Here is a 288,358-nt window from a genome sequence, read left to right on the forward strand (position 1 = left end):
GGAAACCTTTTTGTAACTTGATTTTATTTTAGAAGGAACAGAGCATGAAGAAAGCTCCTGACCTTTCAATATGTATTTATGTAGAGGGCAGACCTGGTAGAGAAACCTCAGGTGGAAAATATCCTCAGAATGCACAATTCCAAACTTCTTGAACTTGTGTTGCAGCTGCTTTTAAAAAAGTGCAGAGCTACCCAGGTGGAGAAGGTATTTATTTAGGGATAAATCCACCTGCCTTCCAGAATAAATGTTGTCCATGAAGATGCTCAATGCCCCACCTGCAGGGATGTGTTTGCTACAGTGTTTTTTGAAGTGTTCCCTTACACAAAATGTACAAGGGTTAGACACTTAAATGCAGGTTTCATTTTCATGTTTCTGCTGAGTGAAGTTGACTTCTTATCATGTTTGCAGCTTTTTAAGACTGTGCAAATATACCTAGAGAGGGAATGTGAATGTTTATTAAAGCAGCAGTCTTAATTTTGCAGCATTTACTCAATTCTGTAGGCAGTAATCTGCTTGAATTTGAAGCTTTTGGGAAGACTGTGTATGTATTGCCAAGATTAATCCCACTGTGTTTGCACAAACTTTTAATATGTTCTTTTCTAATTCTAATTTGTAAATTTGGACTGTTATATCATGATATTTCACAAAATTTTATGAGAGTAATTGAGGAAAAATATTTGGAAATAACGCTGAACTATTTCTGTATTTAGATTAATGAAAATCACATAGATCTGAAGTTAGAAAATGTGTTTCTTGTATTGGTCTTTCACACCATTAGACTCAGTGTATTGTACACAGTATATAGTATACTAAATATTTCCCCCCCCCCCAAAATACCTCTTTTTATATTTAAACAGAGGCTAATATTAGAGCTGCAATTTTTCACCATTGTGAATTTCACTTGCATTTGAAGATTCAGAATCTGGTTTTGCTGCTGTTCCAGTAAATCTCCTGAGTGATAACACTGAAATAGCCCTTACACAAGGATGGAACTGCAACCTTATCTCCAGTAACCGTGACAAACACACTGTAATATTTACAGGGGGAAAATGTTCATCCAGGGTGAAATGCAGAGATGCATTAAAACATCAAAGATTAAAAAAATAAAAAAGCAGTTGAAGCTGCTTAATTGCTTTGCTTAGAAAGACTAATGTAATGTCTGAGGAAGTAATCCCTAAATAAGTTAGGAGGTGAGATCTTTCAAAGGAGGAAAAAAATACCAGGCATAGACCTATCAGGGAATTCAATGATGAGACTGTCAAGAGCCGTAAAGCTGATGTGTTGTTAAGTATCTTTGGGAGAGATTTCTTGGTGTTCTGTGTCTGAATGCAGTGAAAAGCAAACTTCAGTGGGTGAACACTTGGCATTATCCTATTTGCACCCAATAGTTTCCTCTGGCATAGGAGTGGGGGGTCTTTGCCTTACTCTGAAGTGTTCAGTGTAGGAACGAACATGGCTGTAAAGGATGGAGCTCGGGAGAGGCCATCCCTCTGTGGTACTCAGCTGGCACATTCATCTGTGCAAAACCAAATAAGTTGTGGCAGCTGGAACAGGATGGTGGAAAGGAAAAAGCAGGAGAGCAATGGAATGAGGGAGAAAGCACAGTGTGTGTTGGAGGGAGGTCTGGGTGGGCTGTGGTGGGGGCAGGAAGGCAAGAATTGCTCTAAGGTTAGGTGGGTCCGACACCAGGGCTGTGAGAGGAATGGGAGGTGGAGAAACAGGTGCAAGGCTTTGAAATGGGGGATGTCGAAAGGAGGATGGAGCAGCAGGGATGCCCAGATGGAGCTAACTTCTACAGAGCTTTTTTGTGATATTTGGCTGCTGTCTGGAGCTTTTAGGGCTGCTTTTAGTTGTGTAAGCTGCTGCTCCACATTCATTCCCCTGAGCCCCACGGCAGGGATATGTGGTTGACATCCCCTGCATCAAGGGAAAGGAGAACACTCTGGGGTTTCCCGGGCTACCAACCTTTCGCTGGGGATATAACTGCGGGGAGAGCGCTCGAGTTTGCCACTCCTGTGCCCCAAACCCGGTGTTCTCGCCGTTCCCCCAGATCTGACACCCCCTCCCCCGATTGCCTGCGTCTGACTCATTCGCTGGTGCTTGTGCAAGCAGAGCGGGGCGGGGGGGGTGGAGTGGGGGAGAAGCCTTCAAAGTACCGGCGGCTGGTGTCGGTGTGACAGGGCGGCCGTGAGCTGCGCCCTGCAAGGGCGGCGGTGCCGGGGGCGGCGGAGCGGAGCGCGCCCGCAGCGCCGCGCAGGCGGCCCCGGGCGGAGCCCGCACCTCCCGGACTCTGCCGCCAGTGCCCGCCGCTTCGGGGAGCCGCCAGCAGCGCGGGGCTCCGCCGTCCTGGGGAACTGCTGCGGCAGCATCGCCGTTTAAAAAGGGGAAGAGAAAAAAATAATTTAAAAAAAGAAAAAAAAAAGATGAAGACGCTTAAATGCCTCCTGCCAAAAGTAAAGAGTGAATCTCAGTTGCAATGGCTCTGCTAAAACTTGATCATGCGGGATTTCAAGCGATAAAGAACTGCCGGGCTGCTATTTACTGCGGTGGGAACAAGTTACGGGATGAAATCCAGGCGTTAAGGAACCTATTTTCCACTTCATTGTTCGCAAAGGAATCTACTGAAATGACTTTGAGAATCTTTAAACTGGAACTATGTGGAGGGAGAATGCAGTAAGTATCGGCTTTGCGGGGAGCCGGGCTCGGCCGGCGCTGGGGCGGGGGCGCGGAGCCCCGGGTGCCGCGCAGGGCTCCCGGCGGTGCCGGCTCCGAGTGCCCGCCAGCCCCGGGGCCGGCTCGGGAATGCCGCCTGCTCTGCCTGGCGCGCCAGCGTCCTACATAGAGCATGAAGAACTGTCTTCATGCATATTTACTGGGAACTGTGAATGAAAAATACAGAGCAATCGAGCTTTCCGTGGCGGGCTCTGCTAGAGTCTCTCTGGGCTTGTTTATGGTAAATTGGGAATGAAGCTGTTCTGTTTCAGGAGCGAAAAAAGCTTCATCCCACACCGCTTTAGCTGTGCTCCAGGTTATGCTTGCTTTGAACCTGCCAAGAAAACTCCTGCCCTTGATTATGTTAATTAGTTTGCTTCTAGCTGCGCTTTCCAGGTTGGATGTCTCTTCCCTTGGAGCGCAAACCCGTCCATCTCACTTGGAAGCGAACGGGCAGTTGAGAGCCCAGGATTTTCCTGACCTGGATAAGATGAGGGACGTATCCCGGACAGCTGAGGGCTCACGGAGCTGCTTTTAGCAAAGAGCGGAAATCTAAGTGAAGGGGGGGAACTTTTGAGTGTAGTCACATATCTCCACTCACGCACCACACGCGATTGAAGTATATTTCTTTTTCTGCTGTCAAACCCGCAACCCGACTAACGGCTTCTCCTCGTCTCCTCTCCTCCCCTCGCTGTCCCGTCCCGTCCCTGTGTCCAGCCCCCCCTTGCCTGTCTCCCTGTCCTCCTAGCTGCCCTCCCGGGATGCGATGTCGCTCGCAGGCTGCGGCGGGGATCACGCGTGCGGCCAGCGGCGCGGAGGCCGCCCCTGAGCCCGGGCAGCGAGGGGCGCGACATGCCCGCGGTCGCGACATGTCCTGCAGCGACACCGACAGCAGCACCGGCACCTCCGGCAGCCGCCGCCGCTCCGTCTCCTGAGGCGCTGGGTACGTGCGGCCCCGCGCCCGCAGGGGGCGCCCTCGCGCCGCGGCCGGCCCGGCGGGGCGCGCTCCCGCGGCGAGCAGCGAGCCGTGCCCGCGGGGGGCTCGCAGCGGGCTCGGGGACCCTGAGCCTTCCTCGGGATCGGGGGGAAGCCGCGGCACTTTAGTTTGTTCGGTGGGAGCCTGGCTCGCAGTGAATTAGGCAGCACAGCGGCACCCAAGTGCAGTTAAATGCTCTGTCCAGTGCTCGTCTCGCTGTGTGCCCCGAAAGGAGGCGGTGATGCTGCGAGCCCGTGTCTGGCTGTGCGTTCCAGCAGCAGACGGCTCCGACGGAGGATGGAGATAGGGCTGGCAGATGAGAGGGGGAGATCTGAAAAATGCCACCCCTGATTGGACAGCCCCGCTTGTGTGTTCTGCGTGACGCTTTGCAACAAGCTTGGCTTTATGTGGCACAGGGACTCCCTTCCTGCAGCCAGCAGAGAGCCAGTGATGGGGGTGGAAATCCCTTGGGGCACAGAACAGGGGGAGATCTTGCAGAGTCAGACCTGCTCTCCTTCTCCCTCCTGCAGATAGTTCAGATCCCTTCCGTGGCTCATCTCTCTCCCCATCCTACTCCGTCTGTATTCAACCCCCTACAGAGATTCAGTGACGACATGAGGTAACCAATGCAGCGGTGCTCATTTATGGAACACCTCCCCTTCAACTCTAGGGACAACTTTGTGTGTCCGAGATCAGCAGTTGTGAGATGCTCAAGTTCTGAATGCTGCATGAGAGGACAGAAAAGAATTAAGATAGAATTTTTGAATCGGTTCCAGAAATGCAGTAGGATTTCTTAAGCAGCGGCTGCCTAGGAGAGATCTTCAGAAATAAAACAGCATGGCTTTGGGATGCTGTGAGGTGTAAGGAGGATGTGGACTGGGGTTTCCAGCAGACCTCTGGCTCACTTCTCTCATTTTGAGCTAAAATACCTCTCTCTGTTAGACCGTGACTAAAGTTTAAATAGATGTTCAGGATGAAGGAAAATATCCTGGATGGAAAAAGATTTCTTTTACTTATTTTAGCACAGCAAGGTTAAAGAGAAGAATGATAATGTCTTTTTTTTTTTTTTTTTTTTTTTTTTTTTTTTTTTTTTTTTTAAATTATGTCAGTCATTTTAATTTTGTCAGCTATCCAGGAAGAATGCTAATGAGTTTTTTCTCTGAACTTTTGCTACAGTTTTTGCCTTGCTTGTGGAAGACCAGCTGTAATACAGTCATTATCAAGCCAAGTTTTTGATGGGATATAAGAGGCTTGACTTGTAACTAAGGTGAAGGATGCATTATAAAAAGCTGCTAAAGTTTGCATTATGTCCAGAAGCTTTCTGTTTAAAACCTTCTTTGAAGATATACACTATATATATTTTTCTGTATGTTCTTCTTATACACTGTGATCGCTTTTACAGGGGATAAAGCTGGCAAAGATGAGGAAAATTGGCTGTGCTCTCCTGGTACTCCAAGCTCTTCTGGCACCTTTGGATCTTGTTCGTGGAGCAGAGAAAAACTATCCCATCCTGAACATTGCAGTGATTGTGGGAAGGACCAAGTATATAACGGAGAGGGATATCAGAGCTCTCTGGACCCGGGAAATGTCAGCAGACCTGACTGTTGATATCAATGTAGTGACCCTTCTTGTGAACCAGACTGACCCTAAGAGCATCATAACACATGTTTGTGACTTGATGTCGGGCACCAAGATCCATGGAGTGGTTTTTGGAGATGACACTGATCAGGAGGCAGTAGCTCAGATTTTGGATTTTATTTCATCTCAGACTTCTATTCCAATTCTTGGAATTCATGGCGGGGCCTCCATGATAATGGCAGATAAGGTAGGAAAATTTATCAAGAGCTCTTGCTGTTACAGTGTACTTCATTGTGTTGGTCTCTATCATGAATAATTGCTACAAGTAGTTAAACAAAGATGCTCTTAATGGTACTTAAAAAAGAAACAAAGTATGCATAATGGTGTATTTGTTGATGGGTCATTAAATATGCAGAAATATTTTGGGGCTCGTGCCTTAAACTCAACTTTCTAACACTATAAAAGGAGCCCTAATGAGATATTACTCTTCAGCACATGGAACGATGGTCAGTTAAAAAACTGTAATAGCTAATATGGTCAATAAATGTAAAACCAGCCTCGTAGTATAATATGATTTTGAGGATAAGATATAAAACTATAAGCAGATGTTCTGTGATGCTTATAAGAAATAGCAAGCATGAATGTATTTGGGTGCAACAGTTATAATAGGAAAATAATAAGCCAGACTTTAGTGATCCACTAGTGTCTGAATTAACTAGTCTTGCACACTTGAACCAACTGCATTCCATAGATGGAACTAGATTTTTTTTTTAAACTAGATGCTTCTACTTTCCTACTGTAGTTCATGCAAATCCAGTAAAGAGTTGTCTGAAATCTGGAGATAATGACAAATGGTTTTGTTGGAAAACATATTTTTATGTAATCTGTTGTGAGACTGGAAGAGCAGAAGTGACTCATGTCTCAAGTTCCTTAACATTTTAACAATTTTTAAGAACTCCTTGCTGGCACTGCAGCACTGATGATGTGAGGTGATCACTGTTCCTGAAACAGGCACTTAGTGCAGGGCTGAGCTCTGCTGGGGACTCTGTCAGAGGAGCTGCCACTGGGATGTGAGAGAGGAGAGCTCAAAGAGACAGTGCAGATGTGGGCAGTCACTGGTTTGCTAGCTCATGAGAATCTTTGATGTTAATTGTAACTTATTTCCTGATATTTCCATACTTTAGGGTTCCTTATTCATTGCCTATTATTATTTCTTATGAGTCACTTTTGAATACTAAAGGGCTTTCTGAACACATCTGAAAAGGAAGTGGTCCAGATATATTATATCCAGATATATATAATATAAGGGGGGAAAAGAAGCAGGATTAGTAATGATTGAGGAATCAGCTTTGAACTTTGGAAACTTTTTACTTCTGGAAAAGACTTTTTTCCATTGGGAAAAGTGGTCTGTTTCTCCTGGTATTTTGAATGATCTTCCTTTAGAATTTGTCATACAAGGGGAGGACAGTAAGTACTAAATTATAGCAGAGATCATATAACTATGGCTTTGACATCTTGATTTATACAGAAAGATCATTACAGTCAATGCTGCTATCTTGAATGCAATTGCAATGACCAAATTACATAGGCAGTTATTTTATGAGCTTTTAAATTACAGTGCAGATTTACTTGTCTTTTAAAGCTGGGTTTATATGTGTTTAGTGCTTCCATTTGATACATATTTCACTTAACTGTCTCTGCCAGTGCAAGAACACTTGAACACCCCAGCCAGGGCTAAGTGATGAAACACTGGAAGAAATCTTTACAGAAATATCTTCACTCTCAGTAGCAGAAGCAGGATGTTACTGATACAGATCTATTTTTACTTTTACATAAGAGCCTCTAGAAAATGAAACAGTCTAATTTATTTTTGTCTCAGTAAATTACTATTATTTTCACTATATGCTAATATTATCATTATTGTATCACTGTCTTTTATTTTATCAAAGTTTCATTAGCAAACTTTCCTGCTGAAATTTAGCTTCTAAGATTTCCATTTGGGAAATCAAAATTGTCTTTTGTGTGTTAAAACAATCTAACAGAGCAGCCTTCAGTAGCTTGAATTGACTGAAGGAATTGTTTGTTCGTGTAACTAATATTGCCTTAATTTTTAACCTGACCTTTGCAGTGTGCAATGTCTTGCAACGGGGTTTGGAACATTGCAGCAATGAGACTTGCATGTGTCACTCAATTAACCATTCATTTAGGAATGAATTCCTGGGAGATGAAGTTGAAATTCACAGTGCTGTCATAAAGGCGAGGAGATGAAATCTGAGGGAGAAGGGTTGCAAATATGAAATCTTTCAAGTTGCTGTCAGGATTTGAGCTGGCACACGAAGGTGCTGGCTGACTTGTGAAGGTTATTGTAAGTCTCCTGCTTTGTCACATGCATTGAGATACCTGGCTATGCAAAAGGTGCCTTGTCCCACTCCTGCTTGTGGATGTAGTGATCTGGCACTCCAATAAAGCCATTTCATTTATGTCCTTATTGAATGAGTTCAGTGCCAGGTGATTGTTATGTGATGCTGAACTCAACTGAACTGAGGGCAAAGGAATGAGAACTCATCTATAATGCTCTATACTGCTGAAAACTTCACTGCATGACTCAGAGGAGATAAGCTACCATATTCTCCATGGCTAATAAATATTATGTCAATGTGAATCTTGACTGAAGAGCCATATCTGTTAAAAAAATAAAGTTGTTCTGTATTTCTAAGGATGAGGAATGGCCACATTTGGAGTTTGCAGTGATTAATGTAGGACATACAGCTTTTGAAGCACTGTCTAAACATCTGGGGTGAGTAGTGTGTTGTCTAGACTGCCTCCTTCGCCAGCCCAGCTCTGCTCCAGTTTGCTCAGAGTTTGCCTGCATCATCTGAGCAGAGATTTTGCATGATTCAGACATGGAAAATGACAGGCACGTGAAGCCAACCAAACCAGAATGTTTTCTGAACCTCGCTGATCTATTTTCACCTGCCCAAACTCTACCAACACACCAAGGGGACACCTGGGGGTGTATGGCACTTACCTGATCCTGACTGCTGCACAGATACCCTTTGGGCAGTGCCACATGCTCTATTCCAGCTGGCTTTATCACCTGCTCTTGGCAGGAGCTCTCCTGCCAATGAACTGCTCCTTGGCTTTGGTCCCCAGTTCTGCCACGCAATTCAAACATATTCAGATGTGGGATAGTCTACTGAAACAAGATGAGAATTGTCTGGGGCATCTGTGCCAGCCTGCTGTGCATCAGCATCCCTTGGAGGATGCTGAAAACAGGCTGGCTGTTTATTTATCTTGCATCTCTTGACATTTGAGACATCTCAACACAAACATTACTTAGGAACTGTTTTCTGACTTGAGCATTTGGTTTTAAATATAGTTACCTTTGTTTCACCACATGCTATGATTATAATTATAGCATTTGTGATACTTTTTAAAAAACAGAATATCATGGTTAATGCTGTGTTAATGTCAATATCCTTATGTATTGTGAATATGTTCAGGAAATGTTTAGTGCCTTTGAGCCATATTGCTTTTGCATACTGCAAACCTAAATCTTTCTAGAAGTCTTTCTGAAAGACATAATTTGAGGTATTTTACTCTTGTGGAAGCACTCACAGTTATAACATAGTCATGAAATGTTAAAGGTGAGGGTAGTTTTCCAGAAGGGCTATCATAAAGTGATACCTCTTGAAACAGGTCTGGAAATGTTATGCAAAATAATTAACTGCTTTTCTAAAAGGTAAGTACCATATATTATTGCATAATGATTCTGTGACAGCCCTGGAGGTTAGACAGGATTGCTGGAGGTTGTCTAACCCAGCCCTAACTCTGTGACGAGGTAATAGTGGAATCAGATCATCCAGTCAAGTTTTGAATATCTTCCTGGAAGTAAATATCTGGGCAATCTGTTTCAATAATTAACCTCTCTCACCATGCAAATATTTTCTTTTATCTCATTAGAATTTCCCTCGATACCGCAGACTTTTGTTCTTTTGCTGTGAATCTGAGTCCAGCTCTGTGACAGTACAGTCGTAGGCTGCAATTCCAGTGCTCTTACCTGTCTCTTTCCTTACGTGCGCTCGCAGTCCCTTGGACTTGCCTGGGTGTATTGGTGTCTGGAGAGACCCCAGGCAGGGCAGGGGCTGCGGGCAGGGGCTGGTGAGCCCTCGAGGGGCGCAGTCCCTGCCCGGAGCAGCGGCTGTGCGCGGCTGCCGAGAGGGAGCACTGCTGACTCATGTCAGCCCGTCCATCGCATGGCCCCGAGCGCCGCCGGGACGGGCACCAACAGGGCATCTCATTGCTCATCACACCGACTCAAGTGTGCTTTGAAACCTTCCTTCTTTTGGTGGTGATGCTTTACTGAAATTCTTGAAGATGTTTACATTACTTGTCATTTTCTCCTCATTATGGAATTGCTCTGTTTTAGCTCATTTGAGAGGCAAAAGACTGTGCTGAACTTGTGCAATCCAGAGCTCTAAGCAGCTGTGGTCAGAGCCCTCCGAGACTCCTGGCTCTGGAGCATTTGTGCTCCATTATCTGTACCCAAATTTGCTGATGATCCAAAAGTTCTTCCACACATCCTCCAGCTTCTTTCCCGATTGTCTCCATGGGCAGTGATCTTCTAAAGGACCAAAAAGGCTCAAAAGGCCACACTTAACTTTTGCACTGTGTGTACTGTGCTTCAACCCTTAACGCTTTCAAAATTGTTTGATGGATGGCAGGGGCATGTTGGATTTGTTTTTTATTGTAGAATCCTTGCTGGAGGTCATACATGGAATGTGCTCATTAATTCATATGTGTGCCCTATGCATACGTAGATTTCTGTCCAGCCTGTTTAGTTGTAAAAGCAGTTCTGTGTTTCATGATAGAAAATGTGAATTTACAACTTTCTATCATGGCAGCTTTTTATTCCTGCCCTTAGTGGTGGCTAATATGTATAGCACTCTGTGTCTGAGCATGATATTCACTTTGGCTTTGTTACTGTAAAAGACTGGGAGATTGAACCATAGGTTAATAAATACTTTAATGCAAAAATATCAGTATTCATATAACTGCTGTTTCAGGTCTAGACATAGTAGCTTGCACTACTATATAGTCTGTTGCACACAATTTTTCCAGTTTCTGACTCATTTAAAGAAGCAATTGAATTGGATTTTCTTTCCTTCTAGCTGTATGAAGACCACAATAGGAAGAATAACCTTCAGATATTCTAATTTTTATTTTGAGCTGCAATAGAAATGTAGCAAATCTGTGTTTACTTGTCCATATCTGTGAAAGCCAATCTATATGTACATTTAAGAAAGTCTTGCACATCCATAAGACTTTTAGACTTAGAATATAATCTGTGGTAGTACTTTTTGCACACACATGCTGTAATCAGTGGTATTAAAAGGTTAAAAACGTGCTGGGATTTGTCCTGCTGAGTGAATGAAGTGAGTGGATGCAATATCTGGTTTTTCCTCCTCAGGAGGCAGTGCTGTGCAAGGCTGGGGTGGCTGGGATAGAGCCTGCTGGTTTGCTGCTTCTGTACTGGCACGGCTGGGAGTGTTTGCTGCTTTCAGCTGGGTCTTGGAACTCACTGGAGCATTCTATTAATGATGTGAGCTTTGCTTTCTTGCTCTGTCTCCCACTCCTTTCTCTAAAGAGTCTTCCTGCCAATTTCTGAGGTGATTATATTATTCCTCATTCTCTTGTCCACCTAAGTTTATCCTTATTAATTCAGTGAAGGAAAACATGGATGAATTTCTGGAATACTGCAAGAGTAGACTTGAACTGTCATTCTTATGGAGCTCAAGGGAGGGATATTTAGTATATTTTTTCAAAGTAGAAGGAAGGTGGTTTTGAAAAGATTAAGATTTTGGTAACTAATGAGCAGGTTATAGGAAATGGAACTCTTCTTGAGTTTGCTTGATTTTTCATGCAGCTTAGGTGTGGGTAAGTTCCTGATATTTGAGTATGCTGAAATTTACAGCTGCAGCTGACCTGAGAGTGCAGGCTTAGTTTCTACACACCACTCAGGAGAGAGGAATGTTTGGCTTCAGTTTAGTCCTTTGCAGTAAGCTATATATTTTCATCTCAAAGGTGCTGCATTCTTTCTCTTCAGACTCTTCTTATAGTTCTTGTAAATAAAAATCCTTAAGTATCTTTATTTTGAGCAACAACATCTTAAAACTGCTAGCAAATCCCTGTTGTAGATCACCCATGCATTCTCTCCAAACTATTGCCTGCTTATAGGTAATTACAGCACAGCAGACTCCTGGGCTATGAAAGTAGGACACAAGACCTTCAGCATGATTTTCTCCTTGCAGAAATTCCTTTGGAATTTTTTTCCCAAGGACATTCTCAACTTCAAAATTAAAAATTATTTATTTTAAGCTATAAAATAATTATAGACCATTAAAAAATTCATAGTAAGTTTCTGGCAATTCAAATATATCCAGAGAATATACCTGAAAGTATAAAATTATGCAGTGTACAAAACAGTAGAGCTTTGATATAATGTCAGACACATTTTCTTGTGTTTCATCTATTAATTATTTTTGAGGATGCTTAGATTATTTGAATAGACAGTTCATTAGTATGTTTTGTCACTTATTTGAACTAACAATTTAATTTGAATAATTTCTTTATAATTTTTTTTTGATCTTGCTTGGAAGACTGTGGGGCAGATCTGCCTACATGGTGATGGTACTAAGGGCTTTGTATAGATGCACAGAAAATCTTTGCAGGCTGGAGCTTTTTTTTTTTTTTTTACAAATCTGTGGTCATCTGGTTTGTGTGTACTCTTTCTCTTCCCCTCTTCCCTCCTCCTTCCTCCTCTACTCTTCCCTGGAGCTATGAAGTTGTGTGGATTTTACTGAGGGAGCCCAGCCTGGATTGTCTCCATACCATCTGTCACCATATTGTTTGTTTAAATCCTTGAGATATTTTTTCTGTACTTCACTGAAATAAATACATAAAGCTGCAGCAGCATCATTGGCTATTTATATTAGATTTAGACTTAATGTCCTTAGGAGAAAACCCCTGTGCTTGCAATTGAGGTGCATAAGCTGGAGGCACAGTTTGTAAAACTGCATGTGGTTTAATTCTCTGAGTGCAGAGCTCCAGTTCTGCAGTGAGCTCATGCCCCAGGCCCCTCTGGCTTCTCCAGAGAAACACCCAGCTGGGGCTTCATGGCCTTGGAGAGACTCTGCTGCTCATGGGTTATGGTCTGGTCTCCCCACTCTTGAAAGGAAGATGTTTTGTGCCCTTCAGTGAAAGTGGGATGTAGCTTCCTCTGTCCTGAAACTTGATATTCTGGGTCAGGGAAAAGGTGAAACTTGCAGGCTCTGTGAAACCAGAACTGGAAATAAAATTGGTTAGTTAGGAGGGAGAATGTTTTGGAGAGAAATTGAAGTGTGCAGAAAAAAAGTAGTATAAAAGCTGAAGAACCAACAAGAAAATGAGTTTTGCTGATATGGAAAGTTGCTGATGGAGGTTGGTTGGTGCCCAGCAGCTGTAAGTTTATGATATGCAGTTAATATTGTCTCCTTTTCCTATAGCAATTTCTTTGGTACATTCCATGCACATGAAGCTTAAATGACCAAAAAAATCCTATTTGGAGGGAGGAGGAGGTTCCAGATGTACAAGTAGTCTCTTATTTGGGGAAGAGCAAAATTCCTCTGGAGTAAGGTCTGTCCTTTCTGGGACTCAGCTGTGGGGGCTCCTGGGCTGAGGGGTAAATGGGATTCCCTGATCAACCTTTGTGAATTATTTAAACTTCTTGAAAAAGGAAATTTCTAGTCCCAATTTGTGACTAAGTTTTTACTTGCATACTGATTCTTTCAGCTTCACTTGCAGATTAAAGAAATCATTCATAAATGTACATATGTAGATGATTTAATTTCTTTTTTGTTTTCTTCTTTGACAGCTACAGAGACTGAACTAAAATTAGGAAATCCAGTATATATAATATCTGAGGTCAGTCTGGTCATAAACCTCTAGAGCATGGCAGTAATTCCATTTGGTTGTACATTGGTGAATCTTGCTTAGCAAGATTAACATGTTTTTGGACGGGTGAATTCAAAGCAGAGGTACTCTTCCTTCTGGCTGTAACACATCAAAGGGCTCTGGATTAAATTTGACTAAAACAATGTAATACATTCTGCATACAGCTCCAAAACAATCTCAATTTCTTCTGTACAACATCCTCTGTTTTGTATTTGGGCTTGATCAGCCCTGAGAAATCAAGGTCTGGTTTTTTGGTATACATGCATTCTCCCTGCTTTCTCCTGGACTCCCTTGCTGAAGGTGAAGAAGAAAGGGTCAGAGCAAAACAGGTGCTAATCTTCCATGCTTTTAATATTTTTCAAGTACCTTGATTTACTTTCTCCTTGGGAGGAGCCTGCAGGTGGGGTGCTTTGGTGTGCTGCACTGGCTGACAGCAGTGCAATTTCCCAGTAGAAGCCATTTTGGAGTAGCTTGGATAAAATAGTTTATTTTCATTGTATCTCCCAACTTGGTGCATCCCTTGATTTGGGTTTTGAGTAAGCTCTCTTGGAGAGGTGCTTCATTACCACGACTCCTCAGTCAGTGTTTTGGGCTTCCTGTCTCCATCATGGTTTGGGAAGGAATTTTCTTCTAGGCTTTTAATGAAGATAGGCTGAGCTGTTTCCTTGTCACAAGTTTATTGCTGCAGCATGACTGAGAGCACCAGTGCTGCTCTTGCTCCATGGCCTCTGCTCAGTGTTTGTGACTATTTATAACCTGCCTTTTGTGCATATTGCAGCAAGATATTTCTATAAACATGTTTCATTCAAAGGATTGCTGGGTGGAAAGCTGCTTATCTTCTCTCTCTCTCTCTCTTTTATTATTTTTCCCTTTTCTTGATGGTGGTGGTTTGTTTTTAGTGTCCTAACTTTTGTTTCAAGATCTCTGTAACTTAATTGATGGAAAGTTTGGCCTATTTGTGCTGAGCAGTTTGCCTTTCCACGTGACTAAATTAGCAATAGGACTGCTTTGTTTTCACTGCATTGATTTTGTGTCTACTGGAAACACACTGTGTATGTAGAACCACTATGAAAGAAGAAAGGGCAGGGATTTTATAGCCACCTTTCAGCTTGAAAAAATTTGCAACACAATTAGGTAGGACAGAAAATAGAATTAAGGTAATCTGTTCTAAGTAACAAGTTGCTTTTAGGAGTTACAGAAACATATAATTACCAGACAAATTGCATGTTATTTTTTATGTGTGAGGCTAATTATGAGTTCTGAGTAAATTGTGTTGGCATAGGCATCAGAGCTATATGAAGTACCTAATTGGGACAAGATAAGGCTTGTGAATTCATCATAAGAAAACAGATGCCAGAATGATGAGAAGTGTCTGTATTCTAGTCAAGTACCATTTAGGATGGTCTGGTTTATTTTCAGCAGTCACATTATTTTTGTAGGAAACAAACTAACCCTGTCCTTTATTTTGTTTTGATGTGTTTGCCATCGTCTCCTCTCTCCTTCACCTGCATTTAACTACTGTTATCTGCAAAGGCTGACATTTCCTTTTGTGGAATCTGGGTTCCAGAGAAAGGTGTGGATGGCTCAGCTGCTTAGAATGTGAAACTTAAAGCTCTGTTCCTTAACTATGTACCAACAAACTGGTATAGAGAAAAAGAAATATTGGCTTTCTTTACCCACTCTTAGACTGCATTTTCCTTACCCAGTCCATTGTTTGCTAACCTCCTTCATCCAAGTGCTGCTTCCAAACACCCTCCTCTGATGGTGCTTCAGCTGCCCCCATCCATTTGCTATTCCACTTTATACTTGACTTTCATAGTAGTTAGGATTCTTTTTTTCATTTATTACCTTAGTTCACTTCTAGCAGAAGCAAAGGTTGGTAGGAGGGAATACACATTTTCAGATTCCCAGTTTCTCATAAAAACACATCACATGATCCCTGAATAAAAATTTAAATGGATGTGCAGGAAGTTTATGTGGACCCAGCTGTCACCTGCAGTATGTGTGTCTTTACTGGTAACTGAAAGTCTTACCAATCTTTAGTGTGTTTAAATTGCTTTAAGCTATTCTTTCTGGTTCCTTCCTGGTATGGGATGACTCCTGGCTTAAGAGAAGCTGGATTTTGATTGACCTTTTTTTACATTATAAGGCAGAGATCTTAAAATAGGGGGAGATTTCAGCAATAATAAAACATAACAGTCCACCTCAGCAATCCTTATTCCAGTGTAGGTCCTATTGATTTGTTAAGCTGCAGTGGAGCCCCAGTGCCTGAAAACAGCGGAAAACTTAAGCTAAAATAGGAATGAGCTTTGCTCATTTCCCACACCCTACTGCATTTTTTGAACTGTATAAACTAGGTTATAGGCAGTTTGAAATAAGTTTTGCAGAAAAAGCTCTCTAGGTCACCAAAGGCATTTCTAAAAGCTGAGGAGCAAAGTGCCACTAGGAAAAGACAGCGTTCAGGTCATATACAAGTCCACATGGTGAGCAAAAATCCTGCTTGTGGCATCCTGACTTTGGTGTGATTGATTTCATTGGGAAGTAAAGGACAAAGAGCAAGTGCAAAGTAAGCAAATGATTTAAATAATTAGTCCTTTAATGCTTATTTAATTGCTTTTCCTGAAGATTTGAGTGCTGTCATGTAAAGAGATAATGAAGAGGGTTTTTCCTTTCTAATGAGGGGCTGAATATGTTCTTTATGTAACAGCCATAAAGATGCAGACATAGTCTTGTAATATGTGAGATGGAAAGGCCAAGCACACAATAGACTTAAAGCATTTTCTCTAGTTAAAGGAATGATTTGGTTTGTTAAGGACTGCTCTTGGGCTGTTCTCTCTCATGAGAGAGAGAGCAATCATACTGGATTGCTAGTGAAATACCCTGTTGACAAGCTGGTTGGTTTTATTTGAGTTAAACCTGATAACTTATTTAAGCTTCATTTTGGTAATTAGCTTTCTGCCTTACTGGGTCATTTTGAGGTTTCATTTGCATATTCTACCCAGTTAAAAATTCTGGTATTAAGATAGTTTTTCTAATTCAGCTCAGATGGTGGAATATTTTCCTTCTTAATAAACATTCTAGTTGGTATTAAAAATTTCCTTCCCTTAGTTTCTTTGAAAATCAAGTATGTACAGTAAGCTTTGGCTCCCTATTGAGCTGGTTTAATCATTTGTTTTTTCCATCTGCAGAGAGCCAGTTCCCAAAGTAACTTCAAAAAGCCTTCCCTGAGTAAAAGCTTCCAGCTTTGGAACAACAAAGATTACAGAAATATGCTTATGCAACTGCTTGAAACCTCTGGCTATCTTGCCATGGAGAATACAACTGAATATTTCCCTCTATTATTCAGTTACTATAGACCTTAAATATTTGTAAGTGAGAGTTTTGCTGCCACTTTGCTTTTGCCTCCCGTGGTGACTGCACAGTGTGATGTGTTACACAAGTGCACAGACATGGCATTTGCAGGCTCAAGGGGATCACTGGTGCTCTGGGTCTTGAAGTGATCTCTCAATAAGAAAACAACCATAAAATTCAGCCTTGACTTAAATTGTGTGTAGACAAGCCTGGAGACTTGCAGCAGCAGCAAATGCAGACTATTTGTAATATTTTAGATTTGTGCAGGCTTTAATCAAATGATGAAGAGGCTTCAAGTGAAATGGCTCCTGGGAGAGTGGTAACCTCCCTTCTTCATTTTTAACATTTCCTATGTTGACATATGTAATCTCTGTTTGCTGAAAATAAAGTCAATCCACTGCCCAATATAGGTAGATAGATATGGGATGCATATCTTATATGTAATGGATATGTCATGTTTTTAAGTGCAGTAACAAACTTAAAGTAGTTAAAATTGTCAGTGTTTGTGAGAATCTGCTTCATATTAAGGTCAATGTAAGTAATTGTCTTTATTTCTGTTTTCTTCCTCATTAGTGACTGTTCCTTATTCCTGACAATCCAGTCCAGTGCTTGTCATCATGACTTTGGAGAAAAGCTGATTTTTAAATTTTTTTTAATTTTTTTTTTTTGACAAAACTATCTGAAAATCAGTGTGTCTGGGATTTGTCCAAAATTAATTTCCTGTGGAGAGAAGAGTTATGAGTTTGGTTTCAGTACGACAATTCTTCTGGATTATAATATCTGTCAGTGGAAATGCACTACTTTGGTTTAACTGAAGCTATTTCAGATCTTAATTTTTGGCTTAATCAAATCCTTAGCACAAGCAAATCTAATTCTGGCATACTATTTCAATTGCACAGACTTTCATTTCTGACTAAGGATTGGAAGGATTAACCCAGATTTTAGCAGTTCTCTCCATGACTGGGTGGATAGGATTAAAAACTGTGCTGCTCACTGTGGCTTTTTGTTCTAGTTTTTGATTAGTTATGTCTCATGGCCAGGGTGGGAAATTTTCTGAGGTTAAGACTACAGCTAAAAGTAATGTGAATTTTCTGGATTCCTTTGTATTTTGCTTAAAAATATAGCCCAAACATGCTTTGCCTGTTTACAGGACCACAATTTATAGTTTAGTATATTCTAGATTAATTTTGTAGTTTGAAGTATTCATATATATAAAATCTTTGAGGCTGTAGAAATACATGTTTTAGGAAAAAATAATTGGGTAAAACAGGAATGGCATTAACAGGACCCAACTGTAACATCTTGTTAAGGATGACTGGCTGAATGCAGCAAAAGTTTTTGGGCCAGGATGTCCCTGTATTTAATTTCTATCAGTGCAGCTATTAAAAATAGAGACAACTTCACTATGCAGGAAATAGAGAAGTTTCTGGAATACTGTCTGCAATTAGTCTCTCACCTTCTAAAAAGCCCTGATCCTGTAATGAGCTTAGAAATTAGTTACTTCAGTGACCAGGGAGTGAAAGTCTTACCTCCAGGAGATGAGGCAAGTTGAATTTGTTTAATCTAGTAAAAATGAACCTGGGAGGAAGATATGGTGGCTGGATGCAGGAAGAAGAAAAACTGATTAAACAACATAAAATGAGTCAGACAACTGAAACTTAGGTGGGAAATTGAAAGTGGTGAGTGGTATTTAGATGGGAAATGAAAAAGCTCAGGAATGGTAAACTGGCTGGTATTATGATGGAAACTGCTCAATGAAGATGGATGAGTATGTTTTTTCAGTGTGTTCTTTCTAATTCTACATTTTTCTTTACATTTACAGAAAGCTTGAGATTGAGAAAACCATGCAACACTATAATAACATTGCCTCCAAATCCATTCAGGCTTATATAAATGTTAGATTTGGTAAAGGTGAGGTGGAAGGAGTGGGGTCCTGATGTATTTCTTACCAGACAGTCAAGGACTGTGCTCATCAGCCTTGGAAAGACTGGCCTTGGGATTCTTGTTGGAATATGACAAGCTGTATTCTAAAAATTTCTGAAGCCTCATCTCCTAGAAAAGAACATAACATTTCCCCAGGAATTAAAAGTATTTTTACCTTTTTGTGTGAAGCAGGAGAACTTGACTTTTCTTTGCATATTTCTGCCTTTTTGTATTTTGTTCTTTTGTGCCTCAGGCAGCAACAGAATTCTCCAGAGAGACCTGATGAAGACGTACTCTCCACTTGGAAAAATGATGCTGTTTGCTGCTTGTCATGCTGGTCTGTTAGGGCAAAAGAGAACCCATAACCAGCCCTGGAGCTACGTGGCTGCAAGGTTGCAGTATCCATAACAGAGCCTTGTGTGTTCCAGCCTGAGCTGGAAGTGATGTCTGCATGTCAAACTGCTTTATAAATCTGGGGCCAGTCTGGGTTGCAGCTGGAAACCCAAAACATGGCAGGTTTTTGATGTCTGTATGTCTGTGCTGGCATTTGTTGCTATTGCATGGAGGTATTTCTGTCTGTGAATAATCAGGTGTTCTGACACAACTGGTTTTGACACTGAAAAATACCTTGATGAATATTCCAACTCTCCTTTAAAACTTTGTTTCATGGACTAAAATATTTTTTTGCTTTTCCTTTTGCTCTGGAGAAGGGGTTTGTAGTGCCATGACATGCTGTGGGCTAATACGTGTAGTGAATATAACGAGGTGATGATAATGTGATTAATTTAAGTAATCTAGTCAAGGGAGTAGAAATTGCTATATAAGTACAATGATATTTTCTTTTCACTGCTGTCCTGAGGAAAGGAAGTTTTCAGGTGTCTGTTCACATAGCTTGCAGAGCCTTCAGCTATGAAGGGTTCTTCAGAGGCAGCACACTTTATCTGGCCTTGTTGAGCAACTGGAGTGTCACTATCACTGAGAATTAGATTTTATTATTGAATAGCTCTTCAAAAAAGCTACAGAAGGCAATGCTTTCCAGAATCTATAATTATTCTGCAGATTCAAGCTGTGGAAGAATGGACTTTCAGTACCTGAGAGAAGCTCTCAGGTCATGATATATAGCAGAGCATTTGGGAAGGAAGACTGAAAAACTTTAGTTATGCTGCATTATTTTCTAGCCATTTTCTGTGGCTGGGATTAAAGAATTGAAATTGGCTTTGAAAGAAAGGAATATTCTTCCTAAAACACTTTAATGGAGTGGCCAAAATCTTTTTTCTGATCATTTGCTGTGGCTGGAGAGGAAGGTTAAAATGATGGGTTAACAAATGCCACACATGGTCTACAACACATGGTTAGAACTGTTTGTATTTTTTTCCTCCAAAAAAGGTTGAACAGCAAATGGGATAAAATTCTGTTTCAAAGTGACCAAGCCTGTTTCTTCCTTGAAGCAATTTAGACTTTTTCCAGACTTCATTAATACTGGAATTCAAATCTCTTTAGCTCTTACAGCTGTTTCATTTTCAGGGACCTTCAGAGGCCAATTATTTTGTTAAAAAATGCTTATTAATGAAAATATGTTACCATGTAGAAAGAAAAGGCCAATGCAGATGAAAAAATAGTGCTTCAGAAAGTTTAAGGTCCTCTTAGCTGTGCTTTTGGGAGAGAAGGAAAAAAATGGAATAGCATAGTAGCATAGTTTGTTTTAGTGTTTTGAGTGTTTTTGTGTTCACTTTTTTTTTTTTTTTTCCAGTGGGACTGACACAAAAGGGATACATCTGTTTCCTTGTACTAAAAAAGAGTTTTCCTTGTCATTAAAAAAGAGGGTACGAGATGCTGGAAAAAGTTAGTGTAGCTTTGTGAGTCCCTCATTGGGCACCAGCTTGTTTTTGAAGCAGGTGCCTTAACCTCTGAGTTAGCAAAGGCACTGTGACACAGTATTTCTGTTTTCACTGCTTTACTGATTTAACCTGTGAGTTAACAAAGGCATTGTCACTCAATATTTCTGTTTTCACTGGTTTACTGCTGAGTCCATGTGCAGAGTCACACACAAAGTTGTGTTGCTAGCACAGCCAAAACTCCTGGAACTACTTCCATGCCCACCAGCAAAGCCACGTTTGGATTTGTTCTCCTCTTGTTTTTCAACTGAGTTTCCAATTTCTGATTTTGAGAGGACCACATCTACTTTCAGCTTTGTTCATCAAGTCAGTTGTGTCTTGATTCCCCTGATCCCTCCCCCATGCTGCACTGTCTCTCTGTTCTAGACCTACTTTGCTGGGAGAGCTTTGGAAAAGTATTCTGAGTTTAAGTTGTCTCTTCCATTTCTTTGTTCTTTTGCTGCATCTGATGTAGTCTGACTGGCACACAGAAGCCCTCAGGGCCTCAGATGAGTTGCCTGTGGTTGCCTCTGCTTTAAAAGGGAGAGTTGGCCTCCTGCCTCAGTTTCGTTGGAAATGCCTTGGAATGGCAGCTGTGCTTTGTCTGCTGTTTTGGACAGAAAACTTGCAAAACTTGCCCCGTGTTTATTCCAAAGTGAAGATCAACATGCTGCAAAGAGAGTAAAGCATTAAGCAACATCTAGCAAATCAGCAAAGGAGCAGTCTGGTCTTTTATGTTCACTGATGTTTTTGGAAAAACCTCCATGCATTCATAATTGCTAATTTTAGTCCAAGTTAAACACGATATCAAAATCAGACCCTGATTTTTCAAAGTTGGCTGCTCTCATATAAGCCTGTAGGTTTATAAATAATTGTCTGAATGGATATGCAGGAAAACTTGCAGTCCTTAAATAACTTAAGTACAGTACAAGGCAGATACAAGTGTGTAAATAGCTCTTGCTCCCATATGAGCAATTGACACTTCAATTGCTTTCTTTGGTGTCATCTTCAATAGAAGTTTTTATTTTCTGCTCTTTAAGATGTGATTAAGGAGCCTGTAAGTGATAAGTTTACTCAAAAAGTGATGCTGGTGATGTTGAGGCATTTCCATGACAGGGAGGAATTTGAAAGGTTTCAGGTGTGACTCCTGGAAAAGGGTTCTGTGAACTTCACTCCTCCAAGTACCAGGAGGTCTGAAGTTCAGGCTGGGACTTGGTCCAGGGGATGGGAAATCTGCTTTCCCAAACTTCATCTGTGGTTTAAGAATAACAGCAGTTTTTACTTTATCATCATTTCAGACATGGGTGGTTGAACTGTGCTGCAGTGTTACCTTATTCCATGTACTCTCTGCTCAGACACAGCTTTTGTGTATAATGGTCATATTTTAGGGTTGAAACAGCAGACATTAGCAGACACCCAGATCTGGAAGGAGAGACTAGCTAAAGAGATGAGAAAATGGAGCAGAGGATGCTATTACTCAGGCTGTCAGAAAAATAGTTTCTGTAAATTATATGATTTTAGTCTTTTCTGGGGATGAAGGGAAAAGAATAAATGACCCAACATATTCCCACTCTGGCACTTAGTTTTTCCATTTTCTCCTAGTCCAGTGACTAGTCTGTTATTTACCCTCTCAGGTATATTAAAATCTGTATTTTCGTCTGGCATGTTGCCATGTTGATTAAAATCCCACTGATCTCATTCTCTTTGGGAGCTGCCATGATGAAGTTTGAAGTGATGAACTGTGAATTGTCTTCCACTGCAAAAAGTCTATCAGGTAAATAAGTTGGAAATCCCAAATGAGAACAAATGTCCTAACAAGGTACTGGGCTTGAATATTAATTTTGTTACCAACTACTCCCAGTAGACTTGTAATCCCCTGGCTGTTCAAGTAACCTGATTTTTCAGGTCTGAATTATCAGTATGGCAACAAGTACCTATGAAATACCATGTGAGTAATGAAATAGTCTTCTCTAATTTTTATTGGCCTTTCCTTGTGGATAACAAACCTTTGATTGCTAGGAAGGACAAAACAAACCAGATAGCATTTATTAATTAGCTTAATTCATCATGTACAAACTTGCTTGTGCATTGAAAAGAAGGGTAAAAAACCTTATTTTCTCTGAAGGGATTTACTAGGGTAGATCAGTTGAGGTATATGCTGAAATATATTGAAATGGTAGCAGTATGGATGTAAAGCTGTTCAGGAAGGGCTGGCATGCTCCTCTGTGAAAGAACTCTGGATGTTGTATTAATCCACTGTAAGTTAAATTGTAACTGTGCATGTCATTCAGAAAAGCAGAAAGTACTTGGAATCTTGAATGATACTTTTCTTTTTAAATAATTTGTTCCTTTTATATTTGTAAGAGTATTCATCTCTGTGCCACTGGCCTGTGGATGACTAGAAATAAATCCCATTCCAGATCTCCAGTTATTATCCTTGCATAATATCAGTTTATTGGATTGTTCAGGGGAAGTTAGGACATCTTGTGTCACACAAAGTAACATTAATCAGACAATTTTGCATGCTGGTGCATAGTCCAGTGCAGTGCAACAACAGTCACATCACTGCATCTTGTTCTGTTCTTTAGTTTGAGAAGGGTGAGCAGAGCACAACCACTGGGCAAAACCAGTGTGAGGAAAGATGACTGTGCTTTGAAATCTGAAACAAAGCAAACAGCTTTGGAAGGAGGCTTAACAAGCTGAAGTTGGCTGATGCAGCAGTGGATGTGTGTGAAACTGAAAAGCAAACAGAGCTGTTTGTGTGCTGGCTGTGCCTTTCAAGGAGAGAAAATTTGTGTTCCCTCTGGGAATAATAGTGTGTCTGTAGAAGAAAGACAAAACTGGGAGTTTTTACTGTGTGCCAGTGTGCAAAGTAAGCGCTGCAAGTAGTGTGCTATTGAATGAGTGGGTTTTAGCCCAGCAATATCTATCTTGTTGCTTCTTTTTACTGGATGTATTTTTTTCCCCTTAAACTTGCTATTTGTTTTTAATGTTAGATAACATTAATTTGCCCTATAACATCAAAGTTAAAATGGCAGCATTGGTAAAACAATGGGAAAATACTTGGTTATTGAGGAAAAAATGGATATGTGAGGTATTGTTGTAGAGGGGGCAAAAGCACTGACATTTGTTATTTGCATAAATAGATTTTCTGATTGTCACATGGATGGTGTTATAATTGCTAAGAGAAATGTGTTTTATATAGTTCATGCTATGAAATCCATTATTTAATGCAGCTGCATGGTGTATGCAAATGCACTGCAACCTAGGCAGCACTTCCCATTTTAAGGATATTTTCTTCTGGTTTATGCTAAAATATGAAAACAATGTCTACATATGAAAACAATGTCTACATAAAAGAACAATCAACAGCTACTTACCAAAGAAGTTTTTAAACAGGGATGTCAACTGATACCATTCCTGTTTGTCTGCTTGTGGCAGGAAATTTAGGTCTTTACAAAAGATTGTTCTTGTCCAGTTGAAGCAGTAGTTAACTGTCCCTCTCTTGGAATACAGAATAATTTCTTTCTTAAAAGAAAGCAGAACAGCAGAACAGTGCTTTGTTTAAAGATAACTGATAGCTTGCCTCTTCCAAATTGTGAATAATGTCAGGATCCCCATCTTGGCATGCACTACTGAGCTATTTTCAGGAAAGTGCAAATAAAAGCTATAATTCCTCCTGGCACATCAGGGGTGTAATGGAAGTGTCTGGCAGCATTTCAGTAAAACAATTAGGGTTAGTGGAAAGGATTCCCTCTAGGCATGACTGTCAGTCAAAGTATAAATAGAGGGTGAGAACACAGCCTTGTTACCTACTGGACAGCAAGTTCCAAGCCAGCCAGCACAGGTGATATGTAATGCTTGTCCCAGAGTTTTTGGATTTATAGCTTGCAAACTGACAGGCAAAGTGCTTGAAAATTAGACGTGGTCCAGTCTGTGAGATGAGACAACTTCAGATATTTCAGTGTTTGCAGTTTGTAACAAGGTATGTGGCAAGGCAAGGCAGCTGAGATATGGCTAAATCTTGGGCAGAATTCTGGAATAGAACTTTTAATAAAAAATAAGTTTTACAAGGAAATTTGAAACTCATTTTGTCTCTGGTTGCACAGGAGCACGGTGACATGATGATTCATTTGCTTTTTAAAAGTGGACAATTGTCACTTGCTCCTCCACAGCGCACTGTAGGGAATGTAACCAATGACACAGAAACAGGTACTTGATGCTTTCTTGAAAAGACATGACCAGGGACAGTACAGCACCTGGCCATTGGAAATTTGGTTTCAAAGGTTTCATAATAAAGGGCTCTTCTGCAAGCAGAGGGAAATTTGCTTTCTCTAACTTTTATTTCTGGCAATTCAAGTTGATGAGATGTCAAAAGTGCTCGTTACAGTGACATTAATGGTGACAGTTCCTTCAGAGTGATTGCCTTCTTTTATCAGAGAACACAGGCAGGGCTGGTCTACATGGAGCTTGCCTGGAGGGCATAAGTTGCTGATTTATACTTTGGATGGGTATCTGGAGCTTTCGTTGCTTAATTATTTAAAATATGTAACGAAAAAGGTGGCTATTACTATATTCCTAATTGAACTTGTAAACCATAATATGAGAATCCATCCTTCTCTTATTTTGTATATGGGAGTTGGCTTTTTAGGTAGGACATATAGAACAGGGCATGAAAAAGTTGGATGATTATTTTCTTCTTTTTGTGTTATAGTGACTTTCCTTAAAATAGTTCTGCATTTCTTGTTGCAGCATTAGAAATGTTTTCATTTTCCCTGCAAAATGGAGAGCCTCAGGGCTCTGCACTGCACCGGATTCCTCTGCCAAGGCACATCAAAGTGGGGAAAATTCCATTATTGTTCCCTTGTGGTTAGAGTCCACCTTCACCTCACCTAAGCTAAGTTTTGCTGTAGGTTCTGGCAATGCCCCACCTCCCAGGTGCACCATAAGGCTGCACTTGAAGAGGTCATTTGGGCAAGGGGTCTCCTCCAATTGACTCCCATTTTCCCCATCATTTTGCCCTCCTGCTCCTCCTCCCAGGAGCTCCAGTGGCAGCTCTTGCTGGTGGAGATCTGCAGCAACATCTCCAAAATTCAAGCTGATCTTCATGGCTATGTCAATAATTGGTTAAAGCTGCAAGGTCCCAAATCCAGAATAGAACATGCTGTTTCATTCCAGGCAGTTACCCGTGGATTGTGGAATATTTAGCCAGTGGCTTGAAGACAGATTTTGTGAAAAAGCTCCTGCATGCTTTAGCTCTCAGCTGGAGATTACTGGGCGAGATTGCTTTAAGCATGTTGTACTCAAGCGTTTACATAATGGGGAGTAGAGGGAAGGCACGCAAGCATCAGAAAAGAAAAACTTTTGGCTGTAGCTTTTCCCGGTTCCTGTTTCTTAAGGATTTCAAATTTTCTTTTTTTAATTTTTTTTTTTTTTTTTTTTTTTTTTAATTTCAGGAACCCATTTTGAAGCAATGTGTCTGTGGTATGTGGGACAATTTCTCTGGGCTATTTTTTTTTGTGTGTTAAGATATGTAAATGAATCTTCCTTCTATCATATTCAGCTACCCTGAAGATTAGCCAGACTTAGTTAGACTGCTCTGTGGCAAGTGTATGGTTTAATTTTTAATGTGAATTAATAACTTAGGTAAAAGTAGTTTTAGTTTTTTTTTCCACTAGTACATGCCATAAATTTTTTTGTGTGCTATCCAGCCCACTTTCTCCACTGTTACCTGTTTCCAAATTTGGTTAAATGCTGGTATTAAGCAAAGAGGTTATGTGCAATCAAGACTGTTTTTTTTAATAAAATATGCAAGTTCCTTTTCAGACATTCAAGGTTTTGGCCAGTGTATCAAGATGTACTAATGTTTGCCTTCAAATGGAGAGAGTGGATTTCTGCAAAAAATAACTCATGCTTTACTTCAGACAAAGTGCTTTTGATTTAAAAAGCATCTTTCTTTGGCATGTTTAACGCACATCCTCTATACTTAAAAACTGAAATAGAAATTGAGGGTGTGGAAGAAGAATATAAAGAAAAAATAAACATTGTGGATCAATTATAAGTTTATTTTAAAAGAGGGGTTTTAAAGTTGAAAGCGGATGTTACTTTACACTTAATGTCAAAACTTAATGTCTTATCTCATATAAACTATTTTTGTAGGAATAAATCCCATTTATTTGATGTTTTTAATAATGTTGGTTTCCTTTATGCTATGATTAGTGTTCATGCATAACTGCACCACTGAAGGGATAACAAGTGAAACTGGAGGCTCCTGCAGTCATTGGGGAGATGACTTAAGCTGTGGGAGAAACATAATAATTGGTTATATTTGCTGGAATGATCCACAGTGGTTGGAAGTTACAATTTAGAAATGAGACCTGTACTTCCTAATGATCCCTCTGAGATGAGAAATTTTGATTATCTGATCTTCTGAATAATCAGAAAGATGTGTAATATCATTTTACCTCTGCTTGACTTATTTAAGGATGACTCTTGGTAGGTGTGATGCTAACCATGAAACTTCCTACAAGAATTGAAATCTGGAACTTGCCTTCAAGATTTTGCAGGAGATGGATTTTTGGTGCAAAAGAGTTGCCTTTGCAAGGGGATGCTTTGCATCCTTTTCTGTGCTGAAGGTGAACAAAACCAATCGCCTGGTTTGCTACACTGAGGACCCAGTTTAGAGCTAATTCTTTTGCAGACTGCTCGAGGTGTGTGAGTGTGTCAGAGGAGTGCTGTGCTGTGGCTGCTGCTTCTAAAGATGATGACTTAGTAGCCATCATTTCTCTGCTGCAGCATCGTTTGTGTGGAAGCCTGTGTAAGGATTCCAGCTGCAGACTTCAGGGACTGCCGGAACTGCTTGTCTCATGGAAAAACTAAAGTACTCTTCAGAACATCTGAATCAGTGTGTCTCTGTGAAGTTGTTCCTACTACAGCTGTAGCTGCTCAGCACACGTCAGAGCCATGGGATGTTGGTTCTGTGAGCTGATCCAGTATGTGGGTCTCATCCATGAGCTTAAATAAGATCAGAATGGAAGTCTTCAGGTGTGGGACCTGTACTGGTGCTGGGCACAGGCTCCAGTTTTTCAATGGTAGCAGCCCTGGGGTGTGTATTAGGATAGAACTCAGTCTCTGTCATGGTGCAGTTACAAGGGAAACTCTTGTTGATCTGTTTATACCAGCTCTTGAGAGTCACCTGATTGTTTCTAAAACTCTGTGGTTCATAACTTCATCAGATCCATACCCTCAGGAATTCTCTTGTGTGGGAGTGTGCAGAATAACCTTGGGAGGAACTGTGAAGGTTTTTCATTTTGGTCTGTTTAGAGGAATGCAATAAGAAAAAAAGGACTTGGAATTGTGATGACAATTATGACTGCTGGTTTTCTTCAGAATTTAGCACCAGTGAAGTGCATCTCTTATATAGGGCAAGCTATGAGTTCTGAAATGACAATGCAGCTTTGGTTGTTCTAGGTCAGCATTGATGTGCATTGCATTTCAGGATCTATGAATGTCAGTCTGTCACATCATTTATATTTGGGTTTATTTTTAGTTTTTCTAGTTGAGTAAACTTGGAGTTTGTGGAGGTGCTATAGACTTCAAATGCCCAGGAGACAGAATTTCAGCAGTTGCAATCTTGTGCCTCACTAAAGAAGTAAATCTTCCTTGGCAGAGTGTCGTGACTGTATCAAATGCTTCCACTCAGAATTTGTTGCTGAGGAATGTTCTTTTGTCCTAAGATCACGAAGGCTGTTCCTGCAGAATATTGCAACTTGCTGCTTGGTGTAGGCTACGTGTGGACATCCCCCTGGCAGAGTAAGAGGTGGTTCCTGAATGATGCCTGAGTGCAGGGCTTTGTTCAGAAGGGGTTAACTCCCTGGGTAAGCATCTCTAAGTGCTCAGTTACTGTGATGCTTGCCAGATGAGGTCATGGATCCAAGCGATAAAAAAACAAACCCGAGAGGTCAAATGTGTCCATGTCAGTGTAAATCACAAGTACCATGAAACCAAGCTGGATTTCCTCTCCATAGTCCTACCAAACCTGTGACATACCTGGTTCTCCTATATTATATCTATTCTGCAAATGCTTGATTGCACCATCTCTGCTTGAAAATTTCCTGGCATCCTTGCAGGGGGCATGACATTTTACTCTGTGAAGGTGGGAGACAAGACAGCTCAAAGACCTGTGGGGGTTTTGGATTGGGTTTATTCTGCAAGCTGTTTGGTGTGTGTGACAGCCTGCCTGGGGGCAGCCCTGCTGCCTCAGTTCCCCTCTGCTGAGGTGGAAGGCAGCTCTGTGTGAGGGGCAGTGAACCTCCCTGGACACTGGACTGGGAGAGGAAGGAGAAAATCCCACTGCAAAGTTTATGGGAAGGTTTCAGGAGACTGGGCAATGTAGAAATGAAGGAATGTCTGCCAATGGTTGGGACTGAGACTTTTTTGGGGTGGGGTAGAGACCAGAGATGAGTAGTGTGGCTGTCTGTGACAAGATTGTTTGAGGCAGGTCACATAGTGGAGTTACATGTACACATATGATGAAGGGAATGAGGAAGAAAAAGAGGGATGAAATTATTTGTCTTTTTTAAAAAGTAATTAATTCCTGAAGTTTTGTGCAAATGCTTTTCTTCAGTCAGATCCATTGCAGCTCATGCCTATAATAGCTTATTTTCCCCCAGCTCATCTGTAGTTCTTCTCCTCAGTGCACCTTTTCCCATGAGAGGAGGGAGAGCAGCTTGCTGCTGCAGGAGGAGAGCATCTGTGAATAACTTATAGTCATGTTCCATTCTGAAAAATCAATACAGCTGGGAGATTTCAATCTGAGGCAGTATGCTTGTTTTCATCTACAGCTCACATGAAACCTAAAATTTATGTGCATATTTCTCACAGAAGCTCCCATCTGTTACCTTACAGCATGTTTTCATATGTATAAATAAGCTTAATTTGCAGTTGAGAGAACATAAAAAATTACCTATAGGCTCTGTAGGTATCTCAGGGGTTGCCTTCTGCAGTAATGTGGTGAAATGAAGACTGTCAAAGAGTTAGTATTAAGGATACAAGAAGGATCAACTTAGGTTGAGATTTTATTTTACAGTTGAAATCAAGAGAAGTATTTTTAAGAACATCTTAGTAACTCTTGCTTATGCTGAGAATTTGGAACTAGTGCAAACTTACCTTCCTTGTCTAGGACCCTACTTCTTAAACTTTCTACCCCACAAATGCATATTCCATTACTATATTTGTGCTTTTCCTTGTAATTTATATTGCAGGTGAAGTGGTTCCATAGCTTGCAGGAGTGACCATGCAATTTCTCATGAGATCTTAAAGTTTGACAGACTCCAAGCCAGTACCATATGTCATGCAGGAGAAGTCACCTCCCTTCAGTTATCCTTCTCTCACAAAGCTTCCCTGCAGTTTCCTATAAGATTCTCACAGTGTTCTTGTGTTAAATATCAGAGAATTTTGACCAATAGCCAGAGGCTTGTAATATTCAACTAGATTGCAGGAAAGTGAATTGGGAACTAATTCTACTTGTGTTTTAGAAATGGGCATCATCTCCAGGCGGGGGGCAGAGATTAGTGGACTTGTAGAACACTCTCAATGCCAATCTTCTTTGTATAGTCTTGACTAGGAAGTTGGAGCCTTCCTGGAGAGAAAGTCTTGAGATTGAAAGCCTTGTCTAGGATCAAATAGGAACTGAATCCTGGTAGGACAGAGGAAGCATGTCTAATTCTAGGAATTTCACCCGAGCTGAAGAAACAGCAAGAGAAAGGAAAAGCTATCTGACTGCAGAAATAGCACAGTGGAACACTTGGAGGAAGGTTTCTGATTGAAACCCATCACTGAAGGGTTGTGCAGTAATAGCCCTCAAAGCCTCTTCTGTTCCATTTGCAAGGCTCAAAAACATCTTGTCTATAAAAAAATCCCTGTTTTCTTCTGTTATTTGACAACAGCAGGTAGTATTTTCTCAAGTGATGCCCCAGTAAAGAAGAGACCCTGCTTTGCTCACTGCTCTGGCTGGGGCTGTGCTAGGCAAGCCTCTAACTGACCTTGGGAGCATCCCAAATCTTTTAGTGCCAGCACCACCTGCACCTATCTGAGCTAGAAACCAGTTAATTTTGAAAACTTACTGGGATTGAGAAATAGTGGTGCATTTTGCATGAGAGAGCAAGTAATGAATGTTAATGTGCAGTGGATTTGTCAAAAAGCATTAATAGGAAAGGAGTGTGTGTTTGGGAAGCAATTAAACCTGAGCTGATGGAGGAAGCTCATTGTACTGTGAGATTACCTGCCAAATATGCTTAGACAAACAAAATGTGCATTGTAAGTAACATTTCATGTCTTAGCTGTGACCTTAATTGATATTTTAAAGGGCTATTTATTGATAAAACTCATATATTTGTGCTAGTTATTCCTGAGTGTGCTTTGGAAGCTTTAAGAACTATAGAGGACCAACACAAACCAGGCTGAAAAGGTCTTTTTCCAAAATATCACTGAAGTTATGGTGTCCTGTTATGTAACGAGTGATCTAGATTAAAGTTGCTGACATTCAGATAAAGGCACTTGTGAGAAAATCCCAGCAGTTCTCTCACTGGTTCTTCTCACACTTCTAGAATGTATTTTACACTTTCTTGAACAGATGAGATTGAGCTCTTTCATAGTGCTTTCTTTACTCTATAAAAAAGTGTGAAGCAGCCTTCTGTAGAGAAATAGGCTAGAGTCACTAGAGGTTCATTGAATCATTCTCAGTCTTCTCAATTTTTGTGACTACAACAAAAATTCCTGAGGCCTATTTTCATAAATACAGGCTATGCATTGTAATTTTAATCTAAGTAATAATTGCTAATAGATGAAATACACAAGGAACTTTATAAATATATCAGTGTTGATTAAACATCCATCAAAATTATCACCTGGTCCTGTCCAGTTTGTCACTGCAGGTAGGAAAAAAGCTCTGAAGCCTTCAAACTTCGAGCTTGCCACAATAGGTATGGAAACCAGGGAGATTCTGATGATTTGCTCCTTGAAGTCTTTGTAGGATTCTGCAGTATAAAGTGTGTATTAGATGATGGCAAAATGGCCAGGGATGAAAAGCCTATCCATTATCTCAAGAAACATTCAAAGCTAATTTTAATTCCATTTTTTTGGGGACAACTATCTGGATAGGAGATAGCTCTAGATATGTCAGATATAATTTTTATTGAGTTCCTTTAAATACTTTTCTTATCTTCTCAACTTCTGTGTAAAAATAGACAGGAAAGTAAGCCAAGTATTTTTTATCTGAACCCAATTCCTTATGTTTGAGTTTTCAGTGCAAAATTTCAGCATGATCCCTTGAAGAGAGTGTTGGGCTACTGTGCTTGTGCAATGATGGAGGAAAAAGAGTTGCTGACAAAGACTCATATTTTTATAGCAAAGGAGCTTATGAAAGTCTGTTGGAAATAAGTTTAGATCTTTCCTGTAAATAGAAAATGTATTTTTCAAATGAAATATTTTTGTGTTTCTGCCCTTTGCTCTCTACTTTTGAATAAGACATAAGTCAAGAATTAATCCACTTCTGCTTCTGAGTTATGATGATAAAAGAATGAGGGGATAATTTGAGTGATCCAAGGAAAATGATTTATCTATTAGGTCTGCTGCTAAAGGTAGTTTAGATTTGTATTAGATCACCTCAGCTGCTGCACATAAAGTTCTAATTCCTGTCTACAAATCTCACCAGTAATACTTAACTGCATCCATAGAACATGGCTTAAGAAGCTCAGTAAATACTGCAGCCAGTCTGAAATTTGCTGAATCCTATGTGTTTAGGTACAAATACATTTGGGAATGTGATGAATAAGTTTCACTTGTCCAGTGTTACTCTCTGGAACCTGGCTGTATCCAGAGAAACCGAATTCCCCAGTGTCTGGACCTTGGTACTACCAGCCATTTTTCTGATAAATCCTGTGTGAAGAAAGGATCTTTTCATGCTTCTTGGAAGCCTTTCTTTTCCTTTTGTCTTGACATGCAGGCTTATAATCTCTTCTAGTCTTTGTCCCCTAGGCTGGCTTCATACTTGCCAATTCATGTATCTGCACTATGAAGGAAAGAGATCCTGAAATCAAGTAGGCTCCAGTACTATTAATTTAAGGTCTAACTAATATTTAAAGTTCCTTTAGTTTTTTTTTTTTTTTTTGTGCTTAGATTAAGAATTCATGCTCCCTGAACAGCTATTGAAGAGCTGAAAGTCATTCAGTGGATCTAAGTCAGACATGATGCAGTGTCTGTGTAGGAAATGTAACCCCTTAAACTAGATGTTGAAAATGGTGATGTCAGTACCTTTCTTTCCTGACCCATTTCATTAGATAGTGTACATACCATTCTACTTTTTATTGTGAGTTAAACTTTTAATTCTGTAACTGCATTTGAATGCTAACCATTTCTATTCAAATTTGAGTCCTTAAATGATGTTTTTCCAATTCAAATATCATGGTAAAATATATTCCCCCAGAGGCTTGATACAGTGTGAAAATGTGCGAATAATGGATACATGTGCAGTGTACATCTTCCTACCAGATGGCACTGCTCAAATTCATAGTGTGTTGCATAATTGCTTTAGAAGAGCCTGAATGAATTTGCTTAATTTTAAAATTTCTTTTGTAAATGTTTAAGGATTTTTCCTGCAATGTATGATGCTAGTTCATTGCCAGTTTTGCCACAGCACTGAGCACAGACACTTGAGTTAAAAGAAGATACAACATCTTATCAGTTACCAGTCAGAGAGCAAACAGGTTTTGATCTCTAAAGAACAAGTTTAGCTACTGATTCTGGTATATCAGTAAAAAAAAGACTTTTAACCTTTGGATCTACAATTCACATGAGTCAGTGCATTGGTACTAGGAATGATTTTGGTTGATTATTATAAGAAAGCTTGGAAAACTTCTTTTCATTGCTGCTTCCCTCAGATTTCTGTTAGGGCATTTACTGTGTGTCCAAGCTGTGGTCTTGCAGGCCAGTAGTTGTTAGAGAGCAGCATCTAGCTATTGTAGTGTGCTTATTTCCTAGTCAGTCAGGAATTACTGTGCAAGCTGAGTGATGTTAGTGTTGACTTTGGATGCTATCTTAATGGAACATACACTCCTTCATATGTGCTTAACAAATACAGAAAAATTCTCATGTTTCTTAACATTGTATAAATGCTAAGAAAACCAGTAAAGCTGTCTGGGAGAAAATGCTTGCTAAAGTGTGCTGGGTGAGTCACTTTGTACAAGCAGATGTCTTCACTGCTTAAAATGAAGACTAGTTGTAAAACATACACTTAGGGATGAATTTATTAGGCTTCTGACATTTTTGACCTCAAGCAGAATTCTGTAGATGACCAACAATCCACTTGCAAATATAATCTGTGCATAATTTGAGCTTAAGGGCAATTTATGTTGGAGGAGGAAGGAAGCAAACCTGAAACACTTATGGTAAAATCAAAAGCTTTATTATGATTTTCTGTGGAGTAGAATGGAATAAGATCATGTTTCATCACTTACTTCTGCCCAGCATCTAATTCTCTTCTGGTTTTGATAAGAACACTTGGATCCCTGTAAGTCTGTGGATCTAATGGGATTCATCCAAGAGTGCTGAAGGAGTGGCTGAGGCCTCAATGGTTTTTGAAAGGTCTCAGGAATCTGGAGAGGTACCAGCAGCTGGCTAATATCCAAATTTTCAAAAAGACCAAGAGGGATGGTCCTGACTCCAGGCCTGATGATCTCACTTTGATGCCTGGTAAAATTACAGAGATGATAATTCTGGGAGTTATTGGAAAACATCTGAAAGCACAGTCATTTGTCACAGTGAGCACAAGTTCATGAGGAGGAAGTCCTGCTTGACAAATTTCATTTCCTTTTCTAACAAGGTAGCTCATCTAGTTTATCAAGGGAAGGAAGTTGATGTCATCTTTCTGGATTTTGGTAAAGCTTTTTGATACTGTCTCTCACAGGATCATTCTGGACAAGATGTCCCTTCTAACTCAGCATATTCTATGATTCTATTAAAATAATCTTTCCAAGCATAATGAATACTGTTTTTAGATGAAAGATCTCTGCCTTTTATTTGTGTTTCAGGTTATTGTGCAAAGTTTTAAAATTTTTAGTCTTTTGTTTAATATGTTGCCCTCTTACTGAATTTGTAATTAATTTTTGGTTTACTTTTCTGTAAATTCTACTATCACTGCCACCACTTGTCTGAAACTGAGTAAGAACTGAGATAATCTATTTAAAATACAAATAGAAAACTCTAATATTTGAGTATTATTAAATTATGCTCATCTTGTTTGAAATCTTAAGTATAAGAGCCCAGAATAGTGCTGGACTAGCTGTTTTGTAGTGTTGGTTGCTAATGAACATTCAGGGAAGCTGACAGCATGTTTGTATTTTTCTCTTCAGGTGATAAAGAAGTGTTTTGGTTGGTTTAGAAAACCTTTGCAATGTGGCCATACACTCATAGTCAATATAAGCTTGTTTCCAAGCAGGCTGACTTACAGTGAAAGAACCTCTTTGCAAAGTTAGTTCTTTACATTTGAACTTTAATACTTATCACCACATTTTCTTTCCATTCAAAAACTCCACTTGTCTTCCATCTCAAGATTTCCATAACAAAATTCCTCTCATAAACTGTGCAAATATTTCAATAAATTCTGCTTAGTGCACACAATATTTCTTTGAAATGTGTGATATGTTCTTTATCTTCATGGTTAGAACCCTTTCACTGTTTTTGAACCTATTGAGAGCTCTCTCTCACAGATATGTTCTTTATCTTCATGGTTAGAACCCTTTCACTGTTTTTGAGCCTATTTAGAGCTCTCTCTCACAGACTGTGACTCCATAGGTAGCACTCCTAAATTCTCTGGCAGTGCTCCTCTCTCATCCTCCACAGAGCAGACAGGAGTGTCTGTGTCACCTCTTGCTTTGCTCAAGGGTGGTGGGTTCTTGGTGTTTCCTGTTGCCCCTGTAACCTCTGTGCTTGTACAGTTTCACGTGTCTTTCCTGAGTGTGGGTAGCAAGAATTGTACAAACCATTGTTTCAGCTGTGTGTTCATTGGTGCTTTGTCCACCAGCACTGACATTTCTGTAGCTGAGCTGCAGATATGACACATGCATCCTGGGATGAACTCTACATCACATAATGATCAGGGATTTAATTTAATTCATGCCAGGTTATATATCTTGGGAGTGAAATAGCACACTAGGTCAGTGATAGGAATATTATTGGCCTTGTCTACCAATGCACAATATTTTCTGCAATAAACATTTACCAAGAACAGCTTTTATACCTCTTAAAAAAGCATAATTTTTCAAGGTTAGATAGTGTTGAATCTACATTTATCTTCTGAATTCAACACATGACCCAGGAAAATTCTCATTGTCAGAGTCTGCGGATTCTTTTATGTGCTGGGAGCAAAGTGGGAGCCTGTTTCTGCTTGAGATTATCTTCCTTTTTTTTCTATGTTTACAATGTTGTCCACATGCTTAATTTGATAAACCCAACAAAACACCTTTCAATGCATTTTGAGTGGCATCCAGAAGACTGAATAAAGGAAGCCTTAGGTTGAGACAGCCTGTTTACCCCAATTAAAACACTGTAAATTCATGGTACCTACATGGTTCTAGCTGACCAGCTGGAATAACATGATGCTTTAAATGCAGTAAATGTAAACCATTCAGTTTCATTTAGAACAATGAAAGTTTGTCTGTTTCTAACTTCTGAGAAGTTTCTGGGACATACCCTTTCCCATAAGGTCTGTGGGTTTGTGCAGGGGGGATTTGTCAGGGTTATAAAATTAGCAGGGTTGTGTCTGTCTTCCCATTTCTGAATGATGAGATGTAAGTTTGCATTATTAAGAAAGGCTAGTTAAGATGTATCAAAAAGAGGTGCTTTGTTCATTAGAGAAACAACAAACTATTCTTAAAGCCATTGAAAGCTAATTTAAACTTTATCAGGTTTAATTTGTCTAAAGGGAATAAAGGTGACCTTTTTGGCTCTAAAATATTGAGACAAAAATACAACTGAAAGGGGCAAAATGTGAATTACATTAGAAGAACAGTGGTGACAGCAGCCACTGCCTTGCTGCAAATAATTTTATGGATTTTTAGTATAATAATTTCTTTTGTAAGATCCCCTAGAGAAATCTTGAAATGTAAAATAACCCAAAAAACCACCTAATTATCTAGAACTGTGTAAAGATTGCAAGAAATAAATAATAAAAAAATTACATTGTTACCTTAATAAATAAATGCTCATGTTCTGGTCCAGACAAGATATGTGAAATTAAACACTCATTTAGACCAAATTAAACCTTATTTAAAGCAATATCCCTTTTGGTCAAACTCTGTCATTGGTGGCCAGAATGTTCCTAATGACTGTATACTGAGAGTCTGCTGAGGAATATCTCAGAACAGTTGTACATGTGCCAACATCAGCTTTCCTTGATCTTCCTGGCACTCTGATAAGTGTATAACAATTGAAATGATACCTGTCATTCAATTTGTCTGTATTTTGGTAATTGCACAGCTTGCTGAACTTTGTTCTGAATCTGTAATTAGCTACTCCTAGCAGAAAAATGAGTTACTATTCTAGTCTACCCAAGACTCATAATTGACTAAATTTGGATCTTCCAGGAGTCAGTATGTCTGTTGGTATTTGAGCCTCATTTATAACTTCATGGAAGACTGATCTTTGCTTTGTACTTCACGGCCCATTGTGCTCCATAAGGTTAAATGTAGCCTACTCCCTGTAACTGTTTTATAGATCTAAAATAATATATTTGTTTTACTAATGGTGAACTTTAGAAGTTTCAGACATGCTTGCTCCTGCACTCCTGGCATATGGGTTTCAGACTAAAAGGTTTGTACTTAATTATATGAACTTAAATAAATCTAGCAATCAAGCCATGCAAAGTAGAATGGATGTGTTGGCAATGTAGCCAGACTGTCTAGAAGTCAAAGTGATTTAGGGAGAAAAGCAGGACCTTGGATGGGGAAGGCTGTGCTGTAATTTTTAAGCTTTCAGATGCTAGATTTATATATTATTTTCTTTCCTTTTCAGGTGGGGGAAAAAGAATAATTTTGTTATTAGAGTAAGAGGCAATGGGTTTAGAGAAAATACTTTACACACATATAAGCTGCACAAAGAGAGCAGGTTACATACTTCAGTTCTAGTGGTAACAATACCATGCTGGATTTATATATGGCCCTAGATATTTGTGGTAATTTTTGCTGGAATTTCCTATCTGTGAAACAGATACTGAGAAGGATAACTGTTTTAATGAATTTTCTTCTGTGGTTCTGTTAATTACATTTTCTCTGCTCAAGATTTTATTTAGTGGAGAGTTATTGTGTATAACAGAACATTCACTGAGTTTTATCCTTTGGTACATTACAAAATTTCCTTGTTGCTTGTTACAGAAATACTGTAGTCCAATCTAGAAGCAATAAAAACGGAAGTCACAAGGAAAATCACGTCCTAAGAATGTGACAGTTGCCTTGAGAAATAATTTACCAGTGTAGGGAAGTTGTGCACTGTTTTGATGAGCTTTGTTCACAAATCAAAGGATGTCTTGGAGTAGTAGAAAGAGCACTTGGCATCATTTGTTCTTTCTTCCAGACGGTCCTGGTGACAATATAGGTTACATCTGTTTGTCTGGACATGTGATGCTGACTGGTGGTGACTTTTTGAAGTCTGGCATATGCGTCAAAGCAAAGTGATGAAGTGCTGAACAAGGCCAAACCATTTAGGACTTTGGTGCAACCTGGAACAAGGCCTGGACTATTTTGGTTCTTGGCCTGAGCAAGATCTGCTGTGCATGTTTGCACCTCACTCAGCATTACCAAAGTGTGAGAGAGAGCTAAGAATAAAAGAGTGAGAAATTGGTCCCTTTCCAAGGCTGTGGGCAAAGCTGCTTTGGTGGAGAAGCAGCTGGGGCAGCTGTGGTGGCAGGGGCAGTGTGGGGTGGCAGTGCAAGGGCTCAGCAAGGACAGGCAGGTGCTCCCCTGCCTCTGCTCAGGCTGAGCGTGTCTGGGGCTCTGGGATGGGTCTGAAAGCTCAGCATCCTGCAGCCCCTGGCCCCTGCTGAGCCTCTCTGTTGTATTAATGTTACTGGAGAGTGTGTGAGTGTGTAAAACTCTGTGTATGTATGTACACACCTGTGATTTAAAAAAAACCATTACTGTGACATGACATCAGCAAATGTGAGTATTATGTATTTGGAACTCCTCTCTATGAGTCTGCCAGATTTAAAGGGGGAATATCTAAGTCAACCTGAGGCAGAAAAATCAAGAGCAGTGAGTTTCCAGCTCAGTGGAGCATATTTTGCCTCCTCCCCAAGGGGGAATGCAGAACTTTCCCTTATAATTCAGGTGTGTAAGTGGGAAGCACTCCAGGTGCATTATATCAGTCTTGTGGCTGCAGCTTTCTTACAGAATTATTTTTCAGCAATGGTATTTCATCTTTAGTCACTCTCCTTATAAAATTGATTTGGTAGTTCTGATTAATTTACATCTGATTTAGGTGTCAAATAAGGAATTTAGGTTATAGCTTGGTCATTTACATGATTTTTATACATTGTAGCAGTGTGACCATCAGTGTATAAAAGATGTTTTTGGAAATGATTATACTATCTATGAGTGTACTGTCTCTTTCTTTAGACTTCTGCACTGTTCACTTAAATTAATGAAGATGCCTAATTTATTAGATAACAAAATATTGTTGATGCTTACATTTCTAAAGGTACACAAAAAGTGAGTTTTGATCCAAGCTGAAATGACAGTGCTGTCCTACCCTTTTATTCATTAGATACTTTGAGGAAATAGCCTTTGACATATACATCTCAGAACAAATGTATTTTATCCTATTATTGACAGGTTAACAGCCCTGTATAAATCAGTGTTTCCTGCAGTTCAGCTCTTAGCCTAATTTGCTCTAATAATGAGGTGCCCATGGGCTGAGGTTGCTGTACAGGGGACTGATTCCTCATTCTGGTCTCTTAATATGGCTTTCATCAGCTGCAGATTCATTTTTTCAATACCATTGCATCAGGGAACATTCACGGACATACACACAGGTATTGGGGGAATGTCTTGGATCAGTGAAACAAAATCTCAGAATGTGCTGGAAGGAACCTCTAGAGGCCACTGGCCCAAACTCCGAGCTCAGGCAGGGTCACCCAGGCCAGGCTGCCCAGGGCTGTGTCCAGAAGCTTTGGGATATCCCCAGGGATGGAGACTCCACAGCCTCCCTGGGTGACCTGTGCCACTGCTGTGTCACCTCTCAGGGCAAAAGGGTTCCCTGGTGTTCAGAGGGAGCTTCCTGTGCCTCAGTTTGTGCCCTTCTCTCCTGGCACTGGCTCCATCTCCTTTGCATCCTCCCTTGAGAAATAGCAAACAGTGACAGACAGTAAGGAATGAAGGTGGAAGGACAGAGGAAGCTGTCATACCACTGGCAGCTAATTCAGAATTGATGTGAGAAAGTATTCAACATTTCAGGTGAAAAAAAGATTGCCTGCCTAGAGGTGTTTATCTGGATTTGTCTTTGTGGTTGGTACAGATGCCAACACCTTCCTTAGATTTTAAGATAAGAACTGTGTGTATTTTTATCTTTTTGCTATTCTGTTTTTATTGAGATGATGATATGGAATGATCAAGTATTACAGTTTTCCTGGTTGTCTTGTCTGAGCATTTTCAAGGATGAAATGGGCTTTCCATAAGAGACAGCACAACAAAATGAGGATTGAAATATGGTGAGTGCTACAAATATGCATAAAAGGAAAATCATGCTACTGCCTGGAATAAGGTATTTTGCATTCACTTCCTACTTCGTCTGAGAAAAGATTTTTTTTTTCTCCCTTTGCCTTTAAAACAGAAGTTTTCTTTGAAAAAGGTTTTATATAAACCAGGATTGCAAATACAGTGGACTTCAGGTGACTTTGCGCAAGATTTTTGAGTCCTGGGAATATTACTTATTTATGTATTTAATTTTGAAGGTTTTTTTGATACACTTTTCCCTTTTGAATTGTGAAGAACCTTAAATTGTCTGGAAAGCTTTCCTTAAATTCAGAGTGCAAGACACAGTTAGATGTGACTTCTGTACAGTGATATAAATTGGGACTTACTTACTTACCTTGTGCCAAATAGTACAGAATTGCAGTACCACAGAAGAAGAGTTCATATTTTAAATACTTAGACTCTAGAATATGAAATTAAAAAGGCAGGAAAAAAAAAGTGGCAAACAATTCCCTAAATCTGATATTTTGCTATAAACTTAATCTAAATATATTTTTGATTGGTAATCTTACAAGTACTAGAAAAATTTTGGATGAAGATGATACAATCTGAAGGGGGAAAAAAACCCCAACAAATGAACAGCTTTTTAAAAGTAGCTTGGATCATCAAATTCCACTAAGTAAGCTTGCTATTCCAGTAGGCTCTGCAAGATATGCCAAGTAAAGATAGTCTGCATATTTGTTAACAGAAACAGTAAAGAAAACTTTTCTTCCTTTGTTTTACTCCAGAAGACCTTGAAACCCCTTTCTAGTATGGCACAAAAAAAAGCTCCAGTTTAGCTTCTGAACGTCCTTCCTTTCCCTCTCTCTTCATGTGCAAGCTGATGTGGAAATTTCCTAAACTGTAAAAATCTACGGGCTCTGGATATACCTAATATAATTTCAGTGATTTGGAAGGTGTGAAGAGGTACATGTATAAATAATCCCAACCCCAAGCTGAACTCCAAATGTTTTTGAAATGAGCAGAGTATAGCAGGAACTGAGCAACTGCAGTGTGTTAGTGTACTTGATTAGTGAAGCACAAAGAAAATCCAATAATCTACTAGAATCTAATTCAGTGTTGTAAAGTTTTATTAGCTGCTAGTTTGAATATGATTACAGTGAAATTAATAGTGGAAGATTTATATTATCTTCTTTTCACTGTTTATGCTTAGAAATGCTTTTGTGTCTTCTCATTGCTGAATACACTGCTTGAAATAATTTTTCTCTGGGTAGCCAGTACTGGTTTTTCCTGATGGAAGGTTGTATTTTTCAGCTTTAATAATGATCTGAAAACACTCCGAGAAGCTCCATGTGGTTCTGCAGTGTAGTACATGAAACACACTGAGATACAAAAAGCCGTTAATCAGATTTTAGTTCCCCCTTGGCCATTTTATTATCTACAGAAGTATAAATGTGCTTCTTCAATATATTCATTATAATTTAATTTCTTTAGCCATTTAGGTAATTTTGTGTTCTTTAAGTGTCCTTTTTGTCTGACACTTCTAGCAGTGTTTTGAAATGGCAGAGAATTTTACTGGTGAGATCTTAGAGGTGCCTCACAGAGATCATCTTGATTTGTGTCAGGTCTTTAAAAGTGGCACAAAATTATAATGGCTTTCTCCTTCCTTTGATACATTGTTTTACAGCTCGTTGAAAAGCAGAAAGCTGCTTAAGTAAGAACTTCTCTGTCATTAATATTCAGATAATGCATTTTTTTAATCCTTTCAGTGATAGTTTTCTGATGGGCCACTGTTTATAATGGCTTGCACTGCTTACTATGACAGTTCTGTTTCCTGTTGAATTGCTCCAAGTTTTATGTTTAAATCTCATTGCTGGATTGCCCTGGAACTGTTGTCCAGCCTCTTGTTCTGTTCCTGCCTTTCAGATTTACAGCCAGGTGTCCTGATTCATGCAAAGGGAACACTTGGGATGATACTGTTGGCTTTGGGTCTGATGTCAAACAGCTTCTAAAATAGTCCAATTTTCAAAAAGCCAGAGTTCAATCTTTAGATGGTGTTAAAAAAGCAAGAACTTCATTTCACAGCTGTTGGCACGATAATCAATGTGAACATTGGAGTTCTAGACCACAAACAAAAGGCACATCTGTTCTCTCTGTGGAATTTTGTAACATATCTCAGTGACCATAAGACTGTCTTATTGGCCAAAATTTAGAATGAAGTCTAAAATGTTTTAGTGGCATAAATTTGAACAAGGCAACTTTCTAGCTCACAAGCTACATTGAAGCTTTTGTGACTGCAATGCATCAAAAGCTCTTTGGTCAGAGCTGAAGGCAAAAAAAAAAACAACAAAAAAACACCTCCATTCTTAAATATTCACTTAAAGTCCTTAACACTTCAAGTAATAAAATAAATGAAATGTGATAAATCACATATGGAATCAATTCCAATTTGTTGGATCTTCAATTGGCAACAGGGTCCCACTGGATAGGTGTGGTCCATGGTGAGAGATGTGATCCTTTCAGTGATCCTTTCTGGGTGGATATAATGTGCTTTCCATTGCATAGCCCATCTTTAAGACACATTGGTGGCTTGTAGTGACCTTGTTTGTAAACCCTGGGTGATGGGCTCTATGCTCTATGTGCTATGTTGGTCATCCATACAAACACTCTTCATGCAGAAGGGCATTTGCACAGTGCTTGACTGCTGACTGAGAGGAGGAAACATCAGAGTGAAAGGTTCCTCTCTGCTTCTGCTATGTGACAACCTTGTGACTTGTGTGACAGGCTTGAGGTTGGGGGGCTTCAAGAGGCCTGGGGGTTACAGGGTGTCTGCCCATTCCTCTGTGAAGGACAGTCCAGGTTTCTTTCTCTTCAAGTCTATAAGCAGGCAGGTGTCACTGTAGACAAGGGTTTTATTTATTTTTTTTTAAGACTTTGGCTGCTTTCTGGTTTTTCTTTTCCTTTTTAGTGACACTGCTCTTTCTGCACTTTGTCCCTTTCGCCTTTGAGTGTCCAGTACAGTTTGGGTTCTAAGTAACCACAAATCAAAGGCTTAGAGTTTGATTAGCAGGCAAAAAAAAAAAAAAAAAAACAAAAAAACAAAAAAAAAAAAAAAAAAAAAAAAGAAAGGAGATGTTTAAGACTTTTAAGACAGAAGGGTTCTGCAGGTCTTAAGCCTGGTTCAGGAATTCAGTGATGCAATTTTTGTATTTTAAAGCTGAAGAGAGGGGCAGACATATCTCGTATTATTCTGAACCTGTTTCCAGCCTGGGCAGTAGAGGGGGGTGGTTAAGCCTCATCCCCAGTTCTAACTTGTGGTGCTCTGCCACTGTGTTAATACTCAGTGCACGCTCTCAGTGATGAAATATGAAAACATTTGATGGTGTTAGGAGCAGGACATAGCCATAAAATTTTCTTTCTACTGTGCTGTTTTACTGCTGTCTCCTGAGCAGCATATGCCAGTTCTTTGCTTATTTGCTTCATCACTGCCTGTGAGTGGGGCAAACAGGTTGTCACAGGTAAATCTGCAGATGGTTTTCTTTGCTTTGATCCAATTTGTCTAATTTGTAGGCTCTTTGTGACTTCCTGCTCTCCCTGAACTGTGAGACATAGCAATATTGGAGCCACATGAAAACACTGTGCGGCTCATTTTCAACTAAATTACCCCGAGCATGTAATTATAGCAATTAGTAAAGCCTCCTCTGTCTTTGAGCATTCTCCAGAAAACACCCTCCTCATGCAAGTTAAGTAAAATGCCCAAGGTCAATAGCTACACAGGCAAGTCATTTAAGAATTGTCTTGTTGTGAGCAGGATAGGGTTTACTGCATGTAATAAAACAATATATCAGCTTGGCAAAAGATGTGTAATGATGTTGTTTGGGATTTGGAACTGGAAAAAACAAACTCTTTCTTTTATAGTTTTTGTGGTTACCTTTTTGCAGTGTCCCCATCCATTTGTACTGGGGAGATCATAAACACCATTGGAGAGCATTTGGGATGTTACTGAAAATATCTTTGAAGATAGCATCATTCCAGGGATATGGTTACTTGTCCACTTCATGCTTTGAAATATAAACAATTTTTGCTTGGGTTTTCTTTTATTGGTAGTTTTTGTGGTGTGTTTCTTTGGTTGGCTTTTTTTTATTTATTTTTAAAATTAATTTAGATTTAATTTAATTTCATTTCTTTATCTGCAAAAGCAGAACACTTAAAATTGTTAAATACGCAAACCACTGGGGTTTAAATTCTATAAGGAAACAAAATTTATATTTATGGCTGATTCCATATTGTAGTGGGATCCTTATATATATATATATATTTATGTATTGACGTATAACTTACTTCAAAGGGATTTAAAGCAGAGTTTAGTACTGCAGCAGATTTCTTGCAAACTCTTGGCTTCCCTTGTGTGTCTTTGCATGAGATGATAGGGAGTAGGCAATTTTCTTCAGCAGGGTATTTATATAGATGCGAGCTCTCACGGCATGTACACTTGTGTATATTAGTTCCTTCTTTTTATAGACTGGTGATCTGAAATAGAAGTGACTGGCAAAGAGAAATGTCTTGAGGCATTTGAGCATCTTAACAGAATACAAATAGTCCATAATATATATTTACCTACCTAAACAAGAAACCTTTTTCACAAGTCTTCTCTGAGGTTGAAGTGGAACTGTTTCTGATTCTCACTGCTTTTCTCTCTCCAGATTTTATTTATTGTATTACCTTTGCTTACAAGTTTTCTCAAGATGATCATTGCACAACACAGTTCTTTTAGTATAGCCAGTATGTCAAGAAGTGTTTATGTAACCTGCCAAGCAGTGTGTCATCCTATGCACCTGGCCTGGTGTTTTTTAACAAATCTCACCTTTTGAACTCAAGCTTGTGTTAGAAATGCCTCTGAAGGTGCAGAGGTTCACATCCCTCAGTGGTACCAGAGGGATGGTCATTGTAGTGCACTTGCCACCTGAAATATGATATTAATGTGAGCATGTGGTTTTTCTGCAGGGGGTTCTTTGTGTAGCTTATAGATCCAGAACAGGCTATCAAGAAATAAGAAGCAACTACTCAGGTCGAAAACAAAAAATAGTTTGTTTAGCAGGTAGGAACAAAGCTTTCCATGCTTTGTCTATGCAAAAACCAGTTGTGTGCAAGGAATTTACTAAATCAAAGTTCTTAGTTTGCAGAATAGTGAAGTTAAGATTCTGTGAATATAGAACAAGCTTTTCTTCAGCACTGCATTTGCTCCATATTCCAAAGAGCAGGCAGGCCTGAACCTGTTTTTTTTGAGTTGTTTTGTGTGCTTGATTACCACTCTTCTGAGTGTCTTGTCACTGTTTTTATTCCCTATATCCTTTGCATGATTTGATGCACATGGAATCTTTATCTGTCCTTAAGTCCAGGATAGTGCATATAGAAGTCTGACAGGTAAGGGATAAATTAATGCTAATGACTTAAATTATAATGTAGTTTGGGAACTTTTTTTTTTTTTTAAGCAAATGAACCTGTTTCTTCATCTCCATGGTTTGCCATGGTTTCTCTTCTCCAAAGAGAAACAAGTCACATATTTTAACATTTTTCTCCTGACCTTTCCTGCTCAGCTCCTGAGCAATTCTGTGTTTTGATGTGTTTATTCAACCACATCTCTAAATAGCCTTATGACTTAGAATAAATATATTGTCTAATTATATCTGTGAGCCATAGGCAATTGAGAATATTTACTTGGGTGCATAACTGGCCAAAATATTTTATAAGCATCCCTTATTTCTTGTGCTTCACTACAACAAGACAGAATCTAAATGTTGTAAGCAAATCATTAAAACAATGGAATTCCTTACATTTGTGAAACAGATAACTAAGTTTGCTGCTTTTGCTGACTGCAGAGCAATCTGCTGCCCACCAGAACCCCCAGAGCCCTTCTTCTGGGAGCTTTTAGTTGTCCATGTTCTGTGAACCTTGTGGTGAATGTCTGACTGCTCTGTCAGAGCTCTCTCTGCCCTGCCTGGCACTCACCCTGGCTGTCAGTGGAGTTGGTTTGCCTGTGGATTGTTCCTTGACCTTGAAGGAGAGTTGTGTCCGTGCTGTCACCATGGATAGCTGTGAGGGGGTGCACACAACCTTTACATCAGCCAACTTGACCACAGGCAGATGCTTCTTCTATGCAAACCTTACTGACCTCAGCAGGTCTCTGTCGTTTTGAATTCTGTTCACAGAGCTTGTTTTGGTCTGTTTTAAAGTCCTCTGTACCAAAATAATAGGAGGATCAAACTATTCAGCAGCTGAATATTCTTGTGTTATCCAGATAGATGAGAAATGCACAGAGAGCTATGCAAAGTGTGCATAGAATCTACTAGAAAGTAATTATTAAGAAATCCTTGGTCCAAAGCCACCATAATTATTATTTTACTTTTCACTGTCAGGAGTTAAGCTGTGTATATTGTGCTGAGTAGGTGAATTTTATTTTTTTTTTAAAGAAAGAGCATAACAAGAGGAGTTAGTTCTTAATGTTGTCATCACCTACTTGTCAAGTCCTCTGGCTTTGTTACATGCATATCAGCCACTGAAAAAAAAGATTAAAAAAAAAAAAAGTTATGCTAGGGCAGTTGTAGTCTGGTCAGAATCTATCTGTGGCAAGATACAACTAAAATATTTGATTCAATAAAAAAATCTTTATGTAGCTGGCCACTTCTCTTGTTGCTGTCCTCTTGGAAGGGGTTTCTGTTCTGAAATGTGGTTTTCCATGTAGGGCTGCAGCAAAGTTTGCCTGTTCAGGATAATGATGTGACATACCACTAGTGGAATGATGCTGTTGGGTTTTTTTAATGCAAATTTGCTGGTGTGATTTCTGCAAGAAGATCGCAACTAATCATGCTGTGCTTGATAAACTGCAAATGTAGTGAACAGTCACAACTGTATGTTTTCCTACTTCAAAAGAAAAAGGTAGCTATTATAAATATAATTGACTCTGTTTTGAGACTCCAGATCTCTAAGATCAAGTCTCCAGGATAACACAAAGGTTTTGCTCAATTTTGTTACCTGACAGAGATAAGAGAGACCTTTCTATTAATGCATCAGTTTGTGTATATAGGACAAAATGAATATCCATAATTAGCCTTACTGTGCACAGTGTTTTCATTGCCTTTCTTTAATACATAAATCTTGCTGGAATTGAAGCCTCTGGGATGTTGCTCAGGCCACCTGGAAGTTCTTGCTATATCCACTGAATAGTGCAGATGATCTATTCCTATACACTAAAATAATCATGTTTTGATGTGTTAGATTTCCTGTCCCAGTGGGTAACCTGTATAACATATGTACAAGTTTTTCTGGGAAATTATAGAGTATCCTATGCTCTCCACATAGAAAAGCTACTGTAGAAAGGTCTCTTTTTACTGAACTGGGAGATGACAATTTCATTTCAAAGCTTTTCTTATCTGTTTGTAGTTAATTCTCACATTGTCTGAAACACATTAAAGATCTGTTCAAATAACAGCACAGACAAAAATGCAGAACAATGATTATAGAAACTACACATGCTACACAAACGTATGGCATTTAAACATTATGTAAAAAAGGTATTAAATCTTTTATTTTCAAGGAGTTCACACAATTATGAAATGTTGAAAGTTTCTTAAAAGTAAACACTTTAAAGTGAGTTTTTTTTAATCATTGTTGGGAAGCATACCCTTAGCTATAAATTATATAGCAGTTTTAGTAACCTTGAAAGTTGTGTGCAATGTTTTTCTTTGGGTTTGTTTTTTTTGGGGGAGGGGAAGGTTTTTCTTTCTCATTATGAGAGAAAGATAGAGAACGTGGTTATCACAGAAAATAAGAAGTGGTTAGACAAGCATGATCAGACATGAGGGAACACCCAAGGGACAACTTCAGAAGCCTTTGCTCAGTCAGCCCTGCAATGAAGTGCAACCTCGTGGAAGTAAAAGCACCCGAGAGGCACAGGCAAGGCATGGCCAAAGTCCACACTCTCCAAGGCTTCTGTAGGTGCAGCTTCATGCTAAAATACTTAAAAATTACTCTAGATGCAAACTGTGATTTGGCTGAACTTGCCAAAGCGTATATATTCTGCTTGAGATCAAATGCATTTCTATTATAGCACAAAGATGAAAGTATATACAATAAAGATAATTGAGTTTCATTGCTCTGGCAAGTGAAAGCAGGGAAGGACTGGTCACTGGTCTGAGCTTGCTAGCTTTAACACCTTATAAGGTAAAAAGTTACAGTTTCTTACAGAAGATGACCCATTTGATTTGGTATTTCCTTTTTTCTTGAAATTAATTTTAACTAACATATAAGGAGTTGCAGACTAGATCAAGTAATAATTTTTTTTTTAGTGTATCACATAAACGCCCTCAAACTATTTTCTCATTAGAAAGCCTATTTATACTGGCATCTATTTAAATAAAAGGCATTGATATCATCTACCAGGAAAATGATTTGTTGAAACTTGGCTGGATTCTAGCAAGTGTATTTTTATATTCTTTGGGGAAGTGGGCAATGTGAATGTGACAGTGACTTGGAGGAGTGGTGGTTCAGTGAGTGCTGGTGGGATCAGGATGAGGCAAGTGTTTGATGGATCTTGGGGGTGCAAAGGCTGTTTGCTCACCGTGTTCTCTGTGTGGGCAGAGTCCCTGCTGTGTGCCAGTGCTGTGGGACCTCTGAGGGAGCTGCAAAGAGTGGGAAGGATTTGGCCTTGCTGAAGTGGTGGGCAGTGATGCCACAGCCCAGAGCAGAGCTGAGGTACATCCAGCTCCGAGGAGAGGCTTCAGCAGTGTCAGCAGTGAGCGTCCACCATCCTGCAGCGACGCTGCTGCAGAGAGTTGGTTGTGACTGAGCAATTATAGGAGTTTTACACTGGATGTCACACTGAATCCAGCAGTCAGCCTCAAATGGCAGTAAGTAGCCAGCTTCCCACTGAAACAGGCTTGATGTTACCCAGGGAGCTCCAGAGGCTGCTCTGCACCTGGCACCCCACGCGTGCCAAGGGAAGGGAGCGCCGTGTGATGCTGGGTGCTCACCTCATTGTGCATTGGTGCATTTGCCATTTCTGTGCAGACTTTATCTCTGCAGGCAGATGGTAGTTCAGCAATGTCAGAGAATTCATTCATTAATTGGTGCTGATGCTTAGTCTCCTGAAAAAATGAGCATTTAAATTTATTTTAAAAAATAATTAGGTGCCGGTTTTTCTACCTGCTTGAGATATAATGGGCTGTTTGATGTTATTTATATTCCATGTAGGTTTAGGATTTTGGAAAGGTTTAACAATTTTTATTGCACTGTGTAATGTCTTCTATTCCTGTATCCTGCATTGACTAGTGTACCCAAAAATTAATTGGAAATACAACTAATGCTTGGGAGGTGGATCAAAAGTAGCATTTAGTCAGATGTAGATATCCCTACCTGTTTGGTTTTGTTCTGGACTTCCAGCAAAAAGATCTGCTTCTGCAGTTTCCTTCACAATTACACAGATTATATATACAGATGGAGCAAAATGATTTCACATTGTGCTGCAATGCTGTTGGTAACTATTTAAATTCCTGTGCTCTAAGCCTTTTAAAGGTTAAGAAAGATTGCACATGTACTTGTGTGGAGGAATCCATGTTTGCTCTGAGGGATGAACTGCCAAAGGGCATCCTTTGCTGTAAAATTCAACAAATGAGTATAAGAATGGCTGGCTCACTCTTACAGTGGTTTTATAGGTAGAGCTGTAGTTTTGTTGTTTCATTTTACTTGGAGAAGGTAAGAAAAGGGAAATGTTGCTTCTTATTGTGCTGATTACATAAAATAGCTCCCCAATGGCTTTCATTAGATGTTCCCATTTTTAAACACAAGGAAAAGTTGAGTGAAGGCCAACAGCAGAGGTGAGGTCAATTTTTACTGAGAGATTTCCTCTAGCAATGTCTGTTGTATGTGCAATGCTTGGTTAAAGAATTAGCAACTGTACCTTTTTCAAACACCTGCCCCTTTTGTCCATGCCACGTCTGTATGTCAGTGGAAAAGTTTTGGCAGCTTTTCTTCTTACATAACTTTTTAGACTGTCTTGCTGTCTGCAAGAACTTGCTGGTGAAAACCTTCTAATTAAAGTGTATCCTCTGTGCTCGTAATTTCAGTGCTGGCCTAGCCAATTCTGCTTTCAACAGATTTTGTATTTTCAGGCTCAAGATAGGCTGCCTAAATCTTTGGCTTGTAGATAACTGTCATCTTAAAAATAAAACTTTAGTATTTGAAATTCATATGAAGGCAGAATAGAAACAGCTTCTCCTCAAACCATGGTTGTAAAAAAACTTCATAGATAAAATTAAAGCAAATGCATGTTTGCTCCTTTGAGCTTGCTGACATGTTTCCCACATGGTGCCTGGTATGTGCTCAAGGGAGAACATTTTCTGTGCTCCACTGTAGCTTGTGCTCTCACATCCTTCTGTCTCATGGTACAGCAGAAATGCAGGGCTGTGGGCTAGAAATGGAGGTTGAAAGGGACTTTATCTTGTATTTCTTGTTTCATGTTTTCTGTAAAGAATGGGCAAATCATTAAAGTCTATTCAGTGCCTGTTGAGTGTTGTGGTAGAAAAGAGATACAGCCCTGTATGCCAGCTGGGCACTGCACCATGCTCTGCAGAAGCACCTTTCACACAGGCATGGGCATGTGGTGCTGCAGCTAAATGGTAGGAAAATTCACCTGATAGATGTTGTAAATATTAATTTTGCTAGAAACAGTGGGCAGGTATCAGTGTCCAGTGGCTCAGTGTGTGTGACAGCAGTATTTTATTTTGATGTGTGAGAGGACTTCAGGTCCCCGACCTACACCAAAGTCTTGTTGTACAAAAGTGACTGGAATATTGCTGCCCAGTGGCTGAAATCTGTGAATTACTGAGCATGAGCTTTGAAACTATATAGCTGTTAATGTCCCTCTTTTTGTTGTCAGGTTCTACTTTTGACTGTCATTTTCTGGAAATGCTGGCACCACTGAGAGGGCAAGTGTGTGCCTGTAAAACCACTGCCTGCCTGCTGGGTTCACTTATACTGTGCATTGTAGGGGCTCTGCCAACATTTCCATGAACTCTTTCAGCTTCTGAGGTACATGTGCTCCCTGCAGCACCCTGCTGACTTACTCTTGGAATGGATTGATGTGGAAAATCAGGGGCATTGCTATGCAGGCAGTTAAACCTAGAGGTACCTTAGCAAGTGATGCTCAATATTGGCTGTCAGCTCATTGTCTGCTTAAGATGCCAGTCAGCAGGGGAATGTGAACTTGCTGCTATTTAAAAATCCAGTATTGGGTGAGGAGTGGGCATGATGCCCAGAACTCAGATGAAATTTTTGGCAGATCCTGCATGATCTTGTGACCAAGCATCATGATGACCATGTTACATCTTGAATATGAGAGTCCTTCATTGTGGCAGTGCAGAGGTTGTTCTGGGAAGGTCTGTGAGGAGGGTCAAGAACTGGAAAAGGCAGGGCCCTTTTTTTGGAGGGATCCCCTGGGCAGGTGCAGCTGTTGCTGGAGGGGACAGAGCCAGGAGTGCTGCTGGGAGTGTAGGAGCTGTGGAGGCACCTGGGCACCACCAAGCTTCTGTGGCTGCTCTCTCCCAGCAGCATTCAAAAATGTTTTATTGCAAAGACTTCATTTTCTTTCCTGGTTTGCAACCTGCTCTGGCAATGTGCACAGCTTGAATAGTCAAATACACATTATCAGGAATTTCAGACAGAAGAAAATGAGCCCTTTCTGCATTCAGTTCCCATTTCTGTGACAGACTGGCAAGGTATTGGAGCAGGGCCAGCTCTCCCTGCCAGAACAAACAACATTTCTGGGGCTCTGGACCTACCCTGGCACTGTGTATTTAGTTAAAGGTTCAGCACTGGAAATGCATGAACAATTAAGGCTTCATTTCCTAAATGGAGTGCGTTTTGTGATTACAGAAGAGAACACACTGCTTGGGATTTAGTGTATTTGGGGCTGAAAAATGGTCTGACACTGTGAAACCTGATGTTTGCAGTAGAGCTGACTGAAGACAAGACAAAGCAAGGTTTTCCCCTTAACTGTAATTTCAGGTGTGAGATTTATCTATATTGCTACCTGATTTTGTAGCAAATGTAATTCAAAACATGCATTCAAATTATAAATGTTATTGCCTTCGTTGTAGAGCAAGACAAAATGTTGCTGTAGAGATAATTTTATTTTCTTTCATTTGCATTTATATATTATTTTTTGTCCTACTCTTCACTTAGGTTTTCCTATGCAGAGATTTCCTTATGCCTTCTAAAGTTGATAATTATGACATCAAGCAGTTGTAGTGTGGATTAAATAAAAATGTCACATTTTAACATGGAATGCATTTATCAGAAGGAATTATTTATTTTAATCATATCATTATTTACTTTTGTGGAGAAATGAAGAAAGGTGAAAATAATTCTAAATACACCAAAGGCTTTTTTAGTTTCATTTCAGCTTCTTATGAGCAAATCTTTCAGTGTTTTTTCTTGATTTTTATATTCCTATAAAGTGCTGAAGGGAATGGTGCATTACTACTGCAGGTGACATTAGCCATAGCAGTATGAGCAGATGTGTCTCTGAAATTGTTTGGAAATCATTGTTATCCCCTGGCTATTCCCCCAGCTCTCTCCTGTAGCCTATAACTCTGTTTGGAACTGCTGCAAAGAGGAACTGAGGTGGAGAATGTTTGGTTTCCAAGCAGTTTATTATGCAAAATCTCAAGGTCTTTATCTCACCAAGTGCCAGTCCTTTTCTCTGGAGCAGTGCTCTGTAGATGGCAGCATTGATAGCCTGACTCCTCTGCTCTCCAGCACGGAGCTCAGAGTGGGGAACTGCAGGCTGTTCCCTTCTGCACACAAATAAAAGGAGCTCTTGCTATTTTCCTTATGTAATAAATTGGTTGCTTCCAAGTCCAGTGACTTAGGGATCAGTTCCAGGCTATATGAGTGTGCATAGATATGCTTTTGATAATTTACCCTTTCCCTTGTTGTGGGACACACTTTTTTTTTCCCAACATGTGCTTGATAAGTTTTATTTGTGAGACTGGAAGCAGGTGTTAACTAGATCAGTATCAGTTCTCTTATCTGGTCAGATATAAAATCTTTTGTGGCTTAAATTCCTTAACTTTAAGCCACTTTCCCTAAATGCACTAGATACTAAATGAACACAGGCATCACTACTGCTCTGTGTGTGTCCTGCTGAATTGCTTTATAACTGGTGTCTTCTGGCATTCACACATCCTTGTTTTTTTGGTAAGCAACAGTGAAACTCATTCTAAAAGCCTGGACCTTCAAGATGCTGTTCCCCTTCTTTAATTAGGATTTTTTTTCTTTCTTTTTTTTTTTTTTTTTTTGCTAGGGATCAAATAAACTTTACGAGGAAAAGAGAATTCTTACTTAGTAATGTAGAATCTTAACTCGGAAGCCTCAAATGATGTACTTGAAACTGTAGGTCCTTGTAGTAATTTTAGTTTTCTCACTCCTTGTTTGTCTGCTCTGAACCTTGGTTTCTGTCTGTGCTGGTCCTTCATGAAGCAACCCCAGGACTTTGTTAAGGGCATTAGGAAAGCCAGGTTTTAAAGGAACTTGCAGCTTAAAATATGTTGACTAATGAAGTAGATATTTACTTAAGAAGTCCATGACACTGTAAGTTGCATGACACTGCAAGAAATTGTTTTTATGTGTCCTATTAACCTTTTCATTCCCCTTGAAATCCATACTGAGGACTCTGCTTGGCTGTAATGTCAGCAGGGCATCCAGCATTTAGTGGGGGCAGTGGTGAATAGTTCACTGCAGACTGAATACAGTCAGTCAATTTTCCTGTCCTTTGTGAGAAACAGTTACATTCTTGCATGGAATCATCTGTTTGTCTATAGGGTGGGGGATCATGTTTGATGTTTTTGAGTCGCCTGACCACCACTGTTTTCTTAGTATTATTTCTAAACTTAGTGGAGTCAAGATTATAGCTACTTCTGTTATTTTGGACACTAGTAACTCCAAAAAAGCTGCACCCTTAGGTATGTATTGGAAAAAATACACATCATGAAAAGATGAAGCTAATTTTTTTTTTCTAGTTTCAAGCTTCCAGTTTTGCATCTGCTTCTAGTTGCACAATTCTGTTTTCAAGGGAGGATCTTAATTATTGTGCATTGGCAGTTATACTTGCACTGAAGTACCAGAGTGAGAATGCTAATGAAATAACACTTAATGAAGTTGGAGGTAGAAAAGTGCTCAGAGTTTTATGATTCAAAATTGTCACTTGGCTGTGGGTGCATTTGTAATTAGATTGTTTTCCTTGGTCATTTCTGATTTTTGGTGTGTGAATTAAGATGTCCAGAATTGTGGACAGCGTGCAAATCCTCAACTGTAGCTGGAAGTTAATTTCCATCAGTTCTTGGGGTCTGCAGTCTGGATTTTGGTCAGTTTGAACGTGACTGCATCTTCCTGAATACATTGCTTTTACCCCCTAGAAAACAAAGATATTTCTGACTTTGCAGGGTATTGAGAATTAATTTGTGTGTATCAGTAAATTGCTTTGAAACTCTAGACAGAATAGTCAGAAAATCGAGAAGTATTAATTGTTATTGCCGTATAAGCTTGAATTCTTTTATCACTGATGAATATGCTGAGAGCCTGTGACTCCCTGAGTATGAAGTAAAAATGTTCTTGGCTCTCTAAGATGCTAACATGCTGAACAGTCTGCTTATAATTCCATTTACAAGTAAGACAGCCTAGAAATTTGCTGCAATTAATCAACTTATTTTGATGGCTTTTCAATCAATGAGACAAAATAAATAGATGAAGATGAAATCGATACAGTAGCAGCTGCTTTGCCCCAGCACCACAGAATGGACTGAGCAGCAGTGATGTACAGATTAAAAATGAAAAGCCTCTTCAGATATGTAAAAATTCCTACTACAAAAGGTGTTAATGAACTTGTATTAAATAATAAAACAGGACTTAGGGTTCATCCTAGTACTGCTTTGATGCCTAAATGGGTATTCTGACAGTAATTTTGAAGAAAGATTTAACTTAGAGTGACTTTTTTTTGGCAAATTAGATTTAACATGATTTGGTAAGTCATAATATCTTCCAGTTCAGAGGAGATATTGGATGGATACTTCATTTGCTGTTCCATTTCTATCAACTGCAATGAAGTCATATTATAGACTCTGCTTAGTTTCTGCTGTTAGTTTTTGCATTATGCAAACTACTAAAAAGCCATATGAATTAGGGAAGAACCTTTTATGCACAGTTGAAGTGACATAAAAGCACAATCTAAAAATAAATGAACTTCAGTTACTTATTGTCAGGTTAACTTTTAATTTTTACACACTAAAGTCTGAAATGTTAAATTAATTGTAATAAGCCCTGTTTTTTGCTGGTCTGTGGTGTTCATTTTCCTGACTTGGAGAGTAAAGATCTTTTTAGGTGATTCTAGGTGATTCATTCATATGCTGATGCAGAAATTCACACTCCTGGTCTTTAGCATTCCGCTTTAGTTCAAGTAAATTTTATAACATAAGTTGGGGGTCTGGATTTTTTCAATCTAAAAATGAAGTAGCATCACTTACTCTGCATCCTGGTATACTGGCCAGGTACAGAGGAGACATCCACAGACCATGTTTTCATCCAACTCTGTGTATTTTCCTGAAGTCTGCTTGCAAGATCCTTTGCTAAAGCTTCTGAGATAACAGTACCTCTGGGACCATTGTTTTGCACCTTGAGTCTCCTCATGAAAACTGCTCAGCACAAGGGATGGGGCACTTGGAAGCACATTGAGATCTCCCAAATTTTCCAGTGCAAAGTTCTGGTTTAACTGTCACAACAAAGATGTTTTATGTTTTGTCCAATGAGTGTGTGATTGCCTTTTTTTAAGACAGTTTTTATAGTGTGGCTGAAGTATTTTAAGTAAGGTTTTAGGTTCTCTTAAAGCAAGTTTTACTCCTTGTACACACCTTGCATGATTTTAAGGCAAAAGAAGAATCTGCTAATATTAGCACAGCTAATTACTTTAATCAATTAGCATGGGATTTCCTAATATAGCAAATTACATGTGCGTGATTAGTGCTACTTTCTTTAAGCACTGACAGCTTTCTGCCATTGTTTCCTCCGTGCTGGATCAGTGTTTTGCATAAAAATGAAGAGCTTTTCACTGTGGTGATGCTTGTGCTCTGGTGTAGGGAGGGTGCAAGGCTGTGGATCACCCATGTTCCATGGGGCAGTCTGGCTTTCAGAGTGCCACACTTGTCTCTCTGAGATGGACTTGCATTGTCTCGTTTATTTTTTTGTATTTCCTTTCTATTCTTTCTGTTCTGACCAAGATTTACATCAAGCTTGTTGCTTTAAATATTTTATCATCCCAGTGATTCAATGAACTGCAGTGGGCACCAAGACCAGGAGGAATTACTCTGTGACAGACCATTAGAATTTGGATCCAGATTTTTAGCTCAATACTCAGTCTTTTGAGTCACTTCTTGATCTTCAAATATGGCTTAAAATAGCTATTAAATGAGGAACAAGATGGTAAATGTAGATATTTAAAGCTCCTTTGACATGGAGAAGAAAGGAAATATGGGACTCTTCAAAGGTGTGTCACTCAGGGTGACACATTTTCCTTGATGGAGTGTGACACAAAAGGGCTGCTGGAGCCCCACTGGCAGACTGGGCAGTGACAGGGCAGGGGAACACCACGACAGAAGCAAAGGTTTTGTCCATCCGTTTCTTGCCATCTCTGAAAAAATCTGGAAAATCATGGATTTTTACACTTGATAGGGAAATTGGCATGAGAGAAGCTAGATTGCTGTCTGTGGTATCGCTTTGTCACAGCACAGAAGAGGATTTTTATGCCAGAAGGAGCTAGACACGGCCATTTCTCAGACTACACAGCTTTCCTTAATATAAAACGATGCATGAAAATGTTATATCCTGATAATAGACTCTACTTCAATGTGAAATGTGTCCTTGGAGCTCATTTTTATAATGTTGCACTCTTTTGTTGCAAGAAATCCTTTTTTAAAATAGCTCAGACTTCCATTAGTGCTTCTGAACCTGCTCTTCTGGAACAATTTTTGTCACACATTGAGCATGACTTCTGTGGGATGACAGAGATGAGATGTGGGATACCTCCACATTTGAGTACATGCCATAAAACACTGACTTTAGATTCTGGCTTGGCTTTAAGCTGTTTTATATCCTGAACACTACTTATTGGCATCTGTGGGGGAAAAAAACCCCTAAAATAAGCACTTTTCCATTTGAACAGCTTATTTAGGAGGGCAGGCATTGCCATGCTTATTCCACAGCACTGCAAGTTGAAGGATTTTGTATGGATTTCTATGAAAGTCTTTCAAGTGTCCTTTAGAAGAAATGCTCTAAAAATTACATCTTGTAAGGAAGGGGTAGTTTAATGTGATTTAATAAGTTGATCATGGTGAATATTTTTAGTTGTTGGTTTTCATAATCTTTTTCTGTTTAGTTGGACAGCAGTAATGCTCCTTCTGGGTGTCACAGATGTTCCTGAAGTTCATTTGGTTTAAAAGGTCTCATTTTATTTCACTTGTTTTGGCTACATCCTTGATAGCTGCACTCAGCACTAAGACTCTTTAATTAGTTTGTCAAACTGGGGAAGTTCTCATTACTCATAGCAGTGCAAGAAGTAGGTCAGGGTTTGCATGACCTGACAAATATGTTAATTATATCTTCATTAAAAGAATTAAACTTTTGGTGGATGTCACCCAGTAGGAAATGGACAGTTGAGTTGATACGTGTCTTAGCTTGCAGATTGCATGGAGTAACTTGGAAAGAACAGAGGCCCTCCAAAGATGGAAGGAGCTGAGGTTTTGGTCTTGTTCTTGTTCTGGACCCTCCCAGGAGCACAGAGGTGATTTAGCCAGCCCATGTATTTTGGTGTGCTTGCAGCAGCATGTTTGAATGCAGCAGTGGGAAGGAAATAGTGTCCCAGTGGCTGGATTATGTTTTGCTGGTGACTCCAGGCCACTCTCCAGTGAACAATTGCTATACAGGGCAGGAAAACCAAACACTTCTTGGTGTCACTGTTCGCCTTTCACTTCAGTGAGTCCTGAAAAGACTCCTGCTGCAGAGCTGACACTGCTGAATCGCTTCCAATTAGAGCTGATATGATGTTAATTAGCCTGATGCTGCTTGGTAAGCTGTTTAGCACTTTTGTCTCACCTATAGTATGTGCTAAGACTTTCCTTTGAGTGAGACAGTGAATTTTTGGAAGTGGGAGACTGCCTGGAGGGTCTTAGTGTGTTTATGTGAAGACTGATTTCAGAAGAGCAAGATTTCTCCTCCTTGGATATTTTGCTAGTGAAGCTCTGTGATCCATAGCAAAATGATCCTATAATCTAAGTGGAAATTCTCAGTGAATTTGTTCACAAAACACTAATGTATTTACCTATGTGTTTAATCAAGAAAAAAAAACGAATGTGGAACTCTGCATGCAAAGCAGCTGAATTAATGATGTTTTCATTCCACATTTCCTGTGCTTTTAGCTATGTGAGTTCAATACAGCTTTAATTGCTATGTGTGTTTTGCATATATTCCTCCTTACAGAAATGGTGGGTATCTTGATGATGTTGTTACCTACTGAAGAAATGTCAAGTGCTTGAATATTAAACCTTTATATGGTGCAGGGTTTTAAGGCAAATAAACTACCAAACACTATCAAGTGTTCTTGTTCAGCCTGGCAGTTGAACAAGAACACTCAATGGCTGTTCTGTCAATTTAAATCTGCTATTGTTTGGCCTAAGCAAAATCATAAGATTACTCCAAACAGAGTGTCCCTGCTCATTCACATAGTATCACCTAGAATGAAGCTAGGAAAATAATGTCATACCATGTGAGCCTGGTCTCTGAGTCTGGGCTGATACCTTGACACACATTGCTTCAGTGAAAAAAGAAACTTGAATTCCAGCTGAGTCTATTCAAAATGAAAGTTCCCCTATCCTCATTTATAATTTTATAAATATATATTTTTATGTTCTCTGTATGTAGCAGCCAACAGCAATTCCATATCTTTAGTATGTGAGATGTGTTTTCTATGTCTTTATGCAGGCACCATTAACAAGGCAGCTTCAGTAGTTCCCATGTGATTCCTCTTTCCTGGGGAAGTGTTTGGCAATGCTGTGTGTGCTCAACCTTCTGAAATGGTGCTGGGGTTCTGCCTGGAAGTTCAGATAGACTTGCACATAGAGCAGAAACGTTAGTATACATTTTAGAAAGTTGTCATGTCAGAGGAAATGTGGTTTAAATATTGAAAAGCTCTTTCTGGTCATCAGTCAAATCAGTACTATTATATTTTTTAATAGTTGGATGTCTGAAATCAAGGATCCCAGCTGATTTGTTAATTCATATCAGTTTGTATATTTGCATGTAATTTGTAAAAGTTTGGAAACATGTTAATGGAAATGCCTCAGTAGATAAGTGTGGTAGAAGCAGCATCCTCAGCTGGGTACAGAGTAAAATGAATGTGGTGTTTTCTATTTAATTAGCTTTAAAATGTCTGTCCCTTGAGGGAGCTGTGCAAAAACCAATAAAAATATATACTTGATAGATTAATAGAGCTGATGAATTTTGAACGAAAAGACATTCATCCTAAGGTGCCTTTTTTCTTAAAAAGTTTTATTAAATTCTCAGGAATGTTTTTTTAGCACTGACAAAGTAATTTGGTCTGCTTATGCTCAGCAGGTATTTTTGTTTGGCTTGGCATATTCCTTAGTTTAGACCTGTCACAGAACTGCCTGGTGAAAATGGGAACTGACATTTTACGTGACCATACTAATAACTGTGACTGCAATAAAACAATTATTTTGGCATTTCCTCCTTCCAACAAAAAGAGACACTAATTAAAAAACCCACTCTTAAATCTTAGAGAAATTATTCATCAGTTGAAGAGTATAGTTTACACAATCACTGTTGCTGGTGATTAAAATTTTTGAATTGCAGGAATCCTGGAGAAAAAGCAGCTGTAATGATTGCCTGTTGTGGTGACACTGTTCATTTGAACCTGTTCTCCCCATTTCTCAGAATGTCCAAATAGGATGTTTGTTTCTGTTTTGTAAGGGCTAAATTGTATAAAATTTCATGGTCTCCTTGGTTTTGAGGAACATGGAACACTCCAGGTGATGAGGGCACAGCCAAACCTTCTCCTGAGCTCCAGCCTGGGCACTGCTGGCCTGGAGCTGCCTTGGCTGCTGGTTGGTTGTGGTACTGGGAACTGATGCTTTTCTAGGTGGAGACCTGATCAGAAAAGGACCAGGAAGTCAAGAAAGCAGTCTGAAGGGCATTACTCTTGAATATTTGGGAGTCTGCAGATAAAACACAGAGGCTCTAAACCTCAGTGGTGTGGTAGCAGCTGCCTGTGCTGTGCATCTGTGTTGGAGATGGGCTCAGCTTTGGAGCTTTATTGAGGGGAAGCCTGTGCTGACTTCTCGTGGCAGCTCTGAGGGTGGCTGCTGTAAAGAGCAGCCTGGTGCACAGAATGGTGAGGAAATGTGGCTCCTCAGGGAACTGCCCTTTCTTGGCTGGACAATCCTCTAACAGGCATGGCAGGCTTCAGTAGCAGAGTAGAAAGTGAGATTTGTATAATATCAAGTCACATCAGACTCACTTTGTCAGACAAAGCTGGGGAAGGCTCCAGCATGACAGGTGTTGCAGAGATTTTATCAGGTTCTCAGTGTTAAGTAAGTCAGCATTTGCTGGTAGGGAGAGACAAGCAATAAATAAAGACAGTGAATGCCCAGAGATATTCCTATCAAATTCAAATGAAATGAGCAGCGTTTGCTAACTAAAGACACTGATGGCAAAGGAGGGAGTGTGTTTTAATCTGCCCTCTTGACTGAGGCATGGCTGTGCATGTTTCCTGCTGAGTGTCCAGCCCCTCTGTGGAGCCTGGAGCAGCAGCTGGTGGGTCTGGCTGGACCTGGCCCGGGGGGCTGGGGGTGCTCAGCTCCCCATGGCTGCTCATGGGCACAGGCTGGGAGTGGCTGGAGAAGGAAATGGGATGGAACATCACCCCCTCCTTCTGGTAATTTACATTGTAAATATTGTCTGGTTTTCATCTGTCCAGAGCACGAGTCTCTTTTTGTGAGAACTTGTTAATGGTATACAAGTTGGCTGAAAGGCTGGGTTGTTTTTTTTTTTTTTTGTGTGTTTTGTTTGTTGTTTTCCCATTTAATGCTTGAATGAGTTTGGATGTAATTTATCTTTCAGTCCCATTACTCTTCTTTTATATATTAAAGTTGGTGTCTGATTGTTGTATACTGGAGGTTTGCCAAAACTTATTCATTTCAGTGTCTCCAAGATTTTTTAATTACAGTAAGACATTCAGATACCTTTTATTACAGCATGTAGCCAAGGCCTTTTTTTTTTTTTTTTTTTTTGTGAATTAAGTCTTATCTTTCTGGAGACAATTAAATGTGTAATTAGCTGAACTTGGCTTACAGGCTCTACAAGAATGTGCACCAAAATTACTTGTTAGGCTTGGGATGTTTGGTCTATTTTCTGTATTGGTGAAAAAAGTATTGTTTTTGCTTTGAGAAAATGTGAATGGCAATAGCTGAAGGTGGAAAAAACCCCAAAAAGTTTATCCTTTCCCTCCTTAGTAAAGAACTCTGTGTTTATTACTTCTGCCTTCTGCAGCTGATTTTGATTTTCTCTTACAGTGGCTGTTGTAATTGCAGTAAAGAAGGTACAGAATATTTAAGGTCTTCTATCATTAGGAGTCAAGCACATGGTTTTCAAGAGATGTTTATTCTCTCAGTGGGTTGATGTCATTTACATCTATTTTTACATAAAACAGATAAGTTAAAAGCTGAAGTTTTCATAAAGCTGTAGTCAGTCAACACAGTGAGGAAATTATCAATAGAGAATAAAGTGTGTTTTATGTAAATAATGCATTTTATGGTTGAGGGTGCAGAATAATTAAATAAGAACATAAAGTTTGACAACTGTAAAAATTCTTTCACTGTCTGAATCTATCAAAGGTCCAATTATAACTAACTAGTACCTGAAGCAAATCAGGGCAATGGAAGCTTTCTGACTTGACAGTCCAAAAATCCTGTGCCATATTCCCATGAACACAGGAATATTTTAAAGTAGTGAAATAGTTTATGTAGGAGGTAGAACCCTAGTCATGAGGATTCTGTTCATTTATATAAACTACATCTGTAAGTAAAATTCCTTCTTAGTTTTTCTTATGACCAGTGCATCTATTGACTACAAATTGCTTTTGGATAAAGAAGATCACATGGTGGACTTTGCTTCCAAGAGGTCCACCTGCATTTCATTTCTGCTTTTGGGCATTTAAGTAATTCAAAATATGAAAATAAAAGTACAACACTCTAAATTTTGGGTTGAAAAACAAGCAGTTTGTATTAAACCTTCTGTTTGAGCTGATGGCTGTGTAGATATTTTCTTTCATTTAGCATGTCACTGTAGGCAGGCTGGGGAGGTGGCTGGGTTTCTTTGTCCTCCTCCAGAGTGGCTTTTCTCTCTTCTAGTCAGCAGTCTGTATCAGTAATAAACAGATTTAAACCATAGCTGATTAACAGTCTATTAACCATTATATGTAAATACTTTTGAGAGAGTGGACTTAGTCAGCCATGTGTCTTGATGCTAGAAAAATCCACAGCAGCCAAACCATTCCCTGGGATGCTCTTATACTCTGTGAACTGAGCATGTCAACAGCAGAGGAAGATGGATGCTTTTCAATGGCTTTTATCCATGGAAACTTGCATTTGAGATGATTAGATGCTGTGGTTAGCCTTACATTTTGAGTAATTCAACAGAAGACTGATAAAAAACCATCTCCTATGTAAATAAATCTCAGTAAAATCAAATCTGACTAAATATTTTTTGGTATGATGCCTTGGATCCCTTCCCCCCTCTTTTTTTTTTTTTTTCTTTAGTATACATTGTTTTGATGTAAGGTACAATAGGAAATATTCTTAATTGCAGGTTTGCTGGATTTGGTCAATGGACTTTACAGATAATGAGAGATACTAGAGAACTTCAAGCATCTTTTTGCCTGTAAGGTGTTGGGGATTTTTCAAATGACTTCATCTTGGGTTTATTTGTGTGTTGTTTTAGAGGCTATGGCTTCATGGTAAGTTGTTTTTGATAGCAATACAACATGAAGCATGCCTGTTTCCCCACCTTCCCCCAGACATCTGTTGTGCCAGCACGTTTGTACAGCTCTGCCGTGAACCAGAGCAAGGAACTGATCTGGTTTTCAAAGCAGCACTGCCAAGTCTCTATGATACATGGCCTCTTTCCAAAATGTGAATGAATTTCAGAAGACAACAACTGTGGGAAAACGTGCCCATATAGGTATTTCCTGTGCAGGATGTGAATTTGTTTCATGGTCAGACTGAAAGGATCTTCCCTTCTAGAGCATTTCAGATCTCTGCCTTCACGTGCTTGGGAGAACTGGTGAGTATTGGATGGGGATGCAGCTGTCAAGGAATCCTTCTACAAGAAGAGTCTAGATGATTTTGGGATGAGAACGTAAGGATGATCCATCCCATGGGTTTGAGAAAATTTCTTGGAAAATATGCTTACAAAACTAAATGCTTCTAAAACTCTGTAATACCAAAACCGACTGATGTCACAGGGTACTGCCAGTTCCAAAACTGTGTGTGCAGAAAATGTATGAATTTTAGATCTTTGAGTGTTTTGGTGGATTTTGATCTTCCCCTCAGTTCCTCAATCAATCAAAGTTTCAAAGGTAAGGTATTACAGAACCAATAACCAGTTTTTGGTTTGAGCTCCTTTGTATGGACTATGGCATGGGCATGGAGTTGGATTTTTTTCTGGTTATTTTGGTTTTGTTTGCTTTTTAATACATACCTATTATGGGAATTGATCATAGATACAGTGTAATACTCTTAAGAATGCAGTTCTTAATTTATCAGAATATGCTGCAGGCATTCCCTCAGTTCCTCATCTATTTGATTTTCACTCATTTTCCAGTGTGGATATTTTCTTTGTAAGAAACATGTTAAAGTCCTTAGGTGTTCTCCCACACAGCTAAAGCTGAATTTGGCATACTGAAAACACTTTGACAGCTGGCTTTTTGGGTCAATTAAGAATAATGCTTCATTACTAATGAGAATTTTCTCTTTGCCATGCCTAGTAAGACCCAGCAATCCTGAGGGAGTGGATGTCTGAATGCTATGATCAGTTTTTCATAGTAGGTTGATAGATACCATCACAAATCAAATTTACTGTGCATTTGATCCAGCCCACATTTTAAAAACCACCCTTTTCCTACCACATCTTTTTCTATCACTGACTCTCCTCAACGTGGTTAAAGCTTTGCTCACTTGTAGCTCTTTACCAGAGAGAGTCTCCTATAGTCAAAAACCACCTGCTTAGACTTAAAATTAGCCAGGCTGTGCTTGTTTCTGGCATTCACAGCTGCTCTGCTCCTCACTGGAAAGAGTGAAAAGCAGCAGTTGGAGACTTCTGTTTTCAAGCACAGATTTCAGGTTGATATCAGTCCAAGGAAAGCCTTTGGCCACCCAGGTTCACTGCACTGAGTGGTTTAATCTTCTGAGCTGGATGGGGTGAGGCTGAGTTTAAGGATGTATCACTGAAACCTTGTTCACTCATGTACAGGTCAGGAGGGTAAAATCCTCTTAGAGAGGATCTCCAATTAATTTGATTTTTCACTACTTTGATCCTGTGTTTCTCTGCCTCTGTGTGTGAACATGTTAAGGAAAATAATTTTGGGTGTGATTATTTGATATTGATACAACATATGCAACAGTTAAGGACTGTTTTTGCAGATCTAAGACAGGTATTTTGACCCATTTTGCATTGTCAATTAAGGTGTTGGGTTTGGTGTTTTTTGTTTTCTTTTCTTATAACACCTCTCTCAGGTATAGTGTGTTTTTCCTTCCAGTGATTTTTGGATGGATGTTAAGCCATTTATATAATCTGTTGATGAGTACTGTGGGCTCAATATCACACAATGATTAGGAAGTATTTATGCATTTCATTGCTTTCCTGGGGAGTTCACCAGTCACTTTTATTATAATTGCTAAACTTCTTAAGTAATTCTCCTGAGCAAGCCTCAAATTTAAATGTGACCAAGGTTGAAAGAATGAAGAGCTTTGGAAAATCTAAGTTGACAAACTAGCTCAACAATTAGGAGTTATGGGTGATGCACCACTTCTTGTTGATATATGCTCCCTTTATAAAGATAATTAGAAATGCTGAAGTAACAGAACAACTGTTTGGAATGCATTTTTGAAGTTCATCATGAGCTGATCTTTCTTGTGCCATCCTCTGAATATTTCTGTGTCAGCCCAACTGAACCTTCTTCAATGATGTAAATGTAAAACTGCTGCAGGTGTCAGAATAGAGTTGTAATATTTATTTATAATACAGCAGAGTAGCATGATGGCTCAAGACATTTGGGCATAAGCATCAAAATTTCACAAAGTGTTGTAAGTCACAAAGGGTTTGTTAGTCATTGGGTATAGTCTGTGAATATGTAAATGGAGCAATCAAAATAAAACTCAGCTTCCCAGTGGCCTCTGGTGTCTGACCATCTGCCCAGAGCAATGCTGACCCTGGAGACTGGGTGCCTTACATGACTTCAGTGTTTTACCAAGTTTTCTTCTATCCTCCATCTAGATAGTTCCCAAGGCTGTATTTCCCTGTAAATGTGAGTCCCAGCAGTCAATCCATAGCTCTGACTGCAGTGGTCTCAGTTTTGTGACATTTATTCTTTTTCCATAAGCAGAATGTTGAGGCTAAATTGTTCACTGCAGGTTTGGGATAATGAGCAGGGTAAACATCTCTGCTCTAAGCATCCAACTTGGATGGGAATACATATCTGTTGGAAAGGCAGACATTAGGCAGATTGATTTTTGTGAAACTTTTAATATCAAGTATTTATTCCACTGCAAGATGGTCTATGTAAGTTTATAAACACAATTGCTCCTTGCACAATTTATTTCAATAAAGATAATATAATTTGCTATCTTGAAATATATATGAATAGAGGTGAATGTCATACCTTGTGCAGTCAGCAAACATTTGTACCCTGCATGACAGTAAACCAGATGCATCACACTGTTTCCTTCTTTCCTGGCAAGCTATGAAGAAACAGCTCAAGAAGTGTTGGCAGCTAGCACAGCCTTTTAGGCCTAGGTAGCTGGGAATACTCTGCCCGGTTTCTTCAGTCCTTGCCAGGGAAAAGAATGAAGATTTGGAACTGTATCTGATCTGTGGTGATGGAAATTCTCTGTTTTATGCTGAGGGAGCAGAATCTCCTCCTTGTTGAACTTGCTGCAGCCTGGGAGCAGCTCCAGCCTCGAGGACCTGATGTCTGAGACTCCAACATTTGGTTCTCCTCTAAGTGTCAAATATTGACCTCCTGGTGGGCCTGCTTGTGAAAATACCAATTATCTATATTAACACAGCCATATAGCCTCAGAACCTGCTGAATTTCATCTCTAAGTTAAGCAGAGATGAGGTGACTGAAATTTGTTCAGGTAATTTCTGCCATGCAGCTTCTGGGCAATCCTGCATCTGACTTTTCAGACATGCTCAGCCATGTGCTGCTTTAATGGTGACAAGTGGGAGTGATGAAATATACCTTTGTTGCTGTGTTATAAAATGCTTTAGTTTTGTGTATTATGGACTCTTATTTTTATTTCCTTTTATTTGCTGTTCCTGGTTTGGGACAGCACAATGTATCAAAAAATCCAAGAAACAGTACACATGGATGATACACTCTTTGGTATCTCTTGTTTTTTTAAGGCTTCAGGGAATTGGGATGAGAGAATAAAAGCTTCAAGTTGTTTGTATTTCTTTCAGAGGAATTGCTTTGCCTGGATGGAAAGGTTATAATTTAAAGGTCTGTTTTGTCCTTTAGCTATTTAGTGTATAGTGTATATTTTCTCTGCCTCCCAAGGAGGGTATGGAAACCTCAACAAGTTGTTATAATTATTGAGTTAGCCATATTCCAGACCTTCTGTGTTGGTCAGCACAGAAGGTGGGGGAAGAAGGATGAAGCTATAAATTCAGATGTTAAGGGCTGATGAAAGGGATGGGCTGTGAGAGAGGTACCTCTGCACATGTTTATGATACAGATCTGTGGCAGTGGGAGCTGAAGAGACTAAGCAACTATTTTCCAGAATCATGAACTGTATTAAGGTTCAGAAGCCTGAGATTTCTCTTTGTTAGAAAAATGTCCAAATATTTGGATGGGTGTGGAGCTGTGCTTTGCTTACAGAACAGCATTTAGTGACAGCAAATGCTTAAAGTAAGTTTGAAAACTTAATGTTCCTGGTCTCTCTTCTCTTTCTTTTTTGTTTTTTTTCTTTTTTTAAAAATTGATTTAAAACTCTTCTACTCCCCCACAAACTCCTGTCCTTTTTGTATATGTTAGTGATTATTTTTCTGTATAATTTTTTGGTAATCTTTTGAAAGTTGCTTGGCAACTACTAATTCTCATTTAGGAGGAGCTTGTGTACAACAATCCTGGACTTTAAAGTGTTCATAGCAATTTTATTAGAGAATTGTGTCCAGAAAGAATCCTGCCTTTCATAGCAGAAGGCTTCTGTTCTGGTTAGAAAGGTTCTTCTGCAAGGATTCACATTAGCACTGCTGGCCAAGATAGTTCTTGCAAAGACAAAGATGCATTTTCAATGTTTACAATTATGACAGTTCAATCAAAGGAGTCAGTGAGACTCCATGCACAATACAGGGAGTGCTGATTTCTGCTCTCTCCCTCTTCAGCCCTGTGGTACAAGGAGGTGATTGGGGTTTGGCCCATATATCCATGGCTCCAGCTTTTGGTCAGTAAGAGCTTTGCTGACTGCTGGGGCAGTCTGAGCCCTGTGCCCTGCCTTTGGGTCAGCTCCAGCCTTCTGCTGGACCCCTTCTCTCTGTGAATGGCTCTTGTGCTGACTGTGTTCCCATAGGAGCAAGAAATGCTATTGCCTGCTTGTTTTAATAGTGAAGGATTTAATATGAATTCAGTCTTGACATCAAAGGAGCCTAATTTCAGTTTCCTTGGTGGAGGTGGGAGGTGTTGGTACCTCAGTGGTCTGTCCTATGTCCTTCCCTCCCTGCGGTTGGTCTTTCACCCAAATTGGCCATAGTGAACTGGGATGTTCCCCTCTTTGGTGATACCTGCACAACACAGCAATGTTGTTTGCCCTCTCTATAAACTGATTAGTTGTGTCATCTCATGGTTTCTGTAATTCTCAGCTTGTGCTTCCATAACTTGTAAGTCACTCTGTCATACTTCAAACTGATGTGAAAGCTCTTTGGGGCAGTACAGAAACACCTATAATTAATTATGTCAAGCATCTGTTTGTTCAGTAGCTGAATGACAACATGTGGCTTTGCTTGGCACTCCTGGGGTTGTCCTGGTCTGTGAAGCTGCACTTCCCAGAGGGTGACTGCAAAGAATAAGGGGGGATTTCCAAAGCAGTCCACAGATCATGGGTTTGCTTATACCCACCCCTCTTCTGAAGTTTCCAAGGATATCAAGGTTCTGCATTTGTCATTTACAACTTTGAGAAGTGCTGTCTCCACTCAGAAGCAGCCAGCTGTGGGATTGCCTGTGATCTGTGGCCTTTGCACCCTTAATTCCCTGGCTGCTGCAGTGTAATCCACAGCATACCCCAGCTCTGGCAGCTCCTGATGTGTTGGCTCTGTTGAAAGTGCACATGTAACTGATAACTGCACTTGTTGGGTGGCTGTGATAGTTCTCTCAGAGCAATACCAGCAGCTGTTAAACACAGAGCCCTGCTTCAAAGTATGGATGTGTTAGGGGCATACCAATGCCTGGATCCCAAAGGAATTTGGGCTCTGATAACACTTTGAACTTAACTGGACTGGGCATCTGCCTAATTGTCTTCAAGAATGTGAGTCGAAAGCCCATAGGACATTTTAGTCCTGCAGTGCAAGTGGCCTTGGGAACACCATTCAGGTTTCAGAAGATCTTTTCTCCCATAGAATGAATTAAAGCAAATAATGTTTTATTCTTGTAAGAGACTTTCTTTTTTCCCTGAAGGAAAAATAATTTAAAGCCTTTAGCAGTGCTAAGCATTAGAAGAGTTAGAAGTATCAAAGGAGATAGATAAGGATAGAAGGTTTCTTTGACAGTTTTGTCTCCCTGCTGTGCCAAGTGACAGCAAACATCTTATTTGGAGGAAAGCTTTCCATGGTGAAAATGGTGGCACAGAAATTCTTTCCTCTGGCCTCATTCAAATGCAGCTGATCCTGGTGATGCTTCATGCTGATGGCAATTTAAAGTAATGTGCAACCTAAGATAAATTTCATTGAAGAGCCATCATAACCAAGTGGGGCCAATGGGAAAAGTTAGATGCAGTTTTAGAAGAGCACAGCATAAAGAACTCTTAATGAAATTAATTCTCTGGTCTCATCTGGCTGTGTATCTGGAAAAACTGCTAAATTCAGCATTTAGTCATGGGAGAGTAAAATTATTCTAATTTTATTTATTGATTGATGCGATGTTAGGTTAAACTAATATCATATTAAATTCTTGCACTCTTCAGCATTGATGTAGCATTTTGCAAAAGCACAAATAAATATGTAGGTGTCTCTGAAAATCTGAGAGATCAATTTTTAGACTGTTTTACAAACCTTGCCAAATTAATTAGTGCAGTCTTAAAAAAATGTTTGCAGAGGCACTTTTCATGAGGTGAAATGAAGGGCCTAAAGCCATAAAAGGACACTTAATACATCACCTGTCATTAGGTTTTTTCCACAGAGTGTGATGGATACAAAGAAAGATTCTGTATATAAGTACAAATATATGTTTTGGAGTAGGCAGTTTTTATGGGTGGATAATTAGAAAAGTCCATGGTTGAGTACCCTGAGACCCTAAGAGAGAAATTGAGGGTTTTTGTAAACAGCTTTTCCCCTTGTCAAAAGCTGTCCAACTGGGCTTGAAAAAAGAAGCATCAGTACATTTTGTCATAATGAAAGTTTGGTGCAAGCTGATTGGTTTTGTGTGCTTGTGTTTCCACCTCATTTTTTGGAGATGATGTAAAGAATCTTGAATGTTAAATGGAGAGAGGGGTTTGGTCAGAGTTTTGGAGTGTCAGGTACGTTCTGAAAATTATGTTTTTGTTGTTGAATGGACTTTGCTAAATGGCAACATTTCCTTATTTACTTGGATTACCATTTATGAATACATGAAAAATTGGGAAAAAACCCCCAAACACAAAACTGACCAGCAAACCCTGAAATCTGAGGAAATGTTTATGCTTGTATCTTTTCCACTTGAACAGAAAGCTGCAGGGAACTATAGAGAGCAATGACCAAGGAGTAGGATGCCAGCATGGGAACAGAATTGCAAACTTTTCTTTGCCAGAGTTCCCTTCTATTCTGCCTGCAGACCTGGTAACTCCTTAAGCACTGAGCATGAGTCTCTTTTGGCTTGACTTGTCAGCTTAAAGTGTTATATTGAATTATTGGACAGCCAAATCAAAGGTGTGATGATATAGTAACACTGGAGTTAAAACTTAGTACACAGCAGAGGAAGTAAATTACACTGATTGGTGCTATTATTAGTAGTAATTTAATAAAAAATAAAACATTATCATTACTATTTTAGTACTATACTAACATATTAAATAATATAATATATAAAGTAAATATTAATAAATGCATTTTAATAGTGCACATTCATTTAAATAGCATACATTTTTCCTGGTACATTAGTGATAAATCTGACTGATGCTGAATTTGCTGTGGGCTTTCTCTTGAATTTCAATAAGATTTGAAGTTGAAACCTTGCTAACTCCTATTTAGTTCTTATATATCTGAAAGCCAGGTTTTCAGTCTATGACTTAGACCTGCCAACGTGTTTATTTTAAAGTTGAAAGCAACAAGCAATAATGTTAAAGCACGAAGTAAGAGTCTGTGCTGCATTGTTGAAGTGTCCTCACTGCAGTTGTTTTGAGGCTGCTGCTGCCCAGAGGTGAGGGGCAGGAGGGGCTGGCTCTGCAGCAGCCAGAGCTGCAGCCCTGGTGAGCTGGGTGCTCCCCTGGGACCTGCTTTGCAGTCAGAGCACTGCTGGTGCAGCCTGGACATGCACACCCTGCATTTAAACACCTGCTTAATGAGGAGTGCTAGGAGCCCTACAGCACTCGCTCAGCTTTAATTGTGAACCTGTTTTGTCTTTTCCTTGATCCATTAGACAGCCTGGCTCACCCAGGAATGGGCTCATCCAGGCAGGCTGGCACAATAAATTCTGAGAGGAGAGAGTTCTGCATCTCTGGCTGTGCCACTTTGTAATCACTGCCATCTAATCAGTGCTGCTCTTCTAATCTAAAAATGAAGGTTTCCTGTTTGCTAAAAAATTAGCAATTCCAGTCAGGCATTTTATCTTAACCTACAAGGAACAGATAACAGCATGCGGCAGTTTTCTGTCAAGCAGAAGCAATCACAAAATTCATGATGTGGTGTGGGGTCTCATTCAAGCTCTTCCTAAGCTGGATGTCCTCAGCTAAACCTTCTCCTATGCAATGAGCTTCCCCCAAAAACTAAAATGGCTTTAAACTCTAATGAATGCATGTTTTTAAAAATGTGCTAAGCAGCAAAAATTGGACACATTTCAGAGAGAGGACGGAAACAGGAAAGGTCTATATGGTAATTTCCCAGGAATCACTTTTCTAAGATGTGATTACTCTGCTTTGCTTTCCTTCAACAGGATAATTACAGGCAGACGTGTTTGGATAAACTCCTCTGTGTTTGGAACCATTGAAACACTGTAATGCTATGTTTATGGAAAGCCTGTAAATTACCTGTGAGCACTACAAAAATCAGTGGTGGCTCAGCACACATGGGGGTTCAACACCCACAAACAGGCTTTTCATTGCTGAAAATGACATTTTTGTTTGTCTCAAATGTACTATGAGTCACCTGGGAGCTATGTCTCTCTTCCACTTTTAATTAAAACAACTCATTTAAAACAGGAGGAATTTAATTTTCACTTAATTATTTGTAAAAAAAACCCAAAAGTGATTTCTGTCACAGCCTTTTAGTGACAGAAGAAAATGCCTTCCACAAAACATCAAGGCTGTTCATCCAAGAAAGCATTATGCCAGGAGATTTTTAAATGAGTCCTTCGGAACTGGAAATTCTTTTTTAAAGTGAAAAGAAAGAGGTTTGCACCTTTTTTGTTCCAAGGAAATGGATACTTGGTTTCTTTTAACAAAAACGAGTGTTTTCTATTCTGGGTATCAAACAGCTAAGCACACAGGTACTGCAAGGCTTTAAATTAAAATTCGGAACGTCAGAATTTTCTAGTCTGAGATTTGTCAGGTATGGAAAACAGGGCATGCCAGATATGCATAGTTGAAGAGAAAGTGTTGAGTTTTGCAGGTTTTGGCTTTTTGTTTACCACTTTACAAGGTTGGTAAAAAACTGAAAAAAAAGAAGAAAGGTTATATGTAATTTCGTTTAATAAATGAACCATAATATGCCATTTGCTATTTAAGGAACCCTGGAATATGGTTAGTTTATGTTTGGAAATTATTCTGATCACATGCCATTTCAGGTATAATCGTGTCATTAAACTCCAGTAGTCCCCAGCCCCTCCCTCATCACCTCCTGAAAACAGTACCTGGGTTTTTGTATCAATTTTTTCCTGAGCCAGGTTTGAATAGTTGAACACCTCTGAGACTGTTAATGGTGATGAATGTGATACACTGATCATAAGAAAAAGACCTCTGTGTTTGGAGAAACGTGCTCCTAACATGATAATGACTCTACTGGGTTCCTTTGTAGATACAGAAATAAAGAAGTTGTTTAGGTTAAAATGTTATGGGGAAAGCTTCTGTAATTTGTCACAGTCAGTAAGTTGGGTATTTGCTTTCCTTTTGTTATGAATGGAGATTTTTCAGCCATGGATGCTGCCCAGCTGTAGAATCATTTCAGATTTTGGATCAGGCCTTTACTGCTTTGGAATTTTGCTTCTGAAAAAGTGCTTGAAATATTATTCTGGGAATTTATGAAGTGTAAAGGGAAGAACATCCCTGCAATGTCTGTATGCTTGATGTGCACGATGTGTTATGAAATTTGCTCCTTCTTTCTGTAGTATTTCATCAGTCTCCCTGTGTGCAAGTGTAGTAAAGCTAAGTTAAATTCCTGTGGGTACACAGAGTATTACTGACGTGAAAGACAAGCATGAAAGTGCTGTGGAAGAATTGTAGCCTGAAGAAAATTTCAGCCAGTCCACCTTCATTAACTTTAAATGGCCTTGGCAAGTCTGAGGTGTAATCCAGAGAGAAACTTGGAAGGCAGGAGGACTGCAGAAAGGGAATTGGGGTGGGAAGGGCAATTGTGACCCAGGCTGGAGAGGGAATGCACACAGAGCTCAGAGCATGGCCTGGGTTCTGAACAGAACAGGCAACAAAATGCTTTATCCCTGCTTACCTTCAATACAAATCTTGAAAAATTTCATCCAGATTAGTGCCACTGTTCCAGTGCTTAACTTGGCTGATTGGTAAATTGTAGGTAAAGTTCTTCTGGTTGTAAAGAACTAGAAATCACTGTTCTTACCCTCTTCTGGAAAACTACTCAAGTAGTTCTGGCAATATAAAACTTAATTAAAATCAAGTCTGATGCTTCAGCTTTTAATGACTAAAGTAGTAAATGTCTTTGCTTCTGTAGAGGTTGCATAGTTTCTTCAAATTATTCATGAACTCTTAAATCATCACCATGAGTGAGTGTGACAGGAGGAATATGTTGTTGCTGTGTGTATATAAACATGTAGGTATTTTGGGTATCAATGAGATTCTTACTGTGTATTGTATGAATTATACATGTTATTTTATATGCAGTAGATGTATTATGTAACAAACAGAGCCCACAAATTTGTTCTAAACCAGGTTTTTATTACATGGCTTTCAAATGTTGGGTGGAACCTAGGAATGCATAATGATGTGCCTTGGAAAAGACAGAGTATCTGCAGGGAACTGAACAGCTTTATGACCTTCTAGAATGTAGAACTTGGTTGAAAAACAGATTATTCCAGAGGTTCTTGTAGTTGCAGTCATTGCTTCTAATCCTATGACTGCAGTCACTTGGTGTCACTTACCTGTAACACTCAGACTAACTGGGTTCTGGTGAGTGGGCTGTTATGCAAGAGGGAGGTATGCTAATCATGCATAATGAACTGTCATGACCCTGTGTTTGGAAAGTTTATACATTTTGTCATCTGTTTTAATGGAAACTACATGTTACTCTCTTGGCTTATTCCCTTGATGTAATTGTACTCAGCATGTTCAGTTGATTCCACTGATTAATTGGTTGCATCATTAGTATTTGGTTATAAATGTCCAGGTTTTCATATTTTTCTGCAGAGACACATAAGAACCCTCCCTAACAAAACAACCAAAACCAAAAGAAATAACAAAACAACAAGTACTTTTGGTGCTGGTCTGCACAGCCAAGTGGGAAAAACCAAGGGATGGTCAGAGAGCTGTGCTGCCTTCCAGTGCAGCAGGATTGCTTGGGACTGCCTGCTCAAAATGTGGAAAGATAACCTCATATCTTTATGCTGGCCAGGAAAACCAAAGATTAAATAATTAATTTATTCGTTTTTTTCTGATTTTGGCAGGAATTCACCCTAAATGTTGAAGCTACTACTTGGTGAGGGTGAGAAAAGGTCTGAGTAACATGGTATGAAACTGTGGAAATGTTTAAATATGTTGGGAAATTACCTCATATTCATTCACATGAAGGCATGAGCTTCATCATGTACCTGTGTGCATTTAGCAACTTTCTGAAAAAAACTGAAGAGACAAATCTCTTTTAAATTCCCAGATAGTGATGTTAGCAAGCAAGCCCAATTTGTATTTCTTCTGCGTGTGTGTTGAAAAAACAAGAACATTTTTAGCATTGTCTTCTCAAATTCCTCTTCTTGTTGTATTGCAATTGATATGAATGAATTAATGAGAATATCCCTTATGCATCCATTTAATTTCCACAGGCACCAAGGCATGTACAAATATCATTGCTCAGCTGAGAGCTCATTTGGATTTGGTAGTCTCATTTTTAAGCAATAATTTGAGCCCTTCTTTATGGAGAGGCCATACTTTTCCATATATGCTAATTTCTGCTATTGCCCCAAGCATCTGTATATTACTTCAATTATGTTATGTTTATTTATACTTAATTCTGTGCTTTGTGTTGAATTTTGCTCATGAATAGTTTATAAAATCTGTTTTTGCTCTGAGGTTTAGGTGAGGTTGTAAGAAATAACAATTTTTCAAAGAAAAAACAAATGGGATTTTGTAAATGATCACCACAAGCTGTTTGATATTTTCAAAGTGAGCAAGAAAACGTTAGTATGTCTTGTTTCTATGGAGTGACTGTATAATAATAAATTTAACTCCTTAATGAGATTGGTTGGGCAAAAAATTACAAGGAAAATGTGCTTGTTAATATTCTGGAGGGGGGATGAAACTGTGCAGAGATCTTTAGGTGTACATAATTCTACATATATGGTGTTGAATTTAGTATGTAGAATATATTTTATAGGCTTGAATTTTTTATCAGATTTCAATAGAATTTACAGTTTTTCAGTTTTAATTTTTATTCTACAATGAGATTGTGTTATCAATTGACACACTCAGATAATTTAGGTAAAATTATATCCTGTATTTTAAAATTATATCCTGTATTGTGGGCATGAATAGCAACACATTATCATCCATCTGTAGTAAAAAACCACTTTAAGTAAAAAAAAAAAAATCCCACTTTTAGATCAAACTTATCATCACTTAAAAGAGATTAGAAACTATTTCTGTATGGATGTGTTTAAGACAGTTCATGAGGTGTGGCATTGAGATGATTTGTGCTAAACTATTCCATCTATTGCTGGGGATAAGTAAATCTTCCAGGAGGAAAGATTTACAAGGATATACATTATTCTGTTTCACTCTAAGGCTCACTCCTTATTACAAAGGAAACCTGTGATAACTTGGAAACTGAGAGATTTTGAAATGTAGCTTTTGTGAAAATCTCATTTTATGATCCAGTCATTTTACAAATGCAGTCTGATGTGACAGACATTTAGTGCTGGCTAAGCTACATTATGGAGAATAATGGACAATTATTGCTGTAATTGAGTGAGTTAAACTTTTATTTGCCCTTACTAATTTTATTTTAAATCATGTTGTTCTTAGTATTTGTTTATTAATAAGGCTGATTAACTTGAAGAAATGGGCTTTTGTAAATGGCATTCCTTAACTGTTTGTGATTTGTGCCCGGTCACCTGTCACATTGCATTACTTCTGCTCTGTGCTTTTCTGTATTTTCTGAAAAAGAGTACAAATTCAAATGACAGGACTTCCTGTTTTTGTTTTCAAATGAAAGTGTTTCATTTAGAATTGGATAAAAATTTCATATTTAATATTTTTTTGAGAACCAGTGGTTGTCCAAATTTTTACTAATAATAATTCACAAGCAGTGAAAGGAAATATTTGCTGATACCCATGAGGGAGTTGATTTGTTTTGCACTGTTCATCTATTTTCAGCATGCTGAGTGTTTGGCTCTGGGCCAGCTCTGGACAGTGGAACTGGTGTAAGTTGTGTTGGAAATAGCTGAGTTGTCACCAGAAATGGCTTTCAGAGGTAGTATTCCAGATGAAATTCATGGCACACCTGGGTCAGTGGGAGCTCACCTGCCTCCTGTCTCTGGAGCTTTCTAACACCTGCCCTTCTTGTCCAGGCCCATAATGGGGAACTGCTCCCTTTCCAGTGGGAATTTTGCTCCTCACCTCCACTCTTGTCATCCAAGATCCTTTGAGCAGCTCAGGGATTCTGAGTTCCTGGCCAGTGATTTTGCAGTCTGCGCCAGGCTAGCTGAGTAGAGGAGATCCTGCTGTGGGCTGTTCAGCAGGTTTGGTGACACAAACATGGTCATTTTTTGTGCATGGTTTATAGGGGTGGCTGTGTTCTGAGCACCCTGATCTTTAGCAACACAGTTCATCCATGGTGAGGCAGGATCAGAAGGGAGCTTTCCTCTACCTGAGCATTTCTGCTGCTTTCTCTGAGGTTTCTCCTGGCCTGGCAGACTGTCTATCCACATGTCTGTCCATCAGGAGCAGGAGTGGCAGGTCCCATGGGGTCACCCAGGTGTCCATCCCTGAAGAGCTTCACGTGGGTGAGCAACTCCACTTGCTGTCAAATGGAGCATGTCAAGCAATGTGGAGAAGATTTTGCATCTCAGTTTTCCTTTCTTTCCCAATTTTCAATATGTACTGTGCAGAAAGACTGTCTTATTTAGTAGGGATTTGAAAAATCAACATTTTTCTCCCTAATATAAGCTGTATCTGCCCCTGAACACAGAACAATCCCTGCTTGCTCCAGACGACTGTCTTCCTTGGAGAAAAGATGGGGATTTGGTACAGCTTAATTATTTGGGTTTTTGAAATTATCTATTAATGTAACATAAAATATTGCTATCTGAAAACTAGAAACCACATTGCTTATATACAGAGAATTATGAGTCATTGAGAGGAAGGTCAGAACTGCCTAGTGAGAGCTGTGCAGTGAAGTCTTCACCTGATCTTCCACATTTCACCTGGACTTCAGGAGTTCTTGGGGAAGATATTGAAATATATTACAAGGAATCAGGTCATAGCTTTTATCTCTTTTTTTCTGGTAGGACATCACAGCAAGTAATTTTGAAGATCAATCCTAAATTACTTAATGACATATTTAACAATAGTGAAACAATACACCTGCTGTGAACATAAGGTATCAGATAGAAATGGCTGGGGTGCTGCTTTCAAGTTATTTAAGGACCTGCAGAAGAAAAGCAATCTTTGTACTCTGTAAACTTAATTTTACTATTTAAGAGTATGGCACTGGGGGACACAGCTCATTCCTTTGTGCCCCTTACACTGAGATCTGAACTGCAACTGCAATTTCCTTAACAGATTTTGTTATGTAAGGTCCTAGAAATGTAACAAGTACTCATCTTTTATGTGTAGAACTGAAAACTTTTAACAACTTGTAAGAACAGGTGTTTTGTTTGTTAGTCGTCCCACACAAAAGGGTTTTTTTTCAAAGGAACCAAAAGGATTGGCATCTAAATGCCTTTGTTCTGTTAATGAAAATGAACTCCCACTTTGTGTTTGTAGAGAAACTATTTCACTTAACTGAGCATGAAACTCTTTTCTGAGGACACACTGAGTAGCAAAAATAAAATGGGCATGGATGAATTCTCATATTTGTGCAGATGCTCCTTTCTGCTTAAGCAAACCCACCCCTGAAGACTTTTGAGCACACTGAGCTTCCAGTGATCTTAGATGTGATGGCATTTGCAATTTAATTGCACAATGGATACTTAAAAAAAATTGTAGCATATACTAAGATTAGCTTAAAATCTTCTTTGTTTCATACTTAGGTTAGAAAAACTCAAATTATAATTTCATATTTTCATAGGAATCCATGGAAATAATTAAATTTTTTGGTGTTCTACTTACCCAGGAAAATGCTGCATGCTTTGTGTTGTCAAGTGCAACTAAAAATTTCTGGCCTTAAAACCATCAACCCACATAATAAATTTTGCTACTTATTTGTGTTCAGAACAAGAATTATGATGTTTCTCTCCTCAAAGATATTGTTCAGGTTGAGGAAAAAGTCTTCAGTTCTCTTCACATTGTACAAATATGTTTTTTTTATAGCTGGAAATGAGATACTCAGTTTGCTGTAGCACTGCAGCATTTACAGTGTGTGGTATGACTGCTAAATCTATAATAATTTCTAGAAAGAATTACTATGCCTTGTAAGGAGATAAATAGTATTTTGAACATTTCCTTTCTTGATGTTGTGTTTTCCCTCTGATATTTACTGTAAATCAGAGCCATGCTTAAAGATATTTTGCCTCTGCATAACTAAGGAGAAATAACAAGCTAAGCTATTTCACAGAAGAAATAGTTTTACTGCCCATGTGAAGTCTCAGTAATTTGAATATATGTTGTAAAGCTTTTCTGCCTGGAGTATTATTTGCTTATGGGAATAATGCTTGGCAAATCTCTTGATGTGTGATATTCTTGCAACCAAATAAGTTGGTGCATCCTTAAAAAGAATGCCAAGAAGAAAATGCAGATTCTAGTGAAATGTGTGGAGCAGTGTGGGTAGAATCACAAATGTTGGTGCAGTAGGGTTTTTGTCTGCACATTTCTGTTATGTTACCCTCCATCACAGAATGTAATTAATTCTTATATCCTTACCTGGATTGCACAGGGGTGGGGGGAACTTGGATCTACCTGCAGCTGAATTCCACAGCCTTCTGTGCTCCTTCTGCTGTGGATGCAGTAGCTCTGAGCACTGGAGCCCTTGCAAGTGCTTTAACACAAATGTGGTTTGTTTTGTGATTGTTCAAAGGCTCTGCAGTGAGTGCCAGTGAAATACTGTTCATTGTTGGTGCATTTTGTGCTACCTTCTTATCAGTAGGATTAATTCCAGGATAAGCACTTAGTCAACCTCTCTTCTTGAGCCAGGGTGATAAATCAGCACGGATTTAGATCACATATCAGAAATTTGGTAACTGAACTTGCTTCTGACCTGCTTCTCTTAAATGTACAGTGGAAAAGGAAATCCATTTCTAGATTGATAGGCTGATCCCTCACTCTGTGGAAGTGTGTAATATCTATTAGCATAACACAAGAGCCACTGCAGTTTTGCCCAGAGGCTGAAGATGGTGCCTGAAGAGGAGAATATAAAGGATGAGCATAAAAGGAATTTCCCCTGAGTACAGTCCCTTCTTCAGCTCTGCTGATCATACCTCAGAGCAGAGAAGCATTCTCTGTGAAGCATTGTGAAACACTTCCTTCAACAAGAATTTAAAAGCAGTATGTGTGCTTTGGGTGAGATACAAGGGTTTTGTCACTTTGCTTTCCCAAGGCAAGTGAGTCAGGTTTGCACCTCTTCCTGCTTAGCACCCAGACTACCTGGGGAACCAAAATGCCTGTCTTTGTGAAGAGATCAAGAGTCTTCAATCTCCTATTCTCCTCTGATACTTAAATTTATCCTACAAATCTCTGTTGCCATGGAAAGCTGCTTGGAATGGCTCCCTTGAACTCTGCTCAGCCTTCCTCTTAAAAATTTCCCTTCCCATCTGTGTGTCTGCCCTCCCCAGCTTGTCTCTGGCTGGTGGGTTTCTCTTCAAGCCAGTGCTGCCAAGGCAGGTTCAAAGAGGTGCTGGTCCAAGACTTCTGGCTCGTCAAGGAAAAGCACATAGTTACAAGCACAGGGTAGAAAATTAAATCTGCTTTACATTTCTTTTACTTGCCTAATGTTTTATACTCACCATTTGGTGAAAGGGGGTGGTGGAGGAGGTTGTTTGTTACCTTCGTTTTTACTTGTTATGTGGAGATGTATGGAAATGACTTAGTTAATGGTTTTCTGGCTTCTCATCCTCAACACAAGTGAGAAGTGTTTTAGCATTCAGTTGAGGCCAAATGTTTTCAGAGAAGAAGATGATGTCTTAAGGCATTTTTATTGATATTCAGTTATGCTTATTTTTCTATGTGGTGTATGACATTTATGCACATGTGCAATACATACTTGTTGGAAGGATTAAATTGTTACTGATTTTGGATTTAATGCTGAATTCTTGCCTGTAGTATATTTAAGTGTTATTATGGGTATGTAAAGTTTTGATTCTGTTTGCAGTATTAATAAGATCGGATGATGTTATTTTAAAAGCTCCTAATGGCAAAAGCTGTAAATTTTTGTAAATTTTGCTGATGTGTGAGCTGTAAGTGATTTGATACTGCAGGATTTTCTTGTGCTATACTTGTACTAGAGAAGAGATTTGAACAGAAAATTGTACTTGTCCTCAACTACTCTAAATCCTTGTTCGAAGCAACTTTTCCTATAGGTTGGGGTATACAGTATGTATGAAAATGACATTTTAAAGTCATATAATTATGCAAAATGCTTAGTATTGCATACTAAATACCTGGAATTAAAATTTGTTCCAGAGAGAAATTATTGCATAGCATTGGTTCTTGAAAGTTTCCATAAGCTGTTCAGGCAACTTATACTTTTTGATTGCATAGCAATAGTAATATAAACACATCCAATTTTACTTAGCTAAAATATTACCACTACATATTTTAATGTAGCAGATACCCAAGAAGATGTCAAGTAAATTGGATTCTCTATTCTGTAGATGGCTCACAGTAACCTTTGTGCCTGTTTAAACTTATGGCTGTGAGTGAAGTCAATATGGGTGACTGATTTTTGAAAAGAAAATAAATTAGGCTGGTTCTGTAAGAAGCTGTTAATCAGACAAAATGTGACCACTGTGCTTTTTAAAGGCTTATGATATAATTCTTTGGGGCAGTAAAGTATATAAGTCTTAACTTTTAAAATAAAATTTTATTTACTGAAAATCTAAAAAATATGAATCGGCAAGCTGCATTTTTTATTTAAAGAGAAAGACAAAGCACTATTTTTTAATGTCTTTCTTTTTGGAGTTGCTTGGAAGTTTTAGAATCTTCCTTTGTCTCCGATTGTAGCAAAACTTGGTTATCTGGGATTCATTTTGAAACTGGTTAAACTCCATGTACAAGGCTTATTTCAGGAAGCCTAGCCATTATCAGCAGGATTGTTATTGACATTAATAATTAGACCTAGCTGCCTGCTCCAAGAAATAATACAGCTCACTGAAACCTAAATTTGCTTTTATATCCATTTAAGTTCCCCAAAATGCCCATGAAACACGAGAAGCTCACCTGTGATGGCTTTATTGGAACAGATGTGGTTCAAAGTGAATGAACTAATTGATTTGATAGGTAATTCTCCACAGCCACAGAGTGCAACTGGAGGAAGGTGAGGTATTCCCCATAGCCCAGTATGTTGTTTTGGTAGTAAAAAGCAGTGTCTCAATACTGATATGAAACAAAGAGCACATTGGTAAATAAAGCCCCAATGGGATATGAGATATAGTGGGGATGGACAGTCTATGTACAAAGATTTGTACTTATTTTTTAGAGATCTGGCTGGCTTATTTGGTCGGTATCTTTCATACATCCTATATCTTTATGGTATTTTATTTCAAGAGATGAATAGGAGAGGCAAGTTCTCTAGACTTTTCCATTCTTAAAATGCCTGTGTGTATCCTGCTGGATTTCCTGAGTCTTGGCCTTTGACTGGGCTAATTCACAAGCTCACTGATGCTCTCTTAATGTTTTTTATTTCTGATACCTGGTGAATAGCCTTTTATGAGGCTGAAAAATGCTTTTTGTGTCCGAAAATGCACCTAGGCTTTCTGCCTTCCAACAAGTGCATTTTGATAGTTTTGTAGTAAAATCATGGTTTGGGGTTGGGTTGTGTAATTTCATTGTTTCTTTTTCTCAGCCAAGTAGGTAACAAGTCACTGTCACTGTGCTGTAAACTTTGTCATGTTGCCATGGGGAGAGCTGGAACAGGACCCCATTTTTTTTCCTAATGCTGTCATCAAAATTTTGTTTTGGTGTCTCAGATGTGAATTGTTGGCAGATGTTCTCACACAGCAGAAAGCCAGTTACTGTCACCAGTATTACTGGAGTAACTTCACAGCAATTGCTTTTCCTGTCTTTGGAAAGTCCTTAATTTTCCTGATTGCTCTCCCATCATTCATGACAACTGCTTGAAATGCTTTCACTGAAGGGACAGACTCAACTGCTCTCCATGTGAACTCAGGTGTTCCTTGGGGTGAAAGATGTGCTCTGTGGCTCCTTTAAAGTCATTTTCCTATGGAAAATGAGGTCTCCTTGGGCTCTTCAAGAGACTATTTACTCACATCAGTTTAGTGATGACTAATTACATGAACAAAGCAGAAGGATGCTACTTATACAAACCATGAAAAAAATCTAAATTAAAAAAACAGCAAAGGATTTATCTGCAATCATGGCAAGGGGCATAATGGAAATGATACTCAGTTGTAATCTGTCCTCCTTGCTACCCAGTATATTAGGCCAAACACATTGTTCAATATTTATTTTCTGGGTGAAATACTGACGGGAAATGAAACTTGCATACAAACCCCATAAAGGTAAGGTATTTTAGGATAATGCTGATGTGTGGAGCCACATGACCAGTGTGGGTTAAAGAGTCAATGATTTATATTCAAGAAATATTTGAACGTACAAGACAAAATAGATTTTTTTTAAAATACTTTTTATTCTCCCTTTTATTCTTTGAGGCATCAGTACTCTATTTCTTACATTGGGATTCCTTTTCACCCCAAAAACTGCACAATAGCTTATCCAAATAACAAAGCAGCTCCATATTGCTGTCTTGTAGACCCACAAATTTGCCCTTCCTCAATGAAATACTCACAGTGTAAAACATTTCTGTAACTTTGGAAACTAATGTTTATCTAGAAAGGAGGCATCTTGTTAATAAACTTTCCATCAAATGACCACCCCAAAATCCCTACTGATTCATGTGAGACTTTTCAAGGATTTATTGCCTGGTCACAGGCTTGCTGGCTCATTTCAGCCTTTCAAAGCATTTTTCACCTGTCTGTCCTGGCTGACCAGGAGCTCACACTGAGCCACCACAATTTCCAGTGTTTGAACAATCTGTGAAAGAAAACCCAGTGTGTTAAGAACCCAGATGTTGAGTGAGCTCCATCCCAGAAATGGCTCATGAGCTCTGTGCAAAATACTCCATAATTAGGTTATATCACTGTAATCACATATTGAGTTGTTTTCATTAGATGTGACACTCTATTATTTGAAAATGTAAAGGATCAAACCCAGGTGACTTGCAATGATCTCTAGAAACCCTGTTCTCATTCCTTTCTCTTTGTTTATTTGCTGTTCTGGTACCAAAAAAAAAAAAAATAATGACAAACTTCAGCTCTGGTAACAGGCCTGGATAAGTCAAATAGGTAGTATAACATTAAATGGATATATTGAAAGGGAAATAAAAACCACACAAAACCTGTTACTTAGTAAAATTCTAAGGATGAAGCCCTGACCTAAAATACAGAAGTCTTTGCAAAATGAATTTCTGCAGACTCCTTTTGGAAATGGGAGAGAACATGCTTGATTAAGCCAGTGCTAACCTTTTGAAATCATGTTTCTCTGATATTTATTCCGTGAAATAATAAAAGGGGACATGTGAGATGTTGGAAAGCCATAATGTATTCCCGTGCTTCCTACTGCCCTTTTCTAACTTCAATGATCCTCTCCTAGAGCAAACTTTTAAAATAAAAAGTGAGGCCTTGGTTTGTCCTTTTAGTTGACCTTTATACGTTTTGTGGCTGTGCATTTGCACCAGTTAAATGACAGAGTAAGAACATTTCCACCCTTTTTCCAGCTCTGGTTTCACCATGTGTGAGGCCAGAGTGGTGTCAGGTCCTTGGGAAACAAGTATTTTCTGCTTTTTGTAAGAATGAGTAAATTATTTCCACCCTCACATGTTGCTATGCTTTGAATGAAAGTACAAATTTTTGTATAATCTCCCTCAAATTGCTCCCATGGTGATAATGGAGGAGTTTTCTCCCTGGGCACCTCAGTGAGCTGTTTGTGTTGGGAATTACACGCTCTATCTCTTAATGAATAGAGGCGGAATTTAATAACTTAAGAATTCAAAAATATGCAGGGTGTCTTGGAGGAAAGGTTTTCCTTCCAGCTCTTCCACTTCAGTGCTTGCATGTACTGTGAGTTTGGCATGGGTCTGTGCCCTTCCACAAGGGAAAACCCTGTGGCTGGAGCCTGGATGTTCATGGCACAGAAATGCAATTCCCTTCATGTTCACCAGGGAATCAACACACCACTCCAAGTAATCCAAGAAAAATGGTGCCAGGTTAACACCCTGCAAGATGCATTTTTTACCTACATTTGAGATCAGCAGAAATAATTTTATTCAGTATATTTTTGATGTGATGCTAAATTATTCAGTTGAATTCATGACTAACCTCTGGCTTTTATTTTTTCCAGTCTTTATAGAAATGACAAATAACTAGTATATTTCATTAAACACGAACAGCTTGCACTGTGTATGGAGACCTGGCACCACATGCTATAAATCTTTAGGAGAATGGAATGTCTGATTTACAGTGGTGCAAAATCAGAGAAAAATTATTTTTTGCTGATCTCTGTGAAAGAGAGTAGGAATGAAGCAATTAAGATAACTTTGAAGTCCTACTTGTAGTCCTGTCATGATAATCTTGTTGCTATTTGAATAAAATCATCCTCTGGATTGCTTTTTAAGCTCTCTTTCATATTGGTTTTTCCTTCTTGTCATAATATTGTCTTACCAGTGAAGTGACTGTCCATCACTGTGTCTGCAGAGTGGAAAATTGATTTGATTCAGTGTTAACCCCAGTTTTATTCTGGTTTAGAGTTTAATTTTCATTTAACAAAAGCTACACTAGTTTAGATACCTAATATTTCTTTCCTGAACTGGCCCCTCCTGCAGCCATTTCCCTGGCAGGCACACAGTACCAGCAGGGTTTGCCTCAGCTGCTCCAGCTCCTGGGAAAGCCAGAGCTGGGAAACTAAGATGTCATGGAAATAGCTGAGGATGAGATTTCCAGAGAAATATTCCTCTAATTTGCTGGAATTGGAAAGCAAAATGTACAATTCTGACAACAGTAACAGATTTATAGACTTGGTGCACTAATTAAAAGCAACTTGCAGCAGGGAGAGCTGGGCTGCTTTGGGCACCAGTGTGGGAATGTTAAAATGCCCTTCTCCTGCAAGGACAGAACTTTGCCACACACAGAATTCAGGAGTAATGTTAAGCAAGAAGCAGATTGAAGGATTACTTCCTTCTGATGTGAAGCACATGAGATGTTTTGCTGTAAACTAGACTCTTGTTCAAGACAGAAAGAAACTAAAAGTTTTCCTTTGCTCTTTACCTTCTCTTTTCATTGCTGTTTTTTGTTCACATGGATGTGGTGGAATCTAGCTAAGAAGTTGGAAGAGAAAAACTATTTCTTCCAACTAAATTTTTACTCATACCAAATGTAACAGCTTGGGGTTGTCATGCTTTGAGATTTGTCTGAGAAATTCCTCTGTAAAAATTTTCTTGCCCTGGATAAATTGTACTCCTTGCAACCTCCACCAGTAATCTCAATAGTTGGAAATGTTGAAGAATGAAAAAAAAGAATTCTGGTGTGCATTCAAAGCACCTCTGATATTACATCTGTATTCCTACTTCAGCAATGATTTAGATGGATGTCTCAATACATGACAAGATGACAGTTAAATGAAAATAACTGAATAGTTTTGGTTTTTACAAACATCACTCTAGTTTGCATTTGAATATAGAAAATTGGAACTTAGTATTTTATTACACATATGGAATTTAAGTCTGTATAAAGTAGAGGAATAATAATGTTTTTTCAAAAGAATTTGAAGCTTAAAACCTCCCAAAATGAAAAGCTGTATAGATGTTTAAGAATACAATAGTTGAATCTGTTAAAATTTTATTTATTTGCTATTTCTGCACTAAATTTCACCCTTCCCTCCCCTAGTTTAATAGATATGTCCTTGAATATTCTCCTTATAGTCATTTAAGTATCTGCTGAAGTTCCTAAGGCTGTAATTTCCATGTAATCTCCCATCTGTTTCAAATGCATTGTAAATACACAATCAGCTCTTCTGCTCTGTAAAAGCATCCAGTGAAGTCAGTGCAGTTACCTGGAATTTCTTCAGATGAGAATCTCACTTGTGGTGCTCATGTCTCCATTCATCCTGGACCCAAACTTCTTTTCACTGTATAATTACAGGATTTTTTTCAGCATTTTAATCACAAATTGATCATGATTGCCTGATTTTGACTAGACTTTGCATTCACAATTATAGGAAATGGGTTCTTGTAATATTGGTGTGACCTTTACAAAAATGTCTGAAACTCCTTTCATAAACTGTTTTTCTAGCACAATATTTACAAAAGGAAAGGATTTACTTTATTACTTCTCTTTTGTTGTCAGCCTGCTGCAATGGTGACACAGAGCATTGTGCTCAAGACTATTCTTAATTGCCAGGGAAGATGCCAAGGACTGCTCTAGGTTAAAAATCTGTATTTACTAGTTAGAAAGGTCACACTTGAAAATGTCCATGTGATTGTTTTTGCCCTCAAATACTTTAGTTGGCTCATTGGAGAAGCTCCTGGTGATGCACAAAGGACCAGAATTATTCCATTGCTATAAAACACATATAGAAATGGGGTAAAGTGAAAGGATGTGATGGATATAATCTACTTAATCTACTGTAAATTATTTTACTTTTTACTGTAATGTAGCATGATAATAAATAGAAAACAAGATAAGAGTTGAGAGTTGAAGTGATTGGCTTTGCATTACAGTATTTTTTATGCTCAGTTAGGAGCTGCAGCAAAGTTGGATTGTTAGCATTGTGTCTAGATATCTACTTTACTTTGGAGTAGTAAATCAGTAGTTAAATAATTAAATGCTAACTCTGAGCAGCTGTTCTGTATGCTGGGTTCCTTTAGCTGAGAGAGTCCTCATATGAAATTCTTGTTTGCTGGTTTTTAAGTATCTAGTGTAGGTCACCAGGAAATAGCCCCTAGAAGAATTCAGCAATCAAATATTCCTTATTCAATTCTCCTCCAAAACATATTTTATAACATTTGTAATTAACCCAAAACATTTCAAATCTGTCTCTGGCATTCAGAATGTCGTCACTGAGGGGCCAAAAAGCCATGGCAGATGATTTCATTACCACCAGCAGTGTGTATTTTATACCTTCAATATCAGTCTTCAGGGTCTGACACAAGTTGTAAGACTTTTATTGCTGTCAAGCTATATAAAATCCTGGTGTCAGCTTCTTAACACTTGGAAAGTAATAACACTCCTCATCTTCTATTAAAAAAAGTACAGACTGTTTTCCTGGAATAGATTTGCAGAGCTTGCAGAGCTGAGCTATCATTCTCTCTAATATTTGTATGTTTAACATCACCCTGCCATGAAACCCAAATCAATTAATCTGTTTCTGTTCCTGCAAGTGTAAAATAGGATAGCAGTTTGTGACCATGATCATAAAACTCTTTAAATTTAAATTAAAAGCACTGTATGTGTCTTCCTTCAGAAGCCTGCATAAGAAATCTTGAATGATTCATATCTTATTTTTAAATTATAAGCTTTTGTTTCACCAGGAGTTCATGCTTTCTGTGTCTGAAAATGATGCAAATAAGTTGCCTCTACTGGTCAAGAATAACTGCTGAAGTAAAATAAAAGAATTATATGGCTTCTCATGTATAGTTTTAGCATTCTAATTATTGTATGTAAATGCAGAATGTAAAGTTAAAAAATAGATTTAGACCTCACAGCAACTTAGTAAAAATAGATCACTGAAAGTGTTTGGAAATTTATTGTCAACAAAATTAATTGTGCTGCCTATTTCTGATTGTTAAAATAAGCAGCACCTGCCATTATGCTGTAGAAAATTTATGAATTCTGTAAATCATAAGACAAATATTAGAAACAAATCTGTGTTGGGCAACATTACAGGCATTTCCAGACTCTGAGGCTATTGTTTGAAGCTATTTCCATTGAGGTCCTTTAATGAGGACACTGACAGATTGCTGGCTGTCCTTGGAGTCCCATCCTGTTAATTCTCTATCAGGCATCAATGGGCTGTGTGCTCTGAATGGAGCAGGACCAGCAGTGAACTCAGTAGTCTCTGGGGACAGAAAATCTACTTCTGCAGAGTCTAAACCTTCCACCAAGTCTAGTGAACCTTGGAAATGAAGTCTCCCTCAGACATTATAATGTCTGGAAGCACAGAGCTCCTCCAGCATCTGTACAGCATGTGCATTGCAGTTTATTTCCATTGTAACTACACATGGGTGTGAGTTTCTTGGGTTGCATTCATACATTTACAGGAATGTAAAACTTCCTGCTGGAGAGTTGTTTAACTGTGGGTGACTGTCCCCAGGGAGCTTCCTCAGGAGCAACTGATTTGAGCTGTTGTCTTCAAGACATCCTGCACTTGGAAATTTCCTATGTAAATATTGGTTTGTTACTTTTTGGCAAATATACCAATTAGCTGTAAGTACCTATAATCAGTTGTTTACTGGTGATCTGAAAATGATAAACCACAGAAAGTTACTGGAATAAAATGGAAGTTTGGCAGCTCTGGTAGAACAGAAAGCAGAAGAATTAGAGATTCTGTTCCCTTTGGAGTTGTACCAAGTTACTAATCTTTTGCTGTGTTTGGTATTCTAGGATGTCATGTCCACGTTCTTCCAGTTTGGGGCTTCCATCCAGCAAGAAGCCATTATCATGCTGAAGATCATGCAGGATTATGACTGGCACGTGTTCTCTCTGGTGACCACCACTTTCCCTGGATATCGAGATTTCATCAATGTCATTAAGACCACCGTGGAAAACAGTTTTGTGGGCTGGGACATGCAGAACGTCATCATACTCGACACTGCCTTTGGAGATGCCAAGACCCAAATTCAGCTGAAGAAAATCCATTCATCTGTCATCCTGCTGTATTGTTCCAAGGATGAAGCTGTCTACATCCTGGATGAGGCTCGCTCCCTGGGCCTCACTGGCTATGATTTCTTTTGGATAGTTCCCAGCCTGGTTAGCGGTAACACAGAAATCACTCCCAAGGAGTTTCCTTCAGGACTCATTTCAGCAGCCTATGATGAGTGGGACTACACTTTGGAAGCTCGGGTTCGGGATGCCCTGGGGGTTATTGCCACTGCTGCATCAGCCATGCTGGAGAAGTACTCCTTCATTCCTGAAGCAAGAACCAGCTGCTATGGGCAGCTGGAGAAAAATGACCGGCCCTCTCAAACCCTGCACAAGTAAGGATGATTGCTTTGGGTTATTTTAACCTGTGTAGCCTTGACAGTTTTCTCTTCTACTGACATTGTATGTTTCTTGAAGGAGAATATTGTTTTTTGCTAATCCCATTGAGTCCTTTCTAAGCAGAGGTTTTCAGATTTCCAGGAGAATGTGCAAGAGGACTCGCTGTGCTCCTGGAGATGGTGTGTGCTGTGGAGAATAAACACTGCTCTGAATCTAGTGTAGAAGATGGCAGAAATTGGTCTTAGAGGGGATGAAGCTGAGTTAACAAAACTGAACTGTTGTATACTTTAACTATGAGGTAAAATTGCCAAAATCCTCTGGAGGCTGTGCCTGTATCACTTGCATCAGCAGGAACCTGGTAATATTTTAGACGACAAGTAATGTGCAGCATTAAAGCACTGTCCCTGGAAATTACAGAAGTATTAGATTAGTAAGGCAGCTTTTATCACATAAGAGCTGAAATCTGTCCCCTTTACTTGTAAGGGTATATTTTTGTCACCTCTAATAGAATAACTGTAAAATGTAATTAGCATTAATCCAAGCTGATATAGATGTTTTCTCTAAACAGTTTGTCAGATGGCAACTGCCAAGATTTAAAACAGGTTTCTTTTCTTCTTATTATTATTTTCCTTTTCATTATCTCTTTTAGACATGAAACTCCTGATTAGGTCAATCCAAAATGTTGCATGGTAATATATTTCTTTATCTGGTCTGTGAGAGGAAGTAGGGTATCTTTCATATTTTTAATAGCTCTTGACAATATGGAAGCTCCTAAGCAGTATTTATGACATTTGTTCTGAACAAATAGTGCAAATGAAGTGCTTTCTACAGGAAATCAGGATAGAAATAGAACAGGAAGGAAAGTTGGTGGCGATTTCAGAAAGGAGATTTTGGAATAGTTTTAAACTTGAGATATATCTGCATATTTAGATTAGGAGTTGTTTACCATGTGATGTCCTGGGACAGTTGTTTTCCATGAAAACAGTGTCTTTGCACACAGCATTCTTTAGAAGCTTTCTTAAAATTCAGATGCAAACAAGTAAATGGATTATAACATTTCCTTAGTGAGAAATTGCCTTTAGTATGACACATACAGAGCTTTTTTGTGCTCCCTGTTTTTGAGCCTCTGCCTCTGTAACTACAAATTCCCTGGAGACATTGCAGAAAGGCCAGTTTCTCTCTGCTGCCCCATTTGCACCTGGGAGTGGCTCTGTGTCCCAGCAGGGCTCTGGGAAAGCTGTGGTGTGTCCCTGGTGCCAGGGCAGAGCAGTGGGAGGCACTGCTGGAGGGACTGTCCCAGCTGCACCCAGCGTGGCATCCCTGTGCTGGTAGGGGAAGCACCCTGCTAACCAAATTCTGACCTTAACAGTAGCACCTGACCTACAAACAAAGCAGCCCACTATTAATTGAACTCCACTTTCTGTGAAAGTTGTGTTCTTAACAAATGTCATAAGTGTTGGGGTTTAAAATACTCTTGGAAGGGGCATAAAAACTTGAATCTGTTTTGAAAAAGGGTCCTACCCTATTGTTGGGATAATACACTAGTGTAGACCTGAACTAATTATTCAGTACTCAGCATAAGCTGTATTTCTTTAAACAATCCTTATTTTCTCATTAAACCTGCATGAGTACAAGAACAGGGCTTGTGAGTGCTGGGACAGTGAGATTGGACTTCACCAGGAGATTCTGCAATGTGCAGTGCATGATGCACACAGGAATTATTAATAGGAGAAGCTGTAGTGCACTGTGGTTAAAAAAGTCACTTCCTGATGTGAAACACTGAGCTATGAAGTAAAAATACCTTTTCTATACTGGAGATCCTTTGAGCTTCTCCAACACCACAAGAACGAGAAGCAGGCTGTTTTTAATTTAGAAATGTCTGAATTATACTGAAATGAATAAACTTTAATTTTCTTATGCAGCAACTCCCCAAGACTATTCCTGTCACATACAATCTGCTAGCAAGGCAAGTATATGTACAAGCATTTACCAGTACTAACTAATCTCAGGGAACTGACCATGCCAAGGTGAATCACATAAATTCATTGTACTTTCTCATCCTCATCACTAAATTGCACTTTTTACTTTACATGGCAAATCAATGCCTAAATTGGGGTTTTATTGGGAAGTGGAATCATCACAGTTTCAGATCCCAGACAATGCAGTTTCATATTGTAAACTATGAGATAAATATGTATGTGCTGTATCAAAAAACTAACCTGAGGAAAGGATTTTGGAGCATGTTCCCAGTGGAAAGGGCTAAAGTAACTGTAAATAGCTCGTGGGCCTGGGATCTGCTGTGCTCTGCTCCCCTGTCCATCTGGGAATCAGTGCTGCAGAAGGAGGGTTGAACAAGGGGACTCTGCTGCAAGCTCAGAAGCAGAGAACACAGTGGAAGTCAGGGAAGAAGGTGTAAGGGGATGCCTGAGCAAAACAAAGCTCAAAATAGAGAAAAAACCCAGGATTTTTAGGCTCCATCTATTGTAATGACAGTCTAATTCAGCTTTAAACCCAGTCTAGTATTCTGAGGCTATGCCATAGTAGTTAATTTGCTGGCAAATGGAAGTTAGTAATGCTTTATGTATTACTTCCCACATCTAAATAGCAGTTTTATCTGTTTGTGAAGAAATTCTATGTGAAGAAAGCCATGAAGTAGAAGCTCCTCCTACCTCTTTCTCAAATCCTTTGAGTATTAAATTGGTTTGAAGATATATTTGTTTTGAAGCACACAATTTATCTTCCCCCCATCGCTGCAATTCTAAGATGCTTTTATTGGCTTCCTAGACACAGAAGAAAATCAGATTTGTTTTAGTTTTTGGAATGATCTGATCAATGTTCATTTCTGGTACACATGGGAAAGCCAGTTCTTCCCTTATGAATAAAGGATTTATAATAAAATATGAGGCTCATTTTCAATGCATTAAAAACACAGATATATATGTATATTTGTATCTGTATTGATTCAGATAATCTTTTTCTATCTGTATAAGACTCAGACCTCCCAAGGCAGAAAACCACTATTGTGTGAAATACTAGCAGAGCAGGATAAATAGAATTAACACCTCATTAATGCCAAGTCAGTTGAACAAACTCTTGTTCTTTCTGAAATAAGGAAAACACAGAAGCAAATAAACAGCAAAACACAATAGCCCTGCCATTCATGGAAAATGCTGCTGCTTTGTGCATTGAAATGGAGCTGCTTTGTTCACAAGAGTACTCCTGGTGTGTGTGAAAGTCATGACCCTGGGAAAACATTTCACTGCAACACTTCCAACCCCACTGATCCTTACAGGGATGGGTGAGGATGGTAAAGCTGTTGCCATTATCCTGAAAATCAAAAAGATGGGTCTGTCCATAGGTAGTCGGGTGTTTGCCATGTGATGCTGACATTTAGTGAGATCATGTTCTGAAAAACTCTGGCCAGAATTTAGAGACCCATCCTTCTGCAGTGAAGGTGTAGGTCCAGAAAGTCTCCTACCCTTCCCAAGCAGAATTTCCTTTATTTGTCATCAGTGAACCAGGAGCAGGAGCCAGGACAGCCTGGGCCAGGGACAAGAGCTCAGTTGTCCTTGCTGTTGTGTTCAGCACAGCACATTCTTCAGAGGGGCAGCGTTTGCTGTCCCCCTTGTCCTGATATTCAATATTTTGATTCCAGCTTTTAGCATGACAGATACATTTGCCTCCTTTGAGTGAAATCTGGGATTAAAGGGACACAATGGTGTGATGAATAATCCAGCAAATCTGTCTAATCTTTTCCTGCATTCAGATCAACAGCCAATTTTTAGAGGATTTGTTCATTTAAGTCAGAAGACTTGGGAACAATAGGTATCATCTTCTTTATTGGATGATTGAAGGTATATGAATATTTAACTAATTAGATATGAGTCCTAAGTAAAACTAAACTTCACAGGCAACAAAGCAGGGGTTGTGTAGGGGAACAGTCTGCCCTAGAGACCCCAGCATGGTGCTGCTTTGCTGACAAAGTGATTTGAGAAATTATTGAAGACCTGTATTAGAATTTTCTCCCAGGGTAGGTCAGTTTAGGAGGCAGAAAGTACCAACCAGTTACTGGATTAGAACATTACCCTGTTGTTGTGATAATTAAAATACTTTAAAACAAGGGAACAAGCATGGCCTCTGGCAGTAGAGTGGAGCCTGCCTTAGGGGCTGAGAGCAGGGCTCAACAATCACCATACCAGTGAATGTTCCTGGGGATGGAGCTGCTGCAGGTACCATCCCCCTTGACTGCATCACTGCAAAGGATTTGAATTAAAAAAAAAAAAAAAGTCCTACCTAGCCCAAGATATAGAACTGACTTAAAAAAAAAGCATCAGTACCTTCTTGAATAGTGTTCTATTGCAGACCTATTTCTATGTGTATTTCAGAGCACACATTATATAGTCCACATGAAGCGTTTTTTATTTGATTTTACAGAGGACATCTGTTTCTTAATGATAAATAATGTGTCTTGGGCTGTCTGCTGATAAGCATCATTCAAATGTCATGGTTGAATCATAGTAAGGAAGTTCATCAGTTCAGTGCCTCAACAAGATAGAGAAGAAAAGACAAAATTTGGATTCACTCCTGCCTTTTTAGGTATGAGGCTGAGTCAATGCCAAGCAGAGATATGCTGGCTGTCTAGGTTATTAAAATGGGTAGGTTTGCAATGTTTGCAAGAGAAGTATCTTGGTTTTGAGGCATTTAATCTGCTTTAAATCTCACATTGGAAATTCCTTCTTTGAGAGAGAAGAGTTTCTCTTATGCAACATGTATTTCCCCAAGTCTCTGCTGCTTCTCTCCATTGCCTGCTGAGATTTGAAATGCTGCCTCATGGTGAAGAAGACACTAAATAAAAAATGATAGTCCTTGATGATGGCACCTGGGGAGTTTATCAGCTTTGATTATCTCATCTGAGGGCAGGAAATGTAGCTCTGAGCTCATGGCAGAGAGGACTCCCCTGGTCTTTCTGCTCCCTGCAGCTGTCAGGCCTTTGTTTTACAGTCTGGGGACTTTGCTCTCAAATCCTTGGATCTGTTAGAACACTTGTGTATCTTGCATGGACATATATATGGTAAACCTCAAAAGAAATGCCTGCAAACACATTTGCTTTTTACACCATAGAAGTAGAAAACCTCAAAGGTTCTGCTCCAGGATTTCAGCTGTTTTCATCCAGTGCAGGAAATCCTTACAAACACCTCATGGACAAGGAAATCCATGTCTCCTGTGAGGAGTCTGGCCAGAAAGGTGCCTGTGTGTCAGCAATAAATCCAAGCAAATGGGGCTCTGAAAACTGAGCTCTGATCCCTTTGGCAAAGTCCTCAGCCATTTGTTAATGGGATCAGAGTCAATGAAGTTGTGGTGCTGTAGCTCCATGGTAAGAAAACTCAGCTTTTTCAGTATGTTCTGGCTTCTGGATAAAGTTAGAATTTTGACAGGGACAAGTTCTGGCATTAATCCGAAGCTCTGTCTGAACTACTTGATCTTTCTGATTTATAAAAATAAAGTTGGAAACCTTGAGGGAAGTTTGTAACCTGGGTGCTTCAAAGGCTTGCTGTGAATACCACAGCAGAAGTGTTCTGCTGTGATGTTCCAACACGTCTCAGTTCTGTTGGGGATGGTGACAAGCAAAAAAGAATTGTGTAAATGTTTAAAAATGTTTTTAAATACATAGATAAGATTTGGTTCTTTGAATGGTAAAGAGCCTATTTTGGATTCAATGTGAGACTAGCTTAACTTCTGTCAGAAAACAAGTGCCATTTTGATGTATTTATCACCTGGGGAACCTTACAAATTTCAGTTTGCAAAAGTTAATTAAGATTACAGCGTCATAATACCATCACAAGGCCTTGTGCTATCGTGTCTTTGCAAAGGCTGTGGCATTAATGAGGAATGAAAACAGATTAACTACAAATCCAAGGTGTGTTGTTAATTGCCCCCTAAAAGTAACAAGTTCAAATAACTAAACACCTCATTTAGACGAGCAGGAATTTGCATTTCCAAAGCTACTTCAGGAATATATTTTATCCAATTCAGAAGCCAAAGACCTCTTGCACAGAATTAACCTTGGATAAACTTAAAACTCTATGAGAATAACATAATATAAATCCTTCACAGCATTATTCCTAAGCAGGAACAGACAAGCAGTTGGTTATTTTTTGTAGGACAAGCAGTTTGGGATCATGGCCAGTAAAAACAGAGCAGGACTTCTGTTCTTTGCAGAGGAAAAAATGATAATTCAAAAGCGAGTGTAGGTTGTAGGCATTGATTTCTGGAGAACAAGGGCAGCTGATGAATTTTGTACAGAAGAATGTGCTTGGGGAAACAAGAATCTCTTTGAAGTTCTTTTTTATTGCTGCAGTGTGAGAATCTGGGGTAGCTCAGAGTGCGTCACTCATGGATAACTGTATCAGGATCAGAGAATACAATTTTAAGAGACTTTCCAGATTATGGAATTTTTATTAAAAAAAAATGAAAAACTTGCAAAATGTGTTTACTTAATGGCTGGTAAATTCACATGATTTAAAAATATACACTGAGTTCAATTTTTCACTTTAGAGTTCTGGTTCATATCAGTCTTTTTGGAACACTTGAGCTTCAGCACTGCACTTTGTGATGCCCTTGACTAGATTCCAGGCTAGGACATTTGCACATTAATCCCAAAATGTGATGAGTAGTGTTTGAAATCAGGGGTGGTGATCCTACTGAACTCCATGAAGGAAGATTTCCACTCCAGTCCAGTCACCGTTTTCTGTGTGGTTAAAAGCACAAAATCCTGGTGGAGTACAAGGTGTGTGTTTGGGTCCAGCCCTTAGGAGGGGACACAAAGAAGATTTCCTGAAATGAGGTGGTTTCTGCCTGGCCTTGCCAGGTGATATATTCATTTTTAAGGGGTGTTCCTCATGGGTGTGAATTGGGAGAGGGTGCAGAAGTGCAAGTGTTGCCTGTTTCCACAGCGCATCCTTGATTTCCTCTTGTGCTCACCTCCTGGGTGTTTCACTCACTGGGTCACAGTGGTTTTCTGGTTTTCAGCACTGAGTGAATGTTATGCTGGTTCCTGACATGTGTGCACAAATAAATCCTATTTGGTGGTTTGCTGCCTCTCAAGGTGGCAGAGAAGCTGCTTGTTCCAAACCAAGATCTTTCACTGCTGAAAGATGGAATATATGGGAAATTAGTTGAGCTGAACAGCAAAGTTCTGTCAAGGGGAAGATTTTCACCCTGGAAGTCTGTCATGAAATGGGAGTTATTACCATGGGTGAATTTACAAATTGCTGTCAAACTGGTGCTGAATGATGTTGATGTGGCTGTTCAGGGTAGTGCACATTTATTTATTAACAGTTATGATATCATGCCATTATTTCTTCTGGGTCTATATACGTTTATTTAATGTGCTTCTGCTACTGGGATTTTCAGGCAGCTATGTCAATACAAACCCTTCTTTCAATCTGGAGCTGAGGAATTTTGTCCATGTCCCATTCTTCAGGAGATCATACTGCTGGTACTGCTAAAAAAGCCAGCCATAACAATTAACCAACTAACCAAAAACCCCTCCAAACCCATACAAACATGTAAAATAGCATCAGTTTCTTGTGGGTAAAACACTACAGGTAATGTATGAAGAACAGAAAATTTCTGCCCTTCAGAACACATCTCTCTATGGGATGAACATTTGCATTTCTGTCTGCATCAGGCTTGGGCTGAATTTCTTTCAATTAAATACACTGAGAATTCAGAGCAATGAAATGTGAATAACTTCAGACACAGAGATGGGCTGGTGAGTGTAGTGTCTTGTTCCCAGGATTTTAAATTGCAGTCCTGCCTCTTACTGTGGGATAGCCCTGTCAGCTTTACACTAACTGTGTGGAGTTTGGATTTTTTTCAACAAATTTTTAAAATTTTTCATTCTTTTATATCTTAGTTTTTGTCCCTCTATTTTTTTTTTCCTATTCAAAATACTAATTAATTCATATGTGTTTTGAAAACCATTGAAAATTAAGATAATACAAAAGAATAAAAACATAAATACTTTTTCTTTTGAAATTACTGAACTGAGTATTTATCAACACCTTCAAAGCTTTCATGTCTGGTTTTGGCATTAGTGAAATTTATTCCTGAGTCACAATAAAACTGTGTGTAGCTAGTTTTGGGAAGAGCTGACAGGACTCCTGGAGGTCTGAACAGGGGAAGACAGATCAGATGCACTTTGCTCTGAGTATTACTCAGTGACACAATAGCACAACGTTACACACAGAGATGATGTGGGTTTGTTTAAAATGCTCCTGAAAAGCTGGTGAGGTTGTGCAAAGTGCCAGAAAGATTATTCAGGGAGGGGAGAGATTAATCATATATAATGTGAAAGCTGTTATAAATGATGTCTGCATTCTAATTCATACATCAACAATATTTTGCTTTGTCTTGAGCTGTGAAATGCCCCAACTCTGTGTGCTGCAAGCACAGGCTCCCCACAGCACTGGCAGGGATTTAATCCGTGGTTCTGGTGGCTGCACTTGCTGCTCATTAACTGCTGGACAGCCCATCAATTTTTCAATGAACTTTTCCTCCTTGCCTTGCAGGTTCATGATGAATGTGACGTGGGAAGGCAGAGATTTGTCCTTCACAGCAGATGGTTACCAGGCACACCCCAGGCTGGTGGTGATCGTGCTGAACAACGAGCGGCAGTGGGAGAAGGTGAGCGCTGCCCGGGGAGCAGGGCTGGGGTGGTACCAGTGCCAGTGTCAGGGCTGCAGATGGGTCACTGCCCCTCAGGAGGGACAGCTCTGCTCCATCCTGCCTATGCCTGGTGGGATTTAATAGATCAGGGAAGAAAAGACACCTGCATTTCAGATTTCTGTGAACCGCGCCTTGCGTTTCCAGTTCTTCTCAAAATTGAGTAAAATGGAGAACTGAAAGATTTCCAAAAGCTTGGTCCTCAGTTACTTGAATCTGGATGGATTTTTAGGTCTTGATAATTATAATCCTTTTATTTGCTTGATTTTGTGGTTTTGGACAGATTTTATAGTGAAAGCACGCTTAAAAAACAAACAGTGAAGTTCCATCTGAATTGGAGAATAATTGTGTCAATGCTTGCCTAAAAATTTCAGAATCCTGACTAGTCCAGGTAGACAAGTGATCTCCATACACTTCTGTATAGACTAGAAGTAAAAATACCTTAATATCAATGTTAATCATAAGTGCAAGTAATAAATGAAAAAGTTTATCACAAGCATCTTTTCTTTAAAACTCCAGTCTCAGCCTTGTTTTGGCTCTGAGCTTTGCAGGCTGTGGCTCTGTTTTACAAACTTGCTTTAAGAAACTGTTTTTAATATAAGACTGTAGGAAAACACATATCTATATCATCCCCCAGTTTTATTTTAAATTCATGAAACGTGATTCTACATTATCTAAATTGCTGCTGAAATTTCTGAATTATTTTTGTTATAGTTTTAAAAACCCATCAAATCAACTTAAAACTCCAGTTTATAAGAATAAAAGACTCTTCATGATGATGAATAATAATGACAAAATCAGAATTACTGAAGAACATCTCGATAAATATGCTAGTCATGAAGAAACACAGAGAGTAGTTCTAGATTATGCTGTGTATTTCTTTATGTTCATTTGATGCAAATTTATTTCTCTGGATAAATTTAATCCTCTCCAAATGTGTCAATCTGCATCTTTGGAGGAATCATTTGCTCACTGTTATGAAAATTTTGTACCCTATTTTAAAATTCTTCAACAGTCTTCATATCATATATAATGTTCTGGAAAAAAATATCATACTGCTTGGGGAATATTATTAGTATGAGGTGCCAAAGGAAGAAAATGCTCAAAAAGACAGCCAACAATGCTTATGTTAAAATAATTTCATACATTTTGTACCTTGAAACTTCTCTAAAGAGACCATTCAAAGGACAAGGAGAGATGTGTTTGATGTTTTTGAAAAATCAGCTAACAGCAGCAAAGAAATAATGGATATTGGAACCAACATTATTTCCAAGAAATAACTCCAGCCTGTTTTAACCTTCCAGTGACTGCCCTGTCAGAGTTTGAAGTTTGGGGCAGGTTGTGCTGTGTGTGATGTTTATAGGGCAGGAGGCTGATCCTTAGTTTGGTTTTCCAGCTGCTCCTTGTCAGGTTTCAGGGGTTTTGGGCAGGGGAATGTCTGGCTGTGCTGGAGTGTGTTCCCTGCTGGAACAGCTCTGGTGGCTGCTGCCCCAGCTCTGGGCAGGGGCCAGGGTGAGGGATGGCAGAGGGCAGGAGAGAAAGGGCAGGGATGCTCTGTCCCCTGCTGCCACAGGCTGGTCCCTGTGTGGCCGGGGCACACAGCCTGGCTGGTGGGTTCCCTGGCCAGCTGGCCATGGCTCTGGGCTCTCTGGGCACACACACATCCTTGCAGCAGTGTCACCGTCAGCCCCACTGACACGGGCACTGACAGGGCCCTTTCCTTCCACATGGTTTATCTGAACAGCTCTCCAGTGTTCCCTCAAGCTTCTCTCCAAGTTTTACCTCACATCTCTTAGGCAATTTCTTTCCTCTTGTTCGTTTCTCATTGAGCTGTTTTGCTCCATTTCAAAACTGTCAGAGTTACTCATCTGAGATCTAACATTTGTTGCTCTGAGTTTCCAGACAGGCACATGCTTCTTCTTTCTCTTACAGGGAGTATCACAGAATGGTTTTACTGAAGTTTTATGGAATATTCTCAATCCTATATGGAAAAAATCAAGTCTAAATATCTAATTAAATAATTTACTCATGTGAAAAAATGACAATGCAACAGCCTGTTAATCCTTAGGGTGTAATTAATGTACATACTGCAAGGAGCTACTTTATTATTTATGTAGAAAGAGTAACTGTGGTTTATGTGAAGATTTTTTTACCTGGCATTCTCCTGAAAATTCAAGATTTATTATTAAAACAAAATTTTCTTTGCTTTTAATCTGATTTTATTCAAATACATTTTTTCCTTGGTTTCAGAATTGATATACTTCACTGAAGGCTTGCAGTTATAGAGAAGCCATTTAACCATAGCTGAAGAGCATATATCTCACCTCTTGGAAAATGTTATTTTTTCTTTACAAATGACTCAGTATTGAAACTTTGAGGTGATAACTTCACATGTAAATGGGGTTCACTGAGGGGTTTGTCCTGTATCAGATGCTGAAGAAAGTTATTTGGATGATAATAGTTTGAAGACTGCAAATGACTTTTTGGGCATGTTTCACAGGCATCCTGCAAGATATTTTGACAGATCCTAAAGCAGCTACTCAAACTTCTGACACCAACACTCACATTCCTGCTGCTGATCTTGACAGGCAAAGGGGATGCTGTTCTCAGGCAAGAGATTTTTAAGAAGACAAGCTTAATGTTCTTGCTGAAGTGAAACTTGATAAATTTACCAGAGTTAACAGTGTTGCCCAAATATCACCAAAGCAGGATCAGTGTGCTAGTGCTCAGCAGCCCTCAGAGGTTCAGCAGCCCCAGCTGCAGCTGCCTGTTCATGGTACCTCAGAGAGGGGAGACCTGCTTGTCTCACCTGGCCCATCAACTTCACTGTCTGCTAGTCTGGTTTTTATTTTTTTTTCTTTTTAATATAGTTTTTAATTTGGAAATAAGCCAAATCAATCCAATACTAAAATCATATACTGGAATATGATTGGCAGTGGCAAAAGTAGGCAGTTTAATTAGCAGTGCATGTCACACATTTTAAGTGAGGTGGGGAAGACTGTATTCAAAGATGAGTGTGTTCCATATGTAAAGATAATTCCAGGGTAAAAACAATTTTTACTGATGCTCCAGGTAGATGCAGATAAAATTATCACAGTGGTCTAGAATTCTGGGTGAATATACCACTGCAAGAGCTATTACTTACCTCCAGGTTCATTTTAAACAGAGCCTGCCATCTTTAACTATCTACTAGTGCAGGATTTAATGCAGAGCTTGATTTTTCTCTGCTGAAGTAGCATATGCCTGGTGTACAAGCTCTGTGTGGGGTTGTACACATTTGTATCTGAGTAGGAAGGAGTGGGCAGAGGGTGCGTGATTCCTGCCTGGAATAAATGAGCCAAGGTCTTCATGGAGAGCTCCATCTGCCTCCCAACATCCCCCATCACACAGCCAGGAGAGACAGCTCCTGTACCTGACTGTGGGGCTGCCTTCACTGGGCAGGAGCTGAGACACCCAGCACTCAGGCAGATTTCTGACAGTGCTCTGTGTCAGAGTACTGTGGGGATAAAAAATCAGTGAGGTGCTCTATGCTAATTTCCTGTCAAATCTCCATTGATTTGAGCAAGGGCCATGACAGCTGAGGGATCCTCGTGTCTCATGATAAACATTCCCTAACACTTGTGAGGAGATGCAGATATTTTAACTAGAACAGATGAAATTGCCTGAGCTAATAATCTATTTGCTGGGTATCTTTTGTCAGTAGCTGTGTGTTGTAATGTGATATATTCTTTTTGCCCACAGCAGAAGCAGCAGCGTGCTCTTTAACATCTGTTGGGCTGTCATACCCTGTATTCCATCCTTGTTGTTTTGTGTATTTAGTCTTCCTATAAATATGCCTATCCTGACACTTACAGTCAGCTGAAAATTGCATATTGTTTCTGTATCAGTGAGCTTTTGCCTAGCCTAAAGGCCTTTCCTTTGACCTTTACTCTGCTGAGTTGTTTGAATTGCACCAACTGTTCTGCAGCATTTCTCAAATCCTGTATCCCCAAGGAGGATCCCACCTCTTTGCTGCTGTAAAGGAATCACAACTCCCATGGGAAGCAGAGGTGATGTGATTTGTCCCTGTTCTTTACACCTGTATATTAGAGAGCACAAAGGCTTTCAGGGCAGCTCTCCCTCTCTGGAGGTAAAGGCATGTCTGTCTGGGCATTCTGGGGAGCTTCACTCTTGAGAGGTGACCAAAAAATCTTCCCCCATGGGAGGTGGACAAAGAGGCTGTCAATGTGTTCAGCTCTCTTCCTTTGTAATGACATAATCAACTCTTAAAATGGCTTCTCTGGCATGAGTCTGACCTCTGGCACTGCACAGAGCTATCTGGGACATGGCCCAGAACCAAAACTGTAGCAGCCACTGAAGATTTGCTGACTGCTAATTAATAATTCTCATTGGAAAATGAGGCTGCAGGAGGTGGTAGCTTTTCTTTCTCCCTGTTTGTTTATAATCTCTCTGGGTGCTGCGTTTTCCTTGGAGCCCTGCTGTCACAGGACTGGTGCCTTCCTGATGGCACCAGCAGCAGCCATGAGGGAAGAGCAGGACATTTGCATTCCCCATTTGAGATTTTGCAGCAAATTTTGGAAACTTCAAAGTCTTTAAATGCATGTCTTCAAACCATTCAGGACTGTACATCACTTCTTCTTAATAAGATATGGAACTGCTCACATTGTATTTTGTCATTTACATTTAGAGTCACATTGGGAAATGCAGACCTTCAAAAACATAAAAGTGACACAAAGGTTTGCAGCAGATGATGCACAGCAGATGCTGTCTGGAGGAAGGGTTTTGCTCTTGTGCTTTGTTCTGCAGCTGTTATTGCTGACCTGACAAACTCTATTTTAGCTTTTTAGTTATTGATTTAAAGCTTGCCATAGTAGCTCTTCCTTCTAAGTGGAAAAGTGTAATAAAAAAAAGTAGTAAATAGTTTTTCAATAAAGCAAGATGGGCTAGATTTTGTATTTGCTCAGCACTGTTTTCTTAACTGGGACAGCTCAAAGAGTATGTTTTGCAAGTATGTGTGTTAAATGCAAAAGGAATGTCCCTGAAAATCTTTCTCTTTTGAAAGGTTTGGCCAGGTAGTTCTGGGAGTGCATTTAGTATCCATGTTGTCATGTAACATTTTTTCTTACAAAGGGGTGATGAGTGTGTGCTGTGTACAGCTCCCATCTGCTGGGAGGAGGGTGACAGGACCCAGGTATTTGTTTTTGGTGAGATGTGCTGGTGTGACAGACTCTCTCAGTGCCAGCACTGGCACACAGAAGCTCTGCTCAGGATCTGGCCTTGCTCTTTTTCTCTGGTTCCATGGCCTCTGTGAGGGTGTGTGAGCAGGATTGTCAGTCATTGTTTGGGGGCTTCTTCAGGATGCAGCAGGAGGGAGCAATGTGTAACTGTGCAGGTCTCTGTCTGCCTTTGGCTGACACACACAAACACCAAATTCTTCATTACCACTCTCCTTGGCTGCAATCTTCCAAAGATAAGGGGGCTTGGGTGAGGTGGTCAAAGCCCATGTGCCAGAGTCAGATATGGGGTGCTTTAGGCAGCAGATGAGATGAGCACCCTGTGACTGTTCACTCTGACTTCCAACAAGCTCTTCCATGCCCTCAGCTGCATCCTGCATCCTGTAGAGATTAAACCACAGGGAATATTCCAGACTGCATGTGAAGTAGGAGAACACAGGAAAGAATGTGCAAGTTCAAAAGAAATACAATGGTTATATGTACCATTGCATGTCTTTACTTGAAGATGAGTTTTGCACCTACAATAGTGAACCAACAGTTTGATGCACAACTGAAACCATATTTTTAATATAATTTCCATTCTTTTGGCTATAAATGAGGATTTCTATGGTTTGGGACACAGTCTGTCCCAAAAATGTTTCTATGCCCTTTTTACAAGTGAAGGCCACATTCTGTATTTCTCTGGGATCAAACCCATATTTTTTATCAGTATAAGTAGGAATGAAATAATTTTTTCGTAAGTCTCTGGGTATTTTGTGGCATTTGTACAGCAAACGTATATGCATGCACTTTTCGACAGTTCTGTAGTGGAACATGTCTGCATTTTTAGCATGTTACCCTCAGCTTGAATTTTCTTTTTCAAAAATATTTGGTTTACAAATGCATACTAGTGTGTTTATTACCTCAGCACAAAAGTTTCATAGATGCAACTCTCTAAAGAAATTAGCATTTACCCAGATTGAGGTATTTAGATGTGTCTGGTTATATCATCCTCAAAACAGCAAAATGGAGTTGCTCCCACTGAAGTAGAAAGAACATCAGAAATGATGATATCAGAATATCATCAACTTTGGTGTTGGCCTTGTGTTAATAACACCAAAGCAATTGCTGTGTTCTTGATAGACTAGGTGACCTCACTGGGGTGGTTCCTGTGGTGCAGGAGCTGGGGGTGGCTGACAGGGGGAATGTGCCTTGGGATTAGGGATGGCTGGAAAAGGGATGTGCACTGGGGTCAGGGGTGGCTGGAAAAGGGATGTGCCTTGGGATCAGGTGTGGCTGGAAAAGGGATGTGCCTTGGGGTCAGGGGTGGCTGGAAAAGGGATGTGCCTTGGGGCTTGGGGTCAGGGGTGGTGGCAGAGGGATGTGCCTTGGGATCAGGATCTGCCTCCTGCCAGCACACTGCACCAAGTGTTTTGGGAAGACAGAGCTGCCCCTGCTGCTCTCCTGACCACACAAATGCCATCACATTTCCTTCTTGATGCTTGGCACATTTTCCACTTCTGAAATCCCTCACATTCCTTGGCACATTTGCAGTTTGTCTGAGGTCCTGGGCTGGCTGGAATCCTCCCCATTCCAGATGGCCCCTTCCATGTTGTACCCAGGGCTGTGACGACACTGTCTAAGCACACGCTGCTGTCACTGCCACCACGCACCACACCTTGACAATTAAACTGCTTTATTTATAGGAACAAGAGATTGTTTCCCTGTATCTGAACCAGCTGTTCTCCTAAAGGCTTCCTCCACTGTGTTTTGGATAAATTTCATACTAGAAATGTGCATACACAGTAATCATATATACCACTCACATTCATTTAAGTGAGAATTCCTACTTCTCTTGAGATACTTTGAACTTCCTAATTTAAGTGAGTAGAGATTTGACATTTCTGCCTCCTACATTAAAGTTCAGTAAAACATCTTGACTTTTAAATAGAATGGAAAGGAAACTGCAAAGGTCATGTGCTTATAGGCTTCCCTAAACAGGAATGGATATAAATTGTGTTCTTTGGGAATTTTTGTGATTAACTTTCAAGTTTTTAGGAAACAGAACATAGATAACAATTCAAAAATACTTTTTTAAGGACCTGAGTCTCATATTTTACTGCTAATTCCCACTGTTTTCCTTGCAAAAGAAATATTTTAACAGTCTTATGATTATGTTGTCATTTGTTTAGCTTAAGCAACTCAAGAATGATTAAAATGCATTAGGTTATAAATTATGTGGATTGCTAGCTCATTTATATTATCTGTCATCAGATAAAACATGTAATTAGGTTTCTGGATAAAAAGTAGTTAAACAATCTGAGGAGGAAATATTTAAATCATAAGCCTCCTTCTGGTGATCTGGAAAGGGAAAGAAATGTGGGTTAATTTAGAAGGGATATTTTATAATGGTAAATAAGCTGGCGATTTTCATGTGCATGGGGTTTGCTTTCTTAAATGCACCCAACAGTTGGCAGGATAAAATAGCTATTTCAAATGAGAACTATTTCTAATGGAAATTCTTACTAAAAATGTGGTTTGGTCTGGCTCCAGTGGAAACCTGGATAAAGGCTTTTACAATGGCTTTTCAGTGTATAAGAACAGAAGAGTCTTCTCTTTGGGAAGATACAGAAGTGACATTATGATATTTTGTTTATCAGTAAGATGTGTAGGTGTGAGTGTGCATTAGGGTTTTGCTTGGGGTTTGTGCGGTTTGGTTGGTTGATTTTTTTAAAAATAATTTTTTATTACTTCAAGTGGGCCCTAATTACAAATAGAGTATCTGGTTGCTGTTCTCTGGCTGAAATAGAAATGCTGAATGTCAAATTTCGTGCATGTAAACACACAAAGGTGGATAAATCATGGTTAACTGATGACAATCACAGTCTGTATAAAACTATTAAAAATAATGTTACTTATTGTCTTTCCCACTGTGCATTTTCTCAGTTCATCAAAACAATTTTCAGGTGGGGAAGTGGGAGAACAACTCCCTGAAGGCCTGAAGTACTCTGTGGGGCCGAGGTACAGCTCCTTCGCCGACAGCGACCCCCGACACAACCACCTGATGCAATTGTCACCTTGGAGGAGGCTCCCTTTGTCATGTTGAATGAATGATGGATCTCTCATGGAAAGCTGCCAAAAAAAACACTCGTGCCAGGCCGGAAATTCGTCAAACTTAAGTGAGGAAATACACAGGAGTCCCTCCTTCCCTTCCCTTCCCTTCCCTTCCCTTCCCTTCCCTTCCTCCCTTCCCTTTCCTTCCCTGCCCTTCCCTTCCCTTCCCTCCCTTCCCTTCCCTTCCCTTCCCTCCCTTCCCTCCCTTCCCTTCCCTTCCCTTCCCTTCCCTTCCCTTCCCTTACCCTTCCCTTCCCTTCCCTTCCCTTCCCTTCCCTTTCCTTCCCTTCCCTTCCCTTCCCTCCCTTCCCCTTCCCTTCCCTTCCCTTCCCTTCCCTTCCCTTCCCTTCCCTTCCCTTCCCTTCCCTTCCCTTCCCTTCCCTTCCCCCCCATATCTTTGCTATTCCTTCAGCATTTTGCTCCCTCTTTTTCTCTTTGCCACATGGTATGCTCTTTGCACATCCTCCTATTTAAAAAGTTGAGAGATCCTGGTTATACAAGTCTAAGCCACATTGAATTAGTCACAAGATAGTAAGTTCATAGTAAATTCAAAGTCAATGAGAATCAGCCCTATTCAGTCACATGGAAGAAGATTGTGTTCCTAAATGGGGCTGTTCTAATGAGTCCTCTTTGAATTGTTTCCAGTTACGTTGAGATAAGCCTACTTTCATTCATCTGTAAAAATCTGAAAATGTCTCCTAATGAAAATGCAAGTTTATGCTAAAATTTGGTATAGAATAAACTACTCCAGCATAAAATACCACCGTGACTTACCATCAAGAGAAAAGTCCCCTTCTTTCAGTGCTCCATAACTTTGGAGCAGTCATTAGAAATAAATCAGCAGAAGAATTTCCACTGTACATTTGTCAGTCATGTTTCACAAGCTCTATGCCTTGCTCTGTGTATTTATAAACTGGATATAATAGAATTTTTACTGAGCAGGTGTGAGGGAATATGATGCATGTTTCTGAAGATTTCCACAGGCTGCTAAATGCTTCCCGAAGTCCAGAGAAATTTATTTTTATTCACACAACTGTACTTAGTTAAATTCTAAACTAGTTTTATTTTAATTTTGAATTCTTTCAAAGGCTGTAAGATATTGCCTTGCCTTCTGAAGATGCTTATACTAAAAGGTTCTAGAGGTCACAAAATTAACATTTCAGAAAAAAAAGATGAAGATGCATCTTTGCACTTAAAGGCGGTCTGAAGTTCACCTTCTCCAAGTGCACTTTGAGAAGATGCATCCATTTCCAGCATGGTGAACTGCTGTGCCTTTTTATAGCTTACATGTTCTTTAATTGCTAAATGACATGTAGTCTGATGTCTTGAGAGTAAAAGTAATAAAAATTTAATTTAATCCTAAGAGAGAGATTAGTAAGAGCAGGCTGTATGTCTTGATGGAGCAGTGCAGTGCATGAGGCTGGATCCTGGAGCAGAAGGATGCCATGTGAGGTAACGTTCTCTGTGTCTCACCAAGCAACTCTGTTGTGATTAGCAGGAGCTGCAAACACCATATAGCTATAAAAGCATCCCGTGGGTTATTTTTCCCTTGATTCAGAAAAGCATGGTCACTCACAAGACTGGAAAAATGTTTTTTCACAGTGTGTTGTATCTTGCTGTTGTGCTGCCTGTTTTTCCCAGCAGGAATATTTATGTGTGTCTTCTCTGTTGACAGCAACAAAACTAACGAGGGAACTAATGTAAAGAAGTGCTGCAAAGGATTCTGCATCGATATCTTGAAGAAGTTGTCTAAAGCTGTCAAGTTCACATATGACCTGTACTTGGTGACGAATGGGAAGCATGGCAAAAAAGTCAATAACGTGTGGAACGGAATGATTGGTGAAGTAAGTTGTGCTTTAGGTGAAAGAGTTCCTGAGCAGGAGCTCAGCGATGTGTGAGTGTTCTGGAGGAAGGAGGCGCCGTGTGCTGACAGCTGTGCTGTGTTTTCCCTGGCATCAGGTGGTGTATCAGCGGGCAGTCATGGCTGTGGGCTCCCTCACCATCAACGAGGAGCGCTCCGAAGTCGTCGACTTCTCGGTGCCCTTCGTGGAGACTGGCATCAGTGTCATGGTGTCCCGGAGCAACGGCACCGTTTCACCTTCTGCTTTTCTAGGTATGAGCTCCAGCCCGTCCAGACAACCTCCCTGCACTCCTGGGGAGTTGGGAAGATTCAATTGTGTGTTAAGATTTGTAGTACATTAACACATTTCTGTTAAGTTTTGAACATTAACTTTGAACATTGACAAGTTTGTGCTGTGTTGGTGTGTTGGTTAACATGGTCATTAACACATGGACACAGTTCTGTTAGTCTTGGGTGCTGAAAGTGAAAACCAACGACAGTGATTTCAGTATGGAAAAGAGTCCTCTAAAATCTTCAGTTAGGAAAATTACATCCTCAACCCTGCTTCCTTACCAAGTGACTTATGCTTGTTTAGCCTGTTATAATTTGTTTGATATCTTTTCAATATTCACAAAATAATTGAAAAACCCATTGTAGAGTTGAAGAGCAACTTCCTCATCTTTACATATAATTTAAAGCTAGTTTAATAACAGCTACCTCTGGCTTCTGAACATAACACTACTGCACTGGGCAGCTGAGTGTTTTCCCCATTGATGCATCTACACAGTGGAGATACAGCAAACAAATGAAAGGCTGGGCAGGGAGGAGGATGAATATAAAGAAAGAAAGACTCTGGGTTTCTTTTCTTGCATGCTTGTTGTTTCAATTGTGCTTTTTTCCCACCTTGCATGTTTCATTATTTTCTTCTCCTTTTTTAGTATTTATAGTTTCTTTTAGTGTTTGGCCTGAATTTACCTGGAGCTGAAAAGAGAATGAGCCATGAGATGGTTTAAAAGTGCCCAGTATGCTGTTAGGTTTTTCATAATGTATTTGGGCCCACTGTTTTTAAAGATACCTTGTACTGGAATCGTGACAATAAAACCATTAAGTGGAAAAAGAAAAAATCAGTATATTCCAGATATCTTATGTTCAAGTCCATTGGGTCAGCAGTGAGGTCAGTTCTGAATTGCAAAGTGGAAGTTCTTAACTCCCCCTGAAGCTGCTCACACACATTGAGCAGCAGATTAGTGGTGTAGTATCAGATCCAAGCAGGTAAATAACTGAATTTTCTTGCACAAGAATTATCATTTAATCACAGTTTATTTTTCATATCTGTTCCATAAAAGTACATTACAGAGATGATGTGAGTAAATATGATACAGTGAGTAATCAAATAATTTCCCAAATGTGGTGATAGCTAAGTAGATTCTGTTGATGTTTGATATGAATGAAAGACTTTAAAGAGAAATTGAAAGAAATTGTAGTTGTAATGAAAATACTCAGAGAGTATCTTTTAGTTTCTTTGAGTTACTGAGTTGTAAAGTTCATTTTTTAAACTGGAGTTGCAGCATGTTGGAATGACCATTGGAAATAAAAACTGGGGTGTTTTCTAAAGTGCAAGTGCAGTTGATTTTTTACTTATCTCTTAAAAACCTGTTTACAGCCACCATCAAAAGAGAAGCTGCTTTTGCATTTTTCACAAGCAACAGAGTTATTAGATTTCTAAAATGCATTTAATGTTATTGGTTTAGTTGGATGTGTATATAATTCAAAAGAAACAAAAAAATAACCCCTTCTCATAAAGCTCTCTAAAATAGCTCTACTTTTGAGAAATCTGATTTACTGCACCAATAAATCAAGTCTATGCTCTCAGAAGTGTGCTCTGTTTTTTCAGGCGTAGATGAAGCTGCCAGTTTGCTGGAATTGACTGTGTATTTTGATGAGGTGTGCGTAGTAGTAAAATGTTTTGCCTTGCAAAATACTATCAGGCAGATAACTGAATTTATTCACAGACTGATTTTTGTTTCAATTAAGTAAATGTCTGATAACACAGTCATCTTATGGAAGTCTTTGAAAGATTTTTTTTTAAAAAATCTTCCAAATATTATTTTTAAAGAATATCACTTGATTACAGTTCCTGAAATATCTGAGTTTGTGAATTGTTTCTATGAATGTGGACAAGTACAGGATTTTGTGTGAACAGATTTTTCCAGTCACTTGTGTCCAATAGATGTGAGTAACTGATGGGCTGTGGCAGCCTCTTCCTCGTTATCTGCCACGTTCTGATTCTTGTGTGTCTCCTTCAAATGAAATTTTTATCCACATTAAAACATTTTCACATTGTAATAGAAATCATATTTACTAGATCTAAAAACACTTTTAAAAAATTATCCTGTTGAGTTTTGGTTCAACTTCATTTAAACAACCGAATAAAAAAAAGGGAAACCTTAAATCTCCATTTCTATAGTTTTCAGAGGGAGAGTTCATAGGTGAGGTCAGTTTTCTTTTCTGGAGTCATTGATGGAATAGAAAATCTATGCCTCTCTTTATTTAATGTATTCCTTAAGTATTGATTTTGGTGGTGGGAGGTAGGACTCAAAGACATCTTTTTCCTTGCTTGATATTCTCCATTGTCAGTCATTTGAAATATACACAAGCAAGTCATATATTAGTTTTTTTTTCTGCCATATTACAGCTTTACTGAAAATTCCTTTAAAACCTGCTGCTTGCCTGAGGGAAGTTCCCTTTCTGTCCTTTGAGAATCAAAGCACAGTGCTGAATGTGTAATTGGATCTCTGATATGTCAGGAAGATCGACTTTGTTATTCAGTTGATTTTGTATTCGTTCAATCTTACTGCTTGCTATTCCTAATAGCTTTTTGTTTTCCTATTGCTTCTATTAGTTCTCCACCTCATTACCAGACTCCTTAAATTATTAAAGAGAATTCTGCTTAAACTCTTGTTTGTAGCTCACTTTTGTACATTGATTTGATTTGCCCTTCGCCTTCTTTAGATTTTGAGAAATTACCATTGCTGTTTCTACACTGTTGCTTTTGATAAGGGTATTATCAACCTTGCTTTCTTCTGTGAGAATGCTGTCAAAACTTTATACTGATTCTACATGAATTCCAATTTCATCCAGTTACTAACTGAATTCAGAAAATATTTTATTTAGAGTGTGTTTGGCTACATAATGTCCCTTCCCTGGCTGCATCTACATAGATCCTTCTCTGCCTTATACAAATTCTGTTCTTTTCCTAACTTACCATTCTCTCCCAAAAAAATAATTATAGTACTTGAAAGAACTTCATACCTTCTCTTAAAAATAAAATAATTAATTGAAAAAATGCTGCTCCTTTGCAAGAGGAAAACAGATGGGTTTAAAATGTCCCACTTTGCCTTTTTAGTTACCATCCAGAATCATCAGTGGAGCTATTTGTTATTTGGTCTTGTCTAGGTTCCAGATTTCTGAAGAAATTGTAGCAAAGACAAAAGATCTCATGAGTTTTCTATTATTACACAAATAGTTACATTTCATTCTATTCTGGGTGAATCATCTGAATTTGGGCAAGGCTCAGATTGGGCTGTTGGGTTTAGCACACCTCAGCTCTCAGCCATGGTCCTTTCTTGCAACAAGGAGAGAAGTTTCAGTGATTCTAATGCTAAATTCACTGAATGAAAAAGCTACAAGAGAGGAACTTCTTGGGCTTTCAAAAACAAGCAAAGCATTTGAACACACTAATTTTCTGTAATTTCAACTGTGTCTTGATTCTGTTCTAATGAGAAATAGTACACTAAGATTTGTTTTCTCACATTTCAGAGCATGCTCACACTTGCTTTATTTGCACAATTATGATGTAAAGTGCCCCAAATAAGTTGGCCTGATAAAGAGATATTACTTTTCCATGCTAATCTTTCTTAGAGATATCCTTGTACCAAGGCAGCTACCACAGGGATTCTTGAAATGAAAGAGAATCTCTGGTTGGGAAAGATGATATTTGATATTGATATTGAGTCCTTTCAAGAAGTTGGTGCATAGTCTTATACTTGAAACTGCTTTTAGTTTTATGCTTCAACCTACTTCTTTTACTTAATTATAGTTCTTCTGTCTTTCAAACTGACATCCAATTTTCCATAAACCCTTTTGATTTCAGTAATTTGCTCCCAGATGAGAATGAGACATTCAAAAGGATGTGTTTGCAATTGATAAAAACATCTTCATTGTGAGTAGATGAAAGTAAACACAGAGAGAAAAGAATGCTGAAACAAAAGTGTTTAGTTTGAATGCAAGTATTTATCTTTTCTCCTTCAACACTTTTTGTTGGATAGAAAACTGGAGAGAAGTCTACTTCCCTGAATTACCAAATGTATTAAACATATGCTTAATTGCTTTTGCCTTGCAGAAACACAGTCATAGTGGTTGGACCATTCTGATGATAAATTTATACAACACAGGGGATGAATAGGCACAGCAAACTGATTGTGGACTGAATAAGCAGCGAGTCAAACCAATTATGTGCCACTCAGAGTCAAAGAAAGTGCAGCCTTTTGCTTTTAATTGCAACTTACATTTAAGCTTTTGACTTTATGGATTTGGTCTATTTATACTAACAGCAGTTCATTATTTATTGCTTAGTTATTTGCTAGCACTTTTGTTGGAAAAAGCTAATGTAGAAGAAGCTACTGGGCTTGCCTAGGCGAGGACATTAGAATTCTTGTGCTGTGACTGGTTTAATGAACTGTGTTTCTGTTTCTCCTGTTTTCCTGCAGAGCCTTTTAGTGCTTCTGTCTGGGTGATGATGTTTGTGATGCTTCTCATCGTGTCTGCCATGGCTGTCTTCATATTTGAGTACTTTAGTCCTGTAGGATACAACAGGAACTTAGCACAAGGGAGAGGTAAGATTTGCATTTGCATCAACTCCATGCCTATAAAATCAACAATTTCCCATCCCTGGCTCTCCATCTTTTCAAATAAACATAACATAGGAATAAAACAGTGAAATTAGCTATGAAACTGTTTATGCTCTTCATTTAAAGTATGATTTTTTTGAAGGCATATATGCTCAATAATTCCAATTCAATGGAATAAAGTCAGGGAGCAGGTAAGTGGTATCAGAGTTTTATTCAGTGTTTGGTTAGCACACAGCATCAGTTGTAAAGTGTCAGCTTCAAAAAGCTGTGAAATATGTTCTACTCTTATTACAAATTCATGGCTAGTTCAGAAAAATTTACTTAAACTGGTCTGCTGGACAGTTTGAAAAAGAGCAGTTACATTGTCATAGTTTTGTATAGTCCCTGTAAAAAGTCAGATGAACTCTTAGCCTTGAAATGAGGCCCCTGGCAGAAGGGCATTGCTCCTTTCTGTGTAGCACCCTCAGTTATAGAAGCTTCATTTTCAGAACAGACAAGCTCTGTATTAACTCTTTCACTGAAAGCTGCACTTTGATCCAGAGTGAGGATTCCATGTCTCACAATGCCCTCATCCTCCCATTTCTTCACTGACATGTGAGAGTGCAGCCTTTTAAAAAATTTCTAAATCATTCTTGCCTTGTTTCATAACAAGAGATCTTCCAGCTTGGTGAACACAGTTCTGGGCACTATTAAAAGCAAATGATTTCTTCTAGACAATGGCTGGCTTGTTCCCTGAAAAAGTGGATTATTGTAATGTTCAGATGATGTTATCATTTTAATAAGATGGTAAATGTGTAACCTCTGTCTGAAATAAAAAGGAGAGGAAATCAAAGGTGAATAAACACTGGGGATCCAGGGACTTGGCTGTTTTTTTCTGGGCAACCTCATGTGCCTGAATTGATTATTTAGTCTACTTACAGCTACAAAGACATGTTATGGCACTAGACTATCCCAACTTAGACCTGCACAAATCCAGCTGCCATCAATTTCAAACATGGAACTTGGTTTTTTTTTTTTTTTTAATTACTTACCTTCTCTCATTCCCCTAGGCATTTTTTTTTCAAGATGAAGCTCAGTGGTAATGCAATATCCAGTGGCATAAACAGAACTTTAGATTTCTCCCTCAGCATATGATTTCTGTAACACTATTGCTAAGAAAAACACACATAATCCCTGTATCAGCTCAGCCCTTAATGTGTCTAGAAGGTAGTTTCATAAACCAAAAGTCAGCTCCATTGTGTTTATTTTACTGCACTCTATTTTCCTAATGCTGCTGCAGAATAGGAGCATAATCTAAGATGTAGAGCTTGACTGCATTGTGAAGTACTTGCACTGCACTAGAGAGTATTTCTACTGAAATGAGAACATGCACTGAGTATACCCAGTTAGAATTTTATTATTTTAAGAATCATTGAATTATTATTAAAATAAATTATAGTTAAATGAATAGCTAAATCTAAATTTGTAATGTGCATCCCCTTGGATAAAGGAACAGGGCAGGGAAGGAGGTAAAATTACAGATTTCTGCATCAGAGCTTATTGACTAAATTGCAATTGAACTGAAAAAAGGATAATTATAAGTAGGCCAAATGAGTCACAGTCAGGGGAGGCCTGTTTCTCTCTCCACTGAGGGTACAGGGAGTCTGGATGATGAGCAATGTGTGATTGCATTGTGCTTACCTAGAGCTGGGTGAGAAAAACTCCCTTTGATTCTCACAGGGCTCTACAGATGAGCCCTTTGGGGTAGATAATGGCATTGCTAATCCACTTCTGCCCCTGTGTGAGTCTGCTGGGCAGCTCCAGTTTTGGGATGAATTAAAAGATCACCAAAAATAGAAATAACAAAAATTACAGAATGGGACACAATTTTATCTATAATGTCAACACATTTGGAGCCACAGAACTGACTCTGAACATATGAGGCAGCCAGAGCCTGGCTTGCTCTAAATTCTGTGTCTGTGCAGGTAGCTCTTTTGTTCTGTCTTTCTGATTCATGCTCTGAGTACAAAGGTGCTTAAAAGTAGGTGACACATTCACACACTTTGATCTTAAAAATGCTTACATAATGTTCAAAAAGCATAATGTTGGATGACTGGAGATGATAAAAATAATTTGGGTAAGAAAAGTACTAGAATTGAGTCATTAAGGCTTAAACCTCCAGTTTTCAATTTCATGTCTGCTGGCACAGAAGACTGACAGGGCAGCACTGTGGCACATTTCTTCTTGCAGGAGACATACCACCCTGCTTCTCCTCCAAACCTATGCTTTCCATTTTCACCTTAAAAATTTTGAACCATATGCCACGTAGAAAAAATGTTGAATTATGTTTTTAAAATGTGGAAATAGTTGTCATTGCAATGGAGGGTACCTGTGGAAAATTCTGTGATTCCATTGGGAGTACAGTGACTATATACTGAAATATTTTCTTACCATGTCTCTGTGACTAATGGGTTGTCCCTGCATGGTGTATTGGCAAGGTTTAATTTAACTGCAGCTGAACTAATTGCTGTTTGCAATTGCAGATCCCCATGGCCCATCCTTTACCATTGGGAAGGCAGTGTGGTTACTGTGGGGTTTGGTCTTCAACAACTCTGTGCCTGTGCAAAACCCCAAGGGGACGACGAGTAAAATCATGGTGTCAGTCTGGGCTTTCTTTGCTGTCATTTTCCTGGCCAGTTACACTGCCAACTTAGCTGCCTTTATGATTCAAGAGGAATTTGTTGACCAAGTGACTGGGCTGAGTGATAAAAAGGTAGGTATTCAGCTCAAAAGAGGTCAGTGTCCACTCTCCATAATCCTTCTACAAATTTGTACTTTGTGATAAAAACCCTGAGCAATATAATGGACTAAAACTGGATGATTTCCTTCTGAGTGCAAACCTAAGACCCAAAGCATGAAAATATCAGTGTGCTTTTAAAATCTGAGTTGCCTATTCAAAAGTAGCTGCATTAATTGAAAAGTACCTTTATTTTGTGATAGAAATCAATTCATGTTTGGTTAAAAAGAATGCCTCAGCAACATAAAAAACTCAAAAATTTTGTGTGATATTAGTAATATACTAATAGAAAAAAGTCCATTTACAGAATTAATGTGATAGATATGCACAAGATACTTGAAGGGTATGCTTTTGTCAAATCTGTGACCAGCTGTTTGAAAATGAAACTAAATATTGACATTAAGAAGAAATAATTAAATATAGTATAGCCCAGGGGACAACTTCACAAAAGGTTTCTCTCAAAGGACAGAAAATAAAGGAAATTGTTACTAAAAACAGACCAAAAAGGCACCATCTCAGCCTTGTCTGTTTTTTTGTTTTAACTGCTTTTTAGGACCAGCCTTTGATTGATTGCCTGGTATATCAAAGCAAGCATGGATAGAGGAAAGATGAAAAAGAAACAGAAAATGATAATAGTTTTGTTTTCATTAAATTGTGTTGTCTCACAACCTTTGAAAGAGCATGAAGATTGTTAAATATCCCCTATTTTAAGATAATATTCTTAGAAGAGACAGATAAATGGCATTCTCTCTTGGGGATAAAAAAAAGAAGATTTGAGAGATGTGTCTCTCCTGTTGGTGGGAAAGAACAGAGTGTTTTCCAGGGCCCTGGGTTTTGGCAGGACTTGCCTTGCACTGGCACAGCAGTGGGGCTCAGGTCTGACCCTCACCTTCCCCTCCTCGCTGGCTCTTTGCCACAGGGCTGGAAATGTCAGCTCTTGTTTTGCAGCTTTTGGCTAATAACTTCCTCAGTTCTGTCATTTTTCTATTCTGACTGCTAAGTAGGATTTCATTTCCACAAAAAGCAAAATAAAAATAGAAGAATACTTGAATCGCAAAATACCATCTGCTCTTGTGTGGTCTGCTGATCATTTATTTGATTTGCCACCTTTGTTTCTATTTTTTGGTTCTTCAAACTTTGCCTTAAGCACATAGAGATAAGTCAGGGAAACCATGCCTTTTCTGATTAAATTAAACAGGTTAGAAGTCCAGAAAAGCATTGAACTATTTCAGAACATTCTTCTTGTCATACATCGGTTTTGCCTCCTCCACAATCCTGAGGTTCCTTGGATTTAAAAAAATCAAATAATTTGGGATAATTTATGGGAATGTAATCTGATTGATGTTAAATTATTTTTCTCCCCTCTTTGCCATGGTTTTTACAATTCAGTAGAGAGCTCTGACCCTTGCAGGAAGCAAAACAGTCATGGGCAAGGACTAGGAATGTGGGTATAATAAATTTTGAATAATTATTATTTCAATAATTAATACCTAAAAATTCAATTTTTTTTTTTTTTTTTTTTTTTTTTTTTTTTTTTTTTTTTTTTTTTTTTTTTTTTTTTTTTTTTTAAATTTAAAAACCCAAACCCCACTTCTGGGCTGGTAAATCAGTTTGTTGTTATTCTCTGCCACTTTTCTTACTGCCACACCTGAAGAGTCAATCTCTTCTTTCAATGCTGTACCACCAGTGCAATAAAGTGTTTCCACTTAGAGATACTGGGGTGTCCCCATGTGATGGAAAAGTCAGAAAAAAATCCCTCTCCCTGAGCAGCCATCCCTGACCCTCAGTATTCAATGTTGTTCCATTCAGGAAGCATGCTGCACTCTACCAGCAGGTTCAATAGATTTGCTGATGTGATTATGTGTTATTTACCCCTCAGTGCTTTAAGACCTCCTTATAGTTTCCTCATCCCTTGAAATGCTGCTAATGAATTTGTGAATTCCATGTCATCAGAGTGTCACCCAGAAATACATGGCACAGCATGTACTGGAGTTAGGAGGGGTGGGTGTTCATAAACTCAAATGATTCAGCAAATGAGAGGAAAATTATATTTTGACATCGATGTGTATTGTAATAGATGTTCAAAAGCTTTGTCTTCATAAAAAGTTACAGAAACTAAGTCCAAAGTATCCAGGAAAGACTGAAGTTCATGGCTTTTCTACTTTTGAGACCATTTGTGCCTATCTCATACAATGAAAGAGGAAAAATATGCTAACTTGGAGGGTAGGCAGCCATGCACAGAACTGCTTTGCAAAGTGTTGATGTGCTGGGGTTCTCCATGCAAACACACGGTCCAGGAGCTTCTCTTCAGCATCAGCAGGAGCCCTTAATGATGCCACTGGCAGTCTCCTTGTTTATGCAAGATTCACAGTGTTCTTGTAGCCTTGGCTATCTGTTCCTGTGCCCAGGGTGGCACAAGGTATGCAGACCCTGAGATGTGTCAGTGTGGCAGCAGAGCAGAGGGCCAAGGGCAGGATGGGCAGGGAGGGAGAGCTGTGAGCCCACCCTGGGACACTGCCCAGCATCACCCCTGCTGTGCTCCCTGCTGTCCCTGCACTGCAGGGCTGATGGTCACAGGGACACTCCTGGAGTGACTGGTAGCTGGATCACAGTAGGATCACAGGTCAGAATGCCAGGGTCCCATCTGGTCAAAGAGGAAAGGAAAGAGTTCAAATATTGGTGTTCTTCTGTCACTCCAAACGAGTTGCAATTGCTGCTGTCAGTTTTACTGTTTTCTGCTATTTTAGTAATGTTTCCCACAGTTCCTTTAAAATCTCCAGAACAATAACCAACAGCTGGTCTCAACACCAGCCTTCTCAGGCAAGCAAGTAAATCTTTAAGTCAGTATGTAATGTTTCTGAAAGATCACTTAGCTGTCTTAATGAAATTGCCAATTTTATTAAGGCATGTAGAAAAAATAAAAGTGAAAGACTGGAGTTCTGTTGCCATGTGTTACAGTTCAGGGAGAGACAAGAATGAATTGGCCACTCTTCAGAATAACAGTAGATCTCTCCACTATGATTCAAACAAGGGGCTTGTGCATTCAGTTCAAGAATTATGCCCATTATTTAAAAGATCAGCATTTCATGAATTGTCTAGGAAAAAAATTGTTTCCTAGCAAACATGATATATTTTGTTTCTCATCATGGGACTTCAGGAAAAATGAGTGCATGCAGAGCCTTGATATTTTTTTTTCTTTTCTTGTCTCTTGTCTGCCACATAGATCTTTGCTGCAGTCACAGTGACAGTCCCACGTGCTTCTCCAGGATGTGGCAGTTCATGGATATAAGTTTAATATTATTGATGAAAACTTTATTCACCTCATATATGTGTGCAGTATTAATAAAAAGATTTAAACCTCTTTCTTCCTTACAAGTAGTCTGTGAGCAGGCAGTAGTAGCAGATGATGGTTTCAAAATTAATCTCTTTTTGAGTGATAAAATTTGTTGGTTGGTGCCAAGGAATTATAGTCTGTAGATGGGGTTTGGAACTATTAATCTGCTTTTTAACTCTGTGACTTTTGAATGAACATGGGTTTTTTATTCATCCTTCTCTTCTGCAGAAATATTTTTGTCTTCCATGAATGTTCAATTTGAACAGATGTGTTAATTCTTTCAACTATTCCTATGAGAGGAAATGCCTGCCAACATCCTAGATTCATATGAATGTTCTTGAAAAGTGAGACTACTTAAAACCAAACTCCATTTTGAAATTAGCAGAATACTCCACCATAACATCCCTATTCCCCCAGTTCCCCTGCCATTCCCCCCTTTTTCCTGCCATACTGGGAACTGAGCTTGCAGAATGCTCACCGCAGGTGAATTTCCCAAAAATTCTAGCACCAAAAGGGGCAGCCAGTCTTACAGGTCCTGAAATTGTCAGTGTTTATTTAGTTATTTTTTCCAGTTCTATTGACTGGCAAATTTAGGAGAGACATGAAGCCATCTCAATACATCAGAAATACATTATCTCCAGATATAAATAAAGTGATAGCAACCTGTATTTGTATCAGTGGAATCTATGGACATATATTTAAAAGCAGGGTTTGTTTCAGTGCTGCATAATAAACTCAGAAAGGGAGATGGCAAATATAGACTAAGAATCATGAGTAGTGTACAGTGTAATTTTGGTGCATGGGTCAATTACTATGTGTAAAAGTAGTAGCAAAGTTATAATTTAAACAGTAAAGCTCTGAAAAGGGAAAATGAGGAAAGTAAGACATCTGTTAGCTAAACTAATAGAGGAAAATAAGAGTTCATTCCTTTATGCTTTGTCAAAATATGCTTAATTAAAATGAAGCATTTAATTGTAGTTCTGTAACAAGAAAATGGTGTTGCAGCAATATTTTCACAGTCAAGGTTTGATGGAATTGAAAATACTCCCAGTTTTTTTATAAACCCATTTGTATTCTCTTTGCAAATTGGCACTGGATCTTGGGAATTCTTGAGGCCCTGAGACCAAGTGTTAAAAAGAGAAATATTGAATATGGAGCCCCAAAGGAATCAGGAGCTGTATAAATATGAGGGATCTCTTGCAGCCCAGGATATATAGATTGCTCTTCTAACTTCAACAACAAAAACAGAATGTATTTTCCTGTGGAATTTATGGGTGACTGGTTTTATCAATGCTCAATTCAATTTCCCCATTAGCCAATAGTTCCTCTAATCTGAGTGACCTTTTTCATTTCTTAGGGACATTTAATCCTAAATTGTCACTTGGTTTTTAAAGGAAGATGTTGAAAAGGTGCATTTACAATTTTCAGGTCTGTTCACAAAAAGTTTATGTGAGATTATTTGAAGGATTGCCAGGTGTGAAACCTGAATGTGCCCTGAGCTATTGCCATTCCTTTGCAGATACCCCTGGCTGCTTCATCTGTGCTGATGCAATAGTGATAGAGTGAAATTGTAGAATAAACCTATATGCCCTCCAGCAACTGGTCCATAGTTTTTAATGATAGGGATGAGCAGGGGCAGGGATTATAGGTGTGAGAGCTCCAGAAGCCCTTCTCATACCAAGCTATGTAGTTGCTGGGTCCCTGTGGAAGTTGCAAGAGGTTTTATTCCCCTCCAGTCATGGGTGGAAGGAAAATCCCTCACCTGCCTCTCCCTGGCACCCTCCAGAACTGGGGCTTTGAGCTCCCTATTGATTACTGTGGATGATCCTTTTCCCATCTTCCTGGGGGGAATCACAATGTCCCAAACGAGATGGAAGTGTGAAATTATTACCAACAAAATCCTCTTTTCCTTTGGTTGCAGTTTACCAGTGTGTTTGGGTTCCCTAGAGAGATGTTGGCAGATGAGGATCTGCTCCAGTTTCTGCTGTCCTGCCACAGTCCAAAGCATGGGAGAGGGTCACATTTGGACCTGGTTTTACTTTGGGTGTAGATTACAGTTAGTGGGAAATTCAGTTAGTGTGAAGACAGTTTCTGGTGTACTAGACCTGAATTACCCCACAGCATTTGTCTAGGAGAAATTTGAGGCAACTTTCAAACTTCTGTCTTTTTCAGCCAGAAATTGCCCTTCTTCACCTTTTGGATGCCTGAAACACTTTGTTTATCCCCTTTATCTCTAGTTTCAAAGGCCACATGATTATTCACCTCCTTTTCGGTTTGGAACGGTCCCAAATGGAAGCACTGAGAGGAATATCCGAAACAACTACCCTGACATGCACCTTTATATGACCAAGTTTAACCAGAAAGGAGTTGAAGATGCCTTGGTCAGCTTGAAAACGGGGTGAGTTTCTTCCCATGGTTTTTAAAGAGTGCTGTAAGAAACACAGAACTATTGATCTGCACTTACTGTGGTACTGAACAGACTGATGTCAGGCTGTTGTGCAGTATATGCCACCTTTTTTTCCCAAGTGCACTGTACAGTTATCAAAAAAGGAAAATGATTGACTGTGATTTCTATGGTTGTTTTAAAATTACATGGTAGCTTCAATGTCCTATGAGAAGTAGTTTCAAAGGGCAGAATTAATGTTTTTTAAATTTGAAGACAGTACTATCTCTTGTTATCTTGGCTGCCTAATCTTGCTTCTGACAATCTTGGTAAATATCCTGGTAAATATAATTGTCCTTCTTTCCTAAGATCTGAGATTTAGACTTGAGTGCCCTCCATCCTTTTCTCTCTGAAGTAGCCCAATCTGCCTGGTTGGACAAAGAGATAAATTTCCATTCTTAGTCCTCTGAAGGTATGAGAGTGACTCATTGCTCATATCATTATTCATCTGGGTGACAGGAATCTGCTAGCTCCAAACATTTAGTCTTGATAGCAACATAATATTTGTTAATAGTACAGTAATAATAATAATTTCTCAATGTAGGCTTTTTAGGTTTTGTTTTGAAGTGAGAAGTCACTTTAGTGTGTTTAAGTATAGGTATTCTAGGGGCTGTTTCAAGGAACATTTCTCCTGCTGTTATTTAAAGTGAACCCAGGACACGTTTCTTCCTGTACTGAAATACCCTGTTACTTTTGATCCTTTTTGAGGACCTGCTTATCCTTTTAATTTTTACTCCCCTTCTGCCAAACTTGTATGGACGTTCAATGTATTACTTAAACAAAACACCTTGAAAACCCAAAATCTTTCAATAGAGTGAAGATTCCCTTCTTTTAAAAGTTATCCTTCCAGCTGTTCCCTTCTCTTCTGTCTCCTTGCTGCTGTCTGAACTCTCTGCCCTCATTTCTCCAGGCATTCTCAGCTGGCACTTCCCAGGCCTGGCTTGTCCCATCCCAGGACAGATGTGTAACATTGCATGACATCAGCCTTGCCCAGGGGCTTCCAAACTGCAGCTCCTGCTCTGACCCAGCCTGTGCAACTCACATTTCCTGGGTGACAGCTGAATCCTGCCATTCCTGCTGGCAGTTTTGCAGAAGGAGGTGTCCTGATTTCAGCCATTTGTAGGGCTTGTTCTGTTGGATGGACAGTTTATTTAGGGGATGTATACTGCTTGTACTTTTCACCACCCATTTGTGCTACTGAAAGCCCTGAAAAGCTGCTGTTAGCTTGAAAATCAGGCCACTTGTCAGGCACTTGAGAAGGGAAGGGAAAGGGAGGAGGCACCCTGGCTGCAGGGTGGCTCAGGATGCTCACTGCAGCCCAGGCTGGCTGCTCCTGGGCCAGCTGATGGTCCTCCTCAAAGGCTTTGCTCCTTTTGACAGCACCAACTATTTCTTTTGGACAGATTCCTTTTCCTTGCTGAAGTTTCTTTCCTCTTCTGAGTGATTTCTCTGTGTGCACACCCCCAGGTGTCTGCCTTGTTCCCCTTGACTGGTATTTCTGTAGCAGATGGCACAAATAAACTTCTGGGTCAATACAAGTAGCTGCTACCTCCAGCTGTGCTCCTTGGGATTTTGTCTGGTGGCACCTGCAGGAGGATTGAACAGCAGGGTCTCAGCTGCTTTCAGACTCATATTCTTCAAAAGAATTTTTTCTTTTTCTGCCAAATTTTCTGTTCTTCAGCACACAGAACTGTATCTTCTTTCTCTCTCCTTCATGATTTCATTGACCAAATTCTTTCTCTCTTCCATGTAAAATTTGCCCTTTCATCTTTAACTAGACTTGAGGAAGTCTGGTTGAGACATCTTTAACTTCCTTGCCTGCCTGCTTCACTGGATTCCATGATATTTAGTACATCTGGTCCCATGGAGTCTGTTTCTGTAGTTCTTTTGTGGATGACTCATCTCTTCTTCCTCAAACTGCTTCTGCTTCCAAACACATATATCATTACCATTTGCCTCTTCAGTGTGTGTGTTCTGTTCACCTTATTACAGCTAATTTCTCTCTTTTCATCTTTATCTCTTTCCAAAACTATTCCTGTACTTTTATCTTTTTATTTTTATTTTTTTCATTCTTATCCTTGGGGATACAACAAGCAACTTTCCTTATGCGTGGTAAGATTTGCTACTTCTGCACAACTTTTGAAAATGAGCTATCTGATAATTTTAGTCATAGTCTATAGACTGAGAAGGACTTGCAAAGAATCTGGTTGGTAATTGCTCCTGAGAGTTAAAATAAATATGAGCTGTGTTATCCCTGAAGAGTGTTTGCATAACCTGTATTTCCAATCTCACTTTAAAACTACTTTTGCTTAATTGAAGACAGGAGGTTTAGTTCCTTTTAATTACTTTTGCATAGTGTTTGATTCTAATTTCAAGATGGAGCAAAAATACCAGCAATGAAGCAATGCTTAATGACTAAATAATGCCATACATGTGGCCCTTGTGATCAAAATAGAATGAAATTATAAAGAAGGATCTTGTCACAGTTCAGTCTGGTTTTGCTGTATCTCAAACAAAGTATTTTGATCAACTTTAATTAGAATTAACATCCTGAGATGTATTGGAAATATCTTGATCTTTGAAACCATTGTATTTAATACGTAGTATTATTGAGTTGAACTGGAAGAAAAAAGTGGGAAGGAGACAAACATAAATTTTCAGATGTGCAAGATGCACGGATTTCTAAAGACAAATTAAAAACCAAATTGCTATGGGTTTTTTGGTTTGCTGATTTGTTTTGGGTTTTTTTTTTTTTTTTTTTTGTGTGGTTTTTTAAAAAATCTTGCTTTCTTTCAAGAAGTGGAAAATCAGCTGCTTCAGTGGCCAGAAAAAGCCTAGGGAGGGAGAAATAGGATAGAAATACGTATCAAACAAATGGTATTCCTGCCTTTATTTCCTGGTCAGGTGTGAGGGTTAGGTAAGACTTGTGTTGGAGTGTTGCTGCACATGCAGAGGTGAGTGTGCTGGTGTGTGTGTCTGGGAAGCCCTGAAAGCATACCCAGCCCCTTTCTGGTTTCATCTTTAAGAGCTGAAGCTGGTACTGTTTCAGAAATTAATGAACAAGGAAAGCATCTGCCTCTGTTTTTTTTAATTAGAACAAGCAACTTCTCTGCATGGGCAATAGACTTGGACCTATCTTGTTCAATTAGCATCAAAAATGTTTGAGATCATCACCTGGGAAATGCTGCAAATCGAAGTGGAAGTGAGGTTTTTGTGTTAGTCTGACATTGACATTATACTTACTCTCAGGTGAATCCCCACAGGGGGCTCACTGCAGCTTATTCCTGAAGGCTTGTTGCCATAGGGGTGAAGGCAAAGTTATCAGCTTTAGTGGTTTCCCCTCTCTGATATGAAGTCAACCTTTACTTCTGAAAAGATCTTAAAATCTGTAAGACTCAGTAATATCCATCCTTTGTCACTAGGGTCTTGTTTCTGAGATTCACAGATGTATTTCTCATGAAGCTGCTGAAACTCCGTTTGTATTAATTAAATGTGTCAGTTTGCAACCAGGCCTGTTAAAAAGGAAGATCTTGTTATTGAAGTACTACTTAACAATTTTCAAAATGGCAAAATATTGTCCCTCATCCAGTGCAGTTAGCTACTGAAAGTAATCTTGATCTTATAAGCTTGTCAAGAAGTGTTCTTGTGTTTTTCACTAAATGTCATGCATTTAAGGGATCAGGTGGTCCACATGTGCTGTGCTACGTGCAGAGTTTCAGACTGTTCCTTAGGCAGGACCAAGCTCAGGGCTTTGTGGGGTTTTGTTCCTTAATGAGAGCAGAAATGGCAGCTGCTGCCCTGGGCATTTCTCAGAAGAGCAGAGTCTCCAAGGCATTAGCTAATGTGTTCTTGGTGGGAGCGTCCGGCTCTGCCAGAGCTCTTGAGATGTTTATTGATCAAACACAGCCTTAAAAACCCATTGCAAGCATTTCTGTCCATGCTGCATTTAATTGATCTACATTTCTGGAACCCTCTGTACCAGGCAGACAGATCCTATTGATTGTGCTTCTTGAGGAGAGAATGAGCTCCCAAATAGGAAGTTGTTAATTATTGTGTTATGTTGCAGTGGCTTTTTGGGTGTGCTTCCTTCTGTTTGCCTGGCTATATTTTTCCTGAAGAGATTATAGTTAAGTAATACCATCTTTTTGCAGGCAAAGCAACCTTCCAGTTGCAGTTCTGTGGTGTGGGTTGTATGAGGTCATAGCCCCTGAGTTTGCACGCAGTGTTTCTATTTGTGGCTGTAAAACTGTCAAGAGGAGAAGTTGCAATGGTAATCAACTGGAAATGCATTTCATGTTCTCACCTTTGCCCCAGCACATCTACAGTGGCATATAGTCTAGGATTTAACTGCTAATGGCTGAAATGAGAAAATTTAATTGGGAGAGGCTCTTTTTACTGTAGGGATAAAATGGGAGGTGTTTGCTTGCCTGTTGCCCATCACTTCCTTTCAAGGCTGCTGCAGGAATGAGTCCCTGGTGTTCCCCAGGCAAGCAGCCCCTGTGCAGCTGCAGATCCCCTGGCTGTCATGAGTGCTTTACAGCTTTTATTGCCAGCCACAGCTGTGACTGTATGTTCAGGGACTTGATGTTAAGGTTTACTGGGGACTTCATCTGCCTTCCTGCTACAGACAGCAATGCTTGTGTTACACATCAGCTGAGCACCTTATTCCCCATCCTCTCTGGCATGCTGATGGAATGACAGAGCTGCTGTGGTGTCAGTGTGTCTGCACTGCCACAGCCACAGCAGGAATGGCCTCAGCTGTGCTGGGCTATCAGATGGGAAGGGTTCCATGCCCATGATTTGTGAGCTGCTCCTGGCCTGCAGGCTGTCCTGAGCTGCCACTTTGAAGGGACACGTGATGGCTGTGTCCTAGCATCCTGTAATGACAAGATGCAATGCCAGCAGAAACACCTGGAAGCAAATGGCATGTGCAGTTATTTTCTCCCTGCAAGCTCACTCTCCCATGTGAAAAGAACATAATTATTAACATGTTTTATAGAATTTTAAAGTACTAAGCTGAGAGAGTGCAGGACAAGACCCCAAAAGGCCCTAATGGCCTTTTAACCCCATCTGTGAGTTTATTGGCCTGAATTGGATTTTTGTTGTTCTCACAGTGATTATAAATTATCCAATTCACAGCTTTGCACACTCTGTTATTTGTTGAACAAATACAACCAGGTCAGAGGCTGAGCTGGCAGCTTCTACAGCGTGGCACAGGCATGACCAGGGGGCAAACATCCCTGCTTCCCTCAGCTGCAGCACAGTTGGGATTGTGCCCAGCAGGTGCTACTGCTAATTAGGACTGCCAATTAAGCTAGTGATGTGCCTAAAGTTAAAATCAAGCACAACTTGTCTTTTAGGAAGCCAGCTGACATCTCTCCACTTCAATGCAAAACCAATTTCAATATTTTAATTTTATTTTTACAGAATTTTTACAGAAAATTGTCATCAAAATTTTCACCAAAGGAAAAGCTTCCTAGTTTTTGTTCTTTTTTGTGGTTCATACCTTCTCACCTCAAAAGAGGAGGGCAAGCTGTGAGACAAGTTGTCTGTTTGAAAGAAAAATTATATATTTTCATTTTTCATTAAAAGCACTTCATTATTCTCATGGGGATACAATAGCAGCTCACAACCAGAACTCACAGAAATGTCCAAATCTTTAACCAAATTTTTAAGAATTTACCAGGGATGGTTAACTCTGAAGAGTGTTTGAGGGAAAGAGGAAGAGGCCTGTAGGCAGCATGAGATATCTGTAGTCATAATAATTTATTGCTTTCAAGCCTCCAGGACACCTGTTAGGGTACATGGAGAGAGAGCACTGTGTATGGGGGTCTCATCATACAAACACAGGGGAAGCATCAAAGTCACAGAGCAAAGATCCTGAACTACCTGGGAGAGACAGATGTTTGCTGTGCTCCAGGGTGTCTACTCATCACTATCAGTTTTGACAGTAAGCACTAAATTATTATACAAATACAAATACACTTCCCTTAAAACTGTCTGAAGGAGAAAAATTGTGAATAATGGCTTCCTTTCTGACTTTCTGTTAAAAAAAAGCTCTGCTAAACAGTTTAGCCCATTCAGGATTTTCTGTCCTGGCTGACCAAGTTCAGACAACTTCTGCAATCAATAACTTCATTTAATTTGGCATCAGATGGCTGGGGTAACTTAATTTCAATTTACATTATGATGCTTTCTGTGGTGCTTTAATCTAATATATGTTTCAGTGTTCACTCTAATGTTCATTTTGGCATTTTGCTCAGCAGGGAATGATTTCCAATGGATGTTCCAGCTGTAGCCACACAAGCTGAGAATTGGAAAGCTGGTTTGCAATTGGGCAGCTGCTGCCTGTGCCAGAGAGCTGCAGAGATGTGAAAACATTTAGATTTGCTGTTTTATGTAGGAACATTTTTCAGAGGGATCTCTTCACTCCAGTATCAATTCTGAAATCTAGTATCTTAAAAGGATGAGCACAGCTTTCCTGCTTTTACTGCTGAAGTGAGCAGAGTTCAGCACTACAAGCTGCCAGCACAGACATAAAGACTCCTATGGCATTTCCACTCATGGCAGGATTTTCTGGCATCAGTTTTTCTGATGGCTGATTCCTGTTTCCCCAGAACTTGCTGTCCTTTCAGGAAATGCAGTTATTCTCATGTTCTTGTAATTCTTACATTTTGGGGAATTTCTTCATGGTCAGAAGATTGCTTCTTTTGCCATTTCTTTTTAAAGAAAGAAAAATAAACAACTCTCTTTCTCCTGTTTACCTGATGCATAGAAATTTGACTCTAGGAAAAAAAATTACAATAATTTATTTCCAGTTACTTTACTCAGTACATGAATGCTCTCCTGGAGGTTTTTTTTATTTTTCTTATTGCCTTTTTTTTTTTTCTTTTCCCCAAAGGTTACTTCCTTTGTCTCCATTATAACTTTTTAAGGCTATGCTAGTCTAATATCTCTAAATATTACTAATAGCCTGGAAATAAAATAAGCAGGTGGAAGTAGCTGTGTGCCATCTATCCCTTATTCTTTTCAGAAGCTATTCTGAGTTTTAGTCTTCATTTCTTTTGGGGTTGAGATCAGGTACTTGGTGAGCCATGCTGAATTTATCCTTCATTATGCTATTGTAACTGGGACAAAACCTTTAATCTAAAAATATATTCCCCCCACTCAGCTCTTCAAATTTTGTGTTTTGATAAACTGATGTGTTGCAAAAACTTCTTGGCTTGGCTTCTGAGATATGAAGTGGGACAATCTTCCATTGTATAAATTAATCATAAAGGCTCACTAAATTTTCCATTAGTTTGTTGCTAAGGGAAATGTTTCAGGGGCTGGGAAGGTGGGAGTGCAGAGGGGGTGGATGGAGCTCCCCTGAGTGAGGAGGGTGAGTGTGCCCATCCAGGTGACCAAGCCAAGGGAGGTTCTCAGCTGGGATTGCCCTGACAGGTGAGGTGAAGCCTCCACAGCCTCTCCTGGTGCTGTTAATGTCTGTCAGACCCTGCTCTTTCCAATTTTGTCTGTGTTTCCTGTGTGAAGATTGAAGTGAGGATAATTTGAGTTGGGAGAAAAGCTGAAAGCTCCTTGTGTGCTCATCAGCTCATTTAACTGGGTTGTACTTTGCTGACCTGTGTTGTTGCAGGGGCTGGTTGTTCAATTTCCCCCTAATGAATGGGCAATATCAAGATGTCAAGAAATCCACTTAGTGTGTGTGAAGTTCAGTTCTGTGAGGAGCCATTTGAATATGTACTGAAAGATAAAGTCACTGCTGGTGATGAAGTGCATCAGATAACCTGAAATGAATTTTAGTCAAAACTGTAAGAGAAATCAACATGCTAAAGGTTAAATATCTGCCTTTGCTCCAGCTGTATCAAAGTGTCACTTCAGAGATTTCATGGAAGCCTCATCTTCAGAGCAGCATCCTTTCCCTTTGATTGCTGTGTCATTCCATAGTGACCTTTCAGCACTGGATCCCCAGGACACAGAGTGACACAAATGATGCTGTCCCTCACTGCTCACTCTTGGCATACTTTCTTTTATCTCTTCTGTGGAGAATAAAGGGATGAAATGAAAGTTTCTGATGAAAATCCATCAGCTCTTACAGACAGTATTTTGCACTTGCTGCCTTCCCAACAATGCTATTGGTGATCTGTAAAAATACATGCTTAAATTTAATCCAGCCTTAAGTGGACACCTTTTTTTTTTTCTTTTTTTTTTTTTTTTGCCTAATGTCCTTGTGGCTCCAGAACTACTGAGCAGATTGTCATTTTAAATTTTTACTTCTCATTCAATCAAGAGAACATAATCATTGAAGGATCATGTAGTTGGTTAAGGAAGCAAAGGAACATTTTTCAACTGTGTTATACTTCTATTGTAAAGTGACTAATAAAGGAGATTTGCCTCATCTTCCTTTTCAGTTTTCATCATAGGAATTTTATAAAAAAGTTGTGCCAATAATGAGGATGAGGAAAATTATAGGGAAGCATTTTCATCTTTTCTGAAATTGCTTTTCTGTACCTTTTCCTCTAACTTAAAATTTCTCTATGCAGGCAATTTTGCATGTGTGCAGCACTGCTTGAGAATGAGTTTTTGCAGTAGCTATTCTGATTTTTCAACTCTTATCCTTCTTGATGAATCATAAATGTTTAGTTATGGGACTGTCCACACTTATTTTTCATGTTTCTCCCACTTCAAATTCTTACATTCAGTAATGCCCTTTTGGGTTTTCCTAGAACTATTCCAGTTCATGATTTCATAGCACCTGATGTTCTCTGATGTTGTGGGATAAAATTTTCCCCACCCCCTTTCCCCTTGGTATGAAGAACATTTGCCTTTGTAGTCACTGTTATATAAATATTCCAAACTGTTTATTCTTCCTTCTAGCCAGGATTATTGCAGTGGTTCTGAGGAAGTTTGCAGAGCTGCTGTTGCTCAGATGAGTCACAGCTCTGTGGTGCTGCCCCCCTGCACTGGCTGCAGGTGCCTGGCCTGTTTCACCAGCTCAGGGCACTTGTGATTCTTTCCCATTCTTGATTTGATAGTTCTCTCTTAACTCTCTAATATTTTTTACCAGTTTATTTAAACCTCCACAATGTGACAGTGCTTTTCGCTCCTGGTGTGGCTGCACTGAGCTGACAAGTTAATAGTTCATTAGTAAGTGAATAGTTCATTAGTGCATGAGGCTTGCAGGAGGCTGGAGCCTCTCTGGGTGCGTGGTCCATGCTCAGTGTGGATGCTGCTCTGCACTGAGGCTGTGTCCTCAGCAGCAGCATGCTCAGCTGTGCAGCACACTGCAGGTCTGCTGCCACAGGAATCAACACCTGGGGCTCACCAGAGTCTGTAGAAAGAGCAGGGAGGGCTGGAGGTCCAGGCTTCCAGTCCTGGAGAATGAAAAGGATGGGCTTCTGTGTGCAGCAGTCCCTGCCGTGCACCCAGCCTGGCATTTCCAGCAAAGCCCAGCAAAACAGCAGCTGTGCCTTTCCCCACACAGTCCTGGCAGGAAGGAAAGCCCTCTGTGTTCCCAGCAGCCTTCTGGCCTGCACACATCCCTGCCTTGTCTTCCTCCAGGGCTGATCTCACTGCCAGCTTTGCAAGCAGCTCAGAAAGGGTCACATTTTTGGAATTGCCCAGATTCCGCTGTCTCCATTTTTGGAAACACTAATTGAGAAATGTTTATAGTTATCTGAAGGTTCTTAAAATTTTGGAATGTCAGAAATTCACCTCCTAGTAATGGAAAGTTGGGTCCCCTAAAATCTGAGAGCTGCAGTTGGGGCTTGTTCCTCCCTGCCCACGCTGCAGGGGTGCAGAGTGTTCTGGAGCTTTGCAGAACACTACTTCTGCAATCAGCATACGAGGAAGAGATGATTAAGCCTTGAGAGGTTATAAGAGTTATGTTGGAAATGCAGAAAATATATTCTGAATATAAGTTTGTATTTGTGGACACCAAGAGTTTTTCAAGGCAATCCAGTTTTGATTTACAGTTAAGACATTGGGCAGCTGCTGACAGCAGAACCTTCAGCTCTCAGCATCTGTCAGAAAAGTACCTCATGTTTTTAAATTGATTTGTGTAATGGGATTTGTTGTGACCTTATAGGAGTAGTATAGAGCAAGTCCTCAAAAGTAAATCCTTCTGCATCCTCAGAACCTGTTCCATGTGTGAGCACTGCACTGATCCCAGACTCCTGGGGAACTGGGGAGGTGCTTCCACAGCAGTGAAACTCTGACTGTGCTTTGTCTTTCTGTCCCAAGGTTTTGCTACAGTGCTCAGTAACCAAGGAGAAAAACTGCATGTGAAGAGTGCAATTTCTGAGGTAGCACAAGACTTTTGCCCTGGAGTCTTTAGCAAAGAGATCTTTTTCCTTTTCATTTTTGACTGAGACTGTTTTGACAGAAGAATAGCTGACTCTTTATATTTTCTCTGTGTTTAACAGCATGTGTTTCATGTGCTTGCATTGCAAAACTGTAAATCCCAGAATAAACAGATGACAAATTCCAGAGTGTGTTTTAAGTTGTCTGGTTGCAGCAGTGTCTGTACCCATGGAGAGAGCAACACCTCCCAGTCCCTGAGCTGTGACATCCTCTGAGAGGGGCAGAGTCCTTCCTTCCCCACAGATAACTGCAGATGTCAGTGTGTGAGCCTGGCTGTATTGATTTTGGTAACTGTCTGCTGTAGATCAGAAAAGCTGCAATATCCTGAGGGTACAGCAAGCAGGTTTGTGGGGGGGCTTTTTCCATTGTGAACCTACCCAAAGGATACAGATTTTTGTTTTTGTTTTCTATACAAGCAAAGATAGTCTCTGAAGTGCTGCACCAAAGCCCATCTTTTAGAAAATTCTGATCTTATGTTGAGGTCTGCAGACTTGGGTAATGCCCCAGCACCATCTTGGCTCTTTCCAGTTTAATTACCCCCAGTACCATGTAGCCATCCATGTTTTATTTGGATATATGTATGGATTGAATTTGTGACATCGCCTACCAGATGTTTAGTGATTTTCTGCATATTAAATTATCCATTTAAAGGAAGGAGGAAACCAGATTTTGAGCATTAGTGGAGTTAATCTGACTTTTAAAACTGAAGGTTACACCAAGTGAATTTCAGAGAAGAGGAGAAAAGCAAAAGTACTGATGGCTCAACTTTTTTTAATGGTCGCATGAACCATCTCTACTCTAAATTAACCACTTCACTAAATTTCAATTAGAAGACTTGAATGGTGACTGTTGGGATAAATATCCTTGAAGGAAAGCAATAAAAACAGTGATTAGTGACAGGAGCTTCACTTTTTCATGACAACAGACAAAATCCAACAACTTTATTCTCTCCTGGTATTCCTCTTGGTTTAACATGAGATAAACACAGGTTTTAAGTGCTGCATTTTTGGTATCTTACAGTTCTGAAAAATTTAGGGTTCTGTTGATTGATTATTTATGAATAAACTTTGAATCATGATACACATGAAAGCTTGTTGGGGATTTTTTTTTTCTGTCACTGGTAAAAATGTGGTATGTCTAGGTCTTGTTCCATTCTGTGGATATAAATTAAAAGCTTTATCAGCATAAACTGATTTAAGCTTAGTAGAAAGTGTGACTCCAAGACTTCATAACAACAGAATTCACAACTGGTGCATGCTGATATAATGTAATTGAAGCTGATGCTGTTGTACCTGTTTGTGCTGCAATACATTTATTTTTATAGCTGTCTTCCCATGGAGACAGGCCCCCACTGTTGGTGGGCAGTGTTGTGCCAGCTGCAGCCCATCAGATCTTCCAGCAGTGCTGCACAGTGATGCTCTATCCCCCACACCATCCAATTGTGTGGCTGTGTCCTTCCTGCTTCCTATGGGATGCACAGATGCTGGGAAGGGAGGGTGTGTCACTGGCAATGGCGTGGTTTGGTTTTGTGTCATTCAGTGAGGCTGGAGCTGAGGCCCCACAGCTTTCACCTCTTGCAGTAGTGTAGGCTGTTGCTTTTGTGCAAGTAGTACAAATCTTAAAAGGTTTTGGCTGCAGATGAGGGCAGTAATGCAAAATAAAGTTTTATCTATTTCTTTTTGAAGTTTGCATATGAATTTCTGGCAGTATAAGAATGCCTTTTCTTTGACTGTGATCTGCTGCTGTCAAGTGATTGTTCTTCCAAATGGCCTCCTCTTCTTACATGTGCATTTTCACTGCCTTCATTGGGGAAACATCCATGCACCTGCCTTATAACTTGCTTTACAGTGCTTCTGAGAAGGTATCCCTGGAGGACATTGCTTCTTTTCCTTTCTTTACTGAGTTTGTTTTCCACTCCTGTTGTGTTCCCTGTCTTCTTTGGAAAATGGGATTATCCTATTCTTCCATTTTTAGGTAGATGGGGTTAAAGGCCTAAACTTTTTCATTAGTTCCTTTCTTCCTCCTGTGCTCCAGATACACAAATAATATGTTTGGAACTATGAATAGTCACATTTAAGTCATATTCTATCATATTTAAGTGGGATTTAGGTAGCTCTATGTGATATGCTTCAGTATCTTCCCTTGTCTTATCAAGGACTTAACCTCCACCTCCACTGTTTTTTTTTTTTTTTTTTTTTTTTTTGGAAAGGGAAGTAAAACAAGGGTGTGTATGCAAAACTGTTGAACATTTTCAGTCTCCTTCAGTATTTTAAATAAACAAATTTTCCATTGTTTATTGTTCAGTTCTCGGTTCTCTGTTGTCATTTTCGTTGGTTTTGGAGAACATCTTGCATCTCAAGATATTTATTATCCATACTGAGAGCAAAGATACAAAGATACCAGGGCAAGACATTTTGTAGACTGGTTTCTCCTGCTCAGTATTTTTTAACAGCATCCCTTAAAATAGAAATGCAAAACTATGTGTCCTACTTTCCCCTCGCTAAAATAGATGCCTTTTGTTAATTTTAGATACAGCAGAGCAGGATATGTAATTAATGATATCAAAGAGTCCATATGATATTCAACAGGGTCCCAACATCAAGGACAAAAGAAGTATGACAACAGCTGTCCCTAATGATTGGTTTGTAAAATGTTTTCTTTCATTTCAGGAAGTTGGATGCTTTCATCTATGATGCAGCAGTGCTGAATTACAAGGCTGGAAGAGATGAAGGCTGCAAACTTGTCACAATAGGCAGTGGGTACATCTTTGCCACTACTGGCTATGGGATTGCTCTCCAGAAAGGATCACCTTGGAAGAGACAGATTGATCTGGCCCTCCTTCAGTTTGTGGGAGATGGTAAGGACCAAGCTTTTTTCCTTTCTCTTCTTCCTCTATGTGTGTGCAGTTTGTTCAGTTTTAGCAGCTCTGAGCCTGCTAGTACTGTTCTCTTGAAGTCTTTAAAATTAAAAAAAAAGGTAAAACAAAGTAAAATTACTTCTTGGTGCTGAGACAGGAATTCTTCTCCACTCAGTTCTAACTCAGCTCACTGCCAAGGGCATTGGCCTCTATTTTCAGAAAGTGCTTTCATATACATCACAAAGTAAAACTTTGAGAGCATTTATACATTTATTTATTTCCCTTATTTTTGTCTCTGAGCAATTCCTTGGTAGATGAGTTATGTTTCAGCATGACTGTTCTGCTATTAAAAAGTGTTTAGCTGAGTTCTGAGCCGATGTGAGTGATTCCTAATCTAGGATGGATTCATTCAAACTTCTGGTAAAAGAATGCCTATGAAATTGAATTAGGGTGACTTGTTTCATTGTACTTCAAACAAATATTTTTTATTCTAACACAAAATAGAAGAACTCTACATCCTCTTGGCACTTCTGCCCTGCAGTAGAAAACTTGCTGCACATCTTTGATATATTTGAAAACAGCAATGATGACTCAGTCTTCACATAGGGTATGAACTCCTTTTTGATTATAGAAAGCTTCGTGTTTCATCTGTGCAAGTAAATAGAGATATGGTAATTAAAATTTTTCTGTGGTATGACTGATTAAATCCTCTATCAGATTGGAATATATGTGCATTATATAATCTGTAATTTGGTTTTTTACATGCATGTGTGTGTTGACTTGGCATTTCTGTATCAGTGAAAGAGAGGTCTTTATCAGATGATGAATATGGGTTTGATTTCACCAGTAACGAGCAAGTGAGGGTAAGAATGGTGAATTTCAGTGCCATAGGAATGGCAGAGAGCAGAACTGAGCATAGTGGCCTCCTGTTCCATAAACCCCAGGATGCTAATTTTCGTGGGGCAGACAATGAGTGTGTTAGTCTTCCAGCACATGGGTTTTACTTCTATTATTACACTAACAACTGGAAGAGGTGTCATCATCACAACTGATGCATTTTGTTTGGTGTATATATGGGAAGAATAGTGTCATCATATCCATCTGTTGGATTTAGAGAGGCTCATGGAACAAACCTCACTTATTTGGGTGAAGAAAGGGCTAGATGACTTGCAGTGGCTGCCTTTCAAATAATCACATATTCTTGAATTTTATTTTCTGTTTGTGTAATCCTGTTAGGAATTATTAGGTGCTATAATTCTGAGCCATTTTAAATCAGAGAAGTTGAATTATTGGTCCCATACTAAAGAAGAAGAAGCTTCTGTAGCCTGAAGGAGGATCTAAGTTGTCTTTCTCAGTGTGGGCTAACCCCTGTAGATGTAGCCAGAGCAACAGTTGGGTTTTCATTCCTTTCACTTTGCATTTCCTTCATGCTTATTCCTTCAGCATTTTTGATACTTCTCATTCAAGGCAAAAAATTTAATCACAGCAATGAAAATAAATTAAATAGAAGGGAAAGCACTTGAAGATATTCAAGAAAAAGCTCTTCAAAATACTGGAGGTGCTGCATTTCTATGCTTCACCTCAAATCTGACTATCAGGTACAAGACAAAGTGTGAGAGCAAACTGTGAAAAGTCTTACCCTGTGTTTGCACTTTGACCATTGGACTTACATACAGAATAGCAATAGATACAGGGAACACCCAGGTGCATGAAACCTCATTATGAAATGTCTGCACCCTTGCTTACATTACTTTTCTCTTGTGAAGGATCCCTAAATTTGCTCAGAAAATGGTGTGGGCTCTAGAAAAGAGAATAGTAGTTGGACATATATGATGTCTGGAAATTATGGTAGGTATGTTTCTTTTAACCCCAGTACTGTTTTGTACCTTTCTCACTTTATTGTCTCACAGGTCTAGATGACCATTTTCAGGAAAAAAAACCCCAACTACCATTGCATTTCCACCAAATGTGGGATAAAAAAAAAGGAAAAAAATCATCAAAAAAGCCTTAACAATGACATTTCTTCTACTGAGTTACAAAGTACATTGCAGGTGAACTGGAACTAAACACCAAGAAATTAAATGTAAAGAGTAATTGCCCGGAACTAGCTCGACCTGATTTTGTAATCCATGTCTAACTTCAGTAGTTCGATGGATAATCTTTTTAGCTGTGCACTTACTCTGTTTTGGTGAACTAGAAGGGGTGAACCCAGAGTTCACACCAACATTACTTTGCTGTATCACTAAAAATCTCTTTGAAGTTCTCTAGATTGAGAGCAAGTATGGTTGGGGGGAAAGTTTCATCCTAAGAGAGTACTACTGGGAAAGCCCCAGTGGAGCCTGAATGAGATTGTTTAAATAAATAGGCAAACACAAATGAAGGCAGAAATCCTTCACGTGTATTGCTTCTGTAGAATGTATTATTCTCAAAGACTAAGCCTGTAAAACAGCAGAGCCCCAAGTAGTGTTAAATCATTCTTCAGTATGTGTAATCAGCATTCATCAGGGTATGGAATAATTTCAGTGAGTGATTGTAAACCTAATGAGTTCCGTAACTACAAGAAAAGAAATTCTAATGCATTCAACAAACACAATTTCTTTATATGAATAATATGCTAATAAGAGAAAAAACCTTTTTAGATTATATTATATACTTGGATAAGAGCAAGTAATTTGTGTAAGAGTATATCTGATTGCTCATACAAAAAGCCATGATCTCATATCTTTTTTACATTTACCTAGCACTGAAATGGCCTTTTGAAATGTATTTTAGAGCTTCCAATGTCCTCTGCAGGTCTTTCTCCTGTGATTTTTCTCATTTGATTTTTCCCTTGCTTCATCTATACCATTCTTCTATCTAAGCCAGTTCACTTACACATTGAAATAAATATTTGGTGCAGTAGATAGGAACCTCTTCCCCCTTCCTTGCTGATGTAAAACATACAACTGAAGAATTAATTGCTTGTTCCTGCAGGGGCATCTTTTCATACTCCTCAAAGCATGATGCTGTTTCTGCATTAAAGCCAATGACTTTGAACCCTCTTTTTAATCTTGTTGGCACTGGGAAAAAAAGTTAAGTAAATACAGAGGGATGTAGGTTTGCATTAGGGATAACTTCAGTCTGACTGGGTAGTTTACCTGTATGTTTCTACATGAATAGTGTTCCCAGCCTGAGGATAGTTCTACTGGGTAGTCCAATTATCAATCTCACTGTGAGAACAGCTCTGAAGTCTCAGTGTAAGAATGAAGGCTACAAGATGCCAAATTTGTTACTCTAACAAAGAGGAAAAGAGACAGAGGAAAGAATGATGGGAATGAATTGCTGAGGAGTTTAAAGAATAACTTCGTAATTGTCTGAAAAGTATAATTATGCTCAAAAGGTTTCATCCCTTAGTCTGTTTAAGTTCACATATGTAACCCTGCTCATGGGAAGCTGAGATGAATAGGCAGCTGTTGGTATAAGATTAATTGCTTTGGCATTCTGCATCTTTTTAACAGAAAGAGTTAGGAGTTGCTTTTTATTGTATAAGGGATATGAGTGAAGTGCATTGCTGTTGAATTTCTGGCTTTGTTCTTTTTGCTGTCTGTACAGCACATCTCATTATCTGCAGAAACTTTGAGTTGATGATTAGCATCTGCAGCTTTGTTGAAGATAGTTGATCATTGGGATGATTCTCTAAAGCCCAGTGGTGATTGTGCTGCCTTTTTTGTCCTGCTGTGGTTACAAGATGAAAATTCCATTGTTTTTTAACAGAGAAATAAAAATATTTTTACTGAGACACAGAATATCAATTTTCTGTTGAGAAAAAGAAGCACCCAGGAGTTCAGAAGCAACTAAAATGATACGGCTGCTAAGAAACAGCTCCATCATTTTGTTTGGATCTTCCGCCCACAGCCACAGGAATGTGTCAGAACAGAAATGCCTGTGCTGAGGAATCTCATGATCCGTGCTTGGTTTCTTTGCTGAGCCTCTGTGGAGCAGCTGGGCAGGCTGATGTCCCCAGCACAGGGTGCTGGCAGCTGTCCCTGCTGTGCACAGGGGCTGGGGCACGGCCAGCAGCATCCAGCAGCAGCGCTGGGGAAAGTGCCCGTGCTCCAGCTCCCACAGATGGAGCTCTGGGCAACTCTCTGCAGGCCCACGGGTTGCTGATATTCCTCTGGCTTGGGCCATTTAAAGAGTGGCACTTTTTCTAAAAATATCCTGCAAAATCATTTGCGAGGCATTGGTTCTGAAACCCATAGCGCTGTCTCTAGGATTTGGTGTAGAACCACTGGAGCATAGAAAGTGAGGAGAATTTAGCTTTCTCTTTCTCTCTTTTTCTTTCAGTCTTTCTCCCATTTCTTTTTTTTTTTTTTTTTTTTTTTTTTTTTTTTTTTTTTTTTTAATTGTGAGAAGATGAGATTATTGAACTACAAATGACAAAGCTGCTTCAGAATTGAGACAAGGAGGGGTTCTGAGTGTGAGTGAGATGGAGAGAAAGACAGCAAGGAGCCTTTAGCTGTGAGGGATTCAGCAGAAGAGAGGGATTAAACACTTGTGGCAGCAGAAATGGTTGGATATAAGGATCAGAAAGCAATTGAGTAAAGAGAACAGTTTTGGGGAGGATTGGAGAATACCAGCCAGCTGGCCAGGTTATGCATCTGCTCATCTGAGGTATTTGTAATGTATTGCACTACCTGCAGATTAAGAGCTCAGTTCAAAAGACAGTGTGGGAAGAGATCTCCAGGAAGAGGGAAGATGGTGCAGCTGCATTAAGCCCTTAACCCTTGAAGTTGGAAACTTTAAAGCAATTAGAGAATCAGAGACATGAAGAAAACTGGTTCTGGTCTGAGTTTCCAGAGTCTGTTATCCCTTCCTAATAACTTTCAGTTCTGGTTAATCTTCATGTGCTTTTAGGGCAGCTTAGTACACTAAGAATTGTTTTCCTGGGTGGATAATTGCTTCCCAGTCCTTAGGGATAATAGGTAACTGTGGAAATGAGATTTGCCCCCTTACATCTGGAAGGGGAAAGCTCTTTGCTATTTTTTTTTCATATTTTAGCATAAGCCTTCCAAATCACTGTCTAGATTCTAAGGAAGTGTAGCAGTGTGACTCACACAGGCTGTTAAAGCCCAAGAAGGAAATACGTATGTGATTATAAGGACATATTTTCAGTGTGTGCTGCTCAGGCAGAATACACCCACAATCCCAGTGATTTTCTGTTTATATATTTAGTGTCCTCCTTAAGCAGTGGGTGGAACAAATGTGACTGAAGAGTGTGAGTGTATAAGTGGAGGGCGTTTGTGTAGCTGAACAAGAGTTAGAGGGATTGTAATATTGAAAGTCGTGCTTAGCAGTTCTGTTAATTCATCCTTAACTAATGGGGACATGCAGAGTGGAGTCATTAGCTCAGTAAGTTTATTGCTGTCAGTCATCTGTGTTCCTCTTGCTATTTTTACAGGCGGAAATAACTCAGAAAATAAGAGTAAGAGAGATTGTTTTGGGGGATCCAGGCTGAATTTGAAAAGTTGCTGTGCTTTTATATAATCTCATCTCTGAAACATTCTGTATGGATCATATAACTGGGTCAAATTGGAATTGATGAGTTTATTGAACCAAATGCACATCAACCCATTTGGCTGCCGACCCTGCTATTCAGGGAGGGAAACACCCTTTTATTTTAGAGTCCCCAAGTGGTGGGGTGCTATCCTTCTTTGTCACTTAGGGGGAGTTCTACTAGAGTAAATACAGAACAGTCTGTCCCTAAATTTGAAAACTACCTTTTGTCCAGCCTGAATAATCAGATGATTCTGTCAATGCTGCCAGGGTCTTTTGAAGATGATGCCCTACATCAGACCAGTGTGAGTCTATATATTCAACCCTCCTGTTCACCATCTCTACTCAGTACAGGCCAGTTTGCTGTGCTGACTGCTCAGGCTGAGCCTCAGGGCAGTGCTTTGCACAGAGCCCCTGTCACTGCCACCAGCAGCCAGCTCCTTTGGCACCTTCTGCTGTGACACATGTGCTGAGATCTGCCAGTGACCTGCTCCTGGACGTGCCTTATGCAATCCCAGGGAGGTGCTGACACCAGAGGTCTGCTGTACTTAACACCAAAGCAACAAGGGTGCTGGGCTGCAGCTCTGCTTTCCCCTTTGGACATCCTCTCCTCCTTTGGCCCAGGATGTGCAGACTGCACCAAGCAGGGATGGTTGCAATGCATGACACAACACAATATATGGGAGAATTAATTTTCCCAGACAGCTCTCAGTGGTGCTAGGCAATGTGTTTTGGAGCCAGGGGTGGGTGACTGCCTGTGCAGCTGCAGCTGCTGATACAGCTGCTGAAGGGTCTGGCAGTGTGCTGCAGGTGTGCCCAGCACTGGGGTTCCAGTGCTCAGGTACTTGCAGGTGCCTGTGCGCCATGGAAACAAAAATAATCTGGGGAGAGCAGTAACCCCCCTAAAAGAGTCCCAGAGAACTGACACATCTCAGGAGCCAGTGACAGACTGCAAAAGGGCAGTGTCAGCTGAGCAGCCAGGGAGAGGTGGCACAGCCTGCAAAGCACCCTGATAAGGAAAAGCATGTAACTCTGCCCTTTAGACCGTATTGTTTCTGTGTCTGGATAATGAAATTTTTATTGTGACAAAATTGTTTGGGGGACACAGTGGGCAGTTGATCAGTGCTTCCCAGGATGATAACATGTGAAATAGGCCAGAGGAGTTTATGTAGAAATAAAGGCCCTTGTGGGATATTCAGGCCAAATGGCAAACTGGCACGTTTCCATGCAAATAGCAGCCAGAGCAGAGAGCTCCACAGCACAGAACAAACCCAGGAGGAGCAGAGAGGGATCAGAGCAGTTTGCACTGTAACCTAAACCCATTGTAAATAGTGCTGAATTACCAGTGAGAGAGCTGAAATGTTGCAACTTATTGGAGTGTGTTTTGAATGAATACTGCAGATACTCAACATTGCTTTAACTATGGATTTTTAAAGCACTTGTTTGTGCTCATTGTTGCACTATAAATGAAGCAGATCTTTTATGATATGGTGATATTGAATTTTGAATATCTCTTAGTGCAGGAATCATGTAGGCATTTGTGAGTTTTCCAGGTTAAATAGATTGTGGATGTGTTAAACAGAAAACCACTATTTTTTTTTTTTTGTTAAATACACTGTGACTCTTCATTCTCTGGTCCTGTGCTATTGTCATGATGTACTTTGCTGCTGAGATCTGCAACTATTTATTTACACATTAATCTAGTCCACACATGAATGAAGGTAGGAAATGATTGTGGCATTACTTTCCTTTAGTAAGTGCCTGAGGTGAAAACAAAACTCCTTAAAATAAGTCTGATTAATCTTTATGAGTAACTTGAGACCCCCCATTGGATGCAGGCTTGAACTCCATTAATGCTGAGTTCAGTGAGGCCTGGCATTTACGGATATTGAGGTTGCTGACTTAGATTTCCAAAGTCTGTTTTATGAAATATTTGGAGCTTCCACTTGCTAATGAGTATTATGCACACACAGGGATGACTGAACTTTCCAGTGCCTGGTAATCACAAATTGCTGGCCTTTAAATTTGCCAAGTGTAATATATTGCTATAGGTGTCATCACCTTACACATTCAGCTCAAAAGTCAGACCACCCAAAAGGATTTGAAGGACAGAATTCCTCCAAACAGACTTTATTCTTTTAAATTAATTCATTTTCTGAACCAAATTATAACTAGCCTCACAGTTCAATGTTTTGAATTCAAACTCCAGGCCAAGTTTGGAAGTGACAGATTTTAATAAGGAATGATTTGACACCATAGATAAAAAAGTTTCTCATGCCTGAGGATTTAGTAATAAGAATGTTATGGCTTCTGTGAATATCTGGTTTAAAGTGTAATGGGCAGGAAAAGCAATTAGAAGATTTGACATTTTTGCCAGTTTTGTAGGGTCAGCTATGCTGAAGTTATTACAGTTAAATTCTTACCAGTTTTGTCTGTGTTTCTGTGTGCACACAGAAAAATATATATGCACATGTATAAAAATATACTAGAAATGGCAACTGTTTTATATGGAGAGACCAGAATTATCAGCCTAATATGTCCATTCCCAGATAGCATCATTCCATGGATATGACAATCCCATGATCCACAGTGCTTTGCTATCTATAAAAATGTGGATTCCTTTTGGGCATTAGTTATCAGTGATTGCTGTAATTTTCAGATATTATGGGGGGATATTGCAATAGCAGGATCTTCAAAGCTCTGGGATGCTTTGTTCTTCTTTACTTGCCAGGGCATTGTCATTTATCTTGACTCAAAACAAGCTTATTTCATCTCTGTTGGGATGTTTTTGGAAAGGTTGCTGGATTATCAATAGTTACTCTAGATGTACATGCCAAAGGGAAAGAAACACAGAGGAAACAGTAATAAAAAAGAGGTTTAAATTCCTTCGTGAATTTTGTTATGAATAGTGAAAGGGCAGAGCAGTCAAATCAAATTGATGCCTGACAATCATGGGAGATGAGAATTTTCCTGTGGGAAGTAATGAGATCTGATTGGCAGAGCTTCAGCTACTAATGCACAGACCAGGAATATTGCTCTCTTTGGACTTGGGCTCTTTTCTTCTTAAAGCCTCTGTGAGTTTTATTCACAGACCAAGGGGAGGACTTGAAAGAGAGATGAGGGAAACAGTCCACTGAGGTTTAGCAGAATGAAAGAAATCCAAATGTTCTAAGATATGGAAATGCAGTAATGAACCCCAATTATCTATGTGTGCAATATCTATACTGTTACAATTAATAATTTATTGTCCCAATGTCCTGGATTAGAAGATTTTTAAAGATTCATTAGGATTGACTTTCTTCTTTGGGATGCTCTTAGGTATTTTGAAGATTGAGCACTGTAATTTGGGAGAAGACACATTGCCTTTTGCAGATGCAGAGGTTCAATTCGTGCTTCAAGCACAAAATTAAACTCTGAATTAGCTAGGGACCGAATAATCCCTCTTACAAATTTGTGAAATGCCTTTGCAAAAGTGCATCAGAACTTGTCCTTTCTACTTCAGTTTTTCATTCACATTCTCTGAGAAGCAATTTCTCCATCACCGTCTTGTGTTCCATTTCCAATTGGAACTCACATCCAAATTATCTGTGGGCTGCAGCTTTCCTGGTGCCCTGGCACTCTATCCTGCAAAATGCTTTTGCACAGCAGGTCATTGATCTTCTAGTCTAGCTTGAAGGTAGCTGAAATGTCAATACAGCTTCTAGCCATTTTTTCTGTTCTTTTTTCCAGTGATGTATGAATTATAATATTGAAAATGTATTCCCTAATCACTGGCTAAGGATTAGGGATTTGTACCATGGAAATTCTTCCTCCATATTGAAGGCATATCTTAAATTGAAAAACACACCAAGACAACCAATTCTGTTCTTTTTGGCCCTCTACATTGCCTGCTGTATTTTCTAGAGACAATGAAGTTTATGACATTAAAAAATCATAATAAAATTACTCAGCTGAATGTATCCCAAGAGATTGAAAAGACCTGTATGCCCATGCAGTGCTTCACTAAGAACAGCACTAAATGTTTGAAAAATAGTAAATCATGAAAAAAAAAAAAAAAAAACCAAGAAAAAAATTGTTGGCAGGAACAATTGCAGTTTCTTGCCCACCTCTGTCCATGCTGGCAGGAACAACCACTGCTAGGTGACAGTGTCCTTCATCTGAGGCCAAATCTCATCTGTGAAACATGTTTTCAAAGTTAAGAATACACAAGAGAGGGAGGGAGTGGATTTGCTTCATTAACTTTAAGTAAATGAAGAGTTTTAATGGCAATAAGGATGTGGCACAGCCAGAATCAGAAATGCTCAGTTTTAGGTTGTTTGTGTTTCTGTTGCTGCCCAAGAAGCTGGAATGGCAGCAGCAAAAGGGAATAGATGCCAGGGATGAATGCAGAGACCAGATGTGTCAGGAGAGCTTCAGCAACAGCACTGCAGCTCATTTGAGAAGAAGAAATAAGGTTATCATGGATCACATGGAAAAGAACAAACTTCTCATGGCACATTCTAAAAGAATTTGTGAAATTTGTCTTGTGGTATTAAAGGAAAGGGCCAAAGGGAGGGGTCAGAGTGGATATGGGGGGTACAAGTGTAGGGGAAGAGGGGGCATGAAAGGGTCTGGGTGCTTCTCTGATGAGCTGTCTCTCTGATCACTGCAGCCTGTCCCAGCTCTGTACTAACTCCTTCCACTCTCCATAACAAGTGCTAATAGTTACAGCAGGCAGAAGAAAGTTCTATCTAAACCACAGATCCTGCTTTCTAGAGCATCCAGCTTCCCACGTAATTTATGAAATCTGAGGACATCTGAAAGTAGGGTGCTGTGAGTTGAAATCTGCTATATTTGCAACTGCTGGTCTGCAGTGCTCCACGAATGGAGCATTAAATAGTGCTGTATTTTTAAACTTGCAAAGACTTTCGAATACTGTGAGCAGTGATTTTTACATTTTAACTGGTTTGACTCCTTGCTCTCCCTAGGGGAAATGGAAGAGTTAGAAACCCTGTGGCTGACTGGTATTTGTCACAACGAGAAGAATGAAGTCATGAGCAGCCAGCTGGACATCGACAACATGGCAGGAGTGTTTTATATGCTTGCAGCAGCCATGGCACTCAGCTTAATAACCTTTGTCTGGGAGCACCTATTTTACTGGAAACTGAGATTCTGCTTCACTGGAGTCTGCTCAGATAGGCCAGGATTGCTGTTCTCAATCAGCAGGGTCAGTACTGCTTTCCTTTTTCCTCTTTAGGCAGCAGAAAGAATAAACACTGCCTCCCTAAAACATTATCTTTCCTTTTATTCCCACCTGGACATTTAAAATACATGTTGGAACAGCAGTGTGGTGCTCTGGAGTAGTCAGTGGGCTTAGGATGTACTTGTACTCCTTGGAAAGTCTTAATCCACTGTTTAGGGTATGAATGATCATATGCCAGGATAATCATTAATCAAATGCTGAAAAATGTACAGTGAAGAAATGGTAGATGCAGGAAATGTATTCATTTCCACATTAAAAATCCAAACAAAATAAATACTAATTTGATAAGAGACATTGCAGCTTTGTGCATTTCTTAAGCAAGAGAATTTTAAGTTATAAAAATACAGTGGAATATTTTTGTAAGCTTATCTTGATAGCAAACTTGAATAAACTGTATGAGAAAAGGTAAAACACAGGTATCATTTATGTCTGGTTAGATACTAAGGCAAATTTTAATGATAACTTTACCAGACTCAAAAGGGATTTACATGTGCTAGAAACTGGTAATTGTAAGAAAAACAGAAATGAGGGCTCATTCTTATATTTTTTTGACAAATTGGTTGGGTTTTTCCTTTATGTATTTTTAAAACAGAACTTTCATTAGGTAATTGATTTTTCTGGATTTTTTATATAGCAGAGGAGAACTGAAAATGATACTAAAATGGCTAATTGCTTTAAAGTGTGCTGCAATTACCCTGTTGAGCAGATTGGATGATTTTGGAGCTGCATTAAAAATAGTCTGCACTACCCTGTTGGGGATTGTCTAGAAACTATATGCACCTTAACCTCCTTTTTGTATTTGAACTTTGTATTTTTGGCTATTTTATATGAAATTTTGCTAAGAAATACAGGGGGAAGGAAGTACTTCTGTCAAAGGTAAATGTCTGAGAACTGCTCGTTCACAGGGTTGGAAATGTCAATTGGACTCACAGGAGAGACCGAAGAGGTTGAAGTGAGAAAATGGATTTCGGCCTTTTGCTCAAAATTAACTCAGATTCAGCTTTACAAAGAGCTGGGGCTCAAAATTAACTCAGATTCAGCTTTACAAAGAGCTGGGCTTTTTTATGTGTACTGGGGTAGGGATCAGATATGATGACTAGAAGCCTTTTTATTTCAATACAAGTGAAGAGTACCTTCATCTTCAGTAAAATAGTCCCACTACAGGCTTGTTTAGAGGGGAAACTTCATTACTGATTTAAAATAAGAGAGTATCTTTTACTGAAGGTTAGTTTCATTTTGTGACAAGATTAGGGAACCCTTTGGGGTACCTTCTAATTTTGTATTCTGGAATAAGCTGGGGAAGCCACGACAGATCACTGCTTTGTGAAATACTGGCAGTTTTTCTCCTTTGTAGTTCTAACAGATATAGCAGAAAATATTCCTCCATTTCAATGCAAAGGAAATGTTAAAAAGTTAGAGATGTACTTTTAATCTTTCCAGTAATTAGATAAGAAATGTTTAATTTTTCTTTACTGCTAATTGCAACTAAAATGGAAGTTTTAAAAATTTATACCTAGTGATTTAATTTCTTTTATATTACTCATATTACAGGGTATTTACAGTTGCATTCATGGAGTACACATTGAAGAGAAAAAGAAGTCTCCTGACTTTTCTTTGACCAATTCACAAACCAACATGTTAAAACTGCTGCGAACAGCGAAAAACATGACCAACATCAATCCTCCAAGGATTGACTCCCCCAAAAGAACAGCTGACTTTATTCAGAGGGGTTCTTTAATTATGGACATGGTCATGGATAAGGGAAACTTGGTATTTTCTGATAACAGATCCTTTCAGACAAAGGACAACTTTTTTGGTGACAACATAAGTGAACTGCAGACACTTCCTGGCAATCGACACAAGGACAATCTGAACAACTATGTTTTCCAAGGGCAGCATCCTCTGACACTGAATGAATCCAATCCAAATACAGTAGAGGTTGCAGTAACAACAGAAGCAAAAGTGAACTCCAGGCCCAGGCAGCTTTGGATGAAATCTGTTGAATCTTTACGCCAAGATTCTGTACGTCAGGGCCAAGGTTCCCAGAGAGAAAACGGGTCAGAGGAAAACAGGCAGCTTTCACTGAAGAGCCAAAGATACCTTCCTGAAGAGATTGTCCATTCAGATGTGTCAGAGACATCAAGTAGAGCTACTTGCCACATGGAAGCTGAAAACAACAACAAGCACCACAAAACTAAGGACAATTTCAAAAAAAGGACAGTAGCATCAAAATACCCAAAAGACTGTAGTGACGTGGAGCTGACATATCTGAAAACCAAACCGGGCTCTCCACGGGATAAAATCTACACGATTGATGCTGACAAGGAGCCAGGATTCCGCTTGGACACACCTCAGTACATCGAAAACATTGTCCTTCCAGAACCTGTAGAGCTTCCTGACGTTTACCAAGATCACAACGATAACTACAGGAAAGCCGAACATGCTAACAGGACTCCATCACAGAATGAAGACAGTCTTCCAAATAATGACCAGTATAAACTTTATGCAAAGCACTACACTCTCAAAGAGAAAAATGCTTCCCTAGGTGACATGAACGATAGGTACAGACAGAATTCCACCCACTGCAGGAGCTGCCTCTCCAACATGCCCACGTACGCGGGGCACTACTCGACCAGATCTCCCTATAAATGCGACGCCTGCTTGCGCATGGGGAACCTCTATGATATTGAGGAAGATCAGATGCTGCAGGATACAACGAACTTATCACTTCCTGAAGAAATATATGAGCGTACTTGGTCACAAAGTAGTGCTCTGCAATATCATAAAAAGAATAAACTGAAGATTAGCAGGCAACACTCTTATGATAATATCGCTGATAAGTCCAGGGAAATTGACATTGGAAGACCTTCTCGTAGTATAAGCTTGAAAGAAAGAGAGAAGCTTCTTCAAAGTAGTCCATATGCAAGCATGTTTAGTGTTCCCTCAAGCAAACTGTTGAGCAACAAGGCCTCACTTTTAACTCATGCTCTGGAGGACAGCAAGCGGAGCAAGTCCCTGTATGCTGTTCACTCGGATGATAACCCTTTCCTGCACACCTATCGTGATGACCAGCATTTATCCCTTAGGCGAAGTCCAGCTGATCTGTATAAACATTCATTGCCAACAAGAGGAAGAAATGATAATTATTTAAGGTCATCCATACAGTCTACAGCATCATACTCTTCCAGGGATGGTCGGATCCATAATGACATGTACATTTCAGAGCATGTTTTGCCTTACGTTGCAAATAGGAATAGCTTGTACTCAACTTCAAGGGTTTTAAATTCCTGTAGCAATACACGTGTGTATAAGAAAAGGCCTAGCATTGAATCAGATGTTTAAATTTTCCATGAACACTTTATCTATAGGGAAAGAATAGTTGCCACCATCTTAGAGGGAGAATTTTTCCTTTAACGGTATCCTGCTCTGGTAAATGATACGTAAACCTCTCCCTTTCCCAATGTACTTTTGTACATGAATAGGTAAACTGGTATGCTCTGAACTATCCTTTTAAAATATGTCTTGTTGGAAAGGAAAAAAAAAAAATAGCCATTTATGTATGCTTTATATATAAATGGCCAGTTGTACTGAAATAGCCCCAATATATGTTGGCAACTATGCTGTTTTGTACCTAATTATTTTACTATTTCGGTTATTCTAATTTATGTTGCTAAGTATCATTCAATGTACTTTTGTCCTTAGAAATGTTTAATGATTTTCTAGTACTGGATAAGCAATATGGTATGCATGTAGTATGACACAGACAACAAGAAATAGGGATGTATTTGCACAGATTCAAAAGTAAGACTCTAAAAGAAAGCAGAAAGCTGAGACTTCAAAAAAATATATTTTAGCTTATCATAATCATTTTCAAAGCCAAATAACAATTTTAAAAAACCCCAAACCCCAGGACCTTAATAAATAAAATACATTGTGTTAGCACAAAATTAGTTTATTCCTTCTAGACTGACAGACAGTAGATGGGAAGGCAGTAACCCCAAACATGTGAACTGCTGTGTACCAAAACAAAGCCCCATGGATATTGGTTAATGTTCATGTACAAATGCTTTTCTTATATTGCACATGCACTTACCATTACCAAGTAAGTTCATTGAGAAGTTTGCAGTAATCTTGTCAGAAATTTCGCAGCTGCCTAATCCAGAGTATATATTTTTAGATATCACTATATGGCACTTACTATGGAGCTGTGGACTTTATTAGTAACCTTGAGGCCTAATGTGTACCTAAGTTTGCATTTGCCCCTTACTGGTAATTACTCAGGGCTGTATAGTATTTCTTTTATTCTTTCACTTCCCAAACCAAATCCCAACCCACTGTAGTTCTTTGTTCATAGTGTATTAGTGACAACTAATTAATTGTATATTAATAGTATTAAAGCTGTTAATACAGTATCAAACACCGACAGCCATAAGTTCAGTGTGATCAATGAGGAGCATGGTACCATTAATTTGCATACAGAGAAGGATTAACACCTTTGGAAGGACTTCTTCCTTCCACAGTATTGTGCATATTTGTTGAACATCAGACCATTTTTCTAACCTCTCCAATCAAGTCTGTTATATAAAATGAATATATGCACATGTTATTAAGAAACAGTATCTTTGTTATCACTTATTGATACCCAAAGGTATTCACATAACAGGGATGCATTGTTATATGACTTTTCCTTCTATAGATGTCAATCAGATTATTTCACAAATAAAATGTCTGCTACACACCCCTCTTTACCCCTCACTGGAAATAAAAAAACCCACTAGATCTTAACCATAAGGGAGCACAAAAGGGAAGAGAGGAAGCCTTTCAGGAGAAAAGTGAATAGCTGTAAATTTAATGTCAACTAAAGAAGTAAATATAATTGCTAATATATCTAACTACTGAAAGTGTTCCAGAGGTGGTGCTCTCCCATGTTCCTGCTACTCTGAGAATTGCTTTAGGATTTTTATGTAGAGCAAATTTAGATTATTTAAGTATTATTCCCTCCATTTCACTGAAGGACAGGGAAACCATTACCACTGTGAATTGGAAAATGTGAATATTACCCTAATTTTTCTCTAAACTGAAACTCTTTTCAGCAGAATCGTGCCTGTCAGCTGTAATTGGGACATCTGCATGCCAGAGGTGCAGTATGCAAGGTGTTTAATTTAGAACAGCATACTGCAGAGCAGAGTTGCAAATGGGAGATAATATAAATGATGTGTAGGGACAGTCAAAATAAAGCTTCTAGAATTTTGTTTACAGATTTTTTTTTTAATTAAACAGATTTAAACTGATTTGACTATCAAAGTCCAGAATGAGTTATTGGTATTTGCAAACGTATTTGTACCTTCACCATGATGGTGAAGGATGATATTTTTTAAGGAATGAAAAGTAATGAGATTTGGGCTTCCGAGTCTCTTTCCAGCTTCCAAAAATCTGAATATACTTTATTATAAGTATGACCAGAAAGCATATCTATGGGTATCTCTATGCTGTTCAGGTAAAAATATGTTTTGGGTATTCTTTATTCAATATTTGGTCATAATTATTGGCCCTGATTCACATGGGATGCTTTCTGGTCCCTCACTGGAGGGAGTTTTTATAAACAGAAGTTCCTTAGAGAGACTCAGATTTCTCAGGAAGAGTTGTGTGAGCTAAGCAGGGTTAGGATGTCTGTGGGATGAACACTGCTTGTCATGAACCCAGATCTTTTCCCAAAAACACATGTATGCTTTGCTCTTGAGTCTTCAGGAAGACAAATGCACTGAAGGCATAATGTTGTAATGAATATAATAAAAATATTCCAGGCAAATTTTAATATCCAATCCAAATCACAGTATATTAACTAAAATCTGAAGTGTTTTGAACTATCTGGTGTGTTTCAGCAGATATGATATTTGCTGATGTCATGTCAAACTCTACCATGGAGGTTGAGCATTTTACCAAGTAAATCATAAAACTCAGTGGTGGCTCTTGTCTTTCACATCATCATAAAGCTCTCAAGTATTTGTTGATCGCTCCAAGTCCTTTGTATCATCATCTCTATCGAACCAGACACACATTAATCAATATTTATACAAGTACTATATGTGAAATTGTGGGAAGAAAAATTCCCATTTACATTTTCTCTCTTGAGATTCAGTTGTAAGCATCCTCAACCCAGGTAGATTTATCTTTGTGTGAAATGTACAAGCAAATTAGCTACAACAAATCATATTGCAGTGTTTGCTTTTTCTGTTTTGAGCGGATTTCTGGTGACTGTAGAGATTTATTACTAATATTATCTGCAATATGCAATACAACTACCTGCCCTAAACCAAAATAACGAGACTGAGGGAAGACTTGATAATGTTGCACAGCAGTTGTTCACATGGAAATATAAGATGCTTCTTTAGAGAGGGAAAAAACCCCAGCAGATATTGAAAGTAGAGGGAGTAAGAGTCTGCATGCAGTTGTTGTTTTGATTTTGGCATAAATCCGAGTGGAGCAAGGGGGAAGGAGAGCTGAGGCAGGGCTGTGGGCAGTAGCCAGTGTGGTTGCAGATGTGCTCGTGTAAAGAAGCAGCAGCTGAGAAGTTGAAGAAAAATCTTCAACAGAGCCACAAGCCACAGCTTGTGAGGCTCAGCCGTAGAGCGCGTGGAATTCTGAATTTTGCCTGAGCTTTGTTGATATATTTGACTTGCAATTAAACTGAGATCAAGACTTTCTGTATTTCCCTCTCTCTCACTCTAGCTGCTGCTATACTTGAAGAGGAGAAAAGAATCTTCCTGCATAAGTGGCCATCCTTTCTGTACCTTTCTGGATGGTGCTGGTGACTTGTTACATTTTCCTGATTACAGCTCTAGCAGTTTGTTGGTCATTCCTATCACCAAGATTTCCTGTGACTCCAGCTGGAACTGAATCAGGCTGTAAATGATATGGGCCATTCTTGGTAGCATGTCCTGTAGTGTTACACTGCTCCTGGACGACACCTTTTGTGGAGGCAGGATATTGAATTGCTGAGGAATGCAGTAGGTACATGGAGGTAAAAACAGCTACACAGACATACCTGCCTCTTGCTTTTTTTTCTCTTTTAAAGATATTGTAGAATTTCTTCATGCTTTTGTCCTTCCCTTTATACCACAGTGAATTTTCCTTTTTTCTCTCAAATAGATTTTGTGTTCTGCTTGTGTTTCTTAGAACAGTGTAGCCACCCACTAATTTAAAAGCATGGAAATAAGATATTTTAATATATAAGATAAAATTAAGGAAAATTAAGACATTTTGCATTTCTGGAAAATTTAATTTAATGTTTTTGCAGCTTTTATTCAGAAGTCATTACTCTGCTGTCTAAGAAGCTTGGTTAGGAAAAAGAGTGCTGTGGACAAACAAAAATGAAATCACCACCAGCTCATCGTGTTTTGGCAGCATCTCATAAATACATGTCTCTTTATGGTCTTTCAGGAACACTTAAGAGGTGAAACAAGGCTCACAAGGGAAATCAGGTGTGGTTTATTTTTCTTGATGAAAGCATTTACTTTATCCAATTTTAAAGGTAGCAAAGGCTAGAGTTGTGTGAGTAGCTTTGGGTTTGTGTGCTGGAAGGCGAAGCTCTTTCTGTTACCAGTGGGGAGAGAGAGAGAGAGAAAGCAAGAGAAAGCAAGAGAAAGCAAGAGAAAGCAAGCTCCCTCTGGATGGAAGTTCAGAGGACTGAAGGCTCTGGAACAGTTATGTGAGGGAAGTGTCCAGAAATACATTACCTCTCTCTGTTGACTTTAGAAAGTATAGGCTCCTAACTCAGATATCTCAGATAGATGGGCTTAGAAAAGCAATGGTCTATTTATCCCCAGCCTCAAAAATTTGCCAGGTAAATCTGCAAGTGAGTACCAGGTTCAGCCTTGGAGGTGTTACAGGTTCCTGTGCTCGTGCAAGTAGAGTTTTTTGTGGGGTTTGCAGTACCCTCTGCAAAGTTGGGATAATAATTTGCTTTATACCATGTGACTATCCAGCATGGGAGAAAAGTGTCAGGATCTATTCCTTATGAAATAACTTGTTATTTTCATATTTCTGCAATGTAGTATATGCACCTTAGTGATGGGGAAGATTTTGGTACTCTTCCCTCCCTTGCTGGGCTTGTCAATGTAGAACAGAAACTGTGTCACAAATCTAAAGGTCTGAGAATCTGCCTGGATTTAGGAAGAATTCAAGAGGTGAAAATTTTTTGTTGCTTTACATTGCATTTAAGATATTTGATATATAATACCTAGTGAAAACAGAACTTTAATGAAAAAATCCTCTCCTACTTAATATAAAAAAATAACTATCCTGTGGCTTGGCTAGATTGTGTCAAGTGTTAATCATCACATTGTGTGCTTCTTTCAAGATGAGTGTCATACCTTCCCTTGCTAAAATTTCCCAGCTCTGGTCCTGTCTTAGCTCAAAGTCCTTTTAAAGCAGATACCTTTCCTGTGTAGGATAGTCTGGTTTGCAACATAAAAACAGTCTTCCAGGGATAGACTTAAATTATTTTCTCAGTAATGTTTTTTTTTTGCTGTTGTTGTTTTTTTTTTTAAACTTCCTTTCTATTGAGAGCCGAGCCTTTCAAACTTAGCAGTACTGAAGGGACTTCTGAAAGAACATAAAGTGTGACTTACAATACGAGCCATTTCCCTGCCCAAACTCACCTGTACTGTCCTATTTAAACGTGTTGGCAACATGTCAGCATTTGAGGGAGCTCAGTTTAATCACAGCTGTGCATTTCTCTGATGGATCCAAGTTCAGACAGGAGCTGGTGTGACAGAGGAAGGGCTCGGTGTGCTCTGGCTGCAGTCTGCTCTGAAGCTGTGGTTAACTGGGACTGGCCTCTCTGTCCTGTCTGTTCCATGTTTCTGACCATGCAGAGTCTCTGTGGTGTCCCATACTGTACATGTGTAAATTCTGTCCCTGTGGAGCTGTCCCCATGCCTGTCTGTCACAGGGGAGGTGGCTGCTCCTGCTCCCTGTGTCTCAAAGGCAGCTGCAATCCTGCCCTGCTCCTCCCTGCTCTGCTGGGCTGGGTTCCTGCACTCTCTGTAAATAAGCTCTTCATTTATTTCCCTCACTCAGGCTTTAACTTTTTTTCCCCCCTGCTTCTCTCAACCTGTGTACAGAGTGTGTGCTCTAATAAGATGTGCTCTTCCAAAGTCCTGTGGCTTTGGAAGCCAGGAATGCAGGTGTGCATCACCCTGCAATGCAGTGAAAATGCACTTGGTTCTCCTCGTGGGATCATGAGCTTTTTGTTCCATACAGAATGTATCTGCCATGGTTGAAACTGTTATTTCCTTTTTTTTTTTTTTTTTAATTTTTTTATTTCAGCCATTCTAACAGCTGTAAGAATCCACTGCTGATTTTGTCATATCTATAATTTAAGAACCAGAAATAATATAAGTAAAAATAAGTTACCTCACTATTTACCAGGTTTTTGTTGTTTTGCACTTAAATGACAATTTTTACTCCTTTTGCTTAATTCTTTACCTGTATTGGAAAAAAGGCTAAATTAGTAGAAAATATAGCCATGCTGTAACATTGTCATGCAATACCTTTATTAATAGATAACCACACTAAATATAGTATTACATATTTAAAAGAGATATGGTTTTGACTCTCCAACTCTTAAAAAGTAGTGGTGATAAGCAATTATACTACTAGATGTTCTGTCCTTTCCCTTTTGTATTAGTATTTGTTTTCACTAATATATTTCAAAAAAATTATATTTCTGTGCACGTTAGAAAACTGTGAAAATAAATACCAGTAAATATTGTGATACCTATTCAGTGCACTGTAAAGTTCCAAGTGAGATGATACTTTGCTTGGGAATTGATGAAAGTTTCCTCACTTCTCAGAAATGGTACTAAGCTTTAATGTGGGAAAATGGTAATATTTACAATGACATGAAATTTTAATGGAGAATGCCTTGTTTTGCACTTCTGATACTATTAGAAGAAATGATATGTTTTTCTCAGCAAATGCATTATGAGATCACATTTTAAAATTTGTTTTGTGCATTGCAGTACATAAGAATAACCGCTTTGAAGAGATTTGTGTTTCTTCATTACGACAGCATTCTTTTGTCTGATAATTTTTTCCCCGATCCCATTAATAATGGTGTTTAATGGCAAGAACCTTTTTGGGAATGTGTTTTGGCTTCTGTCTCGCCTTGCAAAGCCCGAGCTGGGACTGGTGGTGATGCAGCTGAAGGCCTGAGGAGGCTGCTCTGCCTTTCTGCTCTCTGGGGACCAGGACCCTCCGAGCTCCCAGCTGGGACCCGATTAGAGGAGTCCAGAACACTTGTGGAGGATGTGCTGTGCAAGTAGAGTGTAAATCACCTTCAGAAGTGAAAGTAAAAACAATTTGGAGGTTCACAGTTAGCCACACGAGTGGGGGAGGGGGGGTTTGTGACAGGGGTCTGCAGTTTCTGGAGGAGATTATAATTTTTAACTAATTTGAATTCTACTTAAGTTTCTGCCAGTAACTGAAAAAGCGGGAGTTTTATTTTTCTTTTAAAGCCAAAGTCTTTACTTTGTTCATACGAGGTTTCACAGGAAAATGGGCCAAAGAAAACAATTAAATATGCAAATGGTTAATCCTATGGAAAAGGTTATCCTATAATCTTGATATGCACAAGCATATTAATGGTAATAGGAGCGATGTGTTTAATTTTCCTGTATATTGCTATGTAGGTTGCACTATTTTGAATGACACAAGCCTGATATTTTAATTACCAAATACCATAAGATGTTTATTAATAGTTGTTAACCTAAATATATATACAGTATACACAGGTGTGCGTGCATAACCTTCCAACCCAGTCATGCATGAGTGATCTCCCAGAGCCGTGGGACACATTTCAGCAGAACTTTATCTTGAGGGGTTTCTCCTTTCCAAACCTCCCATCTCTGGAAATCCTCCAGCAGCAGGAGTGTAGTGTTTGATAGCAGGTACAGAAGGAGCTAAAGGGCTCGTTTGGGTCAGGATTGCTCTGTGCTAGGGCACATGAAAGCATTCAGAGAGTTCCTGTCCCAAAGAGCTGGAATTGGTGCTTGCTGTGATATCCAAGCCATAGAAAGGGATGGCTTTTCATGCTGGTTTAACAATCTTGGCCAGAGAGGCTCTATTGGCCTGATGACTGGCCTTGAACTCAGCTCATGTGATCCACATCTGGTCCTTAAACACTTTCCTGAAGGCAGCTGAGGAAGGATCCTCCAGAACAAAACTCCCAGGGAGGAGCTGCTGGTGTGTGTGCCAGGGGCTGCCCGTGTGCTCTCCCTTGCAGGCTGGGCAGGCTCCAAAATGGGTTTTGCATGCCAGGCAGGATTTAGCAGTGGTGGGTGAGGCCACAATCACTGCTCTCCATGCACAGGCTTTTGTGCTTGCTGGTACTGGTGGTGTGGAGATTGCCACTGAGGAATTAGTGTGGTACTTGGCTTCTTTTCTAAATTGATGCTGCTGTAACTAAAACTTTCAAAAATAGCTTGGAATTATTTGTTGGAACTAATTCCTGAGCTGTTTTTGGAAGAGAAAGTTATATAATTACCAATTCTTCTACCTTAACCAGGAAACAATAAATTCTGTAGGGTCAGACTTTGTCTACTGCTGCAAGTCCTTTGGAACAGAACTTGGTTTCAAGAAAATTTTTGTTTAGCTTATTATTACCAGGTCTAGGTTTGGATTCCAAAGGTGGGCAAAACACCTTTTGACTTAAACAGAGGGAGTGATGGGAGAGCAGACCCTCAGTTCATGCTCAGATTTTAAAAATCCCCATGTTTTAAAACCTCATGTTGTAAAGGTTGGAAATTGCATCATGTAAAGTTGTGTGCAGCTAGGATGGAAACCAGTGCAATTCCAGTAGGAGCTGTTAGCCCCTAGTTTATACTTGATGTCAGGTATAATATTTTGGATTAGTCTTGCTGATCTCCAGACATCCATTTAGCACCAGTGAAGAGCAGCCTGATCTCTGTGTCCTCACACCCACGTGCACAGTGGATCTGGTGCCTTCCCTGCTGAAACCAGGAGGCACAAACAGAATTCCTTAAGGTTTTAGGCAAACTCCTACCTGATCCTTAACTCATCACCCCATTTTTATGCAAAATTTGCATCCATACATGTCAGGGTCTCGCAAGCACTTTACCTGTGAATTAATAATGTTGATTTTAATTCATCAGATTCAATTTCTCACTAAATCTGAAGGGCATTTTGTGCTTCCTTTCATCCTATTTTAGGATATTTGTGGGCTTAGATGAAACACTAATATTTCTGTGCTGCTAAACAAAACCCACCAGAAATATTTTAAAATCTCAAATTACACTTTGAAAAACACTTTTTTACCTGTTTACTTGAATAATGTCAATTTAGTGTGTTGTCCTGATCAGTTTTTGTACATATACATGTGTATATATATAAGCTATATATAAATATGTATATGTATAAGGTTTTTGGGGAGAACTAGGGGCAAGACAGAAATCCAGTGTTCTGACAAAAGTTCTACAATCATTTATTAACAGTTTCAAGTAATGTATGGTTGTTTTGAGTTTGATTAGGCATTATTTGCAGTTGAACTATGAAAAACTAAATGCAACCAAGGAAAAGAGAATTTGCAATATTAACTTAGGATTTTTTTTCACAAAGAAAATTACTTACTAGTACAGTTGGGAAAATATTCTTTTTTGATGGGGGAGAAGAACTCCAGGTGTAATAGTTTGTATCAATTAGATGGAGCACTAACCTACATTGCACTAGGAGAAATTTGCATGCAAAAAAAAAAAAAAAAATTACCAGAAGTGTTGGAGCCATTCAATTCCATACACAGTAAACTAAAAACTTCTGTTATTTACTAGTGCAATTTGCTGTAACACTCTCAAAAGTGTCATACTTCAAACCAAAGGGTAAGTCACAGATTTCCAATTACTAGCAAGGAATAGTAGAGATTTGAAGAGCTCTTAACACCTGGGGAAATAAATCAGGATGTTAGAGTAGAAATAAAAGAATATGGGGGAAGTGGAATCAACCATAAAATATTTATTTTTTTAGAGAATCCAGAATTTCATTATAAAATTCACAGTGTAATGGATTCTTCAAAAGAAAGGGTTTGGGGAAAAAAAGAGAAGATTTAAAATCTAGTTTTGACATTCCAATTACTGCCTGTTTTATTAGCTAGGTTTAGCAAAGCGAAAGGAATTAGAGCACAGTCAGTTTCAGCTGCTGTGTGGCTCAGACATGTGAACACCCAGCTCCCCTGCACCCTCTGTCCCTGCTGAGACTGGGGCTGCCCCCAGCCCCAGAGCAGCTGGGGGAGCTGGGGGTCACACTCCTCTCTCCTGTGTTCACATCCTGTCTCACCCTGACCATATTCTAACCCAGTGCATGACTGAGTGCTAATACTGTATAAATATTTTGAAACATATCTTAAAAAAAAAAAATGTTTGCTTCAAACTTTTTATGATAGAGAAATATATAATTATTATGGTTGTCTTACAAATTGTATTGTGTTCACTTTTTTTTTGTTAAATATGTAGAAAAACATTAAGGGAATGGGGGACTCGAATGTCTGTGTGTACTGAAATGTATATAACTATTTGGAAGAACACATGTGCCAAGTATAACATGATGTAAAAATTGTAAATATATGAAAAATTCATTTTTCTAATAAAGATAATTTCTGCCAATTAATATGAAAAGGAACAATGGTATCATTCTTGTCTGTCTTCCTTGTGAAATGGGACAAGATGAAGCATCACTTATGAAGGTGCTTTACATTTGTTTTTTCCTTAGCCATTGATGTGATTTGAAGGGTGTTAACAGCCACATGTTTTGAGACATCCTTTATTGTTGGAAATTATCTAAAGGTGAAGATGCCTGAAGCTAAAGCTGACAGTATGTGCTTGGTGATCCCAATTTAATTTAATTCACAAAGAAGATCAAGACAATTAACTTACACAAAATTCCTTTGTTGAGAGGATGATGCTTTGAGAGGTGCTCCCTGAGCAGAGGCAGCAGGAGGAGCTCAGGGAAAGACTGAGCCCCTGCACCTGGGGCCCCATCCCATCCCATCCCATCCCATCCCATCCCATCCCATCCCATCCCATCCCATCCCATCCCATCCCATCCCATCCCATCCCATCCCATCCCATCCCATCCCATCCCATCCCATCCCATCCCATCCCATCCCATCCCATCCCATCCCCTGCACGAGGCACGGTGGGGCTGCATGAGGAGCTGATCTTGGCTGCAGAAGGGCAGGAGCTCTTTGGGCCCTTGTGGAGGAGGATCCAGCCTGAGGAGGAGGTGTCCTGCCAGGAATAAAGCCAGCCCTGGGAAGAGCTGGGAGCTGGAGCTGAGGAGCTCAGCCAGGTGAGGATGGAGGAGAGCAAAGCAGGGGGTGAGAAAACACCAGTGATGTCTCACATCTGCTATGACATTTTTGGTACCCATGAACTTGTCTAACTTTCTGGTTAATCAAAATGTAAATCAAAATAAAGGTTTTAGTGGAGCATTTAGAATTAGTTCTAAGGTTTAGCCATTTGCCTGGCCATGGGAGCTAAATAAGTGAAGTTCACACTGTGCTCTGAAATGGTTCTGTAGGACCCATTTTCCATGATGTCTCATCAGCTAATTAAAATCTTCGAATCCACAAAATGGGCAGAAACAAACCTTTGGCAATTAGAATAATGTTCTTTGAGGTAATGGGAGGAAAGTAGTTATAAAAATCCAAGTATCCTTTTGATAAAGGCTCTTTGTGTTGAATGTAAATGTAATGATGGAGGTCAAAGGTGGCTCATGGATATCTCACAGCAGAACAGTCCCATCTATTTGTTCCCAAGATGAACATGACTGCATAGATAATAGAAGAGATATAAAATTGGACTTCTGTCTTTAATGAGGTTTTTAATGAGGAAAAACCCTGCTGGGCTTATGGTCTTTTGCTAGAAGGTTGTTTCAAAGGGCCCCTGCTCTATTTGTATCTAAACATCTCAATTTCATGAAACAACATGAAGTGTGCCCAAGTTACTGGATCACTATCTGAGCTTGAGTCTTTGTTTTGATGTGATAATGGTGTTTGTATGCAGGCTGGTGTTGGACCAGGGCTGCTCCTCCCAGCTCTACCTGCCAGCAGAGCTGATTCTCTCTGAGCATCTCTGAGCCCCAGCTTTGATTCCCTTTGGGATCTGGTTCAAAGACTCACATCCACCCAGATCCTTCTTTTGAGTGCTGATGTGGCTATGGCAACTACCAGTCTTCTGAGACTTTGTTTGCTACAAAAAAATGAAGTTTAAGTGGTGACTGGGAAATGGAAGCTTTTTAAGTGTGACATATTGTGCATGGCACTGCCAGCAGCATTCCCAGTGAGCTGAGCAGTGAACCTTGTAACAGCACAAGGTTCTCCCTGTAATTTGGGCTCAAAAACACCTGTTCTAAGGCCAACTGCTGAACTCTGCTCATGTCTGCATACAGAAACACAATTCACCCTTCTTGTGGTGAGTTTTCCCACTGATCATTCTAGCTGCTTGTTCCTGTGCTTCTTCCAGCAGTTTACAAACAGCATTAGCTTCCCCTTGCAGATTTGTTTCAGTACAGAAACCAAACCACAGCTTCCACAAATTGCATTATTGATCTATCCATGGTCACACTGTGCTTCTCCCACTTCAGCAGGCAGCTCCCCATGTGCAGCACTCTGGTCCTGTTTGCCACTGAAGAAGAGAAGTTTCACAAGCTGAACAAGGGTCTCTGCATTGGTTTCCATGTTTTCTCTCGAGATGTTCCCAAAAAAGCTTTCAGGTGGGAGGGAGGGCTGGGGTGTGTGTGTGTGTGTGTGTGTAGTTTACTGACTATTTATTTGTTTGCCACTAGATAGCTTACACAGGATGATCATTACAGATATTGACTGCATTCTGTTCAAATCAACATGCTCAAATATTTTTAAAAATAATTTGTGTTTATAATGTAAACAATGATTGTTCCTAAACTATGGCAGTAATGATCTTAATGCACTGAGGTTTCTCAGCTTTGCAGTAGGCAGTAGGGGATGGTAATACAGAATATAACAGTGATTAGCATTGTTTAAACAAGGTTATTGCAAGGTCAAAGACATTTTCCAGAGGTCTCCATGTGGCTCCAGGTGTAATTTAATAAAAATAATCCTTAAAAAACTATTGGCACTGCAAAAGTAGATGGTGTTTTTAGAGTAGACCTCAGCCTGCTAGTTAGATGTGACCCACCTCATGAAATCATTGAACCCTTTCATAGTCCAAGACTGCATCACATTTACACTGTCTGTAAAGAGCTATGAAAGATACAAAAAGCAGCAAATCTGAACACAAAACTCCAGAGACACAAAATACAATATTAAGCAGGTTTGAAAGTCTCAGGCCCTCTTGTTGTAGAATTGTGTAGTTCCACTAGTTACTTTGGGGACTGAAGCTGTTTGGCATTTCAGAGGCTTGGATGTGAACAGCTGTCTCCTTCCATCCAGCATGGGGAAAAGCAAATTGAGCAGGAACTGTGACAGGCATTTCTCTATGCTCAAGGAAAAGCAGAGGCCTTGGCCAGGTTTTACTCACACTTCTGGAGATGGATTAGTTTTATCAGTTAAGAGGTTTGCCAATTTAAGAAAAAGCTTCTTCAGCATTATCACAATAGCACAATGCTGATTTTTCCTTCCTCTTTCTCAGCAAGAGAAATGTGGCAAATTGCATAATTCTCCTGGTAGCTGAAATGCCTCTAAGTCCCTTTTCTGCAGTTATAAAAGAAGAACCATTTGTATACCTTGGAGAAGATAAAAGTAGTAGGAGTGAGGATGACAAGAATAGCTGATTTTCCTCTAAGAACAAAACTGCTGCAGCATTGATTTGGCCACAGTGAGTGTTTCCCAATATGGCTTTGAAAGCTGCAGAGAATGTTAATGCCTGTTACCCTTTTGATTTTATACGTAAATGTGTGTGAAGAGCTTCTGTTTAAAAATAGGGGTGAGGATGATGCTGAGGGTTTTTGCTATGGGGGAAACTTTCAAATAGGACTAGGCAACTCTAAGTTAAAAAAAAAAGTGCAAATCTCTTTGAATGTGCCTCTCACTGGTAAGATCTAACAGTAGCCCTTAACCAACCAAGAAAATAATGTATTTTTAATGAAACATCAAATCTCAAATTGTTAATCTATTTAGTTTTTTTACTTTAAATTGAAATTCTGAAATTATATTAAGGTCCTCTTTTCCTCACCTTTAAACCCACTGCTGTTCTTTTCCATGGATGCATTATTATCTCAGTAAATGGGAGCAGCCAATGTGACCTTATTATATTTGTGCTTCTCTGAACTAAACAGCTGTGCTCTTATCACCTTCCTTCTTATTTCCCATTCCTTCCATCTACTGCTAGCAGTTTTCTTTATTTCTGTCCCTGTTAGATCATGGAGGTGTGAGCTGCACCTTGAGCCAGTCCTGCATGGTCAGCACATTTCTGTGTGTTACAAGCATTGTAATCTCTGTGTTCTTTTCTATTCCTGTCTTTATAAAAACTAACATTTTGTTTATTTCTCAACTGCCACTCTACAATGAGATGATTTCAGTATTCAGAGCATATTGGCATCCATAACCTTCTTTTTCAGATATTTGTTTTGCACTCAAAACATTCGGATAGGTTGAACTATCTCTTCTTGCCTGTATTTATTTTTATGACATTTCTAAACACCAACATACTTTTTTTTTTTTTTTCTACATATTTGAGTCTGACAGGCCATTTCAGATGTCCTTCAAATTTTTTGAGCTTGGAAGAGCAAAGAAATGACAGGACATTTACAGACCAGGGCTAGGGCTATGAATGTGGGTTGTAAAGGATGCTGGACAGATTTACTCTGTGGCCTGAATGTTGTGGTATTGCATCCTGTGGGCTGAGGACTTTCTGAAATAATGTTTAGCATTTAAAAAAGGTCGATTATGTAATGTGATGTACTGGGTTAGACTATGAGGTGCTTTGAAGTCAGAGAATGAGAAACCCACAGTTTAGGTGATCAAGAAAATTATTAAATATTGATACCTTGAGAAAATGCTTCAATTCTTTAATGCTGCAATCGAAATAAATCACAAATTTATTTCTTTGGGGAGCTGGGTGCAGGTAGCAGAACCAGTTTTATGCAGAGAAATTGAGGTAATGTTGAAAATAGCCCTATTTAATCATGGTATTTTGCATATTTGTCAGAGCAGTGGGTGGGTACATTCGCGTGTATAAGAACCAGAGTTGCCAGCTCGTTGCTCACATCAGTGTATTCCCCAGCTGGTTCTGCATATTTCTCTGGAAATCTTTCTTCTTCCTCAGGCTGGGAGGGAAAGTAGGATATGAAGTTATCTGCAGCATGATGCTTTTACCCTCTTGCTGTCTGTAGGCTACAGCTTCCCATTGGTTTCACAGCTGGACTCGATGCTCGGAGGCTTTTCCCAGCCATAATAATTTTATAATTCTGTAACTGTAAATCCTCAATGCTGGAACAACAAAAGTGATTTTAGATGGAAAGCTGAGAGGTATTTACACACAGACAAGAGGAGTTCAGTGCAAGTGAACTGTGCTCACTCACCCCGTGTGCCAGCAGTGGCTCTGCAGCCACAGATGTGCTCAGACCAATTACCATCCTGCTAATTGCTCAGTGCCTGCCTCCATGGTGCTGCTGTAACCTGGGGAGAGTGGGTTCTGTGTTCTGGGTGCTCAGCAGGCACTGCAGGCCCTGGGCAGGCTGGAGTGGGGCTTCTCCAGGGCAGGGCTGCTGTTTCAGTGCTGGAATCTCAGGGTGGGTTCTAGTGCCTGGCATTACCATGGCATGGCATCCTGTGAGCTTTGCTTTCCCTCCACTCTCCAGTTTGTAAGGCCTTGGCTGGAGTGAGTCTCTTGCCATTGCTCATATGGAGCAGGCACTAAAGTCCTGGCAGGGACACACTGGCTTTGCAGCAATAAAATAATTAGTAATGATAAATTACTAATTTTTCTCCTAACCTGCAGTCTATTAGCATAACTTCACCATATCTGTCCTTTTGTCAGCAGAAGCCTAAAGTAGAGGGAGGTGTAAACAAGCAAAGAATGTCACTGAGCCACCAATATCTAGGATGAAGTATAACAATGAAGGTAAGCCTCCAAAATGATCTTTTTCTACAATTACCTGAAAGGAAAAATATGAATCCTTGACAGGACTGACACCACATCACTCTTCATACTCACATTTGCAGTGTGAGCACACAAAGTACTGCTCTTAAAGCTGTGGACATGAAATTAATAACAACTCAAAGGAAATGCTGGGGTTTTTGACCTTTGTGTGATACTTTGTCCTGAGTTTACACAAAATCTTTTTCTTTTTCTTTTAATATTATATAAGTTATGTTGTTAGATCATGTTTATAAAGACTTTTCCACATGATATTTTCAGTGGACACACTTGTGACATTTGCTGTTTGTATGACCCCTGTGAACTCACTGAAGTGCCCTCAGGGAGTCATGAATATGAAAGTGTTTCCTTTTTTGGCTTCATTTTCCCCTGTTTTTGCTGGCTGGTTGGTTATGTACAGTGCAGAGCAGCTGTCCTGAATGTTACTCTTCTGTCCTCCTTACAAGGGGCACAAAGGAAAAACCTTCTGGAGAAAACAGCTTTGCTTCCCCTCAAGAACCTCAATGTGAGAAAAATGGCAGAAAAAGGAGACTTAATGAAAGAATTTGAACTATTGCAAGAGGGGCCAAATTATTTTTTTTTAATGAGATAGGTTATAAAAAAGAGAAGTCATGTAATAATGGTTTTGGAGATTTAATCAGAAAAGTTGATTCATAATCCAAAAATGATCTTTTGATGGAGTTGCATCTTCATTCGTTTTAATGGTCCACCAATCAAACTAAAGATCTCTTTGTGGATATAAGATGGTGACTGTCCTATTTTACCATTGTGATGTTTTTTAATTGCCTTCCCTGCACAGTCTGTGCCCAAACCCCACCACATCTGTCCATAGAGCTCTTTGTTAAACAGGCAGTGAGAGGGAGGAACAGTGTCCCTGGGTAACTCAGTGCATTGGCACAAGTGTCCATCCACTGGCAGAAAATAAAGGGAGAAAAAAAAAGAATCCCCAGCAGAAACTCTGCTTCAGGAGAGCTGAAACTGTGAGTAAGAAGCTGTGTTTGCACTTGAGCCTTGTTTGCCAGTGCAGAAAGAGGCAGAGTGAGAGAGTGACAGTGCTGGGATGGGATGGAGCAGCCACATGGCAGCTGCACCAAATGTAGCAATGCCCCACTCACATTTCCCCATTAAACAAGGAAAACAGTATTCAGCACATATAACCAGCAGAAGAAATCCCTCCATATGTTGATAAATGCTTCCAACTGCTGAACAATAATTTTATATTTTGAATAAATGATGCAGCAGAATATTCAGGACAGCAGTTTTGACTTAGGGTCTGAGCACTGGGAGGTGCAGTGCTTCCCTGCTGTGTGCCATTGAATTCCACAGTGTTGCCATCTGATTCAAATGAATCTCCTGAGTGTGAGAGAGTCAATTTTCATTCCCTGATGTGCTGGTTTAAGTGTTACACTTCCCAAAAGTGATATAATGCCCCCAAATATTTGGTTGATTATTTTACTTCTTGAATTTATTTACATTTAATTGCTACAGATGGAATATATTCTCTTCTTTGAAGTTTTTTAACATTAATGAAGCTGGAATAGTGTAGCCTAACTAATTTTGGAAACTCTCTTCAGCCTTTCCAGTTCTGTGAAAGAGAATTTCAAGTAAAACACGAGGCCAGAGCAAGTTGTGCAACACATGACATCTTGATATCCTCAGAGGTACAGAGGGGAAGAAAAATATATGTATCAAATTTCATAGTCAGCAATAACATTAGCCCTTGATAAAATTGAGTTTAGTGTTTTGGGATTTTATTAAGCAACAAGATTTATAATTAAGTATACTTATTTTTCTTTCTTTTTTTTTTATTTTAATTTTTATTTAATTTAATTTTTCCCAGTACCTTTTCTCCTGTGCTACATTCCCACTTCCTAGAAATAAGCACAGTGGTGTATCCTGACAGAGACAGCAGCACATGTTTTTAGGAGCTGTGTGTATGTACTGGACTCTACAGAGTTGTCTTCAGGTATGTCAAAGCCCTGTTTTTTGTGTTTTTTTTAAAAAATATGTTTGCACTGTTAAACCTCCGACAAGAACTAATGAAATGAAGACCTGGTGAAAAGTGATGGGTGGGAGTGCAGGACACCCTTGGGGTTTGTGCACAGATTTGTGCTCAGACACTGAATTCCAGCCCTGTGCAGGGACACAGCCCTCACCTGTGACTGTCCTGGGTTGTCCTAGTTGCAGCTGAGTGTCACAAGAATCAGTTTCTGTTCAGCCACCCTTGATGTTATGTCCTCTCATACCTATGAGAGGAACTGTCTATGCAGGTGCTGGGGCAGAAATACATCACTTGAGCTGTGAACAATGAACTACATTCTTTCTTCTAACACTAAATTCAGATCTTGTTAAAAAAGAAAAACCAGGACAGGTTGCACAGGGAACAAGAAGTTTCAGTTCAGACCGTGCCAGGGTAAGTAGTAAGTGGTGGGTTTGAAAGCCTTGTCAGATTTCTGTTCTTGTGTGTGCAGTGGTGCAGGGAGCAGAAGTGCCTGTACTGCACAGGCAGGTGCTGAGGATGCTGCCAACTCCTCTCCTGTGTCAGCCTGAGAAACCTTGAAAATCAGTTTTCCCCAGTGTGAATGTCTTATCTGTTGAGTGTACCATGTAGTAGATGTTTTAAAATCCTTGTATTTTCCCACATGAATTCTTTTGGAATAAAGTGCAGTTGTAAATGGATTTCCACTCTCTAATTTCCTTCCCTTGCACTGTGGCAACTTGAAGCTTGGCAAATGCAGTTTTTATAAACTATGACAAATGTGCTCATAACTTTTTACTTTAACATCAGCTGCTCACTATTCTTGCCTTAATCTGAAAATCCTGATAATAAGCATTCAGGCAGGAAAAACTATTGAGACTATTGAGTGGCTGTTATAATAACTCTGATTCAGTACTTTGAAGGACTAAAATGAAATTGAACCTGATAACATCAGTTTTGTGCAACCTGTCTTTTCTACCAGCTTTTAATAATTTTTCATAACAATTCTGCATAACACCCTATTCTGGAAACATTCCTCTGTTCTTCTCTGGTATTACACACTCCCTGTTTTGCTTTTATAAATAATATTTTTGCTCTCATTCATCTGTGCTCCCTATATATCACCAGGTAGATTTGATGGATTTCTCATCCTGAAAGCCATCTGCTCAGTTATGTTAGATAACACAAACCCATCCACCAAAATGCAGGTTGGTAGAAGTTCCTGCTAAACCAAAGCCCTAATTTATGTTTCTTCTTTCCCACACTTGCCCCCAGGCCAGGGCTTCCCAGCTAAAACCTTTCAGACAGTGCTGGGACTCAAGATATATTTTGGATTGTCCAGTTTGCCATGGTAAGAACTCCTGGGGCCTGCCTGGGGAGGCTGAGTGTGTGGGATAAATAAAAGGGAAGGGGTCATACACTGCTGTAGGAGGTTATTGTGCCCAAAACAGAAGGGAGGGCAGAATTCAGAGGCAGTGGAGAAGGCAGGACAGACAGAGTGTCCTCGGAGCCTGGGGTTGGGTGACCCTAATGAGCAGCAGCAGCAGAGGCTCCTTTCTGATCCAGGGAGATTCAGCTCCTGCTCTTCTGGCACCAACCCTTTTGCAGGCTATCAGAGAACTGGGTATGATGGTAAAGGGCTTCACAAAGGAAACAAAACTAAATCAAACTATTTCTTTCTTTTAAACAGGCCTTTCCTTGCCTTCTTTGCCCTGCACTGGGAGGTGGAGGGCTGCCTGTGCCTAGGGCTGTGTCTGAGGCTGTGGTCTGTCCTCTGGGCTGTTGGATGGAAAATGCAGCTGCCATCAGGACCTCAAGCTGTGGTAAAAGCCTGAAGGACTCTGAGACATTCAGTCAAGTTTGTAAGAGCAATATAGTGGGTCTGTCATGTTCCTGACTGAACAGTTGTATTTCTGCTGTGTTTTGACTGAAGAGATTTTCTGTTTGACCTGCCCATGTAGAGCAGCACTCTGGCATGAACCAGACAGTACTCAGGATAAAAAGGAAGTATCTTTTCACTCTTACTCAGATATTTCTTACCCCACAGGGCATGTGCCAGCAGCCCAAGCAGTGGGTCAGGCAGGGGAGGATTTTGGTCAGGGTGATGGGTGTGTGGGGAAGGCACAGCCATGGGCACCAGGTGCCCCATTTTTCTCACCCTGACAAGACACTGAGCTATTGCACAGAGCCCAACTGCTGCTGGCTGCATCCAGCTGCATGGAGAAGTGTCTGCAGAGCTTGTGGCTTCTAAAACATGCAAGTGGTGGTATGTGTAATTTTCACCACTTCCCACCACGGGAGAGGTGGGATTTCTCACTTGGAGGGATGCATGTTGTACTGACTCTGCAGACTGAATATGTGGAATTTCACAGCCTGGCTCTCCTCCTCAGAGCTCACACAACTTTTGGGTTCCTTTGGCAGGAGGTATGCCATGGAAAAAGTTACTCCTGGGGGGATTGAGTATTTCTTGGGCTAATTAACTTGCATTGTTTGCAATCCTTGAAGCATCTAAGTTGATATGCTGAGTGCAAGAAGGGGAAAGTCTAATGTATCTTAATGAAAACTAATGCAAGTTTAAATAAAAAGAAGCAAACAAGTCCCTAGTGAGACACCTGAGCCACGGTTCCACAAAATTTAATTAATCTTTCCTTTGTATTAAACATTATGATGCATGAAAGAATCTGTGCCGAGGAGAGTAATGTCTAATTTCACAGCAAGGAGTAAACCTTTGTGTCTGATTTCATCTCACCACATGCCTGGAAGTGCAAAGGATTAACAGCTGAGGACATCAGGAACAGAGACAGCTGCTGGATGGGCCAGGTCACGAGCTGACATCATCAGGTAAATATAGGCAGGAGGTGTTTGGTTTTCTTTCAATCAAGAAGTACAGGAAAATATTTTTAGTGCATGTTTGAAACATCTCTGCGTGCTGCAGATGGTGTGTCATTGGTCTGGGCTCTGACCTCAGCCACTGGTAAAGTTTGGTTCTACATAGCAGAGGTTTAACAGAACTATTTGCAGGGCAAGAACATTTAGTATGTCCTCACAGGAGGCAGCAGTTCCTCCTGAGTAGCCCCTGCCCACAGCTGTTTGCTCCCATGTTGCAGTTGTATATAAACAATTCCTAGAGAGGTAAATATTTGTTTGCTCAGGAGATCCATACCAATATCTATGAACTGGGTTCTGCATTTCCCTCAGCCAGGATCCTGTTTACTGCCCCACTTTCAGACCTCCTGCCACAGCTAGAGAGAGTAAATGTGCCTGGGATTCACTGAATTCTGCTTTTTGTGTACCTGTGCCTCTGGAATCAGCTTCCTGTGCTGTCTGCAGCACCTTGACAGGGGAGGCAGCTCCTCAGTCCTGAGAAGGGTTTTGGTCCAGGAGCAGCCAGGGGATGCTGGCAGCTGCACCAGCTGCTGCTGCAGGCTTGCCCTGCATGTTTCCCTTCTGACAGCAGGCAATACTCTTTTTTATCTTAAAAAAAACCCTTCCTTCCCACTGCTGCATAAATGGATTCCCTGTCCTGGGAAAAGAAAATAGACCAAGACAGTAAGAGTCCCACCCTCAGTGCAGGCATTTTAGAGGGGCTTGGGAGGCTGGGAGGTGATGCCTGAGCCCAGCCCCACCTTGGCCAGGACACTGCCTGCTCTGGGGCAGCCCCAGCAAGCAGGGAGGGCAGGGAATGGGGGCTCCTGCCTCCCAGAGGGGCAAGTTCAGAGGGCACATCTCACACTCTTTGACAGTTCTGGGAGATGAGCAGTTCACACTCTTTCCTCTGACTTTGACACCTCATCTGCTGTTTCTAACCTTCAGCATTCTTGGTTATAGCAGTACCCCTGAATGTGTTCCACAAATCACTAGAACCATTAAATATCCATCTGGTGATGGAGACTCCCAGAGCTGGTGGTGAGCCAAAAGAGCTGGATTTGCTCTGGGGAGTCAATATTTGTAGAGCTAAAGACCCAAAATAGGAATGAGGAAATGATGTGGCAGATTTCAGGAGAGAAATGTCTGAACTCCTCTGATGAGTTTATTTTGCCACTCTCTGATGAGGTACTAACCTGACAAAAAGCAGGTGGCTGCTAAAGTGTCACAGTCATCTCTGTGGCACCGGTGATCCCAGGGAGGACACTCTGGCAGGTAAAAGCTGCTGTGTTTCATTCTCATGTGCCCTGCATGTAATTTGTTGCATGGGCTGATGGCAGTGTGAGAGATGAGCAGCTCATCATTCCTTGGGTCTCTCCTTGCCTTTCCCATCAGACATTTAATGTACACTGTGTATTCCTGACTGCTGCAGGGCCATGAAAGCTTTTGCCATAGAAGTTTGATTGAGTTTGGGTTTTTTGCATGTTTTGTTGAAAATACAGTTTCACAAGAAAGGCAGAATTGCTGCACGCCTTTCGTTACCTGTTGGTGCATGACAGGAAGTTAGAATATTTACAGCAAAACCTGAAAATATTAACACAGGAAAATTAGCACATATATTTATAAATTAATCCAGAGAAAAATATTCCTGGTGGTACGTGGGGTTTTTCTAGTGGGGATGGAAAAGCAGAAGAGCTGTCAGTATTATTTTATGCCAAATAAGTAACGATAACAGGGTCAGTCCTTTTTAGCACCCTCTTTCCTCTATTTAACTTATACTTGACTTATTGAAGCCAAAGACCTGCATTATTTCATAAATACATTGGGCACAAATGCATTGTAAATGCCCTGATGGGGGAGAAGTTAATTAGGATGAAGAGGGAAGCTGTGTTCCAGGTGCAGGAGCCATTAGTATTCTTCTGCTCCAGTTCCCTGAACTACTGCATTTATTAACCTTTAGCCAGATCAGAGCCAATTTCTCCTGTTTCTTACATAATGTTGGAATTATAATTGACAGTACTGATGAAAGGGAAAAGTCTCTCTGCAACTCAAATTTTTCTTGCTTTCATGTAGAGGGTTTTAGAACAAGAGTCTTATCAGCTGTGAATAATTGCATCTCATTAGCTGTGTACTGGAGTTTTATGTATATGCATATTGGAGTCGTGTATATATTTGGCTGGGAAATGTTATGGCTTGCTTCAAGTGGCACTGGGGATGTGAAATTCAGTGTACATGGCATGTTTATGTAACTCAGTGACATTGCTGAAGAGGTAGAATATGATGGTTGCACATTTGGGTATTTGCAGTGGTTTTCTCTGGTACCTCAATAGGTTTTGCTCTTCTAGGAAAATTTAGTTCTGTGCCGATCTTGTAAATCCAAATTCACAGAAAGTGTTGGAGTCTCTGCCAAAAAGGTAATTTGTGTGAGAATGCTAAGTTGTCTTAGCCCTCAAATCCTTTAGAATATTAGGAAAATCAAATAATCCTTTACAATCTTTTGATTGCACCCTTTATTTTGATTGATTTTTTTTTCCATAAGGCTAGGAAGAGGGCTCTAAATAAATGAGGTGGTTTATTCCCAGGAGGGCTGGTCCTTTCTCCTTGTAGGGGCTAAGCACTTTGTCACCCAGAGCTGATTTCCCACTGTGCAGAAGCTGCAGCTGTCACATGGCTGTAGGATAGGGGCTCCCACCCCTGGGAGTAACCTGGCTGCAGAGCAGTCATTAATTGCTTTCTGGCACAAGGACTCTCCTGTTGCTGTAGTTCAGAGACAATTCAACTCACACACGCATATATTGGCATGAAGAAAATGCCAACTGCTCTTATTTCCAGCAAAACAGTGACATAATTGTCAAGCCGATGGAAAACAAAAGCTTCCTCCTAATTTATTTGTTATTAAACAAAGAAAAAAAATTCTGCTGTTTAACTAAGGAACATTTTCTACACTTTGCAGGAAACACAGCTAAAATTTAACACTGGGACAATTTGTGATGAATTTGTTGAAATATGAATGTCATATAAATCATCAGAGATTCTTTCTTTCCAAAATGCAAACTGCTGATTTCTTCTTGGTCCTATTGGATTACAGATATTTAACCTAAGCAGAGTTTTCATGTAGGGCTCATCTTATATTGTTGTTTTCTCAAAATTACATTTACTGGTCCTTTTATATATAGCATAACATCAAATTATAGGAATATTTCTTACTTTAGGCTACTTTATGCTTTTTCTTAAAGAAGAAAATAAAATATTTCTTTTTCTTAGGATAACTTTTGTTTGACAGCTGTGTCTTTGATTCAACTGGAGGATTTTAGTACCTGACCAGAAAGTTCTGGGAATCAAATTCACAGTGCTGCCCAGTGTAGTACAGAGCAAGAAGATAAGAGACCAGAAATCCCATTTCCACTTGCTGTGTTGAGATGAACATTTGAAGGACAGGATTGCTGCTGACAGTGACTAGTGGAGCCTGTAGGATTTTTTCCAGAATCAAATTGAAATAAGTTCAGTAATATATTAATTAGCAGCTGGAGAAGAACTGGGAGGGTTGTGGTAGTGATTGTTTAGCTTATTCAATTATTTTCCTAGCATATGATTTTTTTCCCACAGAAATAAATTACTTTGAGTATTATAGCTTGTTCTTAAGTGAGGAAAGAAGGTTTTTTTTCTGAGATAGCAAAAGGATTTTCTCCTCTATTGCTAAGGAAAGTAATAGTGAAGATCCATCAACACTTGAGAACTGCCTGGAAGATAATAGATAATTATAGACTTCATTATGCTTTCAAATAGGCAAGCAAAATTTTAAATCAGACCTTAAAAACCACAGGAGTGTAGGGAAAAATTTTTGAGGAGCAACAATTTTCTGATCAATCAACACTTGCAATGAAAAACCAGGATTATGTTCTTAGAGGCTTAGTGAATATTTTCCCACCAAACTTAGGATTTTAATAAAGCAGAGATGGAATTCCATGCATGAAACCTTCCAACCCATCAGTCACAACCAAACTCCAGGCTGGACATAAAATGTGAAATTACATAACACTGAGGCACGAAGAGAAGCAGAGAAGGGAAGGCAGGCTGCATGAAGCTGCAATTAACCCAGAGATTGGCTTCCAGACAATATCAGCCCCCTTCCAAACACTGTGAGTTTACACTGGTTCTAGCATGGGGCAGCCTCTCCAAAGGAGTCAGTTCCTCAGGTTACAGCATTCACATGTGCAGGGGGATGTTCTGTCCCTCAGAGATTCATTCTAATGTTTGGTACGTGCTCCATTACATATTAAAGTTCATCTTGCTGTGCAAACCCATGCAATTAATGCTTTCTCAGCAATCAGGACATAAGGACTCTCCTGGTGAAGCAGGTCATATTATGAGCATTTAGCTGTTCATGGGGGACATTTCAGTGTAGCCTGTCCTTTCCAGCTTTCTGATGTAGCAGGAGGATTAGACTAGCTGGAACAACTTGCCACCTTCAGCTGTTATCACCTTCAAACTCCCAAATGCATTCCGACCACGGGGGACATCCTGCACTTTGCAAAGCCCACATTGCTGATTATTTTTATCTTCCTGAGCTTGGTAATGTGGCCATGGTGACTGGGGGAGCTGCCTCTCCTTGGCCCAGGTGCAGGGATGTGTCCTGCTCCTGCAGTTGGCTCTTCCAGCTCTGTTTGCCCTTCAATCTGTATTGAGGAACAGTGACCCTCTTCCAAGATGTGCTAAGAAATAATGATAACTGGGCTGAAGAGCTCTATAAAAAGCAATAATGTTTGGGCTTGCTGAGCTGGGCAGAAGAACTCAGCACTACTGCAGCTTCATTTTGGAGTCCAAGGCACCCAGAGGGATTGAGAGGGATGAGTCAGTGCCCGTGCTGGGTGTTGGAGCCTCAGAGAGTGCTGAGTAAGGAGCTCCTGCAGCAAACACAACCGCGCTGGTTCAACACGTGCCAGCTACAGCAACAACAGCTCTGTGGCAGGGGACACTTTTAAACATGCTCTGCCTGGTTTATAATCCTGCTGAGGCCTGGCACTGGCAACATTAATCCATGCTTGCACTCTTCTGTTGCAGTACTGAAAGGTGGAATATTACCTTTAGGCTTCAATGAGGATAGAAAATCAGGCTAACTCATCTGATGGGAGCCCTCCACCTGCTCACCTCTCCGTGGTGAGGCCCTAGAGGAGACTGTTCTTCCTTCAATTATATCATTTGGTGCAAGATAGGACAAGCAAAAAAACCATCTAAAATATGTTCATACAGGTGGTGATATTGATATAATTCAACCAGTTATTTTCATGCCATGTAGACAAACTTAGAAGAACAGGTCTTAATCAAAGATGAACTTAGATGACAGTTTAAGTGATCAGATTCATGCCTTTTAAAATATGAGTCTAAAACAAGTGTGTTATTTCTGTTTTGGTCCTCTTTAGTGCTGTCTATAATCATGGCCCTATTAAAATGATACTTTTAGGGACTATTTATTTGATAGACTCTCAAGTATTCATTATCTTAATTACCTACTATAAATTACCCATGATATTCTATCCTTGTTTGGTGCAAAAATAATGACTTGTCATTCAGGTGCTAATCACCAAATCTTAATCCTTTGCTACTTTATTATTGATTTTCTGAGGGAAAATTAAAGGAGAATCTTAAGTGTCTATTCCCTAACTTGTCTTTTGACAGCAGTGCATCCATTCTGCCTCTGGAGAAGTTCAGTGTCAGGCTGCACAGCCAGGGCATTCTGAATCTGGAAGGTTTGTGTTTTTTTTTTTTTCTTCAGGACATTTGCCCCGTGCTCATATGAATATGAATATGTGTGTATGCCACAGAATATGTGTGGGCAGAGCAGAATAACTACATTTAAGAATTGGAAGATCACCTTATTCTTGCTTAGATTTTTCTGTGGAGACCCTGCAAGCATAGTCACAGCTCAGGACAGGAGCTCCCTGTTCCCAGCCAGAAGGTCACACTTTGTCCTGGCAGTGCAAAATCTGCCCATTGCTGATGCCTCCTGTCCCTCACAGTGGCAATCTCTGAGCCCCTCTTAGCCAGCCCATCTCAAACCAAACTCATTTATAACAGAGGTACTATGAGTCCCTGGTGCTGTTTCTTAAGGTCACCTATCAAATGCATCAAAGAGCAGAAATCAGACCATAATTTAAGGTTTGGTCCTATTCTGCAGTCACTAGGCTTCAGTCCTTCACCTGTATAAAAACTACACAGTTAATCATATTCCAAAGATATGTGAAGACTAACAGCATAGAAATAGGGAGAAGTTTCTCCACAGCTTGTTAGAATAGTGGGGGTTGTGGTGTCTATAGATGGTTCATTGCAATCTAACAGCTTGCCACGTGCCAAAAGAAGCCCACAGCATTTTATTTCAGTACTGTAATCACTGGAATTATTTATTAATGTTCCAGTCTTACTCCAGTGGAAGAATGTCTTTTTATTAAATCAGATTTAGGATATTTTTATCAGTGCTATTTCCAACTAACATGATTTTTCATGGCAGTTGAGTAAGCAAAGAATTGCACAGTATGATGCTGAGGGTCTAAAAAATTTCATATATGCCATGTTATCTATAATGCTCAAAACAATCCTGATCAAAAGATGATGTGAATTGTGTGGAATTAATATTATCATACAAATGTATTTAAGTGTTAATTCTCTTTGATGTTACCATGTAGAAAAACCTTAGGAATCAGTGAAGATTAGGGGAACACTATTTCTGGTTACTTGCTCATTATAATAAAGACAGATTGTCTGTGCTAAATTGCTAAACCACTTTATCAGGCTTTTCAATATATCTTTTTTTTCTTGTTCTTTTTTTTTCAAACTTGATTTTATTCATATTTGCCTATCAAAATGTTAGGAGTAGGGAGAAAGAGAAAGTCCTCAAGGGAAATATATTTTATTATTACTAGATGTAAACAGCACCTGATATTGCACTCAGATTTGAATTTCCTTCTTTCAAAAACGGAAAATTTAGAAAATTTTAGAAAAAAATTTGGAAAAAAAATTTTAGATAAAATCTTAGAAAATTTTTATAGTCAATGGGTGAAGGGAAGGAAAGCTGTGCATTAGAGTTCATTGGTCGTTTTATCTGTAGAAGTTTCAAACTCTTGACTTCTACATGCCTGACACCTCCAAGGAACCCCTGCATGTGTAGGTCTTATAAAAACCTTCTGGCTGAAAGAGACAATCGCCCATTTTATAGCTGTCAGTAAGGCTTGGAACTGAGCCTGTTGTAAACTGACTAATATGTGTTTGGTTTTATGCCATTCTATATGCTTTAGAAGAAATTAGTTTGAAGCATTTCCAGTTTGTCACTGAAAAAAAGGAACAAATTTTGAGATAAAACTGAAATATATGATGGAAAAATGCTGATCGTTGTAAATGCCAGTTAAACACCTGATTTACATAATAACCTGATTTTTATGGCACCTGGCCAAATGTGAATGTAAATGGTGGTAGAGACAAGCTTTTGTCTGAATTTCATTGTTTGGCTAATGTGACAGGACAAAGATGAAATACTATTGAAAAAGAAAAATAACTTGTTGCATATACTTGCAAATGCCTTTTGATGATCTATGCAAATATTCTCTGATTAACTCTTTTGGTTCCATGAGTTGTATCTGTTTCCTTCCCTTATGAGCCTCACATGCAATAGGGGTCTGCACTTGAAAATCTGCCTATCCTTCTTAGTTGAATCCTTAGTTTTTTATACTATGAGAATATTTTCAAACCAGTGCACCCATTCTTAATGGTACACTACTCACTTCCTTACAGCAGTCAGTCATTTTACTGATATTTGTTGCTATGTGCCTTCAAAATTAGTAGTGCTACTGCTTAAATATGAATGCTACTAAAATTACATATTAACTAGCAAGCTGTTGGAATCTCTCTTACCAATAACTGCCAGGAAAAATAATTTCACACTATAAACTTAATTTGGAATTCACTATGGGCCAAGAATTACTTATATCTGTCAGGGTTTTCCCAACAGAAGACTCAGGAATAAAATAAGTATTGTCTAATAGCTAAACTTTCTTTGAATAAGTTTCTACACTGATATCTTGTATGTTTGCTGTCTGGCAGCAAATAAAATTTCAATGCATAGAAACACTGTAAATGATTACTCCATGGTGCATTGAACTGTGATGGATGATCTGGAAAGCAAATCCTACTGGGTTTGGGCTCTGTCCATATAATAAACTCCCTTTATTTTAAGAAGAGAAATTTCTCATAGACAATCCTTGTTGCTTGCCAATGAAATTAAGTGGAGGGGGTTTGTGTGGCAGCAGCCCTGGCAGGAGGAGCAGAGCTGCCCTGCTCCTCACCTGGGCTCTCGTGCACTCGCCAGGAGCTGAGAGACTGAGCATGAGTGACACTGATGGATCTGCTGCCAGCTGCTGCACATTTGTGTTTTATAAAGCATCCCCTTCTCTGTGGTCAGGCCCAGAAAATTGAATTCCTATAAACTGTCTAAAATGTCAAGGCTTTATTAAAATAAATACCAGACACTGTGAAGGAAACACTTGAAGCTGCCAGTGCATAGAGCTGTGTTGTGGCCACTGCTAGGGCAGGAGACTGACTTAAATGGACTCTCTGAAAAAGTGCAATATCCTCATATATTTTACCAGGGAAAAAGAGATTTTGCTTTCTCATTTTCTAAGCATATTTGTTGTTTCTTTTTTTCTTTATAAAAATAAAAGGGAAAGCAGTGGAACTCTCTGTGTTATATTCTTGGAAGAAGGAAAAGAAAAATTATATTAAACATGCACAGGTTAATTTATTTATCAGTGTTCCCATATTATCTGAGCAACAAGTTAGCACCTTGTTCTTTTTATTTTTCCCCCAAATGTTATGCTATTTAGGAAGGACTTAGAAACTAAAGCTCCTGAAAAGAATCTGACAGCCCCAGGTGCAAGGTCACTGAGATAAGGGTACATTTGAGGCCACTCAGCTAAGATTGCAACTTGCTAAAGAAAGTGTTAGGAAAATAGAAGGACAATCTTGAGGCTGATTAGTTCCAGTTTCTGGCCCTGGTTCCCTGGTTTACCTAAGTATTTTTGTGAATCCATCACTGGATAATGTGTATTGTCACTACACTTGCAGCTGTCAACATCCCTCTAGTTTCAAACATGAAGAAATTCCCTTAGATGACCTATTAGTGTCTTCTAAGTTTCATTCCTTCAGGGCATATTTCCATGGGGTTATTAAAGATTTTTATTATCCTTTCATGAGTGCATAGTATTTGAGTCCTAAAATGTGATCTGGAATGAAATTCTGCTGGAAAGAATAGATTTCCCTTTGTCCTTTAATTCTGTTGTTGTAGCAAGGCAGAAAATGCTGCAGACAGTGCCATAAAATTTAAATAATTAATGTAAAAACCTTTTCCTGGCTGTCACAGGGCAGTATCAGAATGTTCTGAATTGCTTATCTGTTTCCTAATGAGAAATAAGGAGTATTCTAGATAACAAGAGATTCCCTAGGGCTAATATGTTTGAGGACTGTGTACTGAAAGTACCTAATGTTTTATAAATACAAACTAGAAATGTAGAATGATTTCAAAGAGTGCTTAAAATATTTTTATTCGTGAGTTTTGGTGGGGTTTTGCCCCAGATTTCTTTTCAATAATGAACTCAAATGCATGATACCTTTGAAATTCATGTCTGCTCCCAAGTGAAGTTCATGTTCACATTGATAGGCCAGTTCCTATTTGGGAAAGGCTCTTGCACACAGGCAGTGAAGTTGATTGTTCCCCTCATGCTTGCACAAAACAACCAGGGAAACATCTGTGCTAAGCTGGAGCTGCTTTTAATGGTTGAGTTCAAATGTTGGCAGAAGGCACAGGCTCCAAGAGCCATGGGAGGATGGTTAATTGGCTGAGAGCTTTGGGGCCTGGCCATTAGCTGGGACACACCACAGAGCTTTTTATTTATTTTTTATTTACATAGCTGCAACACTTCTTTCCAAGGCACACAGAAAGCTGTGTGTGAGTGGCTGGGAGGAATGGCAAGGGAAAGCCACAGGGTAAGCGGCACTGGTGTCCTTGCCACAAGGGGTAAACACAATAATGCTGTTAGCTACAGCCCTTATTTCTTCTCCAGCCAAAATGAAACAAAAAACAAAATTCAAAGACAACAAAAAAAAAGCAAAGCCATATAATGATTTTTGTGAGGGAGTTTTCATGTGAAGCTTTTAGCACAAGTTGTTGCATTTCAGCATCAGGGGTTGTGCAGGGTTAACTGAAATTGTACTGTTAGTGGTAAATTATCAATTGGTTATTGAGTGTGTCTGCCTTAAAGGGGATTCAACTATACTTTAAAGGAAGTTAATAAATAATATTGGCAGCAGCTGGCTTTGCTGCTTCTTTAGAGTCCTGTCACACCCCTTCCTGGGAGAGGAGTTAATGCTCCCTTTATTTTTCTCTTGTCCTTGACACAGAACTGACTGAGCGTGGAATTAAATGCTTGATGGGATGAGTTATGAGTACAAGTTTGTCTTCTCAGTGTGCCAGGACTTGATTGTTTGGCAGTTCCTCCTTTCCTTAGATGGACTATTCTTAAGATTCTGTAAAATGCTTGTTGTAGTGAAAAAAAAAAAGAAGTTAGGAAAGGGAGGGATTTCCTCCTCTGCATTTCAGGAGAATAAGTGTGCTCAGGCTGCTGTAGATTTTCAAGTGATGTCTGAAAATGGAGCAGGGTATTTTGTAGCTGGCAGTAACAGGTGATTTCAGTGTTTTGCAGGAGCTTTCCTTTGTTTGGCAAAGAGCAGGGCTCCTGCCTGGGTGGCTGGTGTGGAAATTGCTCATTGGAAGTGTGTGCTGTGCCCTGAGTGGAGGTGAGCCCTGTAATAGCTGCTGCTGTGGGCTCCTCCAGCCCCCAGTGCCTTGCCTGGCACTGTCCTGCTTGTGCCCCTTCCCAGAGCTGTGCTGGAGCTCAGCTCCTCCAGGGAATGAGCTGCCAGGCTGTTCTCTCACTGCAAGATCAAACCTAGGCAGGAGGAGGGGGAAAACTCTATGGTTGCCTCTGAAGGCATTCAGCTGCTAGTTCAATGTCTGTTAACTTTAATAAAATCCACTTAGATGCTCATCTTCAAGAGCCAGTCTGATATTTTACATAAATCTTAATTTGTTTACCACAGATGCTTTAGAAACAAATACCCCAGCACATCAGAACAGACACAACTCCTGCTAATTAGACCTTAAAGTACATTGAGATAACTTTGGACAGATGTGCCAATATTTTATTATGCCAATTTTTGGCCAACACATTTTTTAATGTGTGCAGGTCTGATAAACTGCAGTTTTTAGGCTTTTGGTTTACTAGGCAGTGGCAATAGGAGTTGGAAAGGCTGGCACTCAGTGTGCTTTTTTCACAAGCAAGAAGCAATCAACTCCTGGGACCTGAAAGAACCAGTTCTTCCTTCAGTTTGACAGGATGATATCTGTACTAAACTGATACATTAATTGAGTCTGGCAGCCTCCATTTAATTGTGACTCATTGCAAATGATCGAGTTAGTCAGCTCCTCAGTTGCAGCTCTGTTTTTGTCATGAGAATGAAAGGAAAGAGGTAGCATGCATAGTTTTACTTTCTTTTTAGTTCCTAAAAAGCTCTGCAATTTTAAATATTTAAAGATTTGTGAGGGTTGTTTTTTTTTTAAATTTATTTTTATTTTTATTGTTTTGTCAGTCTATTTAATACATTTTTGACCATGATAATTTTAGGCTCTACCTGTGAAATTCCATCTCACAATTTATTACCTGTTATGACAACCATTCCAGATTTAAGGTACATGGGAAAAAAATTAAACAGAACCAAACTTATTTCACACAGTTTTGCTACAACAATAATGCCAGTAAATTTCAGTACTGGTTAGTAAAAACAACAATGATTGTGACAAGGAGTAGCCCCAACATTTGGAATCAGATTCACCCCACTGTGGCTCACATGTGGCTGTGGTTGGGTTAGAAAAAAACAAATGCTACAAATTCCTTCAACAAAGACATCACTGTAGATCAACCTCATGAGAAAATCCACCCTCTAAACCTTTTAATCTAAGGAAAGGTGGTAGAAAATAAGAAAATAATGAAGGAGATAACTTGGCTTACCTGCTGTAGAAAGTAATTGCTCGTTTTTGTATTCTGATTGGTATTCTGCTGACTGTTAAGAAAACTTAAACTAGCCTGAAGTCTTATTTTGTTAAGAGGCAACACTTTGTTTAATTGTACATGTATCAAAAAGGCTTTTAGTCCAAAGTAACCAAGCTGAGAAAAGAGAAGGGTGAAAGGGAAAAAAGGGACAAATGAATAATGATGCCTGCAAGGTCTTTGCAGAAATAGAATATTTCTAAATCCATTTGGTTACTACCAATTACTTGCAGACTTAAAGAACTGCTCTCTCTCACACCAAATTGCCACTGCAGTGTGGTTTATAAATGCTAAGCTATACAATGGCTTGGTTAAATACTCCAAAGTATTTAACATTCAGAAGATTCTTCCTAAACTGGAGTTCTAATGCACCTGTGAAATTCTGACCAAGGAGTAGAAACTCTTCTAATAACTACATAATAATATGCAGTGCTTTTAAAACGCTTTCCCAAAAGAGGGTAGAATAATTTTTTTTTTTAAAATTTCAAAAAGGGATGGGGGAGAAATTGGTGCCAGATATGAGTTCACAGAAATCTCCATTGGTGTGCTAAACCCTTGAAAGGAAGGGCCTGTTACAGCTTCTGCAGTAATGGTCAGGGACTGAGTCCCAGAGCTTCTGATGGTGAACAGAATGTTTGGAATTGCTGTTTTATGTGTGTGTTCATATATTAACATACTATAAAAATGCATAAATAAATAATAATTCAGGATTCAGATAAAAATAACTCGATACCAGAACAGCTTAAAAATTACACTATAAATTGGTATTGATGTGCAATGCTGGTTCATTAAAAGTCTGCTACTCCCACATAGATATGGGGGGGGGGGAAGTGAATTATCTTCATCTACATAACTCATCTCAGAAATATAGGCTAGTAGGACCTGATTCTTTATCTGAGATTAAAAATTTAATTCTTACATTTTAACATCATATGGAGAGGCTAAAGCTTCCCTTTCCTCTGGGGTAAGACATTGCAATCACTAGGCCTTTGTATGCAAAGGAGCTGTGTACAACTTATGTGCTTCCAATGATTAATGTGGTAGTTATTTCTACTGTGCTAATTCGTAATAGTTCTTGCATTTGCTTTTGTGAGACAAACCCCCATCAGTGGTGTGTTATCTTGCCAGTTTCTCCACTATTTTTATTCAGCTAATTCAACCATTGCATTGCTTAAAATGATCTAATTAATCATTATGTTAGTAATCTTGGCTTTTATTGAGACCACAGTTAATTAAGTTTACAAATTGACATGGAAAACTTTGATCCAGACAGATTAGGTTGGAAGAGGATTTGTATCAATAAAAATCTCTGGACTGATATATTGTTGGCTTTTCCAGCAGGTGACAAAGATCTGTTCTGGGCCAGGGAGGGCTCCTGGGGGCAGCCAGGCAGTGCTGCTGATGTGCTGGAGATACCTCTGCAAATGAGAGCTTGGAGATGTCACAGGCTCTTCCCACTGAGGAGGGGATTCTTGGGGCCCAGGGTCTGGGGACAGGCTGCATGTCTCCCCACTGTTTGTCCCCATGAATGCCAGTGGCAATGGTGGAGCCTGGCCAGGAGCCCTGGAGGGGTCTGCTCCTGATGGGATCCACCTGGGAAAATGGGGGCAAGGCCTCCTTCTCCAGCTGGGTGCTGGGTGCTGAGGAGAGATTGGAGTTTGGGATGCTATGAGGGAGGCCACAGGGAATCACAGAATCAAATAAGTTGGAAAAGACCTCTGAGATCAAGTCCCACGTGTGACAAAATATCACCTTGTGAACCAGACCATGGCACTGACCATGTCACAGTCCTTCTCTAAACACCTCCAGGGATGGAGACTCCATCCCCACCCTGGGCAGCCCATTGCAATGTCTAATCACCCTCTCTGCCAAGAAGTTCTGCCTAAACCTCACCTGGCACAGCCCATGACTGTGATCTCTTGCCCTGTCCCTGGGAGAAGAGGCTGAGCCCCAAAGTGGGGCAGGGGTGGACAGGACTGAAAGGGTGTGGTGACAGGGACAGGGGAAACCTCAGGAATAACAAAACAGAGAGATGCCCATGGTGTGTGCACAAACATGAGAAGCATCCTTGGAGTGACAGAGAGCAGGCTGGCCAGCAGCACTGCTGTGGAAATGCAGGCAGGGAGGAGGAGCAGGAGCTGTGAATGAGCAGACTGAATGTACCTGGAGTTGTCTTTGAGAGACTGTGGGGCAGGGCTGGGGGTTTATTCCTCTGGTCCCCAAACAGTTCAGTCCTGGTGTTTCCAGACTCGTAGGTCAAAGGAATAATTTGGTGATTTGTGTATGAAGTGATTGGGAATACATTAATAATGAAGCTAGAAACACATTAAGAATGCTGGACATCAGTTATGGGAAAATAAACCCAAGTGTAAAAGTCATAATTTACTGGATCTCTCATTTTTTCCCCCAATACAATCAATGATGAATATATTTAGAAGTGTTTTCCCCAGGATTGATTCACAATCCCTGCACTATCTGCAGGCTGTGCCAATTAGATACAACAACTCATTTAAAGTCTGTTGTCCTTTGCAGAGGCTGGATGAAGCACTGCAGGGGTTTTGTGTATTTACTGTGATGCTGCTTATTTCATTCCCATTGTTATCTTGAGGCATCTATTCACATTCTTTCTCCACCTTGCTGCCTGCTGCTGGGGAGCTCAGCAGATGGCTCTGACCACTCCTGGAGGAGTCCTGAGGCAGCTTTAAACCCACTGCTGCTCCTGGGGCTGCAGAATAAATGGATATGGGATGCAGAGATGTCTCTGCTCCTGTTCAGTGTGCTGCTAAATGGTTCTGAATGCCTCCAGACACAGCTGTAAAGAGCAGGATGTTTGATGTGTTCTGAGGCAGAAATGTATTTTTGGGCACGTTTGAACATTTTAGTAGAGAATGGCTGAAGGAAGGCCTGAGTAGTTTGCTGGATGACAGCACAATGGTTCTGTGGCAATTGATGAGGGGGTTCCTTCAAAAGGCAGACAAGTGGGGGAATGAAGAAATTCAGGCAATGCCCACTGGAATAATGTGCTGGTTTGCTGGTCTTCAGCAGTATTTAAGAAAGGGTGGGGGAATAAGAAAACTCCAGTGTTTTATGCTTTAAAGAATCTTAAAAGATTATTATATTGATTTTCCTTTTAATGAGAGAAGTCTCCTAAGTATTTTGATTCTTAGTTTTTATGAATTTTGGTCTCCATCCTTAATTAAATGTTGAAAACTTAATGGGAAGTAGCTTACTGCTTTATTCTGTGTCAAGTGCTGTTTGAATCAGGGTGATCTAAAATAAATTGGTTTTGTGCTTTATTGTTTTCCAGCTGTCCAGCAAACTAGAATGTTGCTGATTCACCCGGCTTTTCTTTTCAACTTTGTGCTGGGAATATTTATATATGTAAGTACTTTAAAAAAATAAATCCTTAAACATTAGATGTTTTTGCACTTACTATGAAAATGGTTTTGAGAAAAAAAAAACCCCTCTGAATTTAGATATGTTGTTATCTTTTGCTAATTTTGAAAACAATAACAGGTAAAAAATAAGCTTGTTTTTTTAAAATGAGTTCTTGTGATATTTCTGTACAGAAGAGACCTGTGGTTATATTTTTCAGAGTAATGTGCTATTACTGTTACTAAATTATTCATATGGAAAGGATGATTGATCAAACACAAACTACTATAATGTGAGGGTGAGAACAAGGTCAAACTTATTTTACAGGTGTACAGAAACTCATAAAATCGCTAAATTGGACATGCAGACAAATATTTGAATCCATTAATATAATTGTTTTCATTGTTATATTTTGTAGCCTGTTTTTCTCCTCTGATTTCTCATAGACTGCAATGTACATTTATTCATCCTGGCCTACAAGCACTTTACAATATCCTTTTTAATGGCAGTTTTATACCCCTGTCCTTAGTTACATACACACTCCTATATCACAGAAGAATTGATGTGGACTCCTTGCATTCTCTTGACATGTCAAGTAAAGATTACACTGGTTCAGTGATTTCTCTCCCAAGTACAAGCACTCTGTCCTCAGAGGTGGGTAGTTCACAAAAAAAATGTAGAGCCAACAGAATAATAATCATAAGCAATTTATCTAGTGAATTTCCCAATCAGTTGTGATATAAATAATTGGCATATGAATTGCAACATTGCATTACCATTCCTAAGCAGTGATTACATGTCACTGAAGGCTCTTTGGGCTCCAGCTGTTTACTAAAGCAAGTACAATTTAGGACAGGTGGGACAGAATCTTTGTTAGCTGTGATCCCCATGAGAGAGCAGGGGACAGCATCTCCCTCCTGGTGCCCTGTTGAGAATGTTAGTTGTTTTACTTTTTTTGTTGTGAATATTTTTATCTATTTCACATTGTTTTAGTCATATAATAGGTCACTAAATTAATGTTTTCTTTGTACATTTTAAGCTCTTCACTTCTCATCATTATATTTTACTCATTTTTGGATCTTTTCATCAATGTACAGGGGCCTGATATAGTTTCTTGTGCTCACTGTAACATGATATGATTTAAAATTAAGGGAATTTGAAAAAAAAAAAAAGCATCCATATCATGATTACTGAACTAAATGAAGGGTAACAAATTATGAATATTTACAAAACTGAGTTATGTTTTCTATTAAGCATTTCCAAAAAAAAAAATAGGAATGATTGTGACTTAAAATTTCAACCTATTCAGTGTTTACTACTCTAGGGAAGCCTCATGGGTTTGAGTAGCTTATGGCAGTCTCCAGTACTGGATGTTGGAGAAAGAATTCACATGTGAAAAATTAAGGCACAATAAGCAGTGTAGTGCCAATTGTGCTATTTTAAGATCTAAAGTATCTGTGCAGAATGAATATACCGTGCTAAAATGGCTCTGCTTGGGCAGATCCTGCTCAGTGTGTTTCACAGTATCAAGTTTAAAACATTGTTTTACCCCTGTTTACTTGGAATAACCATTGGATATTCTGAATACCTCTGTGAGAGAAGCAATGACATGAAAATTCTTTAGTTTGCCACTTTTCTGACTGATACCTGCTCACAAACCTTTGTTTCCTTGGAGTGAGTGAATAAGGCTCCTGTAGCCATGTTCAATATTTCATGATTTGAGACACAGCTAAAATATACTTCATCCCATAATTTCACTGCTCACATTTTTTATGTATTGAAATAGAACTGAACAGGATGTTTTAGAAGAACATGCTTCATCTAGAAATGCCAATTTGTCAAAACCGGAATTGCGTGGGAAAGGGCTGATTCGATCCTTTTTTCCCCCTTTTTTTATTTTTTTAAATGTAGAAAAAGCTTTCAGAAACAGATTTCAGCTGCTGAGAGCATCTTGTTTCAACATTTTCAACATGCAAGTGGCAGTTTTCTTGGCTTGGAGAAATATTTATAATTAAATGCTATAAGAATAAAAAAACGCAGATAATTTTAAGAGAATGAAATAATTCTAGCAAAGTAAATCAGACTTTATGCACTTAAGAGTTTAATTAAACTTCTTGCTCTGCCTCCACATTGTGCTCAGTACCCCTATGATGCAGCCAGGTCATATTTCTTAATTTTGGATGATGTAGCCTTGTCCTGATGCTGCTTTCATTCACAGTGAAAGGAGAACTGCTCTGGCATGAGGTGGGTTGGACTCTTGAGAAGCCAATGTGGGATCCTCTGGCAATTTGCCCCATCCAGAAGTTTGGTACTGACTCAAGAGCTGCTTGTCCTATATCAACCCCAAAAATAAAACTACTACTTACATGGCAATCTCACTGGGAAGATTGGAATGCATTGCAATATAATTTGGTGTGACCTTTAGTTAATGTTTGAGAATGCTTGAGTTACCATATGAAAATGCAAAATTTTGTGCACCATTAGTTATGGGAAGAGTTGGTGTTAAGAAACCCCACTTACCATCCCTTGGAATCACATCACAAGGGTTAAACACAACAAGTTTCAGTAGAAATAACCCTGAAATCAGTAAGTTATTAGGATTACTTTGATTTTCAATTGGCAGGGAGAATATTGTGCACATTAAAAAACCCCCCAAACCCCAAAAACCAACTTAGCTATGTATTTGGTGCTGTTATATTATTACACATCCTCTTCTATTTGGTGTTTTATTAAAGAAAAATTAGATCAAACTATTGAAAAGTCACTGCTTTTGTTAAACTATACAGTGTTTAAAGGCTTGCAAATATTAATTAAACATTATTGGTATAATTTGGTTAAAAGAGAGCTCAGGGAATATAGATTTTGTTTTTCATGCTATGATTGACTGGAATGATTTTCTTTTTGGCCAACTAAGTATTGTTAGAATGATGTTGTCAGGTAAAACACTGCTTTGCTAGATTTTAAAGGTTCCTCTGTGGATCTGTAAAGAAAATAGCTGTGGAAGGTTATTTTTTCTTGTATGTTATGATCAACCCTTTCCTTATTCCAGAGCAATTGTAAGAAGGGAGGAGCTGTTTAGGACAACCAGTGGCCTCACTGTCATTAACTGAATTACAAGAGTTGTTATTACAATGTAAACCTCACAATACTGAGTCACTGGTTTTAGAACCTTAGGCTAAATGTAGATGTAATGCATGGTTGAAAAATAATAATAATAATAATGCTTCAGTGCCTGCATAATGATGAGCTGTACACACAAAGAGATTTTGGCATATTGGTAATTCTGTGAAGATATTAATCCTGAGCTGCTTGGTAGTCAAAATGTAAATACAGTCTTAGAAATTATTATGTGAACTTGAATAAAAGTTTCATTCTGTTTCTTTTTGAATCATTCATGCAGATGTAGATTCACATGTTGAATACAATGCATTTTTCTGATTCTCATTGCCTCACAAAAAAGAAGTAGAAAAAAGGGTGATGTATCTGGGATAAAAGATGGAGTGGCCTTCATGTGTGGGTAAAATAAAGGGATTCTGAATAAATCTTTGAAAGGATTGTGTATCAGTGTAAATTATATTTGCCTCTAAAACCAGGTATGGTGAATTGAGCTGAGAACAACAGTACAAGGTTTAAAGCAAAAAAGGTATTTCTCCATTTAATGCAAAATAAAAATCATGGAACCATTCATTGCAAAGGACTGTAAAGACAAATACACATGGATTCACAGTGGATCAGAGAAAAACATGTTTAAGTGTATCAGGAGCTGTTGAATAAGAGGTCTGGAAGAAAGTTCTAGGTTGCAATACCTAAGTCAATCCAAACCCAGAAAGCCTCTGGGCTTGTGAGAGGGCAGAAACCATTGAATTATGGAGAAAGCTCTTACTGTCACGTTAGGTGCAGCATTCATACCTCAGTGAGCACACGAATAGACAGTGTTGGCAGCTGCTGGTATTTGTGAGTGTGTGCACAGAGAGCTCTGTCTTCAGCTGGGCATGCACACAGACTGAGTTTCTGTGCTCATATTTGCATATTTCTGGGTGTCATTTTCCAGGTGTTACAGGTTATGCTGTACTTGTTGGTTGCTGTCACTGTAACACTGTGAGGTCTCTTTCTGCTCTGTATGAAGTGGAAGATTTTCTTTCCTCTCATTTGTGCTGTCATCTGTTAGAGCTTGGCTTTGAAGCCTGTTTGCTGTGGAGGACAGGACCAAACAGCTTAATCACTCATTGGATGGGAAGTGCAGTTTAGAAATAACATCTGGGCAGCTGCTGGGCATTGTCTGCACTGCCAGGCATTCCCTGTGATTGCAGCTGTGTGAGGATTGCATGTCCTCTGCTGCTTTCCTGCTCTCAGATTGGAGAGTGGAGACCCTGGATCCTCCCTGGAATGAAGATCCTTTCTGATTTGATTTGAGTGTGGCCTGAGCCTTTCAGGTGTTCATGTTGAACATGACCAAGGGGAAGGAGGGCTGTGTGTTGGGAATCTCTGTGTGCAGAGAGCTGCACTTTCCCTCTGGAGAGTGGTGGGGTCACAGAGATGCCAGGCCTTGAATGGGGGGCTGATTACAAAATCTTAACCAGCACAGGGAGCAGGAGTGGTTACACTGCCCCAGAGCAAGCTGAAAAACATTTATCTCTAAATACAGGCTGTGGTACCAGAATTTGTGGTTCCTGGTGCTTTCCAGGGTGTCATGTGCTTGGTTTTATATGACTGAAATTAATGTCATGCAAGCTTAGAAAGGCTTTCATATATGTGTAATATAACAAAATACGGGAAGATACACTTGAAACTTTATAGATTTGTGACTTCATTGAAAAAGAAAAAAAGAAATTTCAGGCAAGTGATGTTTTTTAAAGATGTTTATGTTGTTCTCTCTGACTAGTTTATGGGGAGGGAAAATGCACTGGGACAGAAACCTAAATGGAGACAAAAAAATGGATTTTTTTGGAAATAGAACTCACCTTTGTAAATTAGAGATGGGAACAAAATTCACCCTTGTAAATTAGAGGTGGGGAGCCTTGAAATTAGATAAATTAAAACCATTTTTTCTTGAAGGGCTTTTAGCAAGGAAAGGATCTTTCTATGGCCAGGCCTATTGGGCCAGGCTGTGTGTGTGAGCCCTGTGCCCAAAGACATGCAAGGCTCCTGTGCCACAGCTGGGACTGCCACAGAGGCTCTGCCCTCCACCCTGAGAAGGTGAACAGGGGCTGAAGAGTGTGGAAGGGAGCCCAGAGTGACCCCAAGCCCCAGCACACACTGCTCAGCCTCACTGATGGGTCCCTGCAGTCACAGCAGCACCACTGGCACAGCCAGGGCTCTGCAAACTCATACATGGGCTTGAATGGAAAGAGTCAGTCTGCAGTCTGATCACAAATAAAAACATGTTGGAAAAACAAACTCTTAATCTGGTCTTGAATAGCAATTATGATGCATTTAGCATAAAATAATAGTTATGGGGAAAATAGGTTTTGTTTTCCATTTGCAGCAATGTGGTTCCCTGTGAGATTTAATTAATGGCTCTCATTTATTCTTATTTCTCCCTATTCTGACTTGCTGAGTATAAAAGAGCACATTTAATTTGGCTTCTAGGCAGCAAACAAGTTCATTTAATGTTGATATAGAAGCATCTCTGGATTTTAGAGGGAAATGAGAGGAAGGGCTATGGAGGGGAAATGTGATTAGTACCATTGATATCATAGACAGCTTGAATGGCTTTAGCAATCAGGGGGAATTTTTTCTGAAAACCAAGTTTATATTACTGCACAACAATTCAGAGAATGGGGAGTTATCTCCCATAGCACATTAGATAAATTGAGCTTGGAAGTTATAACCCACTTAATCTGGATGCAACATTTTGTCTTTTGGGGGAAGTAGGATATGTTAGAGACAACACCTATGCTCTCTTTTATCTTTTTCAATTAAGAAAATAAAATTTCTTTTGGATAATGTTATCTTGGGGGATATACTTCAGGTTAAGCAAATCTTCCTATTAGGTAAGACAGGCACATTTAAATGTGATATGGAAAGGGTCAGAGGGGCCAATCTGCAAAGTTCCTCCCACAGATGTGGAAACCAGGGAGTGGGGTGGGTTTTGATTGATGGTTTGAGCAAGTCAGCTGGAGGAGGACTGTGTTCCATAAACTGAGGGAGGCTGTACTACCAACTTGCATTTATTTCAAGATCAAGGCTTCAGGCTTTCATTTCTACCAAACAGAGCCACTGGCATCCAGCACAGAGAGCCAGTGCCATAAATTCACACCTGATTCTCTTACAAGGAAAAGGCTGCTCCTGAAAGATTAACTTCTTTTGAGGGGTTTGCAGGAGAGCAGCCTACTGTCTCACCTGGCACTTTCATGCTTGTGTTTGGTTCACAGGGTCTAGAAACATGATCAATGTGAAAAAGTTTTGTTCCCTATCTTGTGATAGCAAAAGAGAGAATGAAAAGAGTAACAAACTATGGAAGCACACATTAGGGGTAAAAATTGCCAGGGTCCTTTGCAAAGGGCATCAGTAGGCAAGAGAGAATGCTGAGGAGGACATGGCACCTAAAGGCAGTAACATTTCCATTTCCTGACTGTCCAGAATGAGAAGTTTGAATCCTGCTCAGGTGTGTCTAACATCATCTGCTCTTGACATAGATCAGCCAGGATGGAAGCACAGGTATCTCTGCTTCTGATCACATGGCTAATTTGTTAAAAAAGATTTGGAATGGGAAATAAGGATTTATATTTTGTCTGCTCTAGTTGTGTCATTCATCAACTGCTTTTTTGTCTTTGGCAATGGACATATTGTCCTCTGGCACAGTAATAATTTTAGTTCATTTGTACCCTCTTAGTTTAATGGAGCTTTTTTTCATATTTGTTACAACTTAAAGACATGGGACTTAGGCAATTTATGCATGCCATAGGCTTGGGCTGTTTATCCCCTGCCCTCCCTGTTCCCTTTTAAAAAATCTTCTTTATGATGTTTTCTGATGGAGTTATGAAGCTGAGCAATATTGGCAGGAGTGCTGGCAGAGCTGAGTAGCCAAGGGCCTTTTGGCCTTTGTGCAGATCTCTCTGCCCTGTGATGCTGTGCAATTTTCACCACTCATTCATTCTTCTCACAAAATGTCCTCCCTAGTCTGTGTCCCAGCCCTGGGAAATAAATGCACAATAGCAGCACATTTGCTCACCAGATGTTCTCCTGTCTGGTCTTAGGAATAGGTTATAATATTTCACTCCTATACCACCAATAATTTTTCAATTCCCACCACCTTGGGTCGTGAGTGCTCTTTGTACTGCTGAGAGTAACCTGGAGCATGAAAGAAATTGGAGGGTTTTTGGGCAATTTTTGAATGAGTTTGAGATATGAAATAGGACATGATTTGAACCTGCACCCTGTGAGGTGAAAGGCAATGAGTGCTATTGGCTCTTGAGTGGATATGCAGCTTTGTAAATAAAATGCTTAAAGAAAGCAAGATTCTGGGCCTCAACATTGTGTGCTCAATTCTGTTATATGAAGAAAGTAAGAAAAAAAAAAAAAAAAACCCAGGGTGAGAATAAACAGCTCCCTGCATGCATTTTGTGCTGGATTCATGAGGCCTTGGAAGCACTTTGGATAGAGCACTGTAGATGTGCTTTACTCATTGTGTTTTATGAACTGCATTTGGAGAGTATTATTCAGAATCAGAGAAGTTCTTTTTATTTTATTCCCTGACACAGTTCTCAGTTTTATTCCCAATTGGTTGAGTTATCTGACCTAGTATAATTTTTATTTTTTTTTCCCCAAGAGAAAAACCATGGAGTTGCTATGATTTGCATTGGCTTTCAGATCCATTTGGCTAGGTAGAAAGTGCCTAATACAAAATCAAAGCAACAGATGCTCCTTGCTGGCTTCCTCTGGAGCTCACACACCTGCAAGTGCTTGCCATAAACTTGCTATAGGGGCTGCTCTTGGCCATCCTCCTGTTTTTTTAATGTCCCTGTCCTTTGGCAGTGTGTAAATCTTAGGGAAACAAGATGTTGTTTCTTCTCTCCAAGCTGTTTGCATGTTTTTTTCTGCAGTCTGCTGTGTGTCTTAGGCAGGCTGTGAGCTAATGATAAGATTGCTAAGGTGAATTCCCAGATCACCATGTTTTCTGCAGAGATGAAAGGCCATGTAAATATGCTCTTCTGGCTCCTTTCTCAGATATAATTTCCCTGTTCTCTCTTTTTCCTCTGCACTTTACTGGCAGTATGGAATTGTAATACCTCTGTTTGCCTGCATGACCTCCTGTGCAGTGTTATCAGGGTGCAATTATTAATTAAGCATTATATATTTTCACCAAAATTCCAATTTATAGTTACAACTTTGCTCCAATTTGTATTTATTTTTTAATTTGTGTGAAATACTTCAAAATGCTATAATAAATTAGCTTCCAAAAGTGCTAGATAATGCCTCTTCCAGAAGAAAAATATCTGTTTTGAAGGGTCTAAATCAGATATTTTAGAATTTGCTATATCCTCAACCCAGCAAGGGCAGCCAAACTAACCTTACAAATAGGGAAAAGTACTGAGAGCTCTATTTTGAGCTGGGGATTCCAAGACTGCCAAGGCTCCTATTCTTCAGCTGGAAACCAAGAAGCAATTTGATGCTGAATGTCTGCAGTCCCATGCTAGAGCTGCTCTGGGGGATCAGTGCCATCAGGGAATTTCTGCTCATCTGTCCCATCAAGCCCAGATGTGTCAGGAATCTCAGCCCCTTGCAGAACACAAGAACCTAGCAAGAAAAATAAACCTCAGCCCACTAATAGAATCTTGAATTTAAACAATTTTCTCGTTGAATGTAGGCAGAAGGAAGAGGATCCTTGTTCATACATTAGTTTTAGGGAACAATACAATTCCTTGGCATTCAACTGTAAATGCAAGTTTATGCAAGATCTGAAGGCAAAACTGAGATCCATTTGCAAATTGGAATCTTGTTAATTTTTTCTGTGGACTCTTTTGTTGGGGTCAAGTTGTAGAAAGAACAATTTAACCCTTCTTGGTCCATGTATAGTCAGTCATGCTAATGATGTTAATATTATTTTGGCAAACATTCAGAATATGTCTGACATACATAGAACTGTGGCATTCCCTCACAGTAGCTCCTCAGGCACTGAAAGACCTGATGACATTTTGTAAAATGCAGTTATGTAAAACATTGCTGGAGGCAAGACACTGAAGCTAAAGCTTTACTGTTTCCAATGCAGAAAAAGTTCTAATATGTTTATCTGGTCTCAATTGTTATCAAAACTAGCCTAGGCTTATTAGCCACAGTTAACAGGACTCAGTTCAGCAACAACTGAAGGTATTTCTTAATTAGTGGAGCAGGAATGCAAGATTATTCTTTGTATTTAAAGTTGGTTATACTCATTCATAGCTTATTGAACTAATTAGAATCCCCAGACAACCTCTTATTTTTATCTAAAAGAATAACGTTCCACATCTCATCACTGATTTAGTATTTCTTTTAAATGGAACTGCTGTGGAATCTAAATTTAGAGAGGAGCTCTGAACAGGGACAGTTTTGGCATAGCTTACCACGAATTGCTCATGCATCATCCCACAACACATTTGGATGAGTAATGTGTTTTTGTAATGAGCAGTACATACATCTTTGTCAATATCTTCAGGTTTAATTGGAAATGCCCTCGACTCTCTCTAGTGCCACATGCAATACAGTTTTGGGGTCCTGTGTGATTAAAGTGGGAATTGTAGATGGCAGTGACATTACACCAGTATTAACACTGTGAGCTGGAAAATTGCAGATGTAAGCAAGGAAGGAAAGAATGATACCCACCTAAAGCTGTACTAAATTTCTGTAACTTGAATCATTGCTGCTTAGATTTGGCAAAGTTAGTGGAACTTGATCAATGAAGGGCAGAAGTAGTTATTTTTATTTGTCTTATTGATAACTTTTAAAAGGTTTTCTGCTGCTAATGCTTCTCTTGGTAACCCTGTTAGCTGTGGTCAAGCAATTCCTGTGAGTGTAGTAAGGCTGCAAGTGCATTCACCTGCTCCAGAATTAGGACTAATGGTTGGCCTGCTAACTTTTGTTTATTTATATTTTTAGGGGAAGATTCTAAATGGCAGACTCCAGGAAGCCTGGGGTTAGGTTTTGTTTGCTTTCACTGACACAGGGTGAAGTTGATTTGTGATGACTGTTTAGTTTGCAGTGTCTGTGTACCCAAGGTGTGCAATATTCTTTGAAGGCTACAGCAGATTCATGCTTGAAAATTGTTATAGCACTTAATGAGTGACTAAGGAAGAGCAGAGAAGAAAATGAGCCAAACCAATGGATTGTGGCAAGCAGTCTTTGTGTAAATTACTGTATGTAACTGCACAGTATTTCCTCCAAATTGTGCTCTGCAAGTTGAAGATGTAATTAATGAAGTACTATAACAGATTAGAATTTGAGTAATTTTTCTTATTAGTCATCCCTAATGCCAGCTAGGAGAATTTTATTACCTTGCCTGGGTTTGGAGATTTATTTATGGAAGCTGTGGTCACAGACTAGTAGAGGTTTTGTGAGTGGTTTGTTTTGTTTTTTTTTTTTTTTTTTTTTTTTTTACCATTCAGTCCAAAGTTGTTATTGGTTAGACTTGCTGTGAAATGCCAACTTCTTTTTTTTTTTTTTTTTTTTTTTTCTAGGTCATTTTAGTACTTTGATATTTTACTTCCAGTAGAAACCCCTTGGAAAACCAAACTTAGAAATGGCTACTGGCATATAAAAGCAACCATATTTCACATTGGGTACAGGAATTTTGTATTGATCTGGATGAAATCAGCCACACAGATCAATGACACAGAGCTTGGGAAGCTTTGTTCACACGTCTGCTTGCAGCCATGAGCTGGTTCATGCAGCAGAATGTGATATTCCAAGCCAAGTGGCTGTATTTAGACACATGAAAGTATGTGAATACATCCTTTGGCTTCTACTGTGCCTTAAATTCTGTTCTAACACCCATGAAATGGAGCAGTCTGCTGCAGCTCCAGTTTTGTGCTGGATCTCTTAAACATGCTACAGACCACTGGGGTACAATAGCCATGCTGCAGCTGAGCATGGGTTGATTTTAACAGGACTTGGTGATTTATTGCACCAGGTGGAACAGCAGGGTACAAGGTAGCACGCTATGATTAGATTTAAGCAACATAACTCAATGTGATGGCTGAAATGTCAAGAGGGGAAGGCATTCATTTTTCTGGTCAGCTAGTATTAATTCCCCTACCTGATGTCCAGCATAATTTTTTCAAAGGATCAGAAGAGTGGGGGAAAGTTTACAAGGAGAGATATATGTAGTTTTTCTGAACAAGGAACATCATGAGCAGAGTGATTTATAATAGAAGGATAACAATCTAAGTTTATATCTGGCTCTTTTAGCTGTAACTAGCAGTTAAATGGAATCCTTCAAGACCAAATCATCCTTAATCCTAGTTCAGAGCTTCTGTTCTTTCAGCCCATCTGTTCACATGACAAATTTGTCAAATTTCAGAAGACTGTTGCTCTGTAATTTTACCATACCCCAAAGTGCTGCTGCATAAATAAATCAAAGTGAAAACTGAAGAACTTTGGCTTGGGATAAAATATTTTTTCCCATTATATCTTCAGAAGTTGTTTTATTTTAAATTCTCAATTATTTCATGATAACTCTGATATATTTATTTTAGTCTCCCATAAGGAAGAGTTGTTAATTTACTAAATTTTTTTTCTCACCAAATCTTTTAATTCCAAACCATTTACATGAGATTTTGCTAGCTTATGGTGAGACTAGCTAAAAGGTGAGACACCTGAATCAACCCAGAAAAAAAACCAAGGAATTCTTCAGATAAGAGATTATGCACCCACAGCATCCACAGCACCCACAGCTCCCACAGCACCCACAGCATCCATGGGATTTGCAGCTCCAGCTGAAGTGGGAGCAGCAGGATTATTCTGCCCCTACACCTCATGTAGCTCTTCTCTGGGTGCTGCTGGAGGACAGGAGGTGGGACTGCAGATGTTTCTGCACCTCAACAGCAGCTCTGCATTTCTGCATTGTGTCCTCAAAGCCACCACTGGCTGCACGTTCAAGGGAATTCATGCTGAAACCTCCTTGTTTTCAACCCACAGAAACCCTGGGAGAAGGATTGTGATAGCTCTGCCTTCCAATGGCAGTGCTAGGATTCCCCTTCCTGCACAGTTGTGTACATATCTCATGTCCTTAAATTCAATCCAGGGTGAAAAAATGATCCAGGTTCAGCAATCCCTCAACCATAGCAATGAAGTTTATCCCAGCTCCCTGTTTGTAGCTTTCTCCCACATGGGAGTTCTGGGGAAGAGCTCTCAGACCTTCCCACCTTCTTGAGGCACAAGAGAGTTCCCACCATGAGGAAATGGGTAAAGGCTAATGCAAAACTTCTCCTAATGAGAATCTGAGGGAAGAACTTGCACAGCATGGCCAACATAAAGCTTATTAACTGATGAAACAAAATATCTCTTTAATGATTATTTTCTTAATATTCTCTCTTGGGCAATTTCTGAGTTATATCTGGTTTTCACTTTTCCTTTTTTCTCTGGCCAAATAAGAGCTAAGAAGAGTAAGAGCCCTTCAAGAAATACTGGTTACAAATGAAGTAATTTGTTTTGTGACTGAATAAAATACTGCAATAGCCTGAAACTTGTGATGTTATCAGTATCTTAAAAGGTATTAGGAATTATCAATTTAAGCACTTTCAGGGTTTTTTCCAGGAGAGGATGTGTGTGACAAAGAGAACAAGGGGGTGAGGGGAGTTGGTGTGATGTAGTTCCAAACCTCTGAAGGGTTATTTTGATGGGTCCTGTGAGATCCATCTCAATTTTGTTCTTTGCTATAGTGCTTGTTCTGCCATTCTGTGAGAGTGTGCAAAGAAGATTTTAAAGAGAAAGGAAGCCTAATCACTGGGATAAGTCACATTTTGGTCTCCTGTTTATGGTCACCAGAATTTAATATTCAAGTATGATATAATTAGTAATGGGTGGTCATTTAGAATGGGATTTTCTCAGCTAGTCACTGCAGCTTATTAGTTTTACTGTGGAAAAGTGGGAAGAGAACCAGGTTGCCACTGAGGAGAGGTAATGAGGTGTCATGGAATTGTATTCCTGAGGAGTCCATCATGCCCACTGACATTTGTGGGGTGCTGTCTTGATCAGCTAAGCTTGTGAAAATTCCCTGCACCACTTCAAAAGGCAATGCCTGTATGTAGGTCATTTGTCCATGGCACTGAAATTGTATTCTCAGTAATGGAGCAGTGTGCCAGGGTGCCTCATACAGAAATGATTCTTAGAGGGAGCAGCCCTCACTTAGAGTGTACCCAGTACCAGGCTGTGTGAGAAATCGCAGAACTTCAGATCAGGTTCTTCTGGGATCAGAGAGGATTCTGTGTCTGAGTACAGAGTTCAGGGAGGAAATGTCATCAGAGTGTTTCTACTGCTTTGCATGTAAGGGATGAGAATGTGCTGTCTGTTTTTTGGATCTCTTTCCCAGACACCCCCTGCCAGCCAGCTCTATATCTGTGCTCCCCATTTAGCACAGTTCTACTCAAGCAATTTTTGGCTTATTTTGCACAGTGGTGTGTAATCTGAAGTGACTCCTTGCTCTGTGTGCTAAAGACACCCATGGGCTGATGGTGTGCAGGTGTTCCAGGTGCTGTTTCCAGTGTCTCTGCTGGCTGGTGGGAGGATGCTGGAGCAGCTGGTGGCTCCTGCTGTGACCCACACCCTCTGCTCCACCTGCCCAGAGGGTTCAGCTGTCTCTAGCATTGCCAGCACCCAGCTGGGCTTTCTTCTACCAGAATCTGCTCTTTACATGTTGATGCAGCAGCAGGACCTTAATTCCTGCACCATGGTTGAATTTGTAGAAAATCTGGAGTCTTCCTCTTTTGCCCCTCTCTCCCCCTCCTGCTGATATCTGTTTCTATTTCTATTTTCCTCCTCCCTCAAAAGAAGTTCTAATGCATAATGTTCACAGGAAGGAAACATCCAAGAGCTATTTCTCTGACAATCAGTGAAAAGTAACAGCAGTGTGTATTAATTGTCTATTGTTGGAAAAAATCCTCCAATTAACTTCTAAAAGCTTGGCTCCAAAAGAGATTTGACCTTTGTGTCTTGGAATGATTATATCAGCTAAACCTTGTCACAAAATCTTAAAGTGGCATAATTTCTACTATTACCATGATGAGATACAATTTCTGTGCAGCAGAATGGGATCCAGTGTTTGCCACAGGCATTTTTGTGACACTCATCTTTCAACTGAACTGTTTGTTGATAAACTTTGGCATATTAATTAATCACAGTGATTTGATGGCAAACAATTTTCACTTTATGGACTGTATGGGTATTGTTCACTAAGCCATTCTTATTTGAGTATTTTCTTGTTCAGGTCTTGACTGCTACCTGAATGATAAATGAAAATATTTAATGCTAGTTAACTTGCTGTTTAAATAAAGCACAGGCTTGAATAAAGCCACACCCAGTGCAGCTTTTAGCTGCAAAGTGATATTGTTCAGAGATGTCATGTTATGCCATTCTGTCAAGAGAAGTCCTTAAAAAGGACACAATTGCTGTGGCAGAAACGTGTTCTTTTAACTAAATTCTTCTGTTTGTGTGCAGTTCACTAGAGCACCAGCATGAAACTGAGCTCTGATAATACAAATATCTGTTAGTATTTCACTGTTACAGCAGACAGTTAGAGAAAATAGTTATTTAGGTTTTTTTTTTCTTTACTTTTTTCCCCTCTAGAAACATGGCTTAATCATTTTGAATGGATTTATGACTCATTTTTCTTCTGTGGGCATTCTTATGGCAGCAATATAGTCTCAGAACAGTGTTAAAATGCCCATATTGAAAGAAGGAGAAATAAAAACACCACTTGCAAAAGCAGATTCATGTGAAACAAGTGAAGAATAATCCTGACTTCCAGGGGGTTTGAAGCTCAAAACTTCACAACTTTTTTTTCCTAAATAAATGCAGACCTCCCACTGTTTTTCCTTTTCATTTCCTTATTCTTGAGCTTCCTTTTCAGGGGCTAATCTAGGCCAAGGTAGAGAGAGGTATTAAGAGAATAGGCTTCTGAATTATCCATCTTTTTAATAATTTCTTTACTTACCATGACTTTATATATTTTAGCTGAAAACTGCACCAAGTAATTTGGCTTTTTCATCACACTGGCTGGTATTGACTGCTCATGCAGTAGTTTAGAGTTTATGGCAAAGGACAGTCATTAACTTGTCAATGAGAAATGGCCTCACGTATAAATGTGGATGTGTAAACTCAACACACCTTCAGCTCTGCTTTCAATGCTCCACTGGAATAATGTCTGACAAACCAACAAAACTGTTGGGCTATGAATAAATTCTGATATATGGATCTTCTATCAGCATGCTTGTGCCTTTCTGAAATGAAGCAATTATGTAAAAAAAAATGATACTAGGTGCAAAGGTTCTTTTATTTAGAAATTTCTTATTGATTTTGCTAAGACTTTCTGTCATCTGGAAGAAACTGAGGCTCTTCATTTGGCAAATATGAACACATTATTAAAGAAAAAGAAACCACTTCACTAATGTGGGTGCACTTCCAGTCATCTGCCAACACTGACAAATTGAGCCAATATTATCAAAAATAGCACTTCTCTCTCTTTTTTTTTTTTTTTTTTTCCCCAGATGCTCCAAAGCAATTACTGTGAAAGCTCTTCTTGGTAATGAGCATTATCCCTGTTTCAGAAATGGAGAAACCAAAGTAACAGTAAAATCTAACCAAGGGCAGAAATTAAATGTCAAAAATTGAGGAAAACCCCTGGTGGTTATTGAAGATCTTTGGTTCCCTCACCAGAACAGTGCATGTTCTTTGATCACATGGTCTGGATGCCCTTGTATATAATTAAATAAGTCTTTAATGAATACTGTAGTAGTGTCAGCCTGTGCTCTTACTTCAGTTGTTTAAACATTACACTGGTTTCCCACTCCAGAGAGTCTGGAGATGTGAGATCTGTGTCCTCTTTGCCAGTGTTAAATGATGGCTGGATTGGAAGATGCACACAGCATTTCTTAGTGCACATTTTCAAGTTCCACAGAGATTATTGAAGTGGGTTTAAGTGTTAAACTGTTGGTGCCTTGATTCCCACCTTCACATTCTGCCCTAAGCACTTTGGCAGGGTAAGTCAAGGATTTCCATGTGAGCATCTGGGGAGGATTTCTTCAGGGATTTGGATTCACGTTTGGATTGTTCCTCACCATCAGGGTGGTGTCAGTTTTCAGGCAGAAACTTATCCAGGTATGACTTCTGCAAAGCAGGAACAAACCAATCATTAACAGACTGTAATTCAGTATGGGGACTGTAATGACTTAATTCAATGCAAGAATGGGATTTCTTCATTTCTTGAAGCTGTTGAAAGTGCTGCAATTCTTAGGTACTACAGTTTTAGGATTTCTCCTGGAATATGTAAGCATATTCCAGACTCCACAATCAGAGAAACCTGGCAGTCACTTGGGCCTCTGAATTGGAAATGAGTCCAGTGTGGGCCAGTTTCTCATTGTTTTTACTTCACAGAGTTTCTTAGTTTAGTACACCTGTGCTGTACCTCACAGAAGAGGTGAGATACCCTGTCAGGCTGTGTCCCAAACACAGAATAGAGAGACAGGCTATGCTCCCAGAAGATTGGGTTCTGGGTGGAAATCAAGGGAAAGTAGGTAGGGAAGGAAGCACAGAGGAGCAGAGGAGTTAACGTTGTTCAGATGAGAGGGAGTGGTATTGGCAGTGACTGAACAGTTGTCTTGATTTGTGTATTAAGCTTAAAATGAAAAAAACATTCTGGAAAAGAAAGAGAGATTATTAATGCTGTCTGGCCTTTGTTTTTCCTTATCTCTGTGAAAATATTTTCAAAAATATTTTTAGTAAACAGAAAAACCCTTTGGAGCAGATTGCTGCAGATGGTTTTGCTTAACAAGCTGCATCTGTCTGAAGATTACTAGTACTATTAAGTTGCCCTTTATTCAGCTGATCTTTTGAGATGGAAGCCCATGTGTGATAATATTGACATATGTTGATATTAATAAGTTATCATCGGTATAAATATTCAGAATTGTATCCATGCCTGAGAGAAGCAGCAGCACCCTTCAGCAGCTGACAGGAGCAGGGACATTAGCCAGGGTGCAGTGGAGTCAGTCACTGGGTCAGTGACTAAGACACCAAAAATCTGACAGAATAAAAGAAAAAGTGTTGTTTTGTTCCTCAGTAAACTTATCTAAGAAGGTCTCTGGAACTCAAACTTCAATTGCTGAGGTTTTTTTATAGGCCAGCATCATGATTTTGAATGTTGCTTGCCCACTCAAGGCTGTGTTTCATATGTAATAAAACACAGGGTAAAAGTTCAGTGATGGACATAAAAGGCTGAACATAATAGAAAATATTTTATCAGGGAGGGAAATTCACCATTAAACCAATTCACTGAAGGGTATGGTGGATTTATCCCATGTTGCTTGTAAAGTACTATTTAAGAAAAAAAGAAAAGCTGTAGGATTGATGCAGAAATTACTGGTTGAAGTTTTACAATGTTTCTTGTAAGTGGTCAGAATAGCTTTGGATACTAATCACTCCAGACTTTAAAATTAATGATTTGATGTTTGAATCAGAGTGGTAAACTTTTGTAAATTTAGTTTCAAAGATGGATTGTTGAGACTTGTTGGGGACTATTGAAGATCTGTTTGCCTTCTGGCATTACCCTTGGGCAGATCTATTTCATAAAGTCTCTTCAGCTTGTTGACTTATTTTAAAAGCAGAGACATAGAAAGAGTAAAAATAAATAGAAGAAATAGTCGCTTAACTAAGTTAGTTGGGTTTATATAATAAAAATGAGTCTTTCCAGGGAAGGTGAGCTGGTAGACAGATCCCTGAGGGGTGTAAAACCCTGGCAGCTGCTGATGTGCTGGCAGTGCCTGGTGTGGGGGCAGTTCCTGTCACTGCAACACAAACCAACAGCCCCACTCCTGCTAAGGTGGCCTCGAGCCCCATGTCTGAGGCTGCAGCAGCTTTTCACAGGGATGACTCACAGGATCCAAGGAATCCACATTTTTATCCCACTTACAGACTGAGGGGCAGTATCAGATGTACAAACCAGTTGTCTTGCAGTGAATTGAGATCCTGCTTTAGAAGCAATGACTGCTCCATGCTAGCCCTGGGTAAGGACACATGCTTGGAGTAACAGAATCAATCACAGAGTTTGGGGGATCCTGCTGGGTGCAGGCTAAGAAAGGCAAAAGTCTGCTTGATGTTTCCTTTCTCCAGCACAAACTTCTAGGAGACCATCATACTAAACAAAGAAAAGCCAAATGTTTATTTCTAATTTTCCTTCTCACTTTGAGCTCGTGTAAGAGGGAGTATATTGCTTGTTTCATGATGGACATATCTGGAATTGTGGATTATTGGGTGATATTAGAAAGGATTAATTTTTCAACACTAGTTTCAGCTTTGCAAAATGGTTCTTTAAGTGGATATTTTTAAACCAGTGGAAAAAATATATATTTAATATGTTTGATATATTTATATTATTTAAATATATGCCTCCACAAAGGTGTGGCTTTGTTGGCTGCAGTGCAGCACTCAGAGCTTATCAACTAATTACTGTATGGTAGCAAAAGCCTTTCTCTCACAAAAGAGTGGAGCAACACCTTTAGAGTTTGTGAAGAGAGGGTATGACAGGGAGAAGTTACAGAAATATGTGGTGTTCAGCATTGATAGTATAATGGAGATATTTCTAGGCTAAAGATCTTTAATTTATGGAAGCTTAAGGGGAAATACTTATTGCAATCCATATTGCAGTCAGTGTTTTTCAGATTAGGATGATTTTTAAATTTTGAAGCAAGAAAATGAACAGAACTCCACCAAACACTTCAATAATTCCCATTTGAAACTGCTACTGCTGTCTTCAGATCCTGGGTGATTCTTAATGCAAGGAATGTGTAGCATTTTGAAAAGGGTGAGTTCCTTTGCAGATGATATCACTGTAGATGGTTTTTGAGCTGCTGGATATCCTCTATAGTCCTAGGGTGGAATTCAGTAGACATAGATCCTTTTTATAGTTTATGAATGTTGGTATTCTTTATATTCAGGAAACAAATAACTGAGGGAGAATCTTTGTCCACTCTACGACTGGTTCTTATCATCTGTTCTCATCCTGAACCTTGAAACATCAATCAAATGAAAAATAAAAATCACTTTTTCCCTGAGCTGTTACAAGTGCCATGAAGATGGATGCACAGATGCAGATCTGAGCACGACTGGCATGGAAATCTTCAGGGGGAAGCATCACAGGCCACAGGGTTGGCAATGCCAGGAGCAGCCTCAGTTCATACATGAGGAAGAACTATATTCTGCTTTTAAAAAGGGGGAAAAAAAATCCATAATGAGAGCAAATAATGATTGAATTGTGGAAGTCTTTTCTGTGGTGCAGTGTAAATCTGTGTGTGGCTGTATGAGAGCTGCTTAGAAAGGGGCCTGAGACAGTGACTGCAAGAGGGGCTTGAGCTGCTGTGTTGTGCTGAGCTGGCTCATTGATTAGCAATTAGGCATTTCTATTGATGAGGAAAAAGGAGCCCTCAGGTTTGGCTGCATGGCTGGGACCTGGATCTTGCTGCTTGGTGTGCCAAAGGATTGGTGAGACAGTCAGTGCAGCAGAAACACAGCAGTGATTGCATCTCAGGTTTCCCAAAACATACTTTTGTGTTTTGTTGCTGCCCAGAAACATCCAAGATCAGGTGACTAAGTGGAGCAAAAAATGCTGAAGTTGGCATGGAGCCAGGCTGTTCACAAGCAAGAGGGAATTAAGGCATTTTCATGGTCAGCACGAGACACCTGGTAGTGCTACCAGATTTTTATTTTTTCTTCATTTGCAAACTCCTTGTTCCTCTTTGTAATGGTCACTGCAAAACCTCAAAGCAGTGATGAGAATAGTTGACTTTTTTACTCTTTCTGCCTAGTGAGTATTTATTAGTTTGTATAGGAGAAATGTGTTTGACATAAAAAAGATATGGAAGAAGACCTTACACTGGATTTCTAACTGGTACTGTATGGAAAATGTGCAACTAAAGAAGCCTCTATGATGTCTGATACTGTTTGGATACTGAAATGCATTCTAAAATATTTTTTTCCCTGATTCTACTAAGCAGATATTTGTGGTGTATCCAGCTCTGGATGTGGATACACCATGTGAAAATAGTAATTTTTAGGAGAACATTTTCTGATTTCTTCTGCCTCTTACATTATTTTTTAAGACTAAGGGTGCAGACAAACACAAATGTGTTTGTGCCTGAACTAAGCAAGAGTAAATCAGGTTCAGCTCTAGATTGACTATTCAGTGTTCAGGATACTCAGTGGAAAGCTTTTCCTCAGCCTTGATAAAGTGCATTGCTTTAATTGGTGTCAGCTTTTTCATGGCAACTTGATGCCAGTCATTATCATGTATTGCCAAAAATGGGCTTTAATTTTAATATCTCTGTGATGAAGGTGGGAAAAATATTAATGTATCATAGTAATTAATGCTTGGCATCATTTATCTGTAGACAAGAGCTGAAATGTTTATCTTTGGGAATAGTTTTCATCTGCACTTTTCTAGTGTCATCACTTTTCACTTGTCCTTTGCTGACAGATTCCTGTGGCTTCATCAGTGGTGGGAGTTTTGGCCCAAGAGTCTGAGTGTGAAGCAGATGACACAATTTGCACAGGTGAATTTTAAAACTCATGTTTGTTGGAGGAATTATCCTAAATAGGGATCATTTGGCTTATCCTCATGAGGTTTTCCTTATTATGAAATCTATAAAAGAAAACCTCCTGTAGTTGTATAGTTTCCAGCATGCAATGTTGTATTTGTCATTTCAGAGCTAAAAGTTTCTGAAAGGATTCTCTGAAAAGCTTGGCTTCAGATTTCGCATAATTTGATGTTTCATATCTAAAAATTTAGGCTTTTTTGCTTTAGCAATTACAGGCACTCTGCTGTCATCTTGGATATAGTTGTCTGTACCTGATATAGAAACAAGATTTCAGTACCTGTAAGATTATTTCAGGAGTTACTTCTTATTCACTTCAGAGTAACTGAGAAGGGATTTGGTTTGTGAAACTTAAAATTAGGGGAAGAAAAAGGACCAAGTGTCCAATCAGAAACTGCAGATACTATTCAGAACCATATTCACAACTTATCTATATGCAGTAATTATCATTACAACAATTTAAATAATCACAACCTTAAGAAATTTGTTTGTTGAATGACCCTATCATTAAGGAAGGTTTTTTTTCATGTAAACCTAAAGTTAAATTGTATATTAGGGCAGACAGGTCATTGTTCTTTGGAGACACCAAAATCTCTAATTTGTACTGAATTCAAAAGGCTTTTGATCAAGATCATGCACTGAGTCTGTAGAGGGGTAGATAAATTCCAGTTCCAACTCCAGCAGTGTCCATATTGATGTGCCTCTAGAGGATGGGATATTTCTGAATACTTTAAATGCATATGCAAATTGAAATGAAATTGAATCAACTTTTAGAATCTGAAATTCTTAAATTGGTTAGAAAAACACATATTCATCTGGATCTTATAAATAGCTTGTAAAATCCAGGTTATTGGATAATCTTATATAATCTTTGACCTTTGGTGATAGAGTTTGTGGCAATTCTTAATAATTTCAAGGATCTATCTGAATTTGCATTTATTCTGAGACTTTTTATCTCATGGCCTCTTTGTGTGGAGCCATCTCACCCCAAAAGACCAGGGCAAACTTAGCAGCAGAGTATTTTGATCAGCTGATCTTTATTATTTCCTTTTATTTCCACCCCCTTTCTTTTATTCACACTACTTCTGGGGTTTTTGTGGCCAGTATTTATCTTGTCATTTTCAGTGCAACCACTTTTGGTTTTCTGGACATTTTTGTTTGACTTTGTACTATTCTCCTGTGCCTGTAAATTGATACATCATAAATAAATCAAGTTGTGATGTGAGTATGAATAAGATTTAAGTTGAATATAGAGTCAATGTCATTGCAAATGATAAAGGAAACAACCTGTAATCATATTCTGAATATGGATTTTAACGCATTGGTAAATGCTAATAAATAAACCAAAGATAGTTTCTATTATATACCTTTGTTATTTATATATACACCCATATTACTAAAATATTTATAGAATGAAATGGGGAAATGTATTTGCTGCTCATCTTTCATCAAGAAGAAACTATCAGTAAAAGAAAACATCAGTAAAGGAAAACACAAAGAAATTAAGAAAGTGCATAGAAATAAAATAGCTTGGAGAAATTTTGTCCCTGCTAGATAATTTATCAGGCAGGCTGAGCAGAGTTTTGTCCCAAGTTTGAATCATTCAAAATTTGCCTGTTTAGTGGGAGAGAATTTCTCAGTGTGTGCCTGATCTGGTCGTGGTCACACAGAAGAGAGTCAGAGCAGAGTGGAGAGGGTTGAAAAGTGTGTGTGTGCCCAGGGGCTGTGCCAGGTCTGTGCCAGCACTGCTCACCCCTAAATCTCTTCCTAAATCAGCTTTGCTTGCTGCCCCATGAGCAATTTTGGTGATGGTTTCTATTCTGTTGTAGACAGCTGCTGCTGGTCCTGGTGGCTGAGCTGTGTGGCTGAGGCACTGCCCTGGGGACACTCCTGGATTTAGGGGCTGGGGGTTCAGAGCTCAGCTCCTGCTGCTCACAGAGCTGCCTCTCTGCACTGCAGCCCTCCTCTGGAGGCAGGAGGAGGGAAATCAGCTGGGAGCAGGAAGGTGGCTTAGCACTGTGTAGGGCAGATGGATGGGGGGAATGTTGTAGGGAGTGGATGGGATAAGGATGATGGTTCTGTGTGAAATGCTGGGACTGCCCCGTGGCTGATACTGGGAAACTGTCTCAGTAGTTAGAAGACCATGCATTGCTTCTTAATTCTTTGGAATTGGTTATGTGCTGCAGCCCACAGGCAGCTTGGTGTCTTTTACATGGCAGGGCCCATGAGAAGGGAATCTGTGTCTTACCAAACCTAAATCAAAGTTGTAGAAAGAATAAGCCTGGCAGGTAGCACATAGTGTGGGACTTGGCTGTTTCTAATTGGCAGAAACAGATATTCTATCATTCCATGATCCCTTTTAGGAGACTGATGATAAAAGGGAAGAGCAAAAATAAAAGTAATTCTGGAATATGTGTACCTTGGGTTAAATGGAATTGTTTTCTCTTGAAATAAAAGAGAGCCAACTGACAAAACAAGTTGATGTCTAGAACAGAAATGTAGTTTCCAATTTCACTCATTGATTCTGTCAGTTAAGGGAAAAGATGAAGGTGAACACAATATGTGCTACATATTCATATCCTGGAATCCAGTGTGTCCTGGCCATGTGGGTGAGTCAGTGTGCTAAAAGCCACCCCTAAACAATTTAGACAGAAGTTCAGTGCTGAAATAAGGCATCTGTGAGTCTGGGGAGATTGAGCACCACCAGCTGAACCAAGTATGTATTATCTCAGCAGGTTGTCTGGGATAAGACACCACAGAGTTGACCCAGCAAGCTCTGGTTTTGTGTCTTTCACTGAGCTAAAAAAATGAGCTAAACTTTTTCTGCTGGTCCTAGTAGGTTACTGTTTTTCAATAGACCATGGTGGAGCTATTTGATTTCTAGTAATTTGTTCCTTCATGGGATGTAAATAGAAACTGAAATTCTAATACCATGGACTATGTTATCACCACGGTAATGAAATGTCTTGTCTCAACTTGTGAGTTTTTGTTTATCATTAAGAATTTCATTGCTTTACAGGGAACAGCAGGTGAATTTGCTTGTACAGCTAAAGAGAAAACGAGAGCTGCTTTTTATATAATCCACTACAGATGTTATCTGGAGTTGGCTTCAGAATACATTAATATTGCTTTTGTAAGCAGTCTTATAATTGGCAATATGCTTCAAGTGCCTTGGATGTTTAACTTGGGCAGGAAAAGAAAAGCAATAGCAACATTTGCAGAAGTTGCTTTGTAAATTCAGTCGTGGTCAAATTTTGCATGCCTATAACTTTCAGGAAAAATAAATTAGGAAACGCAGGCCACCACTTTTCTGTGAAGGGTTACATGAGGCAGTTCAGGAAAATCACTGCACTGAATGCAGAAAGGCTGGAGATCAAGAGAAGGATAGAGGGAGCAAGAGATGGCTCTGGTGCTCCAGGGAAATCTTGTTTTCTGCCAGGCCCTTTTGAAAAAAGGGATGTATGCAGGAGCTGATGGGTGGCTTTGGGTGTGATGAGCCAAGTTGTCTTCAAGATTTGCCTACAAATGGGAGAGGCTGATAAAGCCATGATGAGTCCCTGATTCCTCTGGGATGAGACAAGGCCCCCTGTGATTCCCCCAGACACCCTGTACTGCACACTGTGGAACCCCACCTGGTAATTCATGCTAAAATCAGTGTCTCATTTAGAAACATGCTCAGAATTGAGTGAAAAACTTCAATAATTGTGGGAATGCTTTAAAAAGTAGAGCAGAAGAAGGAGCAGAAGCAGGTAGAAGAAGGTAGAACTTGACCTAAATTGAACTACTGAGTTTAAGAATCAAAACAATTCTGAACAGAAAAACTGAAGGAAAAAGAAAAGCCAAACAACAAAAAGAAAGCCAAAATCTGTAGCCATTAATATAATTATTTTTAACCCCTATGTTTACTATCAGTACCCTGTGTATCTGATTTGATGTATAAAGTCCTAAGAGATTAAATTCTGAGACAGTAATTGTTCTTAGTGGGGTATGGCCAACATAATTAAGCTTTGCTCCCGGGAGAATCTGCAATTTATAGAAGGAACTAACAAAAATGGTGTTTGAAGAAAGCACTGATCATCTTTGTGAGAAATAATCTTTCAAAAAATATCCATGAAATTATAAAATTAATCATTAACTCTCCAGTGACAGTTGATAATAGCATTACCTTCATTGGACAGATTATGAAGAGCTGCAAAAAGGAGATTTAATATATATTATACAATTTCTAGCAGGTTAAAGGCTGCATGAAAACCTTTTAATTATTAGAAATAATCTAAGCAAGCAACACCTCCTCCTCCCCATTTGTAGCACTGCTCAAGTGCCTACACAGTCCTATTCTTTTCTAGCCATTATGGACGTATTAGGTAAAGGTACACTTCAGAAATAGGAAGCTATATTTAAGGAATCGTGTCTCATTTCCCAGCTCTCTGTAGGTTTTCAAAGACAGCATTGCTTATATTTAGTACCAGTTTTACTGAGAGAAAAGAAATGCTTCTTTCAAAAAAGGTTGCCTTTTCAAAATGTTTTTCAAAGTAGTTTTCAGTCTTCAGGAAGATATGCCAAGAATCCATAGCAGTGCCCTTGCAAAGGAGTAAATGATGGCTGGAAGGGGCCAGTGGCTAAGGCAGGTCAGGGAATGAATTTGTCATGAAGTTTCTTCTGTATTTCAAGTGGAGTTGACCTGATTGAAGTGATTGCACCAATTCCTTTGCTGGTAGGAATTTGTACTGTTGTACTGAGCATTGAGAGGCTCCTGGTGTCTGTGTACAGGCTGGCACTGTTTCTCTAGGGACACCCCCTAGGGAGGCAGCCCAAATATTATATAAGCTGCCTGTGTCTCTCTCACAGCAAGAACTGCAGAAAGCAGGAGGTGATGGTTTAATTCCTGGCTCGTGTTGAATGGTGTGACTCCAGCATGGGCTACCAGGAGGGTCCATCTGGCTCCCAAAGCCTGGCTGATGGCAGCACACAGCTTGGAGTGCCACCCCTGGGGCAGGAGTGGTGGAGATGCTCAGGGATGGGGGGATTGGATCTGCAATGAGCTGAGGGCCCAGATTTGATGTGGAAAGAAAAGCCAGTGAAAATGCTCAGGGCTCTGTGCAGCTGGTGGAGACACAGGCACAAGCCCATTGCTGTTTGTTTTTGGTTGCATTCAAACAGCACTGAGATTTGGAACTGTGGGCAGGTCTGCTTTTAAGAGAAACATAGAAATCCATTTTCTGGTTGTTGTTTGCTGCTGAATTTATTTATTTCCTAACTTGAGCAATCCACCAAAGGCCATATTACAAATACTATTTTAAGAAGTTCTTTCCAAGAATTGCCCATTACATAGTTTTGCCTTTCACTTACAGAAAATGAGAAAAGAAAGGACTTGGAGCACTTGGAGTTCCTTATATAATCATTAGCGAGCCTTTGGATATACAGGAAATATATTTATATAGTGAGCTTGCAATAGGCACACACAGCACCATGGACAAAATATTCTACCTGTGAAACACTCATGTTTGAAGTCTGCACATAAGATGTGTTTGAGATTTCATTAGCACAAGGCCAGCAGTATTAATATAAAATAATATTAAGTTCCAGGGATGAAAGTAATGAAATTAACTCACAACATTATAACTTGGGATTTCAGTTCCTTCCTGAGACTGCCAAGGAATTGATTTTTCTTATTGCTGCAAGATAGAAAAGTTATCAGCTTTACATAGGATAGTTAACACCTGGTGTGGAGGAATGCACAAGTCCTGAATTCTGATCATGTAAGAAAGTGATGATATTGGTATTCAGGAATATTCTCTGGAGTGGGTTTTTGTTACAGGCTGATTTTCATGTTGCAGTATTTAATAATTTATAGTATATGATTTCTTACACCATTGTTCCTTTCTTTTTAAGCTATGAAAGATAATTGTATCTCAAAGAAGGGACTTATCTCTCTTTATCTAGTCCTCTTTACTCTTCAAGTAAAATTATTATGTGAATTTCTCATGGCTGGTATAAGGCAACAGATTATTTTAAATCCTAAATAGAGAAAGAGATTTTAATTTCATTGCAAGAGCAGTCAGGATAAATTAGTTGGGAAGGAAAAACCTTGATAAATGATATTTTTTTTCCCAAGGGTAATTTTATTTGAGACTATCCAGGATAAGCAAAGACTTATTGACTGAGCAGAATGATATTGCTCTGGGTTTGGATTTCTTTAAACTTTTTTTTTGTACAAAAATGTTTCTAAATTGAGTATCTGTGAAAATCTTTAAGAAAGACTCCTATTCCTGTTTACAGAGTAATAATTTAAACTGTCTTTCACTCTGCCCTAAAATTGCCCCTGGAGCAGCTCCATCTTCCATGGGATAGAATCCCAAGCAGCCCCCTCTGTGCTGCCTGGCTGGGGGAAGCTGTGCAAGCTGACAGCAGGCACCCACCCCTGCAGCCTGCAATCCTCAGCCCTGCACAAACCCCACGGAGCAGAAGAGAGGCAGAGAATCCCAAAATGACAGCATGGGCAGTTGTCTGGGTGCCATAGAAACTGCCACTGCAGGGAAGAGCCTTCCCTTGCTCGACTTTGCCATTCAAATACTGGGCATGCTGAGACTTTACAGAGAAAAATCAAGGTGCCTGTGTGCTGTTTCCATGTCAGGGGATTGTCCATTTGTGCTGCTTGAGAGGGATCAGCTTTGTGCAGCTAACTGCAGTGTCCAAAACTCGCCCTCTCTTTCATGTGATGGGATTTCCTCAGAGCCTCTCACAGGGTGTCCCTCCCCAGTGCTGCCCTGCAGGCAGGAGGTGCCTTCACCTTCTGGTTTTCAGCTCCTGAGAGGCAATGGGAGCTGCCTTGCTGTGAGCCCATGGGCTCTGTGCCCTCCTCTCTGCTGGCCCTTGTGCCTTTTGCATCAGCAGGGCTGGGGAGATGTCAGAGGATGTGCCACAGGTTGTTGGAAACCAGGGGAAAAGCAGCCTTGAAGCCTTGAGTTTCTCAGGCTGCTCAAGGACAAGAAATTATAACAGTGACTAAACACCTGCTGGAGATGTGAGAGATGTGATGTTTTGCAGAAAGCATGTTCTCAAAGAGGTGTTGCCTTCTTGGACCAACGAGCCTTTTCTATTCTGTATTGCACAAACTATTCTATATAAGTGTAGTGGTTCTTTAAATAAAGAGCCACTCTCTTTTTTGCTTCTCCATTACATGAAAAACTATGCTGCATATCCTTTATCCTTTGGCCTCTCCTATGGCCAAAATACAACAGACACCAGCCCTGGGTCCTGCCCAGAGTGCCTTCAGCAGAAAGGTCTGGATGCAGTGGGCAGCCAGCAAAGCCCCTCTGCAGCCTGGAGCTGCATCCCTCAGCAGAAACCTCAGCTGGGTGCAGGGAGGGCAGGGATGGCTCCAGGCTGCTGAAACAGTTCTTGTGTGCAGTCAGTGTTTTTATTAGGGGAAGGATCCCACTGCTGTCCACAGTGTCCTCCCACACCTATGCTGAGAAGGACATGGGAGATCCAGGACACACTTCAACGTGACAAATAGCTTCCCAAAAAGAAACCACAGGGGTTTGCTTCAGGTCAGATAGCTCATGATTGGATGGGAAATCCTTAATTTGCTCTAGAGCTGCCATATAAATTACTGGTTGGACTTTGCCTTGCCTTTGCCTGATTTCCCCAGACTATTTGAATTAACCTACTCAGTGTTGGATGAGGGGTCATCAAGGAATGGTTTTTGCTGCAGTTGGTGGTTTTTCAGCTAAAGGCCTTCAGCAGTGGAGTTAATATGCACTTGCTATATCAGGATGGTGGGGGGAGATAGACTGATCAACTCATGGAACATCTCACATCTTGTTCTTTCAACGACTCGTAATTTCCACAATGTGCAGAATTTTTTAAACTGAATATCCTAAGCTAATTTGAAAGGAAAGTTCTGCCTTTCTAGATTTCCTCCCACATTTCATTTAAATAAGTTATTCTTCACCTTTTGTTCCAGGCTGCTGTGCTCTGTTAAATGCTACTTCAGAAATGACTGCCTTTTACTGATGGGTGAAATAATCTCTGTGCAAAGTCTGGAAATGATTTTCAGTCGGGGAGGTATTTTAAGCTGCTTTGAAGTGAGAAGTGCAGGATAAGGGGTATAGTCAGTATGTGGGACTATGAAGTATGTATTACGAGTTTATTGGCTTCTGATATTTTGTGCTTCATGGGGTACTGAGAGTGTCACTTACTTCTTATTATTGCCTGTTGCTTCCTAAAAGAGATGTCGCATTATTTTGCCACAAAACCTGAGAGAGGTTGAACGGAAGAAATATGGTCACAGAATCACAAACCTGTTTTTTATTAGTTCAGTGGGACAGGCATGGGCTGTTCCCTGGGTGATTTCCTTTGAACACACATCAATTTTTCCTTAATGCTCCTGTAACCTGTATGCCTTTAATTGTCTGTACTGTTTGCTGCCAGTTCAGTTATGAGGTGTAATAAGTGACCCTAATGCTTTATGTTTGTAACCGGCCTACTTTCAAAATTCCTTACACATGCAAGTTGTATACAATTTAAATGAGAAATGCTGCCTGGAGTCATCACCACTCTTACCTAGAGGAAGGGAATGCCATTCCCTTTATTTAACCTCCCAGCCTGCACCACCTGAGTGCGATTCTTGGAGTTAAAACCAATAGTGATCCAGTTTGTAGATTGCTGGTGCTCATTAGTTCTGCAAGTATGTCATAATGCTGGGTTTTTAGTCTTGCTCTAAGCAGTCCTACTGCTAGTGTTACTTTTAGCCAGAATGCATTAAAAAAATAATAAAATTGGAGATTTGAGTGGTGTGTCAGTGTCATTTTTACAGTACAGTGGACCTGGAGAATAACAGCTAGGCCTTTCATTTTTTTCTTTTTCTCCTATTATTTTTTCCTTTGAGTATTGCTACATATTTGTACTAAAACAGAAGCAATTTTTGTTTGATTCTGCTGCATATATCTTGCATCTTTTCTTACTCTCCTATCATTTCTGTGTCTGTTTTGTTGTGGGGCCTCAGTTCTGTGTTTTAAGGTTTGACAACTTCACTCAGCATGTTGTAATAGCCTGTAGAAAGAGCCTTTTGATTCATGTGTATCAAAGTGCATGGCTAAACCCTCACTGTATATTTTGCTGGTGTCTGGTATTAAAGTTCTGTATGCTTTAGTCACACATTAGGAAGTGATGCATTTATTTTCATAACTGAATTCAGTGTTCTGGCTCAGCACTTTGTAGAAGGGAAGATAATGGAAGAAAGCAAACATTTCTATTGACTGGCTGTGATGTGTGATCTCCCAGACAGAAGAATGTAGAGTTTTTGTTTAGAAGAGAAATGTTCAGAGGGAGGGAAAGAGAGCTGCTGAAAGCAAAAAATGCAGCTATTTGCTACTCATTTCAAATCTTTGTCCTGCCTGGTATGAAGCTTAGAGAGAAGATGTTTTACTCTGCATGCATTAAGTTGATTTAATGTGTGGATGCATTATATTCTTGTCCTAGTTGTAAGCATCTTAATGTAATTTTAGGGGGGTTATTTAGGTAGAACTCTTAGATGAGTGTCTGTTTCCCTGGGTTTTATTATTTCTTGCCTTTTATATTTTTTATTTGCTACAGTATCACCAAACTTTCAGTATAGTTTTGGGCAGTGAAAATATAATAATAATGAAAATTATTTCCTTCATCCAGGGCTCTTGGAAACATCCTTTAAAAGTGCAGACTATTTTTTTCAGTTTGGAAATCAGTGAATCATCATTAGTAGCTGACATGTTGATTAATATCTGCTTGTAAACCTTCTAAATGCAGTTTTTGCTTCAGTGTGTAATTTGCTTGAAAGGAGTTCCAGGAGGTTCTGAACCGAGATGCAAAGCTGAAGGGATGGGACAGTGCCCTTTACTCAGGTTTTCTGGACATTTTCTAGGACTATCTCCCTGCTTTGAAAGCTTTGTAGCTAAACCTCCTCACACCCTTCTAGAGGAGAACTAGAAGAGCAAATGCAGCTCAGGAGCAGCCCAGCTTTGGGGTCAGATGGAACATTCTGTAGCAGTGGGTTCTGCTGCTGGGCACACAAAAAAGTGGCAGCAGGGAAAGCAGAAACGTGAATTGCCATGGAGATGAACACAAACTGGGTGCAGGCACTTTCAGCAGAACTGTCTCCTTGGCAAATTCATCAAAATGAAAACTTTTTGTGGAAACATAGCAGTTGACAGGAGGAAGATTTTGGAACAGATGCCAGCTTAGAGCCCAGTATATTCAAACTGAGCCATGAGGGAGCCAGATTCATATCTTTACCCTAAATAACATCTCCAAACCCTGCTCTTTTTGTCTTTGGCTTCCTTTTCCTCTAAGTTAAAATTGATGAAAGCTTTTGAAATCTTAACATTTTGGATGGGGTTCATGTTTCCTGATCCAGGTCATCACCTTGGGAATAGTGACAGAAAAACCTAATTTTGTCAGACTTTAGTTAAAGAAAGCAAGCCCTGTTTGCCATGAAACAGCAGGTAAACAATTTAATGTTGTTTCTTAGATTTGCATTATTGCTACCAATAAATATTTTGGTCAGGCTTTTGTGGAGGTGGCTGAAAAATCAAATTCTATCTGCTTGGAAGTTTTACCAATATTACTTCCTCTGAGGCAGGGCACAGGAAATTGTATTAAACACAAAGAGCAGAGTACCAATATTCATTCTGGAAGTGAATATGAAACTTAGGACTGGAGGAAGCTGTAGATTTGTCTTTGTTGCATAGCTCACATGAAAGAAAATAGATGAGATGGAAAGGGAATTGTTTTGGAGAAAAAAGTCTTGAAGACTGGGAAGAAAAGCTAAACCCCATGGTCTGGGATAATCCTCAAAAAGTTTCCAGTCTTTTGGGTGAGTAGTTGAAATGAACTGATATTTCAGAGGTTTTCCAGATTCAACTCAAGCTGTTGAAATGTCAGAGGAAGAGAAGAAAATTTGCTTTCACCCAGGAGGATAACTTTGAAAAGTAGCAGAAAGCTCTTGTGTTCATCCATCCTCAGAGAGCAATGTGCTGAGCAATCCTGACAGCAGTGAACGTGCTAAGGAGCTGCTGTAGAAATCCAGAGGCAAAAATATTTACAGTTTTGTGGAGCTGCAGAAGCTGCAGCCTTAGAGAGCTCTGAGTGTCCCATTATCAAGCCCTTTCCCAGCTCCTGGGAGTGCAGGGCTGCAGGAGTTCTGTCCTCTTGCTGTGCTCCAGGAAGGCACAGGCTGGGAAAAAAAAAACCCAAAAACCCCTGTGGCAGCTGATAACTTGCATTTAATCTGGGAAACAGCAGTGAAACAGTGCTGGACAGCAGATGCAGACTGCTTTGGGATGGCAAATCTCTTTTCTCTGTCCCTCCTGAGAGATGATGCCCTCGTGGAAGAAGGGCAGATGTCCTGCCAGGGGCAGGGAGGTGCAGCTCAAGGCAAAGGCAGGAGGAGCTGAACAGCCCCATTGTGCTCCTGTCTGCTTCTTGTGTACAGAGAGGAGATATTCCCTGAAAACTGACTCTCCTAAGGAAATCTCTTCCATTTTTTCAACTACATTACTGCACTGTTGGCTTGTTCCATGGAATGCTAAAGAGGAGATGGTTTCCTTCCAAATTTTTCTTTTTGTTTAGGAAGAGAAAATGTAGCAATGTCAGGGCTTGGGACAGGGTCAGGTAAATGAAAGTGAACCTCTCCTCTTCTGAACACATGCCAGTTAAATACTTCATTTCAAGAAATCAGAAATATAGCCCTGGGAAGAAATATCTTTCCCTACCTTTTAAACCTGGGTTTGGTCTCTCACTTTGGAAATGGCATTTTTCAGTAAAATAGGAATAAATAATGAAAAAATTGGAAAGTTTTGGTCCCATTCTTCTTCAGAACACAAAGACACAACCAGAAATACCTCAGTTTAGAGCCAAACAAACATTTTCAGTTTAAAGCCAAATAATGCTTTTCTTTTCTTTTCCTCAAAAAACTATTATAGAAAATATTGCTGTATTTCCAATCTTTTCCATGTTTTGTTTTCTTTATTTTCTTTTAATTTTCATTTCCTTTTTTTCTTTTCTTTTAAGATGAGCTGCCATATAAAATAGATTATGGCTCAATCAACTCCTGTTCCAAATTTTAAGGTTAGCTGGGAGACATTTTATTATCAAGAAAGTCTATGCTCACTAAGTTCTTTGGATATAGGCACTGATGTTCTCAGTGTTACTTCTGACATGCAGCAGTGTTTGAAATAAATAATCCCAGATAACCGAAAGGCAGAATTCATTCCATACAAGGAAATAAAAAGAAGCTATGAGATAAAACATCCTGATTTGATGTGAGGTTTCTTCTCTTTGTGGAAGAAGAGCTGAGCTCTGCTGGGTGCAGTTTTGTTGCCAAAACCAGCCCCTGGCATCTTATGAGTTAGCACTGGAGCTGGAGTTTGTGTGAGGATCCCTCATGTCCTGGCAGGGCTGCTGCTCAGGGCTCAGCATGGGATAAAATGGGTTCTCTCTCCACCCAGACTGGAGCTTTGGCAATATCTGCAGAAATTCAGTGCCTTGAGGGTTCTGCCAGCTGGTGACATGAACAACTGGTTTATATCAAGGGAAGCACACAACTTGTTTAAGAAAGCAGGCAGCTACTTCCAAATTGAGGAATATTGATTTTGGAAAGTGGTAAACGTAAGTGCCTGCTGAATAACGTGGGAGGTGAAAGCTGTGCTGTTAAAAGGAAAAGTGCTCTGGGGCTGACCACCTCCAGGTAGGAATATAAGTCACTGTATTACTTTTAATCATTTTTTCAACAACCCTCTTTCTTGCTCTCTGCAAGATTCCCAGGAAGACTAGTTTCCAGCTTTGACACTTATTGCTAGATGCATTAAATTAAGCAGTGTAAATCCACCCCTGAGAATTTACCATTTGTCTAGCTTTGTGCAGCAGGTGGAATTTCACTGGGCTGAATTGGTGCCAGCTTTTCTTCCAGGACCATTTTGAAATTTGTGCCTTTTCAGTCACCAGTGCTCCTATTTTCCCCTTGGCGAGGCATATGTCTCACTAAAGAGCCTCTTTGGAGCTTGTTGGTTTAGACAGTTCTTTGCTTTCAGGTTTGGTTTTTTACATACTTATCTGTCCTTTTTCAAAGACCTGCTGAAATTCTGGGCTAAAGTCAATGCTTTGCTTCTCTGGCATCCCCACCTGGGAGGAGATGAGCCTTTCAGGGAGGTGAGCATTGCAGATGTGATCTGAGCACTGGCAGGACTGCAGTGTATTTCTCTGGCTGCTCTTTGCCTAGTGAAGCCTACAGCAGTATCTCTATATTTATGTCCATGTGTGCATATGTTAGAGGGAGTGGTAGGAGGAAAAAGTTCCCTAAGACTGCTCAATCCTTTCCCCTGGAGAGGGGGGATGGCAGATGTTCCTTATTTGTCCTGCTGGAGGGGCTGAGCTAACTGTGGGCACAGAATCTTCTCATTGCCATGGTAATGAATGTCTTCTAGAAAATGTGATTTCTATCATATAGCTGGAGAGTGACTTTTATTTAGATTTCCTGGAAAGGTTGTACTAAGCAGATTATTCTGACACTTGTCTTTGCTGCTGTCTGTGTTGCCATATCAGGGAAACACTCATCTCACTATCCCCAAGAAACAGCAGCACCTTCCATGGCCATGCACAGCTCACAGTAATTGTTTGCAATGGCTAGGATTCTCACTTAATTTCTGCTCTACTTTTTTTAGGATAACATATTACTGAAGAAGTTCTGAATAATTTACAAGATTTACATCTAATTAATGTGAGAAAACACCAGGAATGTAAACCCGTGGTACTTGCTATTCTTCTGTGTTTCATTTATTCTGACAAGAGCTTACAGAGCTTCCTCTGCAAGCCTCTCTGTTCTTCAGTTTTGAAAACATTCCTCAACTTCATGCATATTTTTCCATGAAAAAAACACTTCAGTTTATATTATGAAATGTATAGGCTATCATTAACTGAAAATGGCTTAGATTTTTTTTTTTTTGTTATGTTTGTGGTGTTTCTCACAGCTCAGATTATGAATTATATTACATTTTGTGTTACTATCAGATTGGAAATATCTCTGTCACTTAATGGTTACTTAATACAGAACAATGCCAGGGCCAGTGTTACCTCTTACAGCATATGGAATAAAATAATTGCTTTTTTTCACCCATTCTCAATCCTTCCTGTTTTCATAAATTTTTTCTGGTTCCAAGGTCTAAAAATGATCTTTTGGCATCAGCTGAGATTGAAAGTCACTTCTTGCTTTTTCTAGCTTCCTTTATGTGACTTGGATGAATCATTTAATCTTGGTGGATTAACTCTCAGTTTGTAGATAACCTTGTATAATTTATTTTTTATGGTTTTTAGCTAAAAAAATTGTAGTGACTGTCTCATAAATATTTTTGAAAAGTTGAACCCCATGGAAATGCAGTCTGTCTCTTGTCTATATCATCAACTTCAAAGCTCCTCTTCTTCCACCTGTGTATACACACTTCACTGGGATATTACATTACTGGGATGTACAATGTGCTGAAATGTACAATGTGCTGTAAAATGTATGTGAAATATGGGTGCATTGGGTGAGGCTTTGATGAAAGGTGTCTCAGAAAAGTGTAAATGCTCCTCCCCTGCTCACTCCTCATGGCACAGCCAGACTTGATGGGTTTTTTTTCTGATTGCTGTCTCATAGTTTAACAATGGAGTAAGATAACAAAGGAGTAAACAAATTTTAAAAACCCACATGGCACTATTGCTGTTGTTCAGGGAGTTCTAGAGGGAATTCAGAAGTACTGTTGCTGCCATATAAATGATTGATGTTGTAACTTGAGGCCAGCCATCCTCTCATGAAGCAGCAGTTCAGGGAGCAGTGTCACTTCGTGTCTTTGGGAGCACAGGCTTGTACAAGATGTGTCAAGAGACACAGAATCACTGTGAATTTGGATGTGGAGTTGTGAAGTACCACGGAGGCCACTGCTGGCACAAAGATACTTCAGTGCAGGTGACAGAGATGCTCCAGTATTGTTCAGCTAGAGAATGACTGTGAGGTGCTGCCTGAAAGGAATAAGAGCAAAAGTCTCTGCAACATTGCTGTTATCTCCATGCACATCATCTGTGTGAAATTCCCCTGAAGATCACAATGATCAATGGGACAGCACAAGATGTATTGCATTTCCAGAGCTGCAGTCCCAACGAGGCTTCTTCCAAGTTTTAAATTCTGCCTTTAAAGGGCTGGAAACACATTCTGCTTTAATGATGCATCATTGAGAGCAGAAAAAAATGTAGTAGTGGTAGTAGCTATGGCTCTAACTGTACTCTGCTAAATTTGAGAATGATCAATTATCCTTGACTGCAGAGAGCTCTTGAAATTCTTAGTTTTAAACTGTGCTGCATCCATGACACAAAGCAATCAAAATCAGAAAATGCTAATAGAATGCTCTGTGAAAAGTGAGTGCTGGATTTTCTGATATAAACAAGTAACAGAAAACTGAGTTGTAGGAATACAAACAAATTGCAGCTTTAGCATTGAAATTACCTAACTTTTGCCAGTTTCAAGTGCAGCTGTGCTATTTGGGTTTGGTTGGTTTAAAAGTAAATAATTTCCTTGAACAGGGAGTTCTACAGACATTACAGTGGTGTAATAAATAAATAAATAAACAAGCCCAGCCAGGGAGCACAGATGCCACTTAATGTGGCAGTGTATTAAAGTTTACAGCTCCTTCTTTTAGACCCCTCCCTGGGGTGCCATGCGTCAGCCTCCTGGAGAAGGAGCTGCAAAGTCTGATTCATGACGTGCTGGATGACATCTGTGCTCGCTGGCTTGGATTAGGGATCCCCAATCCAAAGGAGGCTGATCTGCCTTACCAGCACTAAGCTGACACGAGGTTACACAGCTTTAGCTTGTTGGCTTTTTGATCTGGTTGTTTGGATGCTATGAGTCAGCACTGGGTGGCTTTTTTTGCTGGGGGATTGCTGCTTTCCTGGGCAGGGTGAGGGGTGAGAAATGGGTTTGGCTCTGCCAGTGACCTGCAGGGAACACTCTGCATTTCAGTGCTCAGCTGAAGGAGAAATGCAGGGATAACTCAGGTGGGACAAGGTGGCAGCTGGTCAGGCACTTGGCAGCTGCTTCATGTGAGGTTAGCTGGGGTATGATGGTGAAAAGGTTTCCTCTGAAGAGGTCCTGCTGCCCTGAGCCCCTCAGGGTGATTTTCTTTTCCAGCAGTGCTGTATGAATCAGGAGGCACTGTGCCTGTCCAGCCCTGCTGCCAGTCTGTCAGCACTGGGGCAGCCCTGGCACAGGAGCTGTGATGGAACAGGCAAAGTTATCTGTGCTCCGCTGCAGGAAAAGGCATTTTCTTAGTAATTAATGTGCAAAAATACTGGGGGCATGAGCTAGCTTTGGCTTAGTACCATACTATTGCTTCATGTCCCATTCTCCTTTGTAACTAAAGTCCTCTTTATCTCTATATTTCTTTCAATAATTCTATGAAACATGCACTGAGCTTCCTAAATATGTGGATTCATATTCCTGGGTGCCTAATGGCTTTGACTTCTTGAACTTTCAGACAGGAGTGGGAGTACTGAGGGAAAAATTAAACTTATATCAGCACTTCTATTTAAATGGATTTTAGTGTAAATAATTTCTCAGGCTAGGAAAATAAGTGGAAAAAGTGTTATTTTTTGTATTTTTAAAAATTAGCTTCCACCTGACATTGCTTTCTTCTCCTAAATCATTTAAAAGCTCAGCCAGATAAAGAAAATAAAATTTCTAGCTATCATAAATATAGCATCACCTCAAGGCTTCAGTGTAACATTTTAGGTTTTGCTCTAGATCTTCTAACCAGCAACTTCTCAGCCTTTGTGATAGTTACTGCTCTGTGAGAAGCTTTAAGAGTCTTTTATAATAAAAAGTTGTGTTTCCTTTGGCCTAATTTTGCTTTTGAGAAATTTGATGGTAATTGTAGCCTATTTGCACGTGTCTCTGAAATCCATTTATTGGATTAATGTCTTAAATTCAAACGGATTAAGAAAATATCTTAAAATAGCCTGCAGCCAACTCAACACAAAGAAATAGGCAGCCTGAAAGATTCTGATCAGATAGAATACTCCCAGTCCTGTTCAGTCATTCTGGTTTAATGGCTCTCTCTGGGCCTGCTTTAGAGTCCAGCTAATGCACATGTGCTGGTTCAGTCATTACAAAAACCTGGTATTTCTGCTTTTGAAATAACACCACTGAAGTTTGAGATTTGGGCATAAATGAAAACTGATGTTTTTGTCAACCAGACAGAGGAGAAGCAAGCTGCCAGACATCCATATTTTTGGCTGAGAGTATTCCACTGACGTGGTAGCTATCAAAATACAATCTGGTGCCCATCCTGACAGATCCATAGCATTTGTGTGACAGGGAAACCTCAGCTTGGGGTTCACAGCCAAAACACACTGAGCTCACAGGAGCAGAAAGCTGAGTGCTCTAACCCTTTGTTCTTCAGCTGGAAATGCACTGGGCTGAGGGGACAGTGCAGGGAAAGACAAACACACACAGATATTGCTGAAATTAGTGTGGCAATGAGTGCACCCTGCCCTGCAGGACCCCTCACATGAAGGGAACACAGAACCTGCTCCTGGTGGTGGTGGAAACTGGATAAAACATCACAGGCTTAATGTTCAGCTCTGATGGAAATGGATCCTGGGAAAGGAGAATTTTGTTGTGGGCAGTAGGGGACTGACAGAACACAAGCCAGAAAAAACCTTACATTTATATTTGCATTTGAAAATAAACCAATGGACTCAAGGGACTTCCAGGTCATTTGTGGGACTCCTCACTATTGCCTTCTTCCAGTCTTGTGGGTTTTGCTTCCTCTTTTAGAAGATAGGAAGCATAAGGAAGCACAGAAGTCTCCAAATTAGAAATTTTGGGCTACTACCATATGTCCTTGGAACACAGACTTGCCCTTGAGGACTTCAGTGGATGCTGAGTTTGTGAAAAAGAAGGGTTTGAATCATTGAAATTCTGTGTGGGTAAACACAGGCACAACTATTGCTTTTTTTTTTTTTTAAGTCTAATTACTGTATCCTATTAAATTTACTATTATTTTAGAAGAATGATAGCCCTTCATATTTTTGACCAAAAAAATCAGATGAAAACAAGAGCAAATGGGTATTTAACTCCATGACAGCATCAACAAATCAAATGTGATACATCTCAGTGCAGTTTCCTCCTGCACAAAACCTTGTCTGTGTTTCTGCCTACAAAAGATGAGAAGCAGAAAAGTGAAAACTCTGTGAGCCTTCCCTCAAAGAAATGTTCCAGAAAAGGAAGGGAAAAGCAGTGATGCAAACCCCAGTTTGTGTGGGGCTCCCATCTCCATCATTACCTGTGTGGAGGAACCTGGCATGTCTTGGCTGATTTCAGAGCTCTGGACAACCTGACAGTGAAATCCTCACAAACAGCAAGAGCAGCAGCTCCCCTGGCCAGGAGCCACCACTGAAGTACATTAGCCAGGTATCAGGATCTTCCTGAAGCATTTTTAAGGTTCCTAAATTCAAAAAAATTGAAAATTTGAATCTAAAACTAATACAAATACTCATTTAAACTGTTGAAATAGGATATTCTAGTGCTTTATATTTTTTCAAACTTATTTTTTATACTTGGCATCATGGACAGAAACATTTGTTCCTCTTAGCAACAGAGCCTGAGACTAAAAGCTCTGCATTTCCCCTCACAGGCAGGGCCTGCCTCATTTCCTCTGCTTCTCAGGAAGCTCTTGTTCAAAACATCTAGAGCAGCTGGTGTCTCAGCACACAGCACTGCCTTCTTGACTGTGGACGACAGAGGCATTAGCAGCTTTTTGTTTTCTTAATTTTTTTCCTGCAGAATACAAAAGCATAATTCAAAGAACTTTCCATTTCACTGGTAAATGTAGACTCTCATATGTGCCATATGTTTTAAAACACCAATGCAGCTATTTTTTTTAGTGTTTTGTTGTTCTGTGATACTCCCTTGTGGTGTCAGGAGCTAAGAGGCCTGTTTGATACTTCTGTTCCTGCAATTGATTCAGTCCTATAACTAACAATGCCAGCATTTGAGAGAGGGCTCAGGCTGACCTGGAGATGCAGAACTTTGTCACAGAGAACCTTACAAGTCCTGCATGACCAAGACACAACAAAACATTTTGCAGAGCTGTGTGTTGGTCCCTTAGATGCAATTTACATCTACACAAAATTGCAAAAGTACTGTATCTTGCATCTGCTAAAGCATGTCTATCCTACTTGCTGGTTTTGGAATTGGAAAGCTTTTGTTTAGGGCCTGAATGTTAAGCTTGAAATAGGAGTCCATCATATTGAATTTATTGAGGTTTTTAATAGAGACTACTCAGGGTGAGCAGTCACTGCAGAGTGCAACCCAGTCAGGAGATCTGTCTTGACCCAAATTCTCACTCACATCACTCCAAATTAATTCAGTTAAGTAACAAGAATTATATCTGTGAAAATCACCGTGAGGAAAGAATGAGATCTGCTTTATTTACTTTTGGAACAATTCAATGTTTGAAATGGGCATTCATGGCTATATGTGCTTGAATAGGATTTGGAATTGTCAGAATTAATTAAAGTCACTGCTTTTACTATACATAGGATGTTTTTAATGGTGCACTTATTTTCTTAGTGCCGTATGTTCCTCTTTATAGAAAAACAAACAAAAAAACTAGTGTGATCCAACTAGTTAATATAAAATATGGCAGCCTTGTATTTGTTTGTATATAAACATACATTGTGCAAGCCACAGAACAATAACAAGCCTTGGTAATCAGCCTAAAATGAAAGTGGTTGTTAATATACCATGAAAATTAGTGTCTCTATCTCTCTCTCAGAATAGAAAGACAGATATTGCATAATTTCTGGAGAGAAAAAACTTATCACTGAAACTATCATACCGAACTTTACCAGATCCCCAGTTATTGTTGTTAAAGGGTTTTTTTCTTCCCCACCCAGTCACATTCTGCTTCACCTGCAGGAGGTGAAGAGAGAAATACTTTTGTCAGAACAAACTTATCCTGTCTCTACAGATGTCACTGACATGGGGATGCACTTTGGGCACCTGGTGGAAGGATGCAGTGCCCAGAGGATTTCAGTCAGCATTCCCTGTATTTTCCCAGATGGAGAAATTGAGTTACTCAGATCAAAGAGCAGTAGGGGTTTGTGATGAAGGTGCTAGAACTGGGCTGAATTACACCCCAGCTCTATCATAAACATTAGCCTACCTCTACTACCAGGATGAATAAATTGCTGCTCAGATTGGGGCCAAGATGTTGCTGTGAATTCTTCCTGTGCTTGTTTTAAATTTTCTGTATTTTGTGCCTGCAAACTGGAGTACCCTGAAGGGGCTGGGAGGTGTCAGCAGTGGTTTTTTAGGAATCTGAGGGATTCCTGGGGCCCCCAGGTGTGTTGGCACAGCCCCTCATTGGGCACACACATGGCAGGCACCTGGGGTCTGCTCTCCACGGAGAGTTCATGAAGGCAGGGAGGCAAAAGTCAGGCTGTGTTCACTGAGAGTCTCTACTCTGCCAGGCAAATCCCAGGGAAGTCAGCAAAAGTTCTGAGGTGCCCTTTGAGGGTGTTTTAAAATATTTTTTTGCATTCCACAGCAATGGAACAGATTTTACTTGGGTCCAGTCAGCTTTCTATCAAGGTGTGCTCAGATTAAAGCAGGGTAGAAACTCTGGCTGCACTAGAGCAAGTGATGCTTTGGATACTGGTACACCTGTAAGAAATATAAATACAAATCCCCTGGGAATGATGAATATATTTCCAACCTGTGGGAAATTTTTAACAGCATTCTTGTAAGGTCTTTTTCTGAGCTGTGTCCATGTTTTTAGTGACCCTGCTGTCTTGTGATCTGTCATGTTTCCAGAGGTGGATGTGCTGCCACAGCCTTGAGTAACTGAGGAAGATGCTGTGGAAGCACTTGTTTTTGTCACATTTTTTCTGAACAATGTGCCTCTCAGTCTTCCTGTGTCATGCCCTAAATCTTTAAGGGGTGTAGTAGATGCCTAATAGAGATATAATCTGGGTTGATATAGGATGCAGTATTTTCCCCTCTTCTTCCATTAATAATGGTAATAACCTGTCAGCACAAGGCATTCCACAGTTTTTGTCTTATTTCTTTTAGATTTTCCAAATCTGTGATTTCTTCTTTGAAACAACTTTTTTTTTTTTTTTTTTTTTTTTTTTTTTTTTTTTTTTTTTTTTTTTTTTTAAACTATGAGCTACCCAAATTGACATGATTAGCACCACCTATGCTAGAAAGTAAAAAGAAATACTGAATCTATAGGGATGAATTTCCACTTGATCAGTGTTTCTAGCACTGATCCTTTAAATTTATGGTGTGATACCTGGATGAGAATATAGTGTATCTAGGATACTTACTAATAATTACATGTAAAAAGCTGGATGGCCAGATGGTGTTCACTGCAAATCTGTGAGCAAGGATGGTTTTCACTCATCTCTAGTTGTAAAAAAAACCCCAAAACAAAACAAAGAATGAAGGTGAAGGGCAGACTGGCTCTCTGCCCATCACTTGCATCCATTGGTGTTTCTCACAGCTCACCAAATATTGTCTCTTGTCTCAGTAATAATGATTTAGCTGGTTTGGATTCTGCTTGTTCATGCCAGCAGTTATTTCACTGCAGTGCTTTGAGCAGGGGTAAGCCCAGATACATAAATATATAGATATACACACACAGCTTTGAAATCTGTCTTTCAGCTCTTTGGCATCTTGAGTTACTCTTCTCCATACACAAGTTGTGATCTATTTTGTTTTGGTAGGTCAACACAGTTTTCCTTCTTTTTGCTGTGTGGTGGATTCCTCTAACAACCACTTCATGCCAGCTCAGAAAAATAAAGCATTTCCTGGAAGGCAGGGTGTTCAGAGACCTGTGTGATGCTGCTGAAGCAGCCCCTGCAAATTCTGCAGTGCAGGCTAGTTTCAAAAGAGGTGTGGGAGAGATGGAAAAAAAAGTGATATCAACACTAATTTGTATTTTTCATTATTAAGCACTTTCCTGGCCTTGTCAGTGCTGCAAACAGAAAGCAAAAAGAACAATAAAAGAGTGATCCCTATGTTATGTCTAGTGAGCCTGAGGGTGCTAGTTTAATTGAGAAAGAATATATTGTTTTATTTGCAATGGTTTAAAATCCAGAGCTGAACAGGTGACTTTATGCCTTTCTTTATTTCACTTGGCTGTTTTCATTCAATATTGCTTTTAAAATTAATATTGACCTTTAGTGGCTATGGAAACATCAGTGTACAGAAGATTAAGTGAAGAAATAGAAAGGGTGCACAGTAAATAAGTACATGAAGATGTAACTGATAGATTAACTATGATGTCTCAGTGAATAAAACTCAGAGCAGCATTTCCTGCTGGGGATTGGTTCCTCAGCACTCTGACCTTGCTGCTGGATACAGCAGGTGTAGCTTGGTCTGTATGTTATCAATCATTCCCATGTGCACTCAGGAAAACTTGTCTCAAAAAAAAAATGCTTTAATTTTTTTTTTTTTTTTTTTTTTTTTTTTTTTTTTTTTTTTGGTGCTGAGGCTTAAGTTATTCCATGTATGAGGGTGTAGCAAATAAAACTGAGTGGCCAGACAAGGAAATGGCAGATGAAATTCAGTGTGAGCAAATATAAACATGGGAAAGAGCCACTACCTTTGCTGAAAGAAGTTGTTTCTCTTGACTTCAGGATGTATCTGCTGGGGCTCTTCTGTCTGATCCAAACTTGTCCAACCCTGGTAGGAGCATTTGCCATCAGTAGAAAGGGATTTGCACTTTCACAGAGCACTGGAGGTACAGGCTTTCAGGCTGATTCTGATGAGTCATTTCAATGGTTGGAGATCAAAATGTCTTGTTGGATATCTGAGGAGACAGGAGCAGTATTTTTAGATCTGCTGTGTCTTCTGTCTATGGATATTGCACAGTAGGTGAACTGCAACTCAAGATTCCTCAAGCTAAACTTCAAAAAGGAAATTGCCCAGTTATTAGTAGTTTAATACAATAATTTTCAAATGTATGTGTTTATGGATAAAAATCCTGGATTCTGGAGGAAATGCCATTGACATTACATGGATAAAATTATCCTTCACTATGTATTAATGGACTGTGCTACAATACTGTTTTACCTTATGGCAGCTTTCAGTTTCACCATTGGGTGAAATATCTGAAATAGTATCAATTTTGGCTCTTAAATGAAATATAGAGGCTTCTATGTAGATCTCTGGCATCTGAAGTGTGAATTGAAGGAGGACTGAAGGAAGAAATTATAAAGAACCTCTTTCCAGGAGGATGTCTTTTCAGACTTTCAAAGAGCAGCAATTTGAGTCTTAGAAATTCCCAAATGCCTGTGCTCACTGCTGGATTTTAACTTACTTTTTGTACTCATTACATCAAAATTGCAGGTGTAAAATGTGAGTTCTGAATTGCTGTGTGGAAATAATGAGTGTTTCACACCTGCCCAGGAGCATTTTCATGGAGAGGGCTCAGTGGGCACTCAGGGAGCCAGCCCAGCTTGGGCAGCTCCAGGAGGAGCCTATGGAGATGGAGAGATGTGTCAGTGCTGCACTTGGAGAAGCTCATGGAAGCTGCCCAAAAATGCAGCAGCTTTGGGTTCAGCCTGACAGGTGCTCAGATAACAGGAGTGCAGCTAGGACAAATACAGAGCAGTGAAGAAAAAGTGCACAGGCTCATTGTAGAGTTAATTCATGTTCAAATCCAAGCGGATTTTACTTCATTTGTTGAAAAATCTTTTGTTTGGGAGCTAAAGATTAGATGCAGTTATTTTTTGAGAAGAGTCTTCATGCTATCAGAAGAATGATTCCTAATCATTCAAAGCAGATTAGGAATAAGCATCAAGTAGGATAATTCTCAGATGAGGAGCTCTGGATCCATGGAATGTATTGTTTGGTGGCACTGCCTGTGATTTGAACCATCCCTGATACCTCCCCTGGCTTTTTGCTGCATACCAGGCCCTACTCTATTACAAAGCAGCACATTCCCCTTTGCTGACAGTTACTAGAATATTCCAGAGCTGCTCCAAGCCAGGGATGCTTCTCTGAAGGAGTTTCTTTCAGTGGGAAGCTTCAGCAGGAGCTGTAGGCAGAATGTCCTTGTGTGGCTGCCCAGGATGAAGGCAGGGATGCTGCTCTGCCAAACACACACAGTAATTCATGCACAAAAACCTGGAATATTTTTGAAAATGTATGAAAAATATATGTACAATATGTCGCTCTTCCAGGCGTGGTGCCAGCATCCTAAGCTCTTCTGGGCTTTTGTCTTCTGCAGAGCACCACGAATTAGAACAGCAAAGGCAAAACAACAGGGCAAAAAAGAGAAAAAATTAAAAAGGAAAGAGGGAGAAAGGGAAAACAAGGAAAGAAGGATCTATTTTCTGGCATCTTAATCTTATGCATATCTTCAAATTAAGGGTCTGGCTTCTCTTTTCTCAAGGCTGCACTGTGCTCTTCCTTGGTGTGCAGTATGTGATCAAGCACTCTGCTAAGGACTCAACTATGCAGCTGAATTGAATTCCCCTTCATGTTGATTTTAATCTAATTACAGCCATGGTACATGTTAATTGCAACCTGCCTGCTGTGCCAGGTCTTGGCATGCTCTGCATGTGGGGGCATCCAGCTGGAGATGGTTTTCATGGAGCTGATTTTCAGTCTGGACCTTTTTGTTGCTCTGCAAGAGCATGGAACTGCTGGTGTAGAATGTGAAAACTTGCTCAGAAATTTTTGGAGTGAAGTTAATACATGCAGAAAATATCCTGCTGACAGAGGTTGCGCAGCCCTTTTCTAGTACAGAAGACTTACTACAATTTTTATAAACTATTTCAAATGTCCTTGACTTTCATAGAAGGTGTTTGATATTTAAGTGGAAGCCCCTGGGTTTACAGAAAAGCCACAGTTCTTTCTCCCATGTATTTCAGTTAACTGGGTTATGAGCTCTTACAAGTTGCTCTTTCTCCTCCACATTCTTGTATTCCCCAAGAAAATTATGGTATCTACCCTAATTAATATGTGAATACGAAACTCTCTGAAGAGCTAAAACTCAATTTAGCCTAAGCAGCAGCAGTCACACTGCAATGCTACATAAAACCCACAGTGCAGAGCAGCAATCCCAGGGAGAAGGGAGCTCCATCCCACCCATTCCCTTCCTGTGCCCCAGCAGCTGTGACATCCCCCAGTGGCACTGGGGACAGCTGAACTGAAGGAAGTAGCTGGGGAAATAAAATTTTAATAGTGTTATCTGATGGTTTAATAATTTCTCACAGTATTCCAAACTGAGAGCCAATGGATTTGCCATCCTGATGTCCAAAATTAGAAACTGTGGGATTTAAGGTTGGCCACTGAACCTTAAATCTTGCCCCAGCATTTCTGGTCCAGTTTCTAGCTCCTCAGTGGTAGCCTGAGTTTGTGAAGCACAGAAGCTTCCCACAGAAATGACAGAGGGAATATTTCTCAGGCCTCTCTAACTCTGGCATGTGCTAACTTTCAATTGGGTGACTTTGCTGTGTCCTTTAACACAGCTATTTCTGTGTGTGTATGTGTGTGTGTGTATAAATTAAAAATAGCTCTATAGAAATAACTTTAAAACCCTGGAGTATTTAATAGCAAGCAATTCCTTTTTATAAAAAATTTATACCAACTTATAAAATGTAATCAACAGAGAATTGTGCCCCCGCTTTTGAATTCTTTAGATGGTTTTAAAAATAATACTTTAAGGATGTTGGAAATGGCAGCATGAAGTGTTTCTTTCCTGTTGAATAGCTACTAAAATAAATTATTCCAACTGTATTAAAAATATGAAAAGCCTACCACTGTTACATCTACTTGAGCTGTGTGAAAGCACCTCTGTTTGATGGGATAATTGCTCTGGCATATATAAACATAATTTATTTTACTGAGATTTAAATATTAAACACCAGAGTTCTTAAAAATGAGGTCCTAATGATGTAGTGCTTCATTATGCCTGCAGTCAGAGGTGTTCATCTCAAGTCAGTTTATGAGAAATGTTAAATATTAAGGTTTTATTTTACCTTAATTTGATGTTCTTTCTTATTTTCAATAAGCAGTAAACACTGTAGTAAAGTGCAAATGCAATCTTCAATGCAAAGAAACTACAAAAACAAAAATCTAGAAAAAAACATTTAAAATCTATAAATTTGAAAAGCATGACAAATTGTGGAATGCTCTTTAAAATGCTCTTTAAAATGCTTTAAAAATAGAGAGTAGACAAAATACTAAGTCTGTTGTGTCCAGATAAAACTTGGTTTAAAGAACTGTACTTATTCATTGGAGATGGTAAAAATGTCAATTGGTTTTAATAGTCTTAGGGAAATTAGCTTATTTTTCCCCAATCAATATTTTCTAGGAAAATTGTGGATGGGGCCTTTTTGGGATGTCAAAAGGTTAAAGATACCATTTAGTTTTAATTTCTTCATAAGGATGCATAAAAGCAGTGGCCAGAATGAAAATAATTGTTAAAATATTTGAGCCTCCATGCAATGTTGAAATCCAAGACAAAATATAAAATATAAATAAAAAATCTTTTTGCTAAAATCTCTCTGTTGAGCTCATGTCACACAAGTCTTGTCAAACAGAGCAGCTGGGTAGAACAAATCCTGGCATTACACTCCTGAGTCTTTGTGGAGAGCCACAGGGTAAATCTGCAGGAATGGAACAGCTTCCCACAGCTGGGATGTCTGATTATGTGCTGTGCTGCAAAAATTACAACCACACTGTGCTTAAATGTGGTAACAGGATAAAGCTGGAGTAGAAAGCCAGACTAGATAACCAATGCAAACACTCTGCCATAATAAAATATTTGGTTTCCCTTCACACGTAAAAATGTCTTGATTTTAGAACATGCATATTTGTAAATAATGGATTTTAATGATGACTGCTAATGACTGTAAATCAAAACAAGACTCTGGAGGTTCAGAGCTATATTCTAAGTAGAGCATATTGGCTTCAATATAAAGCATATTTGATATAATATTCCTTGTGCATCTAAACTAAACTACTGCCCTTCTTCCCCTGCCATCTATTATCTCCTAAATTCTCTGTGCACTAAGGATGATTTACATGCTGGATATACCTGACATGGGTTAGAAAAATGTGTTCTGTAGTCTTGACCAGTGCAGGGTTCTGAGGAAATGCCTTCTTAGGGGCCATGCATGAATAGCTGAAAACTGAAATTTTACAAACTGTTACTTTCTCCTCTTACGCTTCTTTCTGGGAAGGGAAATGGTTTCAGGACAGTCTTTCCAAAAGCCTGCTCTTCAAACTTGTTTTCTATGCATAAAAAAAGCCCAAGCCCAGTACAAAATTCCAAAGCCCCCCCCAGAGGTTAAAGAATAACCATGTTTTGTGTAGCATTGCTGTCACTTCACACAATTTCCCAATATAAACAGTTTCAGATTCCTTTTGCAGGCTGTTCCAGCAGGGGTATGCTGTGAAGGGGTCCCTGCTGACCTTTGTTGGCTGCAGCACTTCACAGGGAGTCAGCACAGTGCAGACCAGTCCTGCCCTCAGGGGTGGAAATCAGAGTCTGCCACAGCTCTTGGAAGCAAACTCTCACAAATTCTGTGTTTTCCTTACATTTCTCTGTGGTAATACACATATCTATTTACACTGATCCTGCCAACCCCCTGCCCCCAAATATGATAGGATGGATTTTTCTGGTTTTTTCAGTTTCTGCAGGTTGCTCCTGGGTATCTCCTTCCCTCTCCCATTCCAGCAGGCTGGTATCAGAGAGATCAGGAATTGTGCTACAGCTGTCCTTGGCCTTTGTTGTCATGCCAAAAATAACATCAGCACCATGTGGTGGTGCCAAGATTGTAGCATGCTGTAATGACATATGTTTTGTTGAGAAATTGATGCTGTGACTCTGAATAACAACAACAATAATAATAGTAATAATAATAACAGAGGTTTGGCGGGTGCTGGTGGTGATTGCACAGGAGAGCAGGGCTGCTCTGCATCCTTCAGAGCTCCCTGGGTGTAGAACCAGCTTGTCACTGTTGGGATCTTGGTTTGCATTTAGAAATCTCCGTGTGAAATGCACAACTGCTCTCAAAGTTTGTAAGTGCAATCTAGGCCAGTTCCCAATGGCATCATCACAGAGCCAAACCACGTTGGGAGAGCTGGTGCAGATCAGAGCCCTTGGCCAGAGTGGGGCTTCCATGTACAGTGGAGCCACTGTAAAAACACCTGGGTTATTTAACAATAACATATACAAATTTTAAAAAAACCCAAACATTTAAAACACTCCATTTTCCCGAAAAGACACAGAGAGAATGCATCCCACAGCTGCAGTGATTGAAGTCAGTGGACACTGGTGTTGGATTGTAGTGTGTCAGAGGATGTTACACACCTGGGCTGCTCCTCCAGCACAGCCCAGGGTTCATTCTGTGCAAATCCCTGGTGTGGGTGAGCAGGGTTTCTGTTCTGACCTGAGGTACAGCTTGAGCACTGCTGGCTGCTCAGTAATGCTTGGAAAACCAGGAAAATGCTCACTGGAGTGAGTTACTCACTGCACACGTTCTCTGCTTGCCTCTTCACTGCACACAGCAGATTTTTGGGGTTGCTCATCAAGCCCCTGCTACTTATGCCAGCAAACACCTCTCCAGCAGTGCAGGATGTTTGAAGTTTGCAATCCTGCCTGTTAAAAGTTAAGAGAAAAAAAGGAAAATACTGTGAGATCAGAGGGTATTTGTAATAATGAGTAATATGGTACAGAGCTGGTATAGCTTGGCTACCATCCCTCTGCTGCATTATTTTAGTGTCTATGTCTAGCAGTCTACTAGCTGTGACACATATTTATGGTTTATCATAAAAATAAAAGTGTGTCTATTACCTCTAGCTGGAATCTGGATGATGCATAAAAACTGAAGGGAGGGAGTTCATGTAAGGAGCAATGCAAAGCCATTTTTAGTGTGCCATGACAATAATTGCTCCTGCAGCAGGGCCTCCTGCAGGCTGTGCCTTCCCATGACACAGCCCCAAAACCAAAAACCTCTGAGCCTCCAGGGAAGGGCAGCCTCTGGGCTGGATAAGGCAGCAATCTCTGCAGATTGAGTGTAGCAAAAGGTGTTAGTCACTTTTGATGGACATTCATTCACCTGATATCTAAATAAGCTGTGAATTTCTATTCTTTCTTCACTTTGCTGTATTCTTTAGTTCTTCCTACTTTCAGAAGCTTTTATCTTATAAAAGAAGAGAGAGAGAAGAAGAAGGAAAAATTTTCTTTCTGGCCAACTACTAAAAATACCAGCACAATAATTTGTCTTTGGCAATGAAAAACTTTCCCAGGAATTTTTAATGCTAAATTAAAAAAAAAAGTCTTCAAGTCGTGATTAGCTAAAATGGGCTCTTCATACACTGAAGGAGTCCTAAAATGATATTAAAAGGAGGGGAAAGATGATGGATAAAGCAGGTCAACTCAAACAGAAAGAATCTTTTGTTACCTCTGTGTAACTCTTGTGGGGAGTGCATTAATGAAAACCAGGAACTTTTTGGCCTAGCAGAGATGTGAGATAGAGAAATAAATATCAAGGAGACCCTCTGGGACTCTATCCTCAGCTGTGGTAAATTGGAATAGCTCTCTCAAAGTTGTTCTAGATTATAACAGCTGAGGCTCTGCTCCTTGTCTCTTGCTTACTTGGTGCAGCAAAGTTTCATCTTTGTTAAGTAATAAATCAAAAACTTATTAGTGGAATGAAGAAATGTTTTAATGCTTATTTCTCCCCTCTGTAGTCAATGGACTAAAAAAAGTTGTGTCTAAAGTCACAAAATAGAACATAATAGAACACAAAACAGAAATTTTGAAATAGGAATTTTGAAATTGGAAATTTTGAAATAGGAAATTTTGAAACTAAGAGGGAAGAAAATTGTCTCATTAGCAGTTGTTCTCCTTTCCCTTTACTGTAGAAAAGGAAATATTACAGATGTGATGCTGATGGGAGCCATAAAACTCCCAAATCAGGATGCTGGCCTGGGATGCATCAGCCTTAGTGCTGCAAAAATCCTGAAAGAATGCTTGTTGTGGGAAATGGTCCATCTAGGCATAATGTTTTAATTTAAAGCAAATTACTGATTCAGGGAGAAGTGAACTTGAGGATATTGCACCAGGATCACCATGTCCACAGTTCTAAAGCTGATGGATTTTTATTAGGAGCATGCCTGAAACACAAGGTACAGAGTTGCTCTGCACAAATTTTTGGCTTGTTTCCAAGGCAGATTACTTCTCCCAACAATTGTATCTTTCTTCTTATATAATGCAACAACAAAGCATTAATCATGCAAATATCAATATTTAATGATTATGTGGTTAATGCCTGCAAAGCACTTTAGAGATAAAAAAGTGCTCTATAAATCCAAGTGTGGGATATTTACTCCTTGCCTTATCTCAGTTGGATACAGAAGGGCTGAGAAGCAGTTCATGTTATCTGGAAAGGCAGGTGCCTGATGATTCCTGATACCAAGGGTAAAATATTCAATCTAAACCTACTGAGCTCTATGACAGTCTTTTCTTTCTCTTCAATCTGCTTTTGAAGTTTGCTCTATTAGAAACATTTGTATGGTAATGAGGATACTGCTCAATCCTCAAAATATACTAATTAGGTAGAAAACCAGGAATGGGAACATTTGGCCAGCTAATTAAAATATCATCATTGGTGCTGCAGAAACCATTGTTATTCACACAATTATATAAATTAAGATCTACTGTCTAATGAGGGACTGAGAGAGGAGGATTATTGTAGAAAAGAAGTCGATTGCAAGCTTTCCCTGCACATCAGAATTGCTAAAAAACACGTCAATATGGACCTTTTTAGGTGATGGCTGAGTCACAGTCACCTTTCCTAAAACACCTCCTTTTTCTTGAAGAGTTTCTTTTGGACAGGATAGCAGAATTTGAATGGACACTAAAGAAACCTCTGCTGGATGTTACAGGAGGTTGTGTACGTGAGGGTTCTGCTGAGTTTGGCCACAAGCCCTCACTGGGTGAGGTGAATTCCTCAAAACAAAGGCTTTTGTTTGTCCCAAATCTCCCTTGCTCCTTTTTCCTTCTGTGTCTGTGTTATGGGCAGTGCTCAGGTTTAAGTGGGACATGAAACACACCAAAAGTTCTTTCCTTAAGTGCCATTTTTGCCAGCATGATTCTCAGTTGTCTGCTGGCACATAGCAACTTTCTCAGCCATTAAAACCTTTCAGAAGAAAATATCCAGTTCATATATTCTTGGAAAATGTTTAGGATACTAGATTAGGTTTAGCAGGACACTAGATTTTGCAATGTAGTAGATAGAGATCATGTTCTCTCTCAATGTCTCTGCTTAAAAACCTTTCCCTACCTGCAAACAATGTTGAAATTTACTATACAAAATACTTAATTGTGTTGACTTTTGAGTTTATGCAAAAATCTTCCCAAGTCATCTGAAATTTTTGTTGAAGAGATATGGGTGTAACCAGGCCTGTCACAGTGATGAAGTCTCTATTAAATTGTATGTGCAGCAAATCTCCTCCACATGAGGAGGCTTAATGAGAACACTGTGGCCATTTGTCTAAGGGTCTCAGACTCAAAGTTGCCTGGATGGGGGATTGTCTGGAGCTCTGACAAAGCACAGTCCAAAATTATAGAAGGGAAGATTATGGACAGCAATAGGATCTGGCAGCTCAAAGTCAAAACTAGCAGGGGATATCCAGACACTGCAGAATACAGGGGTGGAAAAAAGTTGTGAGGCAGTGCAGTGGGGGAAGAGCAGGAATGCCTTGGAAGGATGGAGAGCAGCTTGTGTTCTCAGGTGCTGCCAACAGTGAGCTCAAAATGGGGCTTTGCAGAGGAGAGATCTGTCTTTGGTGGAGACTGACACAAACCACTGCCACCACCAGAGAAAGACTGCAGCTTTTCTAACAGAAGGGTGACAGCACAAAAGGAGACTGTTCAGTTCAGGCTTCCATAGGTGGAAGCACAGATTTATTTTAAGTGTGATTGGGAAAAAAAAAAAATTATCATTTGAGGAAACCATGTTGAGATTCATTTCAACATGACAAATAAAGGAACATAGCAGAGAAGACAGGTAAGATTTAGGTTATTTAAACTGGATTAAAAATAGGGTCTGAAATTTGTTGAGTGACATAATTTCCTCATGGTTTGCAGACACCAGCTGGAGACTATCTGGGGTAGTGGAGAAAACCTGTCAGGCACCTCAGTAGAGGCAGCTAAGAGTCCTGCTGAAAGCAATGGGGAAGAATAACACCCAAATCAGACTTCTCTCTCCATCTTTAACACTCAGTGTTTTAAAGGCAGGATACTGATTATTATATGGTATGACCCAGGGCTGTTGTCAGTTGTTATAATTAGCTGCAGGCTCTTCTCCATGCTCAGAACTCAGTGCTCTGGGTGTGGGAAGCTATTTAAATCTATTTACATAATTTTGGTACGTTTTTCTTAAAATATTTCCCTGTGATTGAAGAGCTCTTTCCCAGGCTGTCCCTTGCTAGAGCTATATTGTGAGTTGTAGTGGAAAGCTGGAGTTCCAGGGGAAAGGAAAGGTCCCCTGTGTGGCACTGGAGGCTCCTGGGGCAGGTGGGGTGGCACAGCCTTGCCCAGGTGCAGCTGAGTGGGAGCAGATCCAGCCCCATCACTCTGCATCACTGTCCCTCCATCCACCCTGGGCATTCCTTGTGCCACTAAATCATTTCCCCCTTGACCAGGGAAACTGTGAAAATGCCTGATCTTTTAAAAGTTCTCTGTGGAAAAGGCAGTCTATCATTTAGTTATGTGGAAAAAGAGAGGAAGTGATTCCAGCATTGCTAACAAGGTGTGAGGCACAAAGAAACAATGAGCAATTAAAAACCTCCCCAATAACTTTTTCTTAGATTTTCTCTCCAAATTCTGAGTCAGGAACATTAGCATACTGAAAGGAGTGTAACCCCCATCTTCTTGATGTCTCTTGGAATAAACTGCAAAGTACTGTGTTTAGAGACTTTAGGCTGGGTGACTTTGGTTCATTCAGAGATATTACTTTAAAAGTGATCTTTGCTATGATTTTTGGTATGCTGTACTTCTGAACCAGCACTCAGAAAAATGTGTGTTTTATAAGGGATATAGTTTTGTTATAAGCTGACATTGGCTTAAAAAGTAAAATTAGGAGAGTTTGAGTGAGAGAGAAGAGTAAAAAGATATATTTTGTTCATGGGGGGATGTGCAGTTATGGGACAAAGGAGGACACATTTGGGATTCCATTCAGGCTCAGGGTTCCAAACGCTCCCTTCTAGTCAGAAGCACACAGGTGAGAGACATGCTTTGTGTCTTTTGTGCCTCCCATCAGAACAGATTCAGGGGCATGCATAATGCATGAGGCAAGTACCAGCACTGATGCAGAATAATCCATAAAATATGAAGCTGATGTTATGAATAATTAAAGCACAAACACACTCAGAAACACCTGCATGCAGCTAATAGGATGGGTTGGACTTGGCCTGTGAGAAATGCAGAATTGAAGCTGTCCCTGCTCCCCCTGGGCTCTGTCAGGAGCCACCAACAGCTGGGACCCCTCTGGGGAGGGTCTGAGCTTTGACTCTCCTTGGCCACAGCTGCAGAGAGGCTGGAACCTGCTTTCCTTGGAGAGAAATTGCCAAAGTGTCTCCTTGTTGTAATATTGAAAAGGCTGAACTTTCAGCCTCCTGGTAAGTAAATGCCAGTTTTGTTTAGAGATGCTGCAGAAAGATGAAATATTTAGCTTTTATCAATAATGTACCCTCTAGGTAACAGTGCCTACATCGACCCATAATCTGTGACAAACCTGCACAGATCCCCTGATGCATTTGAGGAGAGCTCCAGGGGGCTCTTTGACTTGTAGGAGATGAAAAACTTCTGATGTGGCCTGCAGGGAAGGGAAAGAGCAGGGCAAGAACTGAGCTAAGAGTATCAGCAGCAGAGAAGCTCATATCAATTATTACTGCTGGTATGGCTTGTGCAGATACCCACCCAGGTGGTCCTGGTGTTCTTGCTTAATACTGTTATGATCTCAGTGGAGATTCTGGGTCTGTTGGAGAAGACATTGAGCACAGAGCAGAGCAAAACATCCAGGTTCTAAAGCATTTGTTTGAAGTAGAGGCAAAAAATTGTGAGATCTTCTCTGAAGTTAAATGACCATATTTTTTTTGAATGAGTAAAGTTGAGGAATATATAAAGATACCTAGCAGAGATTGATCACACTTCTAGCTGAAACAGGAGACAAAGCTTCTCTCATCTTAGGCAGCTTCCAAAACATGGTTTAATTTATATCTCTATAGGAGTGATTTGAATGTAATGGAAAATAATCTCTGGATTGTGGTTTATATTTTATGCTTGTCCACAACTCACACTACAGCATATTTTAGTTTTTGTATTTATATTTGTAGGTTTTTATACTGCTGCTCTGACGAAGGAGTTCTAGCTGTGTGCACAGCAATCTCACATTGTTGTTATTTAAAATATCTTTGGTCTGATGTGTTGGATCTCAGGAAAATCCTTCTGTACTTTTATTTCTTGAAGAGAGACTGTGTATTACTGAAAACATAGAGCTTTCAGAGTAACAAAATCACAGTGCTCTGGCTGGATCACACAGAGTGTGGGCTGAGGGAATATGGTGCTCAAGGGACAGTGCAGAGAGTACAGATGAAACCAGAAAAGCTGGAACCACAGTCTCTGAGTCTGAATTTGCTAAAGACACAAAGCTCCAAGAGTCCCACCAGCCCAGTCCTTACAGAGACAGTTTGGATGGTGTTTCTGCCTTTCCTCTGCTTTCAAAACAATGAATTATTTTCAGGTTTTGCCATATGACTTACTGTCTAATGCTGTTGCATGATTTGCATTCCCTGCTCTCAACTGATAGACCTGGAGTGTGTTCCTATTTAAATTAGGCTACAGGCATTAGACAAAAAGAAATAATTTTTAAGTTAATTCTAGAACTAGGACAACAGCCCCTTTGGAAAATGATTCCTTTATGAAAATAGTACTCAAATGAGCCTGACAAAGCACAAAATGATTATATGTGATTCTCTAGATTGTTTTACCTGCTTAGTTTGCAGAACCAAAAGTTCTGAAATACTTTGTGGCTGGTGTCTTGTGTCAGACATCAAGAAATCACCATTTGTGTTTATCTCTTGAGGAAAGGCAAAGTGCTGAAATATTTTAGTGTGATTTGCTGCCAATTTATATTCCATGACTCTTCCCTTGCATCAAGAAGACATTAGATTCTGGGATGCCTTGGGTTCTCCACCGACCTCTGATTTAATTATTTAATTCAAATTATTTTTTTAGACAGTGAATTTTCTGTTAATTCTGTCCTTCTGACTCAGAGGAACAAATTTTAAAGTGTGGGTTCATAGCATGTAGAAGATCTTTTGACTTTGGGCTTCTAGGAAAGTGCTCCTTTGTCACAAACCACCACAGAGCTGCACAGGCTTCCTGTGAGCTGAGCTGACAGGTAGGATCTCCTCACATAAAACCTTTATTTTCCTTAATAATTGCCAAGTACTTAGGAAATAAATGACTATAAACAAAATAACAAAATATATCTACTGTCACCCAGTCACAGCAAATAACTCCGTGCAAGCACACATCTTAGCAGGAATAAGGGCTTTACCTAAAACTACTTTAGCCTTTTATTTTGCTTTTAATTATGGATTTACATCAAATTCAATAACTTTTATGCTTCAAACCTGCTTTTAAAAAAGACCAATGTGGAGCTGCTGAATTCTGCCATGAGCACTTTAATATGGTAAAGTAATGCTGTACATGTACAGCAGCTGCTGGAGGTGCAGGTAAAATAGGACTGCTTGTGAATTTTCTTTTCCTATTTAGTAAGGAATTGAAAAATGACACATTTCTGTCCTGTGACCTCTGAGAAAGTATCTGCAAATTTTAACCTTCCCAGCAAGATCCACACAGTCTGATCATGCAGTTGATGGATACTCTGATGATCTTGGTGACATTGTGCCAATTATATGGGGTGGCCTCAAAGCCACTGATGGTACCTACAATTAACATTTGAGATGTAGTGGATGGGTCTCTTGATGAGTTGTTTTGTTGGAAGGACTCACAAACCTGCTGCAGTAGGAATCTTGTACAATGCATGCAGGCTGTTCTGCTAATACTGTCCACATGGTTCCAAAATAGACCTTGCCAAATCATTAAATGGATCTTGCAGAGCACTGAATTTTAATTGCTCTGGGGATACTGAGAGAGAACAGTATTGATTGACTAACTTTATGTAAGTTTATTAAGAGTTGTTAATCTAATAGCTAATTAAGCTATTTTGTTTTTCTTTTTTTGCATGATATCTCTGTGATTTTATTAATGATATTTTAAATGTCTCTTCTCTAATAATTTACATGCACCAAAAGGGAATTAAAAAGAATTACCTTGAACTGAAATATTTTCCCTTCAGGGCCAACTTTTCAAACATATTAGTTTTAGACAGCTAAATTCAATTAGCCAAGAAGAGTGGTGAGATGCAGAAGACCTGCAAGGTGGGACTGTCAAAAATTACACTGTGAGAAGAGGCAGGATGAGGTGGCATTGGGCAGGATGGGGGTTTTTGTCTGTTGTAGCTTTTCCACATGAAATCCTCTTTCAGATGAAGGTAACCTAATGCAGTGACAAACAAGCATGGAGCTGAGGTGGTGGGATGCTCTGCTGAGAGTGAGGTGGCAGTGAGAAAACTGCAAGAAGTACTTTGAGAAGAGCAATTGTGTCTTGCCAAAATGACTTTCCGTCCTGCAGAACCTTCATTACAGATTGTGATCCTGTGAAAAAGTGAATTTTAACATTAGTGTCAGTGGATCAGAATTGGTAATCTCCCTCTGTGTGTATCCCTGTGGCACCTGATTGGGACAGAGCAGACTAGAGAAAATGGTGAAGATTTAATTTTTTTTATTGTGTGTCCCAAATCAGAGCAGGATTTGTTAGATTTGAATTTAATTTGCAAGTATGCTCTCAGACTGAGGGAATTTGACTATGAAGAGAAAGAGCTGATCAGGCAGTTTAACAGAATATGTCCTCTAGCCTGGGAATTTTTCTACTGCAAAATGTGACATTACTAGATATTATTGGAATACAAATTACTTCTGTGATGCATATGTCACAGGTGGATACCATGTTACACTGAGTCTACCAGGAGTTTTTAACAAAAAGGTATAAAATAAAATAAATTTCACACCATGTTCCAAGGAGAATATTTTCCCTGTGAAAACTGTTGTAAAGGACATGGAAATGTCAGGGAGAATGAATTTAAAGAGGGGGTGCAAAGCTACAGAACCACTTCTGGCTCTGTTTACTGAGAAAGGACATATTTTGCATAGCCTATGGCCCAATAAAATGTGAGGCTACATCCCATGGGCAAAGTGCTGGAGAGCCATTAATAAATTACCATTTCCATATAACACATGGCACAGCTGGCAAAAGGCAAATAACAAGTGATGAGAAGGTTGGCATATCCAACTTATTTGTTAATTGTTGTAAGAGAGTGAGCTAAGAGATGTTTTGTACAAGATATATATAGCACTAACCTTTGGTTTAAAGGATTTAGTCTGTAAATAGCCAAACAAAAAATTCAACAGCTTTAAGTACTGCATTTCAAGTAGAAAATGGTGATCAGCAAAGGCAAACTCAGAACTTGTCTCAGTCATCTCAGTTGAGACTTTTGTAAATGTAAAGAAAACACCCTGATGTGGTACCTTGGTAATCAGGGCATTGATATGGGAAAGAAATGATTGAAAAACAACTTAGTATTTGTATACCAATTATTTAAAAACCATTTGAACTTAGTAAAATGTGTCAGTGAAAATGCACCTCCTCTTAAACTTGCTTGAAACAATAAATCTGAGGATCAGGATCAAGGCTATCATCCTATGCAAGTCTAATCAATTAAATATCTATAAGGGAAAATCCCCAGCTCTGAGTGCTGTTAGTGCCTAGGAAGGCTTGTCTCTTAGGGAGGTTTATTGAAATTCATATGGACACTGCCTCCCATCCTCAGGCTGCCTCCAACGTGTGGCATTCAATTCCAAAACCTTTCTAGTTTGTCTCCACTAAGAAATGTCCCTGATGACCAGACATGCCAAGATTTAATAATCAGCCTTGGACAGAAATAAAGCAAATGCACAAATCCCAGAAAGAGCAGAGTGAATCTTGTGGTTGCTACCACGAGAGGCTTCCTAAGGCAATTTTAAATTGTGTTTGTATGCAGAAGTGTTAGTTATTAGCTTTCCCTCTGATCTTTTAAGTCATCATGGTTTTTTTGATCACAGAATTCCTAACATGTTACTAGGCAGAAAATTTGGTCCCTTGCTTAATTAATGAAAGTAGATTAAAGCTTGTGCTGCAAGGATAGTGATAATGTCACAAGAAAAAAAATCTAAAAATATGTTATTTACATCATGTTTGCATCCTGGGTAAACAAGCAAAATGTAAAAAACACAAGGATAGTTCCCATAATCTGCAATTTTGAGGAAAAAAAGCTGATAGTTAGCAGAGTGCAGTCAGAGCTGGTACATCTGTGTGCATTTCTATTAAATGTTCCAAAGGCTATTTCAATAAATGCTTCAAATGACTATCTATTTTCATGGTACACAAGTCTCAACAAACACCCAGAAGAGTAAATGAGTTTTTCAAAAGAAAAGGTGCCATGCTCACTTAGCATGGATTTAATTTTTGTAGAAGGAGATGAGCTTAGTAGCAGCAATTTCACCTGCTGAATTGATAGCACTTAGGAAGTTTTAATTGTAGACTGTAAAATTCCTCTTAGCTCCTGGCTGTTACTCTTGGATACAGCATTGCAGGGTACAGGGGCTGCTCCAACCACTCCTGCAAACTGTAATGAGGCAAAATGCATTAAAATTATTCTGCTAGTTTAGCATATATCATGTTTTTTCCTGAAGAAAAAAAAAGAAAGGAAAAAATCCCCAACACCCTGGGCACTAAAACAGTCGTGGCATGAAATCAATTTTGTAAATGTCAAGACATTGGACTGGAATTTTCCAGGGAGTCTAAGCGCATTAGCAGCTCAAATCCCATTGAAAACCTACCATATACACTCTGGATGAATTACAGAAACAGCAGATCTGTAAAAACAGCTGCCCTGGCAATGTGAAATATTCCTTGGAGGGCAGTGGTGGAGCCAGGGTCAGCTGCAGAGTGGGGTTGCAGGGAGGGCACTCCTCTCCAAAGTGACTGAGATTTTTGTGTGTCCTTCCCAACAGCGCAGGATGCTGGAGGGATGTTGCCCTCCCTGCAGGGCTGGGTGGAGCTGCAGCCCCAATTTACCCTTCCAGCACTACATGTAGAGAGGGAGATGCTGTGCACCCATTTGAAAATTCCTGGACAGACAGGCAGGATAAATATAAAAATATTTCTATAAAATAACAACACTGATCCTTCAGCTGACACTCACCCTTGTTCCTCCAAAGCAGTTAAGGGAGGAGAGGATGGGCAGTTCACACTGTCTGCCTTTCAGTATTCTATCAGCAGAAACTTTTTTCCTTGTAATACTTCCTATCTTCCCTTCAGCAGTATTTAAAATGTGGTCTGAGTAAAATCTCAGGATCCTCTTTTCCTCAAAAATGTATATTTGTATAAATGTATATATGTATATATACAAAGAACTTCTTTTGCCTTTGTGAAATTGTAGTAAAATTATGGTGCTGATCCTTTGGATTTGTGTTTTACCACGAGTTATAGCTCAATGTTTCTAACTCCAGTTCTTCCTTTAAACAAGGTTCTCACCTCTGCTGCATCTGCTGTGTTTCATGGCTGGTACCTGACATCAGAGAGAGCAGGGACACACTTGAATAGTGTGCTTGCATTTATTCAGATATTGAAAGTGATGCTTCTCTTCCACCTCCCAGGCACCTGGGGATTTCAGAAATGAGCTCATGCACTTTGTAGGCAGCAATAGAGCCTTGTTCAAATCCTTCCAGCCTTCAAGTTGCACTGAAACAAAAGCTGATCAGCACTTTACTTTCACTTGAATCATACCAGCATCTCGAGCAGTGTTTGGTAGTCTTTGACTATGCTTAACTGATTACTGCTGAGAAAGAGTAATTGCAAATGGCAAGGAAATAATGTTTCAGGCTTGCACTGCAGCTGATTTTAAACATCAGCCTGAGAAGTGCAAGGTTAGCTCTTTGCATAGAGAATACTGCTTGAAGAAATGTTATTTTCTCTAGTTTTGTTACTGCTTAAATTTTTTCTTATTTCTCAGAAAAAGAAGGCATAATTGAGATTTCAGTGAAATGCATCTGCTGAGGTTGGTTGTCTCAGAGCTATTGTTCACTCAGGCTCCTGTTTATTATTGGATGTGTCCCAAGGAAACATTTTGTGCAATTAGTTTAGTAACTTTATGAAGAAATTCTATTTATGCAGGTTCTTAGTTCATCTCTCTTTAGCATCTGAAGGCTGGACCTTTATTCCTGTTTTGATTTGTACCACAAAAAAAAAAAAATCTATTTTAGAAGATTATATATTCTGCCTCCCATTCCTACAGTGATGTTTTATTGGAGTTGAAAGTGTTACTTAAAAGGATGGTAGGACTAATATATGCACTTTTGCTATTGTAATGAGCTAGTGGAAGAGTAGAGTGAGCCTGTGACGTTAGGCAAAGGGGATGTACAAAAAGGCACACACAATTTAAATACAAGAACTTTGTCACCTGATTTTTCATCTAAACCCATAACCAGTTTATCTGCCATTAGCTGCTTTTATATATTTAGTAAAAAAATGCCCCAAAACAGTTAACATGAAGAATAAGTTTGTTCTTGAAGTTGCTTTGCCATGGCTTCCTCTTCATCCCTCTGTTCTGAAGCAGTTTTTTTGGTTCTGCTATAAAATAAAATCCTATGTGTGCTGGGTAATGAAGAGGTAAAGTTGCTGGTTTTGTGTACTGAATGATTTATAAAAGCTGTTAAATGTAACGAGCAAAGGCAGAATACAGTGGTAGCTGTAGTGTAAAAATATTATCCAATGCTATAACTGTCAAATTAATTAAATTCAGTGTGATATAAATTAGGCATAGTTGTATGCAAATAGGTGTTCAGGCACTTAGCTGCTTGGTTGTAACTAGTATGTCCAACTGAGGCCAAGTAACTATTTCAGGATAAAGAGCAGCATTTCCATTTGTTATAAACTCCATGAGGTTAACAGAGCTGAAATTCTATTTGTAGAAATCTAGCCTAAGTTATCAACAAAAATTAAAAATACTATCTGCTCTTTATAACAATCCTTTCTCTTCTGGACTGTGGGCTTGTATAGATTAGTGTAAATCCACAGAAGCCAAATATATATCCTAAGGAGAGAGGATTGGGTGTGAGGAGTGTGGACATGGAGTGGTTTTATTACCAGCTTTTACAGACATTCTTGACACATCTAACTGGTAACAAATCTCTCAAGCTCCATCCTAAGCTGTTTTTTTCCCACTGTCACTGTTTCTAAAGATGTGCCATCCTGCTGGCTGGAAACCCATTTCAGGTGTCCACTCTAAATTACTGCAGCCCTTTGCTCCTCTGACAGTATTTTCCTCTGGCTGCTGTCACCTTCTTAGCCTTCACTTTGTCACATTTTCTCTTCATCTAAGGGAGGATCTCCTTTCTTCTGGCTGCCACTGGTCTCTCCTCTGTAACAATTGGATGTCCTCTCTCTCAGTGCCAAAACCATTGATGTTGGTATGATGCTGGATTATCTACTCAGTTTGAATATTGTGATTTGTAGCATTACCCCACAGCTCTTTGAAGGACTGGGTTTGTTGACACTAAACATTCCTGTGAAAGTCATCATCCTGCCTTGTGAAGAGCATCAGCCCAATGAAAGAGATAATGGCACAGGCAATCATGGCATTTCTTTTTGATAACAAACCCACAGTATTTTACTATTGCAAGAATTATATTAACAGAGCTAGCTACAACCTGTTTCAGAAGCTGACATTTATTTGATTAAAATTAAACAAAGTCTTTTGTTATTTTCCTGTTCTTCACTGCTAGAAAATTGTTCATATTCTAGGGGAGACCAAGAGGACTACTGTGTGAAAATATGAGAGGTATGAATGGAGAAAATTAGCAGCAATGGCAAGTAGATTCATTATTGATAATGTTGTATTGGGAGTTCAGAGAATTAATCTCTGGCTGGAGAAGGCTGTCAGACTGCACCTGCAAAGCTTTTCTCTTTGAGGACAGGTATTTCATTACTTTGGAGAGCATGTCAGCTGTGTTTTCTAACACACAGCATAAAATGGAAGTGGCTCAGTACATAGCTCCATAGTGACCCTAGATGCTTATAAAATATTTTATTTGAACAGGGGAACATTAACTACTTGAAAAGCACAGGAAAGCCACTAAGAACTTGAGTAAAAGACAACATAAGGTGTTCCCAGAACAATGGGTCTTCAAACCTGTTTAATTTTCTATACTAACAAGCCAGGAGATGTCTAAAGTTTTTTGATAGCCTCTCCTGTGAGTTCTTCTAAGCAAGATAGAGGAATACAGTTTGATAACAATATAGTGAAATGAGGTCAAGACTTACTGTGAAATGAGCCTCAGAGAACAATTATAAATGATTGTCAGGATGGGAAGGCTGTAACTTGCAAGTGCCCAGGCACACTCAGTGTTCTCTTTAGCAGCCTGCAGCAAAGGCAGAGTCTGTTCATAATATCTGCAGGTGATACTAATGTGAGAGCCTGTATGAAGAAGATTTAGCATTGAGGAAGAGCTTGAAGAGTGGAAGAACTGGTTTGCAATTCTTTAAAGGGTGACTAAAAAGAGCTAGCCCTGGGTACAGGTGATTGTCAGTGCAGCAGGGTGGGCAGGTGCTCTGGGGAAGGGATGAGAAGAGTCCTGAGTGAATAACAGGCCAGAGGGGATAGTGCTTAACCACAAAGGTTGTGACATTTCCCAAATGTATTTATTTGTATTTGGACTGAGCTCTTTGGGCTAGGACTGCTAGTGTGTTAGGGACAGTAATGCTGATCACTATAATTTCTCATTTTTTGGCTTATATAGGTAAGGCTAATTAGGTTATAGGACAAAATAAGGTTCCCAAGGAACTTCTGTGAGTGTAGGACTTGGATCTAATTTAATGCTATGATTTTATTCACACTCTGTGAGATATTTGTTGCCTGCCATTGATGATTTTGGAAAGTGACAAAGTAGTTTAAGTGCTCTTCCAATATTTGCAGAAGCTGAGCTCTTTGCAGGAGGGAGCTGAGGGCCCTGCTGGAGGCCATGGCAGGAAGATTATGGATTGCAGAGTTTAATCTGTCTCTTTTCAAACATCATGCACCAACTACAGACTCTGCCTACTGACTTTTTATTTTTTTTGTTTCTATGACAGAATTTAAAAAAAAATCCAAGAATGCTCTGTAGCATAAGGAGCAAGGTCATAGAAAAGATGGTCTTTTTTATATCTCTGCTAGTCTTGCTGTGCTGCCCTGGGTAAGTGAGATTTTTCTCTCTGTGCTTGCTGTTCCCTTCCCTTGGCTTTTTAAATGGGCAGGATCCTGAGAGCAGGGACTGTGTCTCTGTCCTTCTATGACATGGACCCTTTAATACCACATTTGAATTTTGCACTGGATTAGCACACATGAGGGTCATGCACTACCCAACACTCGATTACAAACTGAAAGGGAAGTCAGTAAAGAAACAGCAGTCATTAAACTAAGAGAAAAAGACAGAACTAAACATTTCTATTTCTCAGAAATTAACCAGGTAAAATATATTGCTCCATTTGGAGCCCATGGATTACAATGCAGTTGACAGTTAAAAACATGTAGACTTTTAAATATAGTTAAATATTTAAATAAAACACTCTAAATTAAGGCTGTAAAAATGTAAGTGGGACTTGCTTATCTCTTATTTCATGGTCTGGTGGCTTTAGAGCCAGATTTTTTTTTTTTAAATAGTGGAACTGTGGCAGGAAAAAGCATAGTGCTGCTGTGAATAAAATCTGCTGTTGTTTCCCAATGAGGCTTTGTTGTCAAAAAGCTCTGGGGGAGCTTAGGAAAGGACAGAGGAAGGAAATGATTACAGATTTAAAAAAGCCCAAACCCAGTGAGGGTGGTTACCATAAATTGTTTCATCCATTAGAAGTAGAAACAACACCTTCACCACTACTGAGAGAATTTTCCTGTTTAATAGTTTTATTGTTGTTTTATTGTTGTTTTCCCTGATGGTGATGGATGCAAGGTTTGTGGGTGTGAGGAACCCACTGGGGAGTGTCACAGAAGCAGCTCACCTGTGCTCCTGAGGCAGACTCTGTCCTCTAGAGCTGTTTAACCCCAAATCAAACCCTGTTGGCTGACACTTTGTGCAATTTCTCTTTTTAGCTAGTCTGCAAAACACCATTTACTCTGGGCCAGCACATGCACAGCCAGATGTGAATCTGCAAGAGTCACTAGAGAGGAAAATTATCCTTCTGCCTTTTGAATTCATGGCAAAAACAGTTGTTTATTAATTATTATTATTATTATTATTATTATTATTATTATTATTATTATTATTATTATTATATTTACTAGTAGTTAGATGATCAGGATTCTGGCTTTGATCAGCAAATATTCCCTTGCCTTGTGCCTCTCTCAGCCTCCTGACATTTAAATTCCAAGCAGAAGCCCAGGGGCTCCCCAAGGGCATGACCCAGCCTGGAGCCTTCTGTCTGAGCCCTGGGGAGCTCAGCCTGGGGCTCACTGGGATCTGTGCTCAGCTGTGACAACACTGGAGGCTGAGTCTGTAATTCAGGTCTCCTCTCTGCATATCTGGATTTCATTAAAGAAATGGCTAGACAGAAACTGATTGGAACATCTTGATGTGAGCAAGCAGATTTTGTCACTATAATGCCCAGCAGAAACTGTAAATTGTTTGTTGTGTGCATTGGGAGATGAATGCTGGCAAACGCCAGCTGTGAATTCATAAGGGAAATAGAAATATCTGTTTTTCTGGCCAGATGTCAAATCCCTTTCTTGGATCATGTAAAAGCTTTAAAGAGAAGAGGCACTGGCTTTGAATGCAGACCTAATATCAAGTGAAAAGGGAAGAGACATGGAAGGATGTTTTTAAAGCATTTGAGAATTGCCAGGTGAGTTCTGCTATGAGTTGTACTCCACTGCAATCAGAACTCTGGACTACTGATTTTATATATCTGGAATGCCTGAGGGAGGAAATCTAGAACGGTTTGGAATAAATTATCTCTTGCCTACAAGTAACAAATGCAGGAAAAGGACTTCAAAGAAAAATATTTCTATGCTGATGTTGCTTTATGAAGTGTAAAGGTAAAAGAGATTTCAAAAACAGGAAACTGGAAAAATCAGCTACAGTCTTTCAAAATGCTGGTACCTGTGGGAGTAGCAGAGGAAGCAGAAAGGCACTGAAACCCCAGGAAAATGTTGAAAAAATTCAGTGTGATAGACTGGAAACCCCAACATGGCACCAAGCAGTGCATGTGAATGGGCAGGGACAGCCTGCAGCCACTCACCCTGGCAGCAATGCCCATGCTGGGTGCATAATGGCTCCACAAGACAATCAGTTCAGGAACAACACATTTTCCAGCTGACAGAAGGAAATTTGCTCATCTTCTACACACTCATGTGTCCCATCTAAAGGTGCATGCCTCGAATGAATGTGGTTCCTCAGAGCTTGTTCTCCAGGAGCTGCAGTGACCAGGCAGGTGTCCCACACTGCAGGGGGAAATGCAGAGAACCCCATCCCCCAGTGGGATGGGCTGGGACATCAGCTGCAAATCCCCCAGCCATCAGTGTGGGTGCATGGCATGCAGCTTCCAGGAGCAGGGAGCTGCAGCAAGGGACAGATCATGGCAGAAATACACAGTGACAGAGGGTGTGGGCAGCACCTTGCTGGAAACTGCAATAAGGCCAGAGATGGTTATGCTGATTTCATTTTCATGCATGTTAAATTATTTTATTTTCTGCGTTAAGGAGCAGGTTTTAGAGCAAAGGAATTGATTGTCACAGTGAATGTAAGGCTAAACCACCATGTCTGAAAAGGGCTCTTTTCCCACACCTCTGCTTGATGTAGCATGTGGGAGACAAGTTGGAATTTTATGGGATTTTTTTTTTTTTTAATCTCTTCTTTTTTCCATTTTTATCATTGGCATTGAGAGTGATTCACAGATTTGGCAGGAAGAAGTCAATTGAGGCCATTGCTATTTTAGGCCTTAAAAATTATCTCACAAAATGAAGAATATAAATTAAATACACATTTTCTCATTTGGAAAGTGTCAAAGGTTAAAAGACATACAAACATACATCACTTCTCCATGTAGGTTTTGTAAGGCTTGAGCATATTTTGCTAGCAAAAGGAAAATTTAGAAAAGGAGCTGTATGTTTAACTGATGGATCTGTCTGGGAACTCCATGGGAAGTTGTTTGCATTTAACAGTTTCTATTCATAGGAATTCTAAAAAAAAACCCCTTGTAAACCTTTAGGTTTGAGTGAGTGATGGTGTGGTACTTAGATGCCAGTTGGGGTTAAACCATGACGTGTTACATTTTTTATCTGGTGATTTTGATCCTTTTTTTTTTTTTTTTTTTTTTTTTTTCAGGCATAAAAATCTCACAGTTATGAGAAAATTAGGTTTTTAAATAAAATATATTCAGGTAATATTGTTTCTGCATAATTTTTTGTGTGGAAATATTAAAAATTCAAGCTCTTATCTCATTTTAAAATAGTTGTTGACTGAAAAAAGATTTATTCTGTTATTCAGTTTCAAACTGAATGGCTGTTACTCTATAAAAATTGTCTAGCTGTTTTAATTTCTTTATTGGGTATAACAGTACTTTTACAGGAAAATAGTACACATGGAAATGTGAAATTTAGTCAATGTGATTTTCCACTGGTACAACAGCTACATTTCCTTTTTGGAAAAACTGCTGCCAGCAATGATTTATACCTGAATATTGAGATGAAGAATGTAAACAGGCCAAACTTATGTAAAAACAGAGACTATTAAATAATGAAAAGTCATACACTCCCTGATGTCTTGTCATCAGAACATTTGTGATTTTTCTTATTTTCACTACTTGTTCTAGAATAAATATGCATGTTATGAAGGTGCAGCTAAGGCAGAGATCTAGCTCATCCTGTTATCTTGCTATATTTTGGAAATAGTACAGTAGTGAGCCAGGCCCTTTAGTTTTTATTTGTACAATCTCCAGCTTGAGCTGGCATTTTGTTACAAAAATAAAATCTAGCTGAGCCAGTCAAAAAACCCCAAAAACCCTTGGCTTGCTGGTAACTGTAAATGGATAGCACTTAATGTGGAACACTGCAACTGAATGTGTGCAGGCATTCACACTTAATTCATGTTCAATTAATGACATCATAAAAACAACTAAAGGCTCAAAGTTTCTGTTTTAAATATATTCTGAGATCTAGGAGTGTACAGGTGTGGAATACCAGCTATTTGTGGAGTGCTCACAAATAATCTGCTAAGGGTTATTGTTGTTTATTTCTGTTTCCACTGCTCAGGGGCAGTGGCAGCTGCAGCAGGAGCTCAGGATCCCATCAGTGGGGTGAGGATCCCTCTATGGGGTGAGGATCCCTTTGTGAGGTGAGGATCCCTCTATGGGGTGAGGATCCCTCTATAGGGTGGGGATCCCTCTATGGGGGAGGATCCCTCTATGGGGTGAGGATCCCATCAGTGGGGTGAGGATCCCTCTATAGGGTGGGGATCCCTCTATGGGGTGAGGATCCCATCTATGGGGTGAGGATCCCTCTATAGGGTGGGGATCCCTCTATGGGGGAAGATCCCTCTATGGGCTGAGGATCCCTTTGTGGGGTGAGGATCCCTCTATGGGGTGAGGATCCCCTCAATGGGATGAGGATCCCTCTATGGGATGAGGATCCCCTCAATGGGATGAGGATCCCTCTATGGGATGAGGATCCCTCTATGGGATGAGGATCCCCATGTGCCTCCTGTCAGCCTGGGCTGCTTCGAATTTGCAATTTTTTTCTTCCCAAGGCCTGCAGACATTGAGACTGGCACCACCTCAGAAACTGAAGGGTGAAAGGCTTGGAAACTTCAGCAACTTTGTGCTTCTTCATTTGAATTATGCTGCAGAATCCTGCACACTGCATACAAGCACCTTGGTCCCTACAAGAGACTGAGTGTTTTTAGCATGCATAGCAGGTCTACAAGTAGTTTGAGGGAGTAGCAAAAAAAAAAAAACCTAACCCCATGAGAATTTTCATTTTCTGATGGCTGAGGTTGCCCTAGCTGAATTAGCATTTCAGAATTTACACTGGGATAATCCATGCAGCAGTTAATTTCAATGTTTTACTGCTATAGCAGTGTAAATCCTAGTAAATTAATTTCTATAATGCTTGAGAAGACTTTTTTAGACATTCTCTTTCTCATTCATATTTAATAAGCTCTGAAAATCTGCATTAGGACATCTATGTAAATTTCTTGGTTTTTTACTTCCGAGCAAAGGCAACTATTGATATTTCAACAGAAGGTTACAAAGAAATTAATGATACTTAGTCAACCACTTAATAGCTGACAGACCTCTTTTCCTTAGGTGGATTCTCTCCAATTCTGTTTTTAAAATATCTACTTTCTCACTTGAGACTGGTGTTCATGGCCAAATAATCAAAATCTTGAGGGGCATGTGCTTTAAATAATATTTTGATGTTGTGCCTCTGTTTTTTTTTCCTTTTGATTTAACAAATCAGGAATTTTGCAGAAACACAAGTTAGAAGAAACTTTTTTGCTGAGCTCTGCTTATAACTTCTTGCTAAATGTGCTGTCTTGGAGATGCTGTAGTCTCCACTGGGATGCAGCTGTGATTGCAAGAGGAAAAGAAGGAATCCAAAGATTCAACTGATCATCAATCACAGGGATGCCTGTGCACAGCACCATAACAGAACCATCCTACTCACACCCTATTTTTCTTACAAATTTGTCCATGATGTGCCTGAAAAAGGGAATAATAATTTAAAATAACTACCTGGTGTAGTTATATCCAATATCTTTCCACACTGATTTTTTATCCTTGCATTTCGGTCTCCTAGGTCAGGCAAAGGGCAGAATTATAATTGTGCATTACACACACCTTGTTCCTGCTCAGACAAAAGCAACATAATGTCAGTGAAATATTTGGGTGGCAGAATATAAAACTCGTAGATGTAAATTAATTAAAAAGAAAACTAAGCAAAGTGAAGGGCCTTAGGATGAGTATTTAAAAGTTTTAAAATGTCTTTCTCCTGCAAAGTCATGAACTCTGTATTTCACTTTCATAACTCCATTTATCCAGTTATTCTAGCTTGAAACTGCTAAAATCTGCAGAGAACCCATAAAATTTCATTTCAGATTAATTCCTGTGCAGTGTTATTAAACACTGAATGTGAGACTGCAGAACATTTTTCTGCAGAGAATGACCAAACCTCTTGGGGTAAAAATATTTGCTACTGATAAACAAAGCTGCACTCACCATCTTCCCAAGATTTTAGGTTTTATTTTTAGGGTTTCTAAGGGTGAAAAGTACTGTTAATCACCATTCTATGTGTGTCCTGCCTTATTTAACCCCCTGGGAAAGATGCCATGGGAGCTGGTGCCTCTCCAGGGGTGCAAGGGTGAGAGAGAGGGAACAGGAAGGGAATGCAGGGAATGTGAGGGGCAGGGAGGGGAGGTCTGTGATTGGGAAAGAGAGCATAGAGAGAGGCAAAATCGTGAAAAAGAAGTTTGCAGCTGGCAGGGACAGGCATGGAGATGAGGAGCGTGGAGTTCATGAGCAGGACTGGGCTGAGTTAATCTACAAAGAAGGAAAAATTGATAGATTTCAAGGGGTCAAATAGGAAAACCAGGAAAATTCTTCTCCAGATATCAGTGGATAAGGCTGCAAGCAGAAAAAATGGATAGCAAGAAGTAAGGCTTGAGAAATTGAGGCATTTTTCCCCTTGTAGTGGATTCACAGGATGGGGGATTTATTATAAATAGTTAATTGTAAAAACTGTTGTAAAAAATTAGATATTATTTACTGAATTTCCAGAAAGGATGTTAGATTGGAGAGTTGATCTAATTTAATAGCTATTGCCCAGAGAATAACACACTAACATCAACAGGGTAAGGAATTCTCTGCTCAGCAATCCAGCAAGAGAGACTGGCATCTCTGACTCTCCTCAACTAGTTGCCCCAAAAAAAGTCCATGCAAGAAAAAGAAAAAGTATGGACAGACATTTGTGTAGGATGAATGTTCATGAAGATGGTCTATACACTTTAAAATTTCCATACTCTCAGTCACAGGGCTCACCAGAGGGGATAATATTCTCTTCAAAAAGTGCTGTGATAAAGGACTTTCTGTACATCTTTGTAATGTACCTTTTGAAATGTGTTGTCAGAAAGAATAATTGTTTGGCAAACCCTCTGAAAACATAATGCTCCCAAAATTTCACTCCATATGGAGAGTTTAATGAGAGTCTTTATTGACCCAATTTAATCAAACTTTGTACTACCCCCTTTTATCGATTTAATTTTCAATAGAAAACATTACAGCTGGTGATCAAGGGTTGTAATTTGGAAATGAATTCTTCCCAGGCTGCACAGTTCAGAGGTGTCCCTGCCATCCATGCTGTCACTGCAGTAGATGTGATACTTGGGTATAATGTTGTCAAAAAACATTTCATATAAACTTTGATTGCTTTGTAAATGGGGAGGAGACTGTCAGGGCCCTGGGGGCACTAATGTGCTTTCTTTGCCTTGATCCCTGGATCCCCCACTGCCTGCTCCAGGATGCAAAAAGAGAAAAAGGAGATGAAAAGAAAAACTGAGCATGAGGGAGCAGAGGAATGCAGTGAGAGAATAAAACAAATTTTGAGAATAAAAAAAGAAACAAGCAGACACATAGTGCAGGGAGAAGGTAGCAACATAAACACCTTCACTTGTGTGACTCATTAAAGCAGATTGTGCTTTAATTATGTCTCTGTGAATCAAATAGTGCTGAACTGTGTATATTTGAAATACATAGATGTAGGTAATTACTGAAGAGGTTCCAGTGTCCTACAGCCACCCCTTTGCATCTGCTCCCCACTGTGGTATTTAGTATAACTAGAAACACCACTGGGCTTAGTTTTGGGTGTTGGTGATCAAGTGTTGAATTTTCCCTGCCAAATCTCAGTCCTGCACTGGCAGCTCTGCCAAGGCAAATCAGTCTGCAGCTGATTCCCAGAGTGTGTGTTTGATGCCACTGGATGCAAGGAGAAAACTCTCCTATTTGCTGAAACATCACATTGAATGATTTATGGCAGACAAGTAAAGATGCACATGTGAGACTCTCTAAGTAGGACTGGTGTCTAAGGAAAATATTGAGGGGAAAGAAAAGATTGCAAATTTCTAATGAATTTTATTTATGCACACAAACCTTGAAATATTAATGGAGAATGCATAAGTAATTGATGGGTTACATGTAATTTTTCATTATCTTTATGCTGAGATAGGCAGGAAAGTAGTTTGACAAAAGGCACAGGCACATTACAACCAAAAAGCTGCTGTAGGTTGTGACTGGGCACCCCTTACCCAGAGCAACTCCCAGCACTTTCCTTTGGCTTTATGGCTCTTTTCCTGGTCTGATCAACCTTGATCAAATGGTGGGTCAGTTTTTCATCTCCCATTTAAAGCAAGGAATTGAAGGTATGATTTTTAAGCAGTTTAACAGCTGAAACAAAAACTAATTCATATCTCAAGGGCAAATAGAAATCTATTAATATAGGGTATTAAAACTCGGATAGATTTTAATGCCTGACTCATGATTTTTGTGAGTGCTGGGATTGCCAGCAGACACTTGTCTGAGTTGTGGAACAGACTCTCTGGAGGGTGCAGGAGGTGGAATGCATTAGCAGAGTGGGAAGCAGCATTCAACAGGGCTTCTTTTTTCCTAAGTTAAGAATTTTTCCTTTTAGAATAGGAAAAACAGGCAGAAGGGGAAGAGTTGAAAAGATTGAAATGCTAGAAATGCCATTTTAATTCTATTTAATCTGGGTGAGTTCTGTGCTGGCTGTCCCCAGCTTGCTTTCCTCAGGCTGAGCTCACTGCACTGAAGGTATCAAGAGCCCCTGAACCATAAACCTCTCATGTGTGCAAAGAAGTACCTGTGTTTCCTTATTTCTGTGTTGGGAGAGAAGACTGCTGAAGCCCAGGAGTTTGCTGGTGTGGATCTCAGTGGGCTGAGACAAACCCCCTGATGCTCTCCTGTCTCCTCTTTAGCTGTTCTCCACTGCTGGCAGAGCCACTCTGGCCCAGATCAATCCATGTGCCTGTTCTCTTGAGCCCACATGCCCTTCCTGATGAATAGGGTACCACTGTCTGTATTTCCAGCTCGAGGAGAGCAAGAAATACCTTTTATTTTCCTGCAGGCTACTGTCCCTGTTGACCTTTTCAGCTTCTGAATCTTTAGCTCTCCCCTATTTTCTGATGTTGGGCATGAATAATTAAAGTCTGGGGAGAAAAGAACACAGGAAATTTTCTGGGTTTTATTTTAAATGCCACTGCTGCATTGATGATAATTTTAAGATTTGCATATCTCTGGATTTGGTTTGGTTTGGTTTTTTTTTGGTTTTGCTTTTTTTGTTTTGGGTTTGGTTTTTTTTTTTTTTTTTTTTGTTAAAAAGGGCAACTAAGACAATGCACTGGTGGTCAGGAGGCTCATTTCTCTACCAGCACCATATCAGCCTTCCCACAGTCAACACCTCATTTTCCCTGTTGATAAAACTGGCTGATAGTTCTGCACCAAATCTTGCCAGCAAAAGCCTTGGGGAGTTATAATATCAGATATTATATAATAATGTTTCCTCCTGGTGCTTTTGATATTGGCTGATCTGAGGCCACAGATCTGCTGATGCTTTTCCTGGTGGCAGTGCTGATGGAAGCTGCTGGTTCCCTTTCCTAATCAGTTGTGCTAATATGATTTGGAGGGCAATTTATTTATTTTATTACTTTGGAGAATATTGTCATTATTAATGTTATATCGTTGTTGTTATTATTTGCAGTATTTACATTATTATAGAGTATATCTATATTATTATAAACTACAGTAGTATAGTGTGTCAGTGCAGTCAGACAAGCATTTTCTGCAGGCAGTTCATCCCAATTAATCTCTGATAGTGACTAATTTGTCTCATTTGTTTAGGTAAATGCAATATTTTATGCTGATGTTTAATCATTTAGGGTTGGTTGAAATTTGTGTCTGTGTAGAGCATTGGCTTCAGATTTAAACATTATGTTACAATATTGACTCTATCCTTATTTCTTCTATTCCAACCTGAATGTCCATTTCTCAGGGACTTCTGAGTGGGCACTACAGAAAGGCAAGCAGCCAAAAGTCAGACTAATATTTTGCAAGTTGTCTCTGTTTTAGAAGGCTTATTCAGCCACTTCTGAACAGGGTGTCTGCTCTGTGTGTCCTACCTAGATTTTGTACAAATATCCCTATCCACCCTTTTGGGGTACACCTTCTTTTATCTCAGGTACCTGCAGAAAAAATCTGAAGTGTACACTAGCCTGTAATATAACACTGAGAATTTGGCTTTGCTTAGTAGTTAAGCTGCCTATTCAAAAGGTCATGAAAATTTTTATATGTCTCTCTTGCCTATAAACTGTATCAAGAACCCTTCCAAATTCAAAGCTGCCATATGGGTTTTTATAGTCTAGAGATGTTGCCAAATTAGCCCTAAATCTGAATTATTTATTTTGACTGCTTAAGAGACAGCCTTTGGTATCTTTCTTCACTTTTTCCTTGCTTAGAGCTTGGGCTGTCTCCATTGCAGGTTGCACTATAGAGTGAGCCCTTCTCATCCTTGCTGCTTCCATCCAACAGGATTGTTTTCTTACAGAATGTTTAAAAAGAGACAGAAATCCTGACCCAAAATGGTTAACAGGTTAGCCATCCCCTCCATTGGGCCCAGGATTGTTCTCTTTTATTTCAAAAAATGTTAGATTAAGTGCAAAGCTTTTTTTTTTTTTTTTTTTTTTTTTTTGACAGCCTGGACCAGTTGGCAGTTTATAAGTGTGTCTCTCTCAGGCTGGGCTGGCTTAGCAGGCACCTTTGCAATGCTGGGTAAATACAATGAACCATTCAAGTGAAAAATCATTTTAATAAATAGCATTTTAGCAAAACCTTTGATTTGCCCTCTGAGTCCTTATTAATAAAAATAAATCTCCATTACCCTCCCACTTGGCCTTACCTTCCTGTTTGGTAGAATTTTAATTTTTTTATTTCAGTAGCAGCATTAAAGATTCATCCATTATTTGGAGTAATTCTTGTCCAATGCAAATCTAATAGACTTGATGCATAGCATTTTCTTTAGGGTAAAAGCTAACTGCCTTTATTCAGCTTACACAATCCCTTCAGAAAGAGCCCTTTATACAGCTCATGTCCTGTCAGCAGTAATCATGGCCTGAGTGCTGCTGCATGCAAATCAGCAGCTGCTCTTGAGCTGGGCTGGAGGAGTCACAGAATGAGTTTGCCAGGAGCTGCAAGGGCAGGTCACAGTTAATGATCCCTCTGTTATCTATCACAGGGAGATCTCTCTGTTATCTTTGCTCTCCTCCCCTGCCCAGCCAGCACCCAGGCTGGGCCCATCACCTGCCAAACCCAGACATCAGTACCCACTGCTGGGAAAGCAAAAGAAGAGTTTCCTGTTGTCCTGGTGTTTGTTTTCCCCAAAGTTACAGCATGGCATGGAGGAAAACCCCCTCTCACTGCAGCTGTGTCTCTGGAGGGTGTGTCATAACCTCAGAGTTCTGGATTATATCATCAAGACAGCTGGGACCTGATACTGACCTAAGCAGTTCTGGTGCTTTGTTTTCTTTTTTCTTCCCCCAACCCAAGCATGTAGGTATGGTGGGAAGCCAGTGAAACCAGCCAGAAATGCAAAGTAAGGCAGTCAAGCTAACCAAGGAGTCTGAACTGTTCACTAAGGTAGATATTTCAGAAGGATGGGGAGATGAATTAAAGTCTTTAGTATGACAAAATTCTGTTGTGATTGTGGATGTAAATCTGGTTTCATGAGTGGATAAAATCACCATTCCTGATCCTTACCATGCAGGCTGATGTCAGTGAGAACTCCATGGATTTCCTCTTGCTGAAAGAGGCAAAGGATGCTAAAAACTGTTTTATACCTGTATTTTTCTAGCAATAATTTCTAAGCTGCTTGTGTGTGCTTCATATTTACTGGGAGTTTCTGTCATGTCCTCAGGGCACAGATTTTCAAAAGAGGGAGAAGTTGCAGGATTCTCACAGAGTAAAAAAGGGAAAAGATAAGGTCTGCATGGGAATGTTCTACACTGAGAACTGGAAACTACACCACTGCTTTCCTTCCCTTCTACCAGCCTCTTCTCAGACAAAATCTTTGCCTACCACTTTTGGATTCCAGCTCTATTGTTTCTCTTGTTATGCACTTTTATGTGGTTGTAATGAAATAACCCCCTGGACTGTCACTGCTTGATGTCACAGTGCAATAGCAGTGAGTTTCTGATGGATAAATAAGGCTTTTAGGATCCCGTTGGTTCTGGTTTGTCCCAGAAGAAAGGGCTGGTGAGGAGAGCACAGATGCCTTTTGCAGTTCAACTGAAGCATCACTCTGACCTGTTTAGCTGAATTTCAGTTTGTGTGAGGTGATGTCATTTCTTTGGCCATGCCAGATTGCACAAGAGGCAAAGCAGTAATGTGGGTTGGTTCATCACATCTGAGTTTTGAGATGTCTGGAACTACTAAAACCCTTCAGTGAGATGAAGGTTTCCTGCTGGAAATGGGCAGGAAGCAGGAACTGTTTCAGAGGAGATAAGTGGTTTGGGTTTGGTTTTGCTTTTAGCATGCATATTTAGAAAAAAATCATCTGGAAGTATATGTGAATCTCCTTGCTCTGCTTCTCCTTGGGATCCTGTTCTCTTTCTTTTTTTTTGTGGAAGATTTCCTTGGTGACTGCTAGAGTGAAAATTCTTTTCAAACATCAAAGAACAGTAATGTATCAAAAAGAGGAGATTTTGCTATTGGAAAATAAACTAAGAGCATTGCAAATGCCACCTGGGTTTTTCAGGTGGTGCCTGCTGCTTTATGCTGCTGTCAGTGCTCATCTAGTCATTGCCTCTTCATGTCTATTCCAAGATTTTGTGAAGAAATGAAGCAGAGTTCATTCCCACAAACAGCTTTGGGTTTACAGATTTCTCTCTCCTTACCCCTCACTTCACCCTTTCTGCCCCCTCCCTCCTCCCCCGCAGCCTTCGTGCAGCCTGACAATCCTCTGCTTAATCCCAGAGAACATATTTTTGGTACTGGCACAATAAAGAAAAAAGAGACAAATTGATTTGCATTTCTTATCTGGGAGATTCACTTTCAAAATCTAGTACAGTTTCAGTGACGCAGAGGCAGGAGAGATGATCCTGTAAATCTGACATATCTTTATTGAGGCTGAGGGGAGAGGGAGGATGGTCTGAGCTCACTACAGGAAACCATGGCTTTGTTTGTTGTCTCAACACACGTTTCACTGAGGACTTCCTGGCTGCTTAGGAGATGCCCCCGTGAGCACCCAGTCCCAGGTTATCCAGGTGCAGGCAGCTCCTGTTTCCCTCTAGCCTGGCTAGAACTGGACAGGGAACAGCCCCTTGCCAGTCCAACCACACCATCTTTATTTTTACCCAGATGCAAGTGCTGAGCCCAGTGAACCAGTCAGCTCCAGTAAGAATGGAAGTTTGCCCTTCCCCTGCTGCTTCCCTGTGTGTGAGGGCTTGGAAGGCAGAAGTAGCCAGAGTAGAAAAATCACTTTATGGAAATGTCTAGGGTCTCTTCCTTCCTAGAGCTGCCAGAGCAGCCCCACTGCTGCCTGTGTCTGACAGTTCAGGTTTCCTCTACATCAGGCTCAAGCTGTGAGCAGTGACATCTTACCTGTCCTGTGTCAGCCTGTGCTGTCCTGCCACTGTCAGTGCACCTCAGACACCTGAGGAGCAGAGCCTGTCCTGATCCCAAGCTGTCAGAATCTCTGAAACAGGGGCTTGGTCAGAGCCCAGCAGCAGCACTGTCCCTTGTTGGACTACCAGGCTGTGCTTCCAAGTGGGACACAGAGCACTTCTTTAAGCAAAATTTTGGGCAAAAAGAACTGAAAAACTGAGAGGTGGAAAAAGACAAGCATAATTGGCTGGATGAGACAGTAACCTCCTTGGGTGCCTCTGCACTCAGCACTTAATGCAGCCTCTCAGAGCTGAACTACTCATGCAGTAGGCAGGAGGGTGCCCACGCCTTGGATCACTGTGTTCTCTGTTCAGGTGACTCCACCGCCTCTCCAGGCATGTCTAGGGACACAGAATCTAAGGAAATGTGGGGTTTGGGGTGCCTGAAACAAGCAGAAATTGCAGAACAGTCATAGAGATATTAAAGTGCAGCTGTGGGAGCTGCTCAATCTTTCAGAGCTTGCATCTGCTCTGCTTGCTGCAGCAGCACAGCTGCCCTGAGCTCACTGGGGTCACCCTGTTTTACAGCACTGTGAAGGAAGAAATGGACTCTTACATATTCAGTTTTCTTTGCCTGATTCTCCTTTTGCCCCTCTCCTTCCATTCTGCCCTTCATGGCATCTTCAGAGCTGCTTGCTAGAACCATGAGATCACAGGATGACAAAAAACCTTGAGGCTACTCATGGCAAGGTCCAGTCAGGTGTTAAGTATCTCCAAGGATGGAAATTCCATAGTGTCCCTGGACAGCAACTTCAGAGTAAAAAAGGTTTTTTCTTGTGTTTGACCAGAACCTCCTGTGTTTCAGTTTGTGCCCATTTCTTCTTGTCCTCTCACTGGACATCACCAGGCAGGGTCAGCTTCAGTTGTCTCTGCACTCTGCCATCAGCTGTTGCACATTAATGAGACACTCACGAGCCCTTCTCTCCCAGGCTGAGGGCCCAGCTCTCAGACTTTCCTCACAGGAGCAATGCTGACTCCCTCCTCTGCCTTGGTGTCCCTTGGCTGGCTCACTTGAGTCCTCCTTGTCTGGAGGAGCCACAGCTGGGTTCAGCAGTCCAGATGTGCCCCACAGGGCTGAGCAGGGAGGAAGGATCAGTGCCAGAGCTCTCACTCACAATCACTGCCAGATTGCCACAGGTTGTGGCAGTTCTGTAGCCAGGCCATGGAGCAGATTAACTCCAATGAGTTTTCTAATTTTACCTTATGCTGCATCAGCAGGGCAGTTTTTGGCCCTGAGTAATCTCTTCTGAATGGCAAAGCAATCCAATCAAGTCCAGCCCCATTGCTGAGTCTGTGATGAAGTGATTTGTGGTGCTGGCCTGGTTCTTGGGTAATTTTCTTGTTCTGACATTTCATCTTTGCTTTGTTCAGCCAACATAGAAATCATGACGCCAAATGTAGACAATTGACATTTCCAAAGTTGTGTTTTAAGAATTTCTAACTTGGTTTTTGTGATTTACCTCTCTTTGGATTCTCATGAAGGCCAGTGAATTGAAAACAAGAGTTTCCAATTTATTTTAAAATGTTCACATCATTCATGAAATACATGATGACAAATATTCTATAGTCTTTTCATGAGTGGGCTGGTAGCCTGTGTTATTTAGAGACATTTTTGAATTGATACACTCAATCAATTCTTTAACAGTTCTGCAATGTTCAGGTTTTTTCATTGGATTAATCACTCTGTGAGATCTGTCAAGTAGCCATCACCCTGATGATGCTATTTTTGTCACTTCTATCCTTATGCACAGCTAGATATTTATTATGATAGCAGACTGTAATATTTCAATAGGATTTCTGTGAGGTGTTAGTCATTGTGGAAAGGCGTTTTTGCTAAATATATCTTGGGCTGCATGTAAAGAAATGTGACCAGCAGCTTGAGAGAGGTGATTCTCCCCCTCTGCTCCTCTCCTGAGACCCCCCCTGCAGATCTCCCCCCAGCTCTGGGCCCCCAGCACAAGGAGGATGAGGAGCTGTGAGGGTGGCAGAGGTTCCCAGAGCAGCTGAGGCTGCCCCATCCCTGGAGTGCCCAGGGCCAGGTTGGATGGGGCTTGGAGCAGCCTGGGATGGTGGAAAGTGTCCCTGCCCATGGCAGGGGGGTAGAACTGGATGGTCCTTAAGGTCCCCTCCAGCCCAAAACATGCTGTGATTCTGTATCTCCATTAGTTTTCTATAAGAAGAAGATTCTTTTTCTGCTTACAGATCGAAGGGCAGAAAGATCATGTTCCTGCCCACTTCCTATTCTAAAGCTCAGACCAGTTTAGGAAGGGTTCTCTTGGTTTTAATTTCATCATCCAGTATTTTGTCTCTTTGTACCATATGTTATAAATATACACCTTATTTTAGATACTTCTGGAAAGGAGATGAATGCAGTGTGCAAAATCCAACTGTGGCTCAGAAGACAGGCCTGTGGGGTGTAAGAATCCAGCAATGTGGAGACAACCAAAGGATCTGACCTCATTTGTTCTGAGCATAATTCATGTCTCAGTTCTGACCAATTGCTGGTACATAATTTATTCCAGACTTTTGGAAAAGGGGTGCTGACCCAGGAGTACTTCCTAAAGTGTAAATCCCCTTTTCATTCTGGTCTTGTCCCAGGCACAGAGGTGTCAAAGGCACCTTTTGCATTTGTGTTTAGCATGCAGACTGGTGTCTGGAGCCCTGTGTCTGTGTGCCTGACCAGTTATGAAGTTCCCCTTGGCTTATATGGGTTGGGTGCTCCATCAGCTACTCCTCCCATAGGGGATGCAAGGTGTCCTGTCCCAGACAGCCCTTTCTTTGAGTGTGCAGGGACTCTAAAATTACCAACTAAGCTTTTATAAAGAGCATCAGTAGCTACTCCATGAGTTTTCCAAACTCCCTGGGAAGTATAATCTGTAAGCACAGTATCTTGACATACTCACAAAAAGAATTACCTTGGAGCAGCCAAGTGAAAGGTTAGAACTGTTGAGTGTTTTAATCAATAATTTATGAGTTGGATGAGCAGTATACTGTACTTTGCAGTGTGCAATCAATAATACATTTTTTATGCTCACCTTTTTAATCCTCAGAAAAACTACATCAAAAATTTCACCCTAGACTGCCCACGAGAATCAATAATGGAGAAAGGTTGCCTCTTCCCCTTAGTACAGTTTAATGAAAAGCATAATGAATTTATTTCCTAAATGATGCTACAAATCTATTATACATCTTCTGGAAATACCAAGTGGAAAACAGTGTTTAGTACAGTAATAGAGTTCTGAATTTTCAAAAACTCAAAATCCAACACTTAAAGTTGTCAGTGTAACTCTTCAAAGTACAAAATCAGGGAAAATGGAGTCTATGTAAATCAAGCTGAGTTTATTATTATTATTTACTGTTTTTATTCTTACAGTGTGTAAAATCCTAAAGAAAGAGACCATTCAAATATACAGGGCAAATAATTCTCTCTGGTTTCCATTGACTTTAATGGCTTCACAAATATGTCAAGACTTTTTCTGTGAATGGAAGCCTGGCAGTGGCTTGGAATCTATTTGCAATCTAATATGTATAACTTTTAGTAAAATTGACCAAAGTTCTAAACTTCACTGTTCCTACTGAATCACACAGAAAATTCTATACTTTTGAAATTTATGTGCATTTATAGAGAATTTGCCATTACACTAAAAGAGGGATCAAACTTTTCTAAGTGCCAGCTGACCACATTTCTATTTCAGGCTTGAAGGCATTAAAATTCCTGCTTGCTGAATCACAAAATGTATTGCTTTGTTAGCAGTACTTCAGATCCCCGTGGACTTCTGCTGCTGTTTTAGTACATCACCAATTATTTGTGATGTATTATTAATTATATGTGATCTATACTTGCACCACTTCCATGGCTGTACTGGTAGCTCATTTAAACAGGAAGGAGATTATGTAAAAAATGGCTTTTTTTTTGTGTATGGCAAGTTACCAGCTTGGTAGCATAAAGACATTTTTATCCCAGCTCTTATGAAAACTCTGTTGTGTGCATGTCCATGCCTGGCAGGAGAAGGGTATAGGACACACTCACAATGACTGGACAATGACTGGGGAGAAGGTTGGAAATGTAAAAGAGAGACTTCAATCTCAGTGTAATCTGATTTTCCTTCTAGAAAAGAAAATGTAGTTTTGGTAGTGAAAAAAGATTGTTGGGAAAAGAACAGATTTAATTTTCCTACAGGGACTGTTCTTTTGAGCTACAGTCTGGGCAAGCCTAACAACTGGTCCTGGTAGAGCTGAGGTGGGGGTACAGTAGGCAGTGTGTTCTTTCTTTGGCAGTGTCATTGTTTTCAGTGCTGTTTTGGAAGATACAGCATTCAGAGGGGACCTTTGGACTCCATCAAAATCCATGTCATATCCCCAGCACCACTTGCAGTCACTAAAACTTCCCTTTGTGTGAGGTGTCTGTGTGTGCTGGGAATGGCCCTGCTGTCAGAACATAAAAAGATGTTTTCTGTGTCCAACAGGATACAGGATACAACAGCAACAGGAAAAAAGGGAGAATTGGACAAGTGAATCCTGCCACTCTGGTGTTATCAGAACCCACAGAAACCACGACACAAGGATCCCTCAGCTGTGTGTCTGACTGCAAATGTGAGGAGATGGGTTTGAGGTTTAGGCTATCTTGGCCAGCTCTGGTGGAAACCTCCCTGTGGAGGACTGAAAAGCAGAATTCAACTTCTTCACAAACACATCACAACAGTCCTTCCAGTTTCTACTGTGTTGGGATTGGTACATTAAGATAAAGCTGTATTTCCTTATCACTGCTCACAGCTACCTCTTTCCTCATGTACATTAAGTTTTATAAAACCCTACACAACAGGCAAGTAAAATTTTAAGAAAAGAAAAGGTAGGAACTAAAATCAATTAAGGTTTTCTCACAAAATAATTTCCCTCATCTGCAGTCTGCTTAATTGTCTCTGAAGCTCTTGCACAGGGATGTAATAAAAGTGTCACTTTTTATGCTGTTTATCTCTTTGAGAAAGCATGCCCTGGTGAGAACAGATCCATCCAGAGCAAGTTTGTGCTGGTATCTCAGACAGCACCAGCAGCTGAATCCAGGGGCAGAGTTCAGCCCAAACCCACGCCTGCCCTGCCTGGCTGCAGGGATTGCTCAGGGAGTCACTGCCCTCCTGCCAGTCAGCAGTGAAACCCTCGGGTTCCTTTGTCACTGGAGAGACAAACACCCCCAGAGTGTGACTCACACTCCAATCTGCTAATTTTCTGGAGGTGTCTGCCTATCTGCATTTACTATTGAGGGAGTACAAAATGACTAGTCTCCTAAATTAGGTGTTCTGCTCAGATGTTTCAAGGTGGAAGGATGAGACTGTATCTAAGTCCTGAGCACCCTTATAAAGGCTGAACTTCTTGCCATCCTCATCAGCTTGGATGAAGTCAGCCTCAGAGTGCCTGCAGGTCAGTGTGAGTGCAGCATGGAAAATGCAAGCACTGACAGTGCATTTCCACCTGGCTCTGGCTGGACACAGCACTGGTGACAGGAGAAAAGGAGCAAAGTTCAGAACAGGTGTGTCTGCTGCTGCAGCTGGGGCAGGCAGGTGAATATCTGACATCCTGGCATAGGTAAACCTGGTGATTCCCAAGAATGAGATTCTCTCACATGATACTTTAGACAGTCTGTTACCTATATGTTATTTCTATTTTATGATTAAGTTCTCTACTTGTGTGGTGTTGAGCATAACGCAAGGCAGTGGAAGTTACAGTCAACTGATGCTTTCAAGAAAAAAACCTTGATGAGATGCAAGGAATTAGCAGTGATTATTTCAAAAAAGGATAAATTTTATTATGCTCATGGTTCATGCAAGACTTTCTCCTCTTATTAAAAAATATCATCCTTAACAAGAAAATCACAAAAAACCTTGATGTATGCCATTCTCTAGCTAGAGGGAAGTAAAATATGTATTTAAATATTGCAGTACAAACACTCCTAATCCTGAAGTTTAATCAAATAGGTAGGAAGTTCTTTTCAGTCTTGGTTTTGTACCAGTTCTAAAGTTTGTCAGTTTGTCAGGCTGGATGGAAACTTGAGAGATGCCTTGCTGCTTTGCAGAGCTCATGGATGGCATGGCTGGTATCCAAAGCATTGCTTGAAGTAATGGCAAGTCTCTCCCTTTAGTCCCTCTATTTCCTCTTTTCCCCATCACAGTGGTTTTCCTGACCACACTCATTATTGGCAATAATTTTTTTATCCTAAAAATGCTGACCAGAGACTGACATAGCTCTCTAGTGACTCTCCACAGTGATTATTGTGGAATTAATTGTTTTACTCCCCCAGGAGGAAGACCCCTGAGCTGACTTTCAGCAGAATCCTGTTATTATTATTATTATTATTATTATTATTATTATTATTATTATTATTATTATTACTATTATTATTATTATTGCATACCAACAAATTTACATGGGGCTGCATGATAGCAGCAGACATCATCTGAAAGTAGTTTGCAGTGGTGTTGCTTTTGTTTGATTGCTGTAGTGCTGGTTAAAATTCCTCTCAGCAGCACTATTGCTTGATTGCTGGATGCTGCAAATTCTGGAGAATTAGAGCTGTTTGAGTGTCGTGGATAGACTGGTGATTCAGCAGATATTCTGCCTTTGTTCTTTTTGCAGCACCCCCACATGAAAACCTACTTTTCCTACTTTGCCCATGGAGAGACAACCTATTTTATTTCTTTTAAACACCTTCAAATGATGTCTCCTGAGACTTCTTTAGGAGAAGAAAAAAGACCTATTGTTAGTTATAACCTGCTCTCTCTCTGAGATATTTTATGAAATCAAGGGCTGGTAGATGACTTCACTTACTTCTGACTTACTTTTCGATCCTAGTTTTACATTCTCTAAACAGGTAGAATAATGCTGCTGAAGTACTTGGGGAAGTAGAGAGATGGCAGTGCTAGATGCAGAAACCTCCTGCTGCATTTTGGATGTGCATGTGGAACCTCAACCTCCGAGGAGAGTGAGAGGGTTGAGGGCTGTTCCCATCAGCACTGTGCTCCCTTGGGAGGAACAGGGAGGAATCAGACTTGGAGCAGGGTTTTCCAGTCAGCTGCAGCCAGTCTAAACACTCTGTGCTGGAGGGGATGGTCTGCTCTGCACTTCTGTCCTGTCATCTGCATGGCTTTCATGGCCACATTATTCTGACCTGAGTCAGGGCAGCACAGTGGTCTGGCTGAAACTAAACTAAACCTTTGGGCTTGTTTTCAGTGGTTGCTCACCCCCATGCTGGGGATGAGGATGCACTGCAAGTTCCTCCTGTGTGGTGAAGGAGGGCAGACCTGCCTCTTCATCAGCTGAGACTGCAAGAGAAATTGCAAATTTAGGTGGCTGAAGTGGGAATGCTGACTCTAAATAGCCAGTAGGCACAAGGATTCCTTTCAAAGCTTTTCCAGCATAACTGTCTTCAGCAGCAATCTATTAATAGTCCTCTAATTTAGAGAAGTACCAGTGGCAATTAACATTGTGAAGTGACACCCATTCAAGGATGGAAATGCTTATTCCTGCAGTGATGATGTTACTGCACAGTGCAGCTTCTGCTCATAGTGGTGTGTTCATGCAGTACTGGACTTAATTGGGAGCTGTGAAATCTGTATTAAGTGAGGATCTTTGTTAAAGCATTGTGGTTCCTTTTATTCTTAGTGGTGAACTGGTCCTGTGTCCCACAGTACAGCTGTACAGTGAAGGAGGCTGGGCTGCCACATGTCACAGGAAAGCTGTGCCCCAGTCCTGCCTGGAATCAGGGGTGCTGGGCAGCAGGGCTCCCTGGAAAGCCCTTTGGGAGAATCCCCTGTGGCCCCAGGGTCCCAAAGATGCTCAGAGATGGTGCCATGGTGCACTGTGTGCTGCTCCCACAGGTTCTCACTCCTTCCCTCATCCTCCCCCTGCTCCCACTTGCTTGGGTGACTCTCAGGGAAGTTGCACACACAGGGAGACCTCAGAGTTGACTGGCAGAGCAGATCCGGATTACAATGCTCTGTGGATTTTGCAGGCCAGATTAAAGTACTTGGGAGGATCAGTCTGGCTCATGGGCTATATATTTGACATCCTTGTTGTAGGAAAGTATTAGGAGTTGTAAGAAGGACTAATGTGAGCTTATATTTTACAATTTGGTGTGGTAACTGCTTTGTTAGGGAAAGCAGAATTGGAAGAAGTTGTACTATTTTTGCCTGTTGGGTTTTTTGTTGCAGCAAATGCCTGTAACATTGACACTGAAAAGCAAACCTCATTTTCCTCATTATAACCATTCAATTAGTCTCATCTCTGCTCCCATTTTCCAAGCAACTTAACAAGATGAGAAAAATCCTTCAAATTGCACTTATAATATAAACACTGCCAGTGAGCCTTTAGCAGGCAGGAAAGCTGATGGGACAATCTCCATTTACAGAGAGCTGGTAAAGAGCAAATGCATTTCAGCTGATAAATGGCAGGTGAAGGTGTGTGTCTGCATAATAACCTGCAAAATGTTTTTCATATAGAGATGTTAATGTACCTTGTGAGGATATGTGAGTATCTTTCCACTTCTGAGGAACAGGGAAACTGAAGGACAAGTCTGGAGCAACATCCCAAGGACATGCTGGAGTAGGAGAGTTCTGTGACTGTGCTGGGTGTCTTCCACCTTAACTACCCTTGGTGAATCAGTCTTGAACAGCATTTATGAAATGCTGTGTCCCCTTTGCAGTAAAAAGCTGTTACTGGGTACAATGAGAGGCTTCAGCTCAGGGCAGGTTTCAGGAAGGCTCTCTGTGGAAAGCTGATTCTCCAGCAGCAGGCAATACTGGATTTCTTTCTCAGGCTGAAAATGGGACCTGCTTAGGGCACTGCCTGGCCTGGGGGACAGGACAGAGAGTTTTCATTTTAATCCATCTTTCTTTCCCCCCTCTTTATTTTCTGTCTGAAAATTACAGCTTCTTGATAGAAAAGGCTTGTTTGGTTTTCTTAAATATCCAGATAGCTTGGATCCCTCTCCAGCTGGTTAACAGGCAAACAAGTAGATGCAGCTGGTCAGTGTGTCCCTGGAGCTTGGCATGGTCTGTAGGGAATGCAGGATTGGTGGCTGGTACTGGGGATGTGCTGAGCAGATGGCAGCATGGTGTCCAGGCCAAGAACATGAGACAGCTACAAACACTGGAGGACATTATAATCTGAAGGGAGGGGGAAAATGTGCTACAAAAATGACAAAATAAATTGATGGAGGTCAAACCTTATTTGCTCTGCTGTTCTCTCATACAGCAGCAGAAAAAGTTTACAGCTGACCTAAATTTTCTGGATAGAAGAAATGTAAAATCCCACCAAAAAAACACCCAAACCAAAAAAGTTCAGGCTGCAGCCTGGGAATTATCTGTATCACCTGTTCTTGTATTAGCTCCTCCTTAACTTTTATATGTAAATGTATATAGATATTTTGGACAGAATTTTAGGCTGGGTTAAGTAGGGTGAATATCATAGACAATGAGGATAGCTTGATAGAGCTGGGGGTGGAACTGCTCCAATTGCCCAAAACTTACAGAAGAATTGTTTTCTTCTATATCCTTCAGAATATATCAGGATATAGAATATCCTTCAGGAGGGATATTCTATTCTGACCTTTTCCTCTCCAGCAACACCCTCCTTTGAAGTGTTTGCCATTGCAGAGTTAAATCTTTGCATTTGCTATCCTCTCATGAATTCGTGGCCATGGATGCTTTTTATTCTCTCTTGTGAATGAACACTAAAAACTTGTCAAGCTCTTAATCTCTTGGCACCAAAAAATAGCTTTGATCATTGCAGGATACAATTCCTACTAAATGTGCGTGATTTTTTTTTTTAATATGTCAATCTTAGCTAGAATTTCCTTAAGCAAAGTGACACCAAAGGGGGAGAAAGTTAGGAAAGACAAAATTTTTATAGATAGATGATATGCTTAAAATACCTCTTTAAGAAGCTTCTAAAATTTGTAACTGTTGATTTGCATTTTCAGTGTAGTACAGGCATTACAGCAAGCCTTGTTGGAGGGCAGTGTTAGAGCCTTTATTTACAGAGTACAATTGGGTCACTTCCCTCCTGCAAATATTACAGAGTAAATGTTTGTTGTCTTGATTTAAAAGGAATTATCAGGAATTACACACAACTCAGTGTAGCTGCACACAGCTCAGTCTGTACTAGAGATCTATCTGCTGCAAAATCAAGGCCAACATATTTTCAAGGCTGGTTTTAAAGGAAATTAAAGAAAATCTACAAAATAGGATTTTCCTAAACTAAGATTCAGGTTAGGGTATTGACATTTAGGTTACTGCCTCAGGACACACCTGAAGTGTTTGCAGCCACTTAGCAGCTTAAGCCTTATTGAGGGTTATTCCTTCCAACAATGAAAGTGAGTTTGTGTTTTTACAGTGATAAACAATACCCCCCTCGGTGAGCAAAGAGATGAACAATACATGACATTAAACACAAGATGTGCAAAAAGGAACAGCACACTTGCTAACTCCTCTGAGCTTTATATTATCTCAAAACATAAATTTTGTTGCCAATGGAACTCTATATGAGAATTAATTAGGGAACTTCACAAGCAGTCAAAACTCTGGTATGCCATTATAAATTTATCATTGCTGAAAGGATCTATTTCTGCTGTCAGACATCATGCTTATGTGGCAGAATATGGAATAAATAATCTTCTTCCTGTATAAAGAGGCCTGGAAAAATGTTTAGAAAACTTGTTTTAAAAAGCCAAACGTGTTTATTTTCTGTAAGGCATTGCTGATGAAACAGCCAGTGAGTATGCTGCCACTCAAATATTCAAATGATTGCAGCAGATCCCTTGGTCTCCACAGTCAAAGATAAACTCCACAGGGGTGTGTGGAATGCTGCAGTGCTTGAGCCTGTCCAGAGGTGTTTCCCCAAAAGAGGCAGAAGGTGTGCTGGGAGTAAACCCAGCCATCTAAGTGCAGGACCAACTTACCTTTCCATTCATTTTTATTTCAATTGCATTAGCCATAAACAATTGCTCTCTTCAGTAGTTTTCTAAGCTCATCTCACTCAGTCCAGCATTGGTATTAGATGTGTAATTACAGTTATATATCTAATAGAATCAAGATACTTGGGAAAGCCAGCACTTTGTATTTCCAGGTCTTACATATTGTTAAGCATTCTGTGCTACTCCATATTTCAGTAACTCAACAACTCCACCCTTATCAGGTGTCAGATACAGGGAGGGGAATTACACATGCTTCTTCTGTAGAGGCTGACATTCAAGGCCCAGCCAATATGAAAATCTGAATGCCTCAGAAGTGTTTTTCCTGCAGTATGTTCACTTGCAACTGAGGAAAATTCTTTTTCCCATTCTCCCAGGGGAGCAGGCTCAGGGCAGAGCCCTGGGCAGTCTCAGCAGGCACTGTCCCTACCAGGAAAAGGCTGTGCCTGGCTATTCCCAGTCACAGAAACACCTCAGAGGAAGCAATGTTCTAATTTTCCCTCTGGCTCTTGGAGTGGACACTGTGTTATCCTGTTGTTTTAAGCTTTGGGGAGCTTCAGATAGGTAAGGACTTAATGCTGTCAAAACCTCCAGTCTGAGTCTTTCCTAACTCTTGGGTCATTTTGCATCAGATCCTCTCACATCTCTGTTGCATCATTTTGCTGGCAAGCTGGATTTGCCAGAAATTCACACTTTTGCTGCACATCTTTCACACACACACACACTCTCTGTACTGTGGGTGTCATCCTCATCCTGCTTTGTCTGCTGTTTTTACCCATGCTGTATGTCACCTTAAATGCACAATATTAGACTAAACTTCTCAGGAGCAATTTTTTTTTAGGTGGTAAATCTGTGTGGTTTAATGTTATGGTTTCTAACTGAATGTGATAGGTTGAGCTGTGTGAAGCTATTGCCCCATAAATACCTGGGTGTGCTGAGATGTGTTTATTTGTGGTTCAGCTTGCTGCCTGATGAGCAGGGGCTTTCTCACACATTCTTCTTGTCATTCTTTCCTGTTTCATTTTCTCACAATCCCATGGCTGGTTGTTTTTTAATGCCATGAAGTTCCTTTGGTGATTAAAAGCCTTAGAGCCATTATCAAAGTGTGGCTTTGCTGAAGTTAATCCATCATATCACTCTTACCTATCTGCAATGTTCCCCTTTTATTGTAGTGAGCCCTTAATGGGGGTGTGATGTGTATGAAACAAATCCCTTAGAGGGAATCCTGCAGCTCTCCTAGGTGCTCCTGTTCCCATGGGCTCTCTACAACCACAGTGCAAGAAATCAAATGCCAGCACTTGTGGGGACATCTGCACTGCTCAAGTATAGCCCTGATCAGAAAGATTTAGAATACATATTTCTAATAGATTAGAAATTCAGGTTGGATAATAAGACTGACTGTATTTCAGTGATGATATTGAAACAGTGAAGTGTTTTCAGGAAGAGATTTCAGTTTTTTTTTAAAGAAGAAAGGCAAGACAAATTTCTGTTTGGAACGGCTAGAGTTGATTTGGATTTGGGAAGGACCTAGGTATTTTTGGAGGTCCCTTCCATCTCATAATTCTGCATTCTGCGCTTCCTCATTTCACAGACACTGTACTAAAATGCAAAAATCCTAATGGAGGCTGTTAAAATAGAAATCTGACAGGTTCCTGTGAATTACAAGCCAAGCAGAAGATCTCCAGAGAGGAGAAACAGCTCTGAAAACCTTGCACTCAAGGATGGGTCTGCACCTGAGAACATTAACACAATGTGAAAGCCTGCAAACATCTGCCTTAAGTAAGACCCAGATCTGTGTGGAACCAGATATGTGTGAAACTCACTGCAACCTGTTCTGAGCACACAGGAGCAGCTGAAAATATGGAGATGTTGAAGAAACTTGAAGTTAAGGGGCAATGAGCAGTGGAAAAAAGATTTCTGTACTTTGATTTATATATTATTTTCTAATGTCTGAGAGTTGAAATCTTGGTCAGCTCTTCATACTCAACGATATTTATGAAATAGGTTAATTGAATTATTCAAGTTTCTGAATTTTAAACATATTTGATTTTAAATTTTGATCATGTTATGGGTAAAAGCTCTCCTGGCGTGAAGTGACATTTAGGGGAAGAACAGTGCTAAGGAAATTACCTTTGGTGTTACATTTTAAACATGGTAGCATTTAATGTTTTGACAATCCCTGGCTTTTATTAGTTTAAGTGTTCAATTCTAATGAAAAGCTTAATAATAGAGCATGACCACCTCTGCAGAGAAAACACAGGGGCTGTAAATGTTACAGAAATAGTGTTAATGGGTGAACTTGGAAAATAAATGCTTTGGAGGAACACCCTGCTGCCTGCTCATTGAGTAGAAATAACAGTGCAGCCCCTCTAAAACAGATAAAGATGGATTGTGCAGGATCTCACAGGCTTTGGGCAGCATAGATCTCTTTGGATGGTAGATGGAAACAGGGTGGGCAAATCCAAGGCAATGCACACTGGAAGAAAGGGTTTTAAGATGCTTGCACATGAGGATGTGTTCCAAACTGTTGGTAGAGTCATAAGGTGTCATATTGTTGAGAACCACTTAGGCATGTTTGCTGAATTAGGAGCTGAAAAAGAGTGAAAAAAGCTGTGAAATAAGGGAGGTTATATTAAGGAGATAATGTAGAAAGTTGCTAAAATGAGGAAGTAAATGAACAATATGCTTCTTTCTCTAACTCATCTACAATGGTACAGAAATACTTACATTGAATTAAAATGAATATATCTTTTTATCCAATGAATGTTTCTCCAATTTTCCTGACATAAAGCTCACTTATTGCATAGATCAGAGGTGATTTCTTCATAGTGTTCTATGCTGGCTGTGCCTGAGGCTTGCTACTGGGCTTGAAGGAGTCTTGATTCCTTCAGGAGTGGTAAATTCTGTACTTCCATTGATGTATTTAGATGTGAAAGTGAAGTGGGCTTGATGAGGACTTTATACTATACTATATACATGGCAATTTAGGACTGAGATATGCACAATTCCTATTTTACCATCCAGCATCTCCTTTGTACCATTAATTTGATCTCCAGAATTTCAAGTTTATTGAAATGAAAGATGTTTTGATATTTACAGGTGTTAAACTTTTACTTGATATCTTTGTCACAGATTTACTTTCTCTTAAATATATGTCTACTCCTTACTCTCTTTTATTTTTTTTCTCTTAGGTGGAAAATTTGCTTTAAAAATTCATCTGATGCTGAGAGCACAACCAGAATCTGTGTCCAATGTATTGGCTCAGAGTGAGGTTTGACATTGAACTGGGTGGTTCCTCCTCTTGGCTGGAAGTGAGGAGGATAAAAAGATAAGGCTTCTGTAGGGTGATTGTCCCTGCTGATTTTTAATACATATATTTTGTTGATAGACTGAGTTTTCAGGGAAACCACTCCAAATAAAGCTTTTGGGCTACAGACTTTCCCAGCCTGCTCACTTGTCCCAAACAATCAATTTATCTGTGCAGCCACACTGATGCTCCAGCTAAACTTGCTGCATTAATTATATCTGCCCTGAGCTTACAAGCTTTTACAGCTATTTGGAACATAAATTTTGCAAGCTTGCAAGTCAGCAAGGAGTTTTTCTTCTTCCAAGGTACTCAACTTGTAATTAATTGAAACTGCCAGGTACTGGTCATTACCAAAACTCTCCTTCAATCTGCATATTTAGGATAAAGGACCGATATTTCTAAGTTATTGAATAATTACTGGGGAATGGTTATACTTTAAGACACTTTGTGTTGGAGACTTTCTGTCATTCTCAAAATGGGACTTATTCAGGTATGTTCTTGCCAAGAAATGTGACAGACATTTTCTTCAGTGTACTCCTTTACAAGTTAGAAGCATGGACTGAGATACATTACACATATTTAAACCCACTGCTGGGTCTAATGTGCACTGTTTTGGTGTTGTCAGGAGCTAATGATGGAGTATTTGGGCTCTGACAGAGCTGTATCATTTTAAAACATGCCTGCTAATCATATACCACAAATTCTCTTTTAGAATCTAACAGTGTAGTGGTGCCTCAGTGTACTTAAGGAGGTCTCTGTTTGCTCCCTCAGGATGAGGTGAAATGTGTAATTTGGGAAATCGAAACAGAGAATTTGTGAAGAGATGGCACAGAGACAGGAGTATCCCTGAGCCCATGCTAGAAACTGAGTATAATTCTGTGAGATTATGGATGCTTCCTCATGTGTTTCCTTAAACTCAAGGTGGTTTTGGATAGCTTTCATCACCACACCTGAATTTTTATATTAGTAACCACACTTATTCAGACAGTAGTCTTTAATTGGAAAGTTAATGGTGATGTAGGTGTTTTGATGAAGTGGGAAGGAGAACTTTTATCCACCAAACATTGTTTTGGGTCAATAATTAGTTTGTAGTCCTCCAATATACAAAACCCATAGAGTATCTATTTGATATATATTTTTGATGAAAGATTTCATTGCTGGTTTAAATGATCTGGATTCTGTTTAAACTCTTCCAGTGGTTCAGGTGCTATAGGAGAAGAATGTAAGACGTGTTATATTGCTCATTACTTACACACATAAATATTTGAACATTTTGGTATTTTAGTCTTATCTGTTGTAGGGACTTTGTTTTGAAAAGTATGTTCTTATATCAAGCCACAGCAGATTTCCTGATTGTTCCAAACATGACTTCTTAGCAAAATAAGTGGCAACAGAGCTATAAACTGAACTGAAAAGAGCTGCTTTTAATAGAAACCTTCCATCTCAAGTCTTCTGCAGAGAGCTCTCTGGAAAATGAGCCAGGCTGGGACAGCCCCAGAAAAAACAGCCCAGGCACCCATAGCTTGGGCACCTTCTGTGCTCCTGTGAAAGCTGGCAGAGGGGGAGCCCAGCCAAGCCCTCGTGTGCCCAGGGGGAGAGGGGAGTTTCTTTCCTGTGGGGTGAGCATCCATCCCTCTTTATGCAGGGATGTTGTCAGCAGGCTGCCAAAGAATGCTGCCCTCTGCAAAGTGGGTCATGGAGGAGTTACTGCAAAGGCAAACCCAGCCATGGCTCCTTTCATCTCTGCTGATTCTCTCCTTCTCTCACCTCTCGCTCCCAATGTAGATCAGATTCCTTCAAGCAGCTGCTTGACTTCCAAAAATGCTCAACCCTCCCGTCTCCCACTGCGAGGGGGAAATGGTTACTATGGCTTCAGCACATGAGAACAGATGCATTTCAATATGTTGGGTACTAACCACGCTGTCAGTGCTTCAGGTCTTTAGAGTCCAGGATAGGATTGGCCCAGGGATAGCCCAGATAAAGCCACGCTGGCTCCAAACTCCTCACACTTCATTTCTGGTACCACAGAGGGTGAAAATAACAGCAGAGGTCTGAGTCCTGCTTGTGTTCTTCCTTTCCTAGGATTTCACCAGGTTCCAAGCTGATTAAGGGCCCTAAGAAAGGGTAATGCATTCAGGCTGATCCTACCCTCAGTACATAAGGAACAGTCAATGGATATGTGGATTAAGAAAGTGGGGGTGGCAAGCTATGACAATTTCCAAGCAAGAGGGAAGGGGATTTTGGTGATTATGCTATTTTACCTGTTAATGTATTGCAGGCTATTCAAGGGAAGAGAGTGAATGTTGTACACTGGAGTTGAGATAAATTAATTTTCAGACTTTGGGGGAATTTGAGTGGGGATCTGAGTGGTGTGGTTTGAACCCTCCTCTCTGTGCAACATGAGTGAATCATTAGAAGCATTTTGACATTCTGCCCATGCAATCCTATTCACTTCAGCTCATTTCTAAAACCTGATTCTGTGTTCTGATGTATTCATTCTAAAGGGAGTCGGGGTGGACTGGGAATAGTTTCTGGATTTTTTCCTCCACCACTAACTTCTATAGGGACTCTAAATAGAAATGTAGCATACTTTGCTGAAGCACATGAAATGTCAGTTCCACAGTGCTGTCATTCATAAGAACTCAGTGATGTTATAGTAGTCAGTTCTCCAAAATCACACTAATTTTGGCATTTCTCTATTTTTTCATCTTTGCAGAAAATGGTGGCTCTGAGGATCAACCTGTCCAATTTGAGTGAGACCTTCCATTAAGCTCTCTCTTCCTGATTGTCTCAGATCTTGAATGGTTTTTAAAAGTCCTTTTTTGCTAAGATCACAAGGCTTTACACTTTAGAAAGCCTAGAATTCAAAGCTTCATTGACATTTTTAATCTACAAAAGTAAATCTTCTGCACATCTTAGACTTCTGGTATGTGGGTCTCTTATTTTGTCCTCCATTATTTCTTTTGATTGGAGTTTTACTGCTGTGTTTTCTAAGGTACCACAATTAATTTCTTTCATATATGAAAATTTGTTTAAAGACTTGTCCATCTGCAAGGTCATTTGTTTGGCAGGCACCTTTATAAATCAACCCAAGTGCTCTAAACACCATAGCAGGTTAATTTATAAGTGCTCTCAGTGGAGCTGCAAATAGATTTGAATAAATCATTGAATTGTTTAAGACTGGAGATCAGGCAGAAAGAAGCATGTTATTGGAGTGATATCTCCAGGGGAAGGGTTAACAGAGCTGTTTCCAAAAACACAGAAATCCCAGTCAGCACGTGGGACAGGTGAGCCCCAAGCAGAGCCTCAGGCAGCAGGTGTCCAAGAAGGTTCCTCCTTCTACTTCAGCTATATCATCTCTGAAAGGTTGTGACAGAGCAAGAATTGGCACCCAAATTTCTTTCTTATCTGGATATCATTTAATTGACTAGTCACTTTTGACTTTTTATACAGCTTCACTTCCATGTGTGACTTTCTTTTCATCCTTGTTCTGACGTGAACAGGATGTGATATGCTCAAAACAACATCTGAGGCTATCAAAACACAATGAATAATGTCTGAAAATATATAAAAGAGAAAGAGAAAATGTTAAAAAGATTTAGCTGCAGTGAAAGAGCATCTCATCTTCCTAATGATTCTTGGCCTCTGAGGCTTACCTAGAGGTGAGCCTAGGAACCATCAAAAGTTGCCCTTTCTTTGACTTATTTCTGTATCTGCTAAAGCCCTTTCCACATTAATGCCCTGGCCCTTTGTTGGCTTCCCTTTTTCTGTGGCTGGGACAGGACAGCTGTAACAACTTCACTGAAATATCCAAGAGCAGAATAAAATCAGTCTTGAAAAGAGATGTGGTTCATTTATCCTTGTGGAAATTGTGTGTATATACAATAAAAGGGAGTTCAATGTTCCTTACTGGTTTCTGAGAAAATTACTCCTCCAGAAGCTTCAGTTTACTGGGGCACTTAAGTATGGATTTAATTTTAAGCACAGAATTAAGTGAGAGCCAGTTGTCAGCTTTGTGCTTTTCATCTCCCCAGCTTGAATTATCTTCCTTGCTGCTCTGATCATATCTTCCACTTACATATTCTCAGTCCTCTGTGCTTCCTATCTTGTCACCTGTTTCACATACCTTAATCTCCCCTCAAAAATGCCCCCCAGTTCATCCTGCCTGCAGGGATTTGCCTCACACAGAGCCAGTCCCTTAATCCCACTTGACACTGACAAATTCCCTTGACCTGCAGCACATTTCCTTATCTGAGCACAGGGCTGCTCTCTTTTTCTCTTGTCCCTGTCCCCCACCCCACCAAGGACCTTGCTGGTGGTCCCTTGCCACATTTGCCAGCACTTTCCCAAATAATTCTCTGCCCTTATTCCTCTCACTCATCTCATTGTTCTTTACTATAATTTAATTTTAATGTACGGTACAGCTTTAAAACTCCAGAACAACAGGTTTCACAAAGAATTAGGTTATTAAATGACAGGATCAATATTGTTGTAAGAGCTGTGTGTGCAAATTCAGGTGCAAAGGTGGATCTGAGCTCAGTGTGGTTCATTGCTGGCATTGCATGGAAAGTGTTGATGTTTGAGGAAAGGAGGCCCCACAGAGAGACCCCAATGTACACAGTGACTCTCCTTTGCATTTCACTTGCATGTTAATGTCTGTGGATGCTTTGTTTTACAGCTGACTGGAAAAGCTGAATACATCAGTCTATTGTTGAAGGAAGGTATTTGCAGAGGACAACAATAATAAAAGCTGTTAAAGCCTTAGTATATCCCACCTTTCAAAATTGAAAGCATTTTCACCCTTTCAGATTTTTTGGTCTTCATTTTTTTAGTCCTTCCAATTTCAACATAGTAAAAGTAGTAAAACCTCTGGTGGATGGCAATTTAAACTTTTATTGCAACTTTGATGCTAGAGAACAGAATTTGGTCCTCATTAAGTTGTGCTACTATTCACTATCCATAATGTAGTAAGTCAGTTCACTCCTTTATGATAAACTGCACTTTAATTCTTACAAAGCACTGCAATTTCACTCTATTGAAACACTTTTTCTCTCCAACAAAGTTAATTTCAAGTCATAGTTATTTACCTGAATAACCTTATCTTTGCTTGTTGCATCACTTGTTTTTCAATAAGTGCTGCTGGGATTTACTTTGACTTGTTGACTATTACTTCCACCAATTGCCTGTTTAAATTGTATTATTCAGATTGTAACATGACTGAAATGACAGGAATTAAAAATAGGTCCTTTTCTCTAGGGCTCAAGACCTGGAACCATAAAATAAAATGCCTTGAACACTTGTTAAAAGCCTGGATTAATTCTAAAATTCATAAATAAAGTGATTGCAGCAATTAACTTTGTCTCTCTTAAGAGACTCTAACTATACAAGTTAATCTCTGAAGGTTCTTTGAAAGTATTGCCCACAGTCATTTCCAGGCACGAGGTCTCAGCAGAGCCCTGTCCTGCTTGAGAGGTTCAGGCAGGATGAGCTCCAGCTTGTGGAGTCTGCATTTGGTTTTGCTGGGAATTTGCTGTGGGTACCAGAGCCAAAAGCAGTTGTGGCATAGAATCATTAGCAAAGACTTTTATAACCTTTTTAATAAGTCAGCTCTGACTGCATTTCCAAATGTGTCACTGCCACGAGCAAGTTACTTTGTTTGTGAGACTTAATTCAAAGCTGGTAACAAACTACCAGGACAGTTTTATCTGAGGTTCAGCTCATAAATTTGACAATGTCCCATTTACCAAATGACCAGTTTTACTTAAACATTTTCAAACACTGCCTTAGAGAATTAGCCCGGGAGAGGGAGAAGAGTTGCCATCTCTGTTTAAAACACGAGCAAGAGGTTTTTAATGATGTTTAGTTCTGCAGCTCCCACGGGGTAGCTCAGCATCACAGCAATGTGCTATTAATTAGCTAGGTTGGCTAATTGAAGCCACGGTTGCATGCAGTTCAGTGTGAGTGACAGAAGCTGCCCAAAAGGAAAATAAAATGTGTGTGATATGAAGTTGCTGAGCTCCCTCAGCCTGCAATAGGAGCTGGAGCTGGCTGTTTAAAAATTGTCTCACAGCTGTGCACAGACCATTGTGGGGGTACTGCAGCCCCTAGGTGATCCCTGAAAGCTGCTGGTGATATCCTTCACTCCAGAAAAAGAGGGAACAAACAAATCCCCAAAAGAGCTGCAAAGCTCCATACTTTATCTGAAGGGATGGCTTAATTGCTTTGTAGCAAAGTAAAAAATGCCTTGTTTTGCTGGCAGGGGCAGGAGGCAAATGCACACCCTCACATTTGGACCAAGCTGTCCAGTCCCAAGGCAGCTCTCATCCAGGAGCCAGGGATCTGCAATGCAGGGATGAGTATCACCACCTTCAATTTTACGGATCAGAAAACTGAAACACAAAAAGGTAAAATGAATTAGCCCAGATCTGTTTTTCCCATGGTACTGTCATTTATAACTGGAGCTGGTCCATGCTAATTCTTCATCCAGTTGGCTCTGAAGCTTTTCTGTCCTGTTCTGTGCAGCACATCTTTAATCACGGGCAATATATTCTGTGACAGAGCCTTGTAGGTCTTGCACAGTGGGTGGATAGAACAATAAAGGGAGTGTGTGAGGACTGAGGTGCAGCTCCTCATCACAATTACTTGGCACTCGTGCCTTGATTTCAGAACACCCTGAACCATGGTCTGATTCTTACTAGATTTATCACTGGTAAAGATGTGATTGCTGAGCTCACTGAAGGTTCCTTCTGGTTTTTAAGTAATTGTTTTGCTTAAAGGCATGAAGTGTCCCAGAACTTTCTATCAGTTATAAATGCTGTTTTTCCCCCTAGGACCCAGTGGAATTTGTCATGGATGTTTTTGCTGCTGTTGGGTTCTGGGAGGCCATTCTGCCTCACTGTATCTATAGCACTCTCAAATGCTTGGGCTTGGTTACATTTCAATAACAGTTTCTCTATTTCTTGTAAATTGCTAATGTCCTTGAAGAATATTTAATTCTCTGCAACTTTCCATCTTAGATTTTATCAAAATGTATAGCAAACAGAAAGTTAAATTCCTTGTACAGATAAAAATGAAGGACATATGGTTGAAAAGGACATATGGATACAAAATGTGCATATTTATACAAACATGTCCTGATCAGCTGAGATTATTTTTTTCTTTCTCTTGTGATCACAATGGGATAAGACACAGAGGATAGTGTAGCTCCTACACAGCCAGATGTGAACCTTGCAAAAGGCATTAGGAAGATTTCCAGTGATTTCCCTAAGCCTTGGGTCAGGTCTTTGTTGCTGGGTGAACACCAGTGAGCAGTTAGGGTTAATTTAACCATATGTAAACCCCTTGTGAGCAGTTAAAGATGCAAAATATTTTCAGTGTAATTTCATTTCCATTTTGAGTGTGTACTAAATGACTAAAGAAATAAATATGAAAAATAAGCTTAACCAAAGAAAACAACATCCTGCAGAATGGATTCATAAGGAATTGGTGACATGGACAGAAAGGTTAGCCTGTGGTTTTGATTCAATTCCAGGGAAATCAGTAGGAGATAACTCTGTTTGCATGTGAACAGTGTTAGTCACCTTCTCTACCAGCTTCTGAGATCCTCAGCTGATGTGCAGGTGGACAGATCAGCTAGTAAATCAGTGTGTATTCTGTAGAGCTACACCAGCTACAGAAGATGGAGATCTGTTCCTGAAGCATCTGCCTCTAACATCAAATATTCAGACAGCCCAACAGTTTAGCTGTTTGAATTTCAAAATCTCATAAAGATAAATCTCATTAAGTGCTCTGCTGTCAGGCTATAAACATGGTTTGTGCTTTTCTTGTGCTGCTTGTGTTTTCTGAGAGGATTGTTTTCATAGTCTAATAAAGAACATTCATGTCCATGACACACCTTCCAGCAATCCTATTTCAATATCCTGAAATACCTCATCAGTGGCAGCTTTGGATTGAAAATGGGCTTTTGTAGATCATGGGGAGCATTAAAAAGAAGATGTTTTCTTGTCTGTATGTTCAACAGCTTTCTAATTTCTCTTGTTTCTTACAAGTAGCATTGCAATTGCCTGTGTTGGTAGAGCTTTTTACAAATCACTAAGATTTAAATTTTCTTCCTAGTCTCTTATGAGATTAAATGCGGCCAAACAATTTTGGAAGATTTGCACTCTCTTATGGGAAATAATGAATCTTTCCTACAGCAATTCCCGTTCTGTTAATACCAGGTAAGAGTGTCCATGTCTATATTGCATGACTCTCATTTTATTTCCTTTCTATCTTTAAATGTTGCTATTTTTCATAAGTAATATGATGTAAAAAGCTACTTCTGAGAGGAGAAAAATAAAGGGTATTAAAATATCGAGCATTTTCTGGTGAAGCAGATTGTGTTGCCAGCTCCCATTCCCATTCCATGGAAGTTGAGGGCTTTTTTTTGTTCTCAGCAAAGCCTGTGGGGCTGAACCCTCCTGGAAATGTGCTGTGGCTGCTGACAGTTTTTATGTGGGGTGCTGGGAAATCTCATGGAAAATAGATTTAAAAGGAATCTAAAATCCCAACTGCAATGCTTTGCATCAAGGTGGTCTAAGGGTTCACGAGCTCAAAGCTCAGCTCTGTACTTCAGTAAAACAGCCAGAGCTGTTGTTTGGAAGAAGAGTGTGAATGAAAAGTAAAAAGCATGTGCTAGATGCCATCTATCCTCTCTTCCTCTCAAGCTGAAATGTGTATTTCCCTGTCAGGTCCTGTCAGGAGACAGGCTGCCATGGGAAGGTTGCCTGGGGGCTGGAGGCTGCTGAGAGTGCCACAGGTCAAATCTCACTTCTGCACAGAAGATAAACCTTCCTTATCTGCTCAGGAAATAGCAACAGCCTTCCTGTGCAGGGCAGGAGTTGGGCTTTCAGAATCCTTGTGGAGCCCTTCCAGCTCAAGACATTCCATGGTTCTGTGATTCCAAGGGTCAGCAGTGGGTTTGTGGTAGAGTAAAAGGGAGGAAGGTGTGGAACTCCTTGGCAGGAGGATGCTTCCAGTACAAGCTTCTCCCTGCAGAGCCAGCACAGGGTAAGCAGCTGGTAGGAAAGATAAAATCAGAGAATTCCAGGCTTGAGAGGCCACCCAATCCTCCTCCTCCAAATGGGATAACTGCACCAGTCCTGACAGCTCTCTGTCTAATCTGTCTACAGGCATCCCCAGTGTTGGAGACCACTCTGCCTTCAGGTATTTTTTTCATATCCCTTTCCCTGAAATGATTTTTTTGATGCATATCTTGAATCTTCTGTTTACTGCTCCTCAACCTATTTGACATACAAAGGAAAAAGTTTGTTCTTCCCTTGCTCACAGTTAAGCACACCTGATCTTTGCCTGTTTGATGTTTATTTTACAGTGCATTGTGTACTGCTAAGGATATGAAAACAATCTGAATCCACCAGCCAGCTCAGAAAGTGTCAACCAAGGATGCTAACAGGCCTGGAAGTTTGGAGAAGTTTGGACCTGAATTTAGATGACAAGCTTTGGCCCGGGCCCAGCAGTTGCTAAAACCATCCTGGTGTGCAGAGAGCAGCTTTATCCAGCTGAGAGATGGGCTGCCAGCCAAGCCTTGCTGGGCACAGGCAGAAACCTGTGCCACGTGCTGAATAGGAAGTGCATGAAAGACAAAACATTGATGTCCAGGGGCTCTGGACACACAGACAGGTCATTCTGGGGCTGGACAACACCCCAAAGGAAAATAACATTTGGTAGCTGACATGGGCACAAGCACCCCTTGAGGCACAAAGAAACTGTGTCAGGGCCAACCACACTAAAAAGACACCCCAAAATGCCAGGAACCACTCCTGAGAAGTGATCTGAGCCCCTTGGGACTGCAGTGTGAAGCTGGGAAATCAGCCTCAGTTCCAACTCCTGCCACTCAAATGTGAATATGCAAAATATGGAAGCATATTGTCTGCTGTCACAACTCATCTGTAAAGCAGATGTTTTATTTGGGGAATTATTCATGCTAAAGATCACACTTCAAAGCAAACAATAATTGTCATTTGTTCACTTTAAAAAAAAGTGAAAGCTGGAAATCAAATTAATGACTACATTTCCTCAGGGGAATAGACAGAAGAGGGAATATGATCATTTTGGTGTATTTGTAGCAAATAGTTTTAGGCAAACATATTGGTTCCACACTATTTTCACATGGATTTAGATAAGAGGGATACAAATAACAGTCAGAGGAATAAGAGAAATTGCAGAGGAGGATGGGACAGGAAAAAGAGTACAGAGGGGCTGAAATGAGAAGACTGTAAGATCTAGAGGGTGAATGCATTTGGGCAACAAAGAAAGCAGCATCCTGAAAGGAAAAGTAGTCCATAAATTTGTAGAAATTGCAAAATCCTGCACCACCAGACAAAAGCCAGGCAGGTATTTTTAGGGCAACGTGGCAAACACAATGCTGAGAGACTTTGTGTCCTGCATTATTTGCCTGGT

The 288,358-nt window shown here is 39.8% G+C and overlaps 1 protein-coding gene across 1 annotated transcript; it reads left to right on the forward strand.

Moving 5' to 3' along the window:
- The first annotated feature begins 2,443 nt into the window (after window positions 1-2,443).
- Window positions 2,444-154,420, forward strand: GRIN2A (glutamate ionotropic receptor NMDA type subunit 2A). Its single transcript, XM_079320716.1, is given in 17 exon segments — window positions 2,444-2,673; window positions 5,091-5,513; window positions 89,383-89,975; window positions 98,553-98,667; window positions 106,886-106,912; window positions 106,915-106,983; window positions 106,986-107,030; window positions 107,032-107,055; window positions 107,058-107,098; window positions 108,709-108,877; window positions 108,993-109,146; window positions 113,643-113,768; window positions 116,306-116,535; window positions 122,131-122,291; window positions 135,368-135,555; window positions 146,058-146,296; window positions 147,884-154,420. Coding segments are annotated over 17 exon segments (4,413 nt in total). The 5' UTR covers window positions 2,444-2,655; the 3' UTR covers window positions 149,675-154,420.
- The last annotated feature ends 133,938 nt before the right edge of the window (window positions 154,421-288,358 follow it).

This window comes from Erithacus rubecula (assembly GCF_903797595.1).
Source record: "Erithacus rubecula genome assembly, chromosome: 17".
Lineage (NCBI taxonomy): Eukaryota > Metazoa > Chordata > Aves > Passeriformes > Muscicapidae > Erithacus > Erithacus rubecula.